Genomic DNA, 288,358 nt, shown 5'->3' on the forward strand with positions numbered 1-288,358 from the left:
ACCCAACCTCACTCCGAATTTACTTTGACATACAGCTTGTGTAAAAAAGTTAGTTACTTTCAACTATTAAATGTTATTTAGGTAGTCTACTTTTATGTAGTCTAATTTTAACCTTTCTATGGGGAATTTTCAATGACCTTTCAATTTATACATAGTTCTGATGATTATGTTGAAATTTGATTGATGTAACAACCTGTTATTCAGGTTAAGTCAATGTATTTAAGTTGAAGTTTAACCTAATTGCAATGTTTACAACGCTGGTTAAAATGAGATGAAAACAGTACTGGTTGATGACTTTTTTCAAATCCAATGTATTTTCCACCTCGATTCCACGTCACAATACGTTGATAAATGACGTTGAAACAACGTTGGTTCAACTAGTGTGTGCCCAGTGGGAATACTGCATCACTCCCTAGCCGTTCACAATTATCCTCATTAGCATCCGTCTGGCTGAAATTCTCAATGGAAAATGATTATATCTAATGGCAATTAAGCAAAGACACCCTATTGTATAATTATGTGCTGAAATTGACAGTTGTAATGTTCACACATTTTGATGATGTGAAAGGTTCAAGCTCTCTGCAAAGCCTGCAGAGGAAACGACTGAGAGAATAGGTACGTGTACATGATGCCATTTCTAGTAGGGCTAGCACAATTATCGAATAATCACTTAACCAACAATTATGGATAGTTCACCAAATAGCAGTTTTTCATTTTTACATGAAGTGGGTAAAGTTGGTAATCATTTTAAAAGCAAAACAGCACAGGTGGGAGGAGAAGCTTCATTTCCAAAAGTTCAAAGCGGTCAAAACCATTCATCTTTGAGACAGGGGTGTCACCAAAGCTGTGTTGTATGATTAGGTATACAAGCGCAAAATATTTTTCTACAGAAATGCCAATTATAACTGTGGCCATTTGCATGACAATTTATCGTTACCCCAAATTCCATAATTGTCACAGCCCTAATTTGTAGTCCTGTTGAGGGTGATGGTGACAACCTCCCACCAAGACGGAGGCAGAGAAACATGAACAAGAGGTCCCCAATGTGTATGTATAACAGACAAGATGTAATGGGTTGTGATAGAAAGACACACACCGGGGAAATGTCTGTTGACATGTTATATTTTTTATGGATGTGCTGATAAGGTGTTCCCGTATCACAGACGCTGACCCCATTGAGACGACTCACTGTTTCCTGCACTGTACTCTGTGAGAGGTGACGTGTCTATCTTTTATCTTCAATCATGAGAGCTGCATACCACATCTTCTCCCCAGATGGGTTTGGGTTGGGGAGAGGACAGGAGAGGAAGGAGGGAGGACTGGCTGTAGAATAAAGGGCTAGCTAAATAACAATCCACAATTCCCTTACAATCTGCACATTTTCCTCCACAAAGCTGGCAATACCAATAAAATAGTAATCATATTCAAAATATGTATGTGTGTACAATTGTATGTATATGTGACGGAGAGAGAGTGGTAAAGAGGGGAGAGCGCTGAAGCGCTGGCTGTGTTGTGATTGAGTGGGACAGTGCGACAAGCTGTTATTACAGGCCCATGTGACTGACAGCGTGTGGGCGAAAAGCAATTGCATTCAAGTATGCCTGTGGTGACGAGGGTCTCTAGGGGAGCAGACAGAGAAAAGGGGAACTCAATGTGATGACTTACCGCTCACACCCCATTCACTCTGTTTGTTTACTCGGTCCGTTCATCGACAGAGCCACGAGCGAGCGTGGTGGTGACAGGGCACTGTCTTAAAGGATTTCACCTGTTTAGCCACACCGCAAGCACAGCCACACAGCAAGCACAGTGCATAGAGGTCCACTTCCCATGTAAACCAGCCCATGCAACACCGCTGAGTCTGACTGCAGTCTAGACTAAACAGACAGCTCCTCTGTTTACTGCACTATCCAGGTGCACAGTGAATTCTTCAAAAGCAACTGTGTATAAACTCCTAATCAACACGAGTTGTGTCATGGCTATTCCCTCTCTAGCTTATCTGCTTAAAAACTTTTTCCTGGGTGGAACTGGCAGCCACTCAGAAATTCCTGTCCCTACTCGTCCCTCCCTCACTTGCCAGAACTCACACATCAGTGGCTAAAACTGGCAGTAAACAAAGCTCTGTTACTGTTTGGGTTTGTGTAGACCATGTGGGTGATTGAGGGTTCTGCTTACAGTGGGGGAAAAAAGTATTTAGTCAGCCACCAATTGTGCAAGTTCTCCCACTTAAAAAGATGAGAGAGGCCTGTAATTTTCATCATAGGTACACGTCAACTATGACAGACAAAATGAGAAAAAAAATCCAGAAAATCACATACACTCCAAACTCCACTATGGCCAAGACCAAAGAGCTGTCAAAGGACACCAGAAACAAAATTGTAGACCTGCACCAGGCTGGGAAGACTGAATCTGCAATTGGTAAGCAGCTTGGTTTGAAGAAATCAACTGTGGGAGCAATTATTAGGAAATGGAAGACATACAAGACCACTGATAATCTCCCTCGATCTGGAGCTCCACGCAAGATCTCACCCCGTGGGGTCAAAATGATCACAAGAACGGTGAGCAAAAATCCCAGAACCACACGGGGGGACCTAGTGAATGACCTGCAGAGAGCTGGGACCAAAGTAACAAAGCCTACCATCAGTAACACACTACGCCGCCAGGGACTCAAATCCTGCAGTGACAGACGTGTCCCCGTGCCCCCGTGCTTAAGCCAGTACATGTCCAGGCCCGTCTGAAGTTTGCTAGAGTGCATTTGGATGATCCAGAAGAGGATTGGGAGAATGTCATATGGTCAGATGAAACCAAAATATAACTTTTTGGTAAAAACTCAACTCGTCGTGTTTGGAGGACAAAGAATGCTGAGTTGCATCCAAAGAACACCATACCTACTGTGAAGCATGGGGGTGGAAACATCATGCTTTGGGGCTGTTTTTCTGCAAAGGGACCAGGACGACTGATCCGTGTAAAGGAAAGAATGAATGGGGCCATGTATCGTGAGATTTTGAGTGAAAACCTCCTTCCATCAGCAAGGGCATTGAAGATGAAACGTGGCTGGGTCTTTCAGCATGACAATGATCCCAAACACACCGCCCGGGCAATGAAGGAGTGGCTTCGTAAGAAGCATTTCAAGGTCCTGGAGTGGCCTAGCCAGTCTCCAGATCTCAACCCCATAGAAAATCTTTGGAGGGAGTTGAAAGTCCGTGTTGCCCAGCGACAGCCCCAAAACATCACTGCTCTAGAGGAGATCTGCATGGAGGAATGGGCCAAAATACCAGCAACAGTGTGTGAAAACCTTGTGAAGACTTACAGAAAACGTTTGACCTGTGTCATTGCCAACAAAGGGTATATAACAAAGTATTGAGAAACTTTTGCTATTGACCAAATACTTATTTTCCACCATAATTTGCAAATAAATTCATAAAAAATCCTACAATGTGATTTTCTGGATTTTTTTTCTCATTTTGTCTGTCATAGTTGACGTGTACCTATGATGAAAATTACAGGCCTCTCTCATCTTTTTAAGTGGGAGAACTTGCACAATTGGTGGCTGACTAAATACTTTTTTTCCCCACTGTATGTGCCAAGGCATTGGTTTGGCATTGGTGGGAACCCTGCATACCCAGCCTCACCACCCATGCACATACACACACTTGTCCGCAATTGATGAACATAAAATAACAATCTGTCAGCCGAGGAAGTTATTATTTATATTTTCCATCTCAAAGGTGAAGAGGAAAAATGCAAACCAACTAAAACTGCCAGACAAATATTGTAGGAGGCCTGAGGCAGGCATTGACTGTCTGTTATTGTGTTTGTGTGTGTTACCTGTCCTGAAGGTAACCTGAGCCAGGGAAGTTGTTCTGTGGCAGGCTTTGTTATGAATGGCGGTTAGAACGGTCCTCTGGGCGCTGTTAGAGCTACAGTAATTGACGTAATCAAGGTATTTGGCTTTGGGTCTCATGCTGGCTGACAACAAGGCTGCGTTTACGTCTGTACCTAGGTCTGGGCTTGCCGTACTCCTCAGCCAGCAAATTCATGGATGATTTCTGTGTCCTATCGCTCGACCGCAAAACCCAATGAATCCCTTTGAAATGAGTCATCCCTCCGCGCTCTAAGATGTGACTGTTTGACCGACTTGTCACTCTCAGTTTGTGCAGGGCTTTTGTTTCTGATTTTACTCCGAACACTTTTGCTATGAGTCACTCATTTCGGTAAATGCAGGATTATACATGTGCCGGCTTTGCTTGCAATGTAATAGTGTATATACTCTACCTTAAATATACAGTGTATACATGAAGTATACACAAAGTATAAGTAATGCATGTAATTAATAAACGTCAAATGCCATTAGATTTGTGTATGTTCTACTCTTTCCGAGTACTGCATTTTCAAGATGGCATTTCAGCGAGTTGACTCTCCCTGAATGTACAGTTGAAGTCGGAAGTTTACATACACTTAGGTTGGAGTCATTAAAACTTGTTTTTCAACCACTCCACAAATGTCCTGTGTGGTCTGTCTGGGTTGCTGTGAGGTACATGAGTTAATCTGAGTACAGACCACAATAATGGGATAGTATGCAGTCCCAGAAGAGTTTAAATGTACTTTTCAAGATTTCTCAGAATTGTATCGTTGTATCTGTATTCACTTATCTCTAGTTTGTGAAAATTGTTTCCTCATAATGGATAGCCTTCTGCCTATTGTTTATGCAACTCAACACAAAACAACATTCCTCCCTGTTGAGCAATCCGTGCAACTGCCTTGTTGCTCTGTGGGTGAGTTGAGTCAAACCTTTCTGTAGTGTCCCACTACAATATGCTGCTATACCTCCAATGTCTTGCCTGAATGTCAGTCACTGAACATGCTGTTTGGTTTAACTCTAATTAGACTTCCTGACATAAAACGTCAGTGTTTGTCCCAAGTGTAGGCGGGAAACCAAGGCCTTGCCTTCCCCACTTTAGACTCCTTACATCCCACGTGTGTGTGCGCATGTTTGAATGAACTTCTCCTCATGCACTTTTGAGCATTCTCAGCATAGGCAAGATGTTGACTTCAGGAGCACTGTCTGCTGAGACAAAAGTGTGAGCCATGTCTGTCTCTCAGTACTAAGATATGGGACACCCTCCCCCTGGAGGCCCCCAGCCCAGCTTTGGTGCTAAACCATTTGGATGGGTATTAAAAGCTTCAGATGTCCTGAAGGTTTCTGTGGATGAATATGAATATGAATGTCTTCACTAATCTACTGGATTACTTTGGGATTGTCAAGCGGTGTCTCTCTGGCCTCCCATAAATCTCTCCTTCACGGACCTCCTTGCCTTCTCCTCACAAAATGTCTCACTTCACAGATTTACTTTCTTTTTTCCTCTGACAAGGGTCAGTTCATTTTTACCATTTGCCATTTAAATGATAGTACTTATTATCTCAAATTTAAATGGAACTTTTGTGTGGGTCACACATTGACTCTAAAATTACAATAATGCATGTTGCTTTATCCTCAAGGCAAATGAAGAAGAGGAAGATCAACCATGACCTGACCACGGAACTCAAAAACATCCACTTGTCATGGGCAGAGGCAAAGAAAGTAGCCCAAGACCGACAGCGTTGGAGATCTTTAATACGAGTCCTATGTTCCTCCAGGAATGAAGAGGATTAAGTAAGTAAGTCATTCTGCTTCATATTTAATTGACACACAGTACAGTAAAGGCGTAAAAAAGAGAATCTACAAATATGCATCTGGGGTTGGTCTAGAATTACTCAAGCAAAAGCCACCCTGTAACAACGGTTAATGTTATAACTCTGGTTTATGTAATAACTTTTCTATTTGTAATAACTTAGAGATTTTTTTATGTAATAAAACCGGTTAATGTAATAACTTGCCGGTTAACATAATAAAATGTTGAACGGTTAATGTAATAACTTTTTATGCTAAATGTAATGTTATTACATGAAATGGTGGTTATTACATTAACCAGTGAGTAACAACTTAATTTTTATGATAATGTAATAACTTCAGCCAATCATGTAATAACATAACAAAATCTATGTTTTGATGTACCCTCAATTTGATGCACGTACCAGCACCCACTGCCAATTACAACACAAACAAACTCATGCACATCATACAGGAATACTCATACATAGAGGCACTCACAAGCACACACAGGGGTACCACTTTACTTGATTATACGAAACCATTCATGACATCAGTGGAATGTAATTTTCTAAATAAAAGTCGCAATAGAACACACCTTTACTTAGTTTGGGATTCAATCCGATAACGTAATACATTGTTGAACTGTTAATGTAATCACTTTTTCAGGTTGTTATTACATTATCAGGTGAGTAGCAACGTTTTTGATGAATAATGTAATAACTTCAACCAATTATGTAGATACCAAATTCAATGATTTTAGGTATTATTTCCCTTATTTTGACTGACATCGATGGAATAGTCCCAAAGGTACAAAACTCATCAAACTGGCACTCCAGGCAGGCTCAAGCAGCTTGAAGTACCTATTTGAACGATTTCAAATAGTATTTGAACCCAGATCTGGATGGCACCAGGGCAAATGCTGTAATTTTAACATGTTGAATAACCTTGCCTGAAACCTGAAGAAGATTAGCTCCACAAGCTAACACCTTGGCTTAAGCTCAGCAGAGGCTATCAAAGTATTGTGCTACGCAGAACTAACCCAGTCAGTAACACCAGATATTTACGTCATTTAGCAGACGCTCTTATCCAGAGCGACTTACAAATTGGTGCATTAAACTTATGATAGCCAGTGGGACAATCACCTTATTTTTTTATTTTTTTATTTTTTTATTTGTTGTATTTTTATTTTTTAATGGGGGAGGGGGGGGAGAATGATTACTTTTATACTATTACAGGTATTCCTTAAAGAGGTTTCAAGTGTCTCCGGAAGGTGGTCAGTATTTCTACTATAAAATAACAACCAATCATTGACAATGCACTACCGCGAGGTTGAACGTTTCCAGTTCATTCCTACCTGTAGGCTTGCAATTATAATTTACAAGATCAAGGTCAATCAAAATCAAAATGTCTCAGAAAAGTATTTTGGATTTCTTCAATCCTGGTATAGCCAACCAAAAAAACCTGCCTTCAACCTCTTTGAAGCGGTGGATCTGGTGCAATCAGAAATGGAGAGAAGATTCGACCAGGAAGGGATATCAGCAAGATGAAAGAAAAACATAATTAACACAGCAAAAGGAAGCACAACTCAACTGGATGCACAGTCCCCTGACTCCCTTCACCTCCCAATGCAGCTATACACAGGCCACCTGCTGCTCTAAATCCACATGTTGAGACATCACAAAGAGACATCACAAAAAATACCCCATGCAGGAGTCCCAGAGGTTGCTTTAACTCTGGCCCAACTTCACCCACAAACTAGAGGTCTCTTCGATGGAAGTAGAAACCCTAATAAAACTGTGCCTCTGTCTTCCGATCTCTGTCCCGTCCTCGGAGAGGATAGTGTGTTGCCTACTCTTGTGCTTTATGCGCAAAAGCTTCTGGATAGTATGGTGTTGTCTACTATAATTAGTCAATTTTGCTTTTTCTCTTGAATGCAGTTGTTGTGTTGAGGTTTGTTGAGCAATTGTTTCAAACAATTATGTGCTTTGGTGGGAGGTTCTAGTGATAAATGGGTCCACTTTGCTGGATTTAGTTGGATGGCACCGGCACAATTCTGCATGGAGAGCTCTCAGCTCTGTTTTGGAAGTGGTGCGCTCATGATTTACGCTCTTATCTATTCAGTTGTGATGGTTAGGAGTCAGACACAAGCTCTGCTTTATGATACACAGTTTAGTTTGAGTTGAGTCGGGTCTCTCTCTCTCCCTCCTATGTCCCTCTCCCCCCCTCTCTCTCTCTCTGCCTCTTTTCTTCTCTCCGCCTTGTGGTGGATATCAAGTGATCTGGAGTAGTTCTCGCAATTAGTCTCTCACTTTATTCTATTAGGTTACTATTCTAAACTTGGTGAAAAGGCAATGGGAGCAATATCAAATAAGGGATATGGCACTCTTTCGCCCTCGACTCGCAGGCCTGCTCCGGCCAATGTCAAACACGTAGGTTTATAGCCCGTGGCACGGCCCGCCTGTCCTCGATCGATCGAGGTGAGCGTTTTTTTCCACGATGGCTCGCATAGCTGTCCATGGTCCTGAAACCGTTTCTTTTTGTGCTCAGTTTTATTAGACATAATCGTATGTTTACTAATTTAGTTGCAAAACCCCTCTCCTTTTCTCTCTCTCTCACACACACACCCATTGTAATTATGCAGTACATCGAAATGTGCGTGCTGTCCACAACAGGCCTTTTTGCAAACAGCCATGAAATTAAATTAACTTAGGCTGCAGTGGTACGGTTACCAAAGTTGGTCCCCCCTTTGCTGCTGTAACAGCCTCCACTCTTCTGGGAAGGCTTTCCATTAGATGTTGGAACATTGCTGAGGGGACTTGCTTCCATTCAGCCACAAGCATTAGTGAGGTCGGGCACTGATGTTGGGCGATTAGACCTGGCTCGCAGTCAGCGTTCCAATTCAACCCAAAGGTGTTCGATGGGGTTGAGGTCAGGGCTCTGCAGGCCAGTCAAGTTCTTCCACACCGATCTCGACCTCGCTTTGTGCATGGGGGCATTATCATGCTGAAACAGGAAAGGGCCTTCCCCAAACTGTTGCCACAAAGTTGGAAGCACAGAATCGTCTTGAATGTCATTGTATGCTGTAGCGTTAAGATTTCCCTTCACTGGAATTAAGGGGGCTAGCCCGAACCATGAAAAACAGCCTCAGACCATTATTTCTCCTCCACCAAACTTTACAGTTGGCACTATGCATTCGGGCAGGTAGCGTTCTCCTGACATCCACCAAACCCAGATTCATCCGTCGGACTGCCAGATGGTGAAGCGTGATTCATTACTCCAGAGAACGCGTTTCCACTGCTCCAGAGTCCAATGGCGGCAAGCTTTACACCACTCCAGCCGACGCTTGGCATTGCGCATGGTGATCTTAGGCTTTTGTGCAGCTGCTCGGCCATGGAAACCCATTTCATGAAGCTCCCGAGTTCTTGTGCTGACGTTGCTTCCAGAGGCAGTTTGGAACTCTGTAGTGAGTGTTGCAACCGAGGACCGACTATTTTTACGGGCTGCGCGCTTCAGCACTTGCGGTCCCGTTCTGTGAGCTTCTGTGGCCTACCACTTCGCGGCTGAGCCGTTGTTGCTCCTAGACGTTTCCACTTCACAATAACAGCACTTACAGTTGACTGGGGCAGCACTAGCAGGGCAGAAATTTAACGAACTGATTTGTTGGAAAGATGGCATCCTATGACGGTGCCACATTGAAAGTCATTGAGCTCTTCAGTAAGGCCATTCTACTGCCAATGTTTGTCTATGGAGATTGCATGGCTGTGTGCTCGATTTTCTACACCTGTCAGCAATGGGTGTGGCTGAAATAGCCAAATGCACTAATTTGAAGGGGTGTCCACATACTTTTGTGTATATAGTGTAGGTTAGACACCAGTCTGTCCAATTGGTGCTGTGACCTGGATAGGTATCTGTGAGGAGGTCAAATTGGTGGTGGGGTGTAACGAAGGTGGTTGTGTAAACTATGCTTGTTGTGTGTTTAGAAAACTTTTTTGATACCTAAAGAGGTTAAAGTGGTAGTAACTGGAAGGCCAGTAACTGTAAGGTTGCCGGTTTGGGCTGACAGGAAAAATCTGGCAGGTGTGAGCCAGACCTTTGCTGGTGTTATTGACTAAGTACAAACCTGGGTCACTTGTTACCTTGCCGAACTATAGGCATGTTGCCTAGAGGTTAGAGGGTCGGGCAAACAACCAGAGGTATCTAATCCTATATGCCATCTCCTGCCATTGTGCCCTTGAGCAAGGCACAACCACAAAACCGTTCTAAAGTGTAATATCTTTGTATCTCTGGGGATCTAACACAAGTCTTCATGTCTCACACATGCAAGTGTGGTTCACCAAACTACAGATGTAGGATCTTAATTTGACCCGTTTCTCACAGCAGGAAAATAATCCTGCAGCAACAGGAAATGTGAATTATTGTGTGAATTATAATTAATTGACATTTTTGTAGGGTTTGATACATTTGTTGTTAGGGCAAATCAAGCCAGAAATGTCCTGCAAAAACAAGGTAATCAAATTAGAATGCTATATCTGTACCAAACCACCTTTGTCCCACTTCTAGACCCATCTGGGCACAGACTGCATTCTAACCCGGGTCTCTCTAACCCGGTCTACCACAAGGTCTCAAGCAAGGTTACTCATCCTGATATACATCCTGTTGTGTGTATGGTGTCAGGGGGTAGGTACTGTGATAGCAAAAAGACAAGTTCCAGTTGAACAATGGCCAGGATTCAATTCGGACCTTGGAAGATCTGCATTGTAGCACGGTTAACATTTAAAGGATTGAGCCGACATCTGCAGCGTTTACTGAATGCGATCTTCGCGAAAGGGGTCAAATTGCCTTTAAATGGTGCGTAGCCGAAAAGGGTAGATCGGATTGAATCCCGGCCTAAGTAAAGATGTGTTCTATTAAGACTTTTATTCGGAAAAATCCATTAGACTGATGTCATGAATGGTTTTGTAAAGGTTTCATGAATACCAATCTATAATCAAGTAAAGTGTTACCCCGGTGTGTATGTGTGTACATTTCAATGTGTGCTTGTGATTGCCTCTATGTATGAATATTCCTGTATGATGTGCATGAGTTTGTTTGTGTTGTAATTGGCAGTGGGTGGTGGTACGTGCATCAAATTGAGGGAAGTATAAGCCTACATAAAAACATTTATTTGGTATGTTATTACTTGATTGAAGTAATTACATTATTCATCAAAAAAGTTGTTACTCACCGATTAATGTAATAACAACCTGTTAATGTACTAACATATTACATTTAGCGGGAAAAGTTATTACGTTAACTTTCAACATTTTATTACGTCAACCGGCAAGTTATCTTAACTGGTTTTATTACATATAACATCTAAAAGTTATTACAAATAGAAAAGTTATTACATTAACGCTGTTCTGAAATTAACCGTTGTTACACACACCCTGAGTCTACCATAGTTTACACGAAGAGCAGTACATAGTCTGTTCTAGTCTGCTCTCTAACATGCCATTGCAAGCCTGGCAAGAGGCTGCTATGAGCCTGTCTACTTGTAATCAATAGTCCCTATCCGTGTGAGTGTGCTGAACTATCCAATAACTATCTAATCCTTTGTCGTTTCCAGAGATATCTCTTGCAGGGAATGTGTTTTATTGTTTGTGATGCTGTGCAGCTGAAAGTATTGAGAAATATCCCACAGGCGTCTATAAAAATCATCATGCTTGTATTGTTTGCAGGAATCATATTTTTGAGTAGCACACAGATGCTCAGGCAGGCTTTAGATTAATTGTGATATTAGTTTCAGTTGAGTTGTGGAATAGAACTATGGAACAGCGTAGACCTACAGTAGGCTCACATTTCAGGATTCAAGTCCCAGTGCAATACATCGCAAATAACATGTTTAATGTGTTTCAAATGTAAGTCTTATGTCACTCATAATAATATGTTGTTACCATATTGCTCTGCTGTTGCGTAAACAAATGCCTGTTGGTGTTTTGATTTCCCTACCACCAGTGAGCCGCGTGCAACAGCATGGGGTGTTACAGCATTCATTGAGTGCCACTGTAAAATGTTGAGTGAGTGAACTGAATATTTTGGGATGAAAACTGAAAGCTGTCTTTAGCGGCAAGATCATGTATAATTACATTGAAACTCCCCTGTGAAAGAATCTTACATTAGAAATTAAAAGATTTCGAGCCAAACTCTCTTGTACAAACAGTATGTGGGCTGATCCAGAACAAATCGTGCCTGCGTAACATGCCTCATGTTATACGGCCAGCTTCCCCCCATGCCTCCACTTTGGTCCTGAACAACAGCATGGATTTACATGGCAAATATCTACTAAAACTATTGTAAGAATGTATCTTCTCTCCAGTAAAAGAAAGTTGCCTTTCTAGAATCTAACTGTAAGTTGGGCAATTCTTTATTTCTTGAAAGGTATACTAGTACCATGATTTGGAAATTCTCATTGGTAATAACGCAATTATAAGTATATTATTAATTTCAAAAGGCTGGTGTCTTATATCTGGTTTTAATATCCTCCTTTTTAAAGGAATATATATTTAGAACTGTAACTATGCCCATCCTTGCTGCTTTCGTGCATGTTCCTTAATTGCCCTGTATATTGTATTAGTCATGGCAATATACAACTGCTCATACTGGCCGGGGTAGGCCGTCATTGTAAATAAGAATTTGTTTTTAACTGACTTACCTAGTTAAATAAAGGTTTTAAAAAATAAAGGTATAAAAAAAATACTGAAACTGACAGAGACTGCAGGAACAGATGGAGGATCGCCGCGCGCTGCCCGTACTCGAAATAGCTATTCACAAACCTCAACTGCGGACTTTTTTTTGAGCATGTGCCTACTGCCCGGGGCGCCAACGCAATCTGCCCTGCGTAATGTTGTGAATGAGGCATAGAATGACGTCAGTGGCCGAATGTCAACAATGTAGCCATTGAGAGTAGGCGTTCAATTCGAGTGTAATAAACAGCGGAGACGGAGCTGCACGCTGCACAGGATCATCACACACACACTGACATTTGCTGAAGAAGAACAACAACACTTTTTATAACCACAAAACGTAATAATACAAATTTAAAAAATAAACGAATAGTGTAAAGTATATGTATTCTCCCTGCAGTCGGGGGCTTTAGGAAACTGCAAGGAAGTCACCATGTGATAAAAATTATTTGGTAAACGGACAAAAGGGCTGGATTACAAGAAAACAAGCGAAAGTTAAAAGGTGAGCTGCATTCATATTTCAACGAATTTACTGAAATGTGTTATCGAATGTCTTAATTGTTTAATTCCTGTGCAGTGCTCGAATAGACTTTAATATGTTTATAACGGCGAATGGAGTTCCAAACTTGTACGGTGAGTGGACTGTTAATGTTTGGAGTTCAAAGCTATGAAAACCTCTCCAAAATAATACATGCGTAAATCTCCAGTGGTTGGCGGCGTGCCGCTGAGATTGTTCGTCTGGTTGTAGCTATTAGGCTAGTTTGGATCGTGAATACTCGGTTTGAGAGTGAAACATAAGGCTACCACGTCCTGTTATGATCTGAGTCAGTGTAGTGTGAGCTCCCTCGGATTTGAGTGTTTTGCAAGTAGTGGATGCATTGCTATCCCGGAGGAGGAGGAGGCGCGTCGGAGTGAGTGTCGGGGTTATGCATGACTCTTGTTTTCGCTCAGAGAAAATAAGCTGTCACTTGCAAAGGCCTTTACTGTTTAATGGGCCATGGCAAAGGCAAAGACCCCCAGTCCGAATTCCCGCCCTCATTCACTGCATGGCTTTCAAGAATGAACTCGGAGTGATTCAAATGTGCAATGCAATTAAACTTAAAACGAGTATAGTTTAAACATGAACGATTAGGCTACTCTAACTGACTAATTATATTTACGATTAATGATTATGATTAGTATTATTCTTGTTAGGCTATTATTATTATGTTATTTAGTAATTATTTTATATTCTTTAAAGGTACCCAATGTGCTCCTGCGACAAAGCGGATGTTGAAAAATACTTTACTCTCACACATTTAACAGTGCAACGTGCTGCTTTTGAGTATATATATTAAAGCAATTTGACAACAGTTGGCTGAACTGCACCCATGTAATACTAGTAGCCATTATACTACATTCACCCCATTAATCCACAGAAAATCAGCGAAATATTTGCTGTGTAAGGACTGCGAGCCTTATTTGGATCAGCAGCCAATGCAATCGGCTATTTAGCCTTAGGGTGCCATTTAAAGAGCCAGAACATGCATATTTCAATGAAACCGGGGGAATGTGATCCCCCTCTCCATATTTGCATCATAGTCCTAACTCAAGTTTAATTGAGGTTACATGTGTCTACAATAGCTCATATTCTCAGCCTGGTCTCATAGCAGCCCAGCATTTCCTACAGCAGTGTGGCTTGAGAAACGATATACTGTATAGCCTACCTGCTACAAAAGCTGCGCCTTTACGCACGGACGGTCCGCGTGCTTTGTCATCGCTCACTTCGCATTGGCAACAACGTGGAGGGCATTATTGCAATTATAAATATTTAGCCTATTTCCCATAATTTCATTATTTGTATTTAATGTTTTTATTGGCGTTTTTATTGACGATGGGATAATTGGTGCAGTGACTTGGCGGCTTTGTCCTCATCTTGAAATCACCAACGGAAAGCGGCTCAGATCCGTGCATTAGGCTACTATAGCCTCCAACCATCTCTCTCTCATGCTGTGCAAAGGCTACCACGTTTGCTGCGCTATGCTGTAATAAGAATGTGTCATGTGTGTTCTCTCCGCGCCGCACATTTAGGCTATCTGGGATTGCGATGCGTTGGCTATTTCCGAAGAATTACACAATAGCCTTACAAAAAAACAACATCATAATCACTAACATCGGCCATGTGTTGTCCTATGAGAAGATGTCTGAAAAATATGCGTTGCGTTTCAAATGAATGATGTTGATATTTTAATGCAGTGATACCGCAGTTTGTAACCTATAGTGGAGTGACAATAGGCACCTAGAGCATCAAGACATTCCTTTGTCTACTAGTGCATTTGAACCGAACTGCTGATGCCATGTAATAACAGTGGCTGATTGTGCCATGAGTGTGCGCGTTGAAAATATTTTTTCAGTGATCATTCATGATTTGGACTGATGTATGTCATTTTGAAATTCCCCATTAAATTGAGCCCCAACGCTTGATTAGGCTATAACACCATTATAACTCATAGGCCTAGGTATAGGCTATCGAATTTAATTAATTTTCTCCTGTTCTTGAACCAAGAAACACAACAATAGACAATGTACTCTTTTAAACTATCCCTCTTTCCCATTGGTCATTGATGAGCATTTTATCAACCAATAAAGCAATGTAGACTATATAGCACTTGTGTAATCATGTGCTGCAGATATGATGCCATTGTTCTGCTGCCTTTTTCTTCTGTGCATGTGCATGCACATGCTTTCACTATTAGTGTCAGTGTATGCTTCACTTGCCCAGTTAATCTGAATCTATCATTTGAGGCATTGATGACAGTCAACCTTGGCTGGATACATTAGCCTATGATGCAATATCACACCAACAACCTATAACATCAGTGATATAGCCTATTTTGTTTGTGTGCTTTGATTAATTTGTTTTGGTTGGAACATTTCATTCTTGTATGCGTTTTCATTTATTTATTGCATTATTGTAACTATTTTCAACAGCATCATTTTACAGTCAAAGTAATTATGAGACTCAGTTACTTCTAATACCTAACAAATAAAGAAGAAAAAAGCATATACCTTATATTCCAATATTATCATAAAATCCGAGTTTCAACGCACAGTTCATCACATAATGACAGACATGATGACTGGTCGATGTCCCTCTCATGCAGGGATTGACTATAGGGAAGTTGTCTCAATTTGACTGCCCGTGTCTGAAATGGCACCCTATTCCGTGCACTACTTTTGACCTACCTTTGACCTGGTCAAATGTTGTGCACTATGTAGGAAATAGGGTACCATTTGTGACGTAAACAGGTTGTTTGGGGATCCACACAAAATGAGTCCCCGACTTTTCCATTCTCATTCTACTTCCTGAAACGCAGGAGTACCTGGCCTACATACTAACTCCTCCTTGTGTTTCCTTTGCTTTGTGGTAATCAACCCTATTATTTTCCAACAATAATGGTGTATTATGTTGCCATGTTAGCAATGCACTGTACCTTGCATGCATTTAAAACAACCACACACAAAAAACGTTATTGTCCTTGGAGTAGGCTAAGAGCACTCCAAAGTTAATGATTCATGAAATCACACTTTCCCATTTTCTTTTGAACTGTGATTTGTCAGGTGATTATGACCTAGAATAGCACTACTTTTCATGAATTTTGTTGAATAATCAAGAACAATCTAGGTTTCAATGTATTTAGGGACCTAGATATTAGATATATTATGCACATGAATGAATGTAGGAAAATAGGAAAATGTAGGAAAATAAAAAGGTGTTTTTTACGAGTTAACAATCAAAAGGCAACAATCAAATGTATCTGTCTTGAGCAAGTTTTCACACATACAACTTTGTTTTCGTCATCATTAAAGGGGCAGTCTGCAGTTGCTACATACATTTTTGGACAAATAAATTAATGATATATACCCATTGATTCTTGAAGAATTATAGATTTCTCAACAGCTTAGTTCAACTGTCACACCCCACCAGAACCCAAAATATAAGCTTGTTTAACTCAAATGTTTGTAAACATTGTCAATGTAAACAAACACTGTATAGTCTCAAAACATGCTTATTATAATTTAAAACATAAAATAAAACTATGATTTTGATATTCAGTCCTTGCAACCATGGCTCTGTCTATGAATTTGATAGTGGTTACATTTTCTCCAGGCCCATCCCTCAGCTTTTTACCAAAACAGAGGCAGGGTTTCCCTTTGTTATTGTTTCAACTGCGGATTGCCACGTTAAGGGATTGTTCTGATCCCTCCAGGCATTTGAGTAACCCCTACCAGCGAAAATGCAACATCTCTAATCACAGTCTTGAGTACAAAAAAACATGTTCCCATAGTTCACCTACGTCAGCGCAAAGGCATGTTTGACTGGGCTCCAGCCAGTGTGAGCCATAGATGGGACAGCACTGCTGGGAGAACTCTAAGATCATGCAACTCAGACAAGGGCTTTTCTCTCTCTCTCTCTCTCTCTCTCTCTCTCTCTCTCTCTCTCTCTCTCTCTCTCTCTCTCTCTCTCTCTCTCTCTCTCTCTCTCTCTCACTCACTCTTTCTCTCACTCCTTCACTCACTCTCACTCATTCACTCACTCTTTCTCTCACTCACTCACTCTTTCACTCTATGTCTCTCTCTCGCTCTCTTTCCTGGCTGTTTCGGACTCCTCTCCCACTGTCCGGGGCAGTGATACTTACTGACATTATCACACACCGTGTGAAATCAGACTTCATTATCGCGCCAGACCCAGCTCCATCTGTGGTTGCAAAAGCCCTCCATGAAACAGAACAGCCCTGTGTTGCCTGCCCCTCACTGTGTTCCCTTCCAGTTCACTGCACCTATCCGGTGTATGTGACAATAAAACATATTTATTTTGGGTGGGGGGGACAGAGTGTCAAAAACATATCACACACAAAACGCTACAGGCACAATACTGATCGCTCTGTTTTGTTTGTAGTTTTTATACTGCCTGCGAGAGATTATCAAGACTCCTAAATCACCCGGTGACTGTGTCATCAGACTGTCTGTGATGATAAATAATATAATAATAATAATATGCCATTTAGCAGACGCTTTTATCCAAAGCGACTTACAGTCATGCGTGCATACATTTTTGTGTATGGGTGGTCCCGGGGATCGAACCCACTACCTTGGCGTTACAAGCGCCGTGCTCTACCAGCTGAGCTACAGAGGACCACGATCTGCTGTATTTGCTACCAGGATGAGAGTGACTGACTAGATCACCTCAGAGCCCTACCATGTGGTCTCAGGCCTTGAGCCGGCTGGCTCACGCAGACAGTTAACTTAATGCTCATTTGGAACCCATCCTGTGATCATCCATTACTTTTTAACTGTGCAAAACGGATGTCAGCAAACTAAGTTAATCACATTTGGTCTGAATTGGGTTTAAGTGAAAACAACAGAGACTAGTGACGCCGATGGAAACAAGAGTCACGTAAAATAATAGACATCCAATGAAGTGAAACATTCAAGGAGAAGTACTAATGAGGCCATTCAGATCACTTTGCAGTAATGTCTTTGTTCAGAAGTTAATTGGAAGACGCCACCATGTTTGATCATTTTCCCTAATGGGCACTCGGCACGGCTGTGTGCTTGGAGGTGCTGTGTGCTTGGAAGTGTCCTCCTCACATTGCTGAATCCTCTGGTTTCCTTTGTGAAGCGTAGAGAGATCTGGAGGAGTATGAGGAGTGAGCCTGGTAAAGCTAGCACAGCTGCCATTTGGACACGGTGAGCCCCTCACAGAAAAGGCGGCAGCATAGGAGTGCTCTCGTGCTCTCTGGTGAGAGAGACGATGCCAACGAGTGGGCTTGCAATGCTCTCAGCCTCAAGTGTCACTAAAGAGCCTCAATTATCAATTCATATCTAAGGGCAAAGGCTTTAATATCATGCCAAAGGACTTATTTCCAGTCCCTGTCAGCTCCTACACTCAGTTGATTTTGCTTGGCAACTGTTGTTGTATTGGTGATGGGATACCAGTGTGCTTCTTAAATAGGAAGTCAATACCTCAATGAAGCATTTCCTGTCCAGTTCCATTGAAATGAAACCCCTTTTTCAGTTCCATTTGTAGATGTGTAGCATACTGTCAGACCTTTACATGTGTAGCAATGGCATTCATAGCCTAGTGTCATTGTCAATATCTGTTTGAATTATGTTTTCACACCATTGTTTTCTGTACATTTGCTCATTTGTATTTGCATATCTACTTATGGTATCACGTGAGAGTGCATAGCTGCATGTCTGAAAATATTGCATCTCAATGTAGCCTGTGCATGTTTTCACCAGCCCTGCCACTGTGTGTGGTCCTCTCCTCTTAAGCATCAGAGGACTTGAGTGACGTACGTGATACAAGTAATTTTTTTCTGTAGTTGACTCGGAAAATGGCGGCATCAAGAGCCACATCAAGAGCCTCAGCTGCACCTATTTGTTTGACTGTGTCAGCAGCACAGTTACAGTCCAACATGCACCAAGCAGGCATTGGTTCTTTACCAGAACCACATCCAGCTAAGGAAGGGCCAAAGAGCAAATTACCCAGTGTGTCATGGGAGTAGTTGTGTAATTTAGTTGACAAATCCCTGTCTGCATTTGTTTAGTTTCCTAAGGCTTCCTTAGTGTTCCTAAGATGCCTTTTCTATATTTAGAGCAAAGCAAAGCACCGAGTCCTGTTCCAGGTGTTGTCTACGCCCTTGGGGGCCCTGCTTTCATAGTGGTAATGACATGCATGTTACACACCTTATCAAATTAGGCCTGTTTTGCTGTGAATATGAGGCAGAAAAACAGGATTTTGTCTGCAGGGGTGTCTGTGTTGTGTATGTGTGCACACTGTCATGTGTGTCTCTCATGGAGAACTCAATAGATCGTATAAGTCATCCCCTCCTAGTTAAATTTAGAGCCATCCCCTCCCGCCTGTCAGCATTTTCCCTCTGCAGCTGCTGAGTCAAATGTGGTGGGGAACCGGAGCCCCTCTGACCAATGACCGGCCACTCACACATCCACCTAGTCAACCTCCCATTGCCAAACTCACCCATTTACACTGCCTTACTTGACCCTAGTGGAGCAGAGGGCTCAACAGTCCGATTTACAGGATCTAGACGTTCTCTTAATCACTCGTCTGCCTGTCTCTAACTTACTTAATGCGTCCTCATTCACTACTTGTTTTACACTGCTAATGCTTTCCTCTTAAATAGTTTGAAAGCATGAGTCTGCAAGGGCTACTCTATTTGTAAAGGTTACCCTCTATCTCTGTCTGACGCTAACTGATTATGTTGGGCCACAGCCTGACACGATGTCAGACAAAAGAATGCTGTTCTGTTGTCTTCCTCTCTAGCCTGAGGTCATATCCTTGCTGTTATGCCTGTGACAATCTCTTTTGTTCTGCTGGTGTTCAGCATTACAGAACTTATTGTTGTGCAGAGAAATGTGCAGCTCATCAATGAGGGTGTGCCAGAAAGCTAATGTGGGAGCTTGATGTAGAGTTAAGCTCTATCTCTGCACAGTGCCTACACAAAGCTGTGAGGGAGGACATGGGAGTCGCATGAATGTCTCTGTGGCTTCTGTCGGCACACATGAGTCACAAACTATTGCATGTCAACATCATGCTTTGTCTTACTATAACCTGGCTGCACTGTCTGTCTGTCTGTCTGGATGGATGATCAGCACAGAGGTTGAAAACATGACATTTTCAATGGAAAAATTGGAACACAGAACATTTGACACAGAGACAGATGGATACTTCGGTGGTGGTTATTAGGCTACTCTATAGCAAATGTTAAAAGTGCAAATGTAAAAAAAGATTATATTGTAACATTTTATTTGAGTGATGCAACAGACCTGCAAAATCTAAAATTAACAGTCCACAGGCATACTGTCAATATTTCCGTAATTTTCATTTCAACAGAGATATGGTATTAGGTGTTGAGGTATTCCTTGGCAACCCATTTCATCATCGTGTGCGCTCGCTCTCACTGAGCTTTATTGAATTACAAGGGTTTTGTTGTCGGTAATTTAAAATAATATAGGTTGAAAGCCTGAGTGAACCCGAGTCCCAGGGTCGCCAGAGGGCCCGACGTTTCCTGCCTAGGTAATTTTGTTTCCCCCCTTTTCCCATTTCTCTCCTTACTCGATGGGAAAAAAAGCGGCAGCGGTCTTTCAAGCACTCAAGAGTGGAAGGTATTTAAAACAATCAGCGGATTCCTGGTAAGGGGAGTGAGATCATTGTTTTAGTGAGGGAGACGGGAGAGAGGGAGGGAGAGTAAAGGGAGAGCTGGGATGATCCCGTGGCAGGCTGTTGTTGTCTGTCTGCCAGACCCAGGCCCAGGGACAGTCAGCCATTACTGTGAACTCTGAGGTAACCCTTGGCTTTGGCAAAGGTCACCATTCCTTATAGATGTATTTATTAGTACTGCTTTGCACATCAGAACGGCTCGCCGAAAACAAAACATTCCCTGTGTGTGTGAGGGGATGTTAACACAGAGCTCCAACATTTGTGTCTGATGATGAATGCCGTATGAATAATAATAAAAAAATAATGAGCCCCTTTCTCCAGGGTCAAAATAAACAAGTCAGGACATAATAATGATTATCTATGAATCAGCTTTATGCAACTTTTCTTTATTTGTTTTCATGTGTAGACTACGTCATTGATATGCACATGCAGTTATACAAGTATAAACATTTCATGCTTATAATCATGCAGTTACTGTCAGTTATTCAAGAAACGTTTGAAATGTGTATCAATCAAACTGTTTTTTTATTACAGTCACAATACAAGTTCCAAGAATACAGAATAATATTTTCATTCAAATCATCACTGCCGAAGCAGTGGAGTGTAAAAATTCACAAACACATACGTAGTGTGGTGTTGGGTATGGTGCAGCTGTAGACCTAGCTGGTGTTTGTGACATTGGGGGGTGTTGGGGATCTTCATCCTGTGAGACTTGCACAGGTGGTTGGGAGGAGGGAGGGCGGAAAGAGAGGAGGTGGGCGTGGAGGAACAGGGGCGTAGTGCCCACTTCCTGTTGAAATACTGTAAACCAGTTGGCTCACGACCAGATCAACAGGATTTGCCTTGCGGTGGTAGCTCTCTCTCCGCCTCACAATAGGCTGCCATTGGTGGAGAAGCTTTGTGTGGTGGTGTGGCTAGTTCTGCTTGTTTCTTGTATATGGTGTGTTTTCTCGAAAAAAGAAAACAAAAGTGTAGCAAAGAAAACACATTCGGAACAGAACAATCAACTCTCCCATATATACAATTTTGCTAGTATTATTAAATATGAATATTTACCCTTTAAAATGGTGTGTGTTTTCAAAGAGAGAGTGAAAGTTAAAACCACGGATAACAGGGATGGATTTTCCATTTAGTTTTGCACACTTGTGGAATGGAATACATTAAAGTATGGCTCAATAAAATCCACAATGGAGTTTGACACTTGGAATGTAGCTCTTCCTGTACAGACTATTCCTAACGTGGCTACTTGTCACTCTGTATTACCATCCTATAACCTGCAATATGAATAGACTGAACCAAGAATCCTGACTGCATATTACAGAATAATGATCGTTGAGAAAGTTACAGACGCACAAATATCATACCCCCAAGACATGCTAACCTTTCACCATTACAATAACAGGGGAGGTTAGCATTTTTGGGGGTGGTATGATATTTGTGCATCTATAACCTTCTCACACATCATTATTCACAATTCATTCAGGATTATCCATAATCATGGTAGCATCCACATTAATGTAGAAGTGTTTAGAAACATATTATATTCTTATTTACAATAAAAGTACTCAAAAATTACACAATACATTATTTACCATTTATTTGTATTGGGCACAAAGTAATCTGAAACACAACCAAAACAAACAGCAATTGCATCCAACTAATTTGTAGAGTCACAAGCTTGATGTAGTCATTGCGTGCTATGAATATGGGACCAAATACTTCACTTTTAACTACTTTAATACACATATAAGTGAATTTGTCCCAATAATTTTGGTCCCCTAAAATGGGGGGACTATGTACAAAAAGTGCTGTAATTTCTAAACGGTTCACTTGATATGGATGAAAATACCCTCAAATTAAAGCTAACCGTCTGCACTATGACGTCATATTGAATCATTTAAAATCCAAAGTGCTGGAGTACAGAGCCAAAACAATCACAAATGTGTCACTGTCCCAATACTTTTGGAGTTCACTGTAGATGCCTATTTGACCTAGATAAACTGAACAAAAATATAAATGCAACATACAACAATTTCAATGATTTTACAGAGTTACAGTTCATTCATTAGGCCCTGATCTATGGATTTCACATGACTGGGCAGGGGCATAGCCACGGATGGGCCTGGGAGGGCATCCCACTCCCACTGGGGAGCCAGGCCCAGCAAATCAGAATTAGTTTTTTTGCTCCTCAGTTTCATCAGCTGTCCGGGTGGCTGGTCTCAGACAAACCCGTAGGTGAAGAAGCCGGATGTGGAGGTCCTGGGCTGGCGTGGTTACACGTCGTCTGCGTTTGTGAGGCCGGTTGGACGTACTGCATCTAAATCAACATGGCTTATGGTAGAGAAATTTTACATAAAAAAAAAAAACAGCTCTAGTGGACATTTTTGCAGTCAGCATGCCAATTGCACACTCCCTCCAAACTTGAGACATCTGTGGCATTGTGATGTGTGACAAAACTCCCCAGCTCAAGTTGCACCTGTGTAATGATCATGCTGTTTAATCAGCTTCTTGATATGCCACACCTGTCTGGAGGATGGATTATCTTGGAAAAGGAGAAATGCTCACTAACAGGGATGTAAACAAATTTGTGCACAACATTTTAGAGAAATACGCTTTTTGTGCGTATGGAACATTTCTGGGATCTTTTATTTCAGCTTGTGAAACATGGGACCAACACTTTACATGTTGCGTTGATATTTTTGTTCAGTAAAGTTTGTGTGTATGTATTGATATGGATGCTAAGTGTGCCTTTTTGAAATTGATGTGGTTCTGTCCTTGAGCTGTTCTTGTCTATTAATGTTCGAGCTGTTCTTGTCTATTAATGTTCTGAATTATGTAATGTTTCATGTTTTGTGTGGACCCCAGGAAGAGTAGCTGCTGCTTTTGCAACAGTTAATGGGGATCCTAATAAAACACCAAATACAAAAATACCAAATGCCTATTTTAAATTTGTTTCGCTCTTCTCACTAACGGCAAATGATTGCATCTTGTTATTATATATTTAGCTACCTGTTCTTTTGTTATGAATAAGAGTGTCATCATATATTCCCCATTTGTACAGGCTACTAGGCTACTTTTGCCTTCTTGCAGTGCAATACTTCAACCACTACAAACTGTGCATACGCATGGTCTAAAGTTTGCAGGAGCATAAGCATATTCTCACGTCAAGTTCAGTTTTTATAAATACCAACTTTTACGTGAAAACTGGCGCATGCATGTTTTGGGGCATGTTTTGTGCGTTCGCAACGTTTATAAATGAGGTCCCAGGCATTTACATTTGTTAGATGACATGAAAATAGAGCTCTTTGGCCACGCACACCAGTGGTGGGTTTGACGTCGAAAGAAGGATGTATAAGCAGAAAATAACCCCGTACCTACTGTAAAATATGGTGGATGTATGCTTTAGATAAAAAAGGATGTTGAAGGATGTTACATGGAAAACCACCCCCATTGTTACAAATATCAATTTAAAAGATCTTGCTTTCTAAGTTTGATGTTCTCCTTTTGACTCATTTAGTCCACACAATGAATCAATTTTAATTTATTTATCTACATACATGTCTCAGGATGGCGCCGGAGGGGATAGCTGCCGTTTTATGGACTCTTAACCAACCGTGCTATTTTGTTTGTTTTTCCATTGTTTGTAACTTATTTTGTACATAATGTTGCTGCTACCGTCTCTTATGACCGAAAAGAGTTTCTGGACATCAGAACAGCGTTTACTCACCTTGAACTGGACAAATCATTTTTCTTTAATGAGTCGGACGAGAGGGATTTGCTCCAGACACCCGATAGGGCCCTCATCCCCGTCATTCGCAGTAGAAAGAAAAGGAGATATCGCGGAAGGAGATCGAGGTGCCTGGTAAGGAGCCGGTGACGAGTGGCTAATCTGCCATTGCCATCGATACTATTGGCCAACTTACAATCGCTTGATAATAAAGTGGACGAACTACAAGCACAAGTCGTGGCTGAACGAAGACATGAATAACATACAGCTGGCAGGATAGAACAGCAGCCTCTGGTAAGACAAGGGGTGGCGGTCTATGTATATTTGTAAACAACAGCTGGTGCATGATATCTAAGGAAGTCTCAAGGTTTTGCTCGCCTGAGGTAGAGTATCTCATGATAAGCTGTAGACCACACTATCTACCAAGAGAGATTGAATCTATATTCTTCGTAGCTGTCTATTTACCACCACAAACCGATGCTGGCACTAAGACCGCACTCAATGAACTGTATACGGGCATAAGCCAACAGGAAAACCCTCATCCAGAGGCGGCGCTCCTAGTGGCCGGGGACTTTAATGCAGGGAAACTTAAATCCATTTTACCTCATTTCTACCAGCATGTTAAATGTGCAACCAGAGGGGAAAAAACTCGACCACCTTTACTCCACACACAGAGACACGTACAAAGCTCTCCCTCGCCCTCCATTTGGCAAATCTGACCATAATTATATCCTCCTGATTCCTGCTTACAAGCTAAAACTAAAGCAGGAAGCACCAGTGACTCGGTCAATAAATAAGTGGTGAGATGAAGCAGATGCTAAGCTACAGGACTGTTTTGCTAGCACAGACTGGAATATGTTCCGGGATTCTTCCGATGGCATTGAGGAGTACACCACATCAGTCACTGGCTTCATCAATAAGTGCATCGATGACGTCGTCCCCACAGTGACTGTACGTTCATACCCTAACTAGAAGCCATGGATTACAGGCAACATCCGCACTGAGCTAAAGGCTAGAGCTGCCGCTTTCAAGGAGCGGGACTCTAACCCAGAAGCTTATAAGAAATCCCGCTATGCCATCCGACGAACCATCAAACAGGCAAAGCGTCAATACAGGACTAAGATCGAATTGTACTACACTGGCTCCGATGCTCGTCGGATGTGGCAGGGCTTGCAAACTATTACAGACTACAAACGGCAGCACAGCCGCGAGCTGTCCAGTGACACGAGCCTACCAGATGAGCTAAATTACACTGAAACATGCATGAGAGCATCAGCTGTTCTGGACGACTGTGTGATCACGCTCTCCGTAGCCGATGTGAGTAAGACCTTTAAACAGGTCAACATTCACACGGCCGCAGGGCCAGACGGATTACCAGGACGTGTACTCCGAGCATGCACTGTCTTCACTGACATTTTCAACCTTTCCCTGTCTGAGTCTGTAATGTTTCAAGCAGACCACCCTAGTCCCTGTGCCCAAGAACACTAAGGTAACCTGCTTAAATGACTACCGACCCGTAGCACTCACATCTGTAGCCATGAAGTGCTTTGAAAGGCTGGTCATGGCTCACATCAACACCATTATTCCAGAAACCCTAGACCCACTCTAATTTTTTATACCGCCCCAACAGATCCACAGATGATGCAATCTCTATTGCGCTCCACACTCCCCTTTCACACCTGATTGTCAAAGACTCCAGACACCCTAGTCATAGACTGTTCTCTCTGCTACCGCACGGCAAGCGGTACCGGAGTGCTAAGTCTAGGTCCAAGAGGCTTCTAAACAGCTTCTACCCCCAAGCCATAAGATTCTCTGTTTATTATCTATGCATAGTCACTTTAATAACTCTACCTACATGTATATATTACCTCAGTTACCTCGACTAACCGGTGCCCCCGCACATTGACTCGGTACCGGTACCCCCTGTAAATAGCCTCGCTATTGTTGTTTTACTGCTGCTCTTTCATTATTTGTTACTTTTATTTTGTATTATTTTATATTGTATTTTTTGTATGATTTTTCTTTTTTTGTATTCTATCTTAAAACTGCATTGTTGGTGAAGGGCTTGTAAGTAAGCATTTCACTGTAAGGTCTACACCTGTTGTATTCGGCGCATTTGACAAATACAATTTGATTTGATTTGATCTAGAACTTGTTGTATGTTTTTGACCTTTGTATTTACCCAATCATGCTTTACAAAATCAAATATATTATTTTGAGGCGTTTACACATTTCTAACACACCTACAGCTGAAGTACATGAGTTTTATCTAGAGAGATGTTTCAAAAACCATAGTATTATCTTCTTCTATAGTTTGATAGACAGGCAGTCACCGCATTCAACCCACATAGTGCATTTAATGTCTAAAAAAACTATCAAAACCGAAATCATTTTTTCAATAATCCAACCGAAACCGAACCAACCTCAAAAAGCACTAATTGCTCAGCACTACTTTGAACACAAAGGGGGATAGTACTGGATTAATTCACTTGATAATTCTGTAGTATGATAAATTGTAAGTTGTATCTATGGCCACGTCAATCGCATTTGCCCTTTTCTCTCACTCATTCTCGAAACAATAGCTCTACTTGCCGAGTTTTTTCCATCACCGACAGAGAGAATCTGGATCGATAGTGCCGCCTGCATGAAAGGCATTAGTAGCTGTTAAGGTGGATTACTGTTGCGCCGCATCTCTTTCATCTTGCACTCAGAGACTGTGTCTGGAGGGGAAGAAGCAAATTGGTCTTAATCATAATTAGCATCCACTTTTAGGTTAGCTTAGCGTTCTCTTACTGTATTCATAATTGCCATTGTGTCATCTGTTTGAACAGGGTAATGCGTAGCTGTGAAGCATTGTAAAGTCAGTGTGATTCATCAATAGATTGCTATCAATCCAGTGACTGAGCCCCAGTAAACTACGCCATGCTACTCTACGTTTGCGGCTCTTAAGCACCTTTCTTGGTTCAGTTGTTTGATTATCATGCGCAGTCAACCATCTTCAAATTTATAGAGGCAGTTTACAAGCTTCTTCAATTTGATTTGCCATCTCTTTCATGCCTCTTTGGTGGACATCAAAGTTAAAACTGTTAGCAGTTCAGATCTTTTGTTGCTATAATGTAATGACGGTACAGATTTTATCAGATTTTTATTTGAAGGGTAAATTGTGGTGTAATGTAAACTACGGATGCACAACCGTGCTTCGTGACCTTTATGTGCGCTTGAGTTTGAGATGTTTTATTTCAGTTGAGAGAAGATGGCTAGTTAGATTGAATCACATTAGTCTGGGCCATAAGCCAATGGGAAGTGCTACTGCGAGGAGTTGTGTGTGTGTGTGTGTGTGTGTGTGATACATGAAGCCCACACTACAGACCCCTGAGCTGCCAATCAAATGACTGGCAAAACACCTTTACATAGCAGTGAGACTGGTGTTATAGAGTCACTGCTGCTGGTAAATGACTTGTTACTGATTACTACCACCATGGACGACAAACCTGTAAGTAACTGATGTTACTGTTGTTCTCAAAGTAACATTTATGTTGTCAAGGAAGCTGTTTTCATGTTATACTGCAAAGTGTTTTTGTGGTCACAATGTGTGAAGACTACTTTCTATTGCTACTTTGACAACGTCTATAGACTATTTACCACTTATCTAATTGTATTATGTTTGTAAATTCATCAGCACGTTACTTGTTCATGGTCTAAATTTGATGTTAGAAATACATTTCGTAGGGTTTACTTTTCCCACGTTTTTGAACTGTATAGCCAGAAATATGTCCTCAGTTTCTTAGCTTATGGAACATATCAGAAGAAATATAGAATAAATTAGACAGGTCTATCCAAACCTAATTCATGGAGCCCTGGTTTACGGCAAAGCTGGGAGGAAAGACGTTGAGCCACAAAACTCTTTAAGAAAGCCTTAGAGCCAGAGGAAGGAATTACTCCCCAAGTGAACTGTGTTGTCAACTGTTAGTTGACAGAGTTCACTGCAACAAATGTTCAGCCAGACTAAATATGTTTAAGTGAATCCATTTATTTTACAAAATTGCTACGGAAATAAAGCTTCCTTTTGTGACTTCCCCTGCAGGTGCTAGATTTCTGGCCGTAGCCAAAGTTATGTAGAAACTATTAACAGAAACAACAATTCATTCATATACTTTTCCCAATTCACTCTCTTTTAATATTTAAATTCCAATATAAGATCCCATTGAATGTATGTTTTGTAAAATAATGGCAAAGTGTGGACTATTAGTAGCACAATGGATCCCTGTGTCTCACTGCTGTTAGTCTCATATACAAGGTTTGTGGCTTAGAGCTAATGCTAATAGTTAATGCCGTAGGAGTGCAACCCATAAGAGCGCTTAGCCCCGGGCCACATGGAGGGCATCTAGGCAGCTATGTAACATGGCTAAGACCTGCTCAGAGTACATGCTAGTGCCTTAGGTTCAGTGGCAGGGTCTGTCTCAACCCAAATGTCCTGATGAAAAAGTTTAGAAACCGTTGGCCTATGTTGTCTTCAAGGACTTAGGCCTATTCCATGATGCTGATCTTGCAAAGCAACCTTTTTGGGGGGCTAATTGAACCGTATAGTTCAAGAGAAGATGCCTGTGAATTAAAGGGACATTAACCATCGCTTGGATTCCTTGAATGTCTCATGATTATCCACATGCACTACAAGCAAGCAGCAGTCTGCCTGTCTGGCTCCCATGGTGCACCTCTTCTCATCCAGCATGGGGAAGGCAGTGAAAGAGGCCATTGTTTGTGTCACTCTGAGGCATGTTGCATGTACTTATGACACTGAGTGGGAGAAATGATGCCCCTTTATACATCTGGAATATCTTTGAATCAATCAATTGTATGAGAACAATTGCATTTTATAACCGACTTCAATTTGAGAATGGCAAAGTAGTTTAAATAAAGTTTTATTCATTCCAAATGTCACTGTATGCAGTACAAAATAATTATAAATAGGATAATTTAAAGTTCCCTCTTTAAACACTCAGTTCCCTCTTTGAAACCAAGAGTGTAGCAAGATTATAATTTTTATATTTCCTTGTCACGCAGAAGAAATGGCTCATACTACAACATGACTCAGTGCTCATTGTTTACGGGTTGGAGAATAAACTTGAAACTAGACTACCTCCGGAGTGTGATTCAGATGTCTGATCCATTGAATCAAGTCTTCTGCTAAACAAATGGCTTTCAGGGATTCGCTCTCCCTCTGTCTTCCCTTTCTTTCAGAAGGAATTGATTGATGTGCGGTAAACTGCACTTGTAAAGGCTTAATTTCTCACTTGGATTTTTCTGGTATGATGTAATGTTTTCATGATCCTAAACATGGTAAGATGTCATGTGTAGCAGCGCTGACATAAAAAAAAACAAAAAAAAGAATACCTCTATCTGAAAAGGCAGAATCTTTTCAGAGTTCTCTATGCCTCACATATCACATTAGCCCCATTTAGACATTGTGGAACACTTTGTATCAGCGAGACAAAGGTATTCGTGAGAATATTTTGGTTTGTGTTGTTCTCATTGGAAGCAGAGCCTCTCAGACAGACCGACAGTATGTTTTCAGTGGTTTTTGTTCAGCGTCTTGTCTGGGGTGCACCATTTGCATCAGTGGTGCTGTGACATTCTCCCTAAGCTACATCATATAGTCACCACGCAAGAGTTTAAACGTAAAACAAAAAAAAACTGTTTGTATCCGTCCCATAGAGACGTATTGTTAACCATATTGTACCACTTATCGCCTCTTGCCATTTTGGTATTTTGTTAGGTGAGGATGATATTTCAGGACGCTCTCGGGTAGCCTGGTCTGTGAGGCGAGATGAGGTGGAATCTCGTCACAACAATCCATCTTGTGACTGTGTATGCGCGTGTGTGTGCTGTGCGAGGTGAAACCGACATCCGGGACTGACCAGTTGCAAAGCTGAAAATACACTAATTTCACAGCCTGTGCCACTACCAGCGTTTTCACTGCATCTGCACTTCCAGATAGAAACCAGATGGCAGTCTGGAACACCCGTGCAGACCTCATAGGAGCTAAACATACGGTAAACAGCTACGTAATTATTTAAAGGAGCTCCACGTCAGGCCACTGCTCATTCCATTAGCAACACCTATGTCTCTTGATCAGAGCCAGGACCGCTACTCCTCACACTTAAAATAGTGTTCCGATAGATGGCCGGATTGGGGTGACTTCAGTTCTCTCTCTCAGAGCCCAGGGAAAGTCTGGTCTATCTATCTGCTGTGTTCCTGTTCGTTTGGGTTGCATTCTAGAGGCTGGCTCTGAGTTTGCTGCTCTGTTTTGGAGTGATGTCTCTTTTATGAATTTGGAGGGGGAATGTGTATAGGAGGGGCAAATGGGGAGAGTGAGTGAAAGCACAGGAATTCCCTCTCACTTTGGCTCATCATGTATTCGTCCTGCTCCTCGGCCGCACCTCCTCCCCTTTCTCTTTCAGTTCTCTCCTCTGTTGAGAAAAGGGGAATGTTTGTTGTTGGACTGCTCTCAGCACTCTGAGCCGTGCCCAGCATTAGAACATCTTTGTTCCGAGCCGAGCGGGTCCTCCCGGAGACGCTGCGTGGCGCGGGGGGAACTGGGGCAGCCAGTTATCAGGGGGGGACCGCTGGGTTCATTCATCCGCCTGTCATGGGTCCCACTTTCTTTCATTTTTAGCCAAATTCATCAGGCTTGACAAGCGGGTAATTTGAGCCAAATCGAGGGCAGAGCTCCAGGTCCCTTCCACAAAGTCATTCTTCTTCCTCCTGGGAAAGGCTCCGGACAGCCCTCTCCAGGCCCAGAGTTTTGTTGAGTCATTTGAGATCATGCACACAGAGACACAACCACACCAGGGCGAAGGGGGGATGAGGACAGGGGCAGCAGGGGGGCTAAAAAGCTGCTCACAGGCTAGGGGAGACAGGGGAATGCACTGGAGCCAGCCTTGTATAAGGTAATGTCTGGTGAACATGCAGGGGTGGGACGTGTGCACAGATTTATTTTAATACACTGCTGGCAGGGCCAGAGGGGAGGGGAGGAACGTCCAGCTCCCTGCCAGCTCGTCCTGGGATCACAGTCATTCGTCGGACAAGACAGGACATTTTATTAGGTTAACCACCACAGACGACAAAAACACAGAGGCAAGTTTCAGTTGACCTATTCATCTGCTAGTTTGACCAAGTCATCTGCATGATCAGATTGGGTTGCTTTTCGTTCCACTGTCAGGGGCTTGTATTCCTTTTCCATGGGGTTGTTGTGCTTCCCTGCGGTTGAAGTGATTCCCTTGACACCAGCATGTTTTGAGTTCACTGCCCTGCAGACAGATATGGATTTGTCGTGTCAGTCTGGCATTTAGCATTGCAGTGATGCATAGAGTACGTACATGTAGAGGCTATATAGGGGTTTGATGTTATACTGTAGTGGTAATTATGTTGTGGTGCCCCGAAGCTGTGTATGGTTATAATCAAAGGCATAGTAGTGTATTGTTCATAGACTGATGGACATTATAGGTTGACAAATCAAATCCCAGAGGAATTCTGCAATGGTGACATAGTCATACACCTTGACTTTTTCCACATTTTGTTGTGTTACAAAGTGGGATTAAAATGGATTTCATTGTAATTTTTTGTCAACAATCTACACAAAGTACTCTTTACTGTGAAAGCGGAAGAAAAATTCTAACATTCGTAAAAACAAATATGAAAAATAAAACATTAATATATGTTGATTAGATAAGTATTCAACCCCCTGAGTCAATACATGTTAGGATCACCTTTGGCAGCGATTACAGCTGTGAGTCTTTCTGGGTACATCTCTAAGAGCTTTCCACACCTGGATTGTGCAACATTTGCCCATTATTCTTTTCAAAAATCTTCAAGCTCTATCAAATTTGTTGTTGATCATTGCTAGACAACCATTTTCAGGTCTTACTATAGATTTTCAAGCAGATTTAAGTTAAAAATCTAACTCGGCCACTCAGGAACATTCACTGTCTTCTTGGTAAGCAACTCCAGTTTAGATTTGGCCTTGTGTTGTAGGTTATTGTCCTGCTGAAAGGTACATTCATATCCCAGTGTCTGGTGGAAAGCAGACTGAACCAGGATTTTGCCTGTGCTTAGCTCCATTACGTTTATTTTTTATCATGAAAAACTACCCAGTCCTTAACGATTACAAGCATACCCATAACATGATGCAGCCACCACTATGCTTGAAAATATGGAGAGTGGTACTAAGTAATGTATTGGATTTGCCCCAAACATAACACTTTGTATTCAGGACAGAAAGTGAATTGCTTTGCCACATTTTTTGCAGTATTACTTTGGTGCCTTGTTGCAAACAGGATACATGTTTTGGAATAGTTTTATTCTGTTCAGGCTTCCTTCTTTTCACTCTGTCAATTAGGTTAGTATTGTGGAATAACTACAATGTTGTTGATCCATCCTCAGTTTTCTCTCATCACAGCCATTAAACTCTGTAACTGTTTTAAAGTCACCATTGGCCTCTAAGGCAACTGAGTTAGGAAGGACGCCTGTATCTTTGTATTGACTGGGTGTATTGATCCAAAGTCTAATTAATAACTTCACCATGCTCAAAGGGATATTCAATGTCTGCTATTTTAGATTTTTTTACCCATCTACGTTTGCTAGGCATTGGAAAACCTCCCTGGTCTTTGTGGTTGAAATCACTGCTCGACTGAGGGACCTTGCAGATAATTGCATGTGTGGGGTACAGAGATGAGGTAGTCATTAAAAAATAATGTTAATCACTACTATTGCACACATAGTGAATCCATGCAACTTATTATGTGACTTGTTAAGCAAATCTTTATTCCGGAACTTATTTAGGCTTGCCATAACAAAGGGTTTGAGTACTTATTGACTCAAGACATTTCAGCTTTTCAATTTCAAAAACAAAGTTCCACTTTGATATTATGGGGTTTTGTGTGTAGGCCAGTGGCAAAACATCTAAATTTTATCCATTTTAAATTCAGGCTGTAACACAACAAAATGTGGAAAAAGTCAAGAGTTGTGAATACTTTCTGAAGGCACTGTAAATGTACAGACCTCAGTCAGGACAAGGAAATAGTATGCAAATAGATTGTAAACTTTTTTCACAAAAATACATTTATATATCTTTAAATCCTTTAAAGCACTTGCCTTTACATCTCCTTATGAAAGGTTTATGCAAATAGAGGCAGTAATTATGCACTTTAAATGGGTGTTTGTTTGGGGGGAAAAAAAGCAACTTAAAAGCATTTTTTCTTAATAAACTGCCTGTAGATGCTGTTGATTTTACATTACATAGGTACGTAGAAAAAGAGACCAGTGACTTCGGCATGAGAAGGCACATGATATCACATGATATCAATGTCTAGCAAATGGATTAAAGAATATAGTGAAATAAAGCAAATGTCTACAAGAGAATGTGCATACTGCCCAAATGTTCCCCCAGAATGTGCTTTGTAGCATTAGCTGGTCAGTAATATGAGAATGGTCACAAGCCCCAAACCACTTTGCCAGCAGTGGCAGTGTGATTGTGACCTGACTCCTTAACTGACAGAGCAGCCTCTGGGTTAGGCAGGCAGTGGTTGGTCTGGACTTAGCTTTCCCACTGACTCCTGTGGACCCTGTGGCCCTGCTCAGACAGACTGAAGTATGTAGTGCCCTTGTTCACTCTGAACTCTGTACTGTAAATACTTTAAGTATGTGTAGCAGGTTAATGGATTATTGACTACCAGTAGGGTGCTAAGGAGAGCTGGAACAGTTGGAGAGAATACAATCTCAGTCATGCTCAAGGTTTAAGAGCTGGTTACAGCTAGAGCTGTTTCTGTTGCTTGTTTTATTACAACTTTTAATAAATTAGTGGCTTCTAAATCCACATCAGTAGAACTCTTTACTTAGCCAAAATATCTTATAAAAATAACTAATACATGGTTAGATTAATAAAAATAAAGTCTCCCTCCCTTTGGGATTTAGTGTTTTTAGCTCTTGTGTTATCTTAAGGAAGCGTTCTTGTAAGCCGAAGACCTCTATTGATGCATCGAAATTCCTGCTGAGTTTTGGAGACCGAGGGCTGAAAGGATACTCTTGGGATAAATGTTCTTGGAACTCTTGGAATACGGCCACAACTCATGGGAACAGGAGTGCTGTGAGAGGAATGGCGAAGAGCCAACAAAGGAAGACTCCTTTTTCCCAGCAAATTGAAGTTTGTTTACTTCACGACACTAAAATTAAAAAAATACTTCTGTAAAAATGTCCTATAATATGGAGGTGGGAAGTTGTTGGCCATTGTTCATCTAGTTCATTTCTGGACAAGAGGTTTGCAGCCGCCATCTTAAAGTCTGATTGCCATGGGAAACCATTATGTGGGACAGTTGTCATGGTAGACCACTTTAGAAATCTCCTTGGAATATATTACTATCTTACTCTCCTCACCTTCAACCTCTCGCTATTGTCTCGGACATAGTTTACTTCAGCCTCCTTTTTCAGAAGGGGAAAGAGTCATTGCTCAGGAATTAACTCAGGAATTAACCATTTATACCTGTCTGCATATCTGTCTGCATACTGTACAGATAAGATGTCCCCTGTAGCTCAGTTGGTAGAGCATGGCGCTTGCAACGCCAGGGTTGTGGGTTCGTTTCCCACGGAGGGCCAGTATGAAAAATGTATGCACTCACTAACTGTAAGTCGCTCTGGATAAGAGCGTCTGCTAAATGACTAAAAATGTAAAATAAGATATCTGTAGTGAGGCAATTTGAGAATAACAAACATCTCTGATCCATATTCCACCATCTCATTATTTATCATCTTCATCACAATTAGGCCTATGTTTACAGTATATCACATTTATGCTCAAAGACGAGAAATAAACATGTCCTCATCCTCTGCCTAGAACGCTTAGAGCAGCAGTCTGGCTGTGAGGCCGATTTTTGCTGTGGCTTTCACCTGGCACTGGGAGTGACTTCAATTTGGAGCTTCATCAGGCAAGTAAAGTGGGTTGTGCAGCAGACTTGAATAACCACTCATCTTTTCCCTGACATGGCAAAAGCCCAAATGAAATTATGAAGACTTCATTCAGAACAGATGTGCTGATATTCGCATTCGGCCTTTAAAGTGCCGTTCATTCAGTATGTCCACCCGTTGTCGGTGAATTGTCAAAGCTGCTTGATGAGTGTTTCGAGGATGGGCCTGGTGGTTATTAACCTAGCTCTGCAGTCCCTTCTGGCTGCCAAATGGACTCTGGACTGATCTCAATATCAAAGATTTAAATCAATGACTCTTTGCCCTTCAGAGGCACTACTTGGTCGTCTTAGAGAAGTATTCAGTAGCCGTGTGTGATAGTAATAGTCTCAGCAGTCATGAACCTTGAAATGGCTCATATAGGCAATTCAATCAAACGCTCTTCTTCAAATCCTTTCCGTTTTAAAACCAAGAGAGAGGAGAAAAAAAGCAGTTAGTGGGCCGGCGATGCCCACATTTATTATGTAGGAAAACAACCTTCCTCAAAGATCTGCTACTAACCCATCTGGTTGAGGTGATTAGCAAAAGCTGAGGCAGATGGCGCCACGGACAGATTCTGCATTGCTTCAGGCAGGGTGTATTAATCTGCATATACTACTGACTGTCTTGTTTGGCTACCAGGATTATTTTGGTGTTGTAGGACATTTCTAACCATGACTGAATGGGAACATTTTACGAAGAGAAAAAAACACCCTATTTTCCAGTGTTGGGTTTCTGAAGGAATTGTCCACCAGCACAGGGCTCATTTACTGTGGTGAGTGGAATGACTGGGACCCTAAGGATGTTTTTGTTAGGGACAAGGCAGCTGCTAATGTGGCCTTCCTCCCGTCCTCCTCTATATGCAGTGAACACACTACACTGAATAAGACCACAGCCTCTCCACTGGCAGTCCATCTGGAAATGTTGACACACCATTGGAGAGCAGAGAGAGAGAGCAGCCTCAGAAACCCCAGGAATACCCGAGAAGAGACTTTGGACCTGAGGGCGGGAGGGTGAGGTGGAGCTTTGGAATTCACTCGGAGCAAGTCACTTATTTACTAGCTGAACCCGGTGACCCCTGCCTGAGTCGGCGACTTCCCAACCAGTCTCTCCTGTCACGGTTAGTGAAGAGTCTGCCCCTCCCTCTTCTCTCCCTCCATCCCCTCTCTTTCTCTCTCTCTTGCCTTCTCCTTCTCTATCGGTCTCTGTTCCCCACCCCCCTCATTGATCGAGACTCGAGGCTCCTGCGAACCTATTGGCTGGGCTGTTTGCCCTGCTCTCAAAAACAACCCCGTCCATCCCCCTCCCTCTACCACCACACCCCACCTGACCCCCCGTAACTCGCCCTCCAGTCCCAGTGTCGAGGTCAAGATTAAAATATGTTAGGAATGAGTGATGAAATATCAATGTGAAGGTGTTTCAGCCTGGCAGTGGAAAGAACAGTGCAAACGATCAGCCACACACTGACATTTGGAACACATGCTATTTATCCCAGTCTGATAAATGGTCTTTAGTTTGTAGAAGTGAAATGACCAAATCCCCACCATCTCCCACCCCTGTTTCAAATCAAATCAAATGTTATTTGCCACATGCACCGAATACAACAGGTGTAGACATTACCGTGAAATGCTTTCTTACAGCCCTTAACCAACAATGCATTTATTTCTTGATAAAAAAGTAAAATAAAACAACAACAACAAAAAAGTGTTTAGAAAAAAAGAGCAGAAGTAAAATAAAATAACAGTAGGGAGGCTATATACAGGGGGGTACCGGTGCAGAGTCAATGTGCGGGGGCACCGGCTAGTTGAGGTAGTTGAGGTAATATATACATGTGGGTAGAGTTAAAGTGACTATGCATAAATAATTAACAGAGTAGCAGCAGCGTAAAAAGATGGGGTGGGGGTGCAAATAGTCTGGGTAGCCATGATTAGCTGTTCAGGAGTCTTATGGCTTGGGGGTAGAAGCTGTTGAGAAGCCTTTTGGACCTAGACTTGGCGCTCCGGTACCACTTGCTGTGCGGTTGCAGAGAGAACAGTCTATGACTAGGGTGGCTGGAGTCTTTGACAATTTTGAGGGCCTTCCTCTGACACCGCCTGGTATAGAGGTCCTGGATGGCAGGAAGCTTGGCCCCAGTGATGTACTGGGCCGTACGCACTACCCTCTGTAGTGCCTTGCGGTCGGAGGCAGAGCAGTTGCCATACCAGGCGGTGATGCAACCAGTCAGGATGCTCTCGTTGGTGCAGCTGTAGAACTTTTTGAGGATCTGAGGACCCATACCAAATCTTTTCAGTCTCCTGAGGGGGAATAGGCTTGGTCATGCCCTCTTCACGACTGTCTTGGTATGTTTGGACCATGATAGTTCGTTGGTGATGTGGACACCAAGGAACTTGAAGCTCTCAACCTGTTCCACTACAGCCCCGTCGATGAGAATGGGGGCGTGCTCAGTCCTCTTTTTTTTCCTGTAGTCCACAATCATCTCCTTTGTCTTGGTCACGTTGAGGGAGAGGTTGTTATCTTGGCACCACACGGCCAGGTCTCTGACCTCCTCCCTATAGGCTGTCTCATCGTTGTCGGTGATCAGGCCTACCACTGTTATGTCGTCGGCAAACTTAATGATGGTGTTGGAGTCGTGCCTGGTCATGCAGTCATGAGTGAACAGGGAGTACAGGAGGGGACTGAGCATGCACCACTGAGGGGCCCCCGTGTTGAGGATCAGCGTGGCAGATGTGTTGTTACCTACCCTTACCACCTGGGGGCTGCCCGTTAGGAAGTCCAGGATCCAGTTGCAGAGGGAGGTGTTTAGTCCCAGGATCCTTAGCTTAGTGATGAGCTTTGAGGGCACTATGGTGTTGAACGCTGAGCTGTAGTCAATGAATAGCATTCTCACGTAGGTGTTCCTCTTGTCCAGGTGGGAAAGGGCAGTGTGGAGTGCAATAGAGATTGCATCATCTGTGGATCTGTTGGGGCGGTATGCAAATTGAGTGGGTCTAGGGTTTCTGGGATAATGGTGTTGTTGTGAGCCATGACCAGCCTTTCAAAGCACTTTATGGCTACAGACGTCAGTGCTAAGGGTCGGTAGTCATTTAGGCAGGTTATCTTAGTGTCCTTGGGCACGGGGACAATGGTGGTCTGCTTGAAACATGTTGGTATTACAGACTCAGTCAGGGACATGTTGAAAATGTCGGTAAAGACACTTGCCAGTTGGTCAGCACATGCTCGGAGTACACGTCCTGGTAATCCGTCTGGTTCTGCGGCCTTGTGAATGTTGACCTGCTTAAAAGTCTTACTCACATCAGCTACGGAGAGCGTGATCACATAGTCATCCGGAACAGCTGGTGCTCTCATGTATGCTTCAGTGTTGCTTGCCTCGAAGCGAGCATAGAAGTGGTTTAGCTCGTCTGGTAGGCTTGTGTCACTGAGTAGCTCGCGGCTGTGCTTTCCTTTGTAGTCTGTAATAGTTTTCAAGCCCTGCCACATCCGACGAGCGTCAGAGCCGGTGTAGTATGATTCAATCTTAGTCCTGTATTGACTCTTTGCCTGTTTGATGGTTCGTCAGAGGGCATAGCGGGATTTCTTATAAGCGTCCAGGTTAGAGTCCTGCTCCTTGAAAGCGGCAGCTCTACCCTTTAGTGCGGATTTTGCCTGTAATCCATGGCTTCTGGTTGGGGTATGTACTTACGGTCACTGTGGGGACGACGTCATCGATGCACTTATTGATGAAGCCAGTGACTGATGTGGTGTACTCCTCAATGCTATCTGAAGAATCCTGGAACTTGTTCCAGTCTGTGCAGGCAAAACAGTCCTATAGCTTAGCATCTGAGTCATCTGACCACTTTTTTATTAACCGAGTCACTGATGCTTCCTGCTTTAGTTTTTGCTTATAAACAGGAATCAGGAGGATAGCGTTATGGTCAGATTTGCCAAATGGAGGGTGAGGGAGAGCTTTGTATGCGTCTCTGTGTGTGGAGTAAAGGTGGTCTAGAGTTTTTTTTTCCTCTTGTTGCACATTTAACATGCTGGTAGAAATGAAGTAGAACGGATGTATGTTTCCCTGCATTAAAGTCCCCGGCCACTAGGAGAGCTGCCTCTGGATGAGCGTTTTTCTGTTTAGTTATGGCCTTATACAGCTCATTGAGTGCAATCTTAATGCCAGCATTGGTTTGTGGTGGTAAATAGACAGCTATGAAAAATATAGATGAGAATTCTCTTGGTAAATAGTGTGGTCTACAGCTTATCATAAGGTACTCTACCTCAGGCGAGCAAAACCTAGAGACTTCCTTAGTATTTGATTTTGTGCACCAGCTGTTTACAAATATACACAGACCGCCACCCCTTGTCTTACCGGAGTCAGCCGTTCTATCCTGCCGATGTAGCGTATAGCCCGCTAGCTGTATGTTGTCCATGTCGTCGTTCAGCCACGACTCGGTGAAACATAAGATATTACAGTTTTTAATGTCCCGTTGGTAGGATAAGCGTAATCGTAGGTCATCTAATTTATTTTCCAATGATTGAAGATTGGCTAATAGGATTGATGGAAGAGGCAGTTTACTTGCTCGCCGTCGGATCCTTACGAGGCACCCCGACCTACGTCCACGATATCTCTGTCTCATTCTCCTGCGAATGACGGGGATTTGGGCCTTGTCGGGTGTCTGTAGGATATCCTTCGCGGCCGCCTCGTTGAAGAAAAAATCTTTGTCCAATACGTCGTTCTAAACAGGATAATCTGCTGCTTGACTTTCTCAGCCACACATTTTACTTAATATCCTTGTTAGGTACTGTGTGGATCCTCACTTGGCACCAGCAAGGAATATATGCTGAATTGACATCTGTGCCCAGTGGGAATGGTGCTGTGTGCATAATGAATAAACAAATATCTTCACACTGCAATATATTCATATCACCCTGGATGTAACCTAAACCCTTTGTGAATATTGGATTGGCAGTCTATTCACAATCAAATCCAGATTAAATATGGAGAGAGGGAGAAGAGGAGTAGAATAGTGTAATTCAGATCAGATTTTTCTTTGACAACAGTATGTGTTTGTGCACTTGTACGTCTGTCACATTGTGTGCCTTTAAATGGCTGGCGTGGCACGCAGTGGATATTGAATGGACTGTCATAAGACTCTGTTGGACAAGATGTTCTCACATGTAATTATAGTTCTATGTCGCAGCCAACCATATATGTGTTAGTCATATGTGCATGTGTCACCCACCCTCTTATGACTACACTGATCTATGATCTAGACTTTTCTATGAGTGTTTTCAGTGGGGTTTCTCTTTGTTGTGGCTCTGTTTTCCTTAGTTCTCTGTTAGACCTTTCTCGGTTGATTACACACTGTGTGATTTCCAGCTTGTGTAATGCACATATTACCATCCCAAGAAATCTACTCAGAGCAGAGCGAAGTCCGCCAGTGCCACAGGCTGATGGAGACTGGAGACGGTTTGGGCACGCTAATGACAAACGAACACACAGACAGATGTGTGTTCAGTGGCTGGCTCACCAGATCATTGCTTGAATAGCCTGATGAAGGATTCTGATACAGCACATTTTTGGGGCATCGAAAGCTAAATTCCTGCATTTCTACATAATCTAATATGACCCTTTTGGGGTCTTTTTGGGGTCACTTTTATCATAAAATAGAATAGAATATGTTTCTAGACACTTCTAAATTAATGTGGATCCTACCATGATTATGAATAATCCTGAATGAATCCTGAATAATGATGAGTGAGAAAGTTATAGACGCACAAATATCATACCCCCCCAAAAATGCTAACCTCCCCTGTTATTGTAATGTTGAGAGGTTAGCATGTCTTGGGGTTATGATATTTGTGCATCTGTAACTTTCTCACTCATCATTATTCACATTCATTCAGGATTATTCGTAATCATGGTAGCATCCACATGAATGTAGAAGTGTTTAGAAACATATTATATTCTTATTTACAATAAAGGTGACTCCAAAATGACACAATACATTATTTACCATTCATTTCTATTGGGCACAAAATAATCTGAAACACAACCAAAACAAACAGCAAATGCATCCAACAAGTTTGTAGAGTCATAAGCTTGATGTAGTCATTGCATGCTATGAATGTGGGACCAAATACTTATCTTTCTACCACTTTGATACACATACAAGTGAATTTGTCCCAATACTTTTGGTCCCCTAAAATGGGGGGACTATGTACAAAAAATTCTCTAATTTCTAAACGGTTCACCCAATAAGGATAAAAATACCCTCAAATTACAGTTTGCACTTTAACTTCAGAGTCATTGTTTGATTTCAAATCAAACTTTTGGAGTATAGAAGAAAAAATGCTTCACTGTCTCAATAATTACGGAGGGCATATCATAGGCCTAATAGTACTGTAGAGCTCTTTTTACTTGCACACAGTATAGCTGGGTCGCCTCATCCTGCCCCTAGGGGTCCACTGCCCTGCAGCGCCCCAACCCAACACACCCCACTCAGCTTTAGGAGACATTCATTATTGGTTTCAGGTGTGTTAAACCAAGGCCAGCGTGACAACCAACAGTACAGCAGACCCCCAGGGCCAGGAGCTAGGGATTTCCTAAATAGGTATCTCCCCTGACATGGGCATGTTTTCAATACAGACTCCTTTTGTCATACAGTATTCCATATAAGGCATCCAGACCTTATGAAATATTGTATTAAATTTACATTTACATTTTAGTCATTTAGCAGACGCTCTTATCCAGAGCGACTTACAGTTAGTGAATACATATTTTTTTTATACTGGCCCCCCGTGGGAATCGAACCCACAACCCTGGCATTGCAAACGCCATGCTCTATCAAAATCAAATCAAATCTAGTCATACATAACTTGACATTTCTGCCATCCATTGTGACATTGTGGGAAGATTGCCAACCTTCCAATAACTGGCAATGCATTTCTTAGCCGCTATAAATGATAGGTTACACAGTTTCTTCTGATAGTATCCAGTATGTACATTTCCAAGCAAACAAAAACAGGGAGAAGGAAGAATCTGTAGACATACTGAGATAAAATAACATACTCTTTGCCAGAATTCAGCCAGCCTTCACAAGAGCATAACATATGCAAATATATCCCTATGTTTTACAACTCCAGCAGAGGAATTACATTTCTGAGTGCATGATATTCGGTTTCACTGGCATATAGTACGTTCTATGGATGGTCTTAAACTGCAGTAATTTACAGTATGTCTGAGATTATATGAACACGACTGGGCATTCAAATATATCTGTATCCATCAATAGTGTGTCCCAGTTCTTCCTCACATTTTTGTTTTTACATGTTTTGTGTAATTGGGAAAATACTATCAACCATTGATACAGTTTGGAAATCAACTTTAGAGGTTTGTCAGACTGCCTTAAAATAGTTTCAATCTTTGAAGCTTCTGGCTTGTCCAGTGTTTGCTGCACAGAGATAATAAAGTGTTGCATCTGCAAAGGTTCACCTCAGCGCCGTCACAGACTGGTCTTCCCTGGTTTCCTGACCCTGCTGAGACCCCTGTCAACATTTGATCCTGCTCAGATGAGGAATGAAAAATAATTACCTTGGTGTACATTTATATATTATATTATCCAAGAATAGAATCAATGGTTCAATAATGACGATTATTCCCAGATACCAGACTGTAGCCTACCCATCAACTCAAGATGGAACTTTGTATCCATTCACTGGTTGTTATAATATACTGCAAAATTCACCTGAGTTCCGTAGACTGGTCTTCCCTGGCTGTCTGACCCTGCTGAGACACCTGTCACCATCTGATCCTGCTATGAAATGATGAGCATAGTGTTGTGTACTGACTGTGCACCATGACAATGAAGCCTGTAGAGCTGTTTATACCGTGTCAGTTTGAAAAGTAGGGAATTAGCTAGGGAAACTGACAGATCAATAGCGTTACATTGCTATACAGACTGTAACAAAAACTTGCATTGCGCTGTCAATAAATGTCAGAATATTGGTCTTCAATCATTTGGCCGCTGGTTTCATCGTTTAATTCAGGTCTAGTGTGATTGAGACAAAAATAATAGCTATAGTTAGTGATCTAGCTAGCTAGCTAACGTTAGCCAACTTTTGGCTAGCTCTAATGGTACATCAACTGGCAAAAACTAGCCAAGTTAATTTACTTTTGTTGAAACGGGACAAAACAAAGGCTACAAAACATTTCCATACACACAACAGCTCTTAGATACTGCTACCTGACAGAGGGCTATAGGCTAGAGCTGAACTGGCTGTGGTAGCTATAGCTAGTTAGCTAGCAAGCTAGTTTATTCACTTCAGACAGAACTTCAGTCAAGAAGGGATGAAACATGTAATGCATTTACAGTGGTGTAAAGTACTAAAGTCGTTTTTTGGGGTATCTGTACTTTACTTTACTATTTATATTTTTGACAACTTTTACTTTTACTTCATTACATTCCTATAGAAAATAATCTTATTTTTACTCCATACATTTTCCCTGACACCCAAAAGTACTCGTTACATTTTGAATGCTTAGCAGGACAGGAAACTGGTCCAATTCACACACTTATCAAGAGAACATCCCTGATCATCCCTACTGTCTCTGATCTGGAGGACTCACTAAACACAAATGCTTTGTTTGCTTGGTTTGTATATGATATCTGAGTGTTGGAGTGTGCCACTGGAATTGTGCCGGCTGGTTTGCTTAATATAAGGAATTTGAAATGATTTATACTTTTAATTTTAGTTTTGATACTTAAGTATATTTGAGCAATTACATTTACTTTTGATACTTACTTTTACTGGGTGACTTTCACTTTTAATTGAGTCATTTTCTATTAAGGCATCTTTACTTTTACTCAAGTATGACAATTGGGTACTTTTCCCACCACTGTGTATTTGCTAACGTTACACATCAGTTACACCACTAACTCCACACTGGTAATAAATACATTTTTCTGTTAAGTCCAACAGCAGCTACCTTGCCAGCTACATCAGTCAAATAAAGAGTAGGCAGTTTCTGTTCTGCTTGCTTTTACAACTCGGAGAAAAGGCAAAACAAACACAGACAACAGCTGCCTTTGTTTGCACACTCTGTGTTGTCTGCGTGGTCCTAAATCCAGCTGGTTTATATCGCCAAACAGCCTACTCGACCGCTCTAAAGCATTCGCATGGTCCTAAAGCACACCGGGTCATGTCTCCCCCCGTCCTCCCCCCCGCCCCCAGTGAAAGTTGCGCCCCTGCTCTGGTAGCAAATGGATTTCCCTGCTGACATTCTGAAAATTAATATGAACCTCAAATATGGTGAATTGCTCTTGATGTCTCGTTGTGTCCTATTGTGTGTGAAAGCCGACACTGGTCTGATGCTATGAAAGTGTCTCTTTAGTACTACTCAAGGCCATAGCAGACCCTTTGTGCGCCGCTGCAGAATGCATTAGTTGTAATTGCGTGTAGGGAGCGAGCTTGGCATCATGATAATTGTGGTGGGTGAGGTGTTCTATCTATAGAAAGGCAGATGATGGGGAGCAGTTGGCCTTTGAAGCTGGTGCTAAGTTGGCCCCGTATGTTCAATTATCACTGTTGAACCATTAAATCAGCCAGAAAGACTTGTGTTTCTCTGTGCATAATAGAGCCTTAAATCTCAGCGTGATGATTGCTGTGTTCATTGACATTGTAGAAATGGGTCCATTTGAAAAAATATCAAAGCGAGGATCCCCTTCACTTCTTACGCTACGGGTGATGCTTACGTTTAGCTATTTTTCTGGATTTCGTAGATGGATATGATGTGATTGATGTATTGTGCTCAATTCAACCATTTACATCAGTTTTACTAACATGAAATGGAATTCAATGTGTGCTATCTGTACTGTCTGCTTGTGGAGATTCAGAGAAGTTTAGTCAAGGGCTAAACACACAATATGTGACTGTTGTGCTCCAACCCTTCTGCCACCCTATTTCCAAAGCAAGTGCAGAGGGGCGAATGTGGAATGTTTTGACTCTTCCCAACACAGCCGAAAATGGGTCACAAGCTGACAGAGGTAAAGGATGAGGCAGCAGTTTGCAGGGCGGTTGGCCCCTGAGAGAGAGAGGCTGTATCTGTCTTCAGGAAGCTTGTTGCAGAGGAGACGTTAAACACAGAGTTCCTGTTTGACACCTGTTTCCACCGAGCCGAGTAGACCAGGCTTTTCGCTGGCAGGCAGGTTCAATCCTCGCTCTCTCTATCTATCTATCTATCTATCTATCTATCTATCTATCTATCTATCTATCTATCTATCTATCTATCTATCTATCTATCTATCTATCTATCTATCTATCTATCTATCTATCTATCTATCTATCTATCTATCTATCTATCTATCTATCTATCTATCTATCTATCTATCTATCTATCTATCTATCTATCTATCAATCTATCACTCACTCACTCACTCACTCACTCACTCACTCACTCACTCACTCACTCACTCACTCACTCACTCACTCACTCACTCACTCTCTGCCGGATAAAATAATATGTATTTTCAGTTTAACTGCTCTATGACCCCTTCCTCCCCACCCAAAGAAATTCAGATGATGCTCCTATCGCTTGACTTGGTGTCCAGAATAACTAAATGCAGAGAGATGAAATCAGGCAAGACAGGTTCTTACACATGCTGCTAAACTGTCAACCCGCAGGCTTGTGAATAATAAACCAGCTGGAGGGAGGGAGGGAGGGAGGGAGGGAGGGAGAGAGAGAGAGAGAGGAGAGAGAGAGAGAGAGAGAGAGAGAGAGAGAGAGAGAGAGAGAGAGAGAGAGAGAGAGAGAGAGGAGGAGAGAGAGAGAGAGAGAGAGAGAGAGAGAGAGAGAGAGAGAGAGAGAGAGAGAGAGAGAGAGAGAGAGAGAGAGAGAGAGAGAGAGAGAGAGAGAGAGAGAGAGGAGAGAGAGAGAGAGAGAGAGAGAGAGAGAGAGAGAGAGAGAGAGAGAGAGAGAGAGAGAGAGAGAGAGAGAGAGAGAGAGAGAGAGAGAGAGAGAGAGAGAGAGCACCTGTGGAGAGCACTTCAGCAAAGGTGACTGATTCCGTTGCAGGCTACCAATTTATAGTTCTCTCACAAAATCAACTGACCAAAAAACTACAATCTTAAAGTAGGTGTTAAGTAACACCACTTGAAGGCTGACAGGTAGCTACTTTACATAAGAGAAACATATAGGCTTATTTTTCTCTTCTCCAAGTGATGAACACATCAAGTTTCACCTAGCGTGATGAGGAAGGAAGAGCAGTGTATTGGAAGAATTCTGCTCCATTTTTTCCGCTCTGGTCACTTGGAATTATCTCATATTTGTTTTTCCGTCATCAATATGGCCAATGTAAACCTCCTGCCTGCCTATCTTCTGCCCAGGCTTCCCCACACCACTTTTGAGCAAGGACACATGGCGTCGCAGTGTCGTTTTTGCATCTAGCCATAGGGTGACCTGCCAGACATCAGAGGACCAATTATTTACCTACTACACCTTACTTTACAACAACCCTAGAATGTAGAGCGGAGCCGCCCTGGCCCTTCAGGCACTAATGATGTCAGTGGTGGAGGCTGAAAGAGGACACTGAGGCAGAGTGGGTGACAGAGCCCGGGCAAAAGGCCAGCCATGCAGGGAATGGGCAGGGTTTCATTCAGGACCAGCTCTAGCCTTTTGGGGGCCCTGAGCGAGATTTGGTTGCCCCCTCACCTCACGGTAGGTATTTGGCCATGATTACTACAAGTTTAGATAACTGGCTAGACTAATTTACCAATCTAAAATCTCATGTTTTTAAAAAGTGCATGGAAAGTCTCAAAAGGTTGCCTGGTTACCCATCAATAGATAACATTGATGCCATCGTTACTTCCAGCATTCTTAGAGGAGATAAATACCCCTACACTCAAATAATGTTTATATCATATTATAAACCCTTCACATTTTTCCCTGTATGGAAACTCTGAGGGGTATAGGCACAACCCACATTTCCACTGATTTTTGTCTTCATTAAAAGTGACTGTTTAGTGATTCATACTTTCCACATACTGTATGAGGCACTTGGCAGACAGGGATTTCTTTGTCTGTGAGTAATTTGTTCGCTACATGGTGTGACACCATCTTAAATAGTTGCTCTACTGCATGCCTAACTACATCACACAGAGTTGACAACTTGACTTCAAGGATAATCATCTGACAGTTTAGATAATATAATATAAGCTTTATTGAAAGTCAAGGCCATCGCCTCTCTTTAACGGGTAGTTTCATTCAGATATATTTCCATTAACTGTAACACTATAGTTGATGTGACATTTTAGTCACCACGCTGAATGCAGCTGTCTAGAGTAACATGTTGTCCCAGAGGCAGAACATTGTATGTGTGTGTCTGTGTCTGTGTGATGCTGACACACAGTCACCTCAGTCTATTCATCCTTATGGATAGAGGGAGACCTAATTCACTTACGTGCAGTGTAGGAGCCGAGAGATGCAGGGAGAGAGAAACAATGTGAACACAGCACACTGTCTGGGTAAGAGAGAAAGGGAGGGGAAAAGAAAAAGAGATGGACGGACAGACAGACAGACAGACAGACAGACAGACAGACAGACAGACAGACAGACAGACAGACAGACACAGACAGACAGACAGACAGACACATTAGCCAAATACATTTAAACTCAGCTTTTCACTATTTCTGACATTTAATCCTAGTATAAATTCCCTGTCTTAGGTCAGTTAGGATCACCACATTATTTTAAGAATGTGAAATGTCATAATAATAGTAGAGAGAATGATTTATTTCAGCTTTTATTTCTTTCATCACATTCCCAATGGGTCAGAAGTTTACATACACTCAATTAATATTTGGTAGCATTGCCTTTAAATTGTTTAACTTGGGTCAAACGTTTTGGGTAGCCTTCCACAAGCTTCCCACAATAAATTGGGTGAATTTTGGCCCATTCCTCCTGACAGAGCTGGTGTAACTGAGTCAGGTTTGTAGGTCATTTTTCATTTGGAAGACCCATTTGCGACCAAGCTTTAACTTCCTGACTGATGTCTTGATATGTTGCTTCAATATATCCACATAATCCACATTCCCTTCCTCATAATGCCATCTATTTTGTGAAGTGCACCAGTCCCTCCTGCAGCAAAGCACCCCCACAGCATGATGCTGCCACCCCCGTGCTTCACGGTTGGGATGGTGTTCTTCGGCTTGCAAGACCCCCCTTTTTCCTCCAAACATAACGATGGTCATTATGGCCAAACAGTTCTATTTTTGTTTCATCAGACCAGAGGACATTTCTCCAAAAAGTACAATCTTTGTCCCCATGTGCAGTTGCAAACCGTAGTCTGGCTTTTTTAATGGCGGTTTTGGAGCAGTGTCTTCTTCCTTGCTGAGCGGCCTTTCAGGTTCTGTCGATATAGGAATCATTTTACTGTGGATATAGATACCTTTGTACCTGTTTCCTCCAGCATCTTCACAAGGTCCTTTGCTGTTGTTCTGGGATTGATTTGCACTTTGCGCACCAAAGTATGTTCATCTATAGGAGACAGAACGCGTCTCCTTTCTGAGCGGTATGATGGCTGTGTGGTCCCATGGTGTTTACACTTGTGTACTATTGTTTGTACAGATGAACGTGGTACCTTCAGGCGTTTGGAAATTGCTTCCAAGGATGAACCAGACTTGTGGAGGTCTAAAGAAATATTGGCTGATTTCTTTTGATTTTCCCATGATGTCAAGCAAAGAGGCACTGAGTTTGAAGGTAGGCCTTGAAATACATCCACAGGTACACCTCCAATTGACTCAAATGATGTCAATTAGCCTATCAGAAGCTTCTAAAGCGATGACATCATTTTCTGGAATTTTCCAAGCTGTTTAAAGGCACAGTCAACTTAGTGTATGTAAACTTCTGACCCACTGGAATTGTGATACAGTGAATTATAAGTGAAATAATCTGTCTGTAAACAATTGTTGGAAAGATTACTTGTGTCAAGTAGATGTCCTAACCGACTTGCCAAAACTATAGTTTGTTAACAAGACATTTGTGGAGTGGTTAAAAAACACGTTTTAATGACTCCATCCTAAGTGTATGTAAACTTCCGACTTCAACTGTAGATAGATAGATAGATAGATAGATAGATAGATAGATAGATAGATAGATAGATAGATAGATAGATTGATAGATATGATAGATATGATAGATATGATAGATAGATAGATAGATAGATAGATAGATAGATAGATAGATAGATAGATAGATAGATGCTGGTTGGTTTAGCCTGGCCCTGCAAGGCTGAGATCAGCCTAATCAATAGAGGGGATAATGTGGGGTGAGTAGTATGACATCAATATTAGGCTCACAGGCCCAGGAGCACCATTGTTGCCTGTCTTCCCCTCTCCCCTCCTCCATCTCTCCCTGTGCTGAGTAAACAGTGGCTCCCCAGGGAGAAAGGCAGTCATTGATGGGCGCCTCTGGCCTCTCAGGCCTGGCAGTCAACTGTGCACTGTTAAAGGACCTGAATAGAATCCATAGTGACCTCATCCACGGACAGGGACCCTTACCTGTTATAGAGGGAAAACAGAGGGAGAGAAAAACAGGGGCGAGATTTATTCGATTACCAGTAAAAATACGATGATGTTGGGGGTTTTGACATTGACGGAGTGCTGTGTGCCTCTTGTGGCTCAGTCTTTTTATTGAATCGTAAAATAAAGCGTTTGACTTGTGTTGTGTTCGGCGAATCAGCGCATATTAAGGTGATCATACTATAGGCCTACTCTGTCTCTGACATCAGAGGATCTATGTGGCAGGATTATAAATCTATATTTATTGGACAAAGAAGATATTATGTGGGGAAACTATATATGTTTGAACTAAAAGATTACATGTAACAACGATTAAATGAAATGTAAACAATAATAATAATATAATAATATGCCATTTAGCAGACGCTTTTATCCAAAGCGACTTACAGTCGTGCGTGCATACATTTTTGTGTATGGGTGGTCCCGGGGATCGAACCCACTACCTTGGCGTTACAAGCGCCGTGCTCTACCAGCTGAGCTACAGAGGACCACAATGAAACATTAAATTAAATAATTATGATTTATGATGTTAATACTATATACAATATTTAATCGTGTTGCAATATGATGATGAAAATAATAGCCTAATATATTCAACATGCTGTAAACTATTGTTTTTTAACAGTTCCACTTTTTTAAATCCCTAATCACCCTAATTACTATGACACACCCCTCACTGTGGTCATTGGTTGCACAAATTGCACGGTTCAAGCATTCAGGATATTAGTAAGGCACTGTGATGCCGGGAACTGATATAAAAAGTTTGTGACTCTTTATTTATTTTTATAGTCTACTATTTACTCGCTGTTAGTCAGCACTAGGGATTAACATGGGTAACCGGGATCCCGGGAACACTTCACATTTCTCTGAAAAAGTTAATGAAAAGACCTGGGAAATTACAAAAACTTTCCCCAATGTCACACTAATGCATTTCCACAAAATACACAACATGCGCAGCAGCAGATTAGCCAAATTATGATCAATCTATGTTGTTCTGTTGTCTGGCTACCCATCCACAGCACTCCGGCCAAACGCCATGTCCACTAACGTTTCTCCACGATGAGTCTGGATTTGCATCCTCCCCGATGACTTCTCAAAAGTGATTCAAACCATTCTGATTGGTCACAGAAACGGATGGGTTGGACCAGAACTGACCTACACTAATCATGAAGCACATCATTTTGACGTCATCACAAACGACTTCTAGGATGGCATGTTCAGACTGACGTATGGAGCGATCGATGGAGCAGCGGAATTAAATTCATCTTGAATATACAGAATTACAGATACAGTATCATGCACTGCCTGACAGATAAAAGCTGAAGTACCAAATTCTACTATAGCCACCTATACAAGACCCCAAAAGACCTAGACACCTGGCTTAAGTTATATTGCAAGAATGTGCGTTGTGTTTAGTTTGGATTATTTCAAGAATGTCTGCTGCTCTGTCATGATGTATATGAATGCAGAGGAGCCTGTCTCTTTCCAAACGGTCTGTTCTAAAAACAATGATACCTTGGGCACACAACGCTGACAGGCTCCCTCAATACATCGAACAAAAGACCTCTTTCACGTCTCACTATTATAAAAAAAAGAAAAATCCTGAATCTGTTCACCGGGTGCCGAGGTTTGTGTTGGGTGAATAGCATGACTAAGTTGACCGCACTTCAAACAGCGGTGCGCTTGTAGGGAGCCCAGAGTATGATGAATGGCTCCTATTCCCCCCGTGGCTCACATGGAAGGGCTGAGGTTTTATGGGAGGAATCGTCCATCACCTCAGGTTTGTCCCAAATGGCATCCTATTCCCTTGACAGTGCAGTAGTTTTGATCAGGGCCCATAGGGCTCTGGTCTAAAGTAGTGCACTTTATGGGGGATAGGGTGCCATTTGAGATGCAGACTTACTTTTCCTCCCTGCCTGCAATACAAATTCCTGTAAAGCTTAGAGAGGATCTCATGTTAAATACTGTTGAAGTAATATGGCTACAGGTTCATCTGCCTCACCTAATGCCGATTCTTGTAGGAAGCTGCTATAGACCACCAAGTGCTAACAGTCAATATCTGGATAATATGTGTGAAATGCAGTGGTGGAAAAAGTACCCAATTGTCATACTTTAGTAAAAGTAAAGATACCTTTAATAGAAAATGACTCAAGTAAAAGTGAAAGTCACCCAGTAAAATACTACTTGAGTAGAAGTCTAAAAGTATTCGGTTTTAAATATACTTAAGTATCAAAACTAAATGTAATTGCTAAAATATACTTAAGTATCAAAAGTAAAAGTATAAATCATTTCAAATTCCTTATATTACGCAAACCAGATGGCACCATTTTCTTGTTGTTTTTCATTTATTTACGTATATCCATCGGCACACTCCATCACTCAGACATCATTTACAAACTAAGCATGTGTGTTTAGTGACTCCGTCAGATCAGAGGCAGTAGGGACGACCAGGGATGTTCTCTTGATAAGTGCGTGAATTGGACAATTTTCCTGTCCTGCTAAGCATTCAAAATGTAACGTGTACTTTTGGCTGTCATGGAAAATGTATGGAGTAAAAAGTACATTATTTTCTTTAGGAATGTAGTGAAGTAAAAGTAAAAGTTGTCAAAAAATAAAAATATAAAAGTTAAGTACAGATACACAAAGAAAAACTACTTAAGTAGTACTTTAAAGTATTTTTACTTAAGTACTTTACATCACTGGTGAAATGCTTGATAATGTATGTGATATCAACAGAGAGGTATATTTTCTGGGTGACGCTGCACTTGGCACATTTATTAAATTACTTATTCCAGTTAGTAATAAGCATGCACCCATTAAGAAAATGACTGTGAAAACTGTTAAATTCCCTTGGATTGATGAGGAATTTAGAAATGGTATGTTTGAGAGGGACGAGGCAAAGGTTATGGCAAAAAAGTCTGGCAGCACAACCGATTGGCAAACGTAATGCAAATTGAGAAATAATGTGACTAAACTGAATAAAAAGAAGTAGAAACTATACTATGAAACAAAGATAAATGATATAAAGAATTATATTAAAAAGCTTTGGAGCACCTTAAATTACATTTTGGGAAAAAGGCACATTTCAGCTCCATCATTCATTGAATCAGATGGCTCATTCATCACAAAACCCACTGATATTGCCAACTACTTTAAGGATTTCTTCATTGGCAAGATCAGCAAACTTAGGCATGACATGCCAGAAAAAACACTGACACTACACATCCAAGTATATCTGACCAAATTATGAAAGGCAAGCATTGTAATTTTGAATTCCGTGAGGTGAGTGTGGAAGAGGTGAAATGTCTTGTTGTTGTCTATCAACAATGACAAGGCACCGGGGTATGACAACTTGGATGGAAAATTATTGAGGATAATAGCGGACGATATTGCCACTCCTATTTGCCATATCTTCAATTTAAGCCTACTAGAAAGTGTGTGCCCTCAGGCCTGGAGGGAATGTCACGTTCGTTTATGGAAGATACGGACCAAGGCGCAGCGTGATAAGCGTACATTTTATTAAGTACTTAACTCACGACAAAACAACAAACAAACGAAACGTGAAGTCCTAGGTTACACAAAACAAACCTTAACGGAACAAGATCCCACACAGACTGGTGCCAAAAGGCTGCCTAAGTATGGTCCCCAATCAGAGACAACGAGCTACAGCTGCCTCTGATTGGGAACCACCCTGGCCAACATAGATCTACACGATCTAGAAACTCAACATAGAAAACTTAACATAGAAACTACACAACCTGGCTCAACATTTAAGAGTCCCCAGATCCAGGGCGTGACAGGGAAGCAAAAGTCATTTTGCTACCTAAGAATAGTAAAGCCCCCTTTACTGGCTCAAATAGCCGACCAATCAGCCTGTTACCAACCCTTAGTAAACTTTTGGAAAAAATGCTGTTTGACCAGATACAATGCTATTTTACAGTAAACAAAAAACAAAACTTTCAGCACGCTTATAAGGAAGGACATTCAACAAGCACAGCACTTGTGACTTATGATGATTGATTGGCTGAGAGAAATTGATGATAATAGATTGTGGGGGCTGTTTTGTTAGACTTCAGTGCGCCTTTTGACATTATCGATCATAGTCTGCAGCTGGAAAAAATTATGTGTTATGGCTTTACACCCCCTGCTATATTGTGGATAAAGAGTTACCTGTCTAACAGAACACAGAGGTTGTTCTTTAATGGAAGCCTCTCCAACATAATCCAGGTAGAATCAGGAATTCCCCAGGGCAGCTGTCTAGGCCCCTTACTTTTTATGTTAGTCCTAAATATTTCAAAAACTAAAAGCATTGTATTTGGGACAAATCATTCACTAAATCCTAAACCTCAACTAAATCTTGTAATGAATAATGTGGAAATTGTGCAAGTTGAGGTGACTAAACTGCTTGGAGTAACCCTGGATTGTAAACTGTCATGGTCAAAACATGTTGATACAACAGTAGCTAAGATGGGGAGAAGTATGTCCATAATAAAGCGTTGCTCTGCCTTCTTAACAACATTAACAACAAGGCATGTCCTACAGGCCCTAGTTTTGTCGCACCTGAACTACTGTTCAATCGTGTGGTCAGGTGCCACAAATAGGGATTTAGGAAAATTACAATAGGCTCAGAACAGGCAGCACGGCTGGCCCTTAAATGTACACAGGGTGTTAACATGAATGATATGCATGTCAATCTCTCATGGCTCAAAGTGGAGGAGCGATTGACTTCCTCACTACTTGTTTTTGTAAGAAGTGTTGACAAGCTGAATGCACCGAGCTGTCTGTTTAAACTACTAGCACACAGCTTGGACACCCATGCATACCCCACAAGACATGGCACCAGAGGTCCAGAACAGACTATAGGAGACGCACAGTACTACATAGAGCCATGACTACATGGAACTCTCTTCCACATCAGGAAACTGATGGAAGCAGTAGAATAATAAATAAATAAAAACACCTTATGGAACAGTGGGGATTGTGAAAAGATACACACACACAGGTACAGACATGCATACGCACATAAACGCTAGCACTCTACGCACACATACATTGAAATAACGTTGTATGGTGTTGTTATACATTTTGTATTGTAGATATGTAGTGGTGTAATAATGTTATATGATGTACTGTTTTATCTTTCGTTTGATGTGTAATGTAAGTGCCTTAATCTGTTTGGACCCCAGGAAGAGTAGCTGCTGCCTTGGCAGAAGCTAATGGGGATCCCTAATAAATACAAATACAAATACACCTTTCACCTCTGGCATTGGTGGTAGAGAGGGAAATATACAACATAAACGGCCTTCATTGCTTTGGTCTGACCAATGGAAGGTTTCTGATTTGGGTGTTGAGTTAAAACACCCAAGTAACAAAACTTTATCTCAGTTTGATGTGTGATATTGCTTGATATAATGTACTGTTGTAGTATGAAAGGTGTGGACCTCAAGACTTCTATAAGGCAGGCTCTGCAATAGAGCCATCCATGGGCACCATGACTATAAATAGTCTAAGACGCAGTGATGTTGGGATGGAGACGTGTTCCCAGGGGTGTGTTTCTCTGCGTCTCAGGGGAGCAGCTGTCTGGAGAGAAGCCTGACTGAATGGATAATTAGAAAGGACCCTTCATAGTCACGCCCTAGCCCTCTGAGTGGAGCAGGGGAGACCTGGTCTAATTGGCTGAGCTTTGATGTGATGCACGTTCGCTAAGCTTCTCAATGCAGCACTTAGCACTTAACAATACACTTCTCTTTCATCTTCAAAGCCAATTAATTTATATCGTGGAATAGAATTTCAAAGAGAGAAAAAAGCTAATTTTGAAACTGTGATAGCAGCTTATTATCATATGCAATGTATTTGAGGCTTTGCGTGAATGTATTACATGTTAATTATAAAGGGTTGTTGGCATAGAAAGCTGTTCATATGTCATATGTTCATATGACTGATTGTGTCATGAGATCATTGCATATACTGTAGTATTTCATTCATAATACTGCAAATAACAACAGAAAGAAAAGGCAGCCATTTTATAACATTTCTCTACTATAACTGATTTAGCGTGATGAAGGAAAACTTGCCACTGAGAGTCTGTAATGGCATTCTGACAATGTACTACTAGACTTGTGGAACATTCTCTGACTCATTCCTGGCTTCCTCACTGAAATTATGACTCAAAAAAAAGTTTCAGACATCAGAGCATTCTTGACATGTATCTGGGTGGGAGAAGGTGCGGGTGTACACATGGTTGTGTCTGTGTGTGTGTGCATGCATATAAAAATGTGGAAGTGAAAATGTGTGTGTGTGTGTGTGTGCACGCCTGTGTGTTTGGGGGGGGGTGTATTTCCTGCTGTTGCCTCAGCCCTTTGTGAGCTGTTTATGATTCTCCTCTTTAGCCCTGGGACCCCTCTCTCTCATCACCTCACCTCACCTTACCTCCACCCCCCAGTGCTCCCCCTCTCCCCACCTCACCAGGAATGGGAAAAGGTTATTTCATTAGCTCAGGCAAGATGTGAAAGGAGCGAACAGTTTTTTAAATTATATGAGAAAAAAATATTCCATTTTATTTGGAACGGCAAGCCAGACAAAATGAAACGGGCCTATTTATATAATGAATATGAATTCGAAGGACAGAAATTGTTAAATATTAAAGCATTAGACCTATCACTAAAAGCTTCAGTCATACAAAAGTTATACTTAAATCCAAACTGGTTCTCTAGCAAATTAGTAAGATTGTCTCACTCCATGTTCAAGAATGGCCTTTTTCCCTTTATTCAGATTACAACCTCTCACTTTCAGTTATTTCAAAAGGAAATAATCTCCCAAATATCACTATTTCTAAAACAAGCCATGGAAAGTTGGTTGCAATTTCAATTTAATCCTCCAGAAACGACAGAACAAATAATGCAACAAATATAGTGGTTAAACTCAAATATACGAATTGATTAAAAAAACATTATTTTTTGAAAAGTTTAAAAAGAAAAGTATAATCTTCGTAAATGATATCATAGGTAGGACTGGTGGAGTTATGTCGCACATGCAGCTAACAAAAACATATGGAAATGTATGCTCTACCCAAAATTACAACCAAACAATTGCAGCATTACTGTAAAAATGGAAGAGGAAAGTGGAATGGGGAAAAGGTAAGGAACTTGTCTGTCGGCCCTTCATTAAAGACCATAATTGGTTAAAGAAAATTGTGATAAATAAAAAAGTATACCAGTTTCATTTAAGGACCAAAGGATTGACAACCGTCCCATATAGATTGCAAAATAGTTGGGAAGAGATTTTTGATGGACCGATTCCATGGCAAATTGTTTATGAACTGATAGGCAAAATGACACCGAATTCAAAACTTAGAATTTTTCAATTTAAATTATTATACAAAATTCTTGCTACCAACAGAATGTTATATATATATATACAGTGGGGGGGAAAAGTATTTAGTCAGCCACCAATTGTGCAAGTTCTCCCACTTAAAAAGATGAGAGAGGCCTGTAATTTTCATCATAGGTACACGTCAACTATGACAGACAAATTGAGATTTTTTTTCTCCAGAAAATCACATTGTAGGATTTTTAATGATTTTATTTGCAAATTATGGTGGAAAATAAGTATTTGGTCACCTACAAACAAGCAAGATTTCTGGCTCTCACAGACCTGTAACTTCTTCTTTAAGAGGCTCCTCTGTCCTCCACTCGTTACCTGTATTAATGGCACCTGTTTGAACTTGTTATCAGTATAAAAGACACCTGTCCACAACCTCAAACAGTCACACTCCAAACTCAACTATGGCCAAGACCAAAGAGCTGTCAAAGGACACCAGAAACAACATTGTAGACCTGCACCAGGCTGGGAAGACTGAATCTGCAATAGGTAAGCAGCTTGGTTTGATGAAATCAACTGTTGGAGCAATTATTAGGAAATGGAAGACATACAAGACCACTGTTAATCTCCCTCGATCTGGGGCTCCACGTAAGATCTCACCCCGTGGGGTCAAAATGATCACAAGAACGGTGAGCAAAAATCCCAGAACCACACGGGGGGACCTAGTGAATGACCTGCAGAGAGCTGGGACCAAAGTAACAAAGCCTACCATCAGTAACACACTACGCCGCCAGGGACTTAAATCCTGCAGTGCCAGGCGTGTCCCCCTGCTTAAGCCAGTACATGTCCAGGCCCGTCTGAAGTTTGCTAGAGTGCATTTGGATGATCCAGAAGAGGATTGGGAGAATGTCATATGGTCAGATGAAACCAAAATAGAACTTTTTGGTAAAAACTCAACTCGTCGTGTTTGGAGGACAAAGAATGCTGAGTTGCATCCAAAGAACACCATACCTACTGTGAAGCATGGGGGTGGAAACATCATGCTTTGGGGCTGTTTTTCTGCAAAGTGACCAGGTCGACTGATCCGTGTAAAGGAAAGAATGAATGGGGCCATGTATCGTGAGATTTTGAGTGAAAACCTCCTTCCATCAGCAAGGGCATTGAAGATGAAACGTGGCTGGGTCTTTCAGCATGACAATGATCCCAAACACACCGCCCTTTGGAGGGAGTTGAAAGTCCGTGTTGCCCAGCGACAGCCCCAAAACATCACTGCTCTAGAGGAGATCTGCATGGAGGAATGGGCCAAAATACCAGCAACAGTGTGTGAAAATCTTGTGAAGACTTACAGAAAACGTTTGACCTGTGTCATTGCCTCAAAGGGTATATAACAAAGTATTAAGAAATTTTTGTTATTGACCAAATACTTATTTTCCACCATAATTTGCAAATAAATTCATAAAAAATCCTACAATGTGATTTTCTGGAAAAAAAAATCTCATTTTGTCTGTCATAGTTGACGTATACCTATGATGAACATTACAGGCCTCTCTCATCTTTTAAAGTGGGAGAACTTGCACAATTGGTGGCTGACTAAATAAATTTTTATCAAATACAAGTATTTGATACACTGCCGATTTTGCAGGTTTTCCTACTTACAAAGCATGTAGAGGTCTGTAATTTTTTATCATAGGTACACTTCAAAACAAAAACCCAGAAAATCACATTGTATGATTTTTAAGTAATTAATTTGCATTTTATTGCATGACATAAGTATTTGATCACCTACCAACCAGTAAGAATTCCGGCTCTCACAGACCTGTTAGTTTTTCTTTAAGAAGCCCTCCTGTTCTCCACTCATTACCTTTATTAACTGCACCTGTTTGAACTCGTTACCTGTATAAAAGACACCTGTCTTCACACTCAATCAAACAGACTCCAACCTCTCCACAATGGCCAAGACCAGAGAACTGTGTAAGGACATCAGGGATAAAATTGTAGACCTGCACAAGGCTGGGATGGGCTACAGGACAATAGGCAAGCAGCTTGGTGAGAAGGCAACAACTGTTGGCGCAATTATTAGAAAATGGAAGAAGTTCAAGATGACGGTCAATCACCCTCGGTCTGGGGCTCCATGCAAGATCTCACCTCGTGGGGCATCAATGATCATGAGGAAGGTGAGGGATCAGCCCAGAACTACATGGCAGGACCTGGTCAATGACCTGAAGAGAGCTGGGACCACAGTCTCAAAGAAAACCATTAGTAACACACTACGCCGTCATGGATTAAAATCCTGCAGCGCACGCAAGGTCCCCCTGCTCAAGCCAGCGCATGTCCAAGCCCGTCTGAAGTTTGCCAATGACCATCTGGATGATCCAGAGGAGGAATGGGAGAAGATCATGTGGTCTGATGAGACAAAAATAGAGCTTTTTGGTCTAAACTCCACTCGCCGTGTTTGGAGGAAGAAGAAGGATGAGTACAACTCCAAGAACACCATCCCAACCGTGAAGCATGGAGGTGGAAACATCATTCTTTGGGGATGCTTTTCTGCAAAGGGGACAGGACGACTGCACCGTATTGAGGGGAGGATGGATGGGGCCATGTATCACGAGATCTTGGCCAACAACCTCCTTCCCTCAGTAAGAGCATTGAAGATGGGTCGTGGCTGGGTCTTCCAGCATGACAACAACACGAAACACACAGCCAGGGCAACTAAGGAGTGGCTCCGTAAGAAGCATCTCAAGGTCCTGGAGTGGCCTAGCAAGTCTCCAGACCTGAACCCAATAGAAAATATTTGAAGGGAGCTGAAAGTCCGTATTGCCCAGCGACAGCCCCGAAACCTGAAGGATCTGGAGAAGGTCTGTATGGACGAGTGGGCCAAAATCCCTGCTGCAGTGTGTACAAACCTGGTTAAGACCTACAGGAAACGTATGATCTCTGTAATTGCAAACAAAGGTTTCTGTACCAAATATTAAGTTCTGCTTTTCTGATGTATCAAATACTTATGTCATGTAATAAAATGCAAATTAATTACTTAAAAATCATACAATGTGATTTTCTGGATTTTTGTTTTAGATTCCGTCTCTCACAGTTGAAGTGTACCTATGATAAAAAGTACAGACCTCTACATGCTTTGTAAGTAGGAAAACCTGCAAAATCGGCAGTGTATCAAATACTTGTTCTCCCCACTGTATATATATTTACACAAAAAAAACATATGGAGGATTGGAAGTGATGCAGACAATTACATTGATGGAAGTTACAATATATCTGCAATATTAAAGCTGATCTACCCCCCAAAAAAAAGAAAAAAAAGAAAAAATAATGATGTGAAAGGAGTGGGATGAACATTACTGATAGAATCATAACGGGATGCTACAGTACATTCCCCCATGCATTTCCAATATATAGTAGTCATCTAGCGTAACAGCACTCAGGTACTGTTGTGTTCTGAGTCGACCTCCTTCAGCTGGACTAGGTGAACAATTGACTGGTTTACGTCAGCCAACCATTCCCTCAGACGACCTTCACTCTGCAGAGTGAGCAGTGATGAATCCTGCCATGACTCACTGCTGGCTAGCGCCTTGACAGTTGGAGTCTGGGCTTGGTTTTTTATGAGCTCTCCCAGTGAGAAGCAGGGCTTATGGTGTGGAGTAAGGGGGTCTTTCTATAGATAATGGGGCCAATGTGTGACACTGGGATAAACATTTAAAAATGGTTTGAAACAAAACTAAAAAAGATTGTTATGCAGTTCCACATGTGTACTTAGAGGAATATATGCAAATTGGCCCATAACTCCGCTTACAACAACATAGGCCTAGGACTATACATCCTTTAAACAGGGTTGATACAGACATTGGCAAGTCAAATTCAAGGACTTTCAGGGACTTTTTCAAGCACTTACAGTAATTGTAATGTTCAAGGACCTCAATGTTACACAATTGTGCAGCAGGTAGCCTAGCGGTTAAGAGCATTGGGCCAGTAACTGAAAGGTTGCTGGTTCGAATCCCCGAGCCAACTAGGTGAAATATCTGTCGATGTGCCCTTGAGCAAGGTACTTAACTCCAATTGCTCCTGTAAGTCGCTCTTATATGCTAAATGACTCAAATGTAATAATTTAGATTTATGTACATATAGGGCTTAATATAGAACCCCACCCCACCCAAAAAAGCATGCAGAAAGTGTTGAAAAAGTAAGCCATTAGCACTTTAAGAATAATGCATTTTTTAGGCCTTGCCAATGTATTGATTTTCAAAATATTATTTTATTCTAAAATATGTGAGAATAATGTGGACTTGCCTGACACTAAATAAATTGGATGCATGGTGATTTTTCTGTAGGCTATGTGGCCGACACAGGCACACATAATAAATCCATGAATAGCGGTAGCATCTCACCATTTCTGTTTTTATAAGGAGAACGCAACCAAAAACCAGGTTCCTTTTGTAATGGAAGGATTTGTATGGAATGCTAAGTTAAAGCCAGCATTAAGATGTTGTCGTCCTCATAATAACTGCAGGTGGTTTTACAGATTAGCACAACAACACCTGTCAATTGAAGCAGCGGGAAACAAACGAAAGTGGCCACATCTCTCACAAAAGCTGATCAAAAATGAAATCACGGATAATAATAAGGGAGAAGAATAACTTATAAATTGGCTACAATAATTACAAGGACTTTTCAAGCACCAAATTGATGAAATATCTAAATTTCAAGGTAGGCCTATGCGAGTACTTGAATTTCTGAGTTCCAAATTCAAGTTCTTGTATTGTTTAAAATTGCAGGTGTAACATGGAAACCGAAATGTATTTGTCATGTTATTTCATTTACCAGATCATGTTGTGAAGAAGCCCACTAGGTTATGTAATTTGTTGTCATTTTATCCAGAATAATTTATAGGAATAGCATTGGGTGTTGCGCAATAGTCTATCCTACACAATCGCGCACAGTAGACTCAGTGTCCAATCCGAGGCACAAAAACATATGAAAACATGAACTCATTACCTTGATGCTTTCTCTGTTAAATATAATGAGACATTGCTGTAAATCAAGCAGACAACAACAGATGATCAACATCAATTCGCTAGGGATATTAGAGCCAACGTGGATCAAGGCACAAATGTCTTCACCGGCATAACGAATGAGAAACCAAAATATTCTGGACAATCCTTGCGAACACCTTTTTTTCAGAACTTGGCCTGTTGTAGCATCACATGTGCTGTCGCAACAGCTGTTCCTCACTTAACTGTCATTCAGAAAATTCCTTCATGGATCAGATGATGATGTGTGAAAATATCACGCCGTAATTTAACAGCTCGACACCAAATGCATATCCAACAAGTATTATACATAATTATTGAAGAACCACGTTAATGATAGTATCAATTTAGGTTTTATATATCAAGGTAAGGTGACTCTTTCGGTTAGAAGCATTCTTTTTTGCAATTGCATAATTCTTTGGGGATTTGTATGCCCATGAAAACTGTTTTCGCCACATAACATAAGGTGACACAAAATGTTACGTACAGTTGAAGTCGGAAGTTTACATACAGTGGGGGAAAAAAGTATTTAGTCAGCCACCAATTGTGCAAGTTCTCCCACTTAAAATGACGAGAGAGGCCTGTAATTTTCATCATAGGTACACGTCAACTATGACAGACAAATTGAGAAAAAAAAATCCAGAAAATCACATTGTAGGATTTTTAATGAATTTATTTGCAAATTATGGTGGAAAATAAGTATTTGGTCACCTACAAACAAGCAAGATTTCTGGCTCTCACAGACCTGTAACTTCTTCTTTAAGAGGCTCCTCTGTCCTCCACTCGTTACCTGTATTAATGGCACCTGTTTGAACTTGTTATCAGTATAAAAGACACCTGTCCACAACCTCAAACAGTCACACTCCAAACTCAACTATGGCCAAGACCAAAGAGCTGTCAAAGGACACCAGAAACAACATTGTAGACCTGCACCAGGCTGGGAAGACTGAATCTGCAATAGGTAAGCAGCTTGGTTTGAAGAAATCAACTGTGGGAGCAATTATTAGGAAATGGAAGACATACAAGACCACTGTTAATCTCCCTCGATCTGGGGCTCCACGTAAGATCTCACCCCGTGGGGTCAAAATGATCACAAGAACGGTGAGCAAAAATCCCAGAACCACACGGGGGGACCTAGTGAATGACCTGCAGAGAGCTGGGACCAAAGTAACAAAGCCTACCATCAGTAACACACTACGCCGCCAGGGACTCAAATCCTGCAGTGCCAGACGTGTCCCCCTGCTTAAGCCAGTACATGTCCAGGCCCGTCTGAAGTTTGCTAGAATGCATTTGGATGATCCAGAAGAGGATTGGGAGAATGTCATATGGTCAGATGAAACCAAAATAGAACTTTTTGGTAAAAACTCAACTCGTCGTGTCTGGAGGACAAAGAATGCTGAGTTGCATCCAAAGAAGACCATACCTACTGTGAAGCATGGGGGTGGAAACACCATGCTTTGGGGCTGTTTTTCTGCAAAGGGACCAGGACAACTGATCCGTGTAAAGGAAAGAATGAATGGGGCCATGTATCGTGAGATTTTGAGTGAAAACCTCCTTCCATCAGCAAGGGCATTGAAGATGAAACGTGGCTGGGTCTTTCAGCATGACAATGATCCCAAACACACCGCCCGGGCAACGAAGGAGTGGCTTCGTAAGAAGCATTTCAAGGTCCTGGAGTGGCCTAGCCAGTCTCCAGATCTCAACCCCATAGAAAATCTTTGGAGGGAGTTGAAAGTCTGTGTTGCCCAGCGACAGCCCCAAAACATCACTGCTCTAGAGGAGATCTGCATGGAGGAATGGGCCAAAATACCAGCAACAGTGTGTGAAAACCTTGTGAAGACTTACAGAAAACATTTAACCTGTGTCATTGCCAACAAGGGGTATATAACAAAGTGTTGAGAAGCTTTTGTTATTGACCAAATACTTATTTTCCACCATAATTTGCAAATAAATTCATAAAAAATCCTACAATGTGATTTTCAGGAAAAATAAATTCTCATTTTGTCTGTCATAGTTGACGTGTACCTATGATGAAAATTACAGGCCTCTCTCATCTTTTTAAGTGGGAGAACTTGCACAATTGGTGGCTGACTAAATACTTTTTTTCCCCACTGTACACCATAGCCAAATACATTTAAACTCAGTTTTTCACAATTCCTGACATTTAATCCTAGTAAAAATTCCCTGTTTTAGGTCAGTTAGGATTAACCACTATTTTAAGAATGTGAAATGTCAGAGAGAATGATTTATTTCAGCTTTTATTTCTTTCATCACATTCCCAGTGGGTCAGAAGTTTACATACACTCAATTAGTATTTGGTAGCATTGCCTTTAAATTGTTTAACTTGGGTCAAACGTTTTGGGTAGCCTTCCACAAGCTTCCCACAATAAGTTGGGTGAATTTTGGCCCATTCCTCCTGACAGAGCTGGTGTAACTGAGTAAGGTTTGTAGGCCTCCTTGCTCGCACACACTTTTTCAGTTCTGCCCACAAATGTTCTATAGGATTGAGGTCAGGGCTTTGTGATGGCCACTCCAATACCTTGACTTTGTTGTCCTTAAGCCATTTTGCCACAGCTTTGGAAGTATGCTTGGGGTCATTGTCCATTTGGAAGAACCATTTGCGACTTCCTGACTGATGTCTTGAGATGTTGCTTCAATATATGCACATAATTGTCCTTCCTCATGATGCCATCTATTTTGTGAAGTGCACCAGTCCCTCCTGCAGCAAAGCACCCCCACAGCATGATGCTGCCACCCCCGTGCTTCATGATTGGGATGGTGTTCTTCGGCTTGCACGCTCCCCATTTTTCCTCCAAACATAACGATGGTCATTATGGCCAAACAGTTCGATTTTTGTTTCATCAGACCAGAGTACATTTCTCCAAAAAGTATGATCTTTGTCCCCATGTGCAGTTGCAAACCGTAGTCTGGCTTTTTTTATGGCGGTTTTGGAGCAGTGGCTTCTTCCTTGCTGAGCGGCCTTTCAGGTTACATCGATATAGGACTCGTTTTACTGTGGATATAGATACTTTTGTACCTGTTTCCTCCAGCATCTTCACAAGGTCCTTTGCTGTTGTTCTGGGATTGATTTGCACTTTTCGCACCAAAGTACGTTCATCTTTAGGAGACAGAATGTGTCTCCTTCCTGAGCGGTATGACGGCTGTGTGGTCCCATGGTGTTCATACTTGCGTACTATTGTTTGTACAGATGAACGTGGTACCTTCAGGCATTTGGAAATTGATCCCAAGGATGAACCAGACTTGTGGAGATCTATCATTTTTTTTCTGAGGTCTTTGATTTCTTTTGATTTCTTTTGATTTTCCCATGATGTCAAGCAAAGAGGCACTGAGTTTGAAGGTAGGCCTTGAAATACATCCACAGGTACACCTCCAATTGACTCAAATTATGTAAATTAGCCTATTAGAAGCTTCTAAAGCCATGACATCATTTTCTGGAATTTTCCAAGCTGTTTAAAGGCACGGTGAACTTAGTGTATGTAAACTTCTGACCCACTGGAATTGTGATACAGTGAATTATAAGTGAAATAATCTGTCTGTAAACAATTGTTGGAAAAATAACTTGTGTCATGCACAAAGTAGAAGTCCTAACCGACTTGCCAAAACTATAGTTTGTTAACAAGAAATTTGTGGAGTGGTTGAAAAACTAGTTTTAACTTCCGACTTCAACTGTAGTTACTCTGCATTTCTGAGATCTCTATACAAAAACCTGTCTGACATCTGGTCCTCTGTAGCTCAGCTGGTAGAGCACGGCGCTTGTAACGCCAAGGTAGTGGGTTCGATCCCCGGGACCACCCATACACAAAAGTTTATGCACGCACGACTGTAAGTCGCGTTGGATAAAAGCGTCTGCTAAATGGCATATTATTATTATTATCTAGATCCAGGATTATTACAGGGTTCAAGTTCAATGTCTCATTTAACTGATTAATGGTTAATATATGATATAACGACAATTTACTCTACAATAAATGCCTGGACAGAAAAGTAATGTTTTATGTCAAACGATTTTGGACAAATCTGTCAAGACACCAACCATGAGAAAGGGTTAAAGGCTTTACATAGGCTTTACATCAACTCGTGAATTTTATGGAATATACAGTGGGGAGAACAAGTATTTGATACACTGCCGATTTTGCAGGTTTTCCTACTTACAAAGCATGTAGAGGTCTGTAATTTTTATCATAGGTACACTTCAACTGTGAGAGACGGAATCTAAAACAAAAATCCAGAAAATCACATTGTATGATTTTTAAGTAATTAATTTGCATTTTATTGCATGACATAAGTATTTGATCACCTACCAACCAGTAAGAATTCCGGCTCTCACAGACCTGTTCGTTTTTTCTTTAAGAAGCCCTCCTGTTCTCCACTCATTACCTGTATTAACTGCACCTGTTTGAACTCGTTACCTGTATAAAAGACACCTGTCCACACACTCAATCAAACAGACTCCAACCTCTCCACAATGGCCAAGACCAGAGAGCTGTGTAAGGACATCAGGGATAAAATTGTAGACCTGCACAAGGCTGGGATGGGCTACAGGACAATAGGCAAGCAGCTTGGTGAGAAGGCAACAACTGTTGGCGCAATTATTAGAAAATGGAAGAAGTTCAAGATGACGGTCAATCACCCTCGGTCTGGGGCTCCATGCAAGATCTCACCTTGTGGGGCATCAATGATCATGAGGAAGGTGAGGGATCAGCCCAGAACTACATGGCAGGACCTGGTCAATGACCTGAAGAGAGCTGGGACCACAGTCTCAAAGAAAACCATTAGTAACACACTACGCCGTCATGGATTAAAATCCTGCAGCGCACGCAAGGTCCCCCTGCTCAAGCCAGCGCATGTCCAGGCCTGTCTGAAGTTTGCCAATGACCATCTGGATGATCCAGAGGAGGAATGGGAGAAGGTCATGTGGTCTGATGAGACAAAAATAGAGCTTTTTGGTCTAAACTCCACTCGCCATGTTTGGAGGAAGAAGAAGGATGAGTACAACCCCAAGAACACCATCCCAACCGTGAAGCATGGATGTGGAAACATCATTCTTTGGGGACGCTTTTCTGCAAAGGGGACAGGACGACTGCACCGTATTGAGGGGAGGATGGATGGGGCCATGTATCGCGAGATCTTGGCCAACAACCTCCTTCCCTCAGTAAGAGCATTGAAGATGGGTCGTGGCTGGGTCTTCCAGCATGACAACGACCCGAAACACACAGCCAGGGCAACTAAGGAGTGGCTACGTAAGAAGCATCTCAAGGTCCTGGAGTGGCCTAGCCAGTCTCCAGACCTGAACCCAATAGAAAATCTTTGGAGGGAGCTGAAAGTCCGTATTGCCCAGCGACAGCCCCGAAACCTGAAGGATCTGGAGAAGGTCTGTATGGAGGAGTGGGCCAAAATCCCTGCTGCAGTGTGTGCAAACCTGGTCAAGACCTACAGGAAACGTATGATCTCTGTAATTGCAAACAAAGGTTTCTGTACCAAATATTAAGTTCTGCTTTTCTGATGTATCAAATACTTATGTCATGCAATAAAATACAAATTAATTACTTAAAAATCATACAATGTGATTTTCTCGATTTTTGTTTTAGATTCCGTCTCTCACAGTTGAAGTGTACCTATGATAAAAATTACAGACCGCTACATGCTTTGTAAGTAGGAAAACCTGCAAAATCGGCAGTGTATCAAATACTTGTTCTCCCCACTGTAGCTATGTTCCCCCCTTACATCTTAAGGTAATGGCATGAAACAAATTGGCAGATTATTTTCAATGACTTATCAATAACTGTAACAAGTTGTCCAGTGTAGGAAATTCTCACTGCTACCCTAGTTTATAGAAAGACCCAAGGACAGGGAGAGGTAGAGACTCTTCTGCGTCCCTAATGGCACCCTATTCATAGGGCTCTGGTCAAAAGTAGTGCACTATATAGGGGATAGGGTGCCATTTGTCATGCATCCACAGGCTCACCCTCTGACATAATGACTCCTCTGTTATGTATCCTCTTATACCAGTCGTGTTCTGGCACGTCGCACATACACTCTGCCTCAGTGTCATGAGTAGTTTACAGTGTGTTTTCCCCCCGAACACCTCACCCAAACCTCTCATCTATACTGAACAAAAATATAAATGCAACATGCAACAATTTCAAAGATTTTACTGAATTACACTTCATATGAGGAAATCAGTCAATTGAAATAAATATATGACTGGTAATACAGATATGGTCAGAGATACCTTAAAGGAAACGGGCCTCACAATGGGCCTCATGATCTCGTCACAGTATTTCTGTGTATTCAAATTGCCATTGATAAAATGCAATTGTGTTCGCTGTCCGTAGCTTATGCCTGCCCATACCATAACCCCACCGCAACCATGGGGCACTCTGTTCACAACGTTGACATCAGCAAACCGCTCGCCCACATGACACCATAAACGTGGTCTGCGTTTGTGAGGCCGGTTGGACGTACTGCCAAATTCTCTAAAATGATGTTGAATGCAGCTTATGGTAGAGAAATGAACATTAAATTCTCAGACAACAGCTCTGATGGACATTCCTGCAGTCAACATGCCAATTGCACGCTCCCTCAAATCTGTGGCATTGTGTTGTGTGACAAAACTGCACATTTTAGTGGCCTTTTACTGTCCCCAGCACAAGGTGCACCTGTGTAATGATCATGCTGTTTAATCAGCTTCTTGATATGCCACACCTGTCAGGTAAATCAGAGAAATGCTCACTAACAGGGATGTAAACAAATTTGTGCACAATATTTGAGAGAAATAAGCTTTTTGTGCAGATTTCAGCTCAGGAAACATGTTGCGTTTATATTTTTGTTCAGTGTACATCTACATCACTGTATGTTACTGTAAAAGTCAGCTATGACGCACTCTTTCAGACTCAGTTTCAAGGTGCTGCTTAGGGGTTCAGAGAGTTCGTGCAGAGTTCATAGACTCACTTTGGAACACTTTTGTCATGAGAGACTAATACATACATGTAGAATTAGCTTCTGTTGCTTTAGCCTGGTGTCAATGCAGACCCTCACAGTACTACACTGAATGCACAGACCTCACACTAAATTAGATCCATAGGCAAGGCCGGTCTGACTGACATGTGTGTGCTACAAGTCACTACTCTGTTCCTTTCTTACTCTTGTTATTATCTATACCCTGCCTATATGTACATATATACCTCAAATACCTAATTGATCTGGTGCTGGTACTCCCTCTATATACTGTAGTTTAATTCTTGTCTATCTCTATTTGCTCTGATGCTCTCTCTCTCTCTCACCCCGCTGTGAGACTAGACCGTTTCCTATTAGATTAGGCTGACTCATTAGCAGGCAGGCAGGCTGCAGCTATAAAGGGCATTTTTGTCCACGGTGGGCTGCCATTCTGTTTCTTTCTTTAGAGTCCTAGGAGGCAGGCGAGAGGCTGAGGCTGAGGCCAGTCAGTGTGTTTGTGTCCCTCAGGCCTTGTTTCATGTGTGGTGGGAGAAGATTAGAACAGTTTGTTCCTAATAAAGGCCTAAGGATGAACGAGCAATGTCTGTCCGTGTGTGGTCATTTTTGATCCAGAGCTACAATAGAGAGACAGGAGATTAGCAGCAGGCTGGGGGCATTAATGTGCAGTGTAGCAGTATGTGTAGGATCTGGACTGGACAGTCAGCAGCACTAGTTTGTTATAGCTGCCAACTGAGTTAATCGAACTGAATGAAGAAGGCTCTCAATGAATGTTGTGGGTTGTTTTCCTAGCCAATGAAATCCTCCGACTGGTAGTCATCCTAGAAATGTGTTAATGTTAGATAATGTGTCTGACGTCAGTATCTACATATAACAGTGTTCATAACTTGAACATTTGGTTCAGAACACAGGTTTCGCACTCCCTACAATTTGTTATTAAACCTGGGATATTTTAGGAGCACAACTAATTAGAGATCAGACAAAAACCCTGGGTGGGTACACATTAACATTAACATTTTTTATCTGTACAACCTGAGCCATTATACATCCATTGACGGATTAGACCCATTAATAGCTGCTTATGAGGGGGGACATATTGCGGTAAATATAAGTTCCAATTGTTGGATATCCCCACTCTGGCTGGATTCCAATAGGAATTAAACATCACTTTGCAAGCCAGCATAATGTGACTTACAGGCCTGATGTGGCCACTGTATAAGGGAAACTAGGCCCTCAAGGTAATGCTTTGATGCTGTTTTTGCTGGTGACTAGCATATGCTGGCAGGCTGGTGACCAGCTCATGCTGGTCATCAGTGTCCAAAACACAGCAAAGGCTGGTCACCAGCAAAAACACAGCGAAGGCTGGTCACCAGCAAAAACACAGTGAATGCTGGTCACCAGCAAAAACACAGCAAAGGCACCAGCAAAAACACAACGAAAGTTGGTCACCAGTGTCCAAACCACAGCGAAGGCTGGTGACAAGCCTGACTGTAAAGGGGGCTTTACTATTCTTAGGTAGCGGAATGACTTTTGCTTCCCTCCAGGCCTGAGGGCACACACTTTCTAGTAGGCTTAGATTGAAGATATGGCAAATAGCAGTGGCAATATCATCCTCTATTATCCTCAGTCATTTTCCATCCAAGTTGTCAGACCCCAGTGGCTTGTCATTGTAGATAGACAACAACAAGACATTTCACCTCTTCCACACTCACCTCACGGAATTCAAAATTGCAATGCTTGTCTTTAATAATTTGGTCAGATATACTTGGATGTGTAGTGTCAGCGTTTTTTGCTGGCATGTCATGCCTAAGTTTACTGATCTTGCCGATGAATAAATCCTTAAAGTAGTTGGCAATATCAGTGGGTTTTGTGATGAATGAGACATCTGATTCAATGAATAATGCTGATTTTGCCTTTTTGCCAAAAATGTAATTTAAGGTGCTCCAAAGCTTTTTACTATCATTCTTTATATCATTTATCTATTTTTTTTTTTTTTGTCATTTAGCAGACGCTCTTATCCAGAGCGACTTACAGTTAGTGAGTGCATACATATTTTATTTTTCATACTGGCCCCCCGCGGGAATCGAACCCACAACCCTGACGTTGCAAACGCCATGCTCTACCAACATCCCTGCCGGCCATTCCCTCCCCTACCCTGGACGACGCTGGGCCAATTGTGCGCCGCCCCATGGGTCTCCCGGTCACGGCCGGCTACGACAGAGCCTGGATTCGAACCAGGATCTCTATAGACCACTGCGCCACTCGGGAGACATGTTTCATAGTATAGTTTTTTCTTCTTTTTATTCAGTTTAGTCACATGATTTCTATATTTGCAGTACGTTTGCCAATTGGTTGTGCTGCCAGACTTATTTGCCATACCTTTTGCTTTATCCCCTCAACCATAACATTTGTAAATTCCTCATCAATTCAAGGGGATTTAACCGTTTTTACAGTCATTTTCTTAATGGCTGCATGCTTATAAGTAATTGGGATAAGCAATTTCATAAATGTGTCAAGTATTTACGTCATCAACATAATAATCACTACAAAACTTCTTGTATGACCTCTTATACACTATATTAGGCCCACACTTTGGAACTTTGGTTTTCCTAGATATGGCTACTATATTGTGATCACTACATCCGATGGATTTGGATACTGCTTTAAAGCACATTTCTGCAGCATTAGTAAAGATGTGATCAATACAGTGGGGAAAAAAAGTATTTAGTCAGCCACCAATTGTGCAAGTTCTCCCACTTAAAAAGATGAGAGAGGCCTGTAATTTTCATCATAGGTACACGTCAACTATGACAGACAAATTGAGAAAAAAAATTCAGAAAATCACATTGCTGGATTTTTAATGAATTTATTTGCAAATTATGGTGGAAAATAAGTATTTGGTCACCTACAAACAAGCAAGATTTCTGGCTCTCACAGACCTGTAACTTCTTCTTTAAGAGGCTCCTCTGTCCTCCCCTCGTTACCTGTATTAATGGCACCTGTTTGAACTTGTTATCAGTATAAAAGACACCTGTCCACAACCTCAAACAGTCACACTCCAAACTCCACTATGGCCAAGACCAAAGAGCTGTCAAAGGACACCAGAAACAAAATTGTAGACCTGCACCAGGCTGGGAAGACTGAATCTGCAATAGGTAAGCAGCTTGGTTTGAAGAAATCAACTGTGGGAGCAATTATTAGGAAATGGAAGACATACAAGACCACTGATAATCTCCCTCGATCTGGGGCTCCACACAAGATCTCACCCCGTGGGGTCAAAATGATCAAAAGAACGGTGAGCAAAAATCCCAGAACCACACGGGGGGACCTAGTGAATGACCTGCAGAGAGCTGGGACCAAAGTAACAAAGCCTACCATCAGTAACACACTACGCCGCCAGGGACTCAAATCCTGCAGTGTCCCCTGCTTAAGCCAGTACATGTCCAGGCCCGTCTGAAGTTTGCAAGAGTGCATTTGGATGATCCAGAAGAGGATTGGGAGAATGTCATATGGTCAGATGAAACCAAAATATAACTTTTTGGTAAAAACTCAACTCGGTCGTGTTTGGAGGACAAAGAATGCTGAGTTGCATCCAAAGAACACCATACCTACTGTGAAGCATGGGGGTGGAAACATCATGCTTTGTGGCTGTTTTTCTGCAAAGGGACCAGGACGACTGATCCGTGTAAAGGAAAGAATGAATGGGGCCATGTATCGTGAGATTTTGAGTGAAAACCTCCTTCCATCAGCAAGGGCATTGAAGATGAAACGTGGCTGGGTCATTCAGCATGACAATGATCCCAAACACACCGCCCGGGCAACGAAGGAGTGGTTTCGTAAGAAGCATTTCAAGGTCCTGGAGTGGCCTAGCCAGTCTCCAGATCTCAACCCCATAGAAAATCTTTGGAGGGAGTTGAAAGTCCGTGTTGCCCAGCGACAGCCCCAAAACATCACTGCTCTAGAGGAGATCTGCATGGAGGAATGGGCCAAAATACCAGCAACAGTGTGTGAAAACCTTGTGAAGACTTACAGAAAACGTTTGACCTGTGTCATTGCCAACAAAGGGTATATAACAAAGTATTGAGAAACTTTTGTTATTGACCAAATACTTATTTTCCACCATAATTTGCAAATAAATTCATAAAAAATCCTACAATGTGATTTTCTGGATTTTTTTTCTCAATTTGTCTGTCATAGTTGACGTGTACCTATGATGAAAATTACAGGCCTCTCTCATCTTTTTAAGTGGGAGAACTTGCACAATTGGTGGCTGACTAAATACTTTTTTTCCCCACTGTACATGTTGATGATTTCATTCCTATGCTGTTTGTAACTACCCTGGTAGATTGATTGATAACCTGAACCAGGTTACAGGCATTGGTTACAGTTTGAAGCTTTTTCTTGAGTGGGCAGCTTGATGAAAGTCAGTCAATATTGAAATCACCCAGAAAATATACCTCTCTGTTGATATCACATACATTGTCAAGCATTTCACACATTTTATCCAGATACAGACTGTTAGCACTTGGTGGTCTTTAGCAGCTTCCCACAATAATGGGCTTTAGGTGAGGCAGATGTAGCCATATTACTTCAACAGTATTTAACATGAGATCCTCTCTAAGCTTTACAGGAATGTGGTTCTTAATATAGACCACAACATCACCCCCATTGGCATTTCTGTCTTCTCTGTAGATGTTATAACCATGTATTGCTACCCCTGTATCATCAAAGGTATTATCTAAGTGAGTTTCAGAGATAGTCAGAATATGAATGTAATCTGTTACTAGCAAGTTATTGACTTCATGAACCTTGTTTCTTAGGCTACATATGTTAACGTGGGCTATTTTTAGCCTACAGGTAGATATGTACATGTAGGCAGGGAGTAGGAGAAAGTGACTAGTAGCAGGATTGATAATAATAATAATAATAATAATAATAATAATAATAATAATAATAATAATAATAGTATTAATAATAATAGTAAACAGTATGGCAGCAGCATAAGTGGTGAGTGTATGTAAGTGTGCGAGTTCAAGAGTGTCAGTGTAGGCGTGACAGGTGGATATGTACAGTATGTAAACAGGGCTGAAAGTGACTGGTAGCAGGAATATATAAATATTTATGGTAATATACAAATGGTAATATACTGTATACATGTAAACAGGAGTAATAGTGACCAGTAGCAGGATATACCGATAGATACTAATGGTAAGGGTAATCAATAATCAATGAACAGCAGTGTAGTGGTAGTAATAAATCCAATCAATAATAATTTTAGCAGCAGCGTAGGTGTGAGGGGGTGCAGTAGTTGTTAGCCATTAACAGTCTTATGGCCAGGGGATAAAAGCTGTTAAGGAGTCTGTACTCTATATTATGGTCTGTACTTGGCATGTAGGTTTCTCACATAGGGTGGCACAAATTGGGATACGGGGGAGGGGAATGAGAAGGGTATATGCAAATTAAATACTGTAGTATATACTATAGTAAATACTGTAGTGTTTCTTTCTGACTGTAGTGTTTTTGCAGACTATAGTATACTTTAGTATTTACTATAGTATTCTACAGTATACTACAACATTCTATAGTAATAAGTACTACACATGATCGAGGGACACTACAGTGTGTAGATTTATATTCTACAGTATACTACAGTTTACAACATAATTATATATTACGTACTGTAGTATTCTATAGTAAACTGTAGTATTTTTTCACATGGGTCTCTACCATTTGTTTTTAAACCTGGGATATTTTAGGAGCACAACTAATGAGAGATCAGACAAAAACCCAGGGTGGGTACACTTTAACATTAACCTTTTTTTATTCATGTTTTTTCATCTGTAAAGTTTGAGCCTGTATTAGAGTGCTAAAAATAGCTGCTTACGTGGAGGGTCAAAAAAACTGGAGTTTCTACGCTGCCCTGTCTGCCTGCGTTTCAGGGAGTAATTTGTGGTCTGCCAGAGGTTGACCTTGGTCAGGAAGCGGCAGCAGCCGGCGGGACAGAAAAGGGCCATTTAGCCCTGCTGCATGTTGGGAGCTGGAAGAGTGGCCTTCTAGCAGGCAGGCAGGCTGAGGCCAGGCAGGCTATGTCCAGTCTGTGCGTGGGTGCTCTGGCTAGCCCACAGACTAGAGCTAAAATGCTTAAGATGCAAGAGCATGGCTCAGCCAGACATGGCACATCAATCATTGCCTTTCAAGAACTGTCCTCTCCTCTCCTCCCGCTGGAAAAGTAAATGTCCCTCCTGTCCACAGACCTCCGCCTGGCCCAACGTGTAATTTCAGCCAGCGTCTGGCCCTCATCTGCAAATAGCAACAGCCTGTGTGTGTTATTTTTTTCCCACGAGATCCCTGCTTCCAGAAGAAAACACTGCATGGCCTGATACATCAGTCATTGTTCTGTTTGTTCTGCACTTGACTTCAAACAGAGCACGAGTTGAAAAGGAGAGTGACCTTTGGGATTCACACAGTCAGGAGCCAGGGTCAGAGTCAGACTCAACCCAGCACGACATCTACTGTAAATATGTGAGGAGGGACTTCACTTTGAGGCTCTTTCGATTCTCATATATATTTTAATTGAGGGATCTAAAAGGATGAACGGCCATTGAATGTTGCCCTAGAAAACACCTCTCTGCCTCTTTCACCCTAACTGACTGACTGCTGGGAAAAATGCCTCTTTTCAAGCTGTGATGTAGGTTAGCTCAGTAGGTTGGAAGCTCTTTGAACCTCTTTACACCCGCTATCTATAGCCTAGGTTTATCTTGCATAAAATACACATTTTAAAATGTATGCACACATGCCTGTAAATCGCTTTGAATAAAAGCGTCTGCTAAATGACATATATCATTCACCTCTTTGTCTACCTTCAACAGGGGAAAAAACACTCATTAAAAGAGAAGTTGGATAGCTTTAGTTGCATGAGGTTGTCCTTACACCTCAGATTAAAAGAGATTTAGAAAATACTATTGTTTTTGTTTACTTTCATACAAAATATTACAAAGCTGTTGATGCTGTTCTTTATCTTTGTATGTATTTCTTTAGATTTGTCTTCTTCTTTTGAGTGGCAGCCCACAGGTACAAGAAAGTATATATGAAAATATGAAATACAAATATGATAACTGAATATATATGAATCAATATGACTATGAATGTTATACCTGTACCTGTAACCCCCTTCTGAAAAAATAACAAACTAAATAAAAAGTTGGTCACAAAAAGAAAAACAAAATCGGTTGCGATATCATTTCACATTGCAGCTAGGGAACGTTTCTGCCTGAACATCAGATGGAGCTCCTGTTCTTTAACAATGGAAGTAGTTGAAAGCGGTGGCGCATCTGTGAAGTTATAATTACACTAGGTCTAATGAATGAAAGTTCTCTCTCGTCTGTACAACTGAGTCATGGAAAAGGCCATACTGTAATACAATACTTTCACAGGCTTTCACACCTCCATGGAATGAATGACTACCGGAATGACTACCGTATCCGGTAGAGTCCTATTAATCTGCCAGATCTTTACAACACACTATGCCCTGAAATGTATAGAAACCAATATTCATTCTCGTTTATTTCTATATTTGCGGGCTGGATAAACCTCTTGAGATTAGACGTCTTGTTTTCGAGGGCATCCTGAGAAATATAGTTACATCACTAACAGAATCAACATTTAAAAGATTTAATAAATAAAAAACATTTTCCTGTTTTCTAACTCCCAGCAGCCTATAGATATGGTCCCTTTTGATAGAAACTCAATTGTACTTTCCAACCAACCATTTTTTAAACCAGCCTCTTCTACAATATATACTGAGTATACAAAACATTAAGAAAACCTGCTCTTTCCATGACATAGCCTGACCAGGTAAAATCTATAATCCCTTATTGATGTCACTTGTTAAATCCACTTCAATCAGTGCAGATGAAGGGAGGAGACAGGTTAAAGAAGGATTTTTAAGCCTTGAGACAATTGAGACATGGATTGTGTATGTGTGCCATTCAGAGGGTGAATGGGCAAGACACAACTCAGTATTAGGAAGGTGTTCCTAATGTTTGGTATACTCAGTGTCTATACTTTATTTCTATAATGCTATAGTCTGTAATGGTATAGATACCATTTTATCCAATCCAATCCACCTACCCGTAGCCTATTATCCTGCTGTTTATTTAGCTTGTTTTCCACTAGTGTTGCCCCTCACAAGACCTTGTGTGCACTCAGTGATCCCTCTCCCTCCCCCCTCCCTTCCTGGTCTGGTCTGGAGGTCTTATTAAGATGCAGTGTTTTAATCAAGCAGAAATCAATAGCTCCAGAGATATATATTGATCTCTCAGCTCCAAGAGTGTAACAGTGTCATTTGGCCAGTGGCTCTGTACTACAGGATCTTAATTTGAGCCAGTTTGGCAGAGTAGGAAAATAATCCTGCAGCATCAGGAAATGTGCATTTTTTGTTACGGCAAATCAAGTCTGACATTTTGAAGTGGAAATGACAAACTTTAGAAGCATTTCTAAACCTTGAATACACTATACGTTTGCATTTCTTAGCAATGAAAGAGTGATCAAATTAAGATCCTACATCTGTATGGTCATGCAAACAGCCTGATACTGTGGCTGTTTAAAAACACAGGCAATACCTGAGGGAGGTATGAAGGCTAAAACATGTCTGGATCAAGTTGAAGTTGAGATCTGAAGACCATTGATACTAGACAGTATTTGTTACATATAGCAGCTATCTGTCCACAGTAAGTGGTAATATCAGATGTCTGATAAAGGCCGAGGATAACCACATCCCACGTGGTCCTCTGTAGCTCAGCTGGTAGAGTACGGCGCTTGTAATGCCAAGGTAGTGGGTTCGATCCCCGGGACCACCCATACACAAAAAAATAAATAATGTATGCACGCACGACTGTAAGTCGCTTTGGATAAAAGCGTCTGCTAAATGGCATATTATTATTATTTACCAAAATGTGGTGGATGAGACAAAACCCCTCACCAAAACAATACTTCAACCAGTACTCATCTCAAAAAGCAATGGTGAGTGTTGCTCACATACATAACATTTTCATTGTCTCTTGTTGTATTTTTTTTAAATTCATCTCTGCCAGTGATTGACATGAAGTTACTGTAGTCACACTGATCATCGCCACAGATACAGTCAGTGTCTCCTCCCTCAGAATATTTCCACCGTGTCTCAAGTCCTTCAGCCGTACAACAAGAGGGCATATGACTTTCTCTTCTCACTTTGAGTCATCAACAGCGCTGTCTGCCTTTACCCACACTAACCACAGTGTGTGTCACATCTTTGCCAACTTCAACCATAACCTTTCAGTCCGTGCCCTTTCAATGTATTTCAGACGCACATGGGTTGTATTTACGTAGCTACACCTCCTATCTCTTCTCTGACTGAGCACGTCTGGGTTGCCCCAGATTGATTGTTCCGTATCAGCCCCTCATTAACCTTATCATGGCTGCCTAAGGTATGGGGACTCCATAGTCGAGTCACCACACTTGCGTGTACAATGAGTGGGGAGTGAGTGGTAGAATGTATTATTAGATGATATTTTTATGATCTGCATGGCGTTCATTTCACAACATCTAGACTAACCTACTCCTCTGCTAATGTTATGGCTTGTCGCAGACTAATTATCCCCACTCACACATTCACGTATCCATACTGTATGTGTTGCAGCCTCACCTTAGTTCCAAAATTAGCTCTCTTACACTCTTGTCAGTGTTGCTGCCAGCGAGTCATCTGACCTGGTATGGGCACTGGCAGTCACTCTCTGCCTGGGTAATGTGAGCTAGCCCCGCTCCGCTTGGCCAGGTCCAGGGACACTTCATGTATTGGTATGTGTGAACGTGATGCAACCCCTCACCATAGACAGGCAGCCACAGTACAACAGTCATGAAAGGACAGCAGCGGGTTTACAGGCAGGCAGTGTATCCCTAGAAACCCTTAGTGACACACTACATGACATCCATTTATGTCACCTGTCCAATTTACCTTATAGCATAGTAGAGGGAGTGATGCTTTGTGTAAAACAGTCCTATGAAAACTCTGGACAGATCATTTTTATGGAGTCTACTGTTGGTGTCTATGGTGGATCCTCCTTTTTTTAATCATTCAATTGGCATTAGAGTATTGGTGTAACCATATAGAATTTATTCATGTTTTCATCAATTCGATTTTGAGGAACACATTTTGCGGATGTTGAGTTTAAAGAGGAAATGCTGACGGGGTCAATGTTAAAAATATGAATGGCTGAAATTCTTAGTCATATTTCACAACTGGAACTGTGGTGGAAAAACAAGAACTAGAGACTTTATTAATGATTACGTCATTTTTCAGCTTTTATGAATGAGCGATAGCCTTCACATTTTGCAAAAAGGACCATTCATATGGTTCTCTTTTCTTTCTAGTGTATGATCTTGCTTCCTGCAAGAACTGGGCTTATTGGGGCATAAAATGACAACCATAAATAACCATAGAAACAGGACTATCATGTGAAAATGCATCACCATGGTGGTGCATGGTGGAGCTTTTGTCTGTATCCCAGTCGAGATCGGTGTGGAAGAACTTGACTGCCCTATACAGAGCCCTGACCTCAACCCCATCAAACACCTTTGGGAAGAATTGGAATGCCGACTGCGAGCCAGGCCTAATCGCCCAACATCAGTGCCCGACCTCACTAATGCTCTTGTGGCTGAATGGAAGCAAGACCCCGCAGTAATGTTCCAACATCTAGTGGAAAGCCTTTCCAGAAGAGTGGAGGCTGTTATGGCAGCAAAGGTGGGACCGACTCCATATTAATGCCCATGATTTTGGAATGAGATGTTCGACAAGCAGGTGTCCACATACTTTTGGTCATGTAGTGTAGCTGTGGTTTATAGTTCACACATCCAGGCACACACAGTACATACAACAGAAAGAGGAAACGTGTATTTATTCTTACAACGCTAGATAGCTAAATATCACACCTTCAAGGGTGCTGCGCAGTTTGTGAATAGTTGCTTTTTCACTTCTATATCAACGGATGCATGCCATCCAACCAGTGGAGGCTTCTCAGAGGAGGAAGGGGAGGACCATCCTCTTCAATGAATTTCGTACAAATTTAAATAGTGAAACATAAAAAAGTTATCCTTTTTAGATAAAACTATACTAAATAAATTCAGATGTCACCAAATAATTGATTAAAAAACACTGCAATGAAGGTCTACAGTAGCCTCAGCAGCAGTCTGAGTATCACTCTTATAAAAACAAGGTGCTATCTACAACCTAAAAAGGTCCTCCGGCTGTCCCCATAGGAGAACCATTGAAGAACCCTTTTTTGTTCCAAGTAGAACCCTTTTAGTTCCAGGCAGAACCCTATTGGGTTCCATGTAGAACTCTTTCCCCAAAAGGGTTATCCTATGGGGACAGCCGAAGAACCCTTTTGGAACCCTTTTTTCTAACTGTAGGGTAGCACCATGGGGTAGCCGGAGGACAGCTAGTTTCTGTCCTCCTCTGGGTACATTGATTTCAATACAAAACCTAGGAGGCTAATGGTTCTCACCCCCTTCCATAGAATTCCGGAGGACGTCCTCCAACCTATCAGAGCTCTTGCAGCATGAACTGAAATGTTGTCCACCCAATCAAAGGATCAGAGAATGAATCTAGTACTGAAAGCACAAGCTACAGTTAGCTAGCACTGCAGTGGTGAGTAGTTGACTCAAAGAGAGAGAAAGACAATAGTTCAACAGTTTTTAACAAATTCATTTCTTCCAAAATTAAGGAGACGCAAGAGAGAGAGTGAGAGAGAGAGAGAGAGAAAGACATAGATAGCTATATTTGGTTGTACTTTTTTTAACTTTCACTTTCACTTAGCTAGGGAATGCAGCAAGCTAGTTTAGCCTACTCAAACACCCGGCTCAAACAGAGAGGGATACTATGTTAGCTAACTAGCTATGGCTATCCAACACTGGAACTCTTCCAAGTAAATGGAGGCTTTTGGTTAGATTTTTTTTTATTGCCACCGAGGCCTGCCGGTGTAACTGCTAAACTGCTTTCTGACTGTACACAGTACTGCATGATTGTAGCGGGTTTACTAACACGTTCGTTCTATTAGCTATGTTGACTATGAGGTGACAACGATGTAGGCTGTGTGTAGCGGTTAGTGGTCATGATATGAAGGTTTGGCTTGGAAAGGTTTTTTCGCCTGGTCACAGAAGTCCACAAGTGTAGGGAAAAGGTGAGAGGAGGAGAGTGCATAGATAGTTGCGAGAAGGACTTATATATACAACATGCAAAGGGATCATGCTGTTTTTATGTGGCTGCTATAAAAGTGAACTGTGTTTGCGTGTGATCAGGGGTTTATTCATTACGCCGATTCTGTTGAACGAAACGGGGATAAACATACCTGAATTTGTCCAATAGAAACTCTTGTTTGCAACTGTTGGACTAATGATTACACACTGGATCAGCTAGAGGCAGGCAATAGTGTGCAAGGCGGTATTGAATGTGTCACTGTCTGCCACCTTGATTACTCAAAATTCTATCGACCTGTGCACCTACGTTGTAAACTTTCACCACTGCCTCCAACGCACTCACGCCTTTTGAGATGTGTAACTTGGTCAAAAAACACTTTTGATTTCACCTAATTTTAACATTCTGTCATAAAGAGCACATGTTCATCTTCATAAAAAACTAGTTTTCCCATCTCAAGAGGTTGGTGCCTATTAAAGGTAGCCTTAGCGAAATGAATTTGCCACGAGCAGCACCGTATCTGCGCATGTGCACGGGTTCTCTTCACACTGGGCCAATTTAGCAGAGAAGTTGAGCCTCACATTTCAACGCTTTTAGTTGTTGCGGAGATTGACCCACTATGCTGTTTACTTTCTGCATCTACGTCATATCGTTGAGTCTACATTTAAGTGCCAAATAAAGTAATATGGTTGACTAACAAGGTTCATGATTTTATCTTAAATCAGTCATACATCCCTTTGTGACAGGGGGAATGGAAGCTTGTTGTGTGCAACAGGGTGTGGCACAAAAATGTTTCACAATAATGTTTTTATTGTTAAATTATTTCTAGCCTGTCTATCTGTGGGTAACAGGGTTGACATGTTATGCCCGACCCGTTCAGTTTTCCACCACAAAACACAAAAAATTGCCAAAAGGAGTAGAACCAGGTGTTCAATGTTAAATGTTCAATGTTTCTTTTGAAAAAAATATTTAAAAAGGAGTAGTTTCACCATATTTAAACGAGAGCACAGTTTAAGTAACAGGGTTCACCTTAAAATGAGTGACAGACATAAATGAATCACTATAAATAATAATCTTTAAAAAATGACTTTGTCAAAGCAACAAAATAATTAGGGCTTTACAATGATGGTGACAACTTAGAGAAATCTTTGGGTCAAGTGGGTTAAAATCTTCCTAGAAGTCACAGAGGGTGCACGGAGGGGCATGTCAAAATGCAGAATTTTGAAACTTTATTCATATGACAAATCAGATTTATTGAATTCTCCATGTGGTTTATATTAAAGGGCACCATTTAATTTAACAGGCTTTGAAATTCAATATTGGTGCACAATTTCTACTTAGAATATCAAAGGGACGCAAAACACACACACTCATTTTGGAGTGACCAACATACACGTGCACGTTCACAAACACACACACACACTGAACAACACACTCAGCCTTTGAAGGCATCATGTGGGTGGTTGTGTGTGTCATCTCTTTCCTATGGGGAGAGTTTCCATTTGCAAGGTGTTGTTTTTTTTGTTTGTTGTTCACCTGTTGAAGTATTATTTAATTGCCAAATATCACATCAACTTTTATCATATGAGCTTTTTTCTTTCTCTGTATTGTTGTCCATCTGGTCCCACTCTCACCACTATCCCCCCATCCCCTACCCCACTCCCTACCCCCCTACCCCTCATCCTCCAGCCAGCCCCTTCCATTGGGCCCCATTAATAATGCAGGGATCCTGCCTCGGAAACACTCCTCCTGGCCTGCCAATCACCTGGCTTGGCTTAATTAGCACGAGAGCATGGTCGCCAAGTGCCAAGCCGCCCATTCACCAATCACCACACAGCTCGTGCTCATGGTAACCAGATTCATCTGAAATACCCCTGACACTAACTTTAAATCCCCTTTGGGAATTTTCAGGCCAAAGTGATGGTGTGGGTGTTTTGCTTGCGTCAGAGTTTTGTGTGGTTGATATCGCTGAGGTGTCTGTGGTTGCATTGCAGCTTCATTAGATGATTGAACTAATCACAGGAGGAGGATGGGGTTATTAAACGACGAGACAAAGGAGAGGAATTTGCTTGAGGACCAGATTAGGGTAGTTAGTGATTACCCTGTCGCTTTAGTCAATACCAATGTACTCTCCGAGATTAGACGCACAAAAGCATGTACACTACATTTATTACTTTTCTACCATTTCTAACATGTAAATTAAGTAACATCAAGTTGCTAGGTAAATTCAGGTAGAAACAATGTCTGGATACAGTGGGTTATCGTACTCTTCTTGGAGACAGCCATTGCCTCATCTACCTTCAAAATCAATAAAATGTTTGTCACTGACACTGGCCAGCTCAGAAATACAGTAATAGAAACATGCTCAAGTATGGTGGAAACTACTCTTCTGTATTAGTAGTGTGGCCACAGCGTCAATATGATAGTAGACACAGAATGAGATACAACTGTGAATATTATTTACATTTGAGTCCATGCAGAACTATAGCCTAGGTCTATAGATAACTCAGTGTTTCTATCACATTTGCAGTCTGTTACCATATAAGACAGCATAATGACTCACCCTACTTTTTGACCTACAATGTGGGAAGGGAAGTCATGATTCATGCAAGCTGCAGCTAATGTAGGCAGGGGCCTAAAATACTCTGGTATGCCGTCTCACACACACACATACACACACACACACACACACTCACATGCGCACCCACACACTCACATATGCACAGATGTACTCAGCAATAGTTTGTGAGACATGAGAAAGTTACCAGAGTGTGGAGAGTAACAGAATGACTGGCCAAGTTGAGAAGTCCTTCTGAGGTAATGCTAGCATGTTTGTCTATATTGTGAGATGCATTCCAGGCATGAGCTACATAACTTTCATTTTGTGTCAGGAAGTGGTGTGAAGAGTTGCTGTGTTATTGTTTTTGGTAAGCCACGTAATTGTAGTCTTAACACTCTTGTCGTAAAGTAGATTCAGCAATTAAAGCAATTAAAAGCTGAGCGATTGCTCCAACCTCATTACAACTTCATCTAAATGAGGGACTGCTTCAGAAAATCTTGTTAGTTGTTGCTGCTTACGTTGACATACTCATTTGACTAAGGCAAATTAAAGAGCTCTGATTTGATTAGTTTTTTGTCACTTACTTCTCCCTCATCATTAGAATGAATTTGATACTCTTAAAGAGAGTGATTTTCTCTGTAGGTAACATCAGAGGGAAAGCTATACAGTACAATGTTTCATTTCTGTTTCATTTCAATCAACAGTAAGTCATGACTCATGAGAGAGGTGTCTGTGATGTGGACTGTATGGAATAACTGCTCTGCTAGCTACATGTGTAAGGACCACCCTCTTGTCTCACAGCAATACGTGATCATTTTAACTGGCTTTAATAAGGCTAACAGTTGTCTTTGATAGTTTAAACAAAGAATGCTATTGTACTTTTTACTAATTGTTTTCTCTTGGAGGGTGAATCCCGATGGTGTTCTTAGTATTGATTACATTCTGAAGGATATGGCCCGCTGCCTGCCTCATTAAGACATTAATTACGTTTGATTTTAATGGTGGATTGTACAGAACTCTAAGGGCCGGTTTCCCAGACACAGATTAAGCTTAGTCCTGGACAAAAATTAATTTTAGCTGGATATTCTCCATTGAGTTAGCTTTTTAGTCCAGGACTAGGCTTAACCCTTTGACACATACCAACACACGGGTGTAATCATTCTACAGTGGTCCCTGCAGCGTACGCTCAAACCGGTGTGATTAAAACACTTATTTAGAACATCCAGTTTCGATGGGCGCAACAGTCAGCTGGCCACACTGTTTTTTCACAGAAACGTTATGTGCTGAATGTGACCAGTTTATTTTTGGATGCAATGTTCAGACATTCACAGAAGTAGTGACAGCATAACACATTCATCCAAACCAGAAAATGTAGGCTACATTAGTCCTAGCGCTAACTGAGGAAAGTTCATATTTAGCTAACTCTCAGCTGACAGAAACCATAATATGAATTAGCTAATAGCAATTACTATTTAGAATTCATCACATCACGGGTTAGCTCACCATTGATCGAAATAATTGAGTAAAACACTTTCTAAAAATCTAAAGTAATCCGACTATGCGTAGTTTGTTTTCTCGCATCAACCAAAGATAAGAAGATGAGACAAGATGAGTTTGGTCTGTTTGTGGTATGCATGTTGAAGGGGGTGTGTCGTCTACCATCATTCACTTCCCTTCATTCACTTCCGGAAGTTTACTCGAAAGATGAGTGTGTCACGTATACTCCCTCACCGGCGCTCGAGGTCGCCAGTCTGCTTATTATTACGCACACCTGTCACCATCGTTACGCGCACTAGCGCCTCATCAGACTCACCTGGACTCCACTACCTTCCTGATTACCTTCCCTAAATATGTCACTCCCTTTGGTTCTTTCCCGAGGCGTTATTGATTCTGTTCCTGTGTTTCATGTCTGTACACTACTCGTGTTTCTTGTTTTGTTCCATGTTTCATTTATTATTACATTCACTCCCTGTAGTTGCTTCCCAACTCCTAGCGTACACGTTACAGAGTGAACCATCCCACCTCATTTTGTTATAACATCTTTGGTCTGACAGACTTTACGTTACACCGAGAATGCATTGTATAATGTCAACAAACATGGTGCCACACAGAGCTGGCAAATAGCTTAGCATTAGCTCATCATAATCAGCACAACCTTCAAAAAAGTATTTTACACACGTATGTGTCCATTAAAATCTATGCAAGAATTGGAATGCATGATTTGTCACCAGTACTTGAAAACGTGAAGAAAACTGTAAATACATTATACTCCATATATACATACGGTATGCTCCACTAGAAACGACAACAATATTTACAGAAAATAAGGCACTTACTTTGATAGGAACGCACACATGTCCAAAGTTATTCTTTGTAAGGAAAACAACAATGAAGGCAATGTGAGCGCCAGCCAGAAAATGTGCCAGGAGGAAAAAGTTTGTGCAAGACTGCGCAAATGTCTTCATACTTGATCTGCGGAAACACTGGGGAAGTGCTTGGGCTCTCCTCGAAGAGAGAAGTTTGTCCTGCTCAGTAAAGCCTCAAACATAAATTTTCTGCAACAGTGAAATGGGCTACTTCTATGTGAATTAATGAGGAGGCGGAACACACCTCAATTCAAACTGTTGTTAGAAAATAAAACTTGTTAGAAAATAATTAGAAATTGGCTAATTTAAGCATAGCCTATAGATAATTAGCAGGCAGCGTGTCTTGGTTTGAGGGCAGCATGGGTTAACTGTCCTGTTGCGTAGCAATCACATTTTGGAACAGTGAGTGCATTCTGACATCACGCGCATAAAAAAACTCACACTGGGGCGACCGTTAGAGATATTTGGAACTCACACATGAAAAGGTTAATCTGTGTCCGGGAAACCACCCCTTAATGTTCTTACTATGCAAGTCTCCCAGTGCTTCCGGCAGGTGTGCAAAATCAGATGAGCTCCCTCTCTCCTCTCCTCCCTTCTTCCTTCCCTGTCCTTCCTCCTCTCCTCCCTCGCTCTTCTCTCCTCCCTCCTTCACAATCACCAGACACAGAGCTGATCCCATTCATCAATGTCAGTAGGCAGGAGCTCCAGGGTTTGGTCTGCAACACTGCAGAGAATCACCTAAGGGAGTCATAGACCCAGAAGCTCTATTCCAAAAGACTGTCCCGAACCAGGTCTGAGTAATAGTGCATACCACACCTGGGATCATATTATCCACTCGTTTCAGACTCTAACCATTGTAAAGTGATGTTTAATTTTTCAATTATGAACATGGCACATGTTCTTACAGAATACCTTACATTAATATTTCAAGTCTCTGGCAACATATGTTTGAAAATGTATGATATGCTGTTTAGCTCTGGCTCGGGATCAAAGCGTAGGGAGACAATATTGATCTCTATCTGGGTGAAAAGGCTCTGGGTCCATTTGTTGATTGAGTTTGGCTTTAATGAACCCCCAGCATAGCCTGACTTGTCTTTGGCCTAGCGCTTTGCCTTGAACTCTGAGGTATCCCCCTGACCATTTGTTTTTCCTACTCATAGTCTGTCTGCCACATCTGTAACCCCTCTCTGTGGCCTGAGGAGACCCAGATGCAGATGCACTATGCACTGTGCTCTCATAGCCACATGTTCATGTTGAGACCTCTATTATTTAACGCATCATAGATTCAGTGTGAACTTGCTTGCGTAAATGACTCTACAACATCATTTCATGAGTTAAAAATGAGATCAGAAATGGCAGGAAAGTAAGCATGTAGTATGACCAGGCTAAACCAAAATTGTTCCAGGTTAAATAGGTTCAACAAGGTCATTTTGTGGAATCGGTTGTTTACAGGTAAATTGTATTCCGTAGAAGAGCTCAGTCAGAGCCGGTATAGCACGTCTAACGTCTGGCTCAGTCAGAGCCGGTATAGCACATCTAACGTCTGTGTCCTGTATGCATTGTCTCAGGTTCAATATGAATATCCCATTGAACTGATGGAAGCCAGATTGTCCTTATCTTGGCCTCTGAGAGTAACAGCTTTTCTCAGCCGCTGACTTCACTGTCCTATCAACAGTGAGGGAAAAAAGTATTTGATCCCCTGCTGATTTTGTACGTTTGCCCACTGACAAAGACATGATCAGTCTATAATTTTTATGGTAGGTTTATTTGAACAGTGAGAGAAAGAATAACAACAACAAAAATCCAGAAAAACGCATGTCAAAAATGTTATAAATTGATTTGCATTTTAATGAGGGAAATAAGTATTTGACCCCCTCTCAATCAGAAAGATTTCTGGCTCCCAGGTGTCTTTTATACAGGTAACAAGCTGAGATTAGGAGCACACTCTTAAAGGGAGTGCTCCTAATCTCAGCTTGTTACCTGTATAAAAGACACCTGTCCACAGAATCAATCAATCAATCAGATTCCAAACTCTCCACCATGGCCAAGACCAAAGAGCTCTCCAAGGATGTCAGGGACAAGATTGTAGACCTACACAAGGCTGGAATGGGCTACAAGACCATCGCCAAGCAGCTTGGTGAGAAGGTGACAATAGTTGGTGCGATTATTCGCAAATGGAAGAAACACAAAATAACTGTCAATCTCCCTCGGCCTGGGGTTCCATGCAAGATCTCACCTCGTGCAGTTGCAATGATCATGAGAACGGTGAGGAATCAGCCCAGAACTACACGGGAGGATCTTGTCAATGATCTCAAGGCAGCTGGGACCATAGTCACCAAGAAAACAATTGGTAACACACTACGCCGTGAAGGACTGAAATCCTGCAGCGCCCGCAAGGTCCCCGTGCTCAAGAAAGTACATATGCAGGCCTGTCTGAAGTTTGCCAATGAACATCTGAATGATTCAGAGGAGAACTGGGTGAAAGTGTTGTGGTCAGATGAGACCGAAATCGAGCTCTTTGCCATCGCCGTGTTTGGAGGAGGAGGAATGCTGCCTATGACCCCAAGAACACCATCCCCACCGTCAAACATGGAGGTGGAAACATTATGCTTTGGGGGTGTTTTTCTGCTAAGGGGACAGGACAACTTCACCGCATCAAAGGGACGATGGACGGGGCCATGTACCGTCAAATCTTGGGTGAGAACCTCCTTCCCTCAGCCAGGGCATTGAAAATGGGTCGTGGATGGGTATTCCAGCATGACAATGACCCAAAACACACGGCCAAGGCAACAAAGGAGTGGCTCAAGAAGAAGCACATTAAGGTCCATTAATCCCATAGAAAATCTGTGGAGGGAGCTGAAGGTTCGAGTTGCCAAACGTCAGCCTCGAAACCTTAATGACTTGGAGAAGATCTGCAAAGAGGAGTGGGACAAAATCCCTCCTGAGATGTGTGCAAACCTGGTGGCCAACTACAAGAAACGTCTGACCTCTGTGATTGCCAACAAGGGTTTTGCCACCAAGTACTCATGTTTTGCAGAGGGGTCAAATACTTATTTCCCTCATTAAAATACAAATCAATTTATAACATTTTTGACATGCATTTTTCTGGATTTTTTTGTTGTTATTCTGTCTCTCACTGTTCAAATAAACCTACCATTAAAATTATAGACTGATCATGTCTTTGTCAGTGGGCAAACATACAAAATCAGCAGGGGATCAAATACTTTTTTCCCCCACTGTATCTGTGGCTACACAATCAGCTGGAAAGCCCCTCTCTCATTTCTTCACTTTTTCTCTCTCAGACAAGATAATCATTCTCTCTCTTTGAGTGCTTTACATTTTTTTACATTTTAGTCATTTAGCAGAGGCTCTTATCCAGAGCGACTTACAGTAGTGAGTGCATACATTTTCGTACTTTTTCATACTGGTGATCTGTCGTAATACTTTAAATGTACATATTGTCATTAACCAGTCATTAAAGCCCTGCTTACTCCTAAGCCCAATAAACGGTATCGGTCCTTGAATGGAGCCTTGAGGAACACCAGACACTGATAAAGCCCAGTGGTACATACATGTGTGTGTGTGCATAATGACTAGAGAGACATCTAAGGTCACTTAAAGGCAGCGCTCCTGAGTCAATTCTCATTACAATTCTTCATTAGCCCTCTAATAGTGATCTCTGTTTCAATCCATTCCTACATTCTCACTCTGCTATTCTATAATGAAGCATTAACATGTTTCTATCGCTGTAGTTTGGCTCGGAATGAACTGCCACCTTCGTTGTGATATCACAGATTTTCGCTGAATATCAATGAGACCTACAGTATGTGCTCACTTCAACATATCTGTTATTTATATATCTTTGTATTATTTATTTAAATACAGTATTAGGGAAAAACATCTCTATAAATTCTGGCACCACCTTAACAGCTCTCTGCCCAGCCCTCTAAGATGTCTGTCTGCGCCTCTCAATGATTCAGTTTCATTAATCTACTACAATTAATTTACCTAAAGCCCCAGACCAAATCCATCTAACAGGCTGAGGAAATAATTCCCTTGATGGCAAAGAGAACATGTACTACATGGATCCCTACGTCACTTTTGTAATTTCAATACATGACTTCATGATTTAATAGAAACAGTTGAACAATTACCCATGGCGCCCTCCAGGTGGTTGAATAAGCATATTTCTGTTATTTCCAGTGGGAGGGAGAGAAATCTAGCTGCATGAAGAGAACCATGCAGGATTCTGAGAGCATTGAGTTGAGGAAATTGCAACTTAAGTATAATGGAATAGTCATCTGGGTTGACCTTCATGTTGCTGTGAGTGGAGGGCTCTGCTCCCTCATTATAGAGAAATTGCAAAGATGAATGTATGCATTTATAGGAACATACAGCAGGCACTGGGGGCCACACATGTCTGTCTGTCTGTCTGTCTGTCTGTCTCTCTCTCTCTGTCTGTCTGTCTGTTAATATAGGAGCACTATTAAAACATATCAACCCCTCACTATATAGGACTGCCTTTAAAAAACAACGAATCCCTTTGGCATCGATTCGAGTCAGACTCCTCTATTCTAGTGTCAAAATGTAATACAAAGTGTAAATAGGATAATTTTGGTCATAAAGTCAGTCTTGTCTAAAACTGAGTTTGGAACATCCGTTCGTCATAACGGGTAAATTAAGGTTGGGTTTTGATTTGACGATGTCCATTTGCCCACTAATATGGGGTAACAGCAGCAGTGATTGCTCTCTATCCAATAGCATAGACAGTGATACAGACCTGCCCAGCAGCGCCCACTTTGTTTACATAAGACAATAACACGTCGCACATTTATTTACTTGAGAAATACTGCACCAAACACCTTTGTTAGATGTAAAATTGTTGGTTCAATTATTTGATTTCCATTTCTCTAGAGATAAATCAGATCCAGCCTGAACTGTGCGATGTAGTAGGGAGTTTTAGTTTCCAACAGGCCAATATTCTACATAGTTTAGCGCATAAAATGTGGTAATTAACTACAATGACCATAATCCATTGCGCATCTACATGTTCGGTCTGTGTTTCTTTTACGCCTGCTACAGAAGAGACAGAAGAATGTGCGATTGTGAGGGTATATAGAGAGCAGCTATTGCTTAGCGAGGCATCTCTACCTGAAAATACATGATCTAAGTGATTGATAGTTGGTATTCAGCAGTCATAAATGTATGCCTTATTTACTTTTAAGAACTACACTATTGTGTTTTTGTCAGACAGCATACGCAGCAGCTTTATAGAGATGAGATGATGACTTGGAATTAAATAAAAAAAGTCATCAAATAAAACAAATATAATATACACAACAACTGAAATATTTTATTAAAGTAAAGTAATGTGAATAAATGATGGTTAATTAGTGATAATCAGTAATGGGCTGTCACTATGTCACGATCGTCTGGGTAAGGAGTAGACCAATACGCAGCGTGTTGAGCGAACATGATTGACTTTATTATACTAACGCACAAAAACCAAAACAATAGACGACTCGTGAAGTCCACAGTAACAATGACCGTAAAGGAACAAAAACCGACAAACCCAAAGTGAAACACAGACAATTAAATATGGCTCCCAATCAGAGACAACCAGCAAACAGCTGACACTCGTTGCCTCTGATTGGGAGTCACACAGACCAACCTAGAAATAAACACAACAGAACTACCAACATAGAAACAGAAAACATAGAATGAACACACCCTGGCTCAACATAATGAGTCCCAGAGCCAGGGTGTGACAGTACCCCCCCCTAAAGGCGCGGACTGCGACCGCGCCTCAACTAAACAAACCAGGGGAGGGCTGGGCGGGCATACCTCCTCGGCGGTGGTTCTGGCTCCGGCCTTGACCACCACCCTTCAATACACCCCCCAATGCGCCCCTGGTCCAGTCTGGCCCCGCCGGCTGGAGCAGGACTGGACTTAACAGGAGCGGTCCTTACCAGGCTGTCGACGCGCACCGTAGGTTTGGTGCGAGTGGCAGGAACAGGCCGGGTCGGGCTGGCGACGCGCACCGTAGGTTTGGTGCGAGTGGCAGGAACAGGCCGGACCGGGCTGGCGACGCGCACCGTAGGTTTGGTGCGAGTGGCAGGAACAGGCCGGGTCGGGCTGGCGACGCGCACCGTAGGTTTGGTGCGAGTGGCAGGAACAGGCCGGGTCGGGCTGGCGACGCGCACCGTAAACTTGGTGCGGGTGGCAGGAACAGGCCGGACCGGGCTGGCGACGCACACCGTAGGCTTGGTGCGTGGAGCAGGGACAGGCCGGGCTGGGCTGTCGACGCACACCGTAGGCTTGGTGCGTGGAGCAGGGACAGGCCGGGCTGGGCTGTCGACGCACACCGTAGGCTTGGTGCGTGGAGCAGGGACAGGCCGGACTGGGCTGGCGACGCACACCGTAGGCTTGGTGCGTGGAGCAGGGACAGGCCGGACTGGGCTGGCGACGCACACCGTGAGGCTTGGTGCGTGGAGCAGGGACAGGCCGGACAGGGCTGGCGACGCACACCGTAGGCTTGGTGCGTGGAGCAGGGACAGGCCGGACTGGGCTGGCGACGCACACCGTAGGCTTGGTGCGTGGAGCAGGGACAGGCCAGACTGGGCTGGCGACGCACACCGTAGGCTTGAGTGCGTGGAGCAGGGACAGGCCGAACCCGGGCTGTGGAGACGGATAGGAGGCCTGGAGTGAAGAGCGGCCACCACCCGTCCTGGCTGAATGCCTACCCTCACACACTCTGTGTGAGGCATCCGCACAGGACGTACAGGGCGGTGTACCCCTGGCCTGGTGGCCTTCTGGATCCGCCCCCCTTTTCTCCTCCGTCAGCCCCGTCGTCCATGCCGTGTGCCCCCCCCTAAAAATTTTCTGGGGTTGCCTCACGACCGTCCGACGACGACCCTGATCACGCCGTAGCTCCTCTCTACGGCGCCTCTCCACTGTCTCACTCCATGGCCGGCGATCCATCCCGGCCAGGATTTCCCCCCAAGTCCAGGACCCTTTACCGTCCAATATCTCATCCCATGTCCAGGCTGCCTGCTCCTGGACACGCTGCTCCTCTTTCGCCAGGGCCTTTCCCGGCGCTTCCTCCCATGTCCACCCCAAGGGCTGCCCCTGGACACGCTGCTTGGTCGTTGCATGGTGGGTTTTTCTGTCACGATCGTCTGGGTAAGGAGTAGACCAATACGCAGCGTGTTGAGCGAACATGATTGACTTTATTATACTAACGCACCAAAACAATAGACGACTCGTGAAGTCCACAGTAACAATGACCGTAAAGGAACAAAAACCCACAAACCCAAAGTGAAACACAGACAGTTAAATATGGCTCCAAATCAGAGACAACCAGCAAACAGCTGACACTCGTTGCCTCTGATTGGGAGTCACACAGACCAACCTAGAAATAAACACAACAGAACTACCAACATAGAAACAGAAAACATAGAATGAACACACCCTGGCTCAACATAATGAGTCCCAGAGCCAGGGTGTGACACACTACCATCATGGGACTTTTATAACTTATTATACTTATTCTGTGTTAAAGTATTCAACCCACATAATGGATAGCGCATTTAATGTTTTAAAAAATTATCGAAATTGAAAACCGTGATAATTTTTGTAATAATCGAACCGACCTCAAAAAGCATTAATCTCCAGAGGTGGGACAAAGTCATTGTTATGCAAGTCACAAGTAAGTCTCAAGTCTTTGCCCTCGAGTCCCGAGTCAAGTCGAGTCAAAGATGAGGCAAGTCCCAAGTCGAGTCAAAAGTCAAAGCCATCAAGTCTCAAGTCGAGTCCAAAGTCCTACCATTTTAGTTTCGAGTCATTTCAAGTCCTCTTACCACAGAAATAAAATGTATACAAATCATGTATGTCTGTAAGATTTGTATTTATTTAAACCTTTTTATACAATAACATTAATCAAATACAGCAAAAAACATAACATTTAATTTTCACAAAAAAAATGCTTGCATTTGAACAGCATATTGCACTAGAACAATGCAGAGAGAGAGAGAGAGAGAGAGAGAGAGAGAGAGAGAGAGAGAGAGAGAGAGAGAGAGAGAGAGAGAGAGAGAGAGAGAGAGAGAGAGAGAGAGAAAATGGTTTACGGGGAAGGACAAACACCAAAGCTCTGGAAGTAAAAACAGTGTGGGAACCTGCACTGCAAATGAACAGATCTTACTCCATGTGAAACTCCTACCACAGGAGAGAGAGAGCTGTGTGGACAGGTGATGAGCAGAGAGTGAGTGTGTGTGCGCGCATGCGTGCTGTGGACAGGTGGAGGGAGGCCCCTATACTGCATTGCATTTGCAAAAGATCAAATTGGCCAAAAGTCTGTCAGTCATTTGTGCACGATGGGGACGCAGAATGATGCCACCATGGCTGAAAACTTCGCTCCACTGGAGCACTAGAAGCAGGCACTGCCAAGACTCGGATGGCTACTTGAAAGAGTGAAGGAAGAGTCTTACTGTTCAGTGCCCAGAACAAAAGGGCATTCTGTCCTTCTGCCATGTCAATGTAGTGACTTAGCTGTACTGCTGGTGGGGTCCCAACATCCCTTTTCTGCCTCTTATGGTATGCAGCAAACAGCCCTTCTCCTTCCATGTCCTCTAGTTCTTCTTCAGCAGGCACCGGCACAGGCTGCTCTGTCTCTGCAGCATCTTGCAGGATCAATTCTAAAAATAAAAATAAAAACAGCAGAAACAAAAGAGCCCTTATTTCTGATGTTGATGATACTGTTCAAGACTGAAATTTTTTATTATTGTTAAAGTCAGATTAATATCACATTAGATCCTATATCAGATTAAGATCAAATTATTGTACGTTGCATTTAAGTTGCATTGCAAGTCAATAATATTTACCTTTAACTCGTTGTGCCACCTCTGCCTTGATGTCACGGTTGACCAGCACATGGGGCTCAATCCACAGCAGACAAAAGGCTGGATCCAAGGCAGCTGCTTTCAGGTAGACTGTGTCTGAAAAGGGGGGCAGTGATCCCTTCTTGAGACTGGGCCATTTTTACATTAATGAAGATCCCAAGAAATCTTTTTTTCAGGGATGCCTGCAGACCTCTGACCAGGCCACTCAGGAAACGAACTTGAGGCTTCAGCTTCTCAAGATGGTGATTGAGGGACAAGATGGATGGAACAACTGCACTGATTGTAATGACTTTCTCCCCCTGTGTCAAATCAGTTGCTTCTCCGAACGGTTTTAAGATGTCCACCAACTCCTTCAGCAGATTCCACTCTCGTGGTGTGAATGACAGTTCTTTATGCCCGGCCTTCTCAAGAACTGCGCAGAGCTTTGCTGATCACAATGAAGGACTGCTTTTACCTGCCGCAGTGTGGAATTCCACCTCGTGCTCACTGCAGCAGGGATGCCTCTGTGCTCCCCAAATTCACCATCGAAGATGTCTTTAAACGTTGTGCTTGTGTGGAGCAGGGAGCTAAGTTTTGATAACTTGGAGAGAGAAGGACATGCCGCTTTTGTTTCTTTCAAACCGTCTCCCACAACCAGCTGCAATGTGTGTGCAAAACACTGCAGGCGCTGTTTCTTTGCCATAGCAGCATCGACGGTTTGCTGGTCTTCTTGGGTTAAGTCATGCCATAGCTCAGGATCATCAAGATTATCTCCAGCATCTTCATCTTCCTCCTGTTCGCTGGGGAAGCAGACTGTAAATGCCTTGCGCATGTTAGCAGCATTGTCACTAATTATATAGTCCAATTTAGCTTTGATGTTGTATTCATCACATATTGCCTCAAATTGGTCACAGATTCGCTCTGCTGTGTGAGAGCCTTTGAAGCGGTTGCAGGCCAAGAGATTAGTCTTTAGCTGTACCCTCTCTGCATCTCGCTCCATCCAGTGCACAGTGACACCAAGGAATCCCCTCATCTTTCGATCAGACCAAATGTCCACAGTGACTGAAACATGGTCAGTGTTGCTCAATTGAGTTTTTAACTTTGACCGTCTCTCCTCAGCAAGGCTCTCTGTTTTTGTGGTCAGCGTTCGGCGACATACTGGGGTATACTTGCTGTCCAGCACAGCCAGAAAGTGACGAAAGCTCTTATTTTCCACAATAGACAGAGGGAAATTGCAATCAATAATCAAGTCAGACAGTATCGCATTGGAGATGGCCTTCTGCTGTGGGTGGGTCAGGCTGTAACGCCCTACACGAGTGTCAAGGAATTGTGAGATTGAAGGCTGTTGTGGTTCATCTACGATGATTTTGTTCATCTGGTATTCTTCATACCTGTAACAGAGAAGAATATGAAACAGATGTCAGAAAATCCTTTACAGCCACACATGTTGTATTTGAAACTACTCTTTACTCATATCAATGTTGTTGTGTTAATATTCATTGCCTATTGTACACTACGGTTTACGATAATACATTTCAGTTTCAGTGTATGCAATATTAAGAATATTTTCACTGCTTCAAAATTCATAAGAAAGCCCTTTCCCTCAAGAAACTGAAGTCATATGCTTTATAGCAGTGGTTTTCAAAGTGGGGACGGGGACCCTTGGGTGCCGCGAGGGGGTTCTAGGGGGGCCATGGCAAGTTGGCATGAAAAGTATAGAAAAACAAAATAATTGAATAAATTAAATAACTAAAGTAAACCAAATTAAACCAAAAATAAGCTAAACAATATTCCCATTAGTTAAGAACTGCACTATAATAATCTATTGCATCTCTGAACATTACTACTATAATCGTTATTATTTTATTATATACTGTATATATCCCAGTGGTGCGCTGCCTCACAGACCTACTGTAGACTACGGTAGCACTCTGTCCATGCGCTGTCTGCTGTTTGGGCATGATATGAAAAGGGAAGGCTAATGGTGGATCTACTGTGACTGTGTTATCATTTTCCTCTTTACAATGTATACGTCTTACTATGTTTCCTGTTGTACTTGGATGGGTTTAGGGATGCACCAACTACATCCGAGTTGTGAAAAGGGGGTGCATTCATTGTTTAATTGTGATATTTTGTCTTCAGCGACAGTTCTGCTTAGTTGTGATTAACCAAAATTACATAAACGACCTCAATGAGGCAGCACACCAGCAACTCTGAAACTGAATTCTAAAAGCGCTTAACGTGAAAAACGCTTAACGTTGCTTAATGCTTAATATACTAAGACAGTAATATTATAAGACCAAACTCTGCAAATATCATATTAATAAAGCATACTATGTACAAAACATCAGATGAGCCCAGAATATGAACGCAAACACGTTTAATAACACGTTGCGTTTTCCTCCCATAGAAAACCATTATAAGAAAAGGCTTAACGTGTCTTATGTACTAAGACAGTGTTATTAAAAGACCAAACTAAGTAAATATCATATCAATAAAGTATACTATGTACAAAACATCAGATGAGCCCAGAATACATAGTAGCCTACATAAGACATGTTAAGCCTTTTCTTATAATGGTTTTCTATGGGAGGAAAACACTTAACGTGTTGTTAAACGTGTTTGCGTTCATATTCTGGCCTCATCTGATGTTTTGTACATTTAGTATACTTTATTAATATGATATTTATAGTTTGGTCTTTTAATATTACTGTCTCAGTATATTAAGACACGTTAAGCCTTTTCTTATAATAGTTTTCTATGGGAGGAAAACGCAACGTGTTATTAAACGTGTTTGCGTTCATATTCTGGGCTCATCTGATGTTTTGTACATAGTATACTTTATTAATATGATATTTACAGAGTTTGGTCTTTTAATAACACTGTCTTAGTACATTAAAGAACGTTAAGCGTTTTTTCACGAAAGCGTTTTAGAATGTCCATATAATAGCAGTTCAAAAATCCATATTTTTGTAAGCATGAACCAGCAAGGGAGACGTGCGTTTGTCTCGTTGATACAGTAAATATGCAGCAGCTAGCTAGTAAGTTACGGTACATCCGATAAGGTGCGTAGCATTCGTTCAAAACTTACCTTTCTTTGTGCAACTTCAGGTGTCGAACAAAGTTGGACGTTGTGGCAGCTCCGTCTGTAATCTTCGATCCGCATGTTTTGCAGATTGCAACTCGTTTTTTGTCGACTACCTCGTAATTTTTATAGCCAAACCAAACTATCTTCGGTATCATTTTGACAACTGGCGCGTTGTTGCTTGATGTGCTTCATTGGTTGTCTTGCAATGTGCCTGCTTAGATGCTGTCGAATCAAAACAACGTGGGACTACAGTGATTGGATAACGTGCAGGCAGCGCGCGCTCTCTGTATGCATACAGGTGGATGGTGCACATTTTTTTCACAGATGCAGATAAACGGAGAGCGGCGCGGCCGTGTGAAAATTTTTTTCCCCAGTTTTCATGGGAAGTAGCAAGTCTTCTCGAGTCATAAGGCGCAAGTCCAAGTGAAGTCATGAGTCATTAATGTTAAAGTCCAAGTCGAGTTGCAAGTCTTTGTACATTTTGTCGAGTCGAGTCTGAAGTCATCAAATTCATGACTCGAGTCTGACTCGAGTCCAAGTCACATGACTCGAGTCCACACCTCTGTTAATCTCTCAGCACTTAGGAACAGAAAAACACAGTGCCAATCGACGTGTTCAGTGGCTCTTTAAAGCCATGTTTGACATTTGCCGGGCTATACCTCTACAAATATATTTCTTATTGCAAGCTACTTCATTTGGTAATTTATCATTAAAGCCATGCTCATCCTCAGAGTAATTATAGACATCTGTCCTAATGGTACACAGTAACACCGTGTTCTCTCCCGTTCCTCGTAGCCTTGCTACTATCCTGCTTTGGAGACTTGGGCTTGCGTCCCAAATGGCACCCTATTCCCTATATAGTGCACTATTTTCTGACCAGATCATAAGTAGTGCAATATAAAGGGACGAGGGTACCATTTGGGACGCAACCCTAGTATTACAGCAGCAGACAGAGCTTGTTTACGACCAGCAAATGCAATTATAGAGAGCGATTCTGATTTTCTGAATGGAAACTATGTTGTATGTTTGTTTGTTTTCGAGACAGAAACTTTAGTAAGACTCTGGCCATGCTGCTCCCATGATCAAGAAACTCATTTAACTCATGTTCTTAACCACAGCAAGGTACAGCATATCATCTTGTTGGCTTAATACTGTAAGCGTAGGCCTATATGCTTTCAAAGAACGATAAGGTATACAAATATAAGGTGTTGTCATTGGGGTGTTGGCGCTCAGCACTGTAGTTCTATTGTTTGTTGAATAAATACTTGTTTCAGTATAGGAATGGGTAGGGAATAACAAGACAAGTTATTCGGATGAGAGTTGATATTATCAAAGAGACCCCCAGTTTAAATGAATTCCTAATCTATCTCTTTCTTCTCTCTTTCTCCCGTATCTCCTCTCCCTCTCCCTCTCCCTCTCCCTCTCTATCTCTCTCTCACACACACATAGACTGTACATGTTACATTACTCAGGTTTGTAAGAAATGTATTCATATTACTCACTCACATCATCTCAATAGCAGCAACATCAGCATGCTCATTACCTGCGGTGCTCATTTTTTGCACAGGGCCTCTGGAGGACGAACCTCTTACATCATGGTTGTCTATGTGTAATTTTAATGAATAAGATTATAGCCTTGCTTTGGAAAATATATGAATTCCATATAAATGTCATGTTGAACAGGTTTTGATGAATGGCCTGTACAGTGGCATCATTACTTAAAGCCTATATAATGCCTCTGAATGTGAATTTCTACTAGTGGCTCTGAGGAACAACAGGATTTGTCATAGAGACCCATGATTAATGCCCAGTGGATCTTGAATGTAGTAATGAGCCATTGAATCTGATTCTGTGTCAGAGCCGATGAAGGAAATGACTCACTGCACACTAGACTGGCATTTCCTACCAATCAAAGGAGCTCAGTGAGGCCCGTCTTCTAAAAGACAGCAAGGAGACTTCGAATTACATCTTTCCTAAGCACAGGAGACTGGGTTTTGTAGTTTACTGAAAATGAAACTGCTAGGTTTTCAACTTGATTCTCCTCTAAAGGGAAGATGGCGTAGTGAACGATGTCAAAACAGTCAAACCTTTATTTTTTCCTTTGTGTTGTCCGTTAAGTCACCTCACATCATCCTCCAATCCGTGAAAATGTCTGGAAAGAAACAGAAGCATGTACGTCTGAGGAGGAGTGTGTTGTAATGGCAACCAGGGTGTATGTGTGGGGGAGGCAGTTCGGTCTTCCTGTTTCTGGTATGAGTCATGTGACCTCTCTCTTGTCATGAGTGTGGCGCTCTCAGCTTTGTTTCGTGCTGAGCGAGAGAGAGAGAGAGAGAGAGAGAGAGAGAGAGAGAGAGAGAGAGAGAGAGAGAGAGAGAGAGAGAGAGAGAGAGAGAGAGAGAGAGAGAGAGAGAGAGAGAGAGAGGGGGAGAGAGAGAGAGAGAGAGAGAGAGAGAGAGAGAGAGAGAGAGAGAGAGAGAGAGAGAGAGAGAGAGAGAGGGGGGGAGAGAGAGAGAGAGAGAGAGAGAGAGAGAGAGAGAGAGAGTGAGAGTGAGCCCGGGGGCTGTTTTGCCCCTCCGCTCCCTGCTGTCAGTCCCCTCTCTGCATATGGCTCCTCAGAGACACAGAGAGAGAGGAGACATCACAGAGCCCATCATGATGCTGTCATCGCCCCCTCTCCTTCAGAGCCCCCTAAGCTGGAACGCATCTTACCACCATGTCGTAGGTGACTGAAACCATCCACTGTTTTGTCCTACACAAGCCCTACTGTAAAGTGTTCTACGTGTGTGTGTGTGTGTGTGTGTGTATGTGTGTGTGTGTGTGTGTGTGTGTGTGTAACACATACTGTACTGTAGTAGCACATACTGTACTGTAGTAACACATACTGTACTGTAGTAGCACATACTGTACCGTAGTAGCACATACTGTACTGTAGTAGCACATACTGTACTGTAGTAACACATACTGTACTGTAGTAGCACATACTGTACTGTAGTAGCACATACTGTACTGTAGTAGCACATACTGTACTGTAGTAACACATACTGTACTGTAGTAGCACATACTGTACCGTAGTAGCACATACTGTACTGTAGTAGCACATACTGTACTGTAGTAGCACATACTGTACTGTAGTAACACATACTGTACTGTAGTAGCACATACTGTACTGTAGTAACACATACTGTACTGTAGTAGCACATACTGTACTGTAGTAGCACATACTGTACTGTAGTAACACATACTGTACTGTAGTAGCACATACTGTACTGTAGTAACACATACTGTACTGTAGTAGCACATACTGTACTGTAGTAGCACATACTGTACTGTAGTAACACATACTGTACTGTAGTAGCACATACTGTACTGTAGTAGCACATACTGTACTGTAGTAGCACATACTGTACTGTAGTAACACATACTGTACTGTAGTAACACATACTGTACTGTAGTAACACATACTGTACTGTAGTAGCACATACCGTACTGTAGTAGCACATACTGTACTGTAGTAACACATACTGTACTGTAGTAGCACATACTGTACTGTAGTAGCACATACTGTACTGTAGTAACACATACTGTACTGTAGTAACACATTGAACTCTAATAGGCTGTGTGCAGGTGTGTGCGTGCGTGCGTGTGTGTGTGTGTGTGTGTGTGTGTGTGTGTGTGTGTGTGTGTGTGTGTGTGTGTGTGTGTGTGTGTGTGTGTGTGTGTGTGTGTGTGTGTGTGTGTGTGTATGTGTGTGTGCGCGTGCGCGTGCGCGTGCGCGCGAGCTTGTGTGTTCGCGTGCTTGTGTATGTGCATGTGTGCATACGTACATTGTGTATGTGCATATGTGTGTGCATATACAGTGTAGTTCGAAATTATTGACATCCTTGATAAAGATTAGCAATAATGACTCTATAAAAATGTGGGAAATATATTATTTTATACTAATACAATTGCTCAGAGAAAGAGATTTTGTTTAACAAGTAATATTTTCTTTCTCAAAAAGGTAAAGGCCAAAATTATGAACTCTTTATAAATAAACTAGTCAACATTTTTGTATTTGGTCCCATTTTGCTAGCACGCAATGACTACATCAAGCTTGTGGCTATAGAAACTTATTGGATGCATTTGCAGTTTGTTTTGGTTGTGTTTCAGATTATGTTTTGCCCAATAGGAACTGAATGATGAATAATGTATTGTGTCATTTTGGAGTCACTTTTATTGTAAATAAGAAGAGAAGATGTTTCTGAACACTACATTGTGGATACATTATGGATAATCATGAATTAATCGTGAATAATGATGAGTGAGAAAGTTACAGAGGGTCAAAGATCATACCCCCAAGACATGATAACATCTCACCATTACCAATAACAGGGTAGGTTAGCATGTCTTTGACCCTCTGTAACTTTCTCACTCAGAATTATTATATTATTGCTCATCTTTATCAAGGGTGTCAATCATTTCAGACCCCACTGTATGTACAGAATATGTAATGTTACAACCATGATGTGGAAACTGTAGAGCTGAGAACTGACTCCTCTTCAGCCTCATTAGTGTTAATCAGTGCCACTCAGATCAGTATTAGTGCTTCAGGAGAATGGAGTTGTGGTAAGCCCTGGAGTCAGCTCTGTTGACGGGTGTCGGAAACTCATCACCACACTACTGCGCTTTTGATCTGTGCAGGAGTGTTAGTCACAAAGCCGGTTAGCTGCAACGGTTAGCGAAAAGCGCTACAGTTGAACAAATGAACCTTGAAAAAAGAAAAAGAGCTTTGCATCCCTCAGCAATTCTAATCAGAATGCGACCATAACCAGCTATTTTGTGGTGCGTGCGTGCGTGTGTGTGTGTGTGGGTGTGTGTGTGTGTGTGTGTGTGTGTGTGTGTGTGTTTATCCCTTGTATTTTCCTTTCCCCACTGCGAAACAGACTTCTGAAATCGAAGCAAGGCGAATGCACATTCCTGGGTTAGAAATGGCATGTTTGAATTGTTATGAACCTTGTAACCACATCTGGAAACATTATTCTTGGAAGACAGGTCATTATCCTGCAGAGCCAACTGAGAGATGTTTGGTGGAAATAAAAAATGAAACAATAATTCGGGCTGACCACTCAGACAACTACTGTAAATGTCTGGACAGGGGTTCCAAACCGGCCCCCGCATGGAAAACATATGATATCCTAGCCTGGAATGATCTCTGGTATAGTAACAGTTTGTTTTTTTACCAGGAGAGGTAAGGGCCAGAACTCTATCCCTCAGGTAGTTGATGACTACATAGTGTGGACTGTAGTAAAACCTGATGGCACTGTTTGATACACATTACTCATAGGAAATGGACATGGCAGTGCAGCAGAGTAGCTTTTTCCTCCGACTGAGATCCAGAGTGTCCAGTCGGTCAGACAATGGTGTCAAGCTGGTTGAGAAGACAAGGCAGCCACACCAGCACACCCTGTCCACTTCCATTTACAAGACAGGAGTTTCCATTTTCAACAGAGACATTTCCATTTGCAAGGGGAGAACTCTCCATTCTCACCAGTAGTGTCGTCCCCCCTGAGGCGAGGCGGTGTGTTAGAGTCGTGTTACTGATATTATATTTGCCTGTCTGACTGAGAGCCAAGACTGTTTCAAATGTGGCACAGTGTCAGAAGGTTAAGGAATGCACGGTCTGACCAGTCACAAGGGACTCAATTTAATGTGACTGATCACTACATGTACACAAAGTGGTCTGTGTTCGACGTGAAGAACCAGGAAAGGAAGTAGGGGTTGTCGGGTAAGCAAACCCAGGGCATGAAAGAGTCATATGACTTCTCTGCGGAAAGATAGGCATTAAACTATCAATCACCAGGGGGTGAGCAGAGGGGAATGTTGGGCTGGCACCGACTTCATGCAAATGCGCAGCCGGTTCCCAATGCAGGGCTTCTTAGGATGATGTGTGTTTTGAAAGAACTAAACTCAGGGTCATGTCAGGATGAGCCTGCAGGAAGGGTACCACATGAGGGAGGAGGATGTCTTCCCTGTAACGCACAGCGTTGAGATTGCCTGCAATGACAACAAGCTCAGTCCGATGATGCTGTGACACACCGCCCCAGACCATGACGGACCCTCCAAATCGATCCCGCTCCAGAGTACAGGCCTCGGTGTAACGCTCATTCCTTCAACGATAAACGCGAATCCAACCATCACCCCTGGTGAGTCAAAACCGCGGCTCGTCAGTGAAGAGCACTTTTTGCCAGTCCTGTCTGGTCCAGCGACGTTGGGTTTGTGCCCATAGGCGACGTTGTTGCCTGCGATGTCTGGTGAGGACCTGCCTTACAACAGGACTACAAGCCCTCAGTCCAGCCTCTCTCAGCCTATTGCGGACAGTCTGAGCACTGATGGAGGGATTGTGCGTTCCTGGTGTAACTCGGGCAGTTGTTTTTGCCATCCTGTACCTGTCCCGCAGGTGTAATGTTCGGATGTACCGATCCTGTGCAGGTGTTGTTACACGTGTTCTGCCACTGCGAGGATGATCAGCTGTCCGTCCTGTCTCCCTGTAGCGCTGTCTTAGGCATCTCACAGTACGGACATTGCAATTTATTGCCCTGGCCACATCTGCAGTTCTCATGCCTCATTGCAGCATGCCTAAGGCACGTTCACGCAGATGAGCAGGGTCCCTGGGCATCTTTCTTTTGGTGTTTTTCAGAGTCAGTAGAAAGGCCTCTTTAATGTCCTGAGTTTTCATAACTGTGACCTTAATTGCCTACCGTTTGTAAGCTGTTAGTGTCTTAACGACCGTTCCACAGGTGCATGTTCATTAATTGTTTATGATTCATTGAACAAGCATGGGAAACAGTGTTTAAACCCTTTACAATGATGATCTGTGAAGTTATTTGGATTTTTACTAATTATGTTTGAAAGACAGGGTCCTGAAAAAGGGACGTTTATTTTTTTGCTGAGTTTATCTAGTCACGCAGTAGCTGTGATTTAGTCATGATTTAGCTCTGATTTAGCAGCAAACCCTGCGGAAGTGAAAAGTCATTATGTGATGGAAAACAGACCGGTAGGCTCTATCTGTGTTCATTACTTGGTTTCTATAGTGATTTAAAACGGTTTCATTTGATCATTTATAATGTTCTTCAGTTGTTTCACATTGAATAGTCACTTACTCAATCAAATAAAATAAAATAAAATGTTATTGGCCACATGCGCCGAATACAACAGGTGCAGACATTACAGTGAAATGCTTACTTACAGCCCTTAACCAACAGTGCATTTATTTTGTAATAAAAAAGTAAAATAAAACAACAACAAAAAAGTGTTGAGAAAAAAAGAGCAGAAGTAAAATAAAATAACAGTAGGGAGGCTATATATACATGGGGGTACCGGTGCAGAGTCAATGTGCGGGGGCACCGGCTAGTTGAGGTAGTTGAAGTAATATGTACATGTGGGTAGAGTTAAAGTGACTATGCATAAATAATTAACAGAGTAGCAGCAGCGTAAAAATATGGGGTGGGGGGTGGGGGGTGGGGGGGGGGGGGCAGTGCAAATAGTCTGGGTAGCCATGAGTAGCTGTTCAGGAGTCTTATGGCTTGGGGGTATAAGCTGTTGAGAAGTCTTTTGGACCTAGACTTGGCACTCCGGTACCGCTTGCCGTGCGGTAGCAGAGAGAACAGTCTATGACTAGGGTGGCTGGAGTCTTTGACAATTTTGAGGGCCTTCCTCTGACACCGCCTGGTATAGAGGTCCTGCATGGCAGGAAGCTTGGCCCCAGTGATGTACTGGGCCTTACGCACTACCCTCTGTAGTGCCTTGCAGTCGGAGGCCGAGCAGTTGCCATACCAGGCGGTGATGCAACCAGTCAGGATGCTCTCGATGGTGCAGCTGTATAATTTTTTGAGGATCTGAGGACCCATGTCAAATCTTTTCAGTCTCCTGAGGGGGAATAGGCTTTGTCGTGCCCTCTTCACGACTGTCTTGGTGTGTTTGGACCATGATAGTTCGTTGGTGATGTGGACACCAAGGAACTTGAAGCTCTCAACCTGTTCCACTACAGCCCCGTCGATGAGAATGGGAAGGTGCTCCGTCCTCTTTTTTTTCCTGTTGTCCACAATCATCTCCTTTGTCTTGGTCACGTTGAGGGAGAGGTTGTTCTCCTGGCACCACACGGCCAGGTCTCTGACCTCCTCCCTATAGGCTGTCTCATCGTTGTCGGTGATCAGACCTACCACTGTTGTGTCGTCGGCAAACTTAATGATGGCGAGGACAGAACATCAAGACAGAACATTGGTCCAAACGTGCCGTTGTGTGAGTGTAAAAGATCCCCTTTTGCAGAGAGAACCTGTCCTTTCGATTCTCCCTGCACTGTGTATGTGGACAACTGATAACGTTAAAAGCATTTGAATAGCTTGACATTATGCATTTTTCCCTCGCCAAATCTCAGCCTTCTGATGGCTTACAGCAACATAAACAACTGCATTCACTCACACAGTTTTCACAGCAGTGGTGAGGAGGCTAGAGTTGTTTTTGTATAACTGGTGTTCATTCCTCTCCCTGTTGAGACTCATATTACTCTGTGCTGAGTGTGCTCGTGTGCCACTCATAGTCGCTATTCTTCCCAACCTTCTTAGATTACCAGCATGTGGCCTTTTCTTCTTTCTGCCTATGTGGAAGGACGTTACCCTTGAGACTAAGCCTTCAGGAGTGTGTGTTCTGTTGCACTATGTCAGTGTCTGTGTGCAATGAGGTATGCAAGCTGTTTTTCTGTTTGCGCTGTGGTGTGTGTGTGTGTGTGTGTGTGTGAGTGCGTGTGTGCGTGTGTTTGCTTGGGAGTATGAGGTCAGGGTTGTGTTGTGTGGGTTGTCTACAGGAGTCTACGTGGAGGTGTGTGTGTGTGGGCGGGGGAGGATTGTATTATTGCCTGTGTGTTTGCATGCAAGGGTGTGTATGAGTGGGAATGTGTTAGGTGCCTGTGATTCGAATGTGTTAGGTGCCTGTGACGCTACACCAGGGAAGGAGCTGAATGCTGAGCTAAGCGGAGGCGGTTTAATCTGGTCATGGTGTAAGTGTTTAGTCACGGGGTTGACTGTGTTTGGGGCTGGTGGGGTGAACTGAGGCTGTGCAAGGAGAGGGCCACTGATGTCAGCCCTGCAGTATGCGCCAGCTCACGGACAGGGCCCATTGCATTAAGCTGAAAGCTGACCCCCCTCTGTTGCCCTTCTATTTCCAGGGCGTGAGCGGAATGTCCGTGGATGAGAAGCCTGAAGCCCCCATGTACGTGTATGAGTCGACGGTTCATTGTACCAATATCCTCCTGTGCCTGAACGACCAGCGGAAGCAGGATATCTTGTGCGATGTGACTGTCCTGGTGGAGGGCAAGGAGTTCCGCGGCCACCGGGCCGTGCTGGCCGCATGCTCAGAGTACTTCTTGCAGGCTCTGGTTCAACAGGCCGAGAATGGCTTGTTCCTCAGCCTACCTGATGAGGTATGTATCTACTGTATAACACCTGTGTATTCAGAAGAACCTCTTAGTTTCCACACCTGGTCGAACACACAGTCAGACATTCACTCCAATCAGGTTATTTTATCATCAGCCCATTTTATCACTAGTCACTTGATAACTTCTCATTCCAATACTGATACTCACTTTGCCATAAATGGTGTCAAGAGGAATGGTGTCAAGATGAATGGTGTCAAGATGAATGGTGTCAGCCAGGCAGGAAATAAGAGAACATACGTGTTTTAATTTAATCTGTGAGGTCTAATAGCTGAAGGTGAGAGAGTGAGAGAGGAGGATGTGCTAGCGACGGTGCTAGTAGACGATGTAGAACCATGATTAGCAATTATCACCTTTCCCTCAGCTCCTCAGCAGCTCCTCAGCTCTCTGTAGCAGGTAGCACTTAACTCTGTGACTGACACCATCTCAGCAGTCTTTTCCCTCACACAGCATTCCTGTCATTCCAGCCTCACCCCTTCAGAACCCCCACCCCCCATAGATGTGTCATAGAGTGATTAAAGTTCTCCACTGATGTAGTGATGTATCACATACACACGTGTGGTCCATGAAACTGGGGCACACACCACATGTTTATAACATGAACGCCTGTCAAAAGACTTCTACTGTCGCCGCGCTCGCTAGAAAATAAGTCATCATCACTTGATCTCTGTAGAAATCTCTCCTGAAAGATCAATCCGTTCCTGTCTTATGTAAAATGAGCATCATGTGTTGAGTGAGTTACTATGAGTTACTCCTGGGAATGGCTCCGCGACACACTGAAGCAGAATCCCTTTCATTCACACTTTCTGCATTATGCATAATGCATGAGCAGCTGTGTATTTCAGGTGTGAGCATGTGTGGAAAGTGACATGTTTCAGAAAGAGCCTTTAATGTCTATGGACCCTGGTCAAAAGTAATGCACTATATAGGGAATAGGGTGCCATTTGCAACACATCCAATAATTCTCTCACACTGTCCTGTCTAGACGGGTCACTGTCCCAACATGGAGGGAAGGCAATTTAATTGATGTCATCAATCAAGTTTTAAGGTTCTCTGTCACCCACGTTTTTATGGTCCGTGACTCACATGCGCTGACACATTTGTGTCCTTTCCGCTGCAGTTGCCTTATGACCACTCTCGCACTACTGGTTTGTGTCAGCAACAATGCAGCACTGACCAACCTTTAGCTCACTAGACCTTCTTGATACTGGTGTGTCTGGCTCCAGTCAGAGAGATCGAGAGGGGCTGTGTTCCCCAGCACTACCGAAGGCTGCCACCAATGTGCAACAAAGGGCAACTAACCGAGGATGCCTTCATGATCACCACCGACAGGCAGGGAGAGAGAGAGATAGAAAAAATCACACTGCAGATGAAATGTGAAACAAAGACCATTGTGGGGGCTATGACGCTATCCTCTCCTTCCCCCAACGTTATCATCCCTCACTCCTCCAGGATGACCTTGTTAGTCCGGAGTCACCGGGACTGCAGCCGGTTAGTGACCTCATCATCCATTTAATGTCATTGCCGTTTCACAGAGAGAGCGACGGGGCCCGTTAATCAAGATCTTTGTTCGAGATCAGATCCTGAAAGTAGAACAATCAGGTCTTGTCTCCTTTAAGCCCTTAGCCAAGCAAGAGAGAGCAAACAAACAGAGGACACTTGGTTTGCATTGGATGATAGAAGGCTACACTAACAGAGTCACATTAGAGCATTTCTCCACATCACAGAACAGGGCCAGAACAAAGGGGTATTCATAGACAGACCAGTATGCTGTAATGTGAGAGTGAATGAAGGAGAGGCGTTTCAGAGAGAGCCCCCCCAGCTGAAGAAGAGCGGTCATCACGCCACGGCGGGCAGCAGCACGGCGACAGAGCGAGTCCGCATCAATCAGTTCATAGCTGCTCTCCCACATGATGAAACTTGGTGTAAGTGTAATGTCTGACTCAATCCCTGCTCGCACCATCTCACTAGAGCACGGCTGGGAGGGTGTCAGTTTGACCTACTTGTCAGCACGTCCCCTTGGTTTCCTTATCGAAAATATCCTCATAGAAAATATACAGCGACCAATTAAATATATCTGTGAGCAATTCCATGCCTACTACTCTAGGGGTCATTTTATTATTATTAGTGAATTGGCCCCTTGTTCGACCGGTAGCCTTCTCTGGATGCGTCGGGAATGGTACCCGATCCCCTACATAGTTCACTGCTTTTGACCAGGGCCGATAGGGGTCTGGTCAAAAGCAGTGCACTATGTAGGGAATAGGGTGACATTAAGGACGTACAGTACCTTCCCTGTGATTCAACAGAGGGGCAGTTGGTTGAAACCTCAAACCACCTCCTGTTTGTCAGTTCCCTCAGTCAAAAAATACAACCCCAGCCACACTGCTTTGATTGCAGTGATTTGGCAGTCTGTAGTAAGTATAATTTTGAGCCCTGGTGAAGTGGTTTGGGAGAGAATGGCGGATGAGTGTCTGATGAGACAGGGAAATTGAATGTGCCTTGAGAGGTTTAGGGTTGGTGAGTGACATCCCCCAACACCAACCCCCTCCACAGACACTTGATCAGGTCGAGACGTGCAGAAGCCAGGCTAACTAATCTGAAGGACTCAGGGTGAGGTGGAAGCAGAGCAGCAACAGCAGGGCTTTACACAAACAAGCAGCCTAAGCAAGAGACTATCACACATTTACAGCTTATTAGACAGATGGCGGGAGCCGGCCGCTTAGCTCCATCTCAGTCTTCCCCCTACTGACAGTGGGGGCGGGGTGGGAGAAGAAGGGAGGAGGAGGAGTGGGGAGTGAGAAAAGGAAGAGGGAAGAACGAGTGCGCTAGCGATACCTCCTGGTGTAATGCTGGTGCTAATGCCAAGCCCCCCTGGTCGTCCTCTCTGCCAAGACAAGAGCACAGCGCTCAGCGCTAAGCTGACAGTAAGGATACAGGCTCTTTGTCTGCTGTTTGAGCAGGCTGCTCTGAGAAGCACCTTGAGCAGCTTATGTTTCCCTCCCAGCCTACTAGCCAGCCAGTCAACCAGCCAGCCAGTCAGTCCGGGACCCCCGGTGAGAGCCTGCAGAGTGATCCCTGTGTGTTTATAATAGCTGGATTTAACCCACGAGACCCAGACAATTAACCACTGGCTGCCCTGTATTTTCAATGTCTCATCTCAGACGCAGGGTGTCTCAAACGGGGACGGCAGTAATGTTCTGCAGTTAGCCAGTTTGTATAGAAACAAAGCAGGATAGAGTGCAGCATCCTGAAGAATAAAGACAGGGACAGTGAGTGAAGTCAGAGCTGAGCGTCCTCCCAGCAAAGCTGCAGGGTCATGTCCTCCCCAATGTCTCGCCATGGACAGTAAACTACAAGAGGATTAAGAAGTGCAGTGTTTGATTTAATCCACACTGTCAAGGGAGGTTTACTCAAAGGCGACGGCTAATCAGTAGCTAGACGCCGCGATGTGTCCCAGTGTTGCTGGTGTCCTACTGTGGAATAAATAAATAATAATAATTGTGTTCCTTTCCTTCTCATCACAGATGAGACATTATGCATTCATACACATTAGCTGTCAAATTGACTTTATATGACTTCTATTTCCCTACTGTTATTGGCACATTAGCCTAAATTGATTTAGAACAGACTGACCAATGGGCTTGGCTGTACTGCAGCAGTTCATTGTCCCTGTGCTTCCTCCTCCCCTCTCTCCCATCCCCATCCTACAAGGGTAAATCACAATGGCAGCCAACCCTCCATACAGTACCTCCCTCCATTAGCACTGTGCTGTGACTCATCGTCATCGAGGCTCCTCGCCATGCGCCTCTCGATACAGAGGTTAACGTCAGGTTACTTGGCAGAGCTGATATTAAAGCATCTAGCGGGTAGACTCTCCAGTGGAGATGGAGTATTTATCTTCTGGCTTGGCGGTGGTGGCCGGGGAAGTACTCCATTGTCATGCCATGCAATGTCCTCATTAGGATGCATGACATGCAGGAATTCACTGGAGTGCATTTGCATAAATTAACCAACTCTACTTCAGAGAGGGGTGAAAGGCTGATGAAGAACAGAGATAGAGATAGACTGGAGGAAGAGGGCGTGTGAGAGAGAGAGAGAGCGAGAGAGAGAGAGAGAGAGAGAGAGAGAGAGAGAGAGAGAGAGAGAGAGAGAGAGAGAGAGAGAGAGAGAGAGAGAGAGAGAGAGAGAGAGAGAGAGAGAGAGAGAGAGAGAGAGAGAGAGAGAGAGAGAGAGAGAGGGGGGCATGATAGTAATCCACACTGCCTGTTTTTGAAAAGGACTTCCCAAAAATGGCATGGGAATTGTCAGGGTTTTGTGATGCACTTTTGCTATAATTTCCTACTCTGTAATGGTATCGCCTCCCGCCCAGTCCCCAGAAACAGAGCAGGGACAGACCCACCAGGTCCACAAGCCCACATTAGCATAAATGGCCCAGATCTGTCACCTTGATTAATTTGTCCCTTTGTCTTAACTCATGCAATAAGTGCTGCTAACGGCCTGAAACGCTTCATATGTCAAAGTCGCTCCACTAATGACCAGGAAATGCTCTCTATATCCTATATCCTTCGCTTTTTGTTCTCCCTTTCATTTATTCTAGTGTGGCTTTCCCTCTCTCCCTCTCTCTCTCTCTCTCTCTCTTCTTTTTCTCTCTTTCTCCCCCTCCAGATCCCTCACGCTTGCCTTCATTGGGCTACTGTGCTGGTTTCATCACTGGAGTAATCACATATGGTGCAGGGCACACATAAAGATGTGCTCCAACAGGCAGCAGCTGCTGATACAAGCTGAAAATAGATCCCGGGTATGCTCAGCACTTTCCCCCCAGCCCAGCAGCAGCTCCGTGTCTGTTTATCAGCAGCCCTGATGCGGCGGGCCAGCCAAGCCCAGCCGACCAGCCTCATTTAAGCCCAGACCACTTTTACCTTTAAAGACGGCTGGTTGGATCTGCCCTGTTTGTGGATGTGTAAAAGGAAGGGAGGGGTGGACAGTGGATGAGTGGAGGCCAGTGGGTGGTGGGGAGGCATTGCATTTTCTCTCTCTTTCTCTCTTTCTGTCTGTCAGCAGGGAGGTGTCTGTGTGCCTGTGTTGTGTGCACGCGTGTTTGCGCACACTGATGTGCCCGAGTGGTGCTGCAGTAATAATAATAATAATAATAATATGGCAGTGGTATAGTAGAGGTGCTGTGCTCATCAGTAGTGGAGTGTCCAGTCAAAGCCTCTTCCCTCCCCCTGTGCACCGTACACACACACTCAGCCACTCACATCACAGGACAGGCACGCACGTATTTTCCATAGTAAACATATGCTTAGTGGAGGTATTTTATAAGATCATTAGTATACATAACAAATGTTGAACAAATGTTGAATTATACTGATAATGTATAATTATTTCACATATCTAGTGTTTTGGGCAGGTTGTCCATAGTTCAAATTATGATTTACAGTACCAGTCAAAAGTTTGGACACACCTACTCATTCCAGGGTTTTTCTTTATTTTTACTATTTCCTACATTGTAGAATAATAGTGAATACATCAAAACTATGAAATAACACATATGGAATCATGTAGTAACCAAAAAGTGTTAAACAAATCAAAATATATTTTATATTTGAGATTCTTCAAATAGTCACCCTTTGCCTTGATGACAGCTTTGCACACTCTTGGCATTCTCTCAACCAGCTTCATGAGGTAGTCACCTGACTGTTAGTGTACATTGAGTTGTTGTGTGGCATAACTGAATGCATACACTGTAAGTTATCTATCCACCGAATAGGGTGTAACAGTATACAGTCGTGGTCAAAAGTTTTGAGAATGACACAAATATAAATTTTCACAAAGTCTGCTGCCTCAGTTTTTATGATGGCAATTTGCATATACTCCAGAATGTTATGAAGAGTGATCAGATGAATTGCAATTAATTGCAAAGTCCCTCTTTGCCATGAAAATGAACTTACTCCCAAAAAAACATTTCCACTGCATTTCAGCCCTGCCACAAAAGGACCAGCTGACATCATGTCAGTGATTCTCTCGTTATCACAGGTGAGAGTGTTGATGAGGACAAGGCTGGTGATCACTCTGTCATGCTGATTGAGTTAGAATAACAGACTGGAAGCTTTAAAAGGAGGGTGGTGCTTGAAATCATTGTTCTTCCTCTGTTAACCATGGTTACCTGCAAGGAAACACGTGCCGTCATCATTGCTTTGCACAAAAAGGGCTTCACAGGCAAGGATATTGCTGCTAGTAAGATTGCACCTAAATCAATAATTTATCGGATCATCAAGAACTTCAAGGAGAGAGGTTCAATTGTTGTGAAGAAGGCGTCAGGGCACCCAAGAAAGTCCAGCAAGCGCCAGGACCGTCTCTTAAAGTTGATTCAGCTGCGGGATCGGGGCACCACCAGTGCAGAGCTTGCTCAGGAATGGCAGCAGGCAGGTGTGAGTGCATCTGCACGCACAGTGAGGCGAATACCTTTGGAGGATGGCCTGGTGTCAAGAAGGGCAGCGAGGAAGCCACTTCTCTCCAGGAAAAACATCAGGGACAGACTGATATTCTGCAAAAGGTACAGGGATTGGACTGCTGAGGACTGGGGTAAAGTCATTTTCTCTGATGAATCCCCTTTCCGATTGTTGGGGCATCCGGAAAAAAGCTTGTCCGGAGAAGACAAGGTGAGCGCGACCATCAGTCCTGTGTCATGCCAACAGTAAAGCATCCTGAGACCATTCATGTGTGGGGTTGCTTCTCAGCCAAGGGAGTGGGCTAACTCACAATTTTGCCTAAAAACACAGCCATGAATAAAGAATGGTACCAACACATCCTCTGAGAGCAACTTCTCCCAACCATCCAAGAACAGTTTGGTGATGAACAATGCCTTTTCCAGCATGATGGAGCACCTTGCCATTAGGCAAAAGTGATAACTAAGTGAACAAAACATCAACATTTTGGGTCCATGGCCAGGAAACTCCCCAGACCCTTAATCCCATTGAGAACTTGTGGTCAATCCTCAAGAGGCGGGTGGACAAACAAAAACCCACAAATTCTGACAAACTCCTAGCATTGATTATGCAAGAATGGGCTGCCATCAGTCAGGATGTGGCCCAGAAGTTAATTGACAGCATGCCAGGGCGGATTGCAGAGGTCTTGAAAAAGAAGGGTCAACACTGCAAATATTGACTCTTTGCACAAACTTAATGTCATTGTCAATAAAAGCCTTTGACACTTATGGAACGCTTGTAATTATACTTCAGTATACCATAGTAACATCTGACAAAAATATCTAAAAACACTGAAGCAGCAAACTTTGTGAAGACCAAAATTTGTGTCATTCTCAAAACTTTTGACCACGACTGTACACTCCCCTTCGTATTTATTTGGACTGTAAAGCTAAAACTTTTAATTTGGCTCTATACTTCAGCGTTTTGGATTTCAGATTAAATGTTGTATATGAGGCGACAGTACAGAATGTCACCTTTTATTTGAGGGTATTTTTCATACATATCTGTTTTACCGTTTGGAAATCACTGCACTTTAGGTATCTAGTCCCCCCATTTGAAGGTGTATTTGGAAAATGTTGCTTATAGTGTAATAAATTAAGTCAAAAGTTTTGTATTTGGTCCCATACTCCTATAGTTTTGTATTTGGTCCCATATTCCTAGCACGCAATGACTACATCAAGCTTGTGACTACAAACTTGTTGGATGCATTTACAGTTTGTTTGGGATATGTTTCAGATTATGTTGTGCCCAATAGAAATGAATGGTAAATAATGTATTTTGTCAATTTGGAGTCACTTTTATTGTAAATAGGAATATAATATGTTTCTGACCACTTCTACATTCATGTGGGTGCTACCATAATTAAGTGATAATGCCAGAGAAGCCGGTGTTTGGAGGATATATTGGCATGGGTGTTGTTAGCCCCAAGACGAAGTCGACAGCCGGCAAACCGTGCCAATATACAGTGCATTCGCAAAGTATTCAGACCCCTTGACTTTTTCCACATTTTGTTACATTACAGCTTTATTCTAAAATTGATTAAATTGTTTTTTCCCTCACAATACCCCATGATGACGAAGCAAAAACAGGTTTTTAGACATTTTTACAAATGTATTAAAAATAAAAAATATAAATATCACATTTACATAAGTATTAAGACCCTTTACTGAGTAATTTGTTGAAGCACCTTTGGCAACGATTACAGCCTCGAGTCTTCTTGGGTATGACGCTACAAGCTTGGTACACCTGTATTTGGGGAGTTTCTCCCATTCTTCTCTGCAGATCCTCTCAAGCTCTGTCAGGTTGCACAGATATTTTCAGATCTCTCCAGAGATGTTCAGCTATTTTCAGATCTCTCCAGAGATGTTAGATCGGGTTCAAGTCCGGACTCTGACTGGGCCACTCAAGGACATTCAGAGACTTGTCCCGAAGCCACTCCTGCGTTGTCTTGGCTGTGTGCTTAGGGTCGTTGTCCTGTTGGAAGGTGAACCATCTCCCCAGACTGAGGTCCTGAAAACTCTGGAGCAGGTTTTCATCAAGGATCTCTCTGTACTTTGCTCCGTTCATCTTTCCCTCGATCCTGACTAGTCTCCCAGTCCCTGCTGCTGAAAAAAATCCCCACAGCATGATACTGCCACCACCACGCTTCACCGTAAGGATGGTGCCAGGTTTCCTCCAGACGTAACGCTTGGCATTCAGGCCAAAGAGTTCAATCTTGGTTTCATCAGACCAGAGAATCTTGTTTCTCATGGTCTGAGATTCTTTAGGTGCCTTTTGGCAAACTCCAAGCGGGGTGTCATGTGCCTTTTACTGAGGAGTGGCTTCCATCTGACCACTCTACCATAAAGGCCTGATTGGTGGAGTGCTGCAGAGATGGTTGTCCTTCTGGAAGGTTCTCCCATCTCCACAGAGGAACTCTGGAGCTCTGTCAGACTGACCATCGGGTTCTTGGTCACCTCTTTGAACAAGGCCCTTCTCCCCTGATTTCTCAGTTTGGCCAGTCGGCGAGCTCTAGGAAGTCTTAGTGGTTCCAAACTTCTTCCATTTAAGAATGATGGAGGCCACTGTGTTATTGGGGACCTTAAATTCTGCAGACATTTTTTATTACCCTTCCCCTTCTGTGCCTCGACACAATCCTGTCTCGGAGCTCTACGGACAATTCCTTTGACCTCATGGCTTGGTTTTTGCTCTGACATGCACTGTCAACTGTGGGCCCTTATATAGACAGGTGTGTGCCTTTCCAAATCATGTCCAATCAAGTTGTAGCAACATCTCAAGGATGATCAATGGAAACAGGATGCACGTGAGCTCAATTTCGAGTCTCATAGCAAAGGGTATGAATACTTATGTAAATAAGGTATTTCTGTTTTTTATTTTTAATACATTGACAAAAATGTCTAAAAACCTGTTTTTGCTTTGTCATTATAGGGTAATGTATGTAGATTGATGAGGAAAAAAATTAAATTAATCAATTTTAGAATAAGGCTGTAACGTAACAAAGTGTGGAAAAAGTCAAGGGATTTGAATACTTTCAGAATGCACTGTATCCTCCAAACACTGGCTTCGAGGGCATTATCACTTTTATACAATGGGTTACCAGCATATTCAAATAATGATTGACATATTTTCATTAAAAACTTTATTTTTATGAATTTATTCATACTATTTCATCCTTCCACAAGATATAGTCCCGACACAAATCTAGGGTTGCTAACCAAGCCAACTGGTCATTCGTTCTATCGGTTTGGTTGCCAGAGATGTGACCAAGTCTTTAAGTCCTTTTGTTCTGTATCTATGGACACGACCCAGTCGTTCATTCTAAATGTTCTCTTGCCATACTGGCTGGCAACGCTCTTATCCCTTGCTTGCTAGCTAGCCAACAATGGCTGACTTATAGTCACATCAAACAGTGCAGCCAGAATAACAACAAAGTAGCTGCATTTGCATTTGTTTAAGCTGTTTTCTAGTGACATTTGAGCTAATGATGCGAGATTTCACCTGGCATAGAAAATGTGCTCTCTCATCAGGACACTGTTGTTCAGAGGAGCTAGCCAACAACACAGCTAACACAATCACTTCAAACTGAAGCTGGAAACACTGCAAACTAGCAGACACCCTTGAGAGGGCAGGTATACAAGATGGCGTATTGAATACACAGCAGTAAAAATCACGTCAAGATAAAAACATAATATTCAATATCAGTAAGTTATACTAAATATTAACATTTCATATATTCGAGGGTAATAACATTCAATCTGGATAATAACACAAAACAAATTAAAAGGGAAGCGTGTTGCTCGTTGTCGATAAACTGTATATTGACAACCAAATGTTCCACGACACAAAGACTACTCCATGGCTATTCTGAAAGTTCTAATAGAGGAGTCGAATAATGGAACACCCAATACTAGCCATGGTAGGGATTGTAATAATAAAGCACATTTATAGTAGGTATAGTATTTATAAAGGGAAAAGACGGTATTACAAGAAAAGATAACAAGCTAAATAATACATCTTCAAATACAACTAATTAGAACACAAGTACTCAATCAACATAGTGGAGATAAAAACATATCAAACAGAAGACATAGAAGGCACAGTATGTGGGTATGTGTGGATGAATTGTGATGGAAGGTGTGGTGTGCGTTTTTGTGTTTGAATAAGTGTGGCTTTAAGTGATTGAGAAAGGAAATGGTTGCATATCCCAGAACCAACGTGTGTCTGTGAGCAGGGGTTGTGAGAGAGAGCTTTCAATTTTGTGCAGATGAGGCATATACATTTTAAAATATAGTATACATCTTTTTAATTGTCCTATCATGATGGAACGATCCCCAACCCTATATCCTGGACACCCACCTGAGCGACCCATACACCAAAGAGAAGTCCCCATCTGTTTTATGGACCTGCTGTGAGTTAACTATATGCAGCCAAAACAGAAAAATAAATGCGGTCAGAGACCTACTTGAGCAGCACCGCCCCCTCAAGATTCTGAGCCTGCCTGGCAGGGTTGGTCCTATAAAGCCAGAGCCCCCTGATGGGAGAGCATAATATACAAGGAAATTCTCAAAGATGCTAATGAGAACCTTGACGACCTTGTACCTAGCCGGGGGGGATTCCGGTGGGGTATCCCCACCCAGGTAGTGGCAGTGCTGGCAACACTGGCTGCAGTAACCCATGGGGAGGGGGTCACACTCGGACAATCAGAGAGGGGGCTTATCAAAATAATCAAAGGTCTGACTGCAGATGCTTGGGAAAAATGGTTACAACGGGGGACCAGAGTGTTTGTGTCTCAGGTGAAGAGGGTGGATCTGATCACCATCATCTAGGACTTGACATAGTTTAAATAGATTAATCAAATCTCACATTGTTGTCAATTTTTGCTCAATCTTGCATGCTTTCTCAAACAGCTGTAACTGTATATGCATTCGTAAATCAGGTCCTTTCTTGAGTTGGGCTCTGGAATGTAACAACCGTTGAGCATCTGATTTTATGGTTTATTGTGGAGGAAAGGTGTTGAGTGTGTTAGAGTATGTGCGTGTGTGTTTATCCCACATCTGTTGCAAGGGGGGTAAGGATGTTAGGGAGACTATTGTGAACCACAATAATTGTTTGCTAAAATAATAATTGCTTGTCAAGAATGTAATGTAATACAATGGCAATCCGGGTTATAGGTTAAAATCCTACGGATGAACTGCCGACATTATTATGCATATTAATTGATAATGCTGGAAAATAAGATATGCAAGATATTTGAATAGATATATACCGTATTTTCCGCACTACAAGGCGCACCGGAGTATAAGCCGCAGCAGCTAAATTGAATGATATTGAATGATGTGTACATATATAAGCCGCACTGGACTATAAGCCGCAGGTGTTTTAATGTTAAATTACCATATGTAAGGGTTCGTGCACAGAGGGGATTGTCGGGAAAGAGATGGCTGCTTGAAAACTTCCTTTGCACAAACTGTCTCGCTCTCGTAATGTCTGTCTGTCTTGCTCTCGTTCTGTCTCTCGTTCTGTCTCTCGTACCACTCTCGGTTCCACTTTTACTTTTGCGCGCTACCTGTCTCACTCTTTTCCGGCCTCCAGCTTTTCCTGCTGGAGCCCGCCACTTAAAGGTGGGGGGCGTGGACCAGTCATAGAGCCCATAGAGTTAAAGTTGGTGGACTGTAACCTGTAAAATCCATAGATTTAGGAGGTCTTCTAGTGGCCGTTAGCTGTAAAAATCCATAGATTAGCCGCAACGTTATATAAGCCGCGGGGTCGAAAAATGGGGAAAAAGGCGCGGCTTATAGTCCGAAAATTACGTTTTTTTTAAATAGCTATAAATATATATTGAGGTGAGAGCATTGGAAATGCTTTTGGCGGTTGACCTGCTTCTGTTTTGTGGGTGGCACTGTGTGCTGTTTTCGATGGATTCGTCCTGGCCTCTCGGGGCCCTAGGGATCCGGAGGGACGGGGGTGGTATGCCGATCACTGGGATGCCGGCCCAACTAGGGACGGGGAGGGGCTTTAGCGGGGGAATTAGTGTAGAACAATTGGAGAGTTACTTAGTAGTAATGCAAATATCATGGTACAGCTACAGTGGGGAAAAAAGTATTTAGTCAGCCACCAATTGTGCAAGTTCTCCCACTTAAAAAGATGAGAGAGGCCTGTAATTTTCATCATAGGTACACGTCAACTATGACAGACAAATTGAGATTTTTTTTCTTCCAGAAAATCACATTGTAGGATTTTTAATGAATTTATTTGCAAATTATGGTGGAAAATAAGTATTTGGTCACCTACAAACAAGCAAGATTTCTGGCTCTCACAGACCTGTAACTTCTTCTTTAAGAGGCTCCTCTGTCCTCCACTTGTTACCTGTATTAATGGCACCTGTTTGAACTTGTTATCAGTATAAAAGACACCTGTCCACAACCCCAAACAGTCACACTCCAAACTCCACTATGGCCAAGACCAAAGAGCTGTCAAAGGACACCAGAAACAAAATTGTAGACCTGCACCAGGCTGGGAAGACTGAATCTGCAATAGGTAAGCAGCTTGGTTTGAAGAAATCAACTGTGGGAGCAATTATTAGGAAATGTAAGACATACAAGACCACTGATAATCTCCCTCGATCTGGGGCTCCACGCAAGATCTCACCCCGTGGGGTCAAAATGATTACAAGAACGGTGAGCAAAAATCCCAGAACCACACGGGGGGACCTAGTGAATGACCTGCAGAGAGCTGGGACCAAAGTAACAAAGCCTACCATCAGTAACACACTACGCCGCCAGGGACTCAAATCCTGCAGTGCGAGACGTGTCCCCCTGCTTAAGCCAGTACATGTCCAGGCCCGTCTGAAGTTTGCTAAAATGCATTTGGATGATCCAGAAGAGGATTGGGAGAATGTCATATGGTCAGATGAAACCAAAATAGAACTTTTTGGTAAAAACTCAACTCGTCGTGTTTGGAGGACAAAGAATGCTGAGTTGCATCCAAAGAACACCATACCTACTGTGAAGCATGGGGGTGGAAACATCATGCTTTGGGGCTGTTTTTCTGCAAAGGGACCAGGACGACTGATCCGTGTAAAGGAAAGAATGAATGGGGCCATGTATCGTGAGATTTTGAGTGAAAACCTCCTTCCATCAGCAAGGGTATTGAAGATGAAACGTGGCTGGGTCTTTCAGCATGACAATGATCCCAAACACACCGCCCGGGCAACGAAGGAGTGGCTTCGTAAGAAGCATTTCAAGGTCCTGGAGTGGCCTAGCCAGTCTCCAGATCTCAACCCCATAGAAAATCTTTGGAGGGAGTTGAAAGTCCGTGTTGCCCAGCGACAGCCCCAAAACATCACTGCTCTAGAGGAGATCTGCATGGAGGAATGGGCCAAAATACCAGCAACAGTGTGTGAAAACCTTGTGAAGACTTACAGAAAACGTTTGACCTGTGTCATTGCCAACAAAGGGTATATAACAAAGAATTGAGAAACTTTTGTTATTGACCAAGACTTATTTTCCACCATAATTTGCAAATTAATTGATAAAAAATCCTACAATGTCATTTTCTGGATTTTTTTTTCTCATTTTGTCTGTCATAGTTGACGTGTACCTATGATGAAATTTACAGGCCTCTCTCATCTTTTTAAGTGGGAGAACTTGCACAATTGGTGGCTGACTAAATACTTTATTTCCCCACTGTATATATATATATTTGCGAGAAAAAAGTGATGCAGACAATTACATTGATAGAAGTTACAATCTATATGCAATATTAAAGCTGATCTTTTAGACATTTTTGCAAATGTATTAAAAAACAGAAATACCTTATTTACATAAGTATTCAGACCCTTTGCTATGAAACTCCAAAATGAGCTCAGGTGCATCCTGTTTCCATTGATCATCCTTGAGATGTTTCTACAACTTGATTGGATTCCACCTGTGGTAAATTCATTTGATTGGACATGATTTGGAAAGGCACACACCTGTTTATATAAGGTCCCACAATTGACAGTGCATGTCAGAGCAAAAACCAAGCCATGAGGTTGAAGGAATTGTCCATAGAGCTCCAAGACAGGATTGTGTCGAGGCACAGATCTGGGGAAGGGTACCAAAAAATTTCTGCAGCATTGAAGGTCCCCAAGAACACAGTGGCCTCCATCATTCTTAAATGGAAGAAGTTTGGAACCACCAAGACTCTTCCTAGAGCTGGCAGCCCGCCAAACTGAGCAATTGGGGGAGAAGGGCCTTGGTCAGGGAGGTGACCAAGAACCTGATGGTCAGTCGGACAGAGCTCTAGAGTTCCTCTGTGGAGATGGGAGAACCTTCCAGAAGGATAACCATCTCTGCAGCACTCCACCAATCAGACCTTTATGGTACAGTGGCCAGACTGACGCCACTCCTCAGTAAAAGACACATGACAGCCCGCTTGGAGTTTGCCAAAAGGCACCTCTCAGACCATGAGAAACAAGATTCTCTGGTCTGATGAAACCAAGATTGAACTCTTTGGCCTGAATGCCAAGTGTCACTTCTAGAGGAAACCTGGCACCATCCCTACGGTGAAGCATGGTGATGACAGCATCATGCTGTGAGGATGTTTTTCAGCGGCAGGGACTGGGAGACTAGTCAAGATCGAGGCAAACATGAACTGAGCAAAGTACAGAGAGATCCTTGATGAAAACCTGCTCCAGAGCGCTCAGGACCTCAGACTGGGGCGAAGGTTCACCTTCCAACAGGACAACGACCCTAAGCACACAGCCAAGACAACGCAGGAGTGGCTTCGGGACAAGTTTCTGAATGTCCTTGAGTGGCCCAGTCAGAGTCCGGACTTGAACCCGATCGAACATCTCTGGAGAGACCTGAAAATAGCTGTGCAGCAACGCTCCCCATCCAACCTGACAGAGCTTGAGAGGATCTGCAGAGAAGAATGGGAGAATCTCCCCAAATACAGGTGTACCAAGATTGTAACGTCATACCCAAGAAGACTCAAGGCTGTAATTACTGCCAAATGTGCTTCAACAAATTACTGAGTAAAGGGTCTGAATATTTATGTAAATGTCATATTTCGGGGGGCGGGGTTATAAATTACAAATAAAATCTAAAAACCAGTTTTTGCTTTGTCATTATGGGGTATTGTGTGTAGATTTATGAGGGGAAAAAACAATTTAATCCATTTTAGAAGAAGACTGTAACGTAACAAAATGTGGAAAAAGTCAAGGGGTTTGAAGACACCGGATGAATTTACACAATATCTAGTAAGAATGTTATGTACAGCATTAGATTCTGTATATGAGAGTGATCTATGTCAAGAATTCAGTATATAAATAAATATGCAGTGTGTATTAACAATTTCACTAAAATGCTATGTACAGTAGTAGAAATAATAGAATGAGCTATGTCGAGAATACAGTATATATGAATACACAGTAAAAAAATAAACAAGGCAAAATGATTGCAGGAAATTCGTTTCTGGACCAGAATATAAATATACTGTATATGTATGTGAATGGTGTGTATAGACAGTATGGACAGTATGTGAATAGAAAATGTGAATACAGTAGTAGTTATAAAGAATGAGCCTTGACTAGAATACAGTATATACATATAAAGTGGGTAAAACAGTATGTAAACATTATTAAAGTAACCAGTGTTTATAGGGCAGCGGTCTCTAAGGTGCAGGGTATAGTATCGGGTGGTAACCGGCTAGTGACAGTGTCTAAGGTTCAGGGCAGGGTACTGTGCGGAGGCCGGCTAGTGGTGACTGTTTAACAGTCTGATGGCCTGGAGATAGAAGCTGTTTATCAGTCTCTCTGTCCTAGCTTTGATGCAGCTGTACTGTCTCCACCTTCTAGATGGTGGCAGGGTAAACAGGCCATGATGGCTTGAGAGGTTCTTGATTATCTTCTTGGCCTTCCTGTGACACCGGGTGCTGTAGATGTCCTGGAGGGCAGGCAGTGTGCCCCCAGTGATGCGTTGGGCTGACCACACTACCCTCTGGAGATCCCTGCGGTTGTGGGCGGTGCAATTGCCGTACCATGCAGTAATACAGTCATTTGTCAAAATACTTTTGACACCTTCAAATGGGGGGACTAAATATGTAAAGTGCATTCATTTCTAAACGGTAAAATAGATATGTATGAAAATACCCTTGAATAAAAGGTGAGATGCTGTACTGTCGCCTCATATAAAGCATTTGATGTCAAATCCAAAATGTTGGAATATAGAGCCAAATTAAAAGCTTTAGCTTCACTGTCCAAATAAATACGTAGGGGAGTGTATCTGGCGTTATTGTTTTATCAGGCCACCAGAGAATTACAAAAATAATATCCTTATAGGAGTTTAATTCTTGAACAACATAAATCGTATGTATTTTAAACCCATTTAGAATAATCCCTCCAACACAATCAACACACATCTCAGTGATTTCATTCCTTCTGCTAGGAATGATTCAACTGACCTCAGGCTTGTGTTTTTTCCCCGGTTGTCTTTCCAAACGGAAAAATCCACAAAGCAAATTTCTGTGGTTTGTGAGCTTGATTTCTGAGGAGGGAAAATCCTGTTTTACTAGAAGGGTGCGTGGCACCGAGCACTGGAGTGCCGAATCGCCTGCAGCCTCTTCTGCTTCGGCTCTCAGAGAGAGAGAGAATACCATTACACCTAGGTAATTCATATTGTGTTGTTCCTCCCAACAATGTGATGCAAAACAATTAGGTAACACTGGACCTTTTCTCCCTGTTCATTAAAAACACATTGGACTACCGGTTCCCTACATCTGAGAGAGCCCGTTAATTCTTACCGGGAACATCACTCAGACAAAGAAAAAGTGCTTTGTTGAACAATGCCGCTCCCCGATTCAAAGTGAAGCCCTCGTAATTGTGTTTGTGAGCACACCTTGCCTTGTATGGTTTGATTTGGCATTCCTCGAGCCAGCCCCTAACAGAGGTGCATTCATCATCAGAAACTGTAGTAAAACAGCGCTGTGTGCTACTGTTGCCTGAGCAAGGGGTGTGTCTCTCAAATTGAGCTTAATACTGGTTTCCCTCTACAGATACCAAACAGAATGGTATTAAACAGCTAGCTAGCCTGGCTCCTTCCTCCTGTCTCTCTCTCTTCAATAACAACCATAGTAGAGGGCGGCCAAGCTTATGCAGTCTCAGGATTTTACCTAATTATCCAGCATTAAGTCTAAATGGAAGGAATCCCCCCCTCTTCGTAGTTTACTCCACATGGCTGCAATAAGGATAAGCCACAGTCTTATAAATTAGACTTTACAGGCACTTCACCTCAGAGGGGCTGCAGGGGACTGACACTGAAAGTGAGGACACAGCAGGAGCTGCAATCCATATGGTCCTATTACTGTACACTGTACATCAACACAGCACAAGACCGGGGTGGGCGGAAACCGCCGGGGAGAGTGATAGGCTACCGCTGGGCGGCAGGGCAGACAGACTGTGGTGGGCCAGTGGAATGTCAGTATGTCACAAGGGTTATTGTAATGAAAATGGGTGTGGGACACAACCAGCCAGCCAGCCAGCCCAGCACCACTGGGTTTTATTTACTAGGCTGTATAGAATGTTCGGTGCTGACCCGATAAAAGATTAACTGGTACTTTAAAGTGTTTGTTTATGGTCATTAGAGCTGTCGGGTTGTCTCACCACACTCCAAGGGCTTGGAACAATGGCAGTGCTGATGGTAATGCTGGCAATTTCCCTGTTTTTTCGCAGGTCACTGCCAGGGGATTCGCTCCATTGTTGCAGTTTGCCTACACTGCTAAGCTGTTACTCAGCAGAGAAAACATCCAGGAGGTCATCCGCTGTGCCGAATTCCTGCGCATGCACAACCTGGAGGACTCGTGCTTTCGCTTCCTGGAGGCCCAGCTCCGCAGCGAGGAGGACGGCCTGCTGCTGTGCCACAAGGTGGCGCCGGCCGAGGGCAACCACGAGACCGAGGATGAGAGCATGCAGTCTGAGACGACAACAAAGGTCACCTCCCCCCGGGCCCGGCGGCGCGCTGAAGCTTTGGCCTCCTTGCAGCAAGCACCGGACGCGGACCAGCTAGCCATGGCGGTGCCCAGCGACTTCGCAGACGGACGGCTGGACTTCGACAGGCACGGAGCGTCGGACCTCCCCCGCTGCCCCAAATACAGGAAGTACCAGTGGGCCTGCAACAACCACAATAACAACACCTCCTCACATACAAGTACCTCAGGTTTTCCAAGCACATTATTATTTAAGGAGACCAGCGTTGGCATCAGCGACGGGGCGGTCCGGGACCAGAGCAGGCCGCCGGTGGCCCAAATCAAAGTGGAGCCGCGGGCAGAGGAAGAGGTAATCTCGCTGTACCTGTCGGGGGATGAGCAGGACGGCCAGGACAAGGATGATGTGACAGCCATGGAATTGGACAGTGTCCCAGTGGTATCCCCCTCTTCCGTCAAGCGGAGCAAGTCCCCTACCTGCCTCCGCGCCTTCTTCAAGAAAGGAACGGACCTGCCAGGTCTGCCCAACGCATCGCAACAGCTATTCGCCAACAGACTCGCCAGCATCTGCCCCCAAGACAAAGAAACCACTCAGGGAGATCACAAAACAAAAGATTTCAGGCCTTTCACTGCAGGGGAGCTGGGCCTGTCTGTTACATCCCCAAAGGAAGTGGACGGCTTCCCTCCGAGGCTGTCGTCGCTGAAGTCTGCCTCCTGCGACGGCGTTTGCAAACAGGAAGTGGAGCTGGACCGCCGCAGTGTCATTTTTTCCTCCTCAGGGGCCTGCGACCGTCTGGGCACCCCGGCGCATTCCTGCAACGGTGGTAACTCTTTGGAGATGGAGCTCTCAGAGCACACGCCAAAGAGTCTGTGGGATGGTGCCAGCCAGTCCCTCCCCACCTCCGAGACCTACTCTCCCAGCAGCGCCCCCTCCCTCGCTTCCACCACCACAGAGTCCCCGCCGCTCCTCTGCCGCCTGCGGCCCAACACCAGCTGCCCAGTGCCAATCAAGGTGTGTACGCGCTCACCGCCCTCCGAGACCCGCACGCGGACCTCCAGCTCCTGCTCCTCCTACTCTTACGCGGAGGATGGGAGCGGCGGCTCCCCCTGCAGCCTGCCCCAGTTTGAGTTTTCCTCCTCGCCGTGTTCCAACGTGGCGCTCCGCCTCGCCGCCGACCAGCAGGACCAGAGCGTGATGGGGGGAGATGCCCTCTTCAACCAGGTGCGCCCCAAGATCAAGTGCGAGCAGTCGTACGGCACGAACTCCAGCGACGAGTCGGGATCCTTCTCTGAGGGTGACAGCGAGTTGTGTCGAGCCGAGCAAGGGCCAGAGGTGAGTGAATTGAACACTATCACACTGTCTTCTCTCATGTCGAACACAATCCCTCGTACACCCAGTCCCACCTTGGGGACTAATCATCATCTCAGAGTGACCTAGCTCTCCAGGTCTGCATTTACAGTCATTAGATCATCATGTAATTGAAGCGGGAGTATTATTTCACTAAAAGATTTACAGCAACACCACCGTGAATAGAACAGGGGCACAGATGTGCTTTGATAATATTAATCGGCTTTACGCACTGTTTGAGATCTGTGTAATGAGTCTGAATAGGAGCGAGGGTCCAAACCAAATGCGCTCGCTAGAACAATCTGAGCCCACACACACACACACACACACACACACACACACACACACTCCCGAGGAGGTGGTTGTTGTGTCGAGGGCTGTGATTGGTTGATCCTATGGACAGGGAAGCGCTGGTGTGTGTAGAAGGGCTAATAGACTGAGATGTAGATGGGGGAGCTGGCGAGGAGTCAGGGTTCTCTCTAAGGCCAGGGTCTGAAGGCTTTCTCTTGTAGCTTTATCTATGCCCCCCTAGCTGTCACAGGCTAAATAGCTGATATTATCCCTTCACAAGCCTGACATCTCTAATCCAATTCCACACAATCTGCATCTGCTAATTGTCGAGACACTTCGCTGGGCATTGACATGAATACTGTATCACCAATATACCTACACTACTTGAAGGTGAAGGTAGCCTTTGTTGTATGACATGTATATACAAATATAGCTTATAGTGTATGTGACAGATATACGCCTACACTATTTGAAGGTAGACTATGTTGGGTTATGCACACCTATAGGGCATATACACTATGTTTGTGATAGTCATATGACAATAGCAGTGTAATGAAAAAGGATGTAGCTGTACAGTGCACGTGGTTTGATGGAGGAGGGGCTGCTCCGCGTTGTGTCATGATGAGACTGCATCCTGCAGCGCCTGGCGTGCTTCTGACAAGGATGGATGGCCAATCCCCTAATCATCCCCTAATCCATCTGGCCAGACAACCGACGTCCTCCAGGCTGACTGCAGAACAGCCCTGTTGTTGTTGTTGATGTTGTTGTTATTTACTGTGAGATCACTAAGGATAAATATAATACAGCCTAGTCAAGTGGACAATTATAATCAGGATGAAAGCTGTTTTGTTCCATCAAAGGGACATTTTAAATGATTTTTATTTATTCATACAGAATGTCTCTGATGCTTCTTTAATTTCGTCTTGAAACGATTGCATCAGTAGCATTTGCTTTTGTTGTAGGCAGACGTGCTTTCTCTTTGCCTGGAAGATAAAGGCTTGCCGCTTCTCAGCCTGAGACCTTGAAGTGCGCAGGGAGCCGAGAGAGAGGGAAAGAGAGGGAGGAGAGAAACTGGTGTGTTGCCATGGCGATCAGATTCACAGAGCCTAGTCCCTGTTTCGCCGACGTTGAAGCCACATGACAGGATTGAGCCTGTGACTGTGTAAAGAATCCAGTCAGTCACTTCTTCTGTGCACAAACAGAGAGCGGCAAGATTAACAGCCCTAGCAGTAATGTGTAATTATTACCTTAGTGGCACCCACACCCAGTGATTTATGGGCCGTTTGAAGGACTGTTGAGTGCTCTACTATAGACAATTGTAATTTACAGCGTTAGAGCTGTCGAGGAAGAATAAAGCAGCCCCAAAATGACTCTTCAGACATTTCCAGTTCCCTTTGTTATCTTGTATGAGTCAAAGAGCGTATGGACACACACTACACTCTATTGTAGGCAGTCGATTAGCAGCGCACAAAATCCACTGTCAGATCCAATGACTGTATATATGAATGGACAAAGCCACTGATCACGTGACACCATTCATTCCTATGTGAAGATTCAATAGCGCATTGAAGCCAAATTAAGTCGGTTAAGATGGCGTCTCATGGAGACATAACATGCGCAGTTTGAGCTACTCCAGGAAGTGACGTTGCAGGCTAGTTCAGTGCTGCCCCCTCTCATTGAGTAACTCAAGTTGAAGGCCGCCTGGGGTACTGCAGGCTGCCATTAGCATCCTTATAATTTATTATTTGTGCAATTAAAAAATGATTGGTTCAAGGACAGACATCTGGTGTATTAGAAGCGATTATTGGTACCATGATTGTCTTCATTTGTATTATTTTTGACACAAAGATTGACCACGAAGTTTGTCATGTTTCCATTCACTATAATGGGGATCCTGTTTTCTGCTAACAATGCCTGCAGTGCCATGGTCGGCCATGAATTTCTCTGGCTTCAATGAGAGGGGGCAGTCGTTCTCCCCTGGTCAGACCTCTATTGACCCGCATGGAGTTATATCTGCCTGCTGCTGATAATATGTATTATGAATGAGGCTGGCTGTCTGTGCTTGGTCTCAGATGCTGCTGTGTGTGTAAGAAACACTCTCAGTAGTGCTGTTTGGTTTATTACATGTTCTTATGGATGGGGGCGTAGGAGAGCATTTACATAAGGAGCCTCAGTGTGGGGCCTTCAGCTTTATCTGGCAACAAAACTGCCACCTCATGCTTCCTGGGGCCCTCTTTTCCTTATTCACCCCAGTGAGTCGGCTGTACAAACAAACACAGCTAGCGTCCAGGGAGGGCTCTGCCATGCCTCTCCCTCTGTGTGTTTGCAGAGCAAATGATAGGCAGACCGGGCCCCACTCAGGGAGAGCAAGCCAGGCAAGCGCCCTACGCTGCTGCTGTTGAAAATATCTGCAGCCCCAGCGCTGGGAACAATTAATTCTGACGGGGAAGGAAGTTGTTAAACTGGAGGCTAGTCTGGCAGAGGGAGGCAATAGTCATTCAAGGTAGTCCGAGTCAAACAAGGTCTCCTGGCTGCTCCCAGTACTGAGGTTAGGGGGTGTTGCATACGAGCCCACATCTGGTAGCCACATTAGCAACACCTTCACACGTAGCAGACACTACACTACTCTGGGGTAACTTTTTAATTGCCTCAATTTTACATATTAGCTGTATTTCTACTGCTTCCCAGCTGGACAATATGCTACCTAGTGAATCAGTCAATAGGGTCAGTAGAGGCCCCTCTGTAACATGGAGTGGTAAGTGCTGATCGAGGATCAGTTTTGCCTTTTCAGATCATAATGAATACAATTATGTGGAGAAGGGGGAGCTGATCCTAGATCAGCACACTTTGTGAATACGGACCCAGTACACCACCACCAGCCAATGTTTTTGCACGATACACCCACAGAGGAGGAAACAGAGATGGAATTCACATTGATAAAGGAGATGGAAATCACAGTGACAAAGGAGATGGAATTCACAGTGATAAAGGCGATGGGATTCACAGTGATAAAGGAGAATTAAAGATCTGAGACCTTTTTCTCTCTCTTTCTCTCTCTCTCTCTTTCTCTCTCTCTCTCTCTTTCTCTCCCTCTCTCTTTCTCTCGCTCGCTCTCGCACTCTCTCTCTCTCTCCCTGTGTAGGCGTTAAGCTCAATCTAACATATTGTCTGGTCACAGTATGCAGCAAATATTGATCTGAGAGTGGGGTGAGAGTGATATGGAAGTAGTCTTGATATATTAGCAGCACAATGTTTCCTATCTCGCCCACCACCAAACGTTAACCCCTGAATGAATGTGTGACACAGGAAGTGCACAAACCTAAATATCACTTCTGTTATTACTATTATAGCCTACAGTCAAAATCATTTTGGCATACAGTGTAAACCACATTATACTGATTTGGTGCAGCCTTTTGCCTTATGCCTGCTGTATGTGATAAAGTCCTAAGTGTGTTATGTATGGCTCATTATGGGAATAAGCGGTGACAGTGAGTGAGAGTAGATTTATTTGTCCATTGAAATTACTTTTATTTGTCCTTTGAGGTGACTAAGCAAGCTTTTGTAGGTTTTGTTATTTGTCTTGTGTGCAGACAGAGTCAGGCTGTTGTTGTGCCCAATAGGGGAGGGTCGGATGCTGGGGCTGGCAGCTGATATCCAACAGGCTCTGTGTCAGCTTTAAAGCCAGCTGGGGCGCTGCCACTTTGCCTGCCATCCCCTGTGACCTGGCATCCTGCAGTAGCAGTACCCACAGAGACACAGTCCATCTCTTTACCACAGAGCCTCTCTAACTCATCTCCCAGAGGGGGTTCCGGCAACAGCGTTTGTTTACGGTAGAAAAAGCAATACGATACTAAACGGGGCTCTGTAAAAACATTATCTTCTCCCAGATCTCCATAGGATGCAAAATGCTCTGTAATCACATTATAAACCAACATGTGATTTATTGCAGGGTTAATCGCTGTGGAACTGGGAGCATATAGTATATAATCAACATAGAAAGACGCTAGTGTTCACATTTATGTTGATCGTACTTACCAGATAAAGGTCTCTTTTTGATGCAGAGACAGAGCCACAGTCACAATAGCAGCACTATAGAAATCAGGAGTAACTAGTGGGAGACGGTTAGACCTGAAGAACAAGTCACAGTTTGTGGCCATTTTAGTCAATTGCTTCACCTTTCAGAGAAAATTGTTCTGAACATTGGAAGTATAGATGTAGGATCTTAATTTGAGCCAGTTTGCTACAGCAGAACATTTATCCTGCAGCAACAGGAAATGTGGATTATTATGTGGATTATAATTAATGGAAATTTTTTGTAGGGATTGATACATTTTTCATTAAGGCAAATCAAGTCTGACATTTTAAAGAGGAAATTACAAACTTTAGAAGCCGTTTTAACCCTTGAATACACTACAAGTTAGCATTTCCTGCTGTGTAGGAAAATTCTCAGCAACAAAAGAGTGATCAAATTAAGATCCTACATCTGTATGTATTGCCCCAGGGCTTGTGTCAATAGTTAGGAAGGAACACAGTAGTAGCTGGCGTTGCATGCCTCTCTCTTGCACAGTACACTGCAGTGTTAAACTCACTCCCAGGGTTCAACGTGGGTCACCAACCCTACAGATGAGGACTGGCAGTCAGGCTGTACAGAACCCACTGAACCCAGGCGTTATCCGTCATCGTCGGGCCGCCCCACCATCTGACTCTTATGGGTCGGCCCAAGTCTGGACCTGCAGGCAGCCAGATGCCCAGCCTCTCTCTGTGTGTCTGAGGGGGGAGGAAAGTAGGGTAAAGAGGCACTGCACACCCAGTGCTGCCCGGGTAACAGATGAGCCCTACTTTTCACTCTGGACCTATTTGCAGCATAGTGACCCAGAGAAAGAGTGAGTCTGGGGGGAATAGAGGGGAAAGAGGAGAGGAAGGGGGGAAAAAGAAAGGCAATGAGAATCCAGAACACATTGGGTCTGAATTTATGACTGCCGTCAGAGCTGCGCTCTGTCATCCCAGCCTTGTTACTGGACTGATTCTCCTGGTGGAGCCACTAAATATAGCCTAGACGTCCCTCCCGCACTGCGCCGCACGCCACTGCCGGGAAGAAAGAATAAAAGAACCTCACAAGGTCGCTCGCTGTGGAGAGGTGGCTGTATGTCTCCTCCCTCCCCTAGCCTGTCTCGGGGAAAGAGCCCCCCATCAGTACATCTGTATGGTCACTCCAAAGACCTCTATATGGCGCTCAAAGGGGCCGGCAGAGTCATCTTCTGTTCGTTTAGATCCCACAGAGCAGGCAGGGTGTGGATGTGTTCCATCACCCTCCCTCTCTTTCTCCCTTCTCTCTGTAGCTACTGTCATGCCCTGGCTAGTAGTGGGAGGGAGCCTGCAGGGCCTAGTGTGGCCTTGAAAAGCTCTGTCCATTATTTATGAATGTGTCTGCATGCAGATGTCGAGCGAGCGGAGGAGCCAGATGAGAAATGGGCTCAACGGCTCTCGGAGGTCAGAGGGCTTCTAATGAGGAAATTCAAGCCGCTCTCTCTGGGATAAATTGATATCTAGATTTGCTCTTCAATAGAGAGTGATTTCGATGCGCTCGTGAATAGGCACCTTGCTTTGTCCCCTGAAGTGCAGCACTTACCCTAGGTGATGCCGTATATCTCGGCTCACTGTGGTGTGTGTGTGTGTGTGGTAACTAGAGTGAGTGTATCCAGGCTCCAGCCCAGTCCATTGTCCTCTAGTCTACTGCAGGTGTTTTTAGTGGGGCTCAGTTTGCAGTCACGAGGGGCTGTAGGAGTCTCCATCTGGCCCTGGTTCAGCAGCCAGGTACAGAGAGAGCGGGGAAACGTTTCTCGTCACCCTTCCCTCCCTCCTATCCGTCCTCGCCGTTTGACTTTGTTCTTGACGTGCTCCAGAGAGGCAGCCTTGGGGAGAGAGAGAGAGCAGAGCGGAAGAGAGCAGCAGCTCATCTCATATTGGCAAGCTCTCTGGCTGTCTTCCTCTGGCTCTTTGTTATTCCTCCTCTCTCTCTCTCTGCCATTCTGTTTCTTTCTCTCCTCACTTCTCTGCTACGGCTCCCTGGTGCTGTGAGATACCGCTGGGGTGTGTGGGTATCAGAAGGTTTGTCAGCACCTGAGGGAACAGAAAGAATCAGGCGATCTATTGATGCTTTGTGTGAGGGAAAATCACACCCTCATGGATATTGTCAGCAAATCCATGGAAATAATAAGGGGGGAAATGTATTGTGATTTTGCAATTATCTGTATTTTATTGCCAATTATTTTTCTCCGGATGAGTGTTGCACTATGTGACTGAAGGTGTCAAAGAAAGTATGGCTTTGTTTTGTTCTGCAGTCCCTGTGGACTATTGCAGGTTGATAGTATAGATCTGGCATGTAAGATTATATATTTTTGCCTCCCTCCTAAAGTTTGTAGTGTTTTGGGTCAAAAAAGACTGTAAAATCACCAGGAATTCAGCAAAATATTTGTTTAATTCACACAAATAAAAAAAGAGACGTGATCGTGTCTCAATCTAATTCAACGTATGAAATGATTGTTATTTTCAAATACAATCTCTTTTTGGGCTTAGTTGTGGTCAATTTGCAGTGTACAAATTAATATAATAAGTTCCGTTCCCCATCCCACCATCCGCTCCGACAAAAAACGGCCCACGGCTGAATCTAGTTGCCTTCCCCTGGTATAGATGTTACATATCATGCCCTCCAGACATCACCTGACACCAATATGGATGGGGGTTAAGGGCTGTAAGTAAGCATTTCACGGTAATGTCTACACCTGTTGTATTCGGCCCATGTGGCAAATAAAATTTGATTTGATTTGGGTCACAAGTCCCTGCCTGTCCCTCCTCGATCCGTCACGCTGGCACCTCTCCAAGCTAGCAGGGACAGATGGAGAGACACTCATTTCTTGGATCACATTGTCCCCCTCTGCCCGAAAATAGGTTACATGATGTTCAATATTTCAGGTTGAGAGAGAGAGAGTGCTTTACATGTGAATGTATGTAAGTCACATTCTCTATTTCTGGTCCTGGCGGTGCTCTTGCGCCATCTTGTGGTAGAATGTGGCAGTCCGTTTTTTGCATTTACATAAGGTCTAACCAGTAGGGAGGGGTTCATCAAAATGTTCATTCACATTCATGTTCATTCCATATTCAATTCAAAAGTGAACGCTATATCACGTCAGATGTGAAAAGTAATTTGTAATTTATTTATTTGCAGGTAAAGCTTCCTTTCCCTGTAGATCAAATCACAAATCTTCCACGGAACGACTTCCAAATGATGGTAAAAATGCACAAACTGACCTCAGAGCAGCTGGAGTTCATCCATGACGTCCGGCGGCGGAGTAAGAACCGCATCGCAGCGCAGCGCTGTCGCAAGAGGAAGCTTGACTGCATCATGAACCTGGAGTGTGAGATCAGAAAATTGGTCAGTATGTCTGTCATTCTCTCTCATAGACATACTGTGCACACCAGAGGAGGCTGGTGAGAGGAGCTATAGGAGGACAGGCTTATTGTAATGGCTGGAATGAAAATAGCTCCTCCCACCAGCCTCCTCTGGCACATACAATACTGCAGCACACAGTGTGTGGACCTACTGGGTTGTAGAGTAGTAGAACAATGTGATGTCTATATAGAACCGTTCTCTCCCTGGACTTACTAATGATAACATGTTGACAGTGCAACAAGCATTACCTTGGAATAGAGTAATGTTAATTATATCAACACTGTCAGCACTTTCACGCTGGCCGAGCTGTCAAAGTACAGTAATGTGTGTGTAGGCTGGTGTAGGGGGAAGAATATTAAAGTAGAGGATCCCCAGTAGAGTGCTGGCTGTATGTCTCCCACCTTGCCTTCTCGCCCCCACGTTTCCATGGCATCGCGGCAGGCGGTCTCTCACAGGCAGCCAGTATGCTTATGCTTTTTCCGTGATGGGGTGGAGCTGCAGGCCTTTGGTGTGTTGTGTGTGTCAGCCACACACACACACACACACACACACTAGTGCTTTACACTCCACAGTGGACTGACAGCCTTCCCCTTGATGTCACCCAGCAGCATCCTAGATATGAGAACATCATCATCATCTCAAACCGCTTTCCACCACCTCGTCCCATGTTACCTCAGTGCACACAGCATCCTGGAAATACTCGCTCATCACAAACCTTATCAACAGCATGCTTGCTATTGAAACGGCATTATTTAACATAAGCTTAGGGAGCAAACAATATAGCTAGGCCATGTGAACTCTTTTATGTTGATATGAAGAAGTGAATGGCATGTAGCAAGCATCCATGTCACTCTGCTGCTATAGGTAGTATGAAGCATTTATAGAACATCGACTGTGCAGCTGCAGTGTCAAAGGGCATCACAGTATGTACTGCATGTCTCTTTGCTCCTTGTCAGACCACAGCTCATGACACTAGTCCTCATCCCTAATATTTCCTTTTGTGTCCACCAGGTGAACGAGAAGGACAAGCTGCTGGCAGAGAGGAACCAGCTGAAGGAGTGTATGGGCGAGCTGTGGGAGAACTTCTCCTGTCTGTCCCAGGAGGTGTGCAGGGACGTGCAGCTGAGCCCGGAGCAGGTCCAGTCCCTGAACCACTACTGCCCTGTTCTGAAGCCCGGCACCAACACCACCAACACTGCCAGCAATGCTGCCTCCAACAGCATTGACCTTACCACCCACTCCGGCTCAGCCACCCCGGAGCCCAGCTTCCTGAAGTCCCCCGGGCCCTCAGAGAGCGAGCCTGACTCGGCCATGGGGAATGAGGCTGACGGGGGGGGAGGCGGCAATGAGGCGGAAGGGCAGGAGCCGAGGTTATACATGGAGGCGGGGCTCTCATTCAATGAACAGTCCAATCAGACGGTGACGGTAGACTTCTGCCAGGAAATGACTGATAAATGTACAACTGACGAACAGCCGAGAAAGGACTGTACATAGTAAACTGTGGTTTTTATACCTGCGTTTTTTTATTATTTAATTTGTATTTTTTATTTTCTTCTGACAAACCCCTTTCTCTGGGTTGTTGAGATGGTCAGCCTTGGCCAGTGTTCTCTGAAAACATTTTTTGTTTGTATGTCTTTTTGGTTGTCTTTTTAAAGGTTGACACTACAGTTGTCTTAAGAGCAGCAATACTGTTCTCCAGGTATTCTCCTCTCTGCAACCATGACAGAGTGGGAACTTCACACAAAACTCCTCTCACAATGGTGCTACACCGTGACCGGGCAGGCAGTGATCTCCACAGTGGGAACATTGTTCTCTATCTATGTATTACAGTCTACTCACAAGGATGGGCAAAGATCACATCTTCAACTCAAACCTCAATGGACCTAACAGCAGCTCTCTTTGTCTCTCAATCTACCTACAGCTTCTATCTCTCTGTCTCTCTCGCTATTTCTCAATATCGCTCTTTCTCACTCTCACTATTTCTCTCGCTCTCCCTTTCTCTCTCTCTCTGTGTCTCTCTCACTCTCTCTCCTACTCTGTCTATTTTCGATCAATCTATTTCACTTTCGCTCTCTGTACATTTGTCTATCTCTCTCTCTTATTCTCTCACTCTCTCTCGGTGGCCCTCGTCACAGCAATTCAAACTCAGGAAGAAATCTTCTGAATGTTCAACATGATTCATGAAAATAAGAATACAGCTTCTGTACATGAGAGATTTATGAAGCAGTTAGACTGTACATGTTCATATGCAAAAATGTCTTCTGCTTCACTCATTTGCATTTTCTGTACAGAAAAACAATGTGTGCAGACAGTACCTAAACAGTCCTCCTTTGCCTTCCTCAGCACTGAAACGAAAGAGAAAAATGAGTGATTTGACAGGTGGTTAAATAGCTATGTTCCCACCAGGGTTGGGGTCAATTCCATTTCAATTCCAGTCAATTCAGGAAGTACACTGAAATTCCAATTCTCTTCAAGGCTTTTCAATGAGGAAATTGGAATTGGAATTTGGTTTACTTTTTGAATTGACTGGAATTGAAATTGACCCCAACTCTGGTTCCCACACATCAGCAATACCATTGTATGTGGATGTTGTAATGGTAACTTTCAAGTGCTTGCTTCGGCAGAACGTATAATGTATATAGTATGGAGCATGGTGACTGTCACAGTAATATTGTACAAGTAGAGGCTTAAACGTTTCTTTTCACTGGGGTTTTTGTTAAGGGAAAATATTTGCTTTGCTGTTTCCTGCCTAAAGGAAAATTCCCCATAAGGGTGGGTGTTCTTAAACTCAGGAAATCAGCTTGACACACACACTCAAACACGCACACACAAACACGCACACACATAGACACACATTCATTTTAGAGCCCCTTGCATGAAAATTGGATGTTGCTGGCGAGGACAGTGTAAGCATGTTATTAACCAGTGGCTCAAGCCGCATCCATTCAAACTTTGACACTTCTTTAAATGTGAAAAAGAGTTTCATCTTGTTGTGTTTTTGAGGAAACTTTATTTCTTCTTATCAGTATTTAAAGATGCTATATGTATGATGGTGAAAACTCTCACCCTTTGAATTTCTTCAGTGTTATGTTTCAATGTTGTCAAGGAATGTGTGAGTAGACACCTTCTCAAGCTGAGGGATAGCTATTCTGTCTGTAACAAAAAAACATACACAAAATATGTATATTTACTAAGGATACTTTCTCTAATGAATCTGGGCTCAATTCAGGCTCTTTCCTTCCAGCACCAGATGCTCAGTTATAACTAGTTCTAATAGCACTTCATAGAGGGTTTATGTCAGATTCAAAACCCTGAAAAGTCTGATACTGAAGCACTTAAATTGGCACTTAAATTAAAACATCTTATTGATATGTTAATATTGATATAAATATCTCTATGAAGACATGCCTTTTTTTTAAACTACAGTAAACAGGTTTATAAACAAAAAGGAAGCTAACATAATATTGAGAGTGTTCACATCTTATATTTGTAATTCCTTAAGAATTGAAAAAGCTAATTGAGACTTCAGTTCATGTGAAAGCAGTGTATGTGTCATCATCAAACTGATTGAGTAACAATCATATGATATAGTAACATTTTTGCCCTGATTGTAAATTTTTTTAAACATCATATTCTGTGATGTGAATGCATGCGCCTGTATATTTTACCTAGTTAGTCTAGCTTGTGTTTGCTTCTAACGATAGTCCTCAGCTAAATGATTTACTCTTTCTTTTGATTAACAATATTGACATTTATAATGTATTGACATTTATAATGTACATATACAGAAATCATTTTCTTATCTGTTCAACAGTCAGAGATGTGCTTGAAAATACAGCATATTAGAAATAGAGCCATTACATATGAAGAGGAGTGAATTCAATTGGAATATAAAGCTTTACTCATAACTTTTACTTCATTCAGGATGAAAAGCTATACAGTCTGTTGGAAAGAGCGATGATATACTGTATATTGACGAGTCTGCAAATTCCCCTTCGCGTTACCCTGCTGCCCCCCCTTGGACACAGTTGTGTAGTTCTCCAATCAGTCTTGACTGAGATCAAACCTTGTTGTGATATTAGAGTGCTCTGTGTTTCGCAGTGTGTATGCTAGTCTGACTATTTGACCATTCACCTAAGTCTCCTTAAGGTTGTAGCTAGACCCATATACAGTCACACACAGAGAACCACAAATATGAATACATACACACACATGATACATGTCTAATGGCATCCTTACTTAAAGGCTTGAGTCTAGAGCAGTTGTGATTGCCTGTTGTTATTGTTGTTTGTGAGGTTCTTTTTCCACTTTGCTCTGATTCATATGCTATCACTGAAGTGGAACAGTATTCATCCCCATTATCAGGTACAAAATAGAAAACTAAAGATAGATGGATTCAAGTGGACATTTGTGCAAGCCATATGCAATTCCTACCCAATATATGTACTTTTTCTTACTCATTTTTGAAGTAAAAGTGAAAAGCATGACGTTCCACCAGAAAAGCACACTCTCATTGGGCTACGCTTTGACAAATGTCACATTTTGGGAAAATGTATTGAAATTCATCAAGTTTATATTGTCCTCATCAAAGCTATACCAATAGATATCCCTCTATCCGTTTTTAGATGTCCTTATAATGCTATTATGATTACTGTTGATGTTCTTTGGATAGCAATGAGTGCATAGCATATTTCTGGTGTGTAGGCTACTGTACGTAACAATTCCTCATCAATGTTTTTGCTCTACCTAGAGAGCCCCTGGATTCATGTAAAAGCTGGTTGGTGGATGCAGCTAGAAGGTAATGCAAAGTAATGAAGGGTTTTTAATCCAGTCAATTGACAGTCCAGTCCTATACCTCTTAGCCCTCTAGCCCTGAGAGAGCTACTCCATGCCTGATTTGCTGTGTGTGGTGTTACTATGGTGGCCAGTGGTTGAAAGTAGAGCATGGTCACCTCTACGGTCACCCCAAGCATTCCAGGTGAAATAAGCTTGTTGTGTCATCATCTCAATCACACAGTGATTCGTCTGGTTGACTTTAACCAGGACCAGTCATTGCTCTTGTATATCGTCTCAGGGTGCCAAGTGTTTTATTTCTCCATTTCTGAATCTGGAGCAGACCTTTGTACTTTAGTTGGTTTTGTTTTATTCTTTGTTTGCTTTGATGTTTTTGGCTTCGCTTTGAGTGTCTGAAAGTATAGCTCTAAACTCTGGTTTTATATTCCCGAAGCTTATTTCTACCAATGAAAATACTGTGTAATAGGCTTGGCACAATACAGATCAAACCAATCAAGAGGCTGCAGAGAGTACATAATACATTGGAGTACAAATATGAATAATTGAATTATGTTTTGGTAATACATTTAGTTATTAGGTGGATTTCCCTGAAGTTTTTTTTACCTCTGCAGCTTTTCACAAGCCAAACACGCAACAACAAAAAAAGCCATGTCATTTGATTTGTTAACTGGCTTTGGTTATTAGTTGGTGGATATTTGTTGTAAAGCTAGGTGCATTGAATGCATTATCTTTTTAAAAGGCTTTTGTGTTGTATTATTTTCTGGTTTAGTTTAACTTTTGTTTGTTTTAGTTTTTCTGTGCTGCTTCTCTTGAAAAAAAACACTGTCTCTCCAACTCCAAAGGTTGTTGTTTTGAAAAGATTAACAAAACTAGCCTTTTTCACAAATTGCTCAACTTTATAATACAGTATACTGGTATCCTGATTACATGCACAGGCTGATACCATTTTAGGAGTAAAAGAAAAGTAAAATATGTTTACAAAAATGTGTCACATGTCATGATGTGTTTATTCAATTTGCCATGTATATAGAAATTGGTAGGTTAAAATTGGACTGATGGTTAGTGTTTTTACATCTGTAAACAGAAAACTATGTGTTTCCTCAACTTGTCTTTTCATTCAACTGGGGATGTTTCAGAGTTACATGGATACAAGTGCACCTCCGATTTTTGCCTTAGAACTTGCAGAGGCCATAGTTCACATTCAAGTGAAGTGTATGCAGGGGCCTACGCCCCCCATTTCTGAGTCACCACCAGTGCGGACTTTCTCACACTTATCTACCTGTGAAATCCTTCATACCTCTCATAATTGGTCAATGACTGTATCAGCAAACTGCATCAGGTGTTTGTTTTTTTTACATGCTTTTTACACAGATTATATGGATTATTGAATTAGTAGATTTTGGTGCATCATTTTTTTATGTAATAACTCTTAAGCTTGTAGTCACAAAGTAGTTTTTCTCTCTCGTTTTTCTAGAAGACTGTTTTGTGTTAATATTGTCAATTTGAAATAGCTGTTATTTGCTTATTCTCTACTAAGTGTTCTTACCTTGTTCATTTTCAAATGCTACACAACCCTAATGAATTAAAATGACTTAATAACCATTGTAAATATGGTATTGTGTAAACCCCATTTTCATTCATTTAAATTGATAGTGTTATATAAATGACATTTTTGTCTAGACACCATTTCTGTTTATGAAATAAAGAAACATCATGTACATTATTTTTGTCATTTTTTTATATCTGCAAATGCAAATAAATATTGTTTACTTTGTCATATTCTTTTACTAAATCATAATCTGTACTTTTAAAGTGTCATTTTAAATTAATCAGAGGTATTATATGGATTATCTGATTAAAAGAATATCAGATTTGAAGTAAGGTGTAACACAGTCACATAAGAAGAGGACCCAAGTGTTTCTTGTCCCCTTGCACAGTGAGGAAGATGATTCGGGAGGAAAAGAAAAGTCCAAGAGCCACAGTTGGAGAATTACAGAACTTGGTCGCATGTTGGGGTCACCAAGTCTCTAAATCTAAAATTAGATGCCACCTCCATGCCAAAAGGCTATTTGGAATGGTTGCCATAAAAAAAAGCCTGTATTGTGAGCAACCAACATTTGTAAACGCCTGAAGTTTGCTAAATGGCATTGGCACTTGGATTGGAATCGGGTGCTATGGTCAGATGAGACGAAAATAGAGCTCTTTGGCCACGCACACCAGTGGTGGGTTTGGCCTCGAAAGAAGGATGCATATGCAGAAAATACCCCATACCTACTGTAAAATATGGTGGTGGATATTTGATGTTATGGGGCTGTTTTACTTCCACTGGCCCTGGGGCCCTTGTTAAGGTGAACGGCATCATCTCTACCAAGTACCAGTTGCCTCTGCCAGGACGCTGCAATTTGGCCGCAAGTGGATCTTCCAGCAAGACAATGACCCCAAACACACCACAAAATCAACATCTCAGTCTCAGTCTCCGGACTTGAACCCCATTGAAAACCTGTTGTTTGAATTGAACAGGGAAAAATTCTGTATGGAGGAATGATCTATTATCCCTCCCAATTAGTTTTTCAATCTCATAAAACATTATAGAAAAAGGCTCAGTGATGTTATCCTTGCAAGGGGAGGGTGCACAAAGTATTGAAAACAGGGTTATTTTGACACCTATCTTTTTTAGATTTTTTCGTCTTACTAATCGTTCTCTGAGCAATTGTATTAGTATAAAATAAAATAATTTTCAAATGTTCTTTAGCATACAATATATCTCAGCATTTGTATTATTTATTTTATACATAATTTTTGGATCATCTTTTTCAAGGGTGCCAATAATTTCGGATGTGACTATACATGTTTGCATTTTAATAGTTATATATCAGATCCCAGAAAAACATTGTGTACAAGCAAACAGGTTATACATTTCTCAAAGATATCAAGAAAGTTGACAAGTGTTGAAGATATTGTATAAACAATAGCAGGGTTTACAAAACATTTCAAGATATTCATCAATATATTCACATTTTGTTGAATTTGAAGAGCACTTCCATCTCCAAATGTATCATAATTCTGTATGATAAATAATATCATAGTGCTTTAAAAAAAAACATATTTACATTTTGAGATTTAAGATGCGCATGGTGGAGTGTATCATCATATCCTACAATGTTTTACATTTATTATCAATCAAATGTTGAATTGTCATCTTATGAGAATGCTGTCTTTGAGCCAAATGTCATTTTAATGTGTGCAAAATGTCACTACAAGTAGCTTGCAGTCATATCACTTTTACAAAAAATATTAAATTCCACAAATGCAATTACATTTGATGCCACAGATATTTCTGACATATCAAAAATTTGAAATTAGAACTACACATGCAAACATACACTGAAAAAATATATAAACGCAACACGTAAAGTGTTGGTCCCATGTTTCATGACCTGAAATAAAAGATCCCAGAAATGTTCCATACGCACAAAAAGCTTATTTGTCTCAAATGTTGTGCACAAATTTGTTTACATCCCTGTTAGTGAGCATTTCTCCACCAAGATAATCCATCCACCTGATAGGTGTGGCATATCAAGAAGCTGATTAAACAGCATCATTACACAGGTGCACCTTGTGCTGGGGACAATAAAAGGCCACTCTAAAATGTGCAGTTTTGTCACACAACCCAATGCCACAGATGTCTCATGTTTCGAGGGAGCGTGCAATTGGCATGCAGTCCATTTATCTACACTTAAGCCGCCTCCAACGTCGTTTTAGAGAATTTGGCAGTACTTCCAACCGGCCTCACAACCGCATATCACGTGTAACCACGCTAGCCCAGGACCTCCACATTCAGCTTCTTCACCCATCTGAGACCAGCCACCTGGACAGCTGATGAAACCGTTTCAGGGAAGCTCATCTTTGTGCTAGTCATCCTCACCAGGGTCTTGACCTGACTGCAGTTCGGTGTCATAACCGACTTCAGTGGGCAAATGCTCACCTTCGATGACCACTCGCACGCTGGAGAAGTGTGCTCTTCACGGATGAATCCCGGGTTTCAACTGTACCGGGCAGATGGCAGACAGCATGTACGGCTTCGTGTGGGCGAGCGGTTTGCTGATGTCAACGTTGTGAACAGAGTGCCCCATGGTGGTGATGGGGTTATGGTATGGGTAGGCATAAGCTACGGATCACGAACACAATTGCATTTTATTAATGGCAATTTGAATGCACAGAGATACCGTGATGAGATCCTGAGGTCCATTGTTGTGCCATTCATCCGCCGCCATCACCTCATGTTTCAGCATGATAATGCACAGCCCCATGTCGCAAGGATCTGTACACAATTCCTGGAAGCTGAAAATGTTCCAGTTCTTCCATGGCCTGCATACTCACCAGACATGTCACCCATTGAGCATGTTTGGGATGCTCTGGATCGACATGTACGACAGCGTGTTCCAGTTCTGTGACCAACAGATGCATATCTGTATTCCCAGTCATGTGAAATCCTTAGGTTAAGGCCTAGTGAATTTATATCAACTGACTGATTTCCTTATATGAACTGTAAATCAGTCAAATCTTTGAAATTGTTGCATGTTGCGTTTATATTTTTGTTCAGTGTAACTATATTAATGCGCTTACTGCTCATCCACAATACAAATGTTATTATGAATACAATTAGGCAATTAGAAGGGGAGTGTGGCTTCATGATCAGGGTCCCCAGATCCTTCTGGTCCCTCAGCCAGTTCTCACTTTTTCATGATTGAAGAGAGCTCCAGAATCATGCTCTGAAAGATTGAAATATGCAACATGAGTTAGTCAGTAGTTATTTAATCTGAATCTTAGCCTTAGAAATACATTATGAGAATCCTACAATACATCCTCCATTTGTATAATCGGTCTACTTACCATTGACATTCTTCGTCCACTGGCTGGAGGCGGGGTCATAGGTGGGCTCTCTCCTTGGGCGATACGCTTGGCCTCTGTGTCCGTCCCACTCCCGGAGTTCGGGCTATCAGAAGAACTGTCCAGGTTGGTCTGAGAGAGTCCCCGGGACATGAAACTAGCCTTCCTTGCCGTGGGATAGTGACCACTGTCAAGTGAATCACTCATGTCACTATAGTCCTGCAGAGTACTGACCCGGCTCTGTTTGCGTAGCTGGTTCCGCAGGGCTGCTGGTATCTCCATATGGCTGGCCATGAGTGAAGGTCGTGGCTGTGCTCCGTCGTGCCTGGGATGGCCTGAGCCTTTAGGCCCATTGGAATCATCACTGCTGCATGAGTGGTTCCTCTGGTCCAGAGTGTAGCGGCGCTCCACGGTCCCCAGCTGTCGCAGGGACTGGAGCTCAGTCTGTCTGGGGTACTTCTCTGAGTCATTGATGCCACCACCATCGTTTTGAGGAGCTACTGAATGCCGGTACAAGGGGACAGCATCCACTTGGCTGTCAGGGACCATGGTGTAGGCCGTCTGAGTGAGCTGCATCATCTTTTGGGGTGATGACTTTGTAAGGACACACACCTGCTGGACCGTGGAGTTTTTCTTGGACCTGAAAGCTAATAAGCTTTCATCATCTTTACCTTTATTTCCATACAGACTTTGTTTGACTTTCTTAACTCCCAAGTGGAATATCTCAAGGAGATTCAACAACAAAGAAACCCCAGCGATGACGAGCATGAAGATCATGAAAATGTTCTTCTCAGTTGGTCTGGACACAAAGCAATCCACACTGTTCGGGCAAGGCAATCTCTCGCATTTGTACAAAGGGTCCAGCCCAATGCCATACAGTACATATTGTCCCACTATGAAGCCAACCTCCACCACTGACCTCGTCAAGATATGGAAAACATATGTGCGAAGCAAGGAGCCCCTGAGTGGAGCTTTCCTTACTCTCTTCTGTTCCTCCAGCTTCCTCAGCTCCCTCTCTATCCGCTGTCTGTCCTCATGAATGGGCTCAGCGCCCTCTAGCTCTGTTTTCAGGAAAGCTTTTTTCCTGTGTCTCTCTTTTTCTAGGGCCCTCAAACGGTACAGTGCATGTCCCATGTATACCAGAGAGGGAGAGGACACGAAAATGATTTGTAACACCCAGTATCGGATAAGAGAAATGGGGAACGCATCGTCATAGCACACGTTCTTACACCCAGGCTGGTCCGTGTTGCACACAAACTCACTCTGCTCATCATCCCAAACATCCTCTGCTGCCACACCAAGAACGAGCATCCGGAATATAAAAAGGATGGTTAGCCAGATTTTTCCCACGATGGTTGAATGAATATGTACCTCTTCTAAGATACTCCCCAACAAGTTCCAATCCCCCATCTTCTGTGTCACATATCCTTATGCTATAAAAAGATTTACATAAATAAACTTCCACTGGGCCATGGTATTACATAAATATCTCACAGGATAAGCAATTTTTTCATAGTTTAGTGTGTATATTTTTCATGATTCCAAAGCAATTGTCCTCTTTCAAATGTAGACTGTTCAAGCATGAAATAGCAAAATAATATCAAAGGATTTAAGAGTAAGAAAGAACTTACATTTCAACTTGGTTGTGTGTTCCACTTGCTTCAGAAATACCTGAATATTTGGTAGAATTAAAGTTTTGTTTCCACCCATTGAAGAGATAGGCGACCCATCTGAGCGTCGCTATAGTGAGTGTATCACCAATCTGTTGCAAGCAGGACTCATAGAATGCGAGAATCGATCCACCAAGCGACTGGACAATGGCCCGGGGCTTGTTTTACCGCAGCAGGACATGTAACGTTCCCAATAGTGCCAACCAGCTCATGGCCTGGCTCTGAACGTCAAAACATGGTCAAATGCATGCTATTTTTACTTTCCAAATCATTTGTATTTTTACTATATGTTGGTATTATGTTTGTATATGATCTAAATCTGCTAACTAAATGTTTTTAACTGGCCAAGTCAAAATGAACAATCTATTGGACCAGACAGAATTATCAATGAGTCATGCCCCATCTCATAGTTCACTGCATGATGAGCTACTTGAGGCATTGGACTAGTCTGGCAACAAACCAACAGACCTCCTCAAAAGTTATATTAAATAAATGAAAACCATAACAGATGACACAATTAGAACAACACATTCACATTGTTGCCATTTATATTTTGTAGCCCGTTTAGACTCCTGAAAATGAGTTAACAATTTCATAATTTTCAGTTGTTAGAAACAGAAAAATAAATTCCTATGGAATGTATGAAACACTTATTTTACATTGCATGGTACTGTGTGGTTGCAATGGCCACCATTAAAGGGATAGTTCACCCAAATTACATGGCATATTGGTTTCCTTAACCTATAAGCAGTCTATGGACAAGGTGTGACAGCAATCCATGCTTTGGTTTTGTTTACCTGGCTGTTGCAAATGCTAACTTTTTAGCATTTGTGGTACAAATCCATTGCAAGTCAATGTTAGCTATATTAGTGGCCAGTTAAACAAAACCAAAGCCTGGATTGCTGTCATACCTTGTCCATAGACTGTTTACAGGGTAAGGAAACCAACATGTATTTTTTAAATTTTTGTGAAATATCCCTTTAATACACCCAAATGTGATTCTAACCACATGATCCCATTCCATGACATTGATTTCTCATGAAAGAGAATGTGTCCTTACAATCATGAAGTCGAATGAAGTTGGTTATAGCAGTGAGCTAAGGCAAGTACATCCTTAGGCAGTGACCTCAATTCCCATACTTTGGCCCAGTTTCTGGATATTTATAGTAGAGCATGCATTACCTTGAAACACTGTCCTCCAGAAGGTTTCATTATTAATAAACAATATCCCATGACAGCTATAACAGTGAGAATAAGTGTGCTGAACTATGACCATTAAGCTTTTATACTTTTGGTCAGAAGACAGTTGAGAATGTGCCTAAAATATGCTGTACTTATTTGGGTGATAAGTAGTCATTGAATTCAATTTCCATTAATAATCAAAACCATGTTAAATAAATAAACTTTATTTACAAAACCAAAATATGTACAATATACACAGTGTATATTTCTTGACCTGGTAGTCACTCATTCACAACCATCCAAAAACCAAAATCAACCAACCAAAATCTAAGTCAAGAAATGTTCCCTTTAAAATTCTTCATTTCTATAAACATAACACCTTGAATCATACATAAAATGGAACGTGTGGCTTATTTATTAATTTCACTGACCATCTTGAAGTCAGTCCTATATCCAAAATAGAATACTTGACATACTGTACAGTAAAATGTACTATGTGACCTTACGACATGAAATATTATAGTCCCAATTTTTATTTCCAAACACCCCCAGATTATGAAGTTGAAGCAGAAAAGGTAACTTTAGTACATGCAGCACAAGTGGCTATGCTCCATAAAAGTATTATAGACAATTCACCATTTACAGCTAAAATGTGTTAATTAACTTAGATGTAAATGTATGATTGCAGTGTTTAACTGCACATATGGTATAACCTTGCTAGGGCATATGAAGAGTTGTGAAATTGAGATGGGATATTGCCCAGGATCAATATGGTAGATTAGATTTTACTCAACAAAAATAAAAATACCAGTGCATATAAATCTGCTAAATCAGTAGACATACCAAAACAGCTTATACAAACTGTATTCATTTAGGCTGTGGGGAGATGATTTATTGTATTTTGAAGCCTGTGTGGATGTTACCTCAAGGATATTCTGACCCTTGCTGACCACCCAAAAACAACAATAACAAAAAACATTTCAGTTTGAGATCTAGTTTTGACTTTGCCTTCATATGTTCCAAGGCCATCAATTACAGGTATCAAATTCAGATGATCTGCTTCTGCTCATTCATCAAATGGGACATTCTAACCTTGACCTTGTAACATCTGAGTATAAAAAGCATAGTACATGAAATCTTCATTGAAAAAAAAAATAAAAATAAAGTTGATTCAGAAAAGTCAGCTTGCCATCTTCTTCTTCTGAAAAAGCTTCATCAGCTGGGAAAATCTCTCTGTAATCTAAAGATTGAAAAATGAAAAGTAAAAATAAATAAAAATACTCAACAAATATACAGAACTGACATTAATGCTCAGCAACAACTACTAGTCTCTTATATCAAAAACATAGAACTCCATTACTATGAAAAATAAAATCCAAAGACAGTAAATTGGTAAAGACATACCTGAGCAGGTGTCTTGTTCATCTTCTCCGATAGGGCAGAGAAAGTATCTGGAGAGGCACCTTTCATTTTCAGCGCGAGGAGAATATCTCGGTCTTCATCCCTTTAAAATAAAATTATGGTTTTAGTGACAATCATGACAATTGACATGAAGACTCCCGAACAGCTAACATACAGATGGTACATAACAAAAAGAAGGCATGAATGTTAAAACCAACTCACCTTGTCCAAGTCACCACCACTTCACCCTTTTTTATGATTATATTATTGGCAGACAGGCTGTTGGGTGATGGGGTAGATTGGGGTGGAGTAGTGACTTTACTTCTCTCCCTCTTGGAGCTTCTAGTCCCCTTTCCTTTGGGACTTTTTGAGGACTTATTTTTATGCTTCGTCTTCTCTGGGATCACCTCCATTTTAGCCCGCTTTGCTTTCATTTCCACATGGTGCTTTGTCCGCTTTTTCCCAGTCTTACCCTTGCTGTGGTCTCTCTCTGGTGTGTCTTCTATGATGGTGAGGCATGGTGAAGATACCGCAGATGCTGTTTCGGTGCTTGTGGAAAGGTAGAAAGGAGGACCGGCCTCTGAAAAAGGGGCTTTAGAAGGTGTTTTTTCTGGGGGCCAATCTTTGTCTTTGCCATGTTGTTCTTCTCCTGGTGGTGTTTGAGGGCTCGAGACAGCCCTTGGATTGATGTCTACACTTGTGGGGTAGATGCCTGGGTTGGTGCAGTTGACTTCTGGGCTTGTGGAGTTGACACATGGGTAGGTGGAGTTTATGCCTGGGTTGGTGTAGTTATTTCCTGGGTAGCTAGAGTTGACACTGCCTGGGCTTGAAGTGTTGACTCCTTGGCTTGTTGATTTAATTCCTAGGCTTGTGGGGTTGACCACTGGGTTGGTGGAGTTGATGCCTGGGCTTAAAGAATTAACTACTAGGCTGGTGGAGTTGACACCTAGGCTGGTGGAGTTGACACCTAGGCTGGTGGAGTTGACACCTAGGCTGGTGGAGTTGACACCTAGGCTGGTGGAGTTGTTGTCTAGGTTGGAGAAGTTGACACCTGAGTTGTTGGAGTCGATGCCTGGGCTGGTGTTTGCATGCCGTATCCTCACAATGAAATGATCATTTGACTTCTCCATCACTACTGCCTGCATGGGCAAGTGAGGCTTGAAGTGAAACAAGGGGTTAACAGAAGCCTCCCTGGTCCTGCCACCACCGCTTGACGCACCGCTGGAGTTGTCTGTGTCCAGGGCAAGGTGAATGTCCTGCTCTGTAGCATCTTCCCCATCCATAAGAGCATCCTCACTGAAGTGTGCACTGATTACACTATCTGGAGCAGACATGTGCTCCTCGCTGGCTGGGTGCAAGAAGCTGAGGTGATTGTCAGACTTGAGAGGCGAAGGAATTGTGAGGGAGAGAGCCAGATCTTCTGCCAAGATGGAATAGGATCTCTGAGAAAACACACTGGACTGTGGTGTTATGCTGCTTTCTGGTAGGCCGGAGGGCACCTCTAACATACAACTCTCATCCAACAAAGCTGGATTTAGTGGAATTTTGACTTTTGAATCTGGAGAGGAAAACTTGCAAGGTGAAATAGAAGACCATGTGGCGATGACTTTAGAGGGAGTACCAACTTTGCTTGGGGTTGTAACGCCTAGGAAACGCTCTCCTTCTTTCCGAGGAGTACCAAGAGGCCAGCCATGATTGTCCCCAGCTGAGACACTAGTTTCTAGCAGATCAGACCCTTGTAAGAGACACTTGAAGATCTCTCCCATCTGGGAGTCTGTCACCAGGTTGAATGTTAGGTTGGAGGCTTGCTGTTCTGTGAGTATTTCGAAGTCAGACTTGTCATGGAGTGAGCCATTTTGAGACAGCCAACGAACATAGGCAGCAGTTTTCTCAACAGATGAAGAGCTGTTTGATGGTAGGATCTCTAACCCGTGTTGCAAAGGAGTTTGCATTGGAGGTTGCATGAGAGGATGATCTGAGGTTTGAGGCTCTGATTCCTTATCATCTTCTTCAAAGGACATTTTAATATTTTTGCCTCTTCCAAGACCGGTTTTGCAAGGGGCGAGAGTCTGAGCCCTGGTTCTTTTTATGTTGGGTTCAACACAGTCTGTTAATTCCTCTTGCGGTCTTTTAGTTACAGACGTTCTGGAAACACAATTTGTTTGTTGTACTGCTCCCTGAGGTCTTTTAAGTTCAGAGGCTGTGGACACCGATGACATCACTGGCTGCTTGGGGGCCTTCACTGGCTGCTTGGGGGACATCACTGGCTGCTTGGGGGCCTTCACTGGCTGCTTGGGGGCCTTCACTGGCTGCTTGGGGGCCTTCACTGGCTGCTTGGGGGCCTTCACTGGCTGCTTGGGGGCCTTCACTGGCTGCTTGGGGGCCATCACTGGCTGCTTGGGGGCCATCACTGGCTGCTTGGGGGACTTCACTGGCTCGTTAGAGAGACTTGTGTCCCTTTTTTCTTCTCCTGCAGACTGGTTTCCATTTGAGGATTTGCAAACATTTCTCAGTACAGTCTGAATTTCCTTGAATAAGTAGTCTAACTGCACATTCACAAATTCCCACAGTTTCGACTTCATTTTAAGTGGTTTCTGGTCAAAGATGCGGTTGACAATACCATTATTTGATAACCTACTCAAAACAGACACTATGTTGTTCTTCAATTTCACTTTGAGGTCATCTTCTTGGCTGCATAGTTTAGTAAAGCTAACACTATCAACAAAGTCTGTGAAAGAGTCAAGGGACATGTCCATAACACCGCAGAAGCGTTCCTTAGCGAAGGTTGAACAAAGCTTCATGTACTTTTTTCTGCACGCATAGCGAATCTTTGCAAACATGGCCATAACCTCCTCCACAGTACACAAGGCTTCTTTGGGTAGCGGAGGTTGAACAGTTTTATAGCGGGCTTTTGACATGGGGCTTCCAACTGGTGAAATCAAGGTTTTACTTAGGAGTTTAGAATTCCCCTGTGAAACTACACCTCTCTCTTCAGGCGGCCTCTTGGAAAGTCTAGTGGATGACTTGAGCCTTGGTTGACTTTTAACAGTGCTTGTGGGGCTAACCGTCTTGGCTGGAGAACTTGGCGTGACTGGAGTTTCTTCCCCTTCACTAAGAATTTCACCCTCTTCCAATTCATCCTCAGGGCTGGAAGAACGGACAGAAGTCCGATCCACATCTTGTTGTGCAGCACTTGCAATGGAGCAGCCAGGATTCTTGTTCCCCATATTCACATCCAACTTCTTTGAATTGGGATCCCCAGCAGCATGGGTAAACTCTGTCAAATACAATATTTTGGTTTCATTAGCAAAGTAAAGGCATAACCTGCAGGCCTATGTTGACAAAGTACATTCAGTGTCATGGATTTAAGCAGATGATTACCAACATAAGCTATTGTTGCATCTTCTTAACATTGACAATAATTAAACATTTTCAGAAAATTGTTAAATCTCAACCATACCCATAGTGACATATCTTAAAAAGAGCCACTCCACCACTTTTCAACCTAATTGTATTATCTCCAGGACAATACCATTGTCTACATGTGAAAGATGAAGATGTAGACACTGGTATGGTGCTGTAATGAATACGTGGTTGAAAAGTGGCAGAATTGTCATTTTAGTGATGCTTACCTTTGCGAAGACTCTTGACGTAAGCAGGTTTGCTGTGACATGGCGGCTGCTGGCTTTTCCTCATTGGGCGGACTGGGCTTGTGAGTGGGCTGATGGCATCTGGAATACGTCTTAGGCTGCTCAGTGTAAGCATCATCGAGTCCTCATCATGGGCCAATGGAATGGAGCTAGAGGGCTCAACATTCGCGTCTTCATTCTCGGTGTAACTTGGCTCAGAATTTAGGGACTTCTTTGGTGTCTGTGCCAAACCACTGTTGTGCTGTGCAGATGGTGCAACCTCTCCTGTTGTGCTGCTCACCTTAGACACTCCAATGCTGCTCAACGGTGAACTTTGTTCCACAACAGTTTTCTCACACTCCAGAGGTATCTCTGTGACATCAGTAACGACCTCAGATGTAATGCAGATCTCTGGAATTACCTCTATGCTAATCGTACTGGAAACAGCATCCTTGGAAATATCTTGCACCTCCTCTGTCACATCTAGACTAGAATTTGAAATAACAGACGCAGGCAATGGCAATTGCAGAGATTCCGATTGTTCTTTTCCTGGACCACCTTCAACAGCAGGATGTCCCACACAGACAGCAGCAGGTGGAACTTGTGTCACAGTTTCAACAGCTTGACTTTTACAGACCAAAGCACTGAGAGTTTCACTGTTTGACTTACACACACAATTGTCAGTAATAAGAACTACATTTTCAGTTGAATGTTCAGGGGTAAATCCATTAGAAGATAGTCCAGTGTCAGTATTTGAATTGTTTCCACAATTCCCAGTAACAGTAGTAGCAGCGACAGCAGCAGCAGTCAAATCCTCAGACTCCCCCATTTTATTTGCAGAGGCACATTCTTCAGGTCTGCTTTTCAGTGGAGTTCTCGAAACAACATCACAGTCTGGAGCTGAAACACAATCCTTCCTGAGAGGTTCTGCTGTGGTGGGTTCAGTCCTCTGATCCACTGTGGCCTCCAGCAGCTCAGGCCTACCTTCTGAGACATGTTGGACAGTAGTGTCTTCCACTTCTAACTGGCACTTCGGTTGCTTTTTGGCCCCTGTGGCTTCAGCCAGACCTTTGTCAGCATCTTGACAAGGCTCTTCGTCTGTATGTCTACGGTTTATACTTTCAGGTTCTGAAGGCGTTGGGATTTCTGAAGACGGCTGTACAACTGGGTCCTCAAAGACCTCATCGGTCTCTCCCACACTACTGTTGATTTCGTCTAAGACGATTAATTCCCCTAGATCAGGCTGTCCACTGTCTTCCACTGACTGGTCTTCAGGAACTTCCTCAGGTGGCGCGCCCTCCTGTTCCTTGGTTTCAGCAGGCTGTCTTGGTTTTTTGACTGGTGACAAGGTGAGATTCAGAGTTTCCATGAAACTTAACTTTCTGTTTGGACCGTTTTTCTCTACAGAGCTTTTCTCAGCCACTTTAGCCTCAGATGGAAGCAATTCAGACTTCTCATCAGTCTTTTGCCCCCCGACTTTACTGTTGTCCATTGTCTTGTCCTTACTGACGTCCGTACTGCATCGGTCACGTTCCTTTGTTCTTTTTTGCTCACGCTCCTTTCTTCTCTCTGTACAAGTGCTTTTTCTTTCTCCTGATTTTTCCCCATATCTATTTTTTTCTTTTCTGATCTCATCCTCTCTTCTTCTCTCCTCTTTCCTTCGATGGTCCCTTTGAGGACTTGTCCCTCCCTTGCGATTAAAAGATTCACTGGATCGTTCAGTGACACTGGCTTGATTCGAGTAGGCATGCTTTCTGTTAAAGGAAATGTCTTTAATACTTCTACTATGCCCATCATCATCCTTATCACGCCTGAGCTCCTTATAATGCCGACTAGTACCTTTTGATTGATAGTCTGCACAATCTTTAGACAATCCTTTAGACGTGCGGTCAGAGGAAGCAGTGCAATGCAAAATGTCTGAGGTTGGGTTTTTAGCCCTCTCTGATCTCTTGTGTACCTCAACATCTGAGAGATGAGGGTATCTGCTTCTGCTTGACTTGGAGTCATATTTTCGCTGCTCCTTTGATTCGGACAGCCTGGGATCTTCACCTCTGCCTTCTCTGTGCTTGGTTTGTTTTGGCTCGTCTGACGGGTCAAGTTCACGTGTAGGGTGCCTATTCACAGAGTCCTGGCTGGAACTACTAACAGAAGAATCTGTGTATTTCACTGGAGCTTCTGAATCTCCTCTAGCGGTCTTTGAAGTGACAGGAAGAGGTGGTTTGAGAACTGTTGCATCAGGAAGAGGTGGTCGGAAAACTGTTGCATCAGGAAGAGGTGGTCGGAAAACTGTTGCGTCAGAGGGGGTTGGAGGGAGAGGGGGGTGGACTACATCTCTGTCTTTACGGAGGAGCTGGCGAACACAATCCTGTCTAGGACCCGGTGGTTGGCTTGGTGGAGACGGCCCCGTAGGATTCAGTCTGGTTGGAACTTGTGGTTCGCTTGGTAGAGACGGCCCCGTAGGATTCAGTCTGGTTGGAACTTGTGGTTCGCTTGGTAGAGACGGCCCCATAGGATTCTGTCTGGTTGGAATTTGATTTCTCAGGCAGTTCATCTGAGATTGATGGTGAACTACAGGACCCCTCCCTGGCCTGAAACTAAAAGTTTAATCAAAAATTACTCACATGCCTAGATTTACAGAGAGTTCATAGAAATTATACATTTACCTCATCTAAAGGGTACATAGAAAGTGTGTATGTGTATTTTTCATTCTTGCCTGTGTTACCACTTCACAGGTGTATATGAAGTATGAAGGGTCAAGACACTTACCTTTGGCTCAACCGATTTATCTCCTCGTCCTTCCGCACAACCTCCCTTTTAGCTGTTTTAATGAGTGCACAGATGTTCTTCTTCAGACGGCTGTTCTCAGTGTTCAGCGTTGTATTCTTCAAAAGGAAAACGCATGTCAAGCACGTGAGTGGTAACACTAACTTACACTAACTGTAATTAGCTCTGGATAAGAGCGTCTGCTAAATGACTACAAATGTCAATAAGATAAACATGATAATCAATATAATGTGGTCCTCTGTAGCTCAACTGGTAGAGCACGGCGCTTGTAACGCCAAGGTAGTGGGTTCGATCCCCGGGACCACCCATACACAATAATGTATGCACGCATGACTTTAAGTCGCTTTGGATAAAAGCGTCTGCTAAATGGCATATTATTATAATCATTTTGTCAATTTAGCCTTTTCATCACGACAGAATCACATTCATAATTGTCATGGAACATCTTTATTTGGAAAATCTAATGTTTAAATTCAAGTCAATGTTATGTACTTTATCCAATTATTTCAAGTACTGAGTATGTTCCTCATATTTCAAGGGGTACTACTAATACATGAGTGACACTTAGGACTTCCTATTACAAACCTGTTTTTCCATCTGCTGCAACCTTCTCATTAACTCATCAACTTGGCTTTGTGCTGCATTGAATCTTGTCCTCAACTGTAATGAGACAGAGGTACTGATGGTTATTCAGTTCTAATGGGAACAGGATCTGTGTACCAGCATTCCATTTTATACAAACGACAGAGGGGGTAAAAAAATGCACATATGAATTGGATAAGCATTATGGTACAAACCTCATTGTAGGAAGACTCTTTATCCTGCTGTTCCTCTGTTAGGATTTCTTCATATAAATCCATAGATTTCAGATTCTGCGGTGAGAGGAGTGTGTAGTTCCTTTCTGTAATAAGATTGCACAAATATAAAGTATGTTATCAGTTATCATATTCTGAGAGAACAACACAGCAAATAATTGCTCATGTAAGTCGCTCTGGATAAGAGCGTCTGCTAAATGACCAAAAAAAAAAAGAAAAAAAAAAAAACATGGATATCTTTTCTACTTCTAAAAATATATATCTGACTCAGACCATCTTGTAAAGAACCAATGTGTATGTTTGAGTGATGTTTACCTGCATTTGAATTCATCTTTGGACTTTCCAAACCAGAATAAATATCCATAGAATCTTCTTCGAAAGCTGCTGTGGTATCTGTGGGGTAGAAGTATGGCAAAGTTACCCACATATTGCACTTCTGTAATTTCATCACATGGAATAACATTACAGTAGAAATGGCTTGTATTATTGGATACAGTACAGCTAATATGCTTATGTAATAAGGGATCCACATAACACAGGTTTGTGTATTTTCTTTGAGTGCATAAATCAGGACCCTTGCCGAGCCATACACGAGAGAATAGGAGAATTCATACTTTTCCATAAGAGTGCTTTGTGACAGAACAGTTATACAATAAGAATACAGATCAACTCATGGCAGTAACTATACTGAACAAAAATAAACTCAACATGTAAAGTGTTGGTCCCATGTTTCATGAGCTGAAATAAAAGATCTCAGAAATGTTCCATATGCACATTATGCTTCTCTCTCAAATGTTGTGCACACATTTGTTTACATCCTTGTTAGTGAGCATTGCTCCTTTGCCAAGATAATCCATCCACCTGACAGGTGTGTCATATCAAGAAGCTGATTAAACAGCATGATCATTACACAGGTGCACCTTGTGCTGGGGGCAATAAAAGGCCACTAAAATGTGCAGTTTTGTCACACAACACCACAGATGTCTCAAGCTTTGAGAGAGCGTGCAATTGGCATGTTGACTGCAAGAACGTCCACCAGAGCTGTTGCCAGAGAATTGAATGTTAAGCCGCCTGCAACGTCGTTTTAAAGAATTTGGTCTTTGTCCAACCGGCCTCACAAAACACAGACCACGTGTAACCACGCCAGCCCAGGACCTCTACATCCGGCTTCTTCACCTGCGGGATGGTCTGAGACCAGGCACCTGGACAGCTGATGAAACTATGGGTTTGCACAACCAAAGAATTTCTGCAAACTGTCAGAAATAGTCTCAGGAAAGCTCATCTGCGTGCTCATCGTCCTCACCAGGGTCTTGCCTGACTGCAGTTCGGCATCGTAACCGTCTTCAGTGGGAAAATGCTCACCTTCGATGGCCACTGGCATGCTGGAGAAGTGTGCTCTTCACGGATTAATCCCAGTATCAACTGTACCGGGCAGATGCCAGACAGCGTGTATGGCGTCATGTGGGCGAGCGGTTTGCTGATGTCAACATTGTGAACAGAGTGCCCCATGGTGGCGGAGGTTATTGTATGGGCAGGCATAAGCTACAGACAATGAACACAATTGCATTTTATCGATGGCAATTTGAATGCACGAGATACCGTGACAAGATCTTGAGGCTTATTGTCATGCCATTCATCCACCTCCATCACCTCATGTTTCAGCATGATAATGCACGGCCCCATGTCTCAAGGATCTGTTCACAATTCCTGGAATCTGAAAATGTCCCAGTTCTTCCATGGCCTGCATACTCACCAGGCATGTCACAAATTGAGCATGTTTGGAATGCTCTGGATCGACGTGTACGACAGCGTGTTCCAGTTCCCGCCAATATCCAGCAACTTCGCACAGCCATTAAAGAGGAGTGGGACAACATTCCACAGGCCACAATCAACAGCCTGATCAACTCTATGCGAATGAGATGTGTCGCGCTGCTTGAGGCAAATGGTGGTCACACCAGATACTGACTGGTTTTCTGATCCACACGCCTACTTAAAAAAATTAAATTAAATAAAAATACCTATAAGAGTCTAAGCCCTGTCTACCAAGGATAAAACAAATTATATTTGATTTTAAATTAAGCCCTTGAAGTATCCCAAAATGTTTTTGTTTTTTTATGTTATTAGCCCATACAACCGCATTGAATAACAGATTCACTACATGGAACAGATATTCCCAAAAAAAACTAAAGGAAGTTTGTTGTGAAGTGTGTCCTATATCTGAGAGATATAACCCCTTATTTTTGGCACTAAACAGTCTCCATATACACTTCCATTAATTTTTTCAACTGGTACCTGGTGACCTTCAGGCGAGTCTTGCGAGGCCTGTGGCATCCTAGAGCAAAATATGTACGTGTTTGTGAGAGTCTCAACTTTCCACAGAGGGGTCATATTAGTGTGTAGCCCAAACTGTTTGGACGCTACAGACAGAAGTTGGCAGATCGGCTGTACCGACTTCAGACGAGTCCCAAAATACTTGTGGGGGGGTCGTAGAGCAAAACGGAGAACACCATCGTGTTCGTGAGAGTCTCGTTTTCCATAAAGGGGTCATAATTGTTTTTTAGGCTAAACCGTTCGTACGCTACAGACAATTTTGTGAGAAGACCAATTATAGGGATGTCTCATGGTCTGACAAACACCGCTCTAGCTCTGTCACCTTTCACTGCAGATGCAGAAGTGCGATATAGGTGGATACTGTGGATTGAGACGCATTCACTGCAACAAAAACAGATACTCTAGCTTAAACTGACAGATTGATGAAATTGTTGTATGTTCCGTTTATATTTTTATTCAGTGTACTTCAGGAAAGTTGTACCATGTATTTCAGCATCCACCATCTATGGACAGTGAAATAGGCTATAGCATTGTACTCACTACGGTGGTCCTGGCTGAGGTCACCATACACTTCATCCATCAAATCCCCCTCCATTCTCCTGATGCTCAATCAATGGCTCAGATATGTACCTGGAAGTAGCTGGAAGAAACAATGCATAATTTGTATGACAAGCCATGCGTTACTTGCAATTGAAAGTGAGTCCAGATATCTTGAAATTGGTGAGGTCGATAGTAAAAGTGATCAGTAAAACATTTGGACCTTCTAGACTAATGCCTGGCTTTTAAAGGAAGTAGCCTGTAGCATGATCACACAACTAGCTAACGCTTATAATCCTCAGTAAGTTTTCTAATGTTAACTAGCAAGCTACCTAGGATCTAAGAAGCATAACGTTACAAAACATGTTACTCTGGCTGGGATGGCTAGCACATGGGCTGGGTTGATGCTAGCTACTAACTAGTACCAACAACTAGTTTGAGTAGCTAGTACGCTTGTTAGTTAGTTAGCCAGTCATTATTTAACAACAACACAATTTTGTTTGTAGTTCATTGAGCAAACTTAAATCAGCTATGTCGGCTCCTTGTACATGCACCAAGGATATGATGGAACGCACAGCCCAGCCATCACAGGCACATTATTATAGTTACCGTTACTTTAGCTAGCTGATTGAAACAACAAGCCAGCTAACGTTAGCTAGCTAGCTATGGGACCCACACAAACTTACCTATCTACAAACTCAAGACATTAAAGTATGAAAAAACTTGGAATGTGAATTTACTAAAAACATCTACTCACCATATGAAAATCGATTCTAAGAATGTTGTTTAGCATGTTATTATGCTTTATCTGTTTACAATCACTGTCGCGCCAACAACCTTCTTCAGGGAGCAGGAAATAACGACATTTTCCCGCGGTCTCTGCAAGACAGACGCAGCGGCTCTTCCGGTACGATCAAGCGTTCAAAAATAAAATTATCATATCAAAGCAGCCAATTGCTTAGGCCAGACTCATACAAAGCCAAAACCAATGTAGCTAGATTATTTCTGATAAAACACTTTCTAATCCGTAACCACAGCTTCTGACGTCGAAAACTTTGTCATTAAACTGTGAATAATCTTTCATTGGAACCTTCCAGCAAATATATTTATAACTAGGTCCTTGTTCTATCTGTGCTCTTGGGGGTCTTTTTTAGATAGCTAGGTGTTACAAGTTAGATTTGTTTAGATTTTTCCAAAGCAAAAAGCATCTATATCAAGTAAAGTATTGCCTGTCGCTTCCAACGGCGTCATCTAAGCGACAACATTTGGACAATCGACCGACCCGGAAGTGTTTATGATTTACTCACATGTGGACTGGATTTTAACAGTGACGGGAACGTGCTTGCTGTGTTGTGATACAACCTATACAGACAAGTGATGTACCTCACGATTTGGTCAACGACTAATATAACAACCTATTACAGTCTTTATCCATTATCGTACATTTCGCTGTTGATCTCTCTTTCCTAAACGACAAATGGTACGATGGAAAATTTAGAATTGAGCTTGTCATCACTGGGTACCATATCCAGACATATTGACAAAAGTCACAACGAACTCAGCAAGTATTTAACTAAACAGGTAAGATACATTTCTCCTTGTCTTGTTATGAAAACCATAGTGTCTGTAATGTCTCTTGTTGATAGGTGATGCATCCTATCTGTGCATGTGCATATTCCACCATCTTATATATGCATAGATTATATGTCTTATTTACTATCCAAGAAATTGCACACCTTGCCTACACACCATTTTAATAAATGTAACCTAATTACAATAGTATTTTATCAGGATGCTATTTACATTACATTGATGGATGTCCCTTGAGATTGGAGTGTGTAGACATAGCCAAGACCTAATGAATTCAATGTCAATCTTGACTTTCACCTGATATGTCTTTCTGTCTGCCTGTAGATATGGAGCCAGCAGGACAGACAGAGCATCCTGGCATGTTTGTCTCAGCTGCTGTTGGAGAAGGACTATACGCTGCTGCTCGCCCGCCACCTCCGGCCGCTGATCCTGGACCTGCTGGAGAGGAACGCGCAGAGGATCAAAGCAGACGGCAGGATCAACCATGATCTCCACGAGCGCCTGTGTGTGGCGCTCAGCAAACTCCTTGGCGTCAGTCCCGATGCACAGGCGTAAGTGAACCCTCTGTGATCTCTAACGTGACGAACGTAAACACTAGCTATCTTTTTTATTCTCTTCTAAGTGCTTGAAGTGGCATGACTAAGCTGCCAATACTCACATAAATTTTTTTTACTGAACCAGAGTTTGTATGTTAGAGCTGGTATTCTATGTGAGGGGCTCGTACTCAAGCAGTAGAAAATACACAGTACTACCGGCCCACTTCAACCACTACTTCCAAGCTGTTACACTTCCCTCTTTTCTTTATCAGGTTTGCTGCGAGGTACTTCAACGATGCCCCTCCAGTTTTCCAGAGGCTCTTCTTCACCAGTGAAGAGTCCTCGTCTGTCCAGTACGGCCCCAGGAGGATGAAACTGCGAGACCTAATGGGTGCTACCCTCCGCTTCCTCCAGAGTGACTGTGCCAAGTTCCGAGTCCTCTGGGACTGGAGTGCATGTGTTTCTCAACTGCTCACCAGCGACATCATGGTTCGAGGGTGTGTATCTACCTTGTCTACCATTTTCACAGTATCTATTCTCTCTCAGGCCTTGCGACAGGCTAGCGTCCAGGGGTGTACTTGTACATCAAGCTGCCTCACACTACAGAAACAGGCTGAATGCTTTGATTGATGCTTTAACAACTATCTGTTTGTTCTTGTGAAGTCAACTTGAAGATGCTAATAGTGGTCTTCTGGATTCTTTCCCATTTAGTTACACTGCCCAGTGTCTGGCCCTGGTGTCCCACATGACGGACAATCAGAAAACCATATTTTTGAGAAAGGTGCTGTCGAGTGACGAGATTCAGCACATGAAGATAAAGTAGGTTAATTTCTATTATTGCAATCTGTTACATATGCATGAATAACGTTTTCAGTTTATGACCTTTGCTTGTGTCGGTTTATAAACATCTAGGTCACTGGAGGAAACTCAGCAGTTCGAGGTAGAGAAGGCCCTGGTCCTGGCTAATCAGGGCACTGTGATGTGGCACCAGGAGAAGGGGAACAAATTCACCCGGGGTCAGGTGGTGTCAGAAGACCTGTCCCAGACTGTGGTGGCTGTATGTGGGGTGGTGTTACCTAGGATCGCCCCCAAACAGACAGAACAGGTAAGACTTCCTGTTGAAATGAAGGGCCGATTTTTCTGGACACAGATTAAATCAAGTCCTAGACTAAAAAACTAATTTAATGGGGAATCTCCATCAAATATTCTTTATAGTTTTGTTATTTGAAAAAGTGGATAGGATATATGGTTCAAACAACATCGGTAGTGTTGATTTGATTCGTGGAAATATATTTCAACTCTAGGGTAACCTAAAGGATCTGGTGCTAGTGGATTCGACCTGTCGCAACCTGCGGAGACTGGCCATGGCTGTGGCATCCCAGAAGGCTGTTCTTCTGGAAGGGCCCATTGGATGTGGTAAAACTGCCCTGGTGGAGTTCTTGGCTGCCGTGACCGGACATACCAAAACACCAGAGATTCTCAAAGTCCAACTTGGGGATCAAACTGACAGCAAGGTAAGAGCAGTGATTTAATATAGGCAACCTATGAAATCATTTTCAGTATCAGTCTATGTAAAGTCCAAGAACACTAGTATGACGTCAACTTCTGAGAGCTTTCTAAAGTTTTTGAACAGTAGCAAATATGAATTGTTTAATCTCTTTGCTGTCTTTTTGCAGATGTTGCTCGGGATGTATCGCTGTACTGATATCCCCGGGAAGTTTGTGTGGCAGCCAGGCAGCCTGACACAGGCTGTCTCTAAAGGACATTGGATCCTGTTGGAGGACATTGACCATGCTCCTCTGGATGTGGTGGGTATTTGCACACCTGAATCAGACATGGAATTACATGAAGTGACCTGTACAGTTATTACTGTAGTAGTGGGTTCAAGACTACAAGGTATTTTATAGTATGTCATCCTATGAGTTTGTATGCCTTGCAGATATCTGTACTCCTTCCCTTGATGGAGAATAAAAAGCTGATGATCCCAGGACGGGAGGACTGCATTGAAGTTGCTCCAGGCTTCCAATTCTTTGCTACGAGAAGGTAAGAATGTGATTATATGTGGCCCACATGTTACCCTATGAATGTCATCCTCTTTTTAAACACAGAAACTAACTGATGTTTGTGTTTATTTGTAGGATGTTCCACAGTGCTGGAGGTTGGTACAGACCACAGAACACCCACGCAGCTCTCTTGGACAAGTACTGGACTAAACTGCAGATGGGAAATATGACACGAGAGGAACTGAAGAAGGTGAGACGACTGAGGACTTGATCAATTTCCTGTTGTTTATATTTTGCCCATTGTATCCTTGTATCCATTGTTTCAAGCATAGTTTTTGTAGCATGATGTACTACTGTACCCATAATGCTCTGTACGCTGTATCCGTTTTATCATTCTAAACTAAAGAAATTCCTGAAGCTAACAGTGGTGTTGTTCTTTGCCTGTGCAGGTTCTGGTGAACAGGTACCCTAACCTGACGGTTGTTGTGGAGCGCCTCCTGGATATCTACTGCCAGCTGACTGGAGAGAGACACCCTGACCTGGTAGCACTGGGCCACACAGACAGCTTGCAGCCCCCAGAGGTGTCCCATCACAAGCTGGAAGACAAGACCACGTCCCTGGAGGGGAGGGGACTGTCACTGAGGTAATGTCCAGTAACATGCTCTCATTTCTAGCTCTTGAGATTTTGAGAAATGGTACATGTTGAAGCCGAAAAACGGCTGAAGGTTAATGGAAAGATTCACCCATTTTTGAATGTTTTTTATAGTTTTGGTGCATCTCTGAGCGACGTTCTATCGATATCCATGGTCATTTCATGTTTTCATGTGTATCTGAGCTTCTTCCGTTCATATAATGCTAAACTTGTTATACTGGCTGTATTTCTGCCTGCATAAACGGCTAGCTCAGATTCACATGAAAACCTGAAATGACCCCATTCAAAATGGGTGAATATTTCCTTTAAGCTTAATTTTATACTTTGTAGCTACTTACATTTATTTCAATTTCTTGTAGCAATGGATTTAACCAATCACAGCTAACAATGCCAGCCCTCAAATTCCCACCAAAGGTGTCTATAAACCAATATTTTTTCCCTGTATTGTCAATATGCCGCTGTTAGCTCATGAACTTGTGATAAACTCATAGCCCCCCCCCCCCCATATAGAGAGTTAAACCCAGCGGCCCCATCCATCCCACCACGTGTCCCAGAGCAGAGGAAGGTTGTGGGGTTTACATTATGCTCTGTTGTGTCCCATTGGGAGATGAGATGACCAGCCAGCCCTCAGGACTTTAATTAGCTTTCCACTGGGTGCTGCTGCCTGCGCTCGATGGCCCATTGATTGGACCCATCTTTCTATGGAGCTTGATCCACGAATGCTAGAAGTCACACCAGGACAGCCCTTATCATTAGATAACTAGTTCAGACCTGACCCCGTCATTTGTAGGAGACCACTCGTAGTTCACCCATTTTGATATGTTCATATATATACCTGTGTGTGCGTGAGGTTTATGCACGTGTTGGGCTCAGGGATTTTCCCTGGGAGTAAAATCAATATGGCAGCACGTTTTTCCATACGGCCTCTGTGGGCCTCCTCAATAGTCTATATGGGATAGCTGCATGGATCAATGCAATTAACTTACATACTGAATGTATTTTTTCATTTGAGTTTACAACCTGGCCTGCTAAGCTCTTATCTAGGTCAGAAAGGTTGGCTGTATTGGATCAACTGTTTCTCACCCGATTCATTCATTTATGGAAAAACTTAGCCTGGTCCTAGATCTGTATCTAGCCTGCTCCTAGATCTGTATCTAGCCTGCTCCTAGATCTGTATCTAGCTTGCTCCTAGATCTGTATCTAGCCTGCTCCTAGATCTGTATCTAGCCTGCTCCTAGATCTGTATCTAGCCTGCTCCTAGATCTGTATCTAGCCTGCTCCTAGATCTGTATCTAGCCTGCTCCTAGATCTGTATCTAGCCTGCTCCTAGATCTGTATCTAGCCTGCTCCTAGCTCTGTATCTAGCCTGCTCCTAGATCTGTATCTAGCCTGCTCCTAGATCTGTATCTAGCCTGCTCCTAGCTCTGTGTCTGGCCTGCTCCTAGCTCTGTATCTAGCCTGCTCCTAGATCTGTATCTAGCCTGCTCCTAGCTCTGTATCTAGCCTGCTCCTAGATCTGTATCTAGCCTGCTCCTAGATCTGTATCTAGCCTGCTCCTAGATCTGTATCTAGCCTGCGCCTCGATCTTAGTCTGGCCTGCTCCTAGCTCTGTGTCTGGCCTGCTCCTAGCTCTGTATCTGGCCTGCTCCTAGCTCTGTATCTGGCCTGCTTCTAGCTCTGTATCTGGCCTGCTCCTAGATCTGTATCTAGCCTGCTCCTAGATCTGTGTCTGGCCTGCTCCTAGATCTGTATCTAGCCTGCGCCTCGATCTTAGTCTGGCCTGCTCCTAGCTCTGTATCTGGCCTGCTCCTAGCTCTGTGTCTGGCCTGCTCCTAGCTCTGTATCTGGCCTGCTCCTAGCTCTGTATCTGGCCTGCTTCTAGCTCTGTATCTGGCCTGCTCCTAGATCTGTATCTAGCCTGCTCCTAGATCTGTGTCTGGCCTGCTTCTAGCTCTGAATGTCCTTAAGCCAACTCCTCTGTCTATCATTGTCATATTTGTAACCTCTACTCTATATTTTACAGAGACCTGCTGAAATGGTGTGATAGGATCAACAGCAACTTTGACAGCACCTCGTCTGCCACTGCTCAACATGTCTTTCTGGAGGTGAGCCTCGAGCACAAGCTGGCATTGCAATGTTATCGCCCACCTGCCATATTTACTTTGCTAATGAAGCTTTCCGGCTTGAACCGGCTAAAATCAGAAATCATTATTCAACACTGATCATTATGAACGGTGTAACTTAGAACTCTGTGTGGAACTGATGAGCTATAAAAGATTGGTAAGACTATAACCCAATCTTTGTTTGGAAGGAAAATCCTGTAGCTGCTCTAGCACTCGATGTCTTTAACACCTTTTCATAGCTGTTTAGGGTTAGCCTCGTGAACCAGAATTTACCGCTGATCAGGATGGTTGAACAAGGCTAGTTTAGGATAGACCATGGATAGATTCATTGGCATAGCACAATCTATCTTTGAATGGAAAATCAATGTAGCTGTAACAGTCTCAGAAACATTTAACAGTTTGACAGCCCCAGCTCTTCTTTACTGTACTGTTTTGTGGCTTTCCCCCCTTTTAGGCCCTAGACTGCTTCACGGCCATGCTATCCCGACCAGAGAGCAGGCTACGCATGGCTGAGGTCATCGGGAGCAAGCTCAACATCTCCAAAGAGAAGGTAAGTGCAGCGCCACTGGAAATGACGGGCCTCTGCTAACAACATCAAAATAAATTCAATACTGCTGTACCACATTGTCACACTGTATGACATGCTGTATGTTCTACAGTCTCTTGACAAGTCCCAAATGGCACCCTATTCCCTACATGGTGCAATACTTTTGACCAGAGCCATATGGGTGCCATTTGACAAGGGGGGCTATTTGGGACTCGGACATTGTGATGTTTGTTGACTGTTGACATGATGGTCGTGTGCTCCTCAGGCTGCACATTTCTGCCAGATGTACCAGCCTGGCATCTCTGGGACGGAGTTGGAGGCCTTGGTGGGCAGAGTGACCCTGGAACGGAAGCAGAATGAAGTGGTCCGCATCTGCAAGTAAGTCAGCAAAATGTGTGACCTAAAATAACATTTGGTGGCATCTGATGCACCCCAATTTGTTAAAGCCAATGAAGTAGCTGGCCGCATAACAGTTAGTAGTCAGCTATTTGGCTGGCAGCTGGGGCTTATGGAACGCACTGAGTCAGCCTGCCAGTCTGTGCCCGTAACCTCTCTGTTTACACATTATAGTCACTGTGCCAGGTCCAACACTTACCCAACCTGGGGAACAGCCAAATAGACTCCCCGCTGGTTGATTGAATAAACATTTAATTGATCCATACAGATGTCAGATCTTAACTTGATCACTCTTTTGTCGCAGAGGATTTTCCTGCTGCATCAGGAAATTCAAATGAGCCTTGTGAGTCCCTGAAAAATAGCAGTGCCCAGTTTCCCAAAAGCAGCTTAAGGCTAAATTTATCGTTAGAACCTTCTTAGGACCATCGTTAAATCTCTGAGCTGTTTCCCAAAACCATCATTATTAACATTGCACTTGAAAATGCTCGTAATCTTAACACCTGCCTCAGTCATATTGAAATACATTTAATGTTCAATCAATTGAGTTCTATTTTGCTACTTGTAGGCTACTGTCTGTATTTGTCTCAATATATTTCATGATGTTTAGCCTAACATGTGCGCAATGATTTGCCAAATCAGTGATTTAGTGCATTATTAAGGGGTAAGCATTAGAATAAACCGCCTCAATATATGCAGCCATAGGTGCATATAGTATGAAAAATGTATGCACTCACTAACTGTAAGTGGCTCTGGATAAGAGCGTCTGCTAAATGACTAAAATGTAAATAGGTGGTAATATCTCTCTAGGAGCTGATCAGTTGTCAGTATTTTGAAATAATTATAATGTTAAGGAAAGATTTGAATGGAGAAAGATGATCCAAGAGCAGCGCTCCCTTTCTTTCGATCCTATCAGTATTGACACATGCTCCAACGACGCACTTAGCAACCGTTCTCTCTGCGTGGTGTTTTGGAGATACATGTTATATCTTCGGCCGTTTGTAGGAAAGATGCATCATTAAAACACTCCTAAATTCTATCGGGAAACCTGGCCCAGTTCTCTTTCTCTCCATGCGGGGGTAGTCGATTCAGGGCTTGCTATCAAAATACTTTTCTCACTCGCTTGCTCAAATTCTAGGTCCTATTACTGCAACATTCAAATGTACAAAAATGTATCTGAAATGCAGCCATACACCTCAACAACTGTCGTTTTATATAGCTTAATAACACAAGATAGATATTGGTCTCCACTAGGCTACGTATGCTTAGCAAGTGTATGCTAAGGTCAACATTTTGTTCAAACGTGGCTTTGGATGGTCTAGTGCCCTCAAACTCAACTCCTGACCTCGAAGACAGTTCCACTGCGTTTTTTCATTGTTCCCCTCTAATCAGGGACTGATTTAGACCTAGGACACCAAATAATGATCAGGTAGAACAGAAAACCAGCAGGATCCGGACCTAGTAGGGTAAGAGTTGATTACCCTTGGTCTAGAGGTTAGGGCTGCTGCCTTCAGCACGGCCTACCGTGTCAGTGTGGGTTCGATTCCAGCCCATGCCCTTCTGGCACAAATAACTACATTCCCCCGATTGACTTGATTTATTTACACATTTCAAATATGGACAATCCAGGGATATTTTACCCCCGATCCTGATAAGAAATGACCAGACACTTTTGGATAAAATAAATAGGAAATGGCTACATCAACATTAGTTTCCATTCATGCAAATTGTCGGGTAAATTGCCACAGTAGAAAATATACATTATTTATATTGTACGGAATGCTTGTCAAATAGATAAATCGCCCTTAGTCTGTTCAAAAAGGACTAAATTGTTTCCGATTACAATACCAACCAGAGGGTTGCAAGCAGGACTAAGGGTAACAGCGACATCATCTTTTAGGGAGCGGTAATGAGGTGACCAATAATAATAATAAGAATATGCCATTTAGCAGACGCTTTTATCCAAAGCGACTTACAGTCATGCGTGCATAATTTTTTTTTTGTGTGGATGGGTGGTCCCGGGGATCGAACCCACTACCTTGGCGTTACAAGCGCCGTGCTCTACCAGCTGAGCTACAGAGGACCATTTTTCTTTGTGTAAGACCATAATAGCTGTGCGGGTGAATTTTTGCGCGTATTTATTTTTTAACGAACTGCCCATAATCTAGTGCCATTGATGGTTGCAATAGGCCCCTTGTTATTTGATTATATTCCAATAGGCTACATTCTATAGGCTACCCGTTAGCCCAGGGCTCTCCAACCCCGTTCCTGGAGAGCTACCCTCCTGTTGGTTTTCAATTGAACCCCAGTTGTAACTAACCTGATTCAGTTGTAGCGAAAACCTACAGGACGGTAGCTCTCCAGGAACATGGTTGGAGAGTCCTGCGTTAGCCTATCCATTGTTACATAATGAAATGTGTGAAAAAACGATAATAGGCTACTGTGTTTCCCTGGCTGAGTTGATGAGCTGATTTGGGCCATCAGTTGATTGACAGATGTAGGCCTACTGTAGAACGATAAACTTTCCTCCAGTGTGGATGCTCGTCCACGTTTATTAGTTAGTCTATGTATAATTTGTCAATATAGTTCTGGTCTTTGGTGTGGACTGAAAGCCTGTATTGTGTGGTTTAATATTTAATTTCGTAACTCTGTCAAGATGTTTATGCATTTGAGCCTATCCAAAGACGATTTTGTTGAGCTGAAGCATTTTTCTTTGTGTAAATTATTAGAATGTTCGTTTTACTTCTTAAATAAATGCAATTTACTTGTAGGCCTAATGTAAGCTGCACTATACAACTCACTGAACTCATGAGGCTCGCAGCTGGAGAGTGCTGCTTATACCACTGTGCTACGGCAGTTCACAACGCTATAGCGAGCACTAAGAATACTATGAATACGGATGATACATAGGCGCGTCGTTTTTAATTATTTAGTTTTAAGCGTTCCCCAAACCATAACCACTCTGAATGAATGCCTAAACTGGTAACCTTTTTGAGTTGTTTCTGTTTTAACCCTGTAACCACGCGGAATGAATGCGTCAAAAGTAGAACTTCATCCATGAGTCAAAGGGCCGGATTCGAACCTATGCCGAGTCTGGCATATGTGTGCTGGGGCAGTGGTTGTAACCACTGGACCACACATGCACTGAGGAAACCATTAATTTATTCTGCCTATTGCTTGCCTTCAACATATAATAAAATGATTTATCTAAGAAAACAGATTTTCCCTAACACCCTACAAATTTGTCAATTTATTGGCATGTAGCCTACATAAGGTACTATGTAGGTACGGTACTGCATTGTATACAAACACCGCTTCCAGCTGCCCCCTGGCGTCAATTCTAAATATTTCTTCAGATATTCAAATCCTCCTGCTGAAGGATTATTTTCCTTCTGCGACGAAAGGGGTCAAATTAAGATCCGACATCTGTAACTACACACTACGATAAACCAGCAAATATTGACTAAAGATCTATTGTACCCGGCTCTAAAACCCTAAAAGACCAAATGCACATTTTAGTTTGTATTTCTATTTAGCAAATGCCTTTCAATCGGCAATTCACAGAATAAGGTAGAATAGGCCTATTTGTTGATTAATGTGTTATTATTATCTTTTGACCTGGTTTTATGCATTTGCATGTTGCAAATTAAAAACGTTGTGGGTAAAATTTGAGAGTGAGTGAAAGCGTAACCTAAGAGAACAAGTATTTGATACACTGCCGATTTTGCAGGTTTTCCTACTTACAAAGCATGTAGAGGTCTGTAATTTTTATCATAGGTACACTTCAACTGTGAGAGACGGAATCAAAAAAAATAATCCAGAAAATCACATTGTATTATTTTTAAGTAATTAATTTGCATTTTATTGCATGACATAAGTATTTGATCACCTACCAACCAGTAAGAATTCCGGCACTCACAGACCTGTTAGTTTTTCTTTAAGAAGCCCACCTGTTCTCCACTCATTACCTGTATTAACTGCACCTGTTTGAACTCGTTACCTGTATAAAAGACACCTGTCCACACACTCAATCAAACAAACTCCAACCTCTCCACAATGGCCAAGACCAGAGAGCTGTGTAAGGACATCAGGGATAAAATTATAGACCTGCACGAGGCTGGTATGGGCTACAGGACAATAGGCAAGCAGCTTGGTGAGAAGGCAACAACTGTTGGCGCAATTATTAGAAAATGGAAGAAGTTCAAGATGACGGTCAATCACCCTCGGTCTGGGGCTCCATGCAAGATCTCACCTCGTGGGGCATCAATGATCATGAGGAAGGTGAGGGATCAGCCCAGAACTACACGGCATGACCTGGTCAATGACCTGAAGAGAGCTGGGACCACAGTCTCAAAGAAAACCATTAGTAACACACTACGCCAACATGGATTAAAATCCTACAGCGCACGCAAGGTCCCCCTGCTCAAGCCAGCGTATGTCCAGGCCCGTCTGAAGTTTGCCAATGACCATCTGGATGATCCAGAGGAGGAATGGGAGAAGGTCACCATCCCAACCGTGAAGCATGGAAGTGGAAACATCATTCTTTAGGGATACTTTTCTGCAAAGGGGACAGGACGACTGCACCGTATTGAGGGGAGGATGGATGGGGCCATGTATTGCGAGATCTTGGCCAACAACCTCCTTCCCTCAGTAAGAGCATTGAAGATGGGTCATGGCTGGGTCTTCCAGCATGACAACGACCCGAAACACACAGCCAGGGCAACTAAGGAGTGGCTCTGTAAGAAGCATCTCAAGGTCCTGGAGTGGCCTAGCCAGTCTCCAGACCTGAACCCAATAGAAAATCTTTGGAGGGAGCTGAAAGTCCGTATTGCCCAGCGACAGCCCCGAAACCTGAAGGATCTGGAGAAGGTCTGTATGGAGGAGTGGGCCAAAATCCCTGCTGCAGTGTGTGCAAACCTGGTCAAGACCTACAGGAAACGTATGATGTCTGTAATTGCAAACAAAGGTTTCTGTACCAAATATTAAGTTCTGCTTTTCTGATGTATCAAATACTTATGTCATGCAATAAAATGCAAATTAATTACTTAAAAATCATACAATGTGATTTTCTCGATTTTTGTTTTAGATTCCTTCTCTCACAGTTGAAGTGTACATATGATAAAAATTACAGACCTCTACATGCTTTGTAAGTAGGAAAACCTGCAAAATCGGCAGTTATCAAATACTTGTTCTCCCCACTGTATATGTGTGCTTCCATGTGTACAGCGAGAAGCAAACATTTGCTGCCACGCGACCCTCTGCGGTGCTTTTGGAACAGCTAGCTGTGTGTGTTACCAAGGGGGAACCCATCCTCCTGGTTGGTGAGACGGGCACGGGCAAGACGTCCACTGTGCAGTACCTGGCTGGATTCACTGGTGAGACACACAACACTGCCAGGAAGCTCCTCTCAGAAAACATGGTACAATGGGAACCCACTAACCAACACCTTTATTCCCCTCCCCTCTTCTCTCTCTCCCCCCCCAGGACACAGGTTACGGGTGGTGAATATGAACCAGCAGAGCGACACAGCTGACCTGCTAGGAGGGTAAGTGAATTTACAATAGAAGACCTAGTCCTTTTCTTGTATGACCTTTCAGACTGGGAAAATGCCTGTGTTGGTACTGAGTAGGCATATTCTCTTCCCTAATCTGTAGGTATAAACCAGTGGACCACAAGCTGATCCTGCTGCCCCTGCGTGAGGCCTTCGAGGACGTGTTCTCCCAGACCTACTCCCGCAAGCAGAACCTGACCTTCCTGGGCCACGTGCAGACCTGCTTCAGGGGCAAGCGCTGGCAGGACCTGCTTAAGCTCATGGACCACGTCTGCAAGTCGGCCCTCAGCAAGTCGGAGCTGCAGGAGAAAAACAATGGTACCGTCACACCCTTTAGATATTGTCTGTGTCCTAAATGCCACCCTATTCCCTTGGGGATCTGGTCAAAAGTAGTGCACTATTCAGAGAAAAGGGAGCCATTGGGGAACAAACGACAGAAGTACCTTAAACCCCTCTTGTCCTGAATAGCTTAGCCTTACTCTCACTGTGACAGAGATGCGAGTGTTGCCTTAAGCTATTCTCAGTGTGTGGTTTTGTGTGTCTCTCCTCTAGCTGCCTTGCTGCAGGACCAGTGGGAAGCCCTGGCCGTGAGGCTGGCTCAGACCCAGCAGCAGATCAGAGCCTGTGAGACCACACTGGTCTTTGCCTTTGTGGAGGTAATGGCTTACCTAAAGCTTCTCCTTTTATTTATATAGATACACACACACACTACACATCCCTGTTGCTCACCAACCTGTTATTGTGATTCTTAACTCTGTGTGTCTGTCTGTGTGTGTCTCTGTCTTTCTACAGGGGACTCTGGCCCAGGCGGTGAAGAAGGGAGAGTGGATCCTGCTGGATGAGATTAACCTGGCTGCAGCAGAGACCCTGGAGTGTCTAAGTGGCCTGCTGGAGGGCACCGCCGGCTCTCTGGTGCTGTTGGACCGTGGAGACACTGGTGAGGCTCCGACTGCTCTCAATAGCACGTTATGAAATGTTATAACACTTTATAACACTATTATATTACATGTTATAAATTACATATTATTATTCTCATGATTTTGGTCATGAAGTTGTTAGTTGATCTTGACTTTGGAAGTAGGATCACTTTGATGCTGCTGACAGAATTAAACTCCACTTTGTTTTGCGCAGAGCCCCTGGTTCGCCATCCAGACTTCCGTCTCTTTGCCTGCATGAACCCAGCGACTGACGTGGGGAAGAGAAACCTGCCCCTGGGCATCAGAAACAGGTGAGAACAGGAGAGAACCAGGCCTGGTGTGGGGCTGAAATGTCTTTAACTTACCGACAACCCTACTAATGGTGGTTTGACTTTGTAACCTTTCTTTTCCCAGGTTCACTGAGCTGTATGTGGAAGAGCTGGAGAATGAGGGAGACCTGCGCATCCTGGTGTCTGACTACCTGAAAGGACTGAACCCTAATAAGAAAAGCATCAACGGCATCATAAGGTCAGGGGTCAGAACACAGACTGTCATAGCCATCATGTGGCTCATCAAGTTTCCACAGTCACGTTGAATGTCATGTCATATTGATTGCTGATTTGATTGATTGATTTGATTATTTTGGTGATGCAGCTTTTACCTGGCGGTGCGTAAGGAGTCTACCTCCAAGCTGGTGGATGGGACAGGACACCATCCCCACTACAGCCTGCGTACCCTCTGCAGGGCGCTGAAATACGTGGCAGCCAACCCCTGCCACAGCGTCCAGCGCTCTCTCTACGAGGTAGGAGGCCAAAGTCTCTTTCATTGTTGATGTTGATATCCTTAGTAACATCATTGATTAGATGGGACCATAGGTTCAGATGTCACCAGATTCTCCATTGGTGTCGTTCTGCAGGGCTTCTGTCTGAGTTTCCTCACCCAGCTGGACCGCAGCTCCCATCCCATGGTCCAGAAGCTGGTGTGTCAACACATCATGGGGGGAAACACCAAGTGTCTGAAGCAGGTAACACAGCAGTCCTGTACAGTGACTAATTAGGCCATAAGACATGTATGCGTCAAGATTTCGGAGTGTTTTGAACAGTTAAAGGAACAATCTGGGGTCATTTCAAGTGCTTAATAATCATGAGTTCATTCGTGAGATCATGAGTGAGCCGTGTCTCCTATTCTGTGTGTTTCTCCCAGCCCATCCCGGAGCCCACTGGGCGGCCCTGCATCCAGATGGAAGGTTACTGGGTTTCCCAGGGGGAGATGGAGCCAGCCCTGGACCCCAGCTACATCCTCACCACCTCCGTCAAGCTCAACCTGCGTGACCTGGCCAGGGTGGTGTCCGCCGGGTAGGAAAACTGACCCCCTGCTGCCGTCAATCAACCTAGTCAATATCTGTGACGCCCAGAACCATTTATTTAGAGAGTTGGGCCAATGCAGTTTATGCATTATGATGCATTTACATGACACGTCAACATTCTATGGCAGCCGTGTTAGCTCCCAATTAACATTTACATGAGGAATATTAAAAAAGTATTATAAAACTGATGGCTCTGGGGGAGCCTAGTCATAGTAGGCACTATCTGACTGTTGTATTCAGCGTTGATTCTGTTTCTTTAAAGGGAAATCGTGTTGTCAACCTGAGCGTCACATGAGTTGTGTTAGCGAATATCAGTTGTCATCACTCACTGCTGCCATAAAGATGACATGGCTGGATTTCACAAGTTGTTGTGTGTTTCGATGGCCACACCACACGGGTCAATCGTCCCCACTAAGTGCTTGATTGTTTCTCTGCCCTTTATTAATTCAGTCCTCTCTGGACACATGGGTTGCATCCCAAATGGTACCCTATTCCCTACATAGTGCACTACGTTTGACCAAAATCTTAGGTGCCATTTGGGACGCAGCCATGACCTGTACACTCGAGGCCAAGGAAAATCAATCAACTCCTCTTCCACGAATTGCACATTGGAACACTGCTACAAACAGACCCTACCAAACGCCACTAAAAATGTTCTGTTTATGTATTTCTGTTTGTTCTTCAGGAGCCACCCCGTCTTGATCCAAGGAGAGACATCGGTGGGAAAGACCAGCCTGATCAGGTGGATAGCGGCCGCCACGGGGAACCAGTGTGTGAGGATCAACAACCACGAGCACACAGACATCCAGGAGTATATCGGCTGCTACTCCTCTGACGGCAGGGGCAAGCTGGTCTTCAAAGAGGGTACGGCCAGTTCTAAACTGTAGCCATGCAGTGTCTCACACAGCCTGTAGTAAACAATCTGTTCATGATTACTGTGTAATGTCTTTGTGCTTGTGTGTGTCTCTGTGTATGCTTCCCCTATAGGCGTTCTGATTGATGCCATGAGAAAAGGCTACTGGATCATTCTAGATGAATTGAACTTGGCCCCTACAGACGTCCTAGAGGCCCTGAACAGACTGCTGGACGACAACAGGGAGCTGTTTGTTGCAGAGACACAGGAAGTGGTCAAAGCTCACCCCCGATTCATGCTGTTCGCTACCCAGAATCCTCCTGGTTTCTACGGAGGCAGAAAGGTACGCGTCACTAAGGCCATAGTGGGATATTAAGATTAAATTGGGATAGTGTAGTTTGGTTATTTCAAGCAAGCACACAGATTTTTTCACTGAGTACGATGTGATCTCTCCCTTAAGAGAGTCAAATTGGGATAATGGTAGTGTAGCAGTGTTAATTTCATCAACAAAAATAGTGACAAGCATATTCGTCAAACAACTATTTTTCTGTGGCAAATTACGACACTATGACTAAATAGACCCAGAAAAATCTATAACTAAACGAAAATGATTTTTCATTTCAGTTGACTAAAATAAGACTAATCGAAATTATCTCTGTGACTAAAATCTGACTACTAAGTGTACTGGACAAGAGTTTTTACAGTGACGTGACTTTCATTAATGTGATGACTGTTATTTATTGAATCAACTAACTATGTTTAATTGTTACTCAATTAAATTAATAATGTAACAATTAACTCATTAGGAATTTGGGGCACCACGGAATTAGTTATTTAACGAGTTACCATCTCCTGAATTAAACTCTTAGAAGATTACACTACTGGTCAAAAGTTTTAGAACACCTACTCATTCAAGGGTTTTTCTTTATTTTGACTATTTTCTACATTGTAGAATAATAGTGAAGACATCAAAACTGAAATAACACATATGGAATCATGTAGTAACCAAAAAAGTGTTAAACAAATCAAAATATATATTATATTTGAGATTCTTCAAATAGCCACCCTTTGCCTTGATGACAGCTTTGCACACTCTTGGCATTCTCTAAACCAGCTTCACCTGGAATGCTTTTCCAACAGTCTTGAAGGAGTTCCCACATATGCTGAGCACTTGCTGGCTGCTTTTCCTTCACTCTGCGGTCCGACTCATCCCAAACCATCTCAATTTGGTTGAGGTCAGGGGATTGTGGAGGCCAGGTCATCTGATGCAGCACTCCATCACTCTCCTTCTTGGTAAAATAGCCCTTACACAGCCTGGAGGTGTGTTGGTTCATTGTCCTGTTGAAAAAATTAATGATAGTCCCAGATGGGATGGCGTATCGCTGCAGAATGCTGTGGTAGCCATGCTGGTTAAGTGTGCCTTGAATTCTAAATAAATCACAGACAGTGTCACCAGCAAAGCACCCCCACACCATAACACCTCTTCCTCCATGCTTTATGGTGGGAAATACACATGTGGAGATCATCCGTTCACCCACACCGCGTCTCACAAAGACACGGCGGTTGGAACCAAAAATCTGCAAATTGGACTCCAGACCAAAGGACAAATTTCCACCGGTCTAATGTCCATTGCTCGTGTTTCTTGGCCCAAGCAAGTCTCTTCTTATTGGTGTCCTTTAGTAGTGGTTTCTTTGCAGCAATTCAACCATGAAGGCCTGATTCACACAGTCCCCTCTGAACAGTTGATGTTGAGATGTGTCTCTTATTTGAACTCTGAAGCATTTATTTGGGCTGCAATTTATGAGGTTGGTAACTCTAATGAACTTATCCTCTGCAGCAGAGGTAACTCTGGTTCTTCCATTCCTGTGGTGGTCCTCATGAGAGCCAGTTTCATCGTAGCACTTGATGGTTTTTGCGACTGCACTTGAAGAAACTTTCAAAGTTCTTGATGTTCTGTATTGACTGACCTTCATGTCTTAAAGTAATGATGGACTGTCGTTTCTCTTTGCTTATTTGAGCTGTTCTTGCCATAATATGGACTAGGCCTTTTACCAAATAGGGCTATCTTCTGTATACCCCCCCACCCCCACCTTGTCACAACACAACTGATTGGCTCAAACGCATTAAGAAGGAAAGAAATTCAACAAATTAACTTTTAACAAGGCACGCCTGTTAAATGAAATGCATTCCAGGTGACTACCTCATGAAGCTGGTTGAGAAAATGCCAAGAGTGTGCAAAGCTGTCATTACATTTTAGTCATTTAGCAGACGCCCTTATCCAGAGCGACTTACAGTTAGTGAGTGCATACATTTTCATACTGGCCCCCGTGGGAATCGAACCCACAACCCTGGTGTTGCAAACGCCATGCTCTACCAACTGAGCTACATGGGACTAATTGAAGGAAAAGGGTGGCTATTTGAAGAATCTCAAATATAAAATATATTTTGATTTGTTTAACACTTTTTTGGTTACTACATGATTCCATATGTGTTATTTCATTGTTTTGATGTCTTCACTATTATTCTACAATGTAGAAAATAGTCAAAATAAAGAAAAACCCTTGAATGAGAATGTGTTCTAAAACTTTGGACCGGTAGTGTGTGTGATATATATCTCGATAACGGTCAGTACTAATCATTAACTCAACATTCTGAACGTCGCATAATCCTTGAATCCACAAGAACCCTAACCTTACTTATGAATCAGCAATACACAAATTGGCTTCATTATTTATATACTAGCTAACTAAATAATAACACAGAATACATACACACACACACACACACACACACGGTATAGGTTATTGATTAGAAACGTAATACAATGGAAACAGGACCCTAGTGGACTAACAACAGACGACTGCTTTGTTATCAAAAGGGAGGGGTCAGGAAGGCGGCAAAACTCTCTATCTAGACAAAGGCATTATTTTCTCAATACTAGAGAGCCAGAGAGAGTTCTCTCCTGCTTAAATTTACAACCCAGTATTAAGGTGTCAAGACCGGCACAGCCCCCCCCTTCCCCTCTTCTGTGGGAGAGAGGGGGCCTGGCTATCTTCAAACATTTGCCTAGCTGGTGGGTCCTTTGATCCACTGTCAGGAGAGTCATGACAACAGATTGAGAGCTTTTCAGTGATAAGCACAATTAATATTAGCAGTGCAAAAGCACAGCGCCATTCTAGTCAGCAGTGGGAAGGACGCGCCACACCCGACACACACAGGCTACATCAGCTGGTGAGCTGCGGAGGAGCAAGCGATGAGTGTGGGCAGACAGGCTCCGCCTCCGATTATACACATCACGCAGGCGACTCTCTTGCTTCCCCGTAGCTAACCGGTCACCACCAGCCTTCTAGTTAGCTACCCTTTGCCTGGTTAAGAAACATAAGCTGCTTTACAAAATTAAAAACAATAGTAGCATTGAGTTTAATAGTAAAGCAACAGTCTAGCTATGTTTTGCTCTCCAAAAGTAGGCTCTTTGAATTTGTAGTCTCGCTCAACCCTCCAACTTTCCACACTGCATTTCTCCCTCTTTTCCTCAGAGAAAACATCTTGATTCTAGGCCTTACCGTTCAAAAGATATGACTCACAATACCGGCGCTATGTTTTTTCCTTCTTTTGTGCTTTGGCGGGCCGTCTTTTACATTCATAAAGCATATTGCGGGCCATTCTAAAACTAGGCTACTTGCGGACCGGACCGTTAACCATTTCTTTAGGCTACACCTTGTTCAGTCTTTTTACCTCATTAGCTAGCAATACCTAACAACCTAGGGCGCGTTCAGCAGGAGGCAACGTTTTGGAATGTTCAGATAGGCATGTTTGTTCTAGATAGCATATTTCTATCTGACATGTTGAATAAGGAAAAACGTTGGCTCTATTAATGTAATTTCTATCTGCAACATTCGAGAACATTTTGCAACTTAACGTGGCCCTGGTAACAAAATAAATAAATAATTACCAGTAGTCTATATGCAAACATTTGGTGGCACAGAAAGAAAGGAAAAGGGATAGCAAGCAATTTATTGACTAAATTCCTCTTGCCACTACACTATATCTGACTGGGTAAATAACTCCTCTAGCCACTACACTATATCTGACTGGGTAAATAACTCCTCTTGCCACTACACTATATCTGACTGGGTAAATAACTCCTCTAGCCACTACACTATATCTGACTGGGTAAATAACTCCTCTAGCCACTACACTATATCTGACTGGGTAAATAACTCCTCTTACCACTACACTATATCTGACTGGGTAAATAACTCCTCTAGCCACTACACTATATCTGACTGGGTAAATAACTCCTCTTACCACTACACTATATCTGACTGGGTAAATAACTCCTCTAGCCACTACACTATATCTGACTGGGTAAATAACTCCTCTAGCCACTACACTATATCTGACTGGGTAAATAACTCCTCTAGCCACTACACTATATCTGACTGGGTAAATAACTCCTCTTACCACTACACTATATCTGACTGGGTAAATAACTCCTCTAGCCACTACACTATATCTGACTGGGTAAATAACTCCTCTAGCCACTACACTATATCTGACTGGGTAAATAACTCCTCTAGCCACTACACTATATCTGACTGGGTAAATAACTCCTCTTGCCACTACACTATATCTGACTGGGTAAATAACTCCTCTAGCCACTACACTATATCTGACTGGGTAAATAACTCCTCTTGCCACTACACTATATCTGACTGGGTAAATAACTCCTCTAGCCACTACACTATATCTGACTGGGTAAATAACTCCTCTTACCACTACACTATATCTGACTGGGTAAATAACTCCTCTTGCCACTACACTATATCTGACTGGGTAAATAACTCCTCTTGCCACTACACTATATCTGACTGGGTAAATAACTCCTCTAGCCACTACACTATATCTGACTGGGTAAATAACTCCTCTAGCCACTACACTATATCTGACTGGGTAAATAACTCCTCTTGCCACTACACTATATCTGACTGGGTAAATAACTCCTCTTGCCACTACACTATATCTGACTGGGTAAATAACTCCTCTTACCACTACACTATATCTGACTGGGTAAATAACTCCTCTAGCCACTACACTATATCTGACTGGGTAAATAACTCCTCTTGCCACTACACTATATCTGACTGGGTAAATAACTCCTCTAGCCACTACACTATATCTGACTGGGTAAATAACTCCTCTTGCCACTACACTATATCTGACTGGGTAAATAACTCCTCTTACCACTACACTATATCTGACTGGGTAAATAACTCCTCTTACCACTACACTATATCTGACTGGGTAAATAACTCCTCTAGCCACTACACTATATCTGACTGGGTAAATCACTTTATTTTGAGCACGTGGACCAGGACTTGAGCACTGGGACTCGGACTTCAGCCATAGGGACTCGTGACTCGACCAACCATTGGTGACTCGGACTTGATTACAGGGGACACTCTTGCTCTCACTCTGCGCTTCTGTGCGTCTGTTTGTTTTGTATGTAATGTGCAACATCTAAGTAGGCTGAATTCAGAATTTGCATTGGCAGATAATTCTTATATGTTTGTCATATTTCTGCTGTTGGAAGAGAATAGTATGTTATGCAGAAAAATATTGGTTGGACAAGCCTATATACAGTGAGGGGAAAAAAGTATTTGATCCCCTGCTGATTTTGTATGTTTGCCCACTGACAAAGACATGATCAGTCTATAATTTTAATGGTAGGTTTATTTGAACAATGAGAGACAGAATAACAACAACAAAATCCAGAAAAATGCATGTCAAAAATGTTATAAATTGATTTGCATTTTAATGAGGGAAATAAGTATTTGACCCCTCTGCAAAACATGACTTAGTACTTGGTGGCAAAACCCTTGTTGGCAAGCACAGAGGTCAGACGTTTCTTGTAGTTGGCCACCAGGTTTGCACACATCTCAGGAGGGATTTTGTCCCACTCCTCTTTGCAGATCTTCTCCAAGTCATTAAGGTTTCGAAGCTGACGTTTGGCAACTCAAACCTTCAGCTCCCTCCACAGATTTTCTATGGAATTAAGGTCTGGAGACTGGCTAGGCCACTCCAGGACCTTAATGTGTTTCTTCTTGAGCCACTCCTTTGTTGGTCATTGTCATGCTGGAATACCCATTTTCAATGCCCTGGCTGAGGGAAGGAGGTTCTCACCTAAGATTTGACGGTACATGGCCCCATCCTTTATATGTGCTTTCTTGAGCAGGGGGACCTTGCGGGCGCTGCAGGATTTCAGTCCTTCACGGCGTAGTGTGTTACCAATTGTTTTCTCGGTGACTATGGTCCCAGCTGCCTTGAGATCATTGACAAGATCCTCCCGTGTAGTTCTGGGCTGATTCCTCACCGTTCTCATGATCATTGCAACTCCACAAGGTGAGATCTTGGATGGAGCCCCAGGCCGAGGGAGATTGACAGTTATTTTGTGTTTCTTCCATTTGCGAATAATCGCACCATCTGTTGTCACCTTCTCACCAAGCTGCTTGGCGATGGTCTTGTAGCCCATTCCAGCCTTGTGTAGGTCTACAATCTTGTCCCTGACATCCTTGGAGAGCTCTTTGGTCTTGGCCATGGTGGAGAGTTTGGAATCTGATTGATTGATTGCTTCTGTGGACAGGTGTCTTTTATACAGGTAACAAACTGAGATAAGGAGCACTCCCTTTAAGAGTGTGCTCCTAATCTCAGCTCGTTACCTGTATAAAAGACACCTGGGAGCCAGAAATCTTTCTGATTGAAAGGGGGTCAAATACTTATTTACCTCATTAAAATGTAAATCAATTTCTAACATTTTTGACATGCGTTTTTCTGGATTTTTTTGTTGTTATTCTGTCTCTCACTGTTCAAATAAACCTACCATGAAAGTTATGGTTCATGGAAGTCAGTAAGGCAATACAAATGTGATGTGGCAAAAATGAAAAGGGCATTTCGTTGACTAAAATGGCCCACTGTTTTCGTCATTTTAACAATAACTAGAATAAATCATAATTGAAATGACAAAAATGTGACTTAATTATATTTTGGTCAAAATTACTGAGACTAGATCCCAAAAATAGTGCCAAAATTAACACTGTAGTATAGTTTGACAGGCCAGGTCTCATTGAGTGCAATGTAATCTTTCCCCCTTCAGGTGCTGTCTAGGGCCTTCAGAAATCGTTTTGTGGAGCTCCACTTTGATGAGTTGCCCAGTGACGAGCTAGAGACCATCCTCCACCAGAGATGTAGTCTTCCTCCCTCCTACTGCTCCAAGCTGGTCAAAGTCATGCAGGATCTCCAGGTGAGTGTCACATAGCACTTTCACTTGCTAACTCATTGCCTTTGGCATTGAGGTAATGTTGTTGTGTGTGTGTGTAGTCTCTTCGCAGGGGATCCACAGTGTTTGCTGGGAAACATGGCTTCATCACCCTGAGAGATCTGTTCCGCTGGGCCGACCGCTATCGGCTGGAGGAGCAGACGGATGACGCACGCGATTGGCTGCAGCATTTGGCTGATGATGGTAAGGACCAATCGAATCACATCCCTATCTTACGCAAAATGCACATTTTGTTTTTGTCTCTTGCTTTTTCTGTAATTTCTTTCAATTTGATTGTGTCAATGACACATCCACTTCATATAATGTAATCAAACCCAATGCATTCTCTGTCTCTGTCTCTCTCTCAGGGTTCATGCTGCTGGCTGGGCGGGTCAGGAAGCCAGAGGAGGCCACCACCATCCAGTCTATCCTGGAGAAACACTTCAAGAGGACGGTGAACCCTGACAACCTGTTCTCAGAGGAGCAGCTCACCGCACAGTTTAGTGAGTAGAGCAGAGCCTGGTTCACACACACAGACGCCAATTTAACACAACTGAGTGCATGACCTTGTTCTTCAGTCAATTCATATTAGAGGAGATTGTCAACAACACAGGAAAGCATTCAACTAAAACTATAATGTCAAAGTGCAGAATATGATAGGGAGAATGTTCAATATAAAGATGTGGTCCTATGAGTGCATGTAAGAGAAGCCTCAGATAACCCGTGGTTGTACGTACTCAATATGTACTTCACTGTTCTCCATTATTTGGGGTCAATAGTGTGTGAACATGAATATTGAGTGTGAAGTGGATGGATTGTGTGTCATGTGGTGTTGTCCTTCTCAACTGGAATGACACCACCTCCCTTTGCGTAACGTACTCTAATAATTGTAATCAAGTTTAGTAGGCCATTTTTATTGGCCAGTGTGTCAGAAGAATTAATCTGGGAATATTGTGATTGGCAGGTCCGTTCGTGGACAGCTTTGCGGGAGTGCCTGAGGAGTTCCGTCACATGGTGTGGACACGGGGGATGAGGAGACTGGCCGTGCAGTTGGGTCGGGCCCTGCGTTTCGGGGAGTCTGTTCTATTGGTGGGAGACACTGGGTACGATTCATACAGAGTTCCTGATTGTCCATTTGAATTATAAATATAATTTCCAAAGCAAGCATGGTAAAGTGAATGGGTTCGTAGTACCTAAAGAAAGACAACACTCTGTCTACTTCTCCTGAAGCCACTACATTAAAGTATTAGCCTCCAGAATGACAGATCAGTTAGAACAAGTTCTCCTCCCCCCCAGGTGTGGTAAGACCACCATCTGCCAGCTGTTTGCTGCGCTGGCTGGACAGAAGTTATTCTCCCTCAACTGTCACCTGCACATGGAGACGTCTGACTTCCTGGGAGGCCTGCGTCCTGTCAGACACACTGGGACACAGCAGGTAGATAGATACTACACTGTTATTGGGCACAATCTAAATTAGCTATGAATTTTATCAGGCTCAACGAAGCTTTCATAAACCCTTTATAAGGCATTTATAACTTACAGTAATTGAGGTAAAAGTGCTGCTATATTAGTAAAGACAATGCAGTCACAAATGATAATGCAACAGATAATGCAGTCCCACTGACCCCCCCACCCCACCCCCGTCTGTCGTTGTGTGTTGGTACAGGCAGACGCTGAGGACGGCAGGTTGTTTGAGTGGCACGACGGGCCCCTGGTTCTGGCCATGAGAGAAGGAGGGGTGTTCCTCATGGACGAGATCTCCCTGGCTGACGACTCTGTGTTGGAGAGACTCAACAGGTACACACACACTGACTATGTTCCAATATCGGCACCAGCGTACTACTTAGAATCCTTGCCCAATACATTACTTCATTCTAAATGGTACGCTAGTGTGGATTTAGGAATAGAGCCACTTCCTCAAAAATAATTAGCGTATAGCACTTCATTAGATAGCATTGACCTCTAAGCTCTCACCCTGCTTTCTGATTGGCTCAGTGTCCTAGAGACGGAGAAGTCTCTGGTGCTGGCAGAGAAAGGTAGTGGAGATGATGACGACGTGGAGCTGATTACAGCAGGGCAGAACTTCCGCATGGTAGCCACAATGAACCCTGGGGGAGACTTCGGGAAGAAGGAGGTGAACAGTCTATATTCTATGATTCTATTCCTTTCTAACTCTGCCTCTACAGGACGACAAGCAGTTCTGTTTGTTATGTATCAGTCCAACTTGTTAACATTTCTCTGTGTGTGTCCAGCTCTCCCCTGCACTGAGGAACAGGTTCACAGAGATCTGGTGCCCCCAGAGTAACATCCGCAGTGACCTGGTGCAGATCATCCAGCACAACCTGAGGACTGGCCTCTCATTGGACGATAACGATCACCGAGGTACTCCTTTCCTCCACAGACATAATACATCTATTCATCTAGGAGTAGCATTTAATAGGCTAGAATAGTCTCAGACTGCATATTTTATATAAACTTCTCCTGTTTTTGTTGTGCTTTGCTTCAAATTTGTTGCACCCTCTGTGTTATTTGGCACCAGTACTTTCAATATCGATTTTACTTCCTTGTTGTGGCCATCTCTCACCATGACCCTTTGACCCCCAACCCAGGAGGAGACATCGCTGAGCTCATGCTCGACTTCATCGACTGGCTGACCAACCAGGACTTTGGGCGGCGCTGCGTGGTCAGCGTCAGGGACATCCTGTCCTGGGTGAACTTCCTCAACCTGGTGTGTGAGCGCGACGCCGACGGCTTCATGACCATGGGGGACGAGGGCGAGGAGGAGGAGGCCGAGTGGGACCTCCGGCTGGACACGGTGACTGCCTTCATCCACGCAGCGTGCCTGGTCTATGTGGACGGCATCGGCTCAGGTCAGACACCAGGACACAGACTGTTGTTGATGTGGAATTAAAACAGCAAATGATCTGGTGCCAGATTTGTTTTGCTTATGTATGGCTAGAATACACAGCATGTGTAAGACACTGCCTGCTGTTGTATGAGGCTTAGTAACTCATATAATAATTGAATCTATGATGTCACAGGGACCACCGTGTCTGCGGCGGAGCACGCCCTGGTGGCGCGCAGGGCCTGCCTGAGCTTCCTGCATACCAAGCTGGGTGGGATCACCAAGCTGGACCAGGAGATGCTAGACGCCCTGAGGGTCTACGACACCAGCCTGTCCAGGGAGCCCCAGTGGGGGGACGACTTCTTTGGCATCGACCCCTTCTACATCCCCTCAGGTGGGGACACTTTGATCCTAGACTAGAGCATGGGCCCTGGTCAAAAGTAGTACACTATATAGGGAATAGGGTGCCATAGGAAGCAAGCCTAGACTAGAGCATGTAGTTTAATGGATCTGTTTTTGTAAAACATCCTTCAGTTTCTGTGTGTCATAAGAGTTGGTCTTGAATGTGTTTGACCTTTTTCATTGATTTTGTTTCCTTTTTCATTCCATTTTTTTGTCCTTTATTCTGATCAGGCCCCGAGAGTGAAGGCAGGAGCCTGACTGACTATGCCATAGCCGCAGGCACCACAGCGGTCAACGCCCAGAGGCTCCTACGGGCCCTGAAGCTGCAGAGACCTGTGCTGCTGGAGGGCTCCCCTGGAGTGGGCAAGACCAGCCTGGTGGCCGCCCTGGCAAAGGCTTCTGGGAACCACCTCGTCAGGATCAACCTCTCTGAGCAGACTGTAAGACGCCGTTCACAAACTTTCACTGGGGCTCTTGTGTTAATACAGTAGGCTTTTACTATGATTATGCCAATTTAAAATGTTACTTAAAGTTTCTGGATTCATATTTTGTATACAGTGGGTATAGAAAGTCACCACCCCCTTTCAAAATGTTCACCTTTTGTTGCCTTACAGCCTGAAATGAAAACACATAAAATCAGACTTTTTCTGGCTTTATTTACACACAGTAACCCACAATATCCAAGTGAGAAAAATGTAAACTGTATTTGGTTAAGTGAACAACCCCCCCTAGAATTGCAATTGCAAACTTGCTGAGGTATAAACAACCACCTTCCAGATCAAAAATCAAGCTAATTTGCTTCCATCTGTGATCAGTTATAGTGACTTTGATTAGTTCAGAATAAAAGCAGTTGTTCATAGAGGACTCCACTGCTTAGTAGTGCATTTCAAAGCAAAGAATCCACTATGGGCGGAAAGGTACTTTCAAAAGATCTACGAGATACAGTTGTGGAAAGGCACAAGTCAGGGGATGGCTATAAAAATATTTCAAAGGCTTTGTCTATCCCTCGGAGCACAGTTAAGACTGTTATTAAGAAGTGGAAGGCATATGGAACCACCCAGACCCTGCATAGATCAGGCCGTCCCTCCAAACTGGATGACCGGGCAAGGAGGAGACTGATCAGAGAGGCTACCAAGAAGCCAATGGCAACTTTGAAGGAGCTTCAGGCCTTTATGGCAAAAGATTGGTCAATGTGTGCATGTGACCACAATATCACAAGCGCTCCACAAATCTGGCCTCTGGGAGGGTGGCAAGAAAAAAAACACTCCTCAAAAAAGGCAACATCAAGTCTCGTTTGAGCTTTGCCAAAAAGCACATTGTAGATTCTGAGGCCAAGTGGCAAAAGGTGCTGTGGTCAGATGAGACCAAAATTGAACTTTTTGGCCTGAACGCAAAATGATGTCTGGCGAAAACCCAATACATCTTTCCACCCAAAGAACACTGTGCCTACAGTAAAGCACAGCGGTGGCAGCATCCTGTTGTTGGGGTGTTTCTCTTCAGCAAGGACTGGAACACTTGTCAGGATAGAAGGGAAAATGGACAGTGCAAAATACCGACAGATTCTTGAGGAGAACCTGCAGCCCTCTGCCAGGAAGTTGAAAATGGGAAGATGGTTCACGTTTCAACATGACAATGACCCAAAGTACACCGCCAAAGCAACCGTACAGTGGCTGAAGGACAAGAAGGGAAATGTCCTTGAGTGGCCCTAGTCAGAGCCCCGACCTAAATCCCATCGAGAATCTGTGGAATGACTTGAAGAGTGCAGTCCATGAGCGGTCGCCATGCAATTTCACTGAGCTTGAACATTTCTGCAAAGAAGAATGGGCAAATATTGCACAATCTAGGTGTGCAAAGTTAGTAGACGTATTCAAAGAGACTCATGGCTGTAATTCAAGCAAAAGGTGGTTCCACCAAGTATTAACTCGGGGGGGTGTTCACTTATCTAAATAGGGTATTTTACTGTTTTAATTTTCAGCGTTTTAATTTTATTTAATTTTTCACTTGGATATTGTGGGTTACTGTGTGTAAATAAAGCCGGGAAAAAGTCTGATTTTATGTGTTTTCATTTCAGGCTGTAAGGCAACAAAAGGTGAACATTTTGAAAGTGGGTGGCTTTCTATACCCACTGTGTAGTATTATTATGTCATTTTTGAACTTTCAACTTCAGGTACATCATATTGTCGTACTGTTATAAATGTATACGATTGTGAAATTAAATGAGTGAGGAATTAACAACACAGTAATGGACAAGTGGAAGCACTTTTAACCTATATATGATGTCATTTCATATCCTGACAGGATGTGACAGACCTGTTTGGGACCGACCTGCCTGTGGAGGGAGGAAAAGGGGGAGAGTTTGCATGGCGGGATGGCCCTCTCCTGGCTGGACTGAAGGCTGGACACTGGATTGTCCTGGATGAGGTGGGGGCTCATTAACTCACCAGCAAATAGACATTTGTATAAACTTACTTGAATTTGTGTTGTTTTAGGTGATATTTCGTGGGACCACAGAAATGTTTGGAGAAGAATGAGATTTTATGACACGTCTATTTTTCTGTGTTTTTCTGTGTAGTTAAACTTGGCATCACAGTCAGTCCTGGAGGGGTTAAACGCCTGCTTTGACCACCGTGCTGAGATCTACATCCCAGAGCTGGGCATGAGCTTCCAGGTGCAACACGAGAAGACAAAGATCTTTGGCTGCCAGAACCCCTTCACACAAGGAGGGGGGCGCAAGGGCCTGCCCAAATCCTTCCTCAACAGATTCACTCAAGTAAGTGATAAAGAGCTAGTGTTTTTTTAGATATATTATGTAATACATATTATGGTTGATTTAATATATTTTAGTAATTTGGGGAAATAAACTGACATTTCACCTATTTTCTCAGGTGTTTGTGGATCAACTGACCAGTGAGGACATGGAATTCATAGGTGACTCCATCTTCCCGAACATTGACAATCAGATCATCTCTAAAATGGTGCAGTTCAACAACCGGGTAGGTAGAGCAGTCCTGTTACACTGACAGTTTTTTGGCTCTGTGACCGTTGACCATTGGGGAGGTGACATGTGTCCATATTTGACCTCACTGTGCCAGCCAAGGACAATGCCCACCAGCCTGTAGAGCAGCGGCCGATGTTCCTCACATTTAGTGCATGGCAAAGTGACCAAAAACACTATGTCCTTGTCAAATGGGTCACTATAGTCCCTCTGATTTATGTTGAGGACTTTTCCACTTTAACTGTCCCCTCTGTAATGTCATGAAGTGACTAAGCTCCCCCCCCCATTTCAGTGTTGGCCACCATATTTCTCCTAGTCCTTTTTTGCTGTCTTAAACACCAATTTGCCCAGCCACTCACATTCTTTAACACTGTTTCCCTAAAAAACAGACAGTAAAAATATTATGTTTTGATGGACAAAGTTCTGTTGTATTCTTATTTTCTCACAGCTGGTCCATGAGGTGTCTGTGGAGAGGAAGTGGGGTCAGAGAGGAGGCCCCTGGGAGTTCAACCTGCGTGACATGTTCCGCTGGTGTCAGCTGATGCAGACCGACCAATCACCAGGGTTCTTCAACCCGGGGCAGCATGTGGGGTTGGTGTACGCTGACAGGATGAGGACCGAGGCAGACAAAGCCCAGGTATGTAGACTACAACTCCTGTACATATGTAGTACCTTTACTTGGTGGGTTTGTGTTCAAACTTTCTTTTTTATCTCTTGACGTGTTTTGTGTGTTGTCTTCAGGTGCTGTCTGTGTTCAGGAAGGTGTTTGGTGAGGACTTTGAGCCCTACACCGGATCAAGACAATTCCACATCACTCCACTCAATTTGCAGGTCTGTCATGTTGCGAACTCCATCCAATTTTCGGTTGAAAGATATTATCAATAAATGTTTTGATCGTACTGATAACATGGTGTCATTCAGAGCTAATTATCGAGGCAGTGAGTTGACCTTCCTCTCTGTCCTCCTCCTCTCTCCCTCTCATCCAGGTGGGCTTCTCTGTGCTCCAGCGTAGCGGAGGAGCCCCTGTGGCCCTGGACCCCCCTCTGTCCATCACCCACCAGGCGCTGCGGCCCCTGGAATCCCTGATGAAGTGTGTGGAGATGGGCTGGATGGCAGTGCTGGTTGGCCCCACGGCCAGCGGAAAGACTAGCCTGGTGCGCCTTCTGGCTCTGCTCACCGGACACCGCCTCCGCGTCATGGCCATGAACAGCGCCATGGACACCACCGAGCTGCTGGGAGGGTTCGAGCAGGTAACCAATCACAGAGAGACTTTTGCGAGGATCATTTTGAGCAAGGTGATGAGCAGAATGGTTATGTGATCAAGACACATAATGAGTAGTAATTAGGAATGCAAGGTGATTTGTAGATCAGTGATTCTGTGCAGTCCGACTGCAATTTAGTCAAACACGCTTCTTTGTAGGGTAAGTTCTTTGTAGCATTTGTGAGCTTTTAGTATAGAGTGTTGAATTATAGTGCTGGTTGAGTTGGGATTGCAGCACGGGTTGGGTTGGCTCCCTTTCCTTTTCAAGAGCGTTGAGTTGGGTCGGTCTATTTTCCAGGTGGACATCGTGCGGCCCTGGCAGCAGGTGCTGGAGAACGTGGACTACATCGTTGCCATGGTGACGCGGCGGGGTCTGATGTCGCTGGACGGGGCGGGGGTGCAGGATACAGAGTTCCTGTTGAAGACCTGGAGCCTGTTCTACCGCTGGCTGAAGGAGGAGGGGCTGGAGAGGACCGGGGGGACAGTGACCTCGGAGGCACTCAACAAACTGGAGGTCATCATCCTCCTCCTGCAGAAGCTTAACACCAAACTCAAGGTGTTCACAGGTAATGTCTTTTTGTCAACTTTATTTTTTATTGAAGAACACAAACAGGCAGGAAGGTACATCACAAATGCATCGGACAATTACATCTTCCTACAGGTAATGTCAGGACCAGGCAGCTCCCTCTGGAACAGATTATCACTAGAATCATGGTGACGGAGTGTATGGGTAGTGATTAATGAAATGTTTGAAGTAAGTAGTACATTTGGGTGCTAATGGGTCGTTCTACACTAGTTCGTTCTACACTAGGTCATTCTACACAGGCGCTGTGGGAAAACGAACCATAACATTTTGCTCACAGCACGTGTCATTGCTAGAGGAAAAGATCTCCCCGTCTTCATGTGATAAACTCTGGGTGAGTAGTGTAAACTCTATGTTCTGTGTCCCCACCCTCCCTCAAGACATGTCCAAGCTGCAGATGGACTTCACCCTGCTGAAGGAGCGTCTGGCCCAGCTGCAGGACGGCTGGAGTAACGGAGGCTTTGAGTGGCTGGACGGCATGCTGGTGCAGGCCCTACAGGCTGGGGATTGGCTGCTCATGGACAACGTCAACTTTTGCAGGTGAGAAATGCAGCCAATGGCATGACTAGGACCTGCATCTGAAATGATCACAATAAAGCTAATAATAACACTACATTTGTCATTTAAAGTAGATTAGGCCTTTAGCAGAACCAGGGCCTGAATCTGAAATGATCACATTGAAGGAAATGATACCGCTATATTTCTTAGGTAGTTCCTGAAACCCTTGGTCTGAGTTAACCCTTGGTCTGATGCAGGATGCCACCAGAGTGTGTTGCAGATGGTGGACGTGTGGTAAATGGCTGTTATGTTTGTGTTAAGTCCCTCTGTGTTGGACCGTCTGAATGCCCTGCTGGAGCCCGGCGGCTGTCTGACCATCAACGAGCGCGGGGTCATCGACGGAACCACACCCTCCATCACCCCACACCCCAACTTCAGGTAAAATACAAAGGATTACACACACACACACACACACTCTGTTTGGATAGTCCAGTCTCAACTCATCATGTCTCCCATCTCCTTTAGGTTGTTCCTGACCATGGACCCAGTCCATGGACAGATCTCCAGAGCCATGAGGAACCGAGGGGTGGAGATCTACATCCCAGGGGAACACGAGGGCGTCTGCTGGGACACGCTGGACCTGAAGACTGTGCTCCACACCGCTGGGGTGACCGGAGACTGTGTGTGTGACCTGCTGATCGAGATACACACCGACATCAAAGCTACCATCTGGGGTGAGCACTGGGCACTGAGAGAAACCTCTCCAAATGAAGTCGGATATCAGTTAGATGTCAGCTGGGGTTGGCAACTTGCTTGTTTCTTCAAATGAAAGGTGTCCATAGATGGTATCCATATGAATCTCTCTCTCTGTCCATCCAGACTCCCCTGCGTCATGTGTCTCCTCCCTGCTCCACGCTGCAGCCCTGCTGTCCTGCCAGCTGCAGAGAGGGGTGGACCTACCCAGTGCCCTGCAGCACGCCTGTGGGGAGGCTTACTCCCTCTGCCAACGCACCAACGCCAGCCAACGGGTACCAACCAACACCAGCTTGTCTATTATAGAACACTGTTTAAAACTCTCACTGCTACCCTCAGTCAATCAGCCTCTCCCTGTTACTCTGTGATGTAGCATACCCTGCCGACCAGTCTAGATCTGTGTAGTGACATCCCACTGTCCAATACGACTTTTATTGTCATATTATATAATATTTATAAGCTTGACATGTTTTGTCCTATGCTCTGTTTGTTCCAGCAAGCCCAGGAGGTGATTGAGCGGCACCTGTCCATCCTGGACACAGAGGACTGGGGCAGCGGACTGCTGTGTGCCGGGGTGTGGCCCGATGGCTTCCCCTCTGCCCTGCTATCCACGGAGGACTCCTGCTTCTCCTCGGTCCTCCGCGACGGACAGGTCCTCTCCTTCTGCCTCAACACGCTCAGCATGCAGGGCAAGAGGTGAGACTCGTATGTCACAGGTCGGGCCAGGAGTTTGTACTGATCATATGACAAACAGGTTAGAACTAGGCCCCAGAGTTTTACCGGGACTTATTGTCACTACCGTTTAGCTTGACTTGTGTCTGTGTGTGTCACCAGGAGCCGTCCGCTGAGCCTGTGTGACCTCCAGAGGGCGCTTCAGAGCGGGACAGTGCTGCACGAGGGTCTGGTGTTCTCCGGCGGCGTAGTGGACCTGGTGGAGGACGGTGACGCCCTACGCCTGCTGCCCACTGCCGTCAGGCTGCTCATCGAAAGGGCCTCACACTCCGACTGGATGCTCCGTACCGCCTGGCTCTCCAGCCTAGCCAAGAGCTACAAGCACGCCCCTGGTAGGGAGCTCACTCACTGCCCTTATTCCTAGGGCTTTTATCCTTTTTGGAGCTTTGTTGCTACCTACCAGGGGTGTGCATTTGGTTTATGTTACTGTTTATGTCAAGGGACTACTCTGTGGTCAGTGGAGCTTTGTAGCTGTCTGTCTATGTGGTGCATGTTACTCTTAAGGACCTCTCTGAGATCAGTTTGTTGTTTACAGAGGTGGCGCTGGTGCAGCTGGAGGCAGGGAACAGAGCTCTGAAGGCCATGTTCAGCAGCAAGCTGACTGTGAAGGGGAAGTGCCTCACTGAGCTGCTGCAACCACACAGCACAGGTAGGCTAAACTAACTCAATTCCTCAACGTATACTCTGTATACCGATTGTACAAAAAAAAAAAACTCCCCAGCTCTTTTTCACAGATCTTACATACCATAACTCCCATCAAAACAATTACTTTTCACAAATTGAACAACTGACATTACTGGTCATGTCTGTGTTCTTGTTAGATGACTACAGGATTCTGGTGGACATGCGTTGGAACAAGCAGTACCTGGACATTCTGGCCAACACGTGTAACTTTGAGGACGAGGAGAGGTACATGGAGTTCATGGAGGCCCTCAACGCAGTGGCCAACAGGTATGTGTCTGCCTGTGTCCCAAATGGCTCCATATTCCCTATATAGTGCACTGCTTTTTGACCAGGGCATATGGGGCTCTGGTCAAAACGAGTGCCTTATATAGGGAATAGGGATCCATTTGGGACACAGCCTCCATCCGGTAGTCTGGCTGTTTAGTAACTGGGTTTACATGGTGGCTGTGGTTGTTAAGTAACCTGGGTGTGATGTGTGTCTTTACAGGATCATACTGTTGATGGACAGAGAGGAGAGGGCTGCGGTGGGGAGCTGTGCTATCAAGACATCAGCACACAACAGTGCATTGAGGCTGGCCACTGCTTTCTCTAAAGGTACACAAATACATATTCACTAGTTTAGGTGAGTTTCTTCTCCATCTTCACTTGGTGACTGTACACTACACCATGTTTAACAAAACCCAGTGGAAGTCCTTGTTCAAGTATATAGTAATTTGTCACTGTACACATATAAAGGTTTTAATATTGTTGGTGTTCTAATATTAGTGTTTGTTTTGACCGTTAAAGGGACGGTGGACATTGGGCATCTGCCCCACCCAGTGCTGATGCACCTGCGCTCCTTCTTTGACCTGTGGGACACATTCACACTGCAGGCTGTGCAATCTGGACAACCCTACATATCTGACCATCTCATGTTCGAGGTTCGTCGAACTCAGTCACTACAGTCATAATACCGTAGTAGTCATTGTAGTTCCATTTTTAGTTTTTCTCATTCAGTAACCGTCGTCAACCTTGGCTTAACTTCTTTTCGTGTGTTGTGTCCACCACAGAATGAAATAGAACGGTAGTAATAAATATTATCTCTATGGTGTCCACAGATCCTGCAGCTGCTGCAGTGGAGAGACCGGTTCTGGCAGGTGTGTAACTCTCTGCCTGCCGACTCCCAGGGAGTGTCGGTCCTCTCGCTACACTGGCAGTGGGTGCAGAAACACCTCATCCTCCGGCTGCCACAGCTGTTACTGGGAGATGGCACCCATGAGTGAGTACCGCCTTCCTTTTTACCCAGGAGTCAGTATTAGAATCCTCCAATAGACATTCTGGACATTAGAATCGATGACATTGACTTGACTGTAAAAGTTGTTTTGGCTGCGTCCCAAATGGTGCCCTATTCCCTACATTGTACACTACTTTTGACCGGAGCCAGTGTACTAATATAGGGAAAGGTCATTTGGGAGGCAGACTTTGTGTTTTCTGGCTGCAATGTAATGACTGACAACAACCCTGTTCTATCCTGCTGTTCCAGTGGTCAGCAGGAGCTCCAGACGGTGTCAGCTGCCATCCAGACCGTCCTGTCTACCTCTGTTACCATGGCCACCGCCCTGAAGAGCATCCAGAAGATGCTGGGGAAACCCCTTCCATTCAAGGTACAGAGAAACACAAACACTACCTACCTTTACACTCCCCTAACTGTTATTGGCACTCAAACAAGTGCAGTAGAGGTGCTAACTTAAATAATCAAATGATACCAGAAGATCTCTGAAGTTGAATTCTCCATTATAAAAAATATAAAAAAATAAAATAAAAATATTGTCAAAGTTAAAAACATTGAATAACGTATTTGTCAGACACCTTCATCAGATAGAGTTCCAGGAGATCGTCATGTTATATGAAGCTGTCTCCCTCTCCATCTCCCATAGCTGGAGTCTGTGGCTGAGTGTGCTTCCCAGCTGAGGGTCCTGAGCAGGGCCCTGGACGTGGGCGACTTGAGGCTGGACAACACAGCCTCTCTGTGGAGACAGGAGCTGGTCCGCCTGCAGGGAGCCGCTCTGGGCCTGGACACAAAGGAAAGCCTGCTAGAAGCCTGGGGCCTGGTCTTGCTAGCCAACAACCAGCTAGAGCCCCAGAACTCAGGTAACCTGGTGCTACAGAGTGAAGTATGTGTCTCTTTGTCTGTCTGTGTGTCTGTCTGTGTTTGCGTCTGTCTAACTATTTAATTATTCCATTCTATCCTGACCCCAGGTGTCCTAGAGAGGCTGGTGTCGTGCGTACAGCAGCAGCAGGATCACATGACCTTGTGTGGCCTTCTGGAGGTACACTCCTCCATGCATGATGAGGGGGACCAGGGGGACAGTGCCCCTCCCTGTAGGGAGGTGTTACAGCAGCTCAGCCGCAGGGCCCAGCTCTGGCCACTCATGGAGGAGCTGGCCGTACTCAACCAGCTCAGGCTCAGCACCGACCTGCTGCAGCTGGCTCTCACACAGGGGTAAGAGACGGCCAAACTGGGTCAACGGAGGAAATACATTCATGAAGGATGGAGGATTATCTTGCTTTACTGAATCAGATTTTGAATCATGCCTGAAAGTATCTATTGTTTCAAATGTATCATCTCTGACATATTAAAAACATCACACAAAACCACCAATAATTACATAAAAAATAAGTTTGTTGTGTCATGTAGTTGTATCGATAACTAACTAGAGTTGACTTTTGTCCACAGGGACAGGGATTCAGAGGACAGCCTGCGTCGTGAGGTCTCCCAACACCTGCGCTTCTGTCTCCAGTCCACCCCCATGAACGTCAGCCAGCTCCAGCCCCTTTGGTTCCTCCTCAGCAGTGACCGGGTCAGTGGTTCAACCAGTTTACCCTCAGTATAATTGATTGATTTATTAATTTGTATTGTCCTTCAAGAGGACATTCCTGTACCTGTGCCTCAAACATAGAGCAGAAGATGTGGTTTTGTGTCATGTGTTGTTGACTGTGGTGCCTGCCTGCATCTCCCCTCCCAGCCTGTGGAGGAGCTGCAGTTTGTGTGGTGTGATCTGCTGTCGGAGGCCCTGTCGGCCCTGTGGAGCAGCAGTGTGACCTCTGACCCCGAGCGCTGGCTGAAGTGGGACCCCATGTGTCCTGAGGGCCAGATGATATCATCCAAGTCACCTCTGGGACCTGAAATAATGGTAGCTAATGGAACATCTATGATATTAGAGAGCTTGCCAAAACAAACTCAATGTGTGTTGATGTCAATGATGTTGATTTGATTTGTGCATCAGGATTTGGACCCATTTACATCACAGAATTTAAATCAATTTCCTGCCATTCTGATTCCAATATATTACTTCTTAACCTTGTCCCCAGGCTCAGTTGCTACCACATACAGAGCCGGCTGGTGGACAAGATTAGTTCATTCTTTAATAGAATTTGCGTTTTCCATAACTGAGGCGTTCACTCACTCTCCTTGTGTCACCTCTAGGGTCCTGACATGCTGAGCAAAGCAGTGTGGTCCAGGTGCATGTTAGGGGTTCTTAGCAGCAGCGAGACAGGGGGACGTTGGGACCCCACGGGGACAACCCTCTTATCCTCGTCCCGGGTCACCCTGGGGGAGTGGAGGGAGAGGACTGAGCAGCTCCAAGATGTCACCGCCGTGCTGTGGGACAACATGGCTGTCCCGGCCCTGGCTGAGTTCAGGTACCTCAGGCTCATAGAGAGGAATCACCATACACAACATATAGAACGCTGGCACTATAAGTAGAAAACCTCCTTACCCTACCTATATCAAGAGTGGTGCAGACAATCTATGGTTTTGATGCATGTCTATAAGACCGCTATTCATATTCATTTCATTTGGCTAGATTATCTCTATCTGTCTCACACTCTCTCTCTCGGTTCTCTCAGGAGTACTGACCTGCGGCTGCAGGGTGTGGTGCTGCGCAGGCAGCTACAATCCCTGTCGGAGCTGCTCCCCCCAGGGCTGCAGGAGGGCTACACAGAGACCTGTGAGAGCTTGGTGGAGGACCAGGACCCTCTGGTAGCTGCCCAGGAGGTCCAGACCGCCCTCAGGGACTTCCTGCCCCCCAACCTGCTCCCCGAAGGCCTGCTGGACGCCCTCCTCACCTGCCTGCAGCAGTTTGTCCAGAACAGGGTCCAGGGCTCCATCCGCGTCCAGGGCTTCAGCCAGCTGGTCCGCTCCGGAGTCTTCTGGGTCAACATGGGCCTGCTGCAGATTAAGACCTGGACCCCACAGACCATCTTCGACCCGGCCGTGAAGAGAGCCTACAAGCTGGACTACGCCCAGGAGGAGGTGGGCCACTGTCAATGCAGCAGTCTCTTATTCCTTTCAACATTGTACAGTAGTAGAGGGTAGTAATGACAGGAGATATTAAGTCTCTTATCTTTTTAACATTGGAGTAGAGATCCATTATGTTCTCTTATATGTGACGTCGACGGTGCCTCTTCCTCTCTTTCCCAGCTGGCTTTGCTGCAGGAGGAGTGGAGAGGACGCAGTCTGTCCTCTCAGCTGCTGACCGGAGCTGAGCTGGAGGAAAGCAGCACCACTGACGGCTTCCAGCATCCTCGCATCAGGTGAACGACCGTCCACAGTATCAAAACTCAATGTGTCTGACCTAAAACACCATGGCACTATATTATGCATTTGGCCACAGATAGTTCTGGTTGACTGGTTTTTGCCAGATAGGGTCTTTTTAAACTTAATTGTCTCTGTGTCTGCAAGGTACCTGTGGATCCGTATGCAGCAGGTGAAGGAGCAGATAGCAGAGCTCTCCAGGAAGCAGGCCTGCAGGCCCAACGAGCCCCAGTACGGCAGGCTCTTCCAGGAGCTGCAGCACTACCTCTGCAGCATCGGCCAGCCAGCCGCTGTGGAAGACCTGCTCTCCCACCTGCTGAAAGCCCTCCAGGGGAGCGGCCCCAAATTCAGGTCGGGGACTCAGGGCCTGCTGAAGGAGGAGGCCGTGTGGCAGGCATCACAGCACCGCTTCGCCCAGAGGCTGGCGGAGGAGTACCCGCTGTACCCTGACGTGGTGGGGCCCCTGAGGACCGCCATCCTCCAGCTCCGGCACGGCATGAGGCTGGTGGCATCCCAGGTGGCCTCCTCCCTCACCCCCATTCCTGGCCTGCCCAAGCTGGTGTCCTGCCTGCTGGCCTTCCCCTCTGTGTCCCCCAGCCTGCCCTCTTACTTGGCCAGGGCAGACTACCTGTGCTCCAGGGGGTGTATGGATGTTCTGAGGGGCCTAGGGAAGCTCTTACCCCAGCAGGATCTGGATCAAGTGGTCCCAGAGCCCGGGATGTTACTCCTGAACGCTCTGCTGTACCTGCAGTGTCACGCCCTCTCCACAGGCCAGCTCAGCCAGGACACACTCAAACTCTTCAGACACATCTGTCAGGTGGGCATCACAGGTTTTGATTGGATAACATTGGATGTCCACTTTTTAATTGGTGTTTGTGGTCTGATCTTATTGGTTGATAGTCAGGTGGACCAACCAGTGTTCATGTGGTTTGCCATGTGATATGTCCAGGCTCTGGTGAACGAGTGGGACGAGCAGGAGAGACGTGCACGGGAGAGAGAGCAGCTCGAGGCCAGTCTGTACCGCCACCGAAGCAGACTCCACGGAACGGGACTGAGCGAGGACGAGCAAGAGGAGAGAGACTTCAGACGCTGCTTCCCCCAGTTCAACAAGGTACGGTATAGTCACTTCAGGGCTAGCCAATGGATCCAATGTAATCTCTCTTTGGTTTATCACATTTCACTATCACCTTGTCAACTTTGCATCCATAACTCACCTGCCTCTCTCGCTCTCTATAATACTCTCTCTCTCTCTATAACGCTCTCTCTCTCTATAACGCTCTCTCTCTCTATAACGCTCTCTCTCTCTCTATAACGCTCTCTCTCTCTATAACGCTCTCTCTCTATATATAACGCTCTCTCTCTCTCTATAACGCTCTCTCTCTCTCTATAACGCTCTCTCTCTCTATATAACGCTCTCTCTCTCTCTATAACGCTCTCTCTCTCTCTATAACGCTCTCTCTCTCTATATAACGCTCTCTCTCTCTCTATAACGCTCTCTCTCTATCACTTTCTCTTATCTCTCTCGCCTCAGGACTTTGCTGACATCACTGCCCAGCCCAGTCTGGAAGGACCGGCAGACAGAGGAGAGCCAGAGGAGGAGGAAGTGACAGAGGATCCCAGCGAGGCTGGCTTCCTGTCTCCAGCCTGTATGAACACTGTGGTACAGGTCCATCAACGCCTCTGTCTGGGCTACACCCAATCACTGTGGTACCAGGCCAGTGCTCCAGCCAATCACAGCAGAGATCACATCCGAGCTCTGGTCTCCTCCTATCAGACCACAGCCCCTGTGATGTCACGCTTCTACCATCTCATGGGTGGGTAGTACACTTAGTCATGCCATGTCTGTATGCATATCTATACAATTACACAACGTCTGAAATGGACAGGTGTTGGGACTTTTAAGCCCTGCCTACAGTATGTTATCCTATGATTTACCTGAATCCTGCTCTTCTCTTTAGAATATTTCCATAACTCTACTGTTTGCTGTTTTAAGACATTATGACTTTGTCTAAAACTGTATTTCCCCCTTGTGGCCCTTAGACTCTGAGATGGACCAGCAGATGACAGGCACCCAGCTGCTCCTCAGCGCCCTGCTCCAGAACACGGTTCAGGGGACCCCGGGGCCCGAAGGCCTGACCCTCCAGCCAGACGGGCCCTATGACTTCTACCAGCAGCCCAACATGAGTGAGGCCCGCCTGTGTCTGCCAGTACTGGAACAGCTGGCCCTGGCCGTCAGACAGAGGCTGGAGGAGTGGCCTGAGCACCCTGCCCTAGTGCAGGTAACCATGAGTGTGACCCAACCTATGGGCTTATAAGTATCTCATATCTCCTAGTAAGGGTTTGCTGTTCTTAGTTGAGTGCTATTTTAAATGAATATTACTTACTTATTACCTAATCCACTTAATTCCTGTGTGGAACATAATGCTTTCACAAGAGAGAAATAAACATAGGCTAATGAGTCCTTCCACCAGTGTCAGTAAGCATTCAGGTGTTTAGTGTTGCTGTGTCTGTCTCTCTGTTCCAGTTGACGGTGGTCATGGAGAGGATCATGGCCTTCAGTCTGGCCAGCCCACTGGCCAAGTTCCTCAACGGCCTGGAGATCCTGCTCAGCAAAGCCCAGGTGAGTCCTCCTGCCACCACCACTGCTGTTTTTCTCCCTCTCTTAGCCTGGTCCTAGATGCAGTATGTTTGTGCTGTCGTGACCATAGGAGTTGGCAAGACCGTACACACAGATATGTGGCAAGGCTATCCAGCGGCGGCAGGTAGCCTAGCGGTTAAGAGCGTTGGGCCAGTAACCGAAAGGTCGCTGGTTCGAATCTCAGAGCCGACTAGTGGAAAAATCTGGAGCTGTGCGCAAGGCACTTAACCCCAATTGCTCCTGTAAGTCGCTCTAGATAAGAGCGTCTGCTAAATGACTTAAACGTGAAATGTAAATATGGCTAGCTCTCCCAGGGAAGGCTCCATACACACTCCCTATAGATGTGTCCCAAGTGGCACCCTATTCCCTATAGCCCTAGTCAAAAGTGCCAAAAGTGCCTTAAAAAGGCAATAGGGTGCCATTTGGGACGCAGCCCATGTCTTCCATCAATGGCGCTAACCCTGTTCTAACCTAACCCCCTTTGCCCTCCTCAGGACTGGGAGAACAACGCCAGCCGCAAGGTCTCTCTGAGGAGGGAGCTGGAGCCTGTCACTAACCTCATCATCCAGTGGCGCAAACTGGAGCTCAAGTAAGAAACGGAAACAACAGGCAGGGTTATAATCCTGGTTATGATACTATTACCTTTTAAAAATATAATATCATTTTGGGTTAGAGTTATTTTAGTGTAGACTCTTGATGAGCAATTAGCATGCATTTTAACACTATGGGAGAAAAATGGATCCAGTTTCACACAAGCCACTAGACCAGGGTTCTTCAATTCCGGTCCTGGAGGGCCGAAACACCTCTGTTTTTCATCCTCTCCTTCTAATCAGGGGCTAATTCAGACCTGGGACACCAGGTGAGTGCAATTAACTACCAGGTAGAAATAAAAAACAGAAGTGTTTCGGCCCTCCAGGACCGGAATTGAAGAACCCTGCACTAGACTTTAAGTTATTTTCTTTTCTTTCTTTATACGCATCAACAGCTGTTGGTCCAGCAGTCTGGACAATGCCTTGAAGCGTCACACAGAGAGATCCACCAAGCACTGGTTCTCACTCTACCAGCTGGTTGAGAGGTATCTGGAGGAGCAGAGGATGGGCACCAGCACAGGTACCTATTGCACATTGATAATAACGTTGGATCACATTCATAAGGTACCAAACGGAAGAAAACAGACTAAGACAGGAAGGGACTACCTGGACCTGTCCAATAAGAAACAACAATTTTTTGTTTCTGTTGGGGGGGAAAATGAAGCGTTTTCCATTGCATGGCCTAATGAACTGGAGTATTAGGAAGAACCGTATCTTACCCAGCTAACTCTCCCTGTCCTCTGTGTTATCTCCAGTAGAGGGCGATCTGTCTCTGGAGAGTCTGTCCCTGTCCACGGTGTCGTCCACGCTGCAGGCCTTCATGGAGGGTTCCACCCTAGGGGAGTACCACACGCGGCTGGCCATGCTGCTCAGCTTCCACTGCCACATCCTCCTGGCCCCCAGCCAGCACGGACAAGGTGGGACCCAACCCAGCGTCACCTTTACAGATACACAGTAGTCTGCACTAAGTCAGTTGACTTGGTGTTCACCTTTTAGACATGCAGCTGTAGTTCTGAATAGGAAATCCTTCCTGCTTTCACAGAACCTCTCTGTAGTCTCCTATGGAATCTGCACAAGTACTACTCACAGTTCTCAGAATGCATCCAGACCAAAGTCACTCAGCTCCGCCAGCCCATTGAGAAGGAGCTCAAGGACTTTGTGAAGATCTCCAAGTGGAACGACGTCAGTTTCTGGTCCATCAAACAGTCGGTGGACAAGACCCATCGGTAAGATTGCCTGTTAATAAATAATCCTCATTTTCTTGTTTACAAAAAATGACCGTTACACCATACCTTTTGGAGCTTGAACCCAATGCAGTAAATACATTACATTATAGACTGGGTGGTTCGAGTCCTGAACGCTGATTGGCCGACAGCCGTGGTATATCAGACTGTATACCACGGTATGACAAAACATTTATTTTTACTGCTCTAATTACATTGGTAACCAGTTTATAATAGCAATAAGGCACCTCGGGGGTTTGTGGTGTATGGCCAATATACCACGGCTAAGGGCCGCATTGCGTCGTGCCTAAGAACAGCCCTTAGCCGTGGTATATTGGCCATATACCACACCCCCTCGGGCCTTATTGCTTAAATATCCACCACTCTCATGGTTTCCCAGCACCCTGTTTAAGTTTGTGAAGAAGTTTGAGGCAGCGCTGAGTGGGCCGTGTGCCCCGGCACTGATGGAGCAGGGCAGCAGTGCTAGCCTGGACAGTGTGGATGCCAACCAAGAGAACACCCCACTGCACAGGATTCACCATGCCTTGAAGAACGCCCTCCCTGGCAAGGCCAGAGACCTACAGGTGCAGTACAAACCCCCTCTAGCCACAATCACTCGCATCAAACAGACAAGTGTCAATAATATACAATGTCAATACGGCATGTATACCATGGTATCAGCATCAATGTTCTGTTCCGACACTTGTTCTGACACAAAAACGTTATTGTTCTGACTCATAAAATGACAGTTTGGACCAGGATCGCTATCCACAAAGCGCTCCTTCAGTACATTCGTATGATGTTGGCAATGACTGTGCTTGACATACTGTGTGTTCCAGAGTGAGACCCCAGAGGAGGGCCTGGCAGGCGTGGAGCCCTCGTCTCTGCAGGGCCGCCTTCCCCTCCTCACCAGGAAGATGAGGAAGATGTGTGTGACCCTGGTGAAGAAGAACCCTCTGCTCGAGCTCTCTGAGGACCTGGACGTCTTCACCGGTAAGAGCTGGAGAAAAACTATGGCCTCACAGGTTTTAGATGAGAAACGTCTGCTTGTACTGCCTCGTTGAGAATCCATCATGAATGACAATGAGAAAAAAACCGGTATCAAAGGTTTTGGATGAGAAATGTTTTCTAAAGTTCTACTACATTTACATTACATTTACGTTTTAGTAATTTAGCAGACGCTCTTATCCAGAGCGACTTACAGTTAGTGAGTGCATACATTTTCATACTGGCCCCCCGTGGGAATCGAACCCACAACCCTGGCGTCGCAAACGCCATGCTCTACCAACTGAGCTACACGGGGGGCTACCTCGGATTAGATTGTGGAAAAATCCCTCTGATTATAATTTTGACTAAGATATTTGTTTTTATTTCAGGGGAGATTATCAGTAACCTGCGTGACCTCCAGAGCCTCACGATCGACCTGAAAGCTGAGAAGGAGAAGCAGAAGTCAGAGGTCAAACACATCCTCCAGCAGAAGCAGAGAGCCCTGTCTGACCTCTTCAAGATGCTGACTGAGATCGGTGAGTCCCTCTACATAGACTTTATATCCCAAGCTTATGTCAGTGTGATAAAACACTGATACTGTAGACCTATATGACTGGGGTTTACTGACTGTGCAACCGTCTCTGTGCAGGTCTGTCCTACCGTAAGGGCCTGAACTGGAACAGAACAGCGGACCCAGAGGAGACCCTGTGTCTGCAGCCGCTGGAGCTGCAGACCGCCCTGGCTGCAGTCAGGACCCAGGAGCAGGCCGAGAACACGTAAGACAAGACGCACCCACCTGGTTGCTACACAGACACCACACCTGAAATATTACACTTTGAGATGCTGTGCAGTATGTCATTGAATAGCTGTGCAGTACGTCATTGAATAGCTGTGCAGTACATTTTTATATTTTAGTCATTTAGCAGATGCTCTTATCCAGAGCGACTTACAGGAGCAATTAGGGTTAAGTGCCTTGCTCAAGGGCACATCTACAGATTTTTCACCTATTCGGCTCGGGGATTAGAACCAGCGACCTTTCGGTTACTGGCACAACGCTCTTAACCACTAAGCTACCACTAGCTGTGCAGTACGTCATTGAATAGCTGTGCAGTACGTCATTGAATAGCTGTGCAGTAAGTCATGGAGTAGCTGGTTGACTGTGGCATGGAACTGTGTCTGTTTCAGTTTGTTTACTGAGATGAACGCCGCGTGGGACGGCTGTCAGAAGTATTTCTACCGCTCGTGGGCCCGCAGAACGGCCATGATGACTGCTCTTCAGAGCGCTGCTAAGGTGAAATACTGAGAAGGAATGACCAACAGATTGACTTTATTGCGATTGAGAAATATCGGTTATTTTGTGTGTTCTAAATGGGGTCTAAACCATTGAATTACTGCCAAATAAAATGATAGGATATCCATGGTCTTAACGCGTCTGACTTAGCAAATATGAAAAAGTGTGTGCCGCAATTTGAAATTGGTGTCTGATATTTTTAACTGTGTGTATGTGTTCCAGGAGCTGGGGATTGGGAACATTGATCGTTGCCGAGGCTTCTCCTCCCATCTGTTCAAGCTGCTGCTCAGACAGAGGCGACGCATGGCCAAGCTCACAGAGCAGTGGGTCCACCACAGGTGAACCTTAACCTTACACCTCAGAACTTACAATTTGGATAGAGTTGTGTATCTCTTAGTATTACTGTGTCCAAAATGGCACCCTATACCCTATATGGCACCTTATTCCCCATAGCGTCCTAGTCAAAAGTAGTGCACTATATAGGGAATAGGGTTCTATTTGGAAGACAACTTGAGTATCTCTATCTGTAGTTGTCCTTCTAACACTCTTTTTGGCTTGTATCCTCTCTAACACATACAGGAGGCTAACAGTCAGTGTTCAGGGCATCCAGGCTAACCTCCAGTCCCACAGTGAGGCCGCTGGTGGCCTTCCCCCCCAGGCTTCTCTCCAGGGCTGGGTGATCAAGGCCCAGGGCCTGGCGGCGCAGTGTGCCACCCTCCTCCAACAGCTCTCCTGGCTGCTGCAGTGTTGCCCTGAGGGACCCCAGCAGACTGACGGGTCAGGCGGGCAGAGGGAGCCCACCCTGAGGTGCCCGTCCCCCCTGGCATCTCAGAGGCAGCCCCCTGGGTGTCTGCTGAGGAGGGGAGACCCGGCCTGGAGCCAGCTGAGCCAGCGCGTTGCGGACATGCTGGGTCAAACCCGGAGCCTGAAGGAGGAGCTGGATGCAGTGGCACTGCAGTCCACACAGGGGGCGCTGCACTCCTGGTAAGGCCTAGGAGCACAAGATAGCATTAGGAATACTGATAGCATTACACAGATAAGAGCATTAAGCTTTGGTCTTCATGTCTTTTTAGATATCCTCTACATTGAAATCAATGGTTGATTTTGATCTTGTTAGATCATTTAATAATTGAACCATTATGTGAATATTCCTTCCCATTCATGCTCATTTGCTAACCCTCCCTCCTCCTCATTTCCTCAGGAGCCACTTCTCTGTGTGTTGCTCTGGCTATGACCGGCTGGGTTCCGTGGCGGCACAGATGCCCATGGTGGAGCAGCTGTTCACCCCCACCGCCCCCGAGGGCACGGTCGACACCCAGCCTGGCCTGACCCGGGGCTTGCAGTACGTCAGAGGAGAGGTGGAGGCCACCCTGATGGAGTTCACCACCTGGAAGACCCAGCTACTCTCCCTGGGCCACGCACACACAGGTGAAAACAGACCGATCATGCTTAGTCAATCGATCAGTCACATGTAGATTATAATGCCCTTTTCTACATCAGAAGTAATCCTGCGTAGACGCCATCATAGAACAAATGGTATTCCAATGGAATTACACTGGTGTTCAAATTGTATTACATTGTTATTACATTGTTCAAATAATTTTCTCTTTTCTCTCAGGTTACCAGCAAACATTTCGCTCAGAGTTCTCTGCTGAACTTGAGAAGGCCATCAACACTGTGCTGGTTTCCGTGCAGACCCTGGTGAAGAGGAGGGAGGGGGAGCAGCAGGGAGAACAGCAGACAGACACCAAGAGAGGTGAGGAGAGACTCCTGCTGTCTGCCTCCAATAACACACCTGGGTCGTATTCGCTAGGCACCAAACAGAAGAAAACAGACTGAAACTGGGACTTTGCTTTGTGTCCTTGTGTGGTTATTGTCGGAGAACTGTAGGAGAACTACCTGTCTAAAAAAGCAAGCCAGAGTGAGACTGGGCCAAGATTTGTTAACATGATCAATCCTAGCGTCCTGTAAAGTGTGTTGATCATTGATGGGGAATGGGGATGTCATTTCCTGTCGTATCTGCCTGTTCCAGAAGGTGAGGAAGAGGAGCCCCAGGAGGACCTGCTGAAGCCTGGTCACCTGAGCCGTCTGCTGGATGAGGAGTTAGGAGCAGAGGTGGCGTCTCTCTCCCTGGGGGAGGTCAGCGACACACTGGAACAGCTACTGGAGAGACTCAGAGTACACCGAGACTCCTGTCCACCTCACCAGCTCCAGGTGGGTGCAGTCACATAGCATATACTGTAGCCTATACCGCCCTCTAGTGTAGTGGAGATACAATACTAAAACACAATGCTACTGTAAGGTAGCCAATAATATCAAAGTCGCCGTAGGAGTTCATTATTCTTTCTCCCGACGTTTTCTGAAAGATGATGTCCTGTTGTTTCAGATTGCTTTGTTTGTGATATTCATATATCACCATTGACCTTCTGTTTTACTCCTTTGTGCTGTGTTTAGGAGCTGAGTGAGGCGTGCAGGCTTCTGGTGCGTCTGGAGCCCATGTTGGGGGTGTACTCTGAGCTGGTACGCTACTACCTGGCCGTGTCACTGGGAGCCCACAGGAGCACTGGGAAACTGCTCTCTGTCCTGGCTGGTATCTTCACGGAGCTAGCCCAGAAGGTAGTGTGCTATAACCCTTCTACTGGGATCTGCTTTAAAACACAGTATAAGGTTCTCTGTGAAAACGTTTTAAGTAGTGAAAAACGTTAGCACAAACTGTAGTTTCAGTACCTGTTTATTTCTACTGTTTGGGTAAGTCACCTACGCTGCAATGGTGCTACAGTACAGCCACTTTTTTTTCTTGTTGATTGTCCTATTGTCTTGTTCTGCAGGGCTTCTGCCTCCCCCAGGAGCTGATGGAGGGAGGGGACGGAGAGGGGGCCACAGAGTTCCACGACTACGAGGGTGGAGGCATCGGAGAGGGAGAGGGCACCAAAGACGTTAGCGACAAGATCGAGAATGAAGAGCAGGTGATGTCTACAAGAATGACATTTATAATGCAGACATTATAAGATCTATGTTTTTTGAGTAGTGTTGCTCATGAAGGGGCGAAGCCTAACTTCCACTGACATCAATTCATGACTAAGTAAAAAACATTGACTTGGTGAGAGTTGGGATTCACCCCAAAAGTTAAAACGTTTTGCTAGCTAAAATTGTAATGTTTCTGTCGTAGGTGGAGGATACGTTCCAGGAAGGCCAGGAAAAGAAGGAGGAGGAGCCTGACAAGAAGAACATTGAGGAGGAGGACAACGCCATCGAGATGTCTGAGGACTTTGACGGCCAGATGCATGATGGAGACCAGCAAGAGCCAGGTGGGAAGACAGACCTCTTAACACACAGCCTCATGGCAGTCTGAACTTTCTCCTGGGTCATGTTCATTAGGCACCAACGGGAGAAAATAGACTGAAACATTGACTACCTCGAATCTGTCCAATAAAAACACATTTTCATTGTCTGTTGCAAAACGCTTTAAACCGTTCTCTGTTGCATGCCCTAATAAAGCCAACCCTGGTCTCACATCGCAAAGCGCTCTTGGTTGTTCCTTTTCAGGTGAGGATGACGAGGAGGAGTCTGACAAAGAGGAGGATGAAGATCTGGATAAGAAGATGGGTGACCTAGGCGAGGGCCAGACGGACACGCTGGATGAGAGGATGTGGGGTGATGATGAGGATGATGACGAGGAGGAGGGCAGTGACAAGGAGGAGGAGTCAGGCCAAGGAATGGACCAGGTACGGGGAGGAATAATTCGATTAAACTGTGTTGAAATATCTGACCGAGAGTGCAGTATCTGCCACTTGCGACCAGTCAGCATGCTACTGTATTCGTTGTTTAGTAATTGTTCTTCTGTTTGTCTTCAGGGGGAATCAGAACTGGTCGCCAAGGACGACAACCTGGATGCAGCAGACCCCAACAAAGACAAGAACAAAGACGATCAAGACCAAGAGTTGGACGAAGAGGATAAGGAGAAGATCCACGAACAAGGGGACGAGGTAAGCTTTAACTAGGAAACAATGTTCACTTAGAAAGACCAGTAGTTTGGTCAAACTATCCCTGGCTGTGTAATGAGCATGCGGCCACTAAATTTCAGGCTGTAGTTAGGTGTGTTTTAGCAGGACTGCCAGACCGTATCTGATTTGAGTTTTTCTGTGTGTGTGTGTTCCAGCGGGAGTTTGATGAGAACGAGGTGGACCCGTACCACGGGAAGCAGGAGAAGAAGCCTGACCCGGAGGCCATGGACCTGCCTGATGAACTCAACCTGGACCAGGAGGAGGAGGAGGCCGGGGACGAGGGGGATGGAGAGGGAGAGGGAGAGGGTGAGGCTTCAGCAAGGTTGAAGGGTCAACAGGGGAGGAGAGGAACATACTTGGGTTCAAATATTATTTGTCTTCTTTCAAATACTTTGTGTTGGACTGCCAGGTAGGCAGGGTTTGTACTTTGAGACTATTCCACTGGGTCCATTGTGCCCGGCAAGCTTAATTAAATCCCCCATGCAGTCTTTGTAATTGTATTTTTAAATCATCGCTTTGTCTAATAAATCACTTTGTGTTTATTTAATAAAAATAACTCCAATATATATTTTTTATCATATATTTCCCTGAGCCTCCTTTGGCCCTTGAAATGCTCAGTCTGATCGTGTGGGTGTTAGGAAACAAATGTTATTCACATACATAGCCCTGATTGGCTGATAGATCTAGAGCCCAACCCCTTACCCAGATGAACAGTCATTGGTCTATTATAATCAGATCACATTGTGACATGATGTGGGCCAAAAATTCCATCCCACCTGAATTATTTTTCTCCAAATAGCACTCACTCAAAAAGGGCATTATCAATTTCAGTATTATCTTGACCTCCGTGTGGAAATGTCTTTAAAAAAAAAAAAACGGGATAAACATGTTTTTAACTTTACTGCCCCTTTAAGCGCAGCTAAATGATTTGAAAGAAAACAAATACTACTTGAACCCATGTCTGGAGAGGAACAGGTGGAGACACCACAGAACCAGTGTCTGACAATTGAGTTTCTTTCCTCCAGAGGAAAACCCGTTGGACATTGACGAGAAGCCCATGGAGCTGGACGAAAAGGAGGGAGCGGAGGAGGAGGGAGGGGCGGAGGAGATGGCTGAAGATCAGACAGACAAACAAGGAGAGGAGGAAGGCCAGGAACCCAAGACTGAGGAGGAAGAGGGAGGTGGAGGAGAGAAAACCGAGGAGGACAAAGAGGCGGCCAAGGAGGAGGAGGAGGAGGAGGAGGAGGAGGTTGAGAAGGACGAAGGACGGGAGGCTGGGAAAGAGGAGGACATGGCCATCCCTGCAAACGAAGGCCAGAAACCAAAGGTTGTATGACTTGTCTCTTCTTGCACCTTGGAGATCCAGATTGTTTTGCTAGTCGGGTGTTTAACACCTTTCTTCGTCATTGCCCACAGGAGGAGGAAGAGGAGGGTGCGGGTGAGGATGAGAAGCAGCCAGAGTCCGCAGAGCGGAAGGAGCACAAAACGGACGGTCAGACGGGAGAGGAGAACGTCCAGAGTGAAACAGCCGTGGAGCTGGCAGGGGAGGCATCCGAGAGAGACCAAGCTAAAGAGGTACACACCCACCTCACCCAACCCATTTACAGCCCATGGAAATGATTAAATGCACACACTTGACCCTCTTGTGTTGTTGTGTTGTCCAGGAGCATGGTAGTGGAGCGGCTGATGCCAGTCAGTCAGAGGGACACGAGTCCAAACTCATGGCAAGGATGTCCTCTCAGAAACAGAGCCAGAGCAAGACACAGGTATGTCTGGTCTACGAATCTCTACAGCACGTGTCACTCATTCCACGGAGGGCTGAGTGTCTGAGGGTTTTCACTCCTCCCTTGTACTTGATTGATGAGTTAAGGTCACTAATTAGCAAAGAACCCCCCTCACCTGGTTGTCTAGGTCTTAATTGAAAGGAAAAAACTAAAACCCGCAGACACTAGGCCCTCCATGGAATGAGTTTGACACCCGGCTCTACAGTATGTTCTTGAGGTGAAGTGAGACCGAAACATTTCAAAACGTGATCAAATTCCATTTGGGTTTTTAAGATGAGCAATATATTTCCAAATGTGTTCTTATTCTGACCTGGCTGTTCCAGAGCTTCAAGAGGAAGCCGGGGCAGGCGGAAAACGAGCGCTCGACGGGCGACTACAACGAGCGCATCAACAAGCGCCTGCGCACGGTGGAGAGCAGTAAGGAGAAGACGCAGGAGAACAACCAGACTGAGGCCCAGCAGGAGTCCGACCTGTATGAGCACATCAAACAGGGAGAGACGGCCTACGACACACAGACATTCGGTGAGGCAGCAATACACCACCGAACACTCACTGCACAGATATCCATACCACAGAGTTCCCGTCACACTTTTATCATCATTAGAAGACGATCGTCGAAGATGTCAGCTTCCCTTCCAAGTGTCCTGGTACCGTTCTAAAACCTTGTCTCTTGACATTTTACAGATGTTGCCAGTGCAGACCAGCAGAAACCAGACGGAGCCCCCCAAGAGGAGGTCCAAGAGGATGAGGACATTGCTATGGATACGGAGGAGCAGGAAGAGAACCTGCAGGCTGTTGAGGCCCAGGAGTTGAAGCCAGAGCAGCTGGAGTCGAACAGAGCATCACAGAAAGGTGCTCTAACCATCTCCTCATCTCACTTGTGTGTGTGGGTGCGTGTGTGTTTGCCTGTTGTTAATGTGTCTTACTGTCTGTTCTCCACTGTAGGTCTAGACAGCGGAGAGCTGGAGGCTCAGAGGCAGTGTGAGGAAGACGAGGAGAGGCCAAAAGACACAAAGGGTCACAGTGACGAAGAGCACCAAGAGAGAAGCACAGAGTCTACAATCCACACCGTCCCAGAGTTGCTGATAGACACACTGCAGGTACCAGATAGATGATCTGAGACCTGCTTAGTGCTCTACTACTATAGAAACAGATCTGTCAGAAAGCTCTGGAGCACTCTGTATAAGATTAGCTGAATGTTTGTGTGTGTGTGTCCAGAACCCAGTCCGCGACCCAGAGGAACTGAGGAGGGAGATGGAGCTGCAGCTGGAAGCCTGGATGAAACAGGCCCCTGGAGACCGGGAGGAGGTACCAGCACTTTGGATGTCCTGCAACACATTCACAATACCGGACACTATTTACCCTGTCATTCTCTGTTCTAATCACCTACCACTAGAAGTTCAGATCTCTGTGTAACTCATGCTGTGGTCTTGCCCTATAGGAGAGTGCAGCGGCAGCTATGTGGCACCAGTACCAGACTCTGACCTCGGCCCTGTCCCAGCAGCTGTGTGAGCAGCTCCGCCTCATCCTAGAGCCCACGCAGGCCGCCAAGCTCAAGTGAGTACCTACCGCAACAGATCATTCAGGGAGATCACAGACCAGAACATTTACAGGCTTTTGTAACCTTTTCTATTCATTCATTTATATTTTGCTCTTCTCATTTTAAATCATGTTTTTTCTTTTTAATTTCAGTACACATATTAGCACATTTTTTATTCTGTTTTCTCGCTGTGTCACAGAGGAGACTTCCGCACGGGGAAGCGTCTGAACATGCGGAAGGTGATCCCTTACATCGCCAGTCAGTTCCGTAAAGACAAAATCTGGCTGAGGAGGACCAAGCCCAGCAAGAGGGAGTACCAGATCTGTCTGGCTGTGGACGACTCCTCCAGCATGGTGGACAACCACTCCAAACAGGTACAGTAGGGCTTCTCAGAGGGATGAGTGGACACAATAACCTTAGAGCAGGGGTCGGCAACAGGCGGCCCGCGGGCCAAAACCGACCCGCAAGTGATTTTATTTGGCCCCCCAAAGTTTTTAGCAACAAATAAAGCTTCAAATCACCAGGAATTAAGCTAAGAATGAGTTTAATTTAGGAAATCTGTTAATCAAGTATTCCAACGAATAGAAAAGAGACGTGATCGTGTCTCAATGTAATCAAGGTATGAAATTATTATTTTCAAATACAATCTCTTTTTGGCCCCCCGACCAGCCGCTCCGACAAAAATCAGCTGGGGCTGAATCTAGTTGCCTACCCCTGCCTTAGTCAGTTTGCTGCAGGAACAATGTACAGTTGAAGTCTGAAGTTTACATACACCTTAGCCAAATACATTTAAACTCAGTTTTTCACAATTCCTGACATTTAATCCTAGTAAAAATTCCCTGTTTTAGGTCAGTTAGGATCACCACTTTATTTTCAGAATGTGAAATGTCAGAATAATAGTAGAGAGAATTCTTTATTTCAGCTTTTATATCTTTCATCACATTCCCAGTGGGTCAGAAGTTTACATACACTCAATTAGTATTTGGTAGCATTGTCTTTAAATTGTTTAACTTGGGTCAAACATTTCGGGTAGCCTTCCACAAGCTTCCCACAATAAGTTGGGTGAATTTTGGCCCATTCCTCCTGACAGAGCTGGTGTAACTGAGTCAGGTTAGTAGGCCTCACACTTTTTCATTTCTGCCCACACATTTTCTATAGGATTGAGGTCAGGGCTTTGTGATGGCCACTCTAATACCTTGACTTTGTTGTCCTTAAGCCATTTTGCCACAACTTTGGAAGTATGCTTGGGGTCATTGTCCATTTGGAAGACCCACTTGCGACCAAGCTTTAACTTCCTGACTGATGTCTGGAGATGTTGCTTCAATATATCCACATAATTTTCCTTCCTCATGATGCCATCTATTTTGTGAAGTGCACCAGTCCCTCCTGCAGCAAAGCACCCCCACAGCATGATGCTGCCACCCCCGTGCTTCACGGTTGGGATGGTGTTCTTCGGCTTGCAAGAAACCCCCTTTTTCCTCCAAACATAACGATGGTCATTATGTCCAAACAGTTCTATTTATGTTTCATCAGACCAGAGGACATTTCTCCAAAAAGTACGGTCTTTGTCCCCATGTGCAGTTGCAAACCTTTTTAATGGCGGTTTTGGAGCAGTGGCTTCTTCCTTGCTGAGCGGCCTTTCAGGTTATGTCGATATAGGACTCGTTTTACTGTGGATATACACTGCTAAAAAAAATTAAGGGAACACTAAAATAACACATCCTAGATCTGAATGAATGAAATAATCTTATTAAATACTTTTTTCTTTACATAGTTGAATGTGCTGACAACAAAATCACACAAAAATGATCAATGGAAATCAAATGTATCAACGCATGGAGGTCTGGATTTGGAGTCACCCTCAAAATTAAAGTGGAAAACCACACTACAGGCTGATCCAACTTTGATGTAATGTCCTTAAAACAAGTCAAAATGAGGCTCAGTAGTGTGTGTGGCCTCCACGTGCCTGTATGACCTCCCTACAACGCCTGGGCATGCTCCTGATGAGGTGGCGGATGGTCTCCTGAGGGATCTCCTCCCAGACCTAGACTAAAGCATCCGCCAACTCCTGGACAGTCTGTGGTGCAACGTGGCGTTGGTGGATGGAGCGAGACATGATGTCCCAGATGTGCTCAATTGGATTCAGGTCTGGGGAACGGGCGGTCCATAGCATCAATGCCTTCCTCTTGCAGGAACTGCTGACACACTCCAGCCACATGAGGTCTAGCATTGTCTTGCATTAGGAGGAACCCAGGGCCAACCGTACCAGCATATGGTCTCACAAGGGGTCTGAGGATCTCATCTCGGTACCTAATGGCAGTCAGGCTACCTCTGGCGAGCACATGGAGGGCTGTGCGGCCCCCCAAAGAAATGCCACCCCATACCATGACTGACCCACCGCCAAACCGGTCATGCTGGAGGATGTTGCAGGCAGCAGAACGTTCTCCACGGCGTCTCCAGACTCTGTCACGTCTGTCACGTGCTCAGTGTGAACCTGCTTTCATCTGTGAAGAGCACAGGGCGCCAGTGGCGAATTTGCCAATCTTGGTGTTCTCTGGCAAATGCCAAACGTCCTGCACGGTGTTGGGCTGTAAGCACAACCCCCACCTGTGGATGTCGGGCCCTCATACCACCCTCATGGAGTCTGTTTTTGACCGTTTGAGCAGACACATGCACATTTGTGGCCTGCTGGAGGTCATTTTGCAGGGCTCTGGCAGTGCTCCTCCTGCTCCTCCTTGCATAAAGGCGGAGGTAGCAGTCCTGCTGCTGGGTTGTTGCCCTCCTACGGCCTCCTCCACGTCTCCTGATGTACTGGCCTGTCTCCTGGTAGCGCCTCCATGCTCTGGACACTACGCTGACAGACACAGCAAACCTTCTTGCCACAGCTCGCATTGATGTGCCATCCTGGATGAGCTGCACTACCTGAGCCACTTGTGTGGGTTGTAGACTCCGTCTCATGCTACCACTAGAGTGAAAGCACCGCCAGCATTCAAAAGTGAACAAAACATCAGCCAGGAAGCATAGGAACCGAGAAGTGGTCTGTGGTCACCACCTGCAAAACCAGTCCTTTATTGGGGGGTGTCTTGCTAATTGCCTATATTTTCCACCTGTTGTCTATTCCATTTGCACAACAGCATGTGAAATGTATTGTCAATCAGTGTTGCTTCCTAAGTGGACAGTTTGATTTCACAGAAGTGTGTTACATTGTGTTGTTTAAGTGTTCCCTTTATTTTTTTGAGCTGTGTATATACTTTTGTACCAGTTTCCTCCAGAATCTTCACAAGGTCCTTTGCTGTTGTTCTGGGATTGATTTGCACTTTTCGCACCAAAGTACGTTCATCTCTAGGAGACCGAACGCGTCTCCTTCCTGAGCGGTATGACGGCTGCGTGGTCCCATGGTGTTTATACTTGCGTACAGATGAATGTGGTACATTCAGTCGTTTGGAAATTGCTCCCAAGGATGAACCAGACTTGTGGAGGTCTACAATTATTTTTCTGAGGTCTTGGCTGATTTTCTTTTGATTTTCCCATGATGTCAAGCAAACAGGCACTGAGTTTGAAGGTAGGCCTTGAAATAAATCCACAGGTACACCTCCAATTGACTCAAATGATTCAGAAGCTTCTAAAGCCATGACATCATTTTCTGGAATTTTCCAAGCTGTTTAAAGGCACAGTCATCTTAGTGTATGTAAACTTCTGACCCACTGGAATTGTGATACAGTGAATTATACAGTGAGGGAAAAAAGTATTTGATCCCCTGCTGATTTTGTACGTTTGCCCACTGACAAAGAAATGATCAGTCTATAATTTTTATGGTAGGTTTATTTGAACAGTGAGAGACAGAATAACAACAAAAAAATCCAGAAAAACACATGTCAAAAATGTTATAAATTGATTTGCATTTTAATGAATAAGTATTTGACCCCTCTGTAAAACATGACTTAGTACTTGGTGGCAAAACCCTTGTTAGCAATCACAGAGGTCAGATGTTTCTTGTAGTTGGCCACCAGGTTTGCACACATCTCAGGAGGGATTTTGTCCCACTCCTCTTTGCAGATCTTCTCCAAGTCATTAAGGTTTTGAGGCTGACGTTTGGCAACTCGAACCTTCAGCTCCCTCCACAGATTTTCTATCGGATTAAAGTCTGGAGACTGGCTAGGCCACTCCAGGACCTTAATGTGCTTCTTCTTGAGGCACTCCTTTGTTGCCTTGGCCATGTGTTTTGGGTCATTGTCATGCTGGAATACCCACCCACGACCCATTTTCAATGCCCTGGCTGAGGGAAGGAGGTTCTCACCCAAGATTTGACGGTACATGGCCATCATCCCTTTGATGCGGTGAAGTTGTCCTGTCCCCTTAGCAGAAAAACACCCCCAAAGCATAATGTTTCCACCTCCATGTTTGACGTGGGGATGGTGTTCTTGGGGTCATAGGCAGCATTCCTCCTCCAAACACAGAGAGTTGAGTTGATGCCAAAGAGCTCCATTTTGGTCTCATCTGACCACAACACTTTCACCCAGTTCTCCTCTGAATCATTCAGATGTTCATTGGCAAACTTCAGACGGCCCTGTATATGTGCTTTCTTGAGCAGGGGGACCTTGCGGGCGCTGCAGGATTTCAGTCCTTCACGGCGTAGTGTGTTACCAATTGTTTTCTTGGTGACTATGGTCCCAGCTGCCTTGAGATCATTGACAAGGTCCTCCCGTGTAGTTCTGGGCTGATTCCTCACCGTTCTCATGATCATTGCAACTCCATAAGGTGAGATCTTGCGTGGAGCCCCAGGCCGAGGGAGATTGACAGTTTTTTTTGTGTTTCTTCCATTTGCGAATAATCACACCAACTGTTGTCACCTTCTCACCAAGCTGCTTGGCGATGGTCTTGTAGCCCATTCCAGCCTTGTGTAGGTCTACAATCTTGTCCCTGACATCCTTGGAGAGCTCTTTGGTCTTGGCCATGGTGGAGAGTTTGGAATCTGATTGATTGATTGCTTCTGTGGACAGGTGTCTTTTATTTAGGTAACAAGCTGAGATTAGGAGCACTCCCTTTAAGAGTGTGCTCCTAATCTCAGCTCGTTACCTGTATAAAAGACACCTGGGAGCCAGAAATCTTTCTGATTGAGAGGGGGTCAAATACTTATTTCCCTCATTAAAATGCAAATCAATTTATAACATTTTCGACATGCGTTTTTCTGGATTTTGTTGTTGTTATTCTGTCTCTCACTGTTCAAATAAACCTACCATTAAAATTATAGACTGATCATTTCTTTGTCAGTGGGCAAACGTACAAAATCAGCAGGGGATCAAATACTTTTTTCCCTCACTGTAAGTGAAATAATCTGTCTGTAAACAATTTTGGAAGAATTACTTGTGTCATGCACAAAGTAGATGTCCTAACCGACTTGCCAAAACTATAGTTTGTTACCAAGAAATGTGTGGAGTGGTTGAAAAACAAGTTTTAATGACTCCAACCTAAGTTTATGTAAACTTCTGACTTCAACTTTATGTTCCTTCATAGTACACTACTTTTGACCAGGGCTCATGGGTCTCTGTTCAAAAGTAGTGCACTATATAGGGAATAGAGTGCCATTTGGGAAACGCACAATGTCTCATTAATGTCTCACCTCTGTCTCCCGTGTGTCACAGCTGGCTTTTGAATCCCTGTCTGTTATTGTCAACGCTCTCACTCTCCTGGAGGTCGGGCAGGTGTCTGTGTGCAGGTGAGATGAGGGGCCTCTGTAGAGTAATTAATATTGATGTCCAGGTGTTGCTCTTCCCCAGACAGTGATGTTACATTTGTGAAATGTTTTGGTTGTCACCTCAGCTTTGGTGAGACGGTGCAGCTGCTCCATCCGTTCCAACAACAATTTAACGACCAGTCAGGCGCTAGGATACTGAGGCTCTGTCAGTTCCAGCAGAAAAAGACCCGGATAGCCCAGGTGGGGTCCCTCTTTTTTAACTGCTTGATATCTTACTGTTTTCATGAATTGAAGGCCTTCCAGGCCCATTTGTTTACGGTCTGTGATATTAAATCAAATATATTTAGTGAGGTACTCTTGTTTGAGACTGACCGCCACATTGTGCTCCTATCCTTTAGTTCCTGGAGACCTCAGCCAACATGTTTGTAGCAGCCAAGCAGCACAGCCTTGGATCCATGAACACAGGTAATGTACTGGGGTGGTGCAGCATCTCCTTTGACTTGATCAATACAATAAGAATGTTTAGTATCATTACTATAAACGAGAATGGCCTCCCCTAGTCCCTTCTTCATTTGCTAATGTATTCAAGTGGGTTTAGATCTCACTATTCCTTACAGTAATGAGTTGACATATTAATCAATGCCCACTGATTGCATTGTTCTCTGAGCCTATGGGGTCCATGCCCTGGTTGTATTTGATGTCCAACAAACAAGCCCTGTGTGAAACAGTAGGGGAGGAGCAGAGCACAATGATTGTTATTCAAAGGCAGGGTATTGTTCCTACTACAGTGCCCCTGGTGAAGCTAACATGTCCTCTATGGAGCTGTGGTGAAAATCACAGTGCAGAGCTGGTATCTGAGCTTTCACTGCTCTCCCTCTGCAGCCCAGAGGACTTGAACCTGTAAGCAGACACCCAGGTCCATTGTGGTGCAAGTGTAAACTGACCGCCTCCTCCGCTCTTGCTCCCTCTCCCTCCTCTCTCCGTCTCCCTCCCTCCCTCTTTCGCTCTCTCTCCCCCCCACAGAGACAGCCCAGCTGCTGCTCATTGTGTCGGACGGCAGAGGGCTCTTCCTGGAGGGGAAGGAGAGGGTGACGGCGGCTGTGCAGGCGGCTCGCAACGCCAATGTCTTTGTCATCTTCGTGGTGCTTGACAACCCCAACTCCAGGGTAAGGGACTTAGATGGAATCCATGTTATGTATCAAGGACTGTGGATAGTAAATGCAAAATCTAATTTACATGCTACATTTGTTAATGTGAATAATCAAATCACTATAAGATAGATAATATTCATATAGAACTATTCCCTCAAATTTTTAACAATATTCCAATTGGCATTTCCTATGTCATTTTTCTACAGGATTCCATCCTGGACATCAAGGTGCCCATCTTCAAAGGTCCGGGAGAGATGCCTGAGATCCGCTCCTACATGGAGGAGTTCCCCTTCCCTTTCTACATGATCCTGCGGGACGTCAACGCCTTGCCAGAAACCCTGAGTGACGCACTGAGGCAGTGGTTCGAACTCGTTACGGCAACCGACCAGTAGAAGCCATCTTAGAAGGCAGCAACCAACCGCACAACGCCACTCTGCTGCTAGCCTCTCGACAACACACGGACTCAAAAACAAACGGGACTCGCAAAGAAAGACGGAATTGCCGCTGTATATGTGCCTTTTTGTTCTTATTTTTTACTGTAATTTTTGTAGACTGTAGAGTTTGATATAGAGTTTGATAGCGACTTCCGCTGTTTAGTCCTTGTCTTCAGGCCAGGGGGATTCTGGAAGTTATTTCGCAATGTAATAACCATTGCTTTAACTTACACGTGTATAACAAATGATAGAAAAGGATACAAAATGTGATTCCCTTCCGTGTAAACAATCTCAGTGAAGAGATACTGTACCTCTTTCCCCTGTGTACTATAACCCCCTTTGTGTTGTATGGATGTTTTCTGTGTTACATGCTCATCATCAAGTCATCCTGCTTCCGTGTGAACACATCATCTGTTAATGTATGGAGGTGACAGTAGTGTTGTGATGAAGTTGTTTTTGCACAACTGTTAAAAAGCACCCCCTTCGTTATATCATGGCAAAAGAAAAAGCATGCTGCTATGGTCTTGATCCATTTCAAAAGTAATCCCAAAATTGTGCCTTGGAAGAAATGCATCTCACTTAACACCCATGTGCTTATAAAAGGAATCCATTGTTTACATGGAAATTATCATTTTGCCCAAATGTGTTATTAATACAAAGCTTAACCCTCTCTCTCTCTCTCAATAAAGGTCAAGGTTTTGGGAAAATTTAAGCACAAGGACTGCTAATAACAATTTTGATAAACGCTCCAATCGATGCCATTTCTCTGGTCAAAGAGACATATCCACTACATCTTACTGAAGATGAGGTTCATTCACTGCCATGAAGACACCATTAGGAAATGTCATTGCTGTGTCCCTTTGGAATACAGTTGTAACTATAAGCAAACATATGATATTCATGGAAGTTGTTTCTTCATTCCATCCATAAATCACATCATATGACATGATACATTGTATGATGATAATAAACTTTTTAATCTGTGTTTTGAGCACATTGTTTTATCTAATATGTACTGTATTTGGTAGTAGCCAATTTACATACAGTATTATTTTATGGCCCCTGAAGAAATTGATTTTCAATAAGTACTCCACCCCACAAGAGGGCGACATTTATATTTTTATCTATGTTGACTGCCAAAACAGATCAGCTGTAGAGCTGCCTCTACAACCATGTTTGCTACAATTCACATAATGGCTAGCTCAAGGTTACCCGCGGCAGCGCTTACATTAAAACAGGTAATAAATAAATATTAATCTGTATCATGAACTGTAAACCATGCGGTTAGTGTACTACTGCCAACTAGATAGTGTTCTCTGACATTCACATTTGGGAAATAGCCATGGCAGCATGATCAGCTAGCTAGCTAACGTTAGCATTTCAGCAGCAGCTCTAGTTAGATAGCTTGCTCATCTGATTTTAAGTGTAATATCCTCACTACGTAGCTAATACCATGTCTTTTTTTGTTAACGTTTTCTCCCTCCGAATATTGCTCTGCTAATATGATTGTTGATAAATTAGCCAGATAGCCAGGTAACTTGCTAGCTAGCTTGCTTGGTTGTTTGCTTCCTCTGGTCTATTTCTACAGTTTCTACAGAGGCAGAAAGTGTTGAGTCTCTACAGAAACATGATGAGGACCATCAGACAAGTGCCAGACGAGGGAGACCGAAAATACCTGAGGGATTGGGCGAGAGATGAGTTCAAGAGGAATAAAAATACCACAAATCAGGTGAGATATGGTCAAGCCAAGGTGTCTGAAATTGTCATTCTGTGTTCTATCCCTGTTCTAACCATTGTTGTCTCTCTGTATATCTAGGACGCCATCCGAATGATGATCACACAGGCAAACATGCATCATGATGAGCTACAGTCATCCCTTGCATTGGCTAACGTTAAGAAATAATTTCACCTGTGTGGGACTGAGGTAATCAACCCATTTAAATGCTGGAAGTGAATCCCAGAGGCTTTGTTATGCTGCCTCAAATGGACTGTGGATTGGCAGCATGAAAGCCATAGGAATCAGTACACCACTTACTGTAGAAGCACCTTGGCATTTGGCCAGACCAGCTCGTTGCCGTTCTTATCGATGTATTCCTAAAACTGCTAGTGTCTGGTACATAATGGGATTTGGACCATATGAGATCTGTCATGGGGAGTCCCATATCAGATGGTTGCCATCAACATGTCCATGTCGAGCAGTGGTGACGCTTTCAGAACGCCAGCTGTGATTCAATTTTGAGGAAAGCTGCGAGAGCCATGTGTGATATGCCATTTGCAATCATGTCTGACATAATAATACCATGGGGCTCATGTTGGGCTATTGTAAAGTTGTTTGTGTCCAGATGACCCTCATGAAATATGTTATGTACATGTTGAACATAAAACAAAAATACATTCTGTAGTTTGTCTATAGTTTTTTTTACTAAATACATTTTACATCTACTTTATTACACTGAATGTATGTTCATATCAACAAAGACATCAATGTACCACAACCTCACACATGAACAGAACAAATGTCACACATGAGCACTAACTAATTTACTGTATGCACAGGTCTATTTCAGAAGACAAAAATACTTTTCATCATGCAAACAGGGTCTTAACAGTAACTCATTTTAGTGCTAAGGACAAGTATTAGGATGTTATGGTTTTTACCATCAAAGAAATATACAGTAGTGGGTTGGCACAAAAGTGTATGAGTACTAAAGTTATGAAAGGTCAAGTTTTCTTAACAGTTAAGACATTGTCAGTTTGGCTGTATTCTCGTGAGTTATGTTACCCTTGTAAGTCACATACCTGTATGAAAGCTTGCAGTAGCTTATTCTACTGATATTTTAAGCATCCTGGCTAACTCAACTATTTCTGAAGCTGTCTGCGCTAGTCTTTCTCTACTCTCTCATTGAATACAAATTCACAATGTCACAAAAAATTACCCACATTTTCCATAAGCAAACTGCCAGAATTTTTCACATAACAGGCTTTCTCATCACAGGATAAAAAGTATTGGCATGTTGACTTTAGGACAGCGTAACATTGTGCCCAGGTGTGTACGTGCATCAGTTCCATGATGGCACCATGACAAAATCCACTGTAAATAACTATCAGTAAATCTAGGGGTTTTACAAAGCACAAACACAGGAGCTGCCCAGATGTATAGAACAAAACACATTAATAACAAGACCACATTCTACTGAATTGTCTGGCATGCCATAACATGTCTTTAAAATAAGTTACTATACAGATGATTTTATACTGTTGAATGACATTATTTGCCATAAGTATGAAATCAGCTAAATTCGGTCAATGACAATTATTTTGGTCAGTGGGTCCACTGGATCCAGGTCGCCATCTGTAATGAGCTCAGATGATGATTTTTGCTGTTCTGAAGGTTTAACTCTAAACTCTGCAGTGGTGTGCCTGTGTTAGCTGTCGTCATGCCTGTTAGTCCTGAGCATGAGTAGCTCGTCCTCCAGGTAGGTGATCTTCTCCAGCAGGACAGCCCTGTCTGCCTGGGCCCTCTGGTCTGCCTGCCACCTGGCTTCCTGGATCTTCCTTTCATACCAGTGCTCCATCTGGGTCGACACCGCCTCAAAGAAGTACTGTGTCACCTCCAGGGCGTGCATGTTCTCCCTCTCCTGGGCAAAGCCCTCACCCCCGCCTTTCTCCACGGCTCTCTCCCCAAACACCCCCAGAGTCCCCTCGGCCTGCCCCACCGAAGCCCCCTTGTCCCCCTTAGCCTTTGTCCTGCCCTGGGATTGCCTCTTGTGGTGCTTGCCCTTGTCCCTGCACCTCTCCCTGTTTCTATCCCTCTCCCTGTCGCAGTCCTTGTCTTGCCTGTTGCTGCAGCGGCGCTCGGTGGCTGGGGACAGGCTGCTGGCCCGGTGGTTGTTGCCTCTGCTGCTTGATCCCAACTCCAGCAGTGCCACGTCCTGCAGTCCCTGGAACGGCCTGCAGGGGTCAGTAGAACACAGCGAGCGTTCCTTGGGCCGCACCACTTGGGGAGATGGGGAAAGGGATAAAGCGGGAGTTGGGGAGGAGATGTTTTCTCGCTTGTGATGTTTATCACCATCTGGAAGATTTCCAAGAGGCAATTATTAAGTGAATTAGAATTAAATCAACCTTAGAGCACGGCACACAATAAATAATTTATGATTACTCAAATTAGTTCCAGTGAGATTGCCATCTTCAAATGCAGTGTGATAGATTAGGATGATACATTAATTAACCTGCCAAAGGCAAATTTATAATTTTAGCATTTCTGTAAAAATGTTGTATTTGGGCCACATTCTCTGTTATTTACTTCTAAAAAAGGGTTTGACCTAAGAATAATATACTTAGATTATGTAACGCTTACATAAGCCTGTATCTGTGTGAAATGAGTTCCCTCTCATTGTGTGTGTGCGTTCGTGCATGTGCATAAGAGTAGTAATTCAGAGCACTGGCTATTTCACTGAGTTCTGTTTGAACCGTACCTGGAGAGTTGTCCACCTGAACCACAAAGTTATGATTGGCTGAGGGGTCCTCTGTGGCGGCCGTGTTGGGGTCTCCCTCGGTGAGGTCAGTGGTGTGGGGGGCCAGACACTGGAAGCTGCCCCCAGGGTCCACCTCACACAGGCCCTCAGCCATGGATGAGGACCGACGCAGCTTGGCGTTGCGGGGGTCTCCAGCGAAGCGCACCTCAATGTTCTGGAGCTTGGCCATGCACCAGTTCTTCAGCTCGTTCACCACTGATGCCTGCTTGAAGGGCAGGCCAAGACAAGAAGAGGTTTCGTGACAGAGAAACAGCAGGGTATATACAGTTGAAGTCGGAAGTTTACATACACTTAGGTTGGAGTCATTAAAACTTGTTTTTCAACCACTCCACACATTTCTTGGTAACAAACTATAGTTTTGGCAAGTCGGTTGGACATCTACTTTGTGCATGACACAATGCATTTTTCCAACAATTGTTTACAGACAGATTATTTAACTTATAATTCACTGTATCACAATTCCAGTGGGTCAGAAGTTTACATACACTAAGTTGACTGTGCCTTTAAACAGCTTGGAAAATTCCAGAAAATGATGTCATGAATTTAGAAGCTTCTGATAGGCTAATTGACATCATTTGAGTCAATTGGAGGTGTACCTGTGGATGTATTTCAATGCCTACCTTTAAACCAGTGCCTCTTTGCTTGACATCATGGGAAAATCAAAAGAAATCAGCCAAGACCTCAGAAAAAAATATATAGACCTCTACAAGTCTGGTTCATCCTTGGGAGTAATTAACAAACGCCTGAAGGTACCACGTTCATCTGTACAAACAATAGTATGAAAGTATAAACACCATGGGACCACGCAGCCGTCATACCGCTCAGGAAGGAGATGCGTTCTGTCTCCTAGAGATGAACGTACTTTGGTGCGAAAAGTGCAAATCAATCCCAGAACAACAGCAAAGGACCTTGTGAAGATTCTGGAGGAAACTTGTACAAAAGTATATATATATCCACAGTAAAACGAGTCCTTTATCGACATAACCTGAAAGGCCGTTCAGCAAGGAAGAAGCCACTGCTCCAAAACCGCCATAAAAAAGCCAGACTACAGTTTGCAACTGCACATGGGGACAAAGATCGTACTTTTTGGAGAAATGTCCTCTGGTCTGATGAAACAAATAGAACTGTTTGCCCATAATGACCATCGTTATGTTTGGAGGAAAAAGGGGACTGCTTGCAAGCCGAAGAACGCCATCCCAACCGTGAAGCACGGGAGTGGCAGCATCATGCTGTGGGGGTGCTTTGCTGCAGGAGGGACTGGTGCACTTCACAAAATAGATGGAATCATGAGGAAGGAAAATGATGTGGATATATTGAAGCAACATCTCAAGACATCAGTCAGGAAGTTAAAGCTTGGTCGCAAATGAGTCTTCCAAACGGACAATGACCCCAAGCATACTTCCAAAGTTGTGGCAAAATGACTTAAGGACAACAAAGTCAAGGTATTGGAGTGGCCATCACAAGGCCCTGACCTCAATCCTATAGAAAATTTGTGGGCAGAACTGAAAAAGCGTGTGCGAGCAAGGAGGCCTACAAACCTGACTCAGTTACACCAGCTCTGTCAGGAGAAATGGGCCAAAACTTCCCAACTTATTGTGGGAAGCTTGTGAAAGACTACCAGAAACGTTTGACCCAAGTTAAACAATTACTAATTGAGTGTATGTAAACTTCTGACCCACTGGGAATGTTATGAAAGAAATAAAAGCTGAAATAAATAATTCTCTCTGCTATTATTCTGACATTTCACATTCTTAAAATAAAGTGGTGATCCTAACTGACCTAAGACAGGGCATTTTTACTAGGATTAAATGTCAGGAATTGTGAAGAACTGAGTTTAAATGTATTTGGCTAAGGTGTATGTAAACATCCGACTTCAACTGTATACTGAACAAAAATATAAACGCAACATGTAAAGTGTTGGTCCTATGTTTCATGAGCTGAAATAAAAGATCCCAGAAATTGTCCATACGCACAAAAAGCTTATTTCCCTCAAATTTTGTGCACACATTTTTTACTTCCCTGTTAGTGAGCATTTCTCCTTTGCCAAGATAATCCATCCACCTGACAGGTGTGGTATATCAAGAAGCTGATTAAACAGCATGATCATTACACAGGTGCACCTTGTGCTGGGGACAATAAAAGGCCACTCTAAAATGTGCAGTTTTGTCACACAACGCAATGCCACAGATGTCTCAAGTTTTGAGAGAGCGTGCAATTGGCATGCTGACTGCAGGAATGTCCACCAGAGTTGTTGCCAGAGAATTTAATGTTAATTTGTCTACCATAAACCGCCTCCAACGTCGTTTTAGAGAATTTGGCAGTACGTCCAACCGTCCTCACAACCGCAGACCACGTGTAACCACGCCAGCCCAGGACCTCCACTTCCGGCTACTTCACCTGCGGGATCGACTGAGACCAGCCATCCGGACAGCTGATGAAACTGAGGAGTATTTCTGACTGTAATAAAGCCCTTTTGTGGGCCTGGCTCCCCAAGTGGGTGGGCCTACCCATGGCTGCACCCCTGCCCAGTCGTGAAATCTATAGATTAGGGCCTAATGAATTTATTTCAATTGACTGATTTCCTTATATGAACTGTATCTCAGTAAAATCGTTGAAATTGTTGCATGTTGCGTTTATATTTTTGTTCAGTATACTATCTATTATCTAAAAGTGTTAAAATAACTGACTTTTTGTTTTCTTCTCACTTTTAAAAGTTAATATTCTGTTAACTCATATCTAAATAATGTTGTTGACTCGTCCTACACTCGTATTTGTGGCCAAAGCATTAATTGGAGAAATATAACTTTAAAAAACACACCTCAAACTTGTACAGTAGCTTGCGAAAGTATTCACCCCCCCCTTAAAATTGATTTTTTGGGGGGGCTTGTATCATTTCATTTACACAACATGCCTACCACTTTGAAGATGAAAAATATTTTTTCTTGTGAAACAAACAAGAAATAAGACCAAAAAACAGAAGAGTGAATACCTTGTAGAGCCACCTTTTGCAGCAATTACAGCTGCAAGTTTCAATTACAGCTGCAAGCTGGGGTATGTCTCTATAAGCTTGGCACATCTAGCCACTGGGATTTTTGCCCATTCTTCAAGGCAAAACTGCTCCAGCTCCTTCAAGTTGGATGGGTTCCGCTGGTGTACAGCAATCTTTAAGCCATACCATAGATTCTCAATTGGATTGAGGTCTATGCTTTGACTAGGCCATTTCAAGACATTTAAATGTTTCCCCTTAAACCAATCAAATGTTGCTTTAGCAGTATGCTTAGGGTCATTGTCCTGCTGGAAGGTGAACCTCCGTCCCAGTCTCAAATCTCTGGAAGACTGAAACAGGTTTCCCTCAAGAATGTCCCTGTATTTAGCGCCATCCATCATTCCTTCAATTCTGACAAGTTTCCCAGTCCCTGCCTGCTGATGAAAAACATCCCCACAGCATGATGGTGTTCTCGGGGTGATGAGAGGTGTTGGTTTTGCGCCAGACATAACGTTTTCCTTGATGGCCAAAAAGCTCAATTTTTGTCTCGTCTGACCAGAGTACCTTCTTCCATATGTTTGGGGAGTCTCCCACATGCCTTTTGGCGAACACCAAATGTGTTTGCTTATTTTGTTCTTTAAGCAATGGCTCTTTTTCTGGCCACTCTTCCGTAAAGCCCAGCTCTGTGGAGTGTACGGCTTAAAGTGGTCCTATGAACAGATACTCCAATCTCCGCTGTGGAACTTTGCAGCTCCTTCAGGGTTATCTTTGTTGCCTCTCTGATTAATGCCCTCCTTGCCTGGTCCGTGAGTTTTGGTGGGCGGCCCTCTCTTGGCAGGTTTGTTGTGGTGCCATATTCTTTCCATATTTTAATAATGGATTTAATGGTGCTACGTGGGATGTTCAAAGTTTCCAATATTTTTTATAACCCAACCCTAATCTGTACTTCTCCACAACTTTGTTCCGGACCTGTTTGGAGAGCTCCTTGGTCTTCATGGTGCCACTTGCTTGGTGGTGCCCCTTGCTTAGTGGTGTTGCAGACTCTGGGGCCTTTCAGAACTGGTGTATATATACTGAGATCATGTGACAGATCATGTGACACTTAGATTGCACACAGCTGGACTTTATTTAACTAATTATGTGACTTCTGAAGGTAATTGGTTGCACCAGATCTTATTTAGGGGCTTCATAGCATTTATTTTTTAGAATTCTTTTAAAATGTCACTTCACCAATTTCAACTATTTTGTGTACGTCCATTACATGAAATCCAAATAAAAATCAATTTAAATTACAGGTTGTTATGCAACAAAATAGGAAAAACGCCAAGGGGGATGAATACTTTTGCAAGGCACTGTATCTCAAACAGTCAGTTTCAAAATGCTTGCTATTTCCTCATAGAACATGATGTCATCTCCCTGAGGAGGATGAGCTGGCCAATCAGCGTTCTAGAGCAGGGTTTCCCAAACTCGGTCCTGGGGCCCCACCTGGGTGCACGTTTAGTTTTTTGCTATAGCACTACACAGCGGATTCAAATAATCAACGCTTGATGATGAGTTGGTTATTTGAATCAGCTATGTAGTGCTAGGTCTAGAGGAGGATGAGCTGGCCAATCAGCGGTCTACTTGGGTGAATATTCTTAATGACCGGTATACGCACACACCATTCTGTTGTTGGGGTACGCACACACCATTCCAACATAGAAAATATGCTTTTTAACATACCTAATTAAAACAATTTGGGAAGGAAAACTATTTCACTCACATTGTAAGTAATTATAGGTCATATTTAATAGAAATCTGAAATCACTGGGCAGTTACTTTAAAGCATTGTTGTAATATTTTAAAAAATTCACGACAACCTTGAATTAAAAAGTTTAATGATGGCACAGGAAGGTATGGGAACTAGTGTTTTGTCCATCTGAGACCCGCCTCTCTTGCTGTGTTGAGTGAGTTGACACTGCTGTTAGTATTACCTGTCTCTTCTCCCCCTCCTGTCTCTCCTGCATGGCCCTCTGGTCGATCCTGTGTTGGCACTCTGTCCTCTCTGCTGACACCCTCTCTACTGTCATCTTATCTAGAGCACGGATCTAGAACCACACAATCACAAACCACATAGAGTTAAATGCCTGAGCCTGATAAAGCTGTCATAATAAATGCAAGACACCGGTTGTGAAAGAAAAGCTCACAGCTGTTTTTGACTTGACTAACATTACACTTCATTTCATTAATAGGCAAAATCAGCAAATTATGAATGCATGCCTGCCCCACATCCACTGCTGTGACTTCAGAGGCTTGTGGGATGTAGGTAGTATTCCTTAGGCACCAAACGGAAGAGAATGGACTGAAACTGGGACTGGTCTACCTGTCCTGGACTGGTCCAATAAGAAACTATAATTTTCGGTTTACGTTGCAAAAAGTTGAAAACGCCTTAATGAACAGGACCCTGGTCTATTATGTACCTGATGTTTGTTCTTGCGGTCCAACTGTCCCATCTTGTTGTTCATCAGGTCCTGCACCGTGTGGATCTCCGTCTTCATCTCCTCCTTGGTGGCCTCCAGCTGGTTCTCCAGCTTGATGATCAGAGGCTCACAGCGGCAGCCATTGATAGGCGCCTGGGACACAGAAACCAACCATGGGCACTGATCCACTTGATAGCAGACACAAACTCAAACTGAAATATAATTAATTAGTAAGTACATAAGTCTTGTCCGAGCCAGAATGGCCTGTAGCATGAGGCAGCTAGATGTACAAGTACACCTCCTGGACAGGATGCTGGTCTGTCGCAGGGCCTTGCTCCGACTGTAATATGTGTTTTCTACATAGAAGAATATAGCAGCAAAGCCTGTTACAAGGTTTCAACATTACAGAAAATATCTGCTAGTAGCTCCATTCACAGTGCTTTAAAAGCAACATTAAACTTTAAAAAGTGAAGTGTAAGCATAATGAAATCATAGCATCACATGAAAAATGTAAAACAAAAGCTCTGTTGTCTGTGTGTTCTTTCTATCCACCTGCATGATCTTGCCATCCTTGCCACGGTACAGAGTGTACAGCTGATAGGCCTTGTAGTTGTGAGGCGGGGGCTGGGGGGAGGAGCCACGCAGTTTGCCCCGCCTCTTCTCTCTGTGTTTGTTCTCTCTACGGCGGAGGGGGTCAGAGACGGAGGGCTGCAACAATATATCACATATTCCATCTGTTTAATATGAATAACATATTTCACCTGGGTAAACATGTGCTGTTGTTAGAAGGTTAAGGTAATAGATTACCTTCTCTTTGAGCTTCCTGTTTGTGCTCGCCTCGATCACCTCGTGTTTGCGGGCGACGAGGTCGCTGCTGTGGGTGTCGTCAGCAGCAGATGCACTGTCCTGTGAGGAACAACAAAACTGGAACATCTCCACATCTGTGTTATCATATCTTGACGCATGTGCCCGTGCACACAGTTAGAGTGAGATGGTCAGCTGTACTGTAACTATACCTTCCTGGGGAGCATCTCATCCCTGGGCACAGACTGTGCTCGGCGTTCAGCCATCAGCTTGTCCCTCCTCTTCCTCATACTCCTGCCTCGGGTGAAGCTCTGGACCTGAATACACAGAGGGAGAGCAGTGTGAGAACTAAGGGCCAGTTTTTTATTCACTGAGGCTTTACATTTACTGACGGCCATTGATTGGTTGAAGGTCCTGTTTTTATTTACCGTACTTTAGTCTGCCCAGCTCTTTACATGGAGCAAATGCGAATGATTCAATTAGTGAAGGTTTCTTGAGTAAGTAGGGATATACAGTGCCTTTGGAAGGTATTCAGACCCCTTGACTTTTTCCACATTTTGTTACGTTACAGCTTAATTCTAAAATGGATTAAATAAATAAAAATCCTCAGCAATCTACACACAATACCCAATAATGATGAAGTAAAAAACGGTTTTTAGACATTTTTGCAAATGTATTAAAAATAAAATAGCTTATTTACATAAGTATTCAGACCCTTTGCTATGAGACTCGAAATTGAGCTCAGGTGCATCCTGTTTCCATTGATCATCCTTGAGATGTTTCTACAACTTGATTGGAGTCCACCTGTGGTAAATTCAATTGATTGGACATGATTTGGAAAGGCACACATCTGTCTATATAAGGTCCCACAGTTGTCCCACAAAACCAAGCCATGAGGTCGAAGGAATTGTCTGTAGAGCTCTGAGACAGGATTGTGTCGAGGCACAGATCTCGGGAAGGGTACCAAAAAATGTCTGCAGCATTGAAGGTCCCCAATAACACAGTGGCCTCCATTATTCTTAAATGGAATAAGTTTGGAACCACCAAGACTCTTCCTAGAGCTGGCCGCCCAGCCAAACTGAGCAATCGGGGGAGAAGGGCCTTGGTCAGAAGTGACCAAGAACCCAATGGTCACTCTGACAGAGCTCTAGAGTTCCTCTGTGGAGATGGGAGAACCTTCCAGAAGGACAACCATCTCTGCAGCACTCCACCAATCAGGCCTTTATGGTAGTGTGGCCAGACGGAAGCCACTCCTCAGTAAAAGGCACATGACAGCCCGCTTGGAGTTTGCCAAAAGGCACCTAAAGACTCTCAGACCATGAGAAATAAGATTCTCTGGTCTGATGAAACCAAGATTGAACTCTTTGGCCTGAATGCCAAGCGTCATGTCTGGAGGAAACCTGGCACCATCCCTACAGTGAAGCATGGTGGTGGCAGCATCATGCTGTGGGGATGTTTTTCAGCGGCAGGGACTGGGAGACTAGTCAGGATCGAGGCAAAGCTGAACGGAGCAAAGTACAGAGAGATCCTTGATGAAAACCTGCTCCAGAGCGCTCAGGACCTCAGACTGGGGCGAAGGTTCACCTTCCAACAGGACAACGACCAGAGCCCAGACTTGAACCCGATCGAACATCTCTGGAGAGACCTGAAAATAGCTGTGCAGCAACGCTCCCCATCCAACCTGACAGAGCTTGAGAGGATCTGCAGAGAAGAATGGGAGAAACTCCCCAATGCAGGTGTGCCAAGCTTGTAGCGTCATACCCAAGAAGACTCGATGCTGTAATCGCTGCCAAAGGTGCTTCAACAAAGTACTGAATAATTAGGTAAATGTAATATTTCCGTTTTTTTATTTGTTATAAATTAGCAAACATTTCAAAAAAACTGTTTTTGCTTTGTCATTATGGGGTATTGTGTGTAGATTGATGAGGGAAACAATTTTATCCATTTTAGAATAAGGCTGTAACGTAACAAAATGTGGAAAAAGTCAAGGGGTCTGAATACTTTCTGAAGGCACTGTAGCTACAGCTAAAATAGCACAAATAATGCTGACTAGTTTAGCCTCTCAATTTCCCTATCACTTCCAAGTGCCAATGGCTATCTAGCTCTATAGCAGTCTCCTATGGACTCTGCCCATACTTGCACTTAACGCAGAAACACCTTTACTGCCAACCCACAGGAATGATGTCAGGTAGGTGTTATGGCGATATGAGAATTTCAGACAGATAAAAACGCCAGTCAAACACCTGAAGTATCTATATTCAAGTCCAAACACAGCATGAGTGTTTTCTATATAAATATATACAGTGAGGGAAAAAAGTATTTGATCCCCTGCTGATTTTGTACGTTTACCCACTGACAAAGACATGATCAGTCTATAATTTAAATGGTAGGTTTATTTGAACAGTGAGAGACAGAATAACAACAAAAAAATCCAGAAAAACGCATGTCAAAAATGTTAGAAATTGATTTGCATTTTAATGAGGGAAATAAGTATTTGACCCCCTTTCAATCAGAAAGATTTCTGGCTCCCAGGTGTCTTTTATACAGGTAACGAGCTGAGATTAAGAGCACACTCTTAAAGGGAGTGCTCCTAATCTCAGTTTGTTACCTGTATAAAAGACACCTGTCCACAGAAGCAATCAATCAATCAGATTCCAAACTCTCCACCATGGCCAAGACCAAAGAGCTCTCCAAGGATGTCAGGGACAAGATTGTAGACCTACACAAGGCTGGAATGGGCTACAAGACCATTGCCAAGCAGCTTGGTAAGAAGGTGACAACAGATGGTGCGATTATTCGCAAATGGAAGAAACACAAAATAACTGTCAATCTCCCTCGGCCTGGGGCTCCATGTCAGTGGGCAAACGTACAAAATCAGCAGGGGATCAAATACTTTTTTCCCTCACTGTAGATAAGGTCGGTGTGTGAAACTAAAATAATAACATTGCCTGGGTGCCCCTGCTGGACAGACTGGGTGAACCTGTACTCACCTGAGGTGCTTTGGTCAGAAGCAGAGCTATGTCTGGGTTGTTGTGGTCTCTGGCCTGGTCGAGTGCAGTCTGGCCTGCCTGCTCAAACACAGAGACAAGAGGCCAGTCAACCAGGGCTACAACACCTAGTTAGAGATACATGATTCAACTGGGTATGGCACTATGTTAATTGCCAGGCTACCCAAACTCCTTGCTCCGGCCAAACGGACGTTAGTTTCTTCTCCACAATGAGTCTGAATCTGAGTACCTCCCTGACGATTTCTAGAAAGCAAACACATCCTAACCATTCTGATTGGTCCCAGAAACTGATGGGTTGGGCCAGAGCCAGAACACAAGTGGGTAAAGCTGCGTTTTGAGCTTGGCTTTGATACTCTGATTGGTTAGAGATGATCCAATCACTAATAACTTTGTTTTGTACAACACTCCCCATTTTGACGTCACCACAAACGATTTCAACGATGGCAGTCTCAGACTGAAGTATGTAGCGAACATAGCAGCGGAAGAATTCAGTTTGAGTCATCAGGCAACGAAGTTAAGCATAAATGTAAATAGATATTTCCAAGTCGCTTATTCAGTTGTCAGTATGTCAAAATTGCATTTCTTGAACAACATACTGTGGTTTCTTATCAAAGTCTGCATGGCTTTACTGTGACTGAGTGAAAAACTACAACCATGGCTCCAGAGCAGGTTATTCACCAAACAGAATGTGCGGTGACATTAGTCATGATTAAGACGGCCTTTAGAAGTGCATGACTACTCCAGAGCATAGTCAACATAGTAGAGTATAGTACACTCTTAGAAAAAAAGGTGCTATCTAAAACCTAAAATGGTTCTTCGGCTGTCCTCATAGGAGAACCCTTTGAATAACCTTTTTTGGTTCCAGGTAGAACCCATTTGGGTTCCATGTAAAATCCTTTCCCCAGAGGGTTCTACATGGAACCCAAAAGGGTTCTCTCTGGAACCAAAAAGGGTTCTACCTGGAACCAAAAAGGGTTCTCCTATGGGGACAGCTGAAGAACCCTTTTGGAACCCTTTTTTCTAAGAGTGTAGAGCAGAGCCGGGTTCGGGGGCCTGGGGCACTCCACTCACGTTGTTGCGGATGTTGCTCTCTGTTCCAGCCTCCAGCAGAAGTCGCACTGTTTTCTTATGATTCAGCGCTGCTGCAACATGCAGCGGTGTGTCCCCAGCCTGGCCCAGAGAGAGAGAGAGAGGAAGAGAGAGAGAGACAGAGAGAGACTTAGCATAATGAAGTGTATGTTCCGCTGGGTTTTTACACTTCAACAAACAAATACAGAACAATGTTATACTGTCCCTGCTCTTTGCTATTAAAAGCTAAATACAGCCATACATATACTATATCCAGTAGGCTAACTGCACAATGCTAAGGCTAACTTAGGGTAATTAAAGTAAAGGACCTTTGACAAAGATATGATTTGCATGATAATCATAGGCATATTATTACTGTACATTATAAGCGGCTAAAAGCTACTGAGAAGTATATTCACATATTACGTGTACATGCATCACATACCATTTCTGATCAATAGAAATGTACAAAATAAATCAAAAATATATATAAAAGTTGTAATACATGTAATTCTCCAATTACATCTCAATGAGGGTGAGCAGAAAGCAGAGAGAAAGTGGTGTCGATTCAAACCCCTTTAAAATATACAAAACATTACATAAAAAGAAGGAAAAGCCCTCTGTGTGAAAGTAGTCAGTCACATGCTCAGACTAACCTGGTTCTTCTCTGCCACGGAGCAGAAGGCTCCCAGGAGGATGCGGAGCATGGACACATGGTTGTAGCGGGCCGCTACATGCAGACATGTGTCACCCACCTGGAACACAATGAAGAGAGACCACCACCACCACACACAGCTTGAGTTTCCTTTTACACAGCTGTTGGGAGAGCAGTCAAGGAGAAGTATAGGAGCGATGCATGGCACTGGGAAGTGGCTAGTGTATCAGAGGACTAACGAACTGCATTGAGAGCTACTTGAGATCTACTTTTTTCAATTCACCCATGAGGGGCGATTACGTTTGAAGTGCAGAGCAGAGCACTCACATGTATACACCGTTACATAATTAAGTGACTGCATGCAAACTGCTCTGTGGTTGTAGTTAACTGTAGAGAGGCTTCTGTTGTCACTGTGGATTTCCTAAGCAGTGGTTCAGAGATACCAGGAGATCATGTCTAAAATCATGGGAAGGCTACTATGGAGTGCCATTTGTAACATGCTATATTTCATGCCACGGAATTAATATTTTTCACAAATGATAGGACGTTACAAACGGCGCCCCATAGACTAGCCAACCCATGGAGGAGGACTTACATGGTTCTTGCTGTCGGGCCTGGAGCCACCCAGCAGCAGGACCTTGGAGCTCTGAGCGTGGCCGTTCTGACAGGCCAGGTGGAGGGCTGTGTTCCCTGCCTACATGGACGGACGGACGGACAGACAGACACCAGGGTTGTGTTTAATAGGGAGAGAACATTTTGGGACAGAGTGAAACTGGGAGGTATTGTACAAAGCTCAACTTGTTCAATTAGAGCACAGGTTTCCGTTTGCAGCTCTATATCTCTGCTATGGTGTGCCCTACTGAACACCACCCAGGTCACCACTCAACACCACTAAAAGCTCTCCAGTCGTCTGCAGTCACAGCACAGGACCTTTTGGAACCACAGCTGTTTTATAACTGTGAACAATCACATCTACAATATTTGCAGAAGAATTACCTTGTTTTTTGAGTGAACGTTGGCTCCGGCCTTGACCAGCAGTTTGACAGACTGGCTGAAGCCGTGCCATGAGACCTCATGCAGAGCAGTGTTACCGTCCTGTAATACCAAATACACACTCAAGAGCTTCACACATCCACAACCTGACCTCTGGATTGGTAACTATCATACTGGACAACAGTGTTTTTGTTTCTCTTAAAGTCAAAATAGCTAACATAGCAAGATAAGTAGGATATTAGTGAGGAACATAAGAGGTTGCGTGTCTAGGCCTAGCCATAAACACACTTTCTATTCACATGGACTTCCATGGGCTATGGATCCATCCCAAATGGCACCCTGTTCCCTATTTAGTGCACTACTTTTGACCACTATATAGGGAATAGGGTGCCATTTTGGACGCTTCCTATTTCTTCGCTGGGAATGAATGGGGGTTAAGCAGATTACAGGCGCAGTGTTTTCTCTACAGATTGTCAAATCGTTTTAGTGCTGTCTGACAATTCTGGGAGGGTTTAAAATCACTCTATGCCTGTGAGTGCATTGGGGCTGTGCTTTTAGCCCTGTGTGATCGCTGCTGTGTGTGTGTGAGTGCTGTGTGTGTGCGTGCGTGTGTGTGTGATATGTACCTTGTCCTGTCTGTCCAGAGCACACCCTTCCTGGATGAGGGCAGAGATAACATCACTGTTTCCCACCACGGCTGCCCGGTGTAAGGCTGTCTGCTCACCCTGCACACACACACACACTGATCAGTCAGGGGTTTTCACAACAATTACTGAGGTTCACAGGACAATGATGAATACAAATACCACATACACTGGTTAATGACTTTCCATTCCATTTCAGTTGACAAACTGACTTTCTCAAGTACTATGTTTCAGGTTATTATTAACACAAGAAATTACAATGATGTTACAACAATCATCCAACACTGCAGTTTGACACCAGATAGGCCTCCATACTATCACAGTCTACTACAGTGGTTATCCTCCATACAAAGCAGTGAATAGAGCACACAGCAGCAGCAGGCAAAAGCACTCAGTTCAGCCCAGCTCATTTATGTTCTACCATAAATGGAATTCCTACAAACATGGAGAACCATCCTAACTGCAGCTCAACAGAGTGACGTTTTGTAGACCAGGTTTGACATGTCATGAGAAGGGTGGAAAAAAGAAGAGCAAGAAGAAGCAGTGATTCCTTTGAGTGGAGGAGGTGGGGTTGTGGTTTGGTCATTCCAAGTGAGATAACTAAAAGGCGTGCCCAACACCAGAGGACGTGCAGTAGTAGTGGATTGGGAGAGTGATTATTTTCCACTGGCTCAGAGTAGCTTTTCTCTAACCTCCTTCTTCACTCTCCCTGATCTTCCTGGCTCTCTCCCAGGCCCAGTTCCAGTAGCCTTCCTCCACTGCAGTTTCTCTCTCCCCTCCTCCCCCTTCTCCTTGTGGCAATTGGTGGCCGAGGACGCACTGTGGCCCGTTCGGGATCGGGAGCTCATTGACCAGATGGAGAGAATTTGGGAGCGCCAGAGCTTTGGGCCGTTATCTGTGGGTGTGGGACTGGGGAGGGGGAGGAGGGTTGACCTGCACCCAGAGAGCGAGACCCGTGGAGGTCTGCTGCATCCCTCAAGATGGCAGTCCAAATAATCCCACTCTAGGCCACTGGAGGTCATTACACTACTAGTGTGACAGTCTTAGAGAAATGGAAAGGATGTCCGCACGCAGGAGAAACTACACTGCAATCAAACACACCAGCAGCCAGACTCAGGATCTTCATGCAAATGTTATGTTTGTGTGCTTCAAAAGTGACCTAGTTCACATTTAAAGGTCTATGTTAAATATTCTGATATTGTACAAATATTACATAGTGTAAAATGGGTGTGATGTTCATTTGGGAAGATTATGAGCGACACTAATGCAATGCCAGAGAAAACAAAGCAATGGTCCACACACAAATTCATCATCACAATCATGACTGCAGTGCTAGCTGGAAACATGGAAAGAGGGCAGAGCAAATTAAAGGCCGTATACAAACAGACAGTCTCTGGGTACTTACATCGTCCTGGATATCCAGATCGCAGCCGGCCTTCAGGAGAATGCGCACAACCTCGGTGTGGCCCTTATAGGAGGCCAGATGCAGGGGACTTCTGCCGTACTGTGGACACAGAACACACACTCTCACACACAGAAGAGAGGGGCACAGCAATTGAAGAGAGACCATCAACTGAAGAGAGAGAAACCAAGTGAAGCCAACCAGACTGTATGTCAGACACAGCCACAGAGAGAGAGTGACAATGTGTCTACAGGTCAGCCTACCCAGTAACACATGGTGCTGTCATCATGGCACAGCAGTAAGCCACACGCAATCTGTCTGTCATGGCCACACCACCCATTTGAATAATGAGTCGCCAGTAAACAAACAAATGTTTAATCCACATCCGGTTTAAACGAGCTAGAATGGAAGGGAACTTCTATAGCTGGTTATGGATATGACCCCACATCCTCCGGCTCTTAGGCCCAGACTTATGGACCTGCAGCCTGCTATGGAGCAAATGTGTATTTATAGTTTTGGGAGGTTTATCTTTATATGGTAATAATGGATTGTTTGCCAGACTAAATCAGTGATACTACCCGACATTACGATCATGTGCTGTATTGGATTAGATAAGGTTAGAAATGTAAAGGGCTCCTGAGTGGCACAGCAGTCTAAGGCACTGCATCTCAGTGCTTGAGGCGTCACTACAGACCCCCTGGTTCGATTCCAGGCTGTATCACAACTGGCTGTGATTGGGAGTCCCATAGGGCGGTGCACAATTGGCCCAGCGTCGTCCGGGAATGGCCGGTGTAGGCCGTCATTGTAAATAAGAATTTGTTCTTAACTGACTTACCTAGTTAAATAAAGGTATAAAAAAAAAGAGAAAAACCCTTATTAACACCTAATCCTCACAGCCCTCCATTAAATGGGAGAGACGGGAGAGACCGCAGGCGAGTGTGGCCTGCTACATGGGTGCGGCTTGGCACTGCCTGGTATTCACTATGGCCAGGCAGGGGTTGAGTTTCACTGGGCCAGGAAAACACAGTCAGGACCCAGGAGACTGTGAATGGATAGGGCCTGCTCTCTGCTCCGTGGCCTGGTATGACCTTAGAGAACTCACGACTGGTTATATTCTAACTCCTCTCTTTCTTATTCTCTCCATCTTTCTCATTCTCAAAAGAGTTTCTCTTCCTCAGAACTAAAACATCCATCCAAAACTTGACACTTTCCCTCACACTCCCCACTACGATACCCTCCTCCCCTCCCCTCCTCTTCCCCTGAAGCAGAGGAATTTCCAACTGAAATGTAAACCTCATGTTTCTTGTTTTTTTTGTTACTAGGGAACCCAGCCAAAAACTTGAAAATACAGCTAGATGTAACATTATCAGAGACAGGTAGGCCTATCAGATACAGCCATGTAGGATAGATAACTGACAACATTAATATATTCAGTCAGTCATGTATTCATATTTCACTCATATTCAGCTGTAAGTGTAAGAATTGCAGTTTGTTTCCTGAAACAATAAAAAATGCAGCATTCTTGACAAATTAAAGAGGATTTAAAGTTTCCCTTAGCCCATAACTCTTGTGCGCTCTTAAAGGGGCACACAGCATTTAACATGAACATCACAGAAAGCAGAAAGAAAGCTTCTGCCCAGAGATGTGTTATTGAGGAAGTACATTTATGAGGCTCAGGAAAAAAAGGCCTCTGCCTGGCTGTCTTATCGGCCAGTATCACATTGTGGTCTATAAAGAGAAAGACTGTGAAGATTTGAGGAAGACCTACATATTGTCTCAACACCTCAGGTCTGTCTTAATTACCAGAGCTGCTCTGACAGAGACACAAAGACAGGTTATTCACTTCACAGACAGACAGGATTGCTGCTGCCGCACATTACTTCAATCAAGCACGTCTGGCTGTGACTCTCTCAGCAAACACCCAAACTCACAGATGGATTTAATGTAAACACTGCAGCACGCACCTAAGTTCACTGTCTTTGGGAGATACAGTACAACATTCTGTAAAGCCATGGCATGCAATGATGACAATACATTATTGTCATATTGTGGTAACACTGTTGATTCAAGCTGAACATACAGTATTACATCAGCCTATATTAAATGTGTCAATCTCTTGCATTTGTACTGTTTTCCTCCACAGCTCCTGTCAGTGCAGAGGCTTGGGGCTACATGGCATGTATAAGAAATCTTCTCTCCCACCATTGTGTGGTGTGACCTCAAAGAGAGGTTTAAACTGTGTTGCGTGTGTCAGCGTGTTTACCCAGATCTGTGCTCCCACAGCTGTGCTCGCGGACAGCCAGATGGAGCGATGACAAAGCTCCTTCACACAAGTAACACACACACGGTTAAAATCAGCTTTAGAGAGAGTCCCTTGTGGCCGTGTTAATTTGTAACCAACACATTCCCCTTCCTGTAAAATACAGCTACTGTAACTTACTGTGATGAAACAGGGTAGTTTTATAGATAGTACTAGTATCCATGAAAGATTGAGGATTATAATAGATTCATATACTGCTCCAGTCCCACTAATCTTTTGAAATTGGGCTGTAGAGGGGATCTAATCATAGCATGAATGATGTGCCACACTACACACATAAATCTGCCCCACTGTCATTGCCCTGGTGGCCCAATGAGGCTGCAATTGGGTCAGACACAGTACCCACACAAACCCACCCATATTGGCTACACACAGAAACAGTACACAGCAGTGGAGGTTGCTGATGGCAGTATGGCTCCTAATAATGGCTGGAACGGAGCAAATGGAATGGCATCTAACCATGTGTTTAATGTATTTGATACCATTCCAACAATTTCACTCCAGCCATTACCACGAGCCCGTCCTTCCCAATTAAGGTGCCACCATCCTCCTGTGGTACACAATACATGTTTGACAGAAAAAAGCCTGGTGGCCCAGCCTGGGTGACCACCACTACTTAGTATAATAAACACATTGAAAAGACAAAAGTGTTATGAACACACAAGAAGACAACCTCCTCCAATCCACGTACCTTGGTGACTGCTACTTTGGCGCCCTTGTTGATGAGCTGGACCACATTGTCAGCCTGGCCCTTGTGCGAGGCTACAAGGAGGCGCTCGGAGAGTGCAAGGACCGCAGCCGCATCCTGCTGGCTCATGTAAGCAAGGCGAGTGAAGCACTGTCTCCAAGACTCGGTGCTCCAAGGAAGGGAGGGGGGGGGCTCACACCAACCCTAAGTCATGACCGTCACACACAGAGGTAATGGGCAGAAAGAGAGGAGGAGAGAAGGAGAAGAAAGAGGGCTTGGACCTCCGGACACTCCCAGGTTGGCTCCCTCATGTCATCCTCAGCGCCTGGAAGGGAACAGGAAACACATGTGGTGATAACAGGCTAGCGCGTGTCACATGGTAGAGAAGTAGAGTGGCAAACAGGAAGCCAGGAGGGAATGGGGAGAATAGATTGCGATTTTAATGGCGATCACATCATTGCTGCTAGCTATCTAGTTTCAAGTTTTATTAGTCGTATGTACGGGATACAATTGGTATACACCGTCCAATTAAATGCTTACTTGTAAGGTCCTTATTGACAATGCAACAACAATAAGAAATAATAAAATATAAGAATATGAACATAAAGTAAATGGCTCAGTAGAATATAATAAATATTTTAGCATAAGTATAATACAGGAAGGCCCAATTTATAGTCCACTATTTACACATATTTTGGGGAAGGGGGGATTGGGGGATGTATTTAGCAATCCTAATAAGAGTCTGATCAGACCAGTGTTCAGAAGTTTGATGGCTTGTAGATCGAAACTGTCTCTGAGCCTGTTGGTATCAGACCTCATGCCCCGATACCATCTACCTGATGGTAAGGGAGTAAACAGCTTGTGGCTGGGGTGTGTGGTGTCCTTGATGAGGCTGCGGGCCTTCCTCAGGTACCGTTTCGAGTAGATGTCCTGGATGGGTGGGAGCACAGTCCCAGTGATGTACTGGGACATCTTCACCACCCGCTGGAGGGCCTTGCGGTCGTTGAAGGACCAATTCCCGTACCAGGCCGTGATGCAACCGGTCAGGATGCTCTCGATGGTGCAGCAGGATTATTTGGAGAAGACCCTGGCTGGCATGCAGAATTTCTTCAGCCACTTTAGGAAGTAGAGGCGCTGTTGTGCCCTCTTGACAAGAGTGGTGGTGTTGTTGGTCCATGACAAATCCTCAGTGATGTGAACGTCGAGGAACTTTAAACTGCTGATTCTCTCTACTGTAGTCCCGTTGTTGTGGATCGGGGCATGTTCCCTCCTCTGCTTCCTGAAGTCAACAATCAACTCCTTTGTTTTTCTGACATTGAGGGAGAGGTTGTTGTCCTGGCACCACAATAGGTTGACTTGTCGTTGTTGGTTATCAGGCCTACAACTGTGGTGTCATCAGCAAACTTGAATGATGTTGGTGTCGTGCAAAGCCACGCAGTCATGGGTGAACATGGAGTACAGCAGAGGGCTGAGGACACATCCCTGGTGGGCCCCTGTGTTAAGAGTCAGTGTGGAGGAGGTGCTGCTACCAATCCTCACAGCCTGTGGTCTGCCTGTCAGGAAGTCCAGGATCCAGTTGCAGAGGGTGGTGTCCAGACCCAGGGCTCTGAGCTTGGTGTCGAGCTTGGCGGGAACAATAGTGTTGAACGCTGAACTGTAGTCAATGAAAATAATTCTCACATAGGTGTTCCTCTTGTCCAGGTGCGTTACGGCCGTGTGAATAGCGATTGAAATGGCATCTTCTGTGGATCTGTTGGAGCGGTAGACAAATTGGAGTTGGTCCAGTGTGGCTGACATGCTGGCCTTGATGTGGGCCATGACCAGCCTCTCGAAGCATTTCATGACGACCAGGGTGAGTGCGACGGGGCGATAGTCATTTGGGCATGTCACCTTGTTTTTCTTGGGCACTGGGATGATCTAACCCACTATAGTGTGGGAATTAGGAAAACAGGCTAGTTCCTGTTGGGGAGACAGTAGCTGTACACAGTAGATGTCTGTCAAATGAGTTCATACAGGTTGAATAGGGGTTAATGATTGACATCTCCAACAACAGAGAGTACTATCTACACAAACCCTGTTTTGTTTTCACTTTTATGCCATATCATCAGACACAATGCCATAAAAAAACTAATAAAAACAGCTATAACCAACCACATACAGGTGTCAGACTTCTGTGGTTAGCTGAGTGAGAGTTGGTGTGACCGCAGGCAGAGTGACTCACAGGAAAAAAGGTTGTCTTTCCAGGAGTTCCTACTACCATCATTACAACCCATCAACGTGTCGAGCTGTCAAATCTGTCAATGTTTCTAACTGTCTCAGAGGAACTAGCTCATGATTAAACACACCAGCATCTGGTGAAAGCCACTATAGTCAATTGAATGTAGCTTATTAGCTCAATTATAAGGCTGATCATCTGCCAGGCTGTACTCAGTCATGCTTGTTGAAACTAAATTAACTGCCAAGAACATTCTCCATGGTCATTTAACATGAAGTGTGTGTGAATTAGCTTGTTGAAATTACTAATGGTGGTCTGAAAGCTTGCATGGCCTGTTTGTGTTCCTTCATTATGAAAGGTGATGAGGTCACCTACATATCTTCTCAAGTGTCAGAGGACACCGCCACAGTAAGCGATATGGCAAAATAACGATTTCTTCCATTCAGCCCCATAGACATAATATGGGTTTGTAAAGGTACACCAGATGAAGCTATACCAAGGCAAAAGGATGTGTGCATAATATAGCATATCAATGCATACTTTCAATGCAGACCTACTGCTTGTTTTTCCTTTTCCCAGTCTTTTACTAAGATCAACTCTTGGCATTACATAGATGAGTGGTTAGTCCTTCCCCACTGGGCACAAACTGGTTGAATCAACGTTGTTTCAACGTAATTTATCAACCTATTGTGACGTGGAATCTACGTGGAAAATACATTTGGTTTGAAAAAAGTAATCAACGTAAACTGTTGTTTTGCGGGTGACATTTCAACCACAGGATTATGTCATCATTTTAACAAATGTTCAACATAGACAAACCTTGTATAAAATACACTACATGACCAGAAAGTATGTGGACACCTGCTTGTCATACATCTTATTCCATATCATGTGCATTAATATGGAGTTGGTCCCCCCTTTACTGCTATAACAGCCTCCTGGGAAGGCTTTCCACTAGATGTTGGAACATTGCTGCGGGGACTTGCTCCCATTCCTCCACAAGAGCATTAGTGAGGTCGGGCACTGATGTTGGGCGATTAGGCCTGGCTCGCAGTCGGCATTCCAAATCATCCCAAAAGTGTTCGATGGGGTTGAGGTCAGGGCTCTGTGCAGGCCAGTCAAGTTCTTCCACACCGATCTCGACAAACCATTTCTGTATGGATCTTGCTTTGTGCACGGGGGCATTGTCATGCTAAAACAGGAAAGGGCATTCCCCCAACTGTTGCCACAAGGTTGAAAGCACAGAATCGTCTAGAATGTAATTGTATGCTGTAGCACTAACATTTCCCTTCACTGGAACTAAGGGGCCTAGCCCAAACCATGAAAAACAGCCCCAGACCATTATTCCTCCTCCACCAAACTTTAAGGTTGGCACTATGCATTGGGGCAGGTAGCGTTCTCCTGGCATCCGCCAAACCCAGATTCGTCTGCCAGATGGTGAAGCGTGATTCATCACTCCAGAGAACATGTTTCCACGGCCCCAGAGTCCAATGGTGGCGAGCTTTACACCACTCCAGCCGACGCTTGGCATTGCGCATGGTGATCTTAGGCCATGGAAACCCATTTCATGAAGCTCCCGACGAACAGTTATTGTGCTGACGTTGCTTCCAGAGGCAGTTTGGAACTCGTTAGTGAGTGTTGCAACTGAGGAAAGACGATTTTTACACGTTACGCGTTTCAGTACTCGGTGGTCCCATTCTGTGAGCTTCTGTGGCCTATCACTTCGCGGCTGAGCCGTTGTTGCTCCTAGACGTTTCCACTTCACAATAACAGCACTTACGGTTGACCGGGGCAGCTCTAGCACGGCAGAAATTTAAGGAACAGACTTTTTGGAAATGTGGCATCCTATGACGGTGCCACGTTGAAAGCCACTGAGCTCTTTGGTAAGGCCATTCTACTGACAATGTTTGTCTATGGAGATTTCATGGCTGTGTACTCAAATTTTATACACCTGTCAGCAACTGGTGTGGCTAAAATAGCTGAATCCACTAATTTGAAGAGGTGTCCACATACTTTTGTAAATATAGTGTATGTTGAATTTGTACCTGGATATTGAATTGTGTTTGGTTGTCAACGGAGATGTATCTTCTGTTTGGATAGTTCCATCTTTGCCACTGACTTAGTCTGGCTTTAATTCCAGTTTGTCTGCAAATGTATAATTGATATGTTGGATTCACATCTCCATCTCAATCAAAATTCTAAATTAAAGAATAGGACTAAATCTAATCTAATCAAACTTGATTGATTCTTGGTTGAGATGGAGACGTGAATCTAACACATCAATTATTAATTTGTATACAAACTGGAATTTGTTGACAACCAAACACAATTCAATATCACTTTTGCAATACAGTAAATAGATACAAGTTAACAAATTATATGTTGGACTCACGTCTCCAACTAAACCAAAAATAAAAGTTAAATAATAGGATTAAGCCAGTGGCTCAGATGAAACTATTCAAGCATTAGATATCCTTTAAATGTTGATATTTGGTTGCGTTGTCAACCAAACACAATTCAATAATATTTTTGTAATACAGTAAATAGCCTAAAGTTAAGGCTATCTTACAAACTAATGTAACAGTATTTATTCAACCTTAAAATGAGTAACACATCCATGGCCACATTTTGAGGTTAGCCTACTGTAACTATTAATGTCTTCTTATGTAATCATAGAAAGCGTGCATGTTCAAGAAAGCATGCAAAGGTCGCAGGTCGGTGGAGAGCTTCACAACTGCTGTAATAATCTGCACAGAATCTTAAACAGTATTGATCACTTGCACTATGTACTTTTAATGTAATCGCAACTGCAATCCAGGTAATTTGTTTGTGCTATTAGATGAAGCACAGTGATAACACACTAAAGCTGCCATTGCGATTACATTAAAAGTACATAGTGCAAGTGATCAATGCTGTTTAAGATTCTGTGCAGATTATTACAGCAGTTGTGAAGGTCTCCACCGACCTGCGACCTTTGCATGCTTTCTTGAACATGCATGCTTTTTATGATTACATAAGAAGACATTTAACAAAGCAAATTTGAGGACTAGGCTGCCGAAGTTCTATCAACATATCGACTGTTGTACACAGGCTGCTAAAATTCTCGACCATTGCTATTCGAACTTCCGGGATGGTTATAAGGCACTCCCCCGCCCTCCTTTCGGCAAATCTGACCACGACTCAATTTTGCTCCTCCCTTCCTATAGTCAGAAACTCAAACAGGAAGTTCCCGTGCAAAGGACTATTCAACGCTGTTCTGACCAATGAGGATAACACAATGCCACCAACGCGGCTCACTACCAAGGACTGTGGGGTCTCCTTCTCCATGGCCGACGTGAGTAAGACATTTAAGCATGTTAACCCCCGCAAGGCTGCCGGCCCAGACGGCTTCCCTAGCCGCGTCCTCAGAGCATGCGCAGACCAGCTGGCTAGTGTGTTTACGGACATATTCAATCTCTCCCTATCCCAGTCTGCTGTCCCCACATGCTTCAAGATGGCCACCATTATTCCTGTACCCAAGAAAGCAAAGGTAACTGAACTAAATGACTATCGCCCCGTAGCACTCACCTCTGTCATCATGAAGTGCTTTGAGAGACTAGTCAAGGATCATATCACCTCTACCTTACCTGTCACCCTAGACCCACTTCAATTTGCTTACCGCCCCAATAGATCCACAGACGATGCAATCGCCATCACACTGCACACTGCCCTGGACAAGAGGAATATCAATGTAAGAATGCTGTTCATTGACTATAGCTCAGCATTCAACACCATAGTACCCTCCAAGCTCATCATTAAGCTCAAGGCCCTGGGTCTGAACCCCGCCCTGTGCAACTGGGTCCTGGACTTCCTGACAGGCCGCCCCCAGGTGGTGAAGGTAGGAAACAACATCTCCACTTCGCTGATCCTCAACACTGGGGCCCTTCAAGGGTGCGTGCTCAGCCCCCTCCTGTACTCCCTGTTCACCCATGACTGCGTGGTCAAGCACGCTTCCAACTCAATCATCAAGTTTGCAGACGACACAACAGTAGTAGGCTTGATTACCAACAATGACGAGACAGCCTTCAGAGAGGAGGTGAGGGCTCTTGGAGTGTGGTGCCAGGAAAATAACCTCTCACTCAACGTCAACAAAACAAAGGAGATGATCGTGGACTTCAGGAAACAGCAGAGGGTGCACCCCCCTATCCACATCGACGAGACCACAGTGGAGAAGGTGGAAAGCTTCAAGTTCCTTGGCGTACACATCACTGACAAACTGAAATGGTCAACCCACACAGACAGTGTGGTGAAGAAGGCGCAACAGAGCCTCTTCAACCTCAGAAGGCTGAAGAAATGTGGCTTGGTACCTATAACCCTCACAAACTTTTATAGATGCACAATTGAGAGCATCCTGTCGGGCTGTATCACCGCCTGGTATGGCAACTGCACCGCCCGCAACCGCAGGGCTCTCCAGAGGGTGGTGCGGTATGCCGAACGCATTACCGGGGGCAAACTACCTGCCCTCCAGGACACCTACAGCACCCGATGTCATAGGAAGGCCAAAAAGATCATCAAGGACATCAACCACCCGAGCCACTGCCTGTTCACCCCGCTATCATCCAGAAGGCGAGGGCAGTACAGGTGCATCAAAGCTGGGACCGAGAGACTGAAAAACTGCTTCTATCTCAAGGCCATCACTAGCACATTAGAGGCTGCAGCTGCTGCCTATTGAAATCACTGGCCACTTTAATAATGTTTACATATCTTGCATTACTCATCTCATATGTATATACTGTATTCTATAATATTCTACTGTATCTTAGTCCATGCCGCTCTGTCATTGCTCGTCCATGTATGTATATATTCTTAATTCCATTCCTTACTTAGATTTGTGTATATTGGGTATATGTTGTGAAATTGTTAGATATTACTTGTTAGATATTACTGCACTGTCGGAGCTAGAAGCACAAGCATTTCGCTACATCCGCAATAACATCTGCTAAACACGTGTATGTAACAAATACAATTTGATTTGATTTAAAAAATATACAAAATAAAAATGTATGCACTCACTAACTGGATAAGAGCGTCTGCTAAATGACTAAAATGTAAATGTACATTTTATTTGATATGTAACTTTTTGGGTGACCCGACCAAATTCACATGGAAATGTGAGTTATACATCTGTCATTCTCATTGAAAGCAAGTCTAAGAAGCGATAGATCTGTTCTATGTGCGCTATTTCTATACTTCCCGTTCTTCAGTTTTGTACACCAGCTTCAAACAGCTGAAAATACAATATTTGGGGTTATGTAAAATATATTTCACAGTGGTTTAGATTCTCTACACTATACTTGCTTGTTTAGTCACATAAACTGAAATTAAGCAAACTATTAGAATTTTAGCAACCAGGAAATGGCAGAGCGGTTTCTGCATAGTGCACCTTTAAGTTATTGTATAAATACAAAATATCTGACATTGTATTCCCATTTGAATTGTATGTGCTTTTAAATGATTGAAAGAGCAGTGATAACACATTTAGATAACAACTAAACCAAAAATCAGACTTTGTTTTTCCATTGGAATTTGGTTGTGCTTTTAGATGGTTGAAAGAATAGTGATTTCACATTGAGAATTCAACAAACTTCTGTCTGTCTTTTTGAGTGGGTGAATGAAGGTTGAAATCTCATTGATCAAAATGTCCACGTTGAAATTATGTGGTGTGCACGGTGGGTCCTTACATGTCTTAACATGACTCACTATTTGATTACGGTGCTTCCAATTCATGCTATTTCCTATTTGTGCTGTAAGTGGAGGCAATTATTTGAGGATATTATGTTCCCCCTTTTGCCATGCAACATATAGGCTAGGTCTACAGCAGGTGAATGAAATGCAATGATCCAATAAGTAAGTTAATGGGCTGGTAAGTCTTAAATTACACATTCCAGGGACAGCTGTAAATTTGTACCACGAAAGAACATTAAGCTTCCACAGAGACAAAGTAGAGTTACATGAAGAAAAAGCTCACCATGTCCTCATGTAATCCTGCAAAATACAGGTCCTGCACTAGTTACCCTGTTTATTTTCCTGATGATGGACCTCCCATTTCTGCCTCTGAGACTTATGGCAGATAATCCTAATTATAGAGCCCTGAGGAATCTCAGTCTACTGCTCGGTCCGTCGCACCTAGTCTAAGGTTTCAGTCATTCCTATTTCACAGGCAATACCGAACCAACCAAAAGAACCAAACAAGTCGACTCTCATGCTATGTCTTAATGATAGTTTGGATAAACTGGTCTATGTCTCCCTCAGCCCCCCTACCAACTTAAACAGATTGTCTAGATAAAGCTCTTTGAAGAGCTAAATAAGTCAAACAAGCAGACTATTCTGCAGCCATAGATCATAAGTCTGTTGATAACACTTCAAAACATCTGTTTCATCAGGGACATACGCTACATACCTTCCTAATCTCCATATACTAAGAATAGTGTTTCTCTGTCAGAACTTCTGTCATAAAAGGGACTGGGCATGCTCAGAGCAGGCAGGCCCCTCTGATCAAGCCCCGGGCTGCAGATCAGAGGGGCCCGCCTGTTCCTCTCTCAGTGTGGCCTTAATCGAGTTTCTCACAGTCCCTCACACCTCCAGGCCTGGCCTCAATGAACCGGATTAATGTTTGTGTGTATAACACAGTGCTCCGTTTAAAGCAAAGATCACCGTCGGGTGCCTCTAATCTGGAGGACATCGAATCTATACGCTGTAAAGCCTCAAGGTGGCTGGATCCTTACACAGCTAATGGCACCCACCTCTGTGGGGCCAGGGCACATCTTCACCAGTCAATTCCTCTCTCAGTTCACTTTAAATGTCACTGCCATAAAGGACTGTTGTTTGGGAAATTAAATGGTAAAATCTAAGTGAGAAAGATGGTACTAGACAGGAATGTCCCAACTCGTATCATACTGGGCACCTTACAAGTCCAAGGATACGACTACGAAACATGAGACGGACCTGAGCTCATTATTAGCTCAAACAGCCCTCTTCCAGAGGAAGTGAGAGACACCAAGAACAGTCAGAACTATTTTCCTGTAAAACTCATTGTACAGCTCCAATCTGGAGAGGAAGAGGCATGTCCCATCAGATCCCCTGAGTCTAATCCACTTTAACAACTACGATAATGGCTCTGTTGAAATCCTTTCTCTGCAAATAGTTGTCTCACACACACGTGCAGAGAGAAGGAAACAAATACAGTATTGCATGTGTGATGCACACTGTACATCATACTAACAGAGTTCTGCATTGCTACAGGCCAACATCATTAAATCTATGAAAATATAAAAATATATCTAGAAATTAAACTATACTCTTCTTTGAATGACCTATTGCACAGAGAATGCATTGTAGGCTATTCCTGTTCAATATTTTGTAAACATATTCCAGGATGTATCACAGTTGCAAGGTTAAAATAATAGATTACTGAAGCCATGTCCTTTCTATTGTACACCAGGGTGACCTCATTGAAAAGAGTTAGTTACCACATGTAGGCTATAATTCTGATCAAACTGTACAGTCGCTGCCATTGTCAGGCCAAGGGTGATCACACTAGGATAAGCACTAACACGTCTAATAAGCATAGCAGAACCAAAACGTCTGTGGTGTTTAGAAAACACTGTGCCTTTCCTGTAACCCTTCATTACCTATGATGCACAATTTGCACATCTACAGTGCCTTCAGAAAGTATTCATACCCCTTAACATATTCCACATTTTGTTGTGTTACAGCCTGAATTCAAAATGGATCAAATAGATTATTTTTTCTCACCCATCTACACACAATATTTGCAAATGCATTGAAAATTAAATACAGAAATATCTCATTTACATAAGTATTCACACCCCTGAGTCAATACATGTTAGAATCACCTTTGGCAGCGATTACAGATATGAGTCTTTCTGGATAAGTCTAAGAGCTTTGCACACCTGGATTGTACAATATTTGCACTTAAAATTCTTCAAGCTCTGTCAAGTTGGTTGTTGATCATTACTAGACAACCTTTTTCAAGTCTTGCTATAGATTTTCAAGCCGATTTAAGTCAAAACTGTAACTAGGCCACTCAGGAACATTCAATGTTGTATTGGTAAGCAAATCCAGTGTAGATTTGGCCTTGTGTTTTAGGTTATTGTCCTGCTCAAAAGTGAATTTGCCTCCCAGCATCTGTTGGAAATCAGAGTGAACCAGGTTTTCCTCTAGGATTTTGCCTGTGTTTACTCCATGTATCCTAAAAAAACTCCCTAGTCCTTGCCGATGACAAGCATACCTATAACATGATGCAGCCACCACCATGCTTGAAAATATGAAGAGTGGTACTCAGTGATGTGTTGGATTTGCCCCAAACATAACACTTTGTATTCAGGACATAAAGTTCAATTCTTTGCCAAATGTTTTGCAGTTTTACTTTAGTGCTTTATTGCAAACAGAATGTATGTTTTGGAATATTTGTATTCTGTACAGGCTTCCTTCTTTTCACTCTGTCATTTAGGTTAGTATTGTGGAGTAAGTATGATGTTGTTGGTCCATCCTCAGTTTTCTCCTATCACAGCCATTAAACTCTGTAACTGTATTAAAGTCACCATTGGCCTCATGGTGAAATCACTGAGTGGTTTCCTTACTCTCTGGCAACTGAGTTAGGAAGGACACCTGTATCTTTGTTGTGACTTAGTGTATTGACACACCATCCAAAGTGTAATTAATAACTGCACCATGCTCAAAGGGATATTCAAGGTCTTCTTTTTTATTTATTTGTATCTACCAATAGGTGCCCTTCTTTGGACGGCAGGTAGCCTAGTGGTTAGAGCGTTGGGACAATAACCGAAAGGTTGCTTGTTCAAAAAAATCTGCCGTTCTGCCCTTGAGAAAGGCAGTCAACCCCCACAACAACTGCTCCCCGGGTGCCGATGACGTGGATGTCGATTAAGGCAACCCCCCACACCTCTCTGATTCAAAGGGGTTGGGTTAAATGCGGAAGACACATTTCGGTTGAATGAATTCAGTTGTGCAATTGACTAGGTATCCCCTTTCCCCTTTCTTTGCGAGGCATTGGAAAACCTCCCTGGTCTTTGTGGTTGAATCTGTGTTTCAAATTCACTGCTCGACTGAGGGACCTTACAGATAATTGTATGTGTGGGGTACAGAGATGAGGTAGTCATTCAAAATTCATGTTAAACACTGTGAGCCCATGCAACTTATTATGTGACTTGTTAAGCACATTTTTACTCCTGAACTTATTTAGGCTTGCCATAACAAAGGGGTTGAATACTTATTGACCCAAGACATTTGAATTTTTCATTTTTTATTATTTTGTATTATTTTTTTAAAATCTAAAAACATAATTCCACTTTGACATTATGGGGTATTGTGTGTAGGCCAGTGACACAAAATCTTAATTGAATCCATTTAACACAACAAAATGTGGAAAAAGTCAAGGGGTGTGAATACTTTCTGAAGGCACTGTAGCTGTGCTGTAATCTTCTGTCCCTTTAAAATAGAAGCATAACAAATAATTTCGGTTCCCAAATATGCTATGACTAAATTTTTAATCAGACCAGGGGAATATCTTCCATACAAGCATTACATCTTAAATCCATTAGAATCAAATGGAGAACATTACTTTCATGAAGCCAATATTGAAAATACTTACTGGAGTCCAAGAGCAGATTTTCTTGCAATAGCAACCAATATCTCATTCCACAAACAGCTATATAACTCTCAATGATGTCATCATACTGAAGCTTCTGAAGGAGGAAGCCATTTCCTCTGTCTGGGTCTTACAGGCAAAGACATTCCAGACCTTTTTATCTAGAGAGGGTGAGTCTCTGAAAGGTCCTAAAGGGGGTTAAGAAAAGCAAGGCATTGATTATACCCTTACGAATCTGCAGAATGTCATGCATATATACGTCACACGCAGATGAAGACATGTTGAAATGTTTCTGATTGACAAGGGCTATTTTAACATGTTAAAAACTTGACTAGGAAAATAAGTCACCTTTCGTGGGCTATTCAAAAGAGAATGCCTGTGCACAATGCAAAAACTACTATTCTATTAATCAGGAATGAGCTATAAATAGTCAAAGAATCGTTTTTTTTAATGGTTGCTAAATGTACTATGGTAACATTCGAATGACTCCCTCCTGCCAGCTGAGAAATTAATAAGATTAAGTAGGGAGAAAGTCTCTCCCCCTCTGCATTCTTGTGGATCTCCATAAGAGGTCTGTTCAGCCATATAGCCGTACACAAAGGCTGGCAGAGCAGGGCTCCTCACAGGCAGCTAGGCAACGGGGCTTTTGTGCGAACCTTTCAGGAACTCAGGACTCGGTTCAAAACTAAGAAATGCCAAGTTCCCTTTGATTTTCATACCAATTTTGAGAGAGAGGAGGCCTAAGGACACATCCTTTTATCTGAGGAACTAAAAAAAAGTATTTTGAGACTGCTAGATTTAACCTTCTTCTCCCTCAGTGTAGTTTGATCTATCCCTGGATTGGCATCTAGTGAATCTGAGGGAGTCAGGTCTCCAGGAGGTTTCCATCCACACCAATGGGAAGATGGATGGACTTGTCTGGGATAGTCTCTGAGGTGATACAGGGGTCAAGTATATTAACATATCCTCTTAAATGTAAAGTCCCCTGTTTAGGGGACCTGCGTGGTTCTGGTACCGGCTCCGACCGACATTTTCGACTTATAAATCGATCTGTGGATATAGTAGACCGAAATGGCTTGCATTGAGCGATAGCCCTGGTTCCCACGGACACAGTAGTATATTCTGAGCCTGTGTGACGTAGGATGTGAAATCTGAAACCACTTGAAGGGGGGATATCTCTCCTACCGTTTCATTCGCTCTTTTGACTGTCCATCAACTCTTGTCTGAACCCTATGTCACAAGCTTGCAATCCTTACATCGTAGCGCAGCAGGAGAGAGGGGTTTCATCATGGTAGCACATTCAGAGATCGATTTATAGCCATTCATCCAAAATAATTCATAGATTTTAAACAAAAAACACTTTCTGTTTGTCATAGACGGACGATATTAATTTGAGATGAAAGGCAAATTCCTAACGAGTTCATGAAGCCAAGCTAGAGCTCTGTGAGACGTTCACAGCAATGACGTTGTGATCAAGATAGACTTTTAGAAAATATGCACATTTTCTCTAACACTAAACATAGAAATATGTATTTTACAGTTATAAGGAAGGTGACATCTTATAGTTAGTCGTTTCATAATTTGATTATACTATATTTAGAAAGCATATGTCATTTCAAGCCTTATTCATACAGTTTTGTTGAAGAGGAAATACATCATAAAATATTTCATATTTTGATCATATTTGTACTGTGTACTTGAGCTTGTGTCCTCAAAAGTGACTACACCTCGGTAATGTATAACTATTTTTATCAGAAAGGTGAGATTTTAACCTTGTTTGGATTATGTAGCAGTACCAGATATTGTTTATGGGCCGCTCATGATAAATAATTACTTTTGGGGATTACGTAGATTACATTTTCGATTACATTTAGTTACATTTAAATGGTTATACAGTGAGGGAAAAAAGTATTTGATCCCCTGCTGATTTTGTACGTTTGCCCACTGACAAAGACATGATCAGTCTATAATTTTAATGGTAGGTTTATTTGAACAGTGAGAGACAGAATAACAACAAAAAAATCCAGAAAAAAAACGCATGTCAAAAATGTTATAAATTGATTTGCTTTTTAATGAGGGAAATAAGTATTTGACCCCTCTGCAAAACATGACTTAGTACTTGGTGGCAAAACCCTTGTTGGCAATCACAGAGGTCAGACGTTTCTTGTAGTTGGCCACCAGGTTTGCACACATCTCAGGAGGGATTTTGTCCCACTCCTCTTTGCAGATCTTCTCCAAGTCATTAAGGTTTTGAGGCTGTCGTTTGGCAACTCGAATCTTCAGCTCCTTCCACAGATTTTCTATGGGATTAAGGTCTGGAGACTGGCTAGGCCACTCCAGGACCTTAATGTGCTTCTTCTTGAGCCACTCCTTTGTTGCCTTGGCCGTGTGTTTTGGGTCATTGTCAAGCCGGAATACCCATCCACGACCCATTTTCAATGCCCTGGCTGAGGGAAGGAGGTTCTCACCCAAGATTTGACGGTACATGGCCCCGTCCATCATCCCTTTGATGCGGTGAAGTTGTCCCCTTAGCAGAAAAACACCCCCAAAGCATAATGTTTCCACCTCCGTGTTTGACGGTGGGGATGGTGTTCTTGGGGTCATAGGCAGCATTCCTCCTCCTCCAAACACGGCGAGTTAAGTTGATGCCAAAGAGCTCCATTTTGGTCTCATCTGACCACAACACTTTCACCCAGTTCTCCTCTGAATCATTCAGATGTTCATTGGCAAACTTCAGACGGCCCTGTATATGTGCTTTCTTGAGCAGGGGGAGCTTGCGTGCGCTGCAGGATTTCAGTCCTTCACGGCGTATTGTGTTACCAATTGTTTTCTTGGTGACTATGGTTCCAGCTGCCTTGAGATCATTGACAAGATCCTCCCGTGTAGTTCTGGGCTGATTCCTCACTGTTCTCATGATCATTGCAACTCCACGAGGTGAGATCTTGCATGGAGCCCCAGGCAGAGGGAGATTTACAGTTATTTTGTATTTCTTCCATTTGCGAATAATCGCACCAACTGTTGTCACCTTCTCACCAAGCTGCTTGGCGATGGTCTTGTAGCCCATTCCAGCCTTGTGTAAGTCTACAATCTTGTCCCTGACATCCTTGGAGAGCTCTTTGGTCTTGGCCAAGGTGGAGAGTTTGGAATCTGATATATTGATTGCTTCTGTGGACAGGTGTCTTTTATACAGGTAACAAACTGAGATTAGGAGCACTCCCTTTAAGAGTGTGCTCCTAATCTCAGCTCATTACCTGTATAAAAGACACCTGGGAGCCAGAAATCTTTCTGATTGAGAGGGGGTCAAATACTTATTTCCCTCATTAAAATGCAAATCAATTTATAACATTTTTGACATGCGTATTTCTGGATTTTTTTGTTGTTATTCTGTCTCTCACTGTTCAAATAAACCTACCATTAAAATTATAGACTAATCATTTCTTTGTCAGTGGGCAAACGTACAAAATCAGCAGGGGATCAAATACTTTTTTCCCTCACTGTAAAGGAGGCTGCCCGCCTCCAAACTAGCTTGACCACATTGGAATGTCTTAGACCGCTGTTTATTCCTTGAGCTGTCAAATAGCAGCAACAAGAGGTCAGCCAAAATACTCAGGCATAACAACCCTGGGTCACTGGTCATGTATTAGCCTACTCTGTAGTTCTAACATCAGGCTACTTGTTTGAGAAAGACATTGTGAACATGAAGGACTACATTCATAGACGCACCAAGAGACATAAGCCGTACTGTAGCTGATGATAACTCATTCAACTAATGCTTGAGCCATCATCATTGGGCCATTTCTGTCTTTGGCATAGACAGCTGATTCTCCTGCAAAACAGATGGGTGGCTGAAACTGTCCATACTTTGAGGATTCTGATGGTATGACCCACTGAAATGAACAAATGTCAAATCTGAATACGCTATTGACCGAGCTCATGTCTGCACCAAATGTATGCTTCCCAAATGGCACCCTATACTATACTATACTATACTATACTATACTATACTATACTATACTATACTATACTATACTATACTATAGGGTGCCATTTGGGACACACCCAATGTCATTACGTACTGAAGGGAATCCTTAATGAACTGATTTGAATTCTATTCAAGATACTGCAATATCGCACGGTCTAAAGTAGTGTTGTGCGATATGGCCAAAATAATATAATAATATAATATATATAATTATATTTTTCACATTTTTGACCGTATTGCGTCATGACCCTAAGATGGCAACAAATTAATTCAAAGTGGTTTTAATTTTTTTTGGGGGGGGGGATTGTTTTATACTCAACCAGACTAGGACAAAGCTGACAGTAAAGTAGTCCAATTTGTAGAATTTTTCATTTGTTTAGCACTGTATCAGAATATCGTTATAGACGGTATTGTAAAAATCAAAGTACCTTAAAACACGATATATCGCCCTCTCCTAGTCCAAAGTCAAAAAGTCTAAAGTGTTTGAACACCTCTAGATAGGCTTTATTTTCCAGCTCTTAATCTTCAATGGAATTTAAGCAGTCAGTTGTCAGTTGTTAGGTGCCAAGAATGATAAGTGAGGAGAAAACTGCACACCTCCTGAATAACTGCACAGCACTTGATATCCATGAAGCATGTCAGGAAAACCCACAACCGCTATTCTGGTTGACAGAAACAAACGATTCCCCAGGGAGTCCAGCGTAATGTTTTCAGACACCTGGCAACAGAAACAGTATTGGGAGCCAGCCAACACTGCAGGGCCTTCATGCACTGTAGAGTGAGTCAGAGCGATGCTCACCTCCACCTGAGACATGCATACAGCACAGGATGGAGCCGGTCCAAACAACAACATTACATCCACACATTGAGGCATATAACAAACACACTAGAATGAACATGTTTATGCTCTTGTAATTCTAAGTCGCTGCCGGCTGTCTCTAACATTCCCATTAGTGAGGGCACTTTCTCCCTCCATTTGTTTAAGCTCACATCCATCCACCACAACAAGACTACATCTTACTTTAGCATGCTCTGGGGCATAGACTAGCCTAACACACAGGGATTGAACCTCTTGTGTTCTGGACCAGCTGTAACTCTTCTCTAGAAGAGATCTCCCTCTACTCTTAAATAAACCTTCCAGAGCTAGCGCCTATGGGGACAGAGGGGGTTACATAAGAAGCCATGAAGCCACAGCAAGATGAGACGTGCCTCTGGATTGGAAAAGAAGGCCTTGCTTGTGTTGTTTCTTATGTCTCAGGGCATCTGCTGGACCAGTTTCATTAACTCAGTGAGCCGCCAGCTTGGCTGGGACCCTTATTGCTTGGGTCAAGCATCTTTGTTGTTTGCAATGAAGTAAGCTGAGACAAGATTCCTGAGTCTAACCCCAAAGGATTGTGATCTATTTGATTTTCTGGCAGCACAGTAAAAAAAAAAAAAAATTGACTGACATACAACTTCCACTTCTTGTAGCTGTGGTTTCTGTGGTCATGTTCCATGCTGGAGGGGTGTTCCCCAGTGGGGTTTGGAACAGGGATCAGCGACGTGATTGGACGATGACTGAGACGAGCGCTCAGTGCAGAGCAGGATTGGCTCCCCAGTCCCCAGGATTTAGTCAAACTCAGCCATCTGTCTTTCCCCACCCCACTTCCAGCAAAGAGAGACAGAGACAGAGAGAGAGGGCGGAGAGAGAGCGAGAGCGAGAGCGAGAGAGAGAGAGAGAGAGAGAGAGAGAGAAAGAGAAAAAGAGAGAAAACCAGATTAAATCAAAACTTTGACCCTTTCACTAATCCCAAGATCTATTTCAGTGCCTTGGAAACCTCTGACACATAAAGACCAAGGAGTTTATTTCTGAGGGGAGGATATTTTGATTGTTGTCATTGTATCATTCAGATATTAATGGTAATCACTAATGACTTAAAAAATCTTTAAATAGTCTAAATAGAGATCGTATACTTTAAATGACCATGCTCCAGGGCTGTTGTTACTCTGAGGTAGTTGGACAGTGATAATTAAGCTGTTATGTGTGTGACTGATGCCTGCCAGATGTGAGACTGGAGATAATGCTAACAGCACTTGAAGAATCTCAACATCAAAGGTGCTACCAGGGGTCGTAACCTCTATAACAAGCCAAGATTTCAGCCTCATATGCAGACACTGACAATAAATAAGTGAGGTTAAGGATGTTGTCACAAGACCAACCCTGCCACAGTAGTATACACACACTTCCAGCTGTGGGAAGCTACTGTACTGACCAAATACTCTAGTCTAGTTCATAATCATCTGATTTGGATTCATTGTCCTGGACCACTGAACAGAAAAGGCCCCTTGTGTTAGTCAGAGAGAGGCCAGTCAAACACAAATCTCTCTCTTTCCCTCTGGGCAATTCCACGGTAACGGAATTACGCTTTGACTCAGATTTCTCACTTTAAAATGTATGCCAAACAAAAACCATTGATTTCAAAGTTTAACGAACCATCCAACTCTAAGCACAAGAACTACTTTGAACACAGACTATTTTGCAAAAACACATTTACTGGAAGAACTGTGCCGATGCAAAGTTTGGTAACAGAATTACGGTACCAAGTTTTCCAAAAACTCTGTTAAATACAGATGTAGGATCTTCATTTGAGCTAGTTTCTACAGCAGCAATATAATACAGCAGCAACAGGAAATGTGAATTATTATGTGGATTATATTTAATGGACATTTTTTGTATGGGTTGCTACATTTTTCATTAGGGCAAATCAAGTCTGACATTTTAAAGAGGAAATTACAAACTTTAAACTACTTTTTAAACCTTGAATAAACTACACGTTTGCATTTCCTGCTGTGCAGGGAAATTCTCAGCAACAAAAGAGTGATCAAATTAAGATCCTACATATGTATTTGCTCTGAATTAAGATTCAAAGATGTCTGCAGAGAGAATGGGGTGTCAGCTATGACATGACACGTTGAGTTTGAAAACAAATATTTTGGTTATTGAACTACAGTAGGTGAAGTGGATTTACATCTTGTAACGGAATTACAGTAACGGAATTACATCATGGGTCCCTGATCTGTACTATACAGAAATGCATAATTATGGATATGAATATCATTCTCTTTATGGTGATGTTTCCTTAATAGGTACACAAAGGTAGAAATATACAATATCCTTATTTTGCATATTTGGATATTAGCCTACACACTGGCTATTATTGTAATGAACTCAACCCCCAAACAAGACCAAATCTGAAACAATCATAGACATCTATGTTTCACTAGTTTGGAAATCACAGCACAGTAGAGTACAGTGGAGTAGAGTAAAGTACAGTACAGCACAGCACAGTTCAGTAGAGTACAGTACATAAAATAAGATATGTTCAGTACAGTACAGAACAATACAGTACATTATACTGTACTCTACTCTAGTGTGCTCTACTGTACTGTACTGAACTATCCAAACTTGTGAAAGATTGGGTCCGGCCAGGGTCGACTGTCCAAATTTCAACTACTTTTCAATGTCCAGGGACGTCCGGTGTTGGTCGGTGCTCAGTGGGTGAGGATGCTTGTTACAGTAAATGGAAAGAGGGTAGGTGGTAGGTGTCACGGTAGGTGTCAGTAAGAGCTGGGAGAGGTTACATTAACTGGAGAGAGAGAGAAGAGAGAGAGAGGCAGTGAGAGGGAGGGAGAATGAGATGGAGGTGTTGTCCAGACTGTTTTCACAGTCTTGCTTTGACCACCAGATGACAGAAAGAGAAATAAATAAATTATGAGCTGAACATAACAGTATGCCAGTGGAGGGGAGGACAGTAGCAGGTGACCCAACTGTAGTTTGTGACTACTATGATTTCCCATTGTAGCCAATTCAATTGCAGTAATTCTGTTACTGAGTTTTAATCACTTAAAGTATTTTTTATCGCTTTGGTACTATTTTCACAAGTATGTGGTAAAATTTCACAACTCTTAGTACAAAACTTAAAACAGATCTTCAAAAAGGCTGTTTAAAAAAAAAACTTTAAAGCACATTTTCAATTGACTAAGTACAACAGACAGTATTCACACAGTAACTTTTTCACCAAACCTAATCAGTGTTTCATCTAGAAATACCTTTCATATAAAGTAATTGCCTTACACAATGCAATGCTCACAATACTTTTCATATGATTCTCTTCTCATTTCTTTAAATACATTTACATTTGACTATCACTTAATCCAACTGTGCTTAATGGTTAATCACTTAACCATTTGGTAAACCTATAGATTTTAAACTGGTTTGTCTGCTATATATGGATTTTGAGAACTACAGAAATAAAATGGGTGTTTGTAAAGTATAAACATCGAAATTACATGTATGATACATGATAACCATACATAATGACTACTCCTCTGTAGCTCAGCTGGTAGAGCACGGCGCTTGTAACGCCAAGGTAGTGGGTTCGATCCCCGGGACCACCCATACACAAAAATGTATGCACGCATGACTGTAAGTCGCTTTGGATAAAAGCGTCTGCTAAATGGCATATTATTTATTGCTAATTGATTTCACATAGTGGTAACCACAATTGGTCACCATATAAAAGGGTATGTGTGAACACTTGCAATTTCTTTCAACATGGAGCAGGATAGACAGCAAGGGAGAGGAATAAATCAAAAACCAAGTGGAAAAGGGGCCCGTCAGAGAGGTGGACATGGGCCCCATCAAAGAGGTGGGCATGGGCCCAGTCAAAGAGGTGGACATCAGAGAGAGGGAGGCAGACGGCAGGGAACTGTTGTGTCTAATGAAGTCCGAACCATCGACGTTGACCACTTGGTAAACAGAGGCCTTACCATTGCATAGGCTGCCAGATTAGTTCACCCCAAATCTGAAAAGATCAATTCGATCATGAGAACATTTCGCCAAGAAAACCGGTAAGTCTGCAGGATATGCACTATGCTTTACCATTACATTTACAGTAAATTACATTGTAATGCATGTCAATTCAAAAAACATGTTACAGTATTCTTACAGTATGATTTATTGACAGTATACTCTGTTATACCCTCAGAATTGACAGAAGCCCCCATGGTGGTGGCTGTGGCCGTGTGCTGACCGACCAGCAGGAGTGGGCAGTGGTTGAAATGGTGAGGGCCAGGAATGACATACGGCTGCCCGAAATAAAGGAGGCCATTGAGGAGAACGATGACACCTTTGCCAATGTGGCATCCGTCAGCCTACCAACAATCACCCGCCTTTTGAAGAGGCACCAGGTATCTATGAAACCCATTTACCTGGTGCCTTTTGAGAGAAATCACGACCGGGTGAAAAAACTACGGGCAGAGTATGTTCAGGTACAGCACTATATACTGTATTACTGTTACTATTTGATGCACATGCTACTTCACAATATTATATTGGAACTATACTGTAAAAAATATATTTTTAGAGGGTGATTGTGCTTGATGCTGCTGGGAACCATCACAAGTATACCCTACATGACCAAAAGTATGTGGACACCTGCTCGTCGAACATCTCATTCCAAAATCATGGGCATTAATATGGAGTTGGTACCCCCTTTGCTGCTATAACAGCCTCCACAGCCTGCTACGTACTTCAGCACTTGGCGGTCCCGTTCTGTGAGCTTGTGTGGCCTACCACTTCGCAGCTGAGCCGTTGTTGCTCCTAGACGTTTCCACTTCACAATAACAGCACTTACAGTTGACCGGGGCAGCTCTAGCAGGGAAGACATTTTATGAATTGACTTGTTGGAAAGGTGGCATTCTATGACGGTGCCAAATTGTAAGTCACTGAGCTCTTCAGTAAGGCCATTCTACTGCCAATGTTTGTCTATGGAGATTGCATGCCTATGTGCTCGATTTTATACACTTGTCAGCAACGGGTGTGGCTGAAATAGCCGAATCCATTAATTTGAAGGGTTTTGTATATATAGTGTATCTTTGCTGATGAAGTGGGTTCAACCTGGCCAAACTCGGCGCCGTGGGCAGAACCTCATTGGCCAATGGGTAGCTGTCCAAGTGCCTGGACAACGTGGGGGAAACATCTCCATGTGAGCAGCTATCTCTGAAGATGGTGTGGTAGGATGTAGGCCATTACTTGGATCCTACAACGCTGCACATCTCATTGTGTTTCTCAATTAAATTGAGCAGGCCTGTCAAGGTGAATGTATGCTTCCACCATGCAGAGGTAGTTCAGGAATGGTTTTGGGCCCATCCCCGATTCTTGACCCTATACCTGCCCCCATACTCTCCTTTCCTCAACCCTATTGAGGAATTTTGCAGGTGGAAGGTGTATAATCGCCATCCCCATGTGTGTGCCACCCTCCTTCTCGCCATGGTTGAGGCATGCGACGACATCAATGCAGTCCAATGTCAAGCTAGGATTCGCCATGCCAAAATGATTTTCCCACGGTGCATGAACAATGAGGACATTCACTGTGATGTGGATGAGAATTTATGGCCAAATGCTCAAGACAGGCTTGATGCGAATGAATGCGTGCTAAACGTTGTGTTTTATTTTCATTCATTTAATTTCTTACATTTGATTACAGACAGTAATGTATGTTGCAATTATATCTGAAAAATAAAATGATTGTAGAGGATGTCTTCATTGATCACACCTTTGATTACACATTGGATAGATATTATGGAAATTATAGATTTTCTGTCAATTTTGTTGGGTAATGTAAGTGTATTGCCTAATGTGAAAACTGTAATCTACTGTAATTTACAGTACTGTAGCATATTACTTTCAGCACGTCTAAGGACGATTTTAAACACGTATCTTGCATTGTTTGCTATTGGATTAACTGGTAGTTAAAATGACTAAATTGAAAATATATTATGTGTTTTGGTGATTAAACCAATGTTCTATTACATTTCCCAATAAACATATATTTTGAATAAATAGTTGTGTGACGAGAGATGTTTACAATTCAAATGAATGCACAATGACAGGTTTTGAATGAAAGACTGGCTGCGTTACAAGTGTGACCAGTTTAGAGTTTTTTACTAAGAGTTGTGAAAATGTACCACCTACTTGTGAAAATAGTACCAAAGCGATAAAAAAACCCCTGTAATAATTAATAAACCAACTTGATATCTGTAAAAACACTAACTAATTGGTAGGGCTACCTTGTTACTTATATAAACTTTAATTAGCCTTCCTCCTCATGAGGGAGAGAAATAAGAAAATATCTTAAAGATATGTGGGGTTTTGGTAACAGAATTACAAGGCACAAGGAAATGTTTCTTAAACCTACAGCAAATAATTTCTCCAACTAAATATAAGTGATATTTTTTGGCAAGGGTATTTACTTCAGCATTATGTTTTGATGTATTTCTAAGACCCACTTTCTATCTGTTTGACCAGAAATCAAAGCCTTTGCTTCTTTCTAATTTTTTGGATGGAAAATGGTTGAAATATGAATATACATTTATTTCTCTAAAACAGACTCTTAGCTTTCATTTGACACCCAATTTGACACACTCCTATGAACTTCACGATGGTGCTCATGGGTCCTTTTAGATGGAAATGCCCCTCTCCTCACACAGACACATAGACACATACACACACACAATAGCAAGTGCACAGCAAAGGGGCTGCCAGCCTTGCCACCCAGTCTCCAGCTGCAGAGGACTAACAAATGTGAATGTGTGAGCTGAAGGCTGAGTTGCAGCCCATCCTGCTCCCTTGAAGAGAAGACTCACTCCCCCCACTACCACTGCTTTGTTTGGAGCTTCTCCTTTCAGCCTGCCTCTGAAAAGAAGGACCAAACATCAATATGTTCAGTGTTTCCCCTAGGATCTTTTTCAGCAGCATGGGGGGGGGGGATAGTGGACATGGCCAACGGCACCGTCTCAGACCAACATTTTTAAAGGACCTCCTCTTGGCCGCAGAGACTAAATGTTGCTGTTTTAAAGCTAATTTCCTACAATTCTACACATTTTGCCAAGGCTTATGCCTTGTTCTTATGCTATGTGAGTGACTGAAACATTATAACTAAACCAATGGGGGCCCCATGTCATTACTTTTTTGGAATTTTTGATTCTTCCTAACTTTCTTTAAGGTGACTGTTAGTTCTCAAAGACTATCTTATTTGAAAATACACTGAACAAACATATAAACGCAACATGTAAAGTTGTGGTCCCATGTTTCATGACCTGAAATAAAAGATCCCAGAAATGTTCCATAGGCAGAAAGATATTATTTCTTTCAAATGTTTACATCCCTTTTAGTGAGCATTTCTCCTTTGCCAAGATAATCCATCCACCTGACTGTTGTGGCATATCAAGAAGCTGATTAAACAGCAGGATCATTACATAGGTGCACCTTGTGCTGGGGACATCAAAAGGCCACTCTAAAATGTGCAGTTTTGTCACACAACACAATGCCACAGATGTCTCAAGTTTTGAGGGAGCGTGCAATTGGCATGCTGACTGCAGGAATGTCCACCACAGCTGTTGACAGAGAATGTAATGTTCATTTCTCTACCATAGGCCACCTCTAATATTGTTTTAGAGACTTTGGCAGTACATCCAACCGGCCTCACAACCGCAGACCACGTATATGGCGTTGTGTGGGCGAGCGATTCGCTGATGTCAACGTTGTGAATAGAGTGCCCCAAGGTGGCGGTGGGGTTATGGTATGGGCAGGCATAAGCTACGGACAACGAGCACAATTGCATTTTATCGATGGCAATTTAAATGCACAGAGATACCGTGACAAGATCCTGAGGCCCATTGTCGTGCCATTCATCCACCGCCGTCACCTCATGTTTCATCATGATAATGCACAACCCCATGTCGCAAGGATCTGTACACAATTCCTGGAAGCTGAAAATGTCCCAATTCTTCCATGGCCTGCATACTCACCAGACATGTCACCCATTGAGCATGTTTGGCATGCTCTGGATCGATGTGTACGACAGTGTGTTCCAGTTCCCGCCAATATCCAGCAACTTCGCACAGCCATTGAAGAGGAGTGGGACAACATTCCACAGCCCACAATCAACAGCCTGATCAACTCTATGTGAAGGAGATGTGTCTGTCGCACTGCATGAAGCAAATGATGGTCGCACCAGGTACTGACTGGTTTTATGATCCACCCCCCTACCCTTTTTTTTATCTGTGACCAACAAATGCCTATCTGTATTACCAGTAATGTGAAATCCATATATTAGGGCCTAATCAATTTATTTCAATTGGCTGATTTCCTTATTATAACTGTAACTCAGTAAAATCTTTGAAATTGTTGCATGTTGCGTTTATATTTTTGTTAAGTATATACAGTGCATTCGGAAAGTATTCAGACCCCTTGACTTTTTCCACATTTTGTTACGTTACAGCCTTTTTCTACAAAAGGATTAAATACTAAATGTTACTCATCAATCTACAAACAATACACCATAATGACAAAGCAAAAACAGGTTTTTAGAAATCTTTGCAAATGTATTTTAAAAACCCTGGAAATATCACATTTAAATAAGTATTCAGACCCTTTACTCAGTACTTTGTTGAAGCACCTTTGGCAACGATTACAGCCTTGAGTCTTCTTGGGTACGATGCTACAATCTTGGCACACCTGTATTTGGGGAGTTTCTCCCATTCTTCTCTGCAGATCCTCTCAAGCTCTGTCAGGTTGGATGGGGAGCGTCGCTGCACAGCTATTTTCAGGTCTCTCCAGAGATGTTCGATCGGGTTCAATTTCAGGATCTGGCTGGGCCACTCAAGGATATTCAGAGACTTGTCCCGAAGCCACTCCTGCATTGTCTTGGCTGTGTGCTTAGGGTTGTTTTCCTGTTGGAAGGTGAACCTTCGCCCCAGTCTGAGGTCCTGAGCGCTCCGGAGCAGGTTTTCATCAAGGTTCTCTCTGTACTTTGCTCCGTTCATCTTTTCCTCGATCCTGACTAGACTCCCAGTCCCTGCCGCTGAAAAACATCCCCACAGCATGATGCTGCCATCACCATGTTTCACTGTAGGGATGGTCTCAGGTTTCCTCCAGACGTGATGCTTGCTATTCAGCGAATCTTATTTCTCATGGCCTGAGAGTCCTTTAGGTGCCTTTTGGCAAACTCCAAGCGGGCTGTCATGTGCCTTTTGCTGAGGAGTTGCTTCCGCCTGACCACTCTACTATAAAGGACTAATTGGTGGAGTGCTGCAGAGATGGTTGTCCTTCTGGAAGGTTCTCCCATTTCTACAGAGGAACTCTGGAGCCCTGTCAGAGTGACCATCGGGTTCTTGGTCACCTCCCTGACCAAGGCCCTTCTCCCCAGATTGCTCAGTTTGGCCGGGCGGCCAGCTCTAGGAAGAGTCTTGATGGTTCCAAACTTATTCCATTTAAGAATGATAGAGGCCCCTGTGTTCTTGGGGACCTTCAATGCTGCAGAAATGTTTTGGTACATGTCTCGGAGCTCTACGGACAATTCCTTCGACCTCATGGCTTGGTTTTTGCTCTGACATGCACTGTCAACTATGGGACCATATATAGACAGGCGTGTGCCTTTCCAAATCATGTCCAATCAATTGAATTTACCACAGGTGGACTCCAATCAAGTTGTAGAAACATCTCAAGGATGATCAATGGAAACAGGGTGTACCTGAGCTCAATTTCGAATCTCATAGCAAAGGGTCTGAATATTTATGTAAATAAGGTATTTCATTTTCTTTTGTATACATTTGCAAAAATGTGTCATTATGGGGTATTGTATGTAGATTGATGAGGATTTTTATTTATTTAATCAATTTTAGAATAAGGCTGTAACGTAAGAAAATGTGGAAAAAGTCAAGGGGTCTGAATACTTTCCGAATGCACTGTATAGCTCCAGCTCCATTATCTTTTCTACCTCCTTTTATCTGGTTTTAGTAATTGAAGTTTACACTGAAAACGTTTAACCATCCCGAAAATAATGTTCTAAACAAATATATACAGTACCAGTCAAAAGTTTGGACACACCTACTCATTCAAGGGTTTTTATTTATTTTTACTATTTTCTACATTGTAGAATAATAGTGAAGACATCAAAACTATGGAATCATGTAGTAACCAATAAAGTGTTAAACAAATTAAAAAATATTTTAGATTTTAGATTCTTCAAATAGCCACCCTTTGCCTTGATGACAGCTTTGCACACTCTTGGCATTCTCTCAACCAGCTTCACCTGTAATGCTTTTCCAACAGTCTTGAAGGAGTTCCCACATATGCTGAGCACTTGTTGGCTGCTTTTCCTTCACTCTGCGGTCCAACTCATCCCAAACCATCTCAATTGGGTTGAGGTCGGGGGATTGTGGAGGCCAGATCATCTGATGCAGCACTCCATCACTCTCGTTCTTGGTAAAATAGCCCTTACACAGCCTGGAGGTGTGTTGGGTCATTGTCCTGTTGAAAAACAAATGATAGTCCCACTAAGCCCAAACCAGATGGGATGGCGTATCACTGCAGAATGCTGTGGTAGCCATACTGGTTAAGTGTGCCTTGAATTCTAAATAAATCACAGACAATGTCACCAGCAAAGTACCTCCACACTATAACACCTCCTCCTCCATGCTTTACGGCGGGAGATCATCCGTTCACCCACACCGCGTCTCACAAAGACACGGCAGTTGGAACCAAAAATCTCCAATATGGACAAATTTCCACCGGTCTAATGTCCATTGCTCGTGTTTCTTGGCCCAAGCAGGTCTCTTCTTCTTGTTGGTGTCCTTTAGTAGTGGTTTCTTTGCAGTCCTGATTCACACAGTCCCCTCTGAACAGTTGATGTTGAGATGTGTCTGTGACTTGAACTCTGTGAAGCATTTATTTGGGCTGCAATTTCTGAGGCTGGTAACTCTAATGAACTTATCCTCTGCAGCAGAGGTAACTCTGGGTGGTGGTCTCTGTGGTGGTCTCTGTGGCTCTCTGTGGTGGTCCTCATGAGAGCCTGTTTCATCATAGCGCTTGATGGTTTTTGTGACTGCACTTGAAGAAACTTTCAAAGTTCTTCACATTTTCCGTATTGACTGAACTTCATGTCTTAAAGTAATGATGGACTGTCGTTTCTCTTTGCTTATTTAAGTTGTTCTTGCCATAATATGGACTTGGTCTTTTACGAAATAGGGCTACCTTCTGTATACCTTGTCACAACACAACTGATTGGCTCAAACGCATTAAGAAGGAAAGAAATTCCACAAATTAACTTTTAAGAAGGCACACCTGTTAATTGAAATGCATTCCAGGTGACTACTTCATGAAGTTGGTTGAGAGAATGCCAAGAGTGTGCAAAGCTGTCATCAAGGCAAAGGGTGGCTATTTGAAGAATCTCAAATATAAAATACAGGTGAAGTCGGAAGTTTACATACACTTAGGTTGGAGTCATTAAAACTTGTTTTTCAACCACTCCACAAATTTCTTGTTAACAAACTATCGTTTTGGCAAGTCGGTTAGGACATCTACTTTGTGTATGGCACCAGTAATTTTTCCAACAATTGTTTACAAACAGATTATTTCACTTATAATTCACTGTATCACAATTCCAGTGGGTCAGAAGTTTACATACACTAAGTTGACTGTGCCTTTAAACAGCTTGGAAAAATCCAGAAAATGATGTCATGGCTTTAGAAACTTCTGATAGGCTAATTGACATAATTTTAGTCAATTGGAGGTGTACCTGTGGATGTATTTCAAGGCCTACCTTCAAACTCAGTGCCTCTTTGCTTGACATCATGGGAAAATCAAAAGACCTCAGAAAAAGAATTGTAGACCTCCACTGGTCTGGTTCATCCTTGGAAGCAATTTCCAAACGCCTGAAGGTACCACGTTCATCTGTACAAACAATAGTACGCAAGTATAAACACCATGGGATCACACAGCCGTCATACCGCTCAGGAAGGAGACGCATTCTGTCTCCTAGAGATGAACGTACTTTGGTGCAAAAAGTGCAAATCAATCCCAGAACAACAGCAAAGGACCTTGTGAAGATGCTGGAGAAAACAGGTACAAAAGTATCTATATCCACTTTAAAACAAGTCCTATATCGACATAACCTGAAAGGCCGCTCAGCAAGGAAGAAGCCACTGCTCCAAAACCGCCATAAAAAATCCAGACTATGGTTTGCAACTGCACATGGGGACAAAGATCGTACTTTTTGGAGAAATGTCCTCTGGTCTGATGAAACAAAAATATATAACTGTTTGGCCATAATGACCATCGTTATGTTTGGAAGAAAAAGAGGAATGCTTGTAAGCCGAAGAACACCATCCCAACCGTGAAGCACGGGGGTGGCAGCATCATGCTGTGGGGGTGCTTTGCTGCAGGTGGGACTGGTGCACTTCACAAAATAGATGGCATCATGAGGAAGGAAAATTATGTGGATATATTGAAGCAACATCTCAAGACATCAGTCAGGAAGTTAAAGCTTGGTTGCAAATGGGTCTTCCAAATGGACAATGACCCCAAGCATACTTCCAAAGTTGTGGCAAAATGGCTTAAGGACAACAAAGTCAAGGTATTGGAGTGGCCATCACAAAGCCCTGACCTCAACCCTGTAGAACATTTGTGGGCAGAACTGAAAAAGTGTGTGCGAGCAAGGAGGCCTACAAACCTGACAGTTACACCAGCTCTGTCAGGAGGAATGGGACAAAATTCACCCAATTCATTGTGGGAAGCTTGTGGAAGGCTACCCGAAACATTTGACCCAAGTTAAACAATTTAAAGACAATGCTCCCAAATACTAATTGAGTGTATGTAAACTTCTGACCCACTGGGAATGTGATGAAAGAAATAAAAGCTTAAATAAATCATTCTTTCTACTATTATTCTGATATTTCACATTCTTAAAATAAAGTGGTGATCCTAACTGACCTAAGACAGGGAATTATTACTAGGATTAAATGTCAGGAATTGTGAAAAACTGAGTTTAAATGTATTTGGCTAAGGTGTATGTAAACTTCCGACTTCAACTGTATATTTTGATTTGTTTAACATTTTCTTGGTTACTAAATGATTCCATATGTGTTATTTCATAGTTTTCATGTCTTCACTATTATTCTACAATGTAAAAAATAGTACAATTAAAGAAAAACCCTTGAATGAGTAGGTGTGTTCAAACTTTTGACTGGTCGTGTATATACTGTATGTTTTTTCAAATAATATTTTTTGGAGTGGTGGCCTGCCGCTGCTATTTTAATATAGAGGAAACACCTCAAATCCTCTGCGCTAAAACACTTAATGATAGCAGATGTGGCTGTGCTGAAAGAGCAAGGAGCTGTGGGTAATGACAAGCGTTTACTGTACCAATAAAGAGGTTTAGAGCGCCTGCAAGGCAAAAGAGTGAAGAAATCTATTTTTATTGTCCCACCAGGCTATTCACTTGCTCATTCATTGTCCTACTATTTATGTCTAAAGGTGTACTTCTGTTTTACAATCACTCCATTAGCCTTGTATTCCCTAAAATGTGAATAACAAATACAAAACATAGCAGTAGTAGGCTAGTAACCCATCATTAAATGGCCCCTTCCTATATTTCCTTCTCATTTATCTTGTACGCTGATAATAGGCATTGTCTCACCACCTGGGAAGCTAAACCGTAATCAATGTAAAAAGAATCTCGTCCATATTACACTATCTGCTTTCCTGATCTCCTATAAGTTTAATGGGCCCCCTGCCCCAGACGTCCATTATGGGTCATCCTTTCCCAGTTAAACACCTGGTGCCACGCTGACCTCTCCATCACACTGGCACGCTAATCAGCTTCCCAGGGATCCCCAGGGAACCCAGCAGACGGCCAGGCGGGGGGGACAGCTAGGCAACTCCTACACACACTGACTGGATGCATGAGCACTTTCACGATAAACACAAGACTGAAGAGTGAAGACTGAAGACACTGGCTATACTCCAATGCACAACTAGGCTAGGCCTATGATTCACCCTAAGACAAACATAATTCAATCACACATACTGTATTAAGATTGATTGGATAATATGGGGATATTATTTACAGCACAATGCATGATCATTATAATTTCCTCCCTTGTGAAATCCACAGTTATGATCCCTTTCTGTCACAGTTTTAAAGTTTCTTGTCACATCTTTAATATGTAAAACTGAGTAGTTGGTTCTGGTTAATCTCTGCATTACAGTTTTAATATGGTTGAAGAGAATTCTGATTAGCCCCCTTAAAGGCGTCCGCATGCTTCCCAGCCAAAACGGTTCGGAAGAGTTTGTGCATATATTATGACAACATTTTGTGACGTTTTTGTTTGTTTTGGACTTCGGTAAGGTTTTTTTCGGCGGTTCGGGCACACCATTTTGTTTCTTGAGGCCAGCCGAAGTTGGTAGCCGAAGTCTATGCCCCTTCGTTGGTAATTGGTCAACAGTAGGGATTCTTCAGTAAAGTCTTTGTTGTCATTCAATGAGAGATGAGTAGTTTTCATGCACATTTTTTCATTTAGAAATACTGCACCAAACATCTTAGTTAGATGTAAAATTGCATGACTCCTCTGCAAAAGCATAAATCAATGACAGATTTCTTGAGTTATCTTAGATTAATTCTGACTATTTTGAGGAAGTGTATACTGGCTACAGCGTCTTTAAATGGACAAACAGGACTATTGCCGCTTTTTTCTCGTTTTTCAAGCGAAGGTCTTTTAAAGGAGTAGCCAGAATACACTTCCTCAAAATATTCAGAATTAATTCAGAATTAATCTAAAATAACTCAAGAAATATGACATCCATTGACGTTTTTGGCAAGGAGATCTTATAGATCGCGCAATTTTACATCTAACTAAGAAGAATCCCTTTTTTAAAAGGTTTTTGCTCTCAAAGTCACAAGTGCGCAGGCACCTAGCACGGTTGTTTGGTTAGCATGTTTCTGCAGTGCACATGAGATGGAGTTTTCATCCATCTCATCGTCCACACACAATGGCAGACCGAAGGGAGGGTGGTGCGGCAGGTGCCGCTTCTCCTCCAGATGCTGTTATTTTATCTAAAACATCAGGTGTATGCCGACTCCAGCTAAGTAATTCTTGCAAAGGTTTAAGGAGCAATTATGCATTTTATCTCTAGTACATTGCCACGATTGTCAGTTATGTAGCTGCTCTACTGATAATCTCAGTGGGTCCTTGCTGGGATGGCACAATCAATTTACTGTTGGGAATGCCAACACCCCAGACAAACAGATTGGTTCACCGTTCCATGGGAGCGGACTGTACACAGCATACCATAACGTTCTGAATAATGGTCAAGTCTACCTCGCTCCCTATTCGTCTGAATCGCTTAGGAGTTACAAACACAAGTCCAACATATATCGGAAACTGCTAAACTACCTGTTCACTACCCTCCTGTTCTCCGGGGATGTGCACCTCAATCCTGGGCCTAACACCACCGAGCCAGCGATACTCACCGGAGTAGAAAGCAGTGGATGGCCGCGTCCTCAAATCATCGCCTTCGCAGAAGTGGGTGAGTGCTATGGTTCCATGATTTCTCTCGAGTCACCCGGCTCCAAGATTACATTTGACTCTACAAACATATCCGACTCTGCTTCTGGCACTTAAAGTGTTTTAATTAGTTCCCCGCATCCAGTGCAAGTGCAAGGGATAGTTAATTGTACTACAGAACTGCCCCTAAACGGCCTAAACCCAGCCGTCAGAAAACCAAAAACCAAAAATGTAACTTTTTTCAATGTGTCAATCACGCTTGAGTCATCTGAGATCCACGAGCTAAGCCCAAGGGACTACTAGGGGGGAACTTGAAAATGCAGCGTGTCATTCCAAAAAGTGATCAAATTCAACATCTTCTCACAGACTCTAACCTTGACTTTCTCTGCCTTTCAGAGACATGGCTCCATAAAATCTCTCCACCTACTGTTTTGATTGTGCCTGGCTACAATGTCTTCAGGAGAGACAGGATTGAAGGAAGAGGAGGGGGTCTGATGATTTACATTAAAGAACATATCCAATGTAAACAAATTGAGTGGTCATGTGATAATGAACTAGAACGTACTAGCCTAAATGTTACACTGTCTCCCCAAATGTATTTTACCCTTATTGGAATGTACATACCACCTTCCACCAAATGTGTGTTTTTTTATCAGTTGAATAACATGCTTAGGGAATGTGATTTTGGGAAAGAGGTCATCTTAATGGGAGATTTTAACATTAATTATGAAGACAAGTCTTGTAGGAAAACCCTCAAACGGATCACTAATACCTTTGACCTTACACAGCTAGTTTAGGGGCCAACCAGGGTGACTTGTTGTTCTAAAACACAGATTGATCTGGTGTTCAGTAATAAACCAGAGAGTGACTAAATTATTCAATATGGTTACTGGGCTGTCTGATCATAATCTGACACGCATAGCCAGAAAGCGTTTAACCTCTCTACTGTTAGAAAGCCTGATCAGCTCAGAATACCTAAGAGTGAATTAAATCACTTTGAAAACATAATTAAGGGAATTAACTGGAATGATCTCTTGTCCTATACAAATGTGGAAGCTGATAGTCAGGTTTTTCTATCCACAATACAGACTACAATAAAGCAAAAAGACTAGAAATCAATGTGAATGACAGTCTAACACAGGATGCAGTCGAAATAGCAACAGCCTTCAATTCCTACTTTGTTGACTGTCAAGGTACCGTCGCAGTACCCCTCTACTGGTTTCTTGGGCTCAGCGCCAGTGAATGACCCTCAACCTGTCTTCATCATAAGGGGGGTTTCTGAGTCAGAGGTGAACAAGGTGATTAGCTCACTAAAGAACTCTAAGCCAAAGATGTGTTGGGCTGGACTCTACCTTTCTTTAAAACTACAAAGAGTCACTCATTTTCCCCATTACTAAGGTCACCAACACATCTATTGGTGAGGGGGTGTTTCCAAGGGTCTAGAAGTCAGCCATAATAATGGCTCTTTAAATCAGGTGACCCTGCTGACATGAGTAACTACAGGTCCATTAATATACTACCTGTGGTGTCCAAGGTTGCTGAATAGTGTAGCAGAGCAACTGTTTTCCCACCTCAACAACAGCCCCTTCACATTACACTCCATGCAGTTTGGCTTCAGAGCAAAACACTCCACAGAAACGGCCAACTGCTTTATTCTGGAAAATGTGAAGTCCAAGATGGACAAAGGGGGCATTGTTGGGGCTGTGTTTCTAGACCTAAGGAAAGCGTTTGATACTGTTAACCATGAGGTTCTCATCACAAAACTGTCCAAGTTCAATGCCTTGAGATGGGTGAAATCATACCTTGAAGGCAGAACCCTGTGTGTCAGAGTGAGCAATGAGCTGTCGCTCACCCTCAGCTATAATGTGGGCGTGCCCCAAGGGTCAATACTGGGGCCCCTCCTGTTCAGCCTGTACATTAATTATCTGCCTTCTGTCTGTACTGGGTCTGAAGTTCAAATGTATTCAGATGATACAGTGATATATGTGCATGCAAAGAGCAAACAACAAGCTGCACAAGAACTCACTACTGTAATGGTCCATGTTACAAAGTGGCAAAGTGACTCATGTTTCCATCTCAATGTGAAAAAAACAGTCTGCATGTTCTTCAAAAAGAGGGCAACTGATGCTACTGAGCCAGATGTCTATGTGTCAGGGGAGAAGCTCCAGGTGATATACGATTTTAACTACCTTGGCATCATACTTCATTCCTATCTCTCTTTTAAAAAGCAGGTGAAAAAGGTAACTCAAATAACCAAATTCAACCTAGCTCATTTCCAATTCATACGAAATTGTTTGACTACAGAGGTAGCAAAACTGTACTTCAATGCTATGATACTCCCCTACTTAACATACTGCTTGACTAGTTGGGCCCAAGCTTGCTGTACAACATTAAAACCCATTCAATCTGTCTACAAACAGGCTCTCAAAGTACTTGATAGAAAACCCAATATCATTGTTACATCCTCAGAAAGCATGAGCTCCTGAGTTGGGAAAATCTTGTGCAATACAATGACGCATCTCTTGTATTCAAGATCCTAAATGGCCTGGCTTCCCCTCCACTTAGTACTTTTGTCAAACAGAAAACCCAAACCCATGGCAGCAGATCCACAAGGTCTGCCATGAGAGGTGACTGTATAGTTTCCTTACAGAAAAGCACCTTTAGTCAATCTGCTTTCTCTGTGAGAGCTTCCCATGTCTGGAACACACTGCCATCAGACACACAAAACTGCACCACCTATCGCAACTTCACAAAAAAACATAAAGACATGGCTAAAGGCCAATCAGACTTCTGAACATAATCCCTAGCTGTGTATTGCCGCTTTCCATGTTATCTGTTGTCTGTAGCTTGTGAGGTGTGTAAACACTTTGTTGCTTTTATGTATTTTGTTTTGTTGCTTTTTGTGCTATTGCTCTGTCTGCGTGCTACGTGTTGCTTGTCCTATGTTGCTCTTCATGTGCTCACTGCTCATTGTCTGTCTGTATTGTTATTGTAATTGTTTTCAATAACCTGCCCAGGGACTGCGGTTGAAAATTAGCCGGCTGGCTAAAACCATCACTTTTACTGAAACGTTGATTAATGTGCACTGTCCTTGTAAAAAATAAAATAATAACAAGATGTTTGATGCAGTATTTCTCAATGAAAAAATGTGCATGAAAATGAGTCGTCTCTCGTTGAATCCCTACTGTTGACCAATCACCGACGAAGGGGCGTAGACTTTGGCTCCGGACTTCGGCTTGCCTCTAGAAAAATATAGTGTGCTCGAACAGCCGAAAACGAACAAAAAGGTCACAAAATGTTGTCATAATATATGCACAAACTCTTCCCAACTGTTTCGGTTGGGAAGCACGCGGACGCCTTTATCCTCTTCTGATCTGTCATCATCACTAAGGTGTCCAGCAGCTCCATAAGGAATGCATCAGAGACTGTCTCAGAGTTCCCTTTCCCTAAAGTATATTTTACAGAAAATTACAGCATTTGACTGCTCACGTCCTTCTTATTTCTTACCATCCATAAAAGCACATAAAGCAATCTAGCTGGAGAAGGCCAGGGTAATGAGGGGAGAGAAAGAAGTTTACAGTTCAACAAACACAGATCGAATCTACTTGAAACAGACAGAGTTAGCCCTTGGAGTGTGGTTGAGGCTGATGCTCTGTTCAATCATGCACCTATAGACATAAATGCACCACCTTGGAGTGTCTTTCTAATGATGAAAGGCAATAGGCCTAACTACTCTGCATATGAAAAATAGTCAATGTATTTTCCCCATCAGGATGGATTATTTAACAATCTAAAGCTATCCAAGAAAATAGTCATTTCTTACATTTATATAAGCTTCCTTTCTATTAAATGGAGTTTTGTACAGCCTAGGGGATTTCTGCTAATGATTTCCTCTTAGCATGATAATTACCTTCGACCTGTAATTGACTCTGACAATAATAAGGCCCTTACTTACAAGCTCCTTTTACAGCCCACTGAGACGCAAAATGTGGCTACCTGTGTATATCTCTCTGATATAGGCCTACCTGCTTCTTCAACTTTCCCCTCTATTTAAAACGTTCTCCCTCTCTCTCCTTCACCCTTCTAGGCAGGGACATACTGAAATAGATAATACATTATTTTATTCATATAGGCCTAGATGTACAGTATATGGCATTGTCGCAGGTACCCCTTGGGCACGTGGAATTATTCTACCCATCAGGGACCTGGGATGTCCCGCTCAGCATAAAACTGTTCAAAAGGCATCCTCAAATTTGGTCTCAAATTATCAATAATCCAAATGGCCAAGAAATGTAAGGATACATACACATGGTCCCAGATTTGAACATGATTAAATAAATAAAAAATCCATCATAGCAAAAAGTATCAGATATTGAGCTCATACCAAAATGTTCCGCGCGTAATTCGCCAGATGAACTCTCCGTCCGATTACAAATCCTTTGAAGATAAACCCGATTCGAAGCACGAGACTCGGTGCGGGCTATTTACATAAAAGGGCAACAACAAGCTTGAGGGAACTGTCGATGGCTCCGTAGTTTATCCAGGCAGAAAGTAAAAACAGATGGGGCGGTAGCTACGCGCACTGAGTCCCAACTCCCAAGTAAACTCAGTCGGAGCTTGTCTTCACACTACCGCCCGCTCTGTCCAATTTGCATATCAACAGATCTTGTGACAGCCTCTGTCAATGATGTGGAATGAAGGAGCGCATGAAGGAGCGCGGATACGATCCCACTATTAGGAAAGAGAAGCAGTCCATCGGTTCTGCACCCAGCGTCAACCCTATGGGACAGCAACCCTGTCATTGGCCCGTCACTTTATTTCCTACTACAAAGTGAAAGGCAATTCCGGTTCTTTCTCTGCTATGCTCAACAGGCTACTCGTGTCATGCTATGAAATGCATCTCATGGATTAGGCTAGTTCATCATTAACCAGCAAAAACCAACAGTTTTTTGTTTTTTTGGGGGGGGGGGGAGGTCTGAAAAATAGTATTTCAGCGATCAACTTGGCAAATCATACTTTACAAGCACCTACATTAGGTGATTGGGGCATGCAATATTATTCAAATCTGGATCATAATGTTTACTTTGACTTTGAACTACACTGTTAAAATGAAGTGCGTTCTAACACTAAAACTACTGGCAACTGAGCTGCCACCACCTTAAATGAGACGAAACCTTTACTTTGCTGGAGTATTGAAACATATTTTGTGAGACAGATTGAAGGTGTACTGATACATTCATCCTGAGGTGTTCTGAAACCTAATCTTGACATGGTGTGTTGTAACACCACATAATCAAGAGTTGTGTAACACCTTGGCAGAGACGGGTAGCACGAACCCAGAAAAGGTTGAAAACACTATTATGGTGTTTCGAGTCCTGTCTAGTGCAGAATTCGATCCCTTCTTCTGGAGTTTCCAAATACTGTAAATGGGAGTCCCTTTTCTTATTGCATATTAATTATATTGGTAACACTTTATTTTAAACCATTTAAGGCCTTTATAAATTGTGTGTTCACCATTTATTAATCATCACTCCCACATTAATAAACGATTGACTAATCATTAGTAAAGTATTTTTGCAGTCCCTAATCTAAAGTGAGTGCTATTCATACTTTATAAATGTTTTGAGTGACCAGAGTAATTTCTCACAAAAAGATGGTCATGCCATTGGTAGTAGACATTCCAGCAGTACCTGGTAAAAGGATGTTTAAGGAAATATATATATACATTTGCGAAGAACTAGCTTACTAACATTTACAAATGTGGGAGTAATGATTAATAAATGGTGAGCAAACTGTTTGTAAATGCCTTATAAATGGTTTATTATGGACCCTTCAAATAAAGTGTTACCTGTATGGTACAGCTGAAGTCAGAAGTTTACATACACCTTAGCCAAATACATTTAAACTCAGTTTTTCACAATTCCTGACATTTAATCAGAGTAAAAATTCCCTGTCTTATGTCAGTTAGGATCACCACTATTTTAAGAATGTGAAATGTCAGAATAATAGTAGAGAGAATGATTTCTTTCATCACATTCCCAGTGGGTCAGAAGTTTACATACACTCAATTAGTATTTGGTAGCATTGCCTTTAAATTGTTTAACTTTTGTCAAACGTTTCCGGTAGCCTTCCACAGGCATCCCATAATAAGTTGGGTGACTGATGTCTTGAGATGTTGCTTCAATATATCCACATAATTTTCCTTCCTCATGATGCCATCTATTTTGTGAAGTGCACCTGTCCCTACTGCACCAAAGCACCCCCACAGCATGATGCTGCCACCCCCGTGCTTCACGGTTGGGATGGTGTTCTTCGGCTTGCAAGCTCCCCCCTTTTCATCCAAACATAACGATGGTCATTATGGCCAAACAGTTCTATTTTTGTTTCATCAGACCAGAGGACATTTCTACAGAAAGTACGATCTTTGTCCCCATGTGCAGTTGCAAACCGTAGTCTGGCTTTTTTATGGTGGTTTTGGAGCAGTGGCTTCTTCCTTGCTGAGCGGCCTTTCAGGTTACATCGATATAGGACGCGTTTTACTGTGGATATGGATACTTTTGTACCTGTTTCCTCAAGCATCTTCACAAGGTCCTTTGCTGTTGTTCTGGGATTGATTTGCACCTTTCGCACCAAAGTACGTTCATCTCTAGGAGACAGAACGCGTCTCCTTCCTGAGCGGTATGACGGCTGCGTGGTCTCATGGTGTTTATACTTGCGTACTATTGTTTGTACAGATGAACGTGGTACCTTCAGGCGTTTGGAAATTGCTCCCAAGGATGAACCAGACTTGTGGAGGTATACAATTATTTGACTGATTTCTTTTGATTTTCCCATGATGTCAAGCAAAGAGGCACTGAGTTTGAAGGTAGGCCTTGAAATACATCCACAGGTACACCTCCAATTGACTCAAATTATGTCAATTAGCCTATCAGAAGCTTCTAAAGCCATGACATCATTTTCTGGAATTTTCCAAGCTGTTTAAAGGCACAGTCAAAGGCACAGTCAACTTAGTGTATGTAAACTTCTGACCCACTGGAATTGTGATACAGAATTATAAATTAAATAATCTGTCTGTAAACAATTGTTGGAAAAATTACTTGTGTCGTGCACAAAGTAGATGTCCTAACCGACTTGCCAAAACTATAGTTTGTTAACAAGAAATTTGTGGAGTGGTTGAAAAACGAGTTTTAATGACTCCAACCTAAGTGTATGTAAACTTCCGACTTCAACTGTAAGTGTGTATATTTCCTGCTCTTATATTTTACATTTTAGTCATTTAGCAGACACTCTTATCCAGAGCGACTTACAGTTAGTGAGTGCATTATATGCTGTTTTTACAAACTCTTCATTAATTCCAAAAGGTTAAATGTACATTATTATGCTCAAACAAAGCACATGAGGAAATATAGTTTTGTGAAAACACATTCTGGACGTTTGTCCAGAATAATAATTAATAAGTAAAAAACTACTTTTTCAAGACATGATTTAAGCTTCAAATGCTTTATCTTTTCTTTGCAAATTATCAAATGACAAAACATTAACAGGTGTTTCACATTTGTATATTGATAAAGACAGTCTAAAGATCTGTAAGGTATTTAACATATTAATATTTTTCAAAAATCAACAGAAATATGGCATTATATTTCACATTAACGGAAAAAAAATACAGGCAATGACTGCTAATGTTCGAAGTAGCACTTATACAAAACGTGTACAAAACTTCAGCCCAGGGCTCAAAACGATCTACCAGTCATTCATTATGCTAATGTTCTAACCTGAGTCTTTATATTCAGATGATGGTACATAGCATGGAAGGTTGTTCAGATTAATTGAATCACAGTACAGTTGAGTTAGATGATATGATTCACAGTTGGCATTAGTCTGTGATTCTTGTCTTGACTGGCTTTGGTAAGGATTGGCCAGCCGGTGGTTAACATAGTATGTATGTATGTCTGTTTTTCTGCAGGGAGACAAAGAAATAGCAAATAATAACATGCAATAATGATAGTACATGAATATATAATTAGGTTCTCAAATGCTATAATATTATATACATTGTAATAAGAATATACAATTATTAAGCATATCAATAGCAATAGTGGCTATTTACTGTAGCATATAACATGTGGGTCATGCATCAAACAATAGATTAAGCTCATTAAGTTAGTAAGCAAACAAGCCAGGAGTATTAACTAAAAAGCAGGCCTTAATTTAAATGCACGAAAGATGCAAATAATGACATGTGGCAATTAACAACTACATGTAGCGTCATGAAAATTGATCAATAAATCAAAATGGCTGTTTAACTTGGACTGTTAGCATTAGCGAACGAAATGCTACACAAAACAAGTGTTCTTATTGAGTGAAATCCTTTTCTGTTTCATTCCTCAATGTGGTAACATTTTGTACTCACGGTTTCATTGACCCATACTTTCTTGGATTGTTTTGGAGAGTTTCATCTGACTGTTTGGTGTGCTCTCAGTTCGTGAAGGACCCGAATGCAGGAGAGATGCCCGCAAACTTGCCTATTTTTTTTACTTGACCATAGAGTTTGCTACAGGGCACACCTGCCACAAATGCCCTCTCTCCACCTCCATGCCTCAGACTGGGTGAATTCTGAACATTACAGCACAATGTTTGAAGTTCACATTTTGCCTTTAATCTAAATATTTGTCTTCTGATATGGGAACCCAAGTTCTTCACACGGTACATGGCTGTGTGGTTGAGTGGGTAAAATTCCAAAGAAACTTGCCATTTTACTGCCCCAGCATTCAATTTCCGCTTCCGCCTGTCCAACTTTCATTCCATAATATAGGTGGAATTTCACCATTATTATTTTTTCCTAAGTCTTATTTAGACTTGAGCTAAGTTGATTTAACATGACTTGAGTTAAATCTACTTATCTCAAGTCTGAATCGGGACCTATGTGTTCAGCGTAACAAGGGTGGTTCAGCACAACAAGTTTAGTCCTGAAGACTGTCTGAGCACACTAAGGCAGTGTTTTGACAAGCAAAAGACCCGGGTTCACATCCACCTTCTCAAAAGAATACAAGTGATGAAGGCCGGCTTTACACATGTTACCTCTGCTATAACTTACAGTGCCTTCAGAAAGTATTCAAACCCCTTGACTTTTCCCAAGCCTGAATTTAAAATGGATTATATTCAGATTTAGTGTCACTGGCCTACAAACAAAACACAATATGTCAACGTGGAATAAGGTTTTTAGAAATGTCTGGAGTCAATTACTGGAACTTGATCAACTAACCAACAGCTTCTGTTAGAGTGTGGCAATCACAAGTTCAACTTTCTTGAGAGGTGGGTATCTCGCTATCTCCTCACATTCCAGAAGAAAAGGTGTGAAATAAAAGATACGTTTGGGTGTCCTACCCTAAGTGAAGGGATACAGTTTCATACACAGAAACCACATCATGGAGTGGCAGCCTGTCCCCATGATGGCAGCTGCTTAAGGGCAAGCCTCCGTCATATCCTTTCACCTAGACGATGTGAGCCAAGCTTGGGAGGTTATTCAAGTGCCACTGTTAATAAGAGCATGAGCGTGCACAGATATCTCTGTCTGTGGTATAGCGAGCCCTTTGTGATTCCTGCTCTACGCCCTGAAGATGTGGAGATGGTTGTAACCTGACCTACCAGCAGCTCTCATCCATGGGAGCCTTGAGAGACGCTTGTGTTGGGTTAACCTGTAGCTGAGGCTAACGGTAGCACAGAGGCTTTGTTTGCCCACATTAGGCAGAGTTATAGCTTAGGTGTGAGAAATATTTTGTCTGGCCGCCTAAGCCATCTTGGCTTTGACCTTATTTTAATATTATAATTTGTATTTGTTTTATTACCTTGATATGTGCAGCTAGTAGTTAAGAAGCATGAGCACCCTAACAGGTACAAGTAGAGTCATACAGTGAAGTACTTTTCTATTTTATTATTTCATCACTGAGGTAACATACACTGAGTGTACAAAACATTAGGAACACCTTCCTAACATTGAGTTGCACCCCCTTTGGCCCTCAGAACAGCCTCAATTCGTAGGGGCATGGACTCTACAAGGCGTCGAATGCCTTCCACAGAGTTGCTGGCCCATGTTGACTCCAATACTTCCCACAGTTGTGTCAAGTTGGCTGGATGTCCATTGGGTGGTGGACCATTCTTGATACACACGGGGAAACAGTTGAACGTGAAAAACCCAGCAGCATTGCAGTTCTTGACACACTCAAACCAGTGCGCCTGGCACCTACTAAAATACCCAGTTCAAAGGCACTTAAATATTTTGTCTTGCCCATTCACACATACATAATCCATGTCTCAATTGTCTCAAGGCTTAAAAATCCTTCTTTAACCTGTCTCTCCCCCTTCATCTACACTGATTGAAGTGGATTTAACAAGTGACATCAATAAGGGATCATAGCTTTCACCTGGATTCACCTGGTCAGTCTATGTCATGGAAAGAGCAGGTGTTCCTAATGTTTTGTACACTCAGTGTAAGTCATTGCATCGTAACCTGCTGTACTTTGAGGGTAGAATTGCCCTAGGTTATCGGTCTGTCAGATTTATGTGCGTTAATACAAAGTATAAATCTCCTTATTCTTTTGAGCCATACTGTATAATATACAATGTGGCAATAGCATCTATGGTTTGAAAGCGGTCAATACCCCTCATCGAGTTTACAGTGTTTGTAATTTGATGCAGGCCATTAAGGCAAACACATGTCACGTAACAATACTCAGGGACCCAAGGGGACGGTGGCCATTTCAAAGCAACAAGCAAGGTAGAACATTTTCAGATGACCCTCCAAACTTGTAAAGAGTAGGCCTAATATCTGTTTAGAAGTAGGTAACTACTTTTTGATGTCCTCATCAAAAATTGAAACTTAGTTTGTTCAATAAAGTGCCCAAATACTTCAGATGTAACCTATTATCTGTAAGAAGTAGCTACACTATCTTCAAAACAAATAAATCTATATCTGGTGATAAAAACGATACTGAAAACACCTGAAAGATACTGCCAGCCTCCTGCTTTTCCTCAGAGGCTAATCCCACATAAGGTCCCATAAATCTAACAGTCATATCTCTGGCAGATTCTGAGAACCCCACTGGGCAGGCCGACTACTGTATCCTAGCCTACATATGGTGGGCTAGTGGTGAGCAGATCAGAGGGAAAGAGCAGCAGCCCCATAACTGCAGAAAATATGAAGATCAAAGACTGAAGCATAAGTTTATCTCTATGGAAAGAAGGTTGACTTCCAATAACAGCATTCCCATAGTTCCCCACAGTCATTTCCTTAGTTCAGTGCTCAAATTACACCACATAATTGAACACACAAGCAAAATAGTGAGTGAATGACTGAGCTGCCACATAAATAAATACTACAGTTTACTATAGAATACTATAGTATTTACTATAGAATTATGTAGTAAACTGTAATATACTGTAGAATACTATGCTACACACTGTAGTATACCTCGATGACGTGAGGTACTCACTATATAATTTTGTAGTATACTGTAGAATACTATAGTAATATACTACAGACCGCAAAAACACTACAGTAAATACTACACTAATGTCCGCAAAAACACTACAGTCCGCAAAAACACTACAGTAATTACTATAGTATATACTACAGTATATCATTTGCATATACCCTGCTCATTCCCCTCCCCGATATCCCAATTTGTGCCACCCATAAGTGAGAAACCTACATGCCAAGTATAGACCATTGTGTGCCCTACAGGTTATAGAAAAGAGCAGACCCCACTGGGAACACACTGGTTGAATCAACATTGTTTCCACGTCTTTTTAATTAAATTACATTGAACCAACGTGGAATAGACGTTGAATTTGCGTCTGTGCCCAGTGGGGAAGCTCTGAACTATCTTTTCAGACCTCACCCTTACGGGGAAAAAATGCAGTCAGAGTGCAGTATAACTGCAGTACATTGTAGTATAACTGTAGTTAGTGTGCTGTATAACTGCAGTATGCTGCAAATACTGCGTCCAAAATAAAAACACTACAGTAATTACTATAGTATATATTACAGTAGTTTTTTACTACAGTATTTACACTATAGTAAACTGTAACTACTACAGTTTACTATAGTTACACTGCAAATGTCCGCAACACTACAATAAATACTACAGTTTTCACTGTAGTGTTTATTCTGCAAAAACACTAGTGCCCTTACGAAAAAAGATTGCAATCAGAATGCAGTATAACTGCAGTACACTGTAGTATAACTTTTGATATAAACTGGGTGGTTCGAGCCCTGAATGCTGATTGGCTGAAAGCTGTGGTATATGAGAACGTATACCACGGGTATTACAAAACATTTATTTTTACTGTTCTAATTACATTTGTAACCAGTTTATAATAGAATTAAGGTACCTCAGGGGTTTGAGGTATATGGCCAATATACCACAGCTAAGGGCTGTATCCAGGAACTCCGCAACTTAAGAACAGCCCTTAGCCTTGGTATATTGGCCATATACGTATTGGTTAATTAGAATGCAGTATGCTGCAAATACTGCATCCAAAATAACAGTTTTTTTTACTGCAGTAATTTTGCAGTGTAACTGCAGTTACAGTGCAGTATAACTGCAGTACACTGCAGTTATTCTGCAATCACTGCGTCCAAAATACCACAGTCTACTGCTGTAACTCCACTTTTACTGCAGTTTCAAAACTGCATTCTTTTTTTGTAAGGGTGAATACTACAGTAAAGTCTGCAAAAACACTACAGTGAAAACTATAGTATTTAAACATATCATAGTATCGTTTTTTCTTCTTCATGTGGGCTAGCATGGACAGCATGGCGTGGCAATATTTTAAAACAATGTAACAACAATTTTCCCGAATACTGTTATATTTCAAATTCTTACATTGTTTACTTTGTACTGGCTAAGCAACAAGTAAAGAAATGTCGACGTACTGTAAACACTGAGAACATTCACATGAACATATGACGCACTTAGATACTGTTTTTACTGGGTGTGATGTCCCCTCAACAATAAGGTGGATGAACACTTGCTACTCATGGCTATTCAAAACTGTTTAGAGAAGAAAAACGTACCTTGCCGACATAATTGATGTGAAATTCGTTCGGGTGTGTGCATCTGACAGACAACGCAGCCTAGAAAACCTCTTCACAAGGAATTATTAGAGAAAGTTCAGCTCAACATTATTTAATGTACTGCAGATGTATCACGGCTCTCAAGTGCCATCTGGTGGTGACTGGGGAGAGTCTACTTAAAACAGTGGGCAAGTACACTCCATGCGTTTTTTTTCTTCCCTGAAGCCTAGGTGATACAAATTATCCTGATGCCAAAGGAGCTTCCTCTGCTTGTGTCCTTTCCTTCATCTGCACCGATGTGTAAAAAACCTGGAAGCACACCTGTTCAGGTGAGAAGTGAAGCTGCAAACGTTGAAGGCCGAGGATTTCCTCAAATTGATTCTGTACATTGGAATATCCCTCACGGCCTGTGTTCTAGGACTGACGGGTGTCTGATGTTAGGTGACATAGTTTTGCTATTATAAATTCATATTCACATTTCACACAGAATGCCTATTACTTTTGAGAATGCCCCATTCCTTTCACTCTTGAGAATTATCCAGTTTCAATGCAGCAATTTGGAGTGTCCAAACACTGACTTTTCAGAGTGCAGATAGTTTTTTAGGTTTCCCTTTGACTTTGGCTTGAAAGCTGTACAATGCGATTAAAATCACAGCATCATTTTGCAGACTAGATCTAGGGCAACACTATTCATACATTGACCAGCAGGTGTCAGCAGAATGCAAAGAAACAACATGTCAGGAAGGTATACTGAACAAAGACATAAACGCAACATGCAACAATTAATAATATTTCACTGAGTTACAGTTCATTTAAGGAAACCAGTTAATTGAAATGAATTCATTAGGCCCTAATCTATGGATTTCACATTACTGGGAATGCAGATATATATCTGTTGGTCACAGATACCATATATAAAAAAGGTAAGGGTGTGGATCAGAAAACCAGTCAATATCTGGTGTGACCACCATTTGCATCATGCAGCGTGACCCATCTCCTTTGTATAGAGTTAATCAGGCTGTTGATTGTGGCCTGTGGAATGTTGCCCCACTCTTCTTCAATGGCTGTGCGAAGTTGCTGTATATTTGCGGGAACTGGAACACACTCTTGTACACGTCAATCCAGAGCATCCCAAACATGCTCAATGGGTGACATGTCTGGTGAGTATGCAGGCCATGGAAGAACTGGGATATTTCAGCTTCCAGGAATTGTGTACAGATCCTTGCGATATGGGGCTGTGCATTATCATGCTGAAACATGAGGGGATGGCGGCGGATGAATGGCACGACAATGGGACTCAGGATCTCGTCACGGTATCTCTGTGCATTCAGATTGCCATTGATCAAATTAAATTCTGTTGTCCGTAGCTTATGCCTGCCCATACTATAACCCCACCACCACCATGGGTCACTCTGTTCACAATGTTGACATCAGCGAACCACTCACCTCCACGACGCCATACACATGGTCTGCGGTTGTGAGGCCGGTGGGACGTACTGGCAAATTCTCTAAAACGACGTTGGAGGAGGCTTATGGTAGAGAAATGAACACTCCATTCTCTGGCAACAGCTCTGGTGGACATTCCTGAAGTCAGCATGCCAATT

General features: G+C 43.3%; 6 protein-coding genes across 12 annotated transcripts; 3 read left to right on the forward strand and 3 right to left on the reverse strand.

The window, feature by feature from the left end:
• Positions 1 to 12,628: 12,628 nt before the first annotated feature.
• On the forward strand, positions 12,629 to 141,831 carry bach2b (BTB and CNC homology 1, basic leucine zipper transcription factor 2b). Of its 2 annotated transcripts, none has more exons than XM_041860804.2 (5): positions 12,629 to 12,874; positions 107,515 to 107,769; positions 125,980 to 127,563; positions 135,095 to 135,301; positions 136,331 to 141,831. In XM_041860804.2, the coding sequence occupies exons 2-5, from the start codon at positions 107,527 to 107,529 to the stop codon at positions 136,811 to 136,813; spliced, it is 2,517 nt and encodes an 838-aa protein (XP_041716738.1). In that variant the 5' UTR covers positions 12,629 to 12,874; positions 107,515 to 107,526; the 3' UTR covers positions 136,814 to 141,831. The 2 variants fall into 2 exon arrangements, with proteins under 2 accessions (XP_041716738.1, XP_041716737.1); XM_041860803.2 differs by lacking the exon at positions 12,629 to 12,874 and adding an exon at positions 27,746 to 27,816.
• A 2,728-nt stretch (positions 141,832 to 144,559) lies between these two features.
• Positions 144,560 to 146,737, reverse strand: LOC121549304 (gap junction alpha-10 protein-like). Of its 2 annotated transcripts, none has more exons than XM_045210082.1 (3): positions 146,635 to 146,737; positions 145,007 to 146,289; positions 144,560 to 144,885 (listed from the first exon to the last, which is right to left on the reverse strand). In XM_045210082.1, the coding sequence occupies exons 2-3, from the start codon at positions 146,135 to 146,137 to the stop codon at positions 144,847 to 144,849; spliced, it is 1,170 nt and encodes a 389-aa protein (XP_045066017.1). In that variant the 5' UTR covers positions 146,138 to 146,289; positions 146,635 to 146,737; the 3' UTR covers positions 144,560 to 144,846. The 2 variants fall into 2 exon arrangements, with proteins under 2 accessions (XP_045066017.1, XP_041717100.1); XM_041861166.1 differs by having other exon boundaries at positions 145,007 to 146,436.
• A 1,326-nt stretch (positions 146,738 to 148,063) lies between these two features.
• Positions 148,064 to 160,593, reverse strand: casp8ap2 (caspase 8 associated protein 2). Its single transcript, XM_041860805.1, has 10 exons — positions 160,110 to 160,593; positions 159,356 to 159,455; positions 156,800 to 156,877; positions 156,467 to 156,570; positions 156,255 to 156,329; positions 155,652 to 155,767; positions 152,889 to 155,479; positions 149,479 to 152,533; positions 149,260 to 149,359; positions 148,064 to 149,095 (listed from the first exon to the last, which is right to left on the reverse strand). Exons 2-10 carry the CDS (start codon positions 159,408 to 159,410, stop codon positions 149,036 to 149,038), a joined length of 6,234 nt encoding a protein of 2,077 aa, XP_041716739.1. The 5' UTR covers positions 159,411 to 159,455; positions 160,110 to 160,593; the 3' UTR covers positions 148,064 to 149,035.
• A 79-nt stretch (positions 160,594 to 160,672) lies between these two features.
• LOC121549024 (midasin-like) lies at positions 160,673 to 220,849 on the forward strand. The gene is made up of 101 exons (XM_045210252.1): positions 160,673 to 160,933; positions 161,267 to 161,493; positions 161,751 to 161,975; positions 162,190 to 162,297; positions 162,391 to 162,583; positions 162,783 to 162,992; positions 163,155 to 163,286; positions 163,418 to 163,521; positions 163,617 to 163,731; positions 163,931 to 164,124; positions 166,157 to 166,238; positions 166,711 to 166,806; positions 167,069 to 167,181; positions 172,423 to 172,571; positions 172,681 to 172,741; positions 172,851 to 173,065; positions 173,300 to 173,403; positions 173,540 to 173,684; positions 173,879 to 173,975; positions 174,079 to 174,192; positions 174,319 to 174,466; positions 174,581 to 174,688; positions 174,868 to 175,019; positions 175,716 to 175,894; positions 176,018 to 176,226; positions 183,037 to 183,183; positions 183,261 to 183,402; positions 183,567 to 183,701; positions 184,163 to 184,301; positions 184,495 to 184,633; positions 184,865 to 184,995; positions 185,194 to 185,332; positions 185,451 to 185,580; positions 185,808 to 186,068; positions 186,240 to 186,437; positions 186,677 to 186,885; positions 188,744 to 188,866; positions 189,018 to 189,215; positions 189,331 to 189,438; positions 189,889 to 190,077; positions 190,182 to 190,271; positions 190,427 to 190,690; positions 191,000 to 191,267; positions 191,665 to 191,824; positions 192,104 to 192,220; positions 192,308 to 192,516; positions 192,662 to 192,810; positions 193,032 to 193,231; positions 193,370 to 193,599; positions 193,803 to 193,916; positions 194,089 to 194,218; positions 194,439 to 194,545; positions 194,738 to 194,871; positions 195,049 to 195,209; positions 195,474 to 195,594; positions 195,868 to 196,081; positions 196,190 to 196,433; positions 196,668 to 196,791; positions 196,957 to 197,124; positions 197,418 to 197,632; positions 197,840 to 198,245; positions 198,414 to 198,526; positions 198,675 to 199,344; positions 199,477 to 199,638; positions 200,059 to 200,341; positions 200,568 to 200,806; positions 201,052 to 201,147; positions 201,660 to 201,754; positions 202,151 to 202,275; positions 202,511 to 202,672; positions 202,798 to 202,981; positions 203,379 to 203,562; positions 203,818 to 203,971; positions 204,355 to 204,501; positions 204,615 to 204,741; positions 205,151 to 205,256; positions 205,479 to 205,594; positions 205,836 to 206,240; positions 206,458 to 206,684; positions 206,875 to 207,012; positions 207,289 to 207,470; positions 207,711 to 207,872; positions 208,085 to 208,222; positions 208,426 to 208,564; positions 208,803 to 208,981; positions 209,111 to 209,242; positions 209,416 to 209,566; positions 210,286 to 210,587; positions 210,677 to 210,835; positions 210,925 to 211,026; positions 211,368 to 211,566; positions 211,729 to 211,896; positions 211,990 to 212,144; positions 212,263 to 212,352; positions 212,486 to 212,601; positions 212,784 to 212,958; positions 218,227 to 218,300; positions 218,405 to 218,519; positions 218,678 to 218,744; positions 219,303 to 219,445; positions 219,637 to 220,849. The coding sequence occupies exons 1-101, from the start codon at positions 160,838 to 160,840 to the stop codon at positions 219,820 to 219,822; spliced, it is 16,656 nt and encodes a 5,551-aa protein (XP_045066187.1). The 5' UTR covers positions 160,673 to 160,837; the 3' UTR covers positions 219,823 to 220,849.
• A 157-nt stretch (positions 220,850 to 221,006) lies between these two features.
• LOC121549026 (LYR motif-containing protein 2) lies at positions 221,007 to 222,265 on the forward strand. Its single transcript, XM_041860813.1, has 3 exons — positions 221,007 to 221,102; positions 221,453 to 221,593; positions 221,681 to 222,265. The coding sequence occupies exons 1-3, from the start codon at positions 221,037 to 221,039 to the stop codon at positions 221,765 to 221,767; spliced, it is 294 nt and encodes a 97-aa protein (XP_041716747.1). The 5' UTR covers positions 221,007 to 221,036; the 3' UTR covers positions 221,768 to 222,265.
• LOC121549025 (ankyrin repeat domain-containing protein 6) lies at positions 222,266 to 241,619 on the reverse strand. 5 transcript variants are annotated; one of them, XM_041860810.2, is made up of 15 exons: positions 241,430 to 241,619; positions 238,422 to 238,520; positions 236,999 to 237,097; positions 236,376 to 236,474; positions 235,975 to 236,073; positions 235,381 to 235,479; positions 234,728 to 234,826; positions 233,639 to 233,716; positions 230,861 to 230,965; positions 230,652 to 230,750; positions 230,397 to 230,552; positions 229,845 to 229,997; positions 229,359 to 229,472; positions 224,340 to 224,601; positions 222,266 to 223,936 (listed from the first exon to the last, which is right to left on the reverse strand). In XM_041860810.2, the coding sequence occupies exons 1-15, from the start codon at positions 241,553 to 241,555 to the stop codon at positions 223,290 to 223,292; spliced, it is 2,334 nt and encodes a 777-aa protein (XP_041716744.2). In that variant the 5' UTR covers positions 241,556 to 241,619; the 3' UTR covers positions 222,266 to 223,289. The 5 variants fall into 5 exon arrangements, with proteins under 5 accessions (XP_041716744.2, XP_041716743.2, XP_041716742.2 ...); XM_041860809.2 differs by having other exon boundaries at positions 224,340 to 224,604; XM_041860808.2 differs by having other exon boundaries at positions 230,652 to 230,768.
• Positions 241,620 to 288,358: the final 46,739 nt, after the last annotated feature.

Source organism: Coregonus clupeaformis, chromosome 33 (genome assembly GCF_020615455.1).
Source record: "Coregonus clupeaformis isolate EN_2021a chromosome 33, ASM2061545v1, whole genome shotgun sequence".
NCBI classification, from domain to species: Eukaryota; Metazoa; Chordata; class Actinopteri; order Salmoniformes; family Salmonidae; genus Coregonus; species Coregonus clupeaformis.

What these genes read in the sequence shown, in the direction of transcription:
- LOC121549304 (XM_041861166.1), bottom strand. Translation starts at nt 146,413, where the DNA reads ATGGGGGATTGGAACTTGTTGGGGAGTATCTTAGAAGAGGTACATATT. An exon ending in GTGGACGAAGAATGTCAATG is followed by an intron (nt 144,886 to 145,006) that starts GTAAGTAGACCG and finishes TCAATCTTTCAG; the next exon opens with AGCATGATTCTGGAGCTCTC.
- LOC121549025 (XM_041860807.2), bottom strand. Translation starts at nt 241,555, where the DNA reads ATGAGCCAGCAGGATGCGGCTGCGGTCCTTGCACTCTCCGAGCGCCTC. An exon ending in AGAGCAACATCCGCAACAAC is followed by an intron (nt 233,717 to 234,727) that starts GTGAGTGGAGTG and finishes GTGTTTGAGCAG; the next exon opens with GCAGGCCAGACTGCACTCGA. An exon ending in ACAGGAAGCTCAAAGAGAAG is followed by an intron (nt 230,553 to 230,651) that starts GTAATCTATTAC and finishes ATATTGTTGCAG; the next exon opens with CCCTCCGTCTCTGACCCCCT.
- bach2b (XM_041860803.2), top strand. An exon ending in TCCTCAGCCTACCTGATGAG is followed by an intron (nt 107,770 to 125,979) that starts GTATGTATCTAC and finishes GTTTTTTCGCAG; the next exon opens with GTCACTGCCAGGGGATTCGC. An exon ending in GAGCCGAGCAAGGGCCAGAG is followed by an intron (nt 127,564 to 135,094) that starts GTGAGTGAATTG and finishes ATTTATTTGCAG; the next exon opens with GTAAAGCTTCCTTTCCCTGT.
- LOC121549024 (XM_045210252.1), top strand. Translation starts at nt 160,838, where the DNA reads ATGGAAAATTTAGAATTGAGCTTGTCATCACTGGGTACCATATCCAGA. An exon ending in TCCTCAACAGATTCACTCAA is followed by an intron (nt 189,216 to 189,330) that starts GTAAGTGATAAA and finishes CTATTTTCTCAG; the next exon opens with GTGTTTGTGGATCAACTGAC. An exon ending in CTCAGCATGCAGGGCAAGAG is followed by an intron (nt 193,232 to 193,369) that starts GTGAGACTCGTA and finishes GTGTGTCACCAG; the next exon opens with GAGCCGTCCGCTGAGCCTGT.
- LOC121549026 (XM_041860813.1), top strand. Translation starts at nt 221,037, where the DNA reads ATGTTTGCTACAATTCACATAATGGCTAGCTCAAGGTTACCCGCGGCA. An exon ending in CAGCGCTTACATTAAAACAG is followed by an intron (nt 221,103 to 221,452) that starts GTAATAAATAAA and finishes CTATTTCTACAG; the next exon opens with TTTCTACAGAGGCAGAAAGT. An exon ending in ATAAAAATACCACAAATCAG is followed by an intron (nt 221,594 to 221,680) that starts GTGAGATATGGT and finishes CTGTATATCTAG; the next exon opens with GACGCCATCCGAATGATGAT.
- casp8ap2 (XM_041860805.1), bottom strand. Translation starts at nt 159,410, where the DNA reads ATGGAGGGGGATTTGATGGATGAAGTGTATGGTGACCTCAGCCAGGAC. An exon ending in ATAAATCGGTTGAGCCAAAG is followed by an intron (nt 155,480 to 155,651) that starts GTAAGTGTCTTG and finishes TTAAACTTTTAG; the next exon opens with TTTCAGGCCAGGGAGGGGTC. An exon ending in CGTCAAGAGTCTTCGCAAAG is followed by an intron (nt 152,534 to 152,888) that starts GTAAGCATCACT and finishes TGTATTTGACAG; the next exon opens with AGTTTACCCATGCTGCTGGG.